General features: G+C 40.9%; 3 protein-coding genes across 7 annotated transcripts; 2 read left to right on the top strand and 1 right to left on the bottom strand.

The window, feature by feature from the left end:
* Nucleotides 1-48,372: 48,372 nt before the first annotated feature.
* On the bottom strand, nucleotides 48,373-81,961 carry AIMP1 (aminoacyl tRNA synthetase complex interacting multifunctional protein 1). The gene is made up of 7 exons (XM_024574904.3): nucleotides 81,811-81,961; nucleotides 69,220-69,353; nucleotides 67,848-67,961; nucleotides 65,863-66,012; nucleotides 62,484-62,695; nucleotides 57,845-58,013; nucleotides 48,373-49,895 (listed from the first exon to the last, which is right to left on the bottom strand). Coding segments are annotated over exons 1-7 (948 nt in total). The 5' UTR covers nucleotides 81,813-81,961; the 3' UTR covers nucleotides 48,373-49,728.
* Nucleotides 81,962-81,988: 27 nt separating this feature from the next.
* TBCK (TBC1 domain containing kinase) lies at nucleotides 81,989-278,654 on the top strand. Of its 5 annotated transcripts, none has more exons than XM_024574746.3 (26): nucleotides 81,989-82,108; nucleotides 88,933-89,153; nucleotides 96,964-97,036; nucleotides 119,518-119,632; nucleotides 121,073-121,146; nucleotides 130,833-130,974; nucleotides 135,502-135,562; nucleotides 137,057-137,118; nucleotides 137,482-137,543; nucleotides 141,319-141,467; nucleotides 142,571-142,709; nucleotides 143,982-144,081; nucleotides 149,725-149,774; nucleotides 149,932-150,061; nucleotides 151,260-151,358; nucleotides 153,011-153,073; nucleotides 153,547-153,673; nucleotides 154,869-154,919; nucleotides 156,224-156,307; nucleotides 171,942-172,027; nucleotides 189,956-189,992; nucleotides 190,954-191,115; nucleotides 211,556-211,728; nucleotides 244,216-244,391; nucleotides 255,402-255,561; nucleotides 276,313-278,654. In XM_024574746.3, exons 2-26 carry the CDS (start codon nucleotides 88,961-88,963, stop codon nucleotides 276,421-276,423), a joined length of 2,679 nt encoding a protein of 892 aa, XP_024430514.2. In that variant the 5' UTR covers nucleotides 81,989-82,108; nucleotides 88,933-88,960; the 3' UTR covers nucleotides 276,424-278,654. The 5 variants fall into 5 exon arrangements, with proteins under 5 accessions (XP_024430514.2, XP_024430513.2, XP_053778110.1 ...); XM_024574745.3 differs by lacking the exon at nucleotides 81,989-82,108 and adding an exon at nucleotides 82,117-82,414; XM_053922135.1 differs by lacking the exon at nucleotides 81,989-82,108 and adding an exon at nucleotides 82,117-82,418.
* Nucleotides 278,655-283,717: 5,063 nt separating this feature from the next.
* Nucleotides 283,718-286,092, top strand: LOC112317826 (2'-5'-oligoadenylate synthase 1). The gene has a single exon (XM_024574920.3). It carries the CDS (start codon nucleotides 284,080-284,082, stop codon nucleotides 285,184-285,186), a length of 1,107 nt encoding a protein of 368 aa, XP_024430688.2. The 5' UTR covers nucleotides 283,718-284,079; the 3' UTR covers nucleotides 285,187-286,092.
* The last annotated feature ends 2,266 nt before the right edge of the window (nucleotides 286,093-288,358 follow it).

The raw sequence follows: 288,358 nt of genomic DNA, 5'->3' as shown, positions 1-288,358 counted from the left end.
TCACGTGACCCACCCCCGAGGGGTCACGTGACCCACCCCTGTGGGGTCTCGTGACGCACCGCCGAGGGGTCACGTGACCCACCCCTGTGGGGTCTCCTGACCCACCCCTGAGGGGTCACGTGACCCACCCCTGGGGGGTCTCGTGACCCACCCCTGAGGTGTCACGTGACCCACCCTTGAGGGGTTTCATGACCCACCCTTTTGGGGTCACGTGACCCACCCTTGCGGGGTCTCGTGGCCCACCCTTGGGAGGTCACCTGTCCCACCCTGGAGGGGTCAGGTGACCCGCCCTTGAGAGGTCACAGCAGTTTCACAGGGTCCCTGCACACCTATCAGTGGAAACAGAAGCCCTCCCTGCCACTCAGAGGACCGCGCGATTTCCCCTAGGCCACACTGCCCAGCAGCACTCTCAGCCCCGCACAGACAGTGTGCTAAGGACTGACTTGGATACCGGGGCCGTGGGCGGGGGATTTTCCATGGAACTCTCTAAGGGCCCGGTGCCCTGTGTCGCCCGGGAGTGCCCATGCCCTTCCTTGACCCCGCAGGACACTTGCATCCAGCAATAAGCAGCCGTCTGCCTCCATGGGGCTCAAACACCTGGGCCCGGTGTGCGGGCACCTGGCGTACGTGGAGGCAAACCCCCAGACCCCTCTGGCCGGAACCCACCACTGCGAAGATCCCACTTTTCTTCCATCCGTAAAGGGGTCCTCCTTGAGGAGTGGAGGAACATGGGGAGGCCCCCAGGACATGGCTTTTCTCCGAGCCTCGGCTGGCTCCTTTCGGGCCTATACGTGGGCCGCCCGTGCGCACTCAGGCTCCCCACAACAGGCCTCCCTCGGGTCACGGGACCCACCCTTGAGGTGTCTCCTGACCCACCCTTGAGGGGTCACGTGACCCACCCCCGAGGGGTCACGTGACCCACACCGGAGGGGTCACGTGACCCACCCCCGTGGGGTCTCGTGACGCACCCCTGAGGGGTCACGTGACCCACCCCTGGTGGGCTCTCATGACGCACCGCTGAGGGGTCACGTGACCCACCCCTGAGGGGTCACGTGACCCACCCTTGAGGGGTTTCGTGACCCACCCTTTTGGGGTCACATGACCCACCCTTGCGCGGTCTCGTGACCCACCCTTGGGAGGTCACCTGTCCCACCCTGGAGGGGTCAGGTGACCCGCCCTTGAGAGGTCACAGCAGTTTCACAGGGTCCCTGCGCACCTGTCAGTGGAAACAGAAGCCCTCCCTGCCACTCAGAGGACCGCTCGATTTCTCCTAGGCCACACTGCCCAGCAGCACTCTCAGCCCCGCACAGACAGTGTGCTAAGGACAGACTTGGATACCGGGGCCCTGGGCGGGGGATTTTCCATGGAACTCTCTAAGGGCCCGGTGCCCTGAGTCGCCAGGGAATGCCCATGCCCTTCCTTGACCCCGCAGGACACTTGCATCCAGCAATAAGCAGCCGTCTGCCTCCACGGGGCTCAAACACCTGGGCCCGGTGTGCGGGCACCTGGCGTACGTGGAGACAAACCCCAGACCCCTCTGGCCGGAACCCACCACTGCGAAGATCCCCCTTTTCTTCCATCCGTAAAGGGGCCCTCCCTGGGGAGTGGAGGAACATGGGGAGGCCCCCAGGAGATGGCTTTTCTCCGAGCCGCGGCTGGCTCCTTTCAGGCCTATACGTGGGCCGCGCATGCGCACTCAGGCTCCCAAGCACACGCCTTCCTCGGCTCACCTGACCCGCCCTTTAGAGGTCACAGCAGTTCCACAGGGTCCCTGGGCACCTGTCCGTGGACACAGGAGCCCTCCCTGCCACCTAAAGGACCACGCGATTTCCGCTGGGGAACACTGCCCAGAAGCACTCCCAGCCTCGCACAGACACTGTGCGCAGGATAGACTTGTGGACCAGGGGCCTGGGCAGGGAATTTTCCAGGGAACTCTCTAAAGGCCAGGTGCCCTCTGTCGCCCTGGGAGTGCCCACGCCATCCCTTAACCCTGCAGGACACTATCATCCAGCAATAAGCAGCCCTCTGCCTCCACGGGGCTCAAACACCTGGGCCCGTTGTGCGAGCACCTGGCGTTCGTGCAGGCAAACCCGCAGACCCCTCTGGCCCGAACCCACCACTGCGAAGATCCCACTTTTCTTCCATCCGTAAAGGGGTCCTCCTTGAGGAGTGGAGGAACATGGGGAGGCCCCCAGGAGATGGCTTTTCTCCGAGCCGCGGCTGGCTCCTTTCGGGCCTATACGTGGGCCGCCCGTGCGCACTCAGGCTCCCCACAACAGGCCTCCCACGGGTCACGGGACCCACCCTTGAGGTGTCTCCTGACCCACCCTCGAGGGGTCACGTGACCCACCCCCGAGGGGTCACGTGACCCACCCCTGGGGGGCTCTCATGACGCACCACTGAGGGGTCACGTGACCCACCCCTGGGGGGTCTCGTGACCCACCCCTGAGGGGTCACTTGACCCACCCTTGAGGGGTTTCGTTACCCACCCTTTTGGGGTCACGTGACCCACCCTTGCGGGGTCTCGTGGCCCACCCTTGGGAGGTCACCTGTCCCACCCTGGAGGGGTCAGGTGACCTGCCCTTGAGAGGTCACAGCAGTTTCACAGGGTCCCTGCGCACCTGTCAGTGGAAACAGAAGCCCTCCCTGCCACTCAGAGGACCGCGCGATTTCCCCTAGGCCACACTGCCCAGCAGCACTCTTAGCCCCGCACAGACAGTGTGCTAAGGACAGACTTGGATACCGGGGCCCTGGGCGGGGGATTTTCCATGGAACTCTCTAAGGGCCCGGTGCCCTGTGTCGCCCGGGAGTGCCCATGCCCTTCCTTGACCCCGCAGGACACTTGCATCCAGCAATAAGCAGCCGTCTGCCTCCACGGGGCTCAAACACCTGGGCCCGGTGTGCGGGCACCTGGCGTACGTGGAGGCAAACACCCAGACCCCTCTGGCCGGAACCCACCACTCCGAAGATCCCCCTTTTCTTCCATCCGTAAAGGGGTCCTCCTTGAGGAGTGGAGGAACGTGGGGAGTCCCCCAGGAGATGGCTTTTCTCCGAGCCGCGGCTGGCTCCTTTCGGGCCTATACGTGGGCCGCGCGTGCGCACTCAGGCTCCCCACAACAGGCCTCCCTCGGGTCAGGGGACCCACCCTTGAGGTGTCTCCTGACACACCCCTGAGGGGTCACGTGACCCACACCGGAGGTGTCACGTGACCCACCCCTGTGGGGTCTCGTGACGCACCGCCGAGGGGTCACGTGACCCACCCCTGTGGGGTCTCCTGACCCACCCCTGAGGGGTCACGTGACCCACCCCTGGGGGGTCTCGTGACCCACCCCTGAGGTGTCACGTGACCCACCCTTGAGGGGTTTCATGACCCACCCTTTTGGGGTCACGTGACCCACCCTTGCGGGGTCTCGTGGCCCACCCTTGGGAGGTCACCTGTCCCACCCTGGAGGGGTCAGGTGACCCGCCCTTGAGAGGTCACAGCAGTTTCACAGGGTCCCTGCACACCTATCAGTGGAAACAGAAGCCCTCCCTGCCACTCAGAGGACCGCGCGATTTCCCCTAGGCCACACTGCCCAGCAGCACTCTCAGCCCCGCACAGACAGTGTGCTAAGGACAGACTTGGATACCGGGGCCCTGGGCGGGGGATTTTCCATGGAACTCTCTAAGGGCCCGGTGCCCTGTGTCGCCCGGGAGTGCCCATGCCCTTCCTTGACCCCGCAGGACACTTGCATCCAGCAATAAGCAGCCGTCTGCCTCCACGGGGCTCAAACACCTGGGCCCGGTGTGCGGGCACCTGGCGTACGTGGAGGCAAACCCCCAGACCCCTCTGGCCGGAACCCACCACTCCGAAGATCCCCCTTTTCTTCCATCCGTAAAGGGGTCCTCCTTGAGGAGTGGAGGAACGTGGGGAGTCCCCCAGGAGATGGCTTTTCTCCGAGCCGCGGCTGGCTCCTTTCGGGCCTATACGTGGGCCGCGCGTGCGCACTCAGGCTCCCCACAACAGGCCTCCCTCGGGTCAGGGGACCCACCCTTGAGGTGTCTCCTGACACACCCCTGAGGGGTCACGTGACCCACACCGGAGGTGTCACGTGACCCACCCCTGTGGGGTCTCGTGACGCACCGCCGAGGGGTCACGTGACCCACCCCTGTGGGGTCTCCTGACCCACCCCTGAGGGGTCACGTGACCCACCCCTGGGGGGTCTCGTGACCCACCCCTGAGGTGTCACGTGACCCACCCTTGAGGGGTTTCATGACCCACCCTTTTGGGGTCACGTGACCCACCCTTGCGGGGTCTCGTGGCCCACCCTTGGGAGGTCACCTGTCCCACCCTGGAGGGGTCAGGTGACCCGCCCTTGAGAGGTCACAGCAGTTTCACAGGGTCCCTGCACACCTATCAGTGGAAACAGAAGCCCTCCCTGCCACTCAGAGGACCGCGCGATTTCCCCTAGGCCACACTGCCCAGCAGCACTCTCAGCCCCGCACAGACAGTGTGCTAAGGACAGACTTGGATACCGGGGCCCTGGGCGGGGGATTTTCCATGGAACTCTCTAAGGGCCCGGTGCCCTGTGTCGCCCGGGAGTGCCCATGCCCTTCCTTGACCCCGCAGGACACTTGCATCCAGCAATAAGCAGCCGTCTGCCTCCATGGGGCTCAAACACCTGGGCCCGGTGTGCGGGCACCTGGCGTACGTGGAGGCAAACCCCCAGACCCCTCTGGCCGGAACCCACCACTGCGAAGATCCCCCTTTTCTTCCATCCGTAAAGAGGCCCTCCCTGGGGAGTGGAGGAACATGGGGAGGCCCCCAGGAGATGGCTTTTCTCCGAGCCGCGGCTGGCTCCTTTCAGGCCTATACGTGGGCCCCGCATGCGCACTCAGGCTCCCAAGCACACGCCTTCCTCGGCTCACCTGACCCGCCCTTTAGAGGTCACAGCAGTTCCACAGGGTCCCTGGGCACCTGTCCGTGGACACAGGAGCCCTCCCTGCCACCTAAAGGACCACGCGATTTCCGCTGGGGAACACTCCCCACAAGCACTCCCAGCCTCGCACAGACACTGTGCTCAGGATAGACTTGTGGACCAGGGGCCTGGGCGGGGAATTTTCCAGGGAACTCTCTAAAGGCCAGGTGCCCTCTGTCGCCCTGGGAGTGCCCACGCCATCCCTTAACCCTGCAGGACACTATCATCCAGCAATAAGCAGCCCTCTGCCTCCACGGGGCTCAAACACCTGGGCCCGTTGTGCGAGCACCTGGCGTTCGTGCAGGAAAACCCGCAGACCCCTCTGGCCCGAACCCACCACTGCGAAGATCCCACTTTTCTTCCATCCATAAAGGGGTCCTCCTTGAGGAGTGGAGGAACATGGGGAGGCCCCGAGGAGATGGGTTTTCTCCGAGCCGCGGCTGGCTCCCTTCGGGCCTATACGTGGGCCGCGCGTGCGCACTCAGGGACCCCACAACAGGCCTCCCTCGGGTCACGGGACCCACCCTTGAGGTGTCTCCTGACCCACCCCCGTGGGGTCTCGTGACGCACCGCTGAGGGGTCACGTGACCCACCCCTGAGGGGTCACGTGACCCACCCTTGAGGGGTCACGTGACCCACCCCTGAGGGGTCACGTGACCCACCCTTGAGGGGTTTTGTGACCCACTTTTTTGGGGTCACATGACCCACCCTTGTGCGGTCTCGTGACCCACCCTTGGGAGGTCACCTGTCCCACCCTGGAGGGGTCAGGTGACCCGCCCTTGAGAGGTCACAGCAGTTTCACAGGGTCCCTGCGCACCTGTCAGTGGAAACAGAAGCCCTCCCTGCCACTCAGAGGACCGCTCGATTTCTCCTAGGCCACACTGCCCAGCAGCACTCTCAGCCCCGCACAGACAGTGTGCTAAGGACAGACTTGGATACCGGGGCCCTGGGCGGGGGATTTTCCATGGAACTCTCTAAGGGCCCGGTGCCCTGAGTCGCCAGGGAATGCCCATGCCCTTCCTTGACCCCGCAGGACACTTGCATCCAGCAATAAGCAGCCGTCTGCCTCCACGGGGCTCAAACACCTGGGCCCGGTGTGCGGGCACCTGGCGTACGTGGAGACAAACCCCAGACCCCTCTGGCCGGAACCCACCACTGCGAAGATCCCCCTTTTCTTCCATCCGTAAAGGGGCCCTCCCTGGGGAGTGGAGGAACATGGGGAGGCCCCCAGGAGATGGCTTTTCTCCGAGCCGCGGCTGGCTCCTTTCAGGCCTATACGTGGGCCGCGCATGCGCACTCAGGCTCCCAAGCACACGCCTTCCTCGGCTCACCTGACCCGCCCTTTAGAGGTCACAGCAGTTCCACAGGGTCCCTGGGCACCTGTCCGTGGACACAGGAGCCCTCCCTGCCACCTAAAGGACCACGCGATTTCCGCTGGGGAACACTGCCCAGAAGCACTCCCAGCCTCGCACAGACACTGTGCGCAGGATAGACTTGTGGACCAGGGGCCTGGGCGGGGAATTTTCCAGGGAACTCTCTAAAGGCCAGGTGCCCTCTGTCGCCCTGGGAGTGCCCACGCCATCCCTTAACCCTGCAGGACACTATCATCCAGCAATAAGCAGCCCTCTGCCTCCACGGGGCTCAAACACCTGGGCCCGTTGTGCGAGCACCTGGCGTTCGTGCAGGCAAACCCGCAGACTCCTCTGGCCCGAACCCACCACTGCGAAGATCCCACTTTTCTTCCATCCGTAAAGGGGTCCTCCTTGAGGAGTGGAGGAACATGGGGAGGCCCCCAGGAGATGGCTTTTCTCCGAGCCGCGGCTGGCTCCTTTCGGGCCTATACGTGGGCCGCCCGTGCGCACTCAGGCTCCCCACAACAGGCCTCCCACGGGTCACGGGACCCACCCTTGAGGTGTCTCCTGACCCACCCTCGAGGGGTCACGTGACCCACCCCCGAGGGGTCAGGTGACCCACCCCCGTGGGGTCTCGTGACGCACCCCTGCGGGGTCACGTGACCCACCCCTGGGGGGCTCTCATGACGCACCACTGAGGGGTCACGTGACCCACCCCTGGGGGGTCTCGTGACCCACCCCTGAGGGGTCACTTGACCCACCCTTGAGGGGTTTCGTTACCCACCCTTTTGGGGTCACTTGACCCACCCTTGCGGGGTCTCGTGGCCCACCCTTGGGAGGTCACCTGTCCCACCCTGGAGGGGTCAGGTGACCCGCCCTTGAGAGGTCACAGCAGTTTCACAGGGTCCCTGCGCACCTGTCAGTGGAAACAGAAGCCCTCCCTGCCACTCAGAGGACCGCGCGATTTCCCCTAGGCCACACTGCCCAGCAGCACTCTCAGCCCCGCACAGACAGTGTGCTAAGGACAGACTTGGATACCGGGGCCCTGGGCGGGGGATTTTCCATGGAACTCTCTAAGGGCCCGGTGCCCTGTGTCGCCCGGGAGTGCCCATGCCCTTCCTTGACCCCGCAGGACACTTGCATCCAGCAATAAGCAGCCGTCTGCCTCCACGGGGCTCAAACACCTGGGCCCGGTGTGCGGGCACCTGGCGTACGTGGAGGCAAACCCCCAGACCCCTCTGGCCGGAACCCACCACTCCGAAGATCCCCCTTTTCTTCCATCCGTAAAGGGGTCCTCCTTGAGGAGTGGAGGAACGTGGGGAGTCCCCCAGGAGATGGCTTTTCTCCGAGCCGCGGCTGGCTCCTTTCGGGCCTATACGTGGGCCGCGCGTGCGCACTCAGGCTCCCCACAACAGGCCTCCCTCGGGTCAGGGGACCCACCCTTGAGGTGTCTCCTGACACACCCTTGAGGGGTCACGTGACCCACCCCCGAGGGGTCACGTGACCCACACCGGAGGTGTCACGTGACCCACCCCTGTGGGGTCTCGTGACGCACCGCCGAGGGGTCACGTGACCCACCCCTGTGGGGTCTCCTGACCCACCCCTGAGGGGTCACGTGACCCACCCCTGGGGGGTCTCGTGACCCACCCCTGAGGTGTCACGTGACCCACCCTTGAGGGGTTTCATGACCCACCCTTTTGGGGTCACGTGACCCACCCTTGCGGGGTCTCGTGGCCCACCCTTGGGAGGTCACCTGTCCCACCCTGGAGGGGTCAGGTGACCCGCCCTTGAGAGGTCACAGCAGTTTCACAGGGTCCCTGCACACCTATCAGTGGAAACAGAAGCCCTCCCTGCCACTCAGAGGACCGCGCGATTTCCCCTAGGCCACACTGCCCAGCAGCACTCTCAGCCCCGCACAGACAGTGTGCTAAGGACTGACTTGGATACCGGGGCCGTGGGCGGGGGATTTTCCATGGAACTCTCTAAGGGCCCGGTGCCCTGTGTCGCCCGGGAGTGCCCATGCCCTTCCTTGACCCCGCAGGACACTTGCATCCAGCAATAAGCAGCCGTCTGCCTCCATGGGGCTCAAACACCTGGGCCCGGTGTGCGGGCACCTGGCGTACGTGGAGGCAAACCCCCAGACCCCTCTGGCCGGAACCCACCACTGCGAAGATCCCCCTTTTCTTCCATCCGTAAAGAGGCCCTCCCTGGGGAGTGGAGGAACATGGGGAGGCCCCCAGGAGATGGCTTTTCTCCGAGCCGCGGCTGGCTCCTTTCAGGCCTATACGTGGGCCCCGCATGCGCACTCAGGCTCCCAAGCACACGCCTTCCTCGGCTCACCTGACCCGCCCTTTAGAGGTCACAGCAGTTCCACAGGGTCCCTGGGCACCTGTCCGTGGACACAGGAGCCCTCCCTGCCACCTAAAGGACCACGCGATTTCCGCTGGGGAACACTCCCCACAAGCACTCCCAGCCTCGCACAGACACTGTGCTCAGGATAGACTTGTGGACCAGGGGCCTGGGCGGGGAATTTTCCAGGGAACTCTCTAAAGGCCAGGTGCCCTCTGTCGCCCTGGGAGTGCCCACGCCATCCCTTAACCCTGCAGGACACTATCATCCAGCAATAAGCAGCCCTCTGCCTCCACGGGGCTCAAACACCTGGGCCCGTTGTGCGAGCACCTGGCGTTCGTGCAGGAAAACCCGCAGACCCCTCTGGCCCGAACCCACCACTGCGAAGATCCCACTTTTCTTCCATCCATAAAGGGGTCCTCCTTGAGGAGTGGAGGAACATGGGGAGGCCCCGAGGAGATGGGTTTTCTCCGAGCCGCGGCTGGCTCCCTTCGGGCCTATACGTGGGCCGCGCGTGCGCACTCAGGGACCCCACAACAGGCCTCCCTCGGGTCACGGGACCCACCCTTGAGGTGTCTCCTGACCCACCCTTGAGGGGTCACGTGACCCACCCCGAGGGGTCACGTGACCCACACCGGAGGGGTCACGTGACCCACCCCCGTGGGGTCTCGTGACGCACCCCTGAGGGGTCACGTGACCCACCCCTGGTGGGCTCTCATGACGCACCGCTGAGGGGTCACGTGACCCACCCCTGAGGGGTCACGTGACCCACCCTTGAGGGGTTTCGTGACCCACCCTTTTGGGGTCACATGACCCACCCTTGCGCGGTCTCGTGACCCACCCTTGGGAGGTCACCTGTCCCACCCTGGAGGGGTCAGGTGACCCGCCCTTGAGAGGTCACAGCAGTTTCACAGGGTCCCTGCGCACCTGTCAGTGGAAACAGAAGCCCTCCCTGCCACTCAGAGGACCGCTCGATTTCTCCTAGGCCACACTGCCCAGCAGCACTCTCAGCCCCGCACAGACAGTGTGCTAAGGACAGACTTGGATACCGGGGCCCTGGGCGGGGGATTTTCCATGGAACTCTCTAAGGGCCCGGTGCCCTGAGTCGCCAGGGAATGCCCATGCCCTTCCTTGACCCCGCAGGACACTTGCATCCAGCAATAAGCAGCCGTCTGCCTCCACGGGGCTCAAACACCTGGGCCCGGTGTGCGGGCACCTGGCGTACGTGGAGACAAACCCCAGACCCCTCTGGCCGGAACCCACCACTGCGAAGATCCCCCTTTTCTTCCATCCGTAAAGGGGCCCTCCCTGGGGAGTGGAGGAACATGGGGAGGCCCCCAGGAGATGGCTTTTCTCCGAGCCGCGGCTGGCTCCTTTCAGGCCTATACGTGGGCCCCGCATGCGCACTCAGGCTCCCAAGCACACGCCTTCCTCGGCTCACCTGACCCGCCCTTTAGAGGTCACAGCAGTTCCACAGGGTCCCTGGGCACCTGTCCGTGGACACAGGAGCCCTCCCTGCCACCTAAAGGACCACGCGATTTCCGCTGGGGAACACTCCCCACAAGCACTCCCAGCCTCGCACAGACACTGTGCTCAGGATAGACTTGTGGACCAGGGGCCTGGGCGGGGAATTTTCCAGGGAACTCTCTAAAGGCCAGGTGCCCTCTGTCGCCCTGGGAGTGCCCACGCCATCCCTTAACCCTGCAGGACACTATCATCCAGCAATAAGCAGCCCTCTGCCTCCACGGGGCTCAAACACCTGGGCCCGTTGTGCGAGCACCTGGCGTTCGTGCAGGAAAACCCGCAGACCCCTCTGGCCCGAACCCACCACTGCGAAGATCCCACTTTTCTTCCATCCATAAAGGGGTCCTCCTTGAGGAGTGGAGGAACATGGGGAGGCCCCGAGGAGATGGGTTTTCTCCGAGCCGCGGCTGGCTCCCTTCGGGCCTATACGTGGGCCGCGCGTGCGCACTCAGGGACCCCACAACAGGCCTCCCTCGGGTCACGGGACCCACCCTTGAGGTGTCTCCTGACCCACCCTTGAGGGGTCACGTGACCCACCCCGAGGGGTCACGTGACCCACACCGGAGGGGTCACGTGACCCACCCCCGTGGGGTCTCGTGACGCACCCCTGAGGGGTCACGTGACCCACCCCTGGTGGGCTCTCATGACGCACCGCTGAGGGGTCACGTGACCCACCCCTGAGGGGTCACGTGACCCACCCTTGAGGGGTTTCGTGACCCACCCTTTTGGGGTCACATGACCCACCCTTGCGCGGTCTCGTGACCCACCCTTGGGAGGTCACCTGTCCCACCCTGGAGGGGTCAGGTGACCCGCCCTTGAGAGGTCACAGCAGTTTCACAGGGTCCCTGCGCACCTGTCAGTGGAAACAGAAGCCCTCCCTGCCACTCAGAGGACCGCTCGATTTCTCCTAGGCCACACTGCCCAGCAGCACTCTCAGCCCCGCACAGACAGTGTGCTAAGGACAGACTTGGATACCGGGGCCCTGGGCGGGGGATTTTCCATGGAACTCTCTAAGGGCCCGGTGCCCTGAGTCGCCAGGGAATGCCCATGCCCTTCCTTGACCCCGCAGGACACTTGCATCCAGCAATAAGCAGCCGTCTGCCTCCACGGGGCTCAAACACCTGGGCCCGGTGTGCGGGCACCTGGCGTACGTGGAGACAAACCCCAGACCCCTCTGGCCGGAACCCACCACTGCGAAGATCCCCCTTTTCTTCCATCCGTAAAGGGGCCCTCCCTGGGGAGTGGAGGAACATGGGGAGGCCCCCAGGAGATGGCTTTTCTCCGAGCCGCGGCTGGCTCCTTTCAGGCCTATACGTGGGCCGCGCATGCGCACTCAGGCTCCCAAGCACACGCCTTCCTCGGCTAACCTGACCCGCCCTTTAGAGGTCACAACAGTTCCACAGGGTCCCTGGGCACCTGTCCGTGGACACAGGAGCCCTCCCTGCCACCTAAAGGACCACGCGATTTCCGCTGGGGAACACTGCCCAGAAGCACTCCCAGCCTCGCACAGACACTGTGCGCAGGATAGACTTGTGGACCAGGGGCCTGGGCAGGGAATTTTCCAGGGAACTCTCTAAAGGCCAGGTGCCCTCTGTCGCCCTGGGAGTGCCCACGCCATCCCTTAACCCTGCAGGACACTATCATCCAGCAATAAGCAGCCCTCTGCCTCCACGGGGCTCAAACACCTGGGCCCGTTGTGCGAGCACCTGGCGTTCGTGCAGGCAAACCCGCAGACCCCTCTGGCCCGAACCCACCACTGCGAAGATCCCACTTTTCTTCCATCCGTAAAGGGGTCCTCCTTGAGGAGTGGAGGAACATGGGGAGGCCCCCAGGAGATGGCTTTTCTCCGAGCCGCGGCTGGCTCCTTTCGGGCCTATACGTGGGCCGCCCGTGCGCACTCAGGCTCCCCACAACAGGCCTCCCACGGGTCACGGGACCCACCCTTGAGGTGTCTCCTGACCCACCCTCGAGGGGTCACGTGACCCACCCCCGAGGGGTCACGTGACCCACCCCTGGGGGGCTCTCATGACGCACCACTGAGGGGTCACGTGACCCACCCCTGGGGGGTCTCGTGACCCACCCCTGAGGGGTCACTTGACCCACCCTTGAGGGGTTTCGTTACCCACCCTTTTGGGGTCACGTGACCCACCCTTGCGGGGTCTCGTGGCCCACCCTTGGGAGGTCACCTGTCCCACCCTGGAGGGGTCAGGTGACCTGCCCTTGAGAGGTCACAGCAGTTTCACAGGGTCCCTGCGCACCTGTCAGTGGAAACAGAAGCCCTCCCTGCCACTCAGAGGACCGCGCGATTTCCCCTAGGCCACACTGCCCAGCAGCACTCTTAGCCCCGCACAGACAGTGTGCTAAGGACAGACTTGGATACCGGGGCCCTGGGCGGGGGATTTTCCATGGAACTCTCTAAGGGCCCGGTGCCCTGTGTCGCCCGGGAGTGCCCATGCCCTTCCTTGACCCCGCAGGACACTTGCATCCAGCAATAAGCAGCCGTCTGCCTCCACGGGGCTCAAACACCTGGGCCCGGTGTGCGGGCACCTGGCGTACGTGGAGGCAAACACCCAGACCCCTCTGGCCGGAACCCACCACTCCGAAGATCCCCCTTTTCTTCCATCCGTAAAGGGGTCCTCCTTGAGGAGTGGAGGAACGTGGGGAGTCCCCCAGGAGATGGCTTTTCTCCGAGCCGCGGCTGGCTCCTTTCGGGCCTATACGTGGGCCGCGCGTGCGCACTCAGGCTCCCCACAACAGGCCTCCCTCGGGTCAGGGGACCCACCCTTGAGGTGTCTCCTGACACACCCCTGAGGGGTCACGTGACCCACACCGGAGGTGTCACGTGACCCACCCCTGTGGGGTCTCGTGACGCACCGCCGAGGGGTCACGTGACCCACCCCTGTGGGGTCTCCTGACCCACCCCTGAGGGGTCACGTGACCCACCCCTGGGGGGTCTCGTGACCCACCCCTGAGGTGTCACGTGACCCACCCTTGAGGGGTTTCATGACCCACCCTTTTGGGGTCACGTGACCCACCCTTGCGGGGTCTCGTGGCCCACCCTTGGGAGGTCACCTGTCCCACCCTGGAGGGGTCAGGTGACCCGCCCTTGAGAGGTCACAGCAGTTTCACAGGGTCCCTGCACACCTATCAGTGGAAACAGAAGCCCTCCCTGCCACTCAGAGGACCGCGCGATTTCCCCTAGGCCACACTGCCCAGCAGCACTCTCAGCCCCGCACAGACAGTGTGCTAAGGACAGACTTGGATACCGGGGCCCTGGGCGGGGGATTTTCCATGGAACTCTCTAAGGGCCCGGTGCCCTGTGTCGCCCGGGAGTGCCCATGCCCTTCCTTGACCCCGCAGGACACTTGCATCCAGCAATAAGCAGCCGTCTGCCTCCACGGGGCTCAAACACCTGGGCCCGGTGTGCGGGCACCTGGCGTACGTGGAGGCAAACCCCCAGACCCCTCTGGCCGGAACCCACCACTCCGAAGATCCCCCTTTTCTTCCATCCGTAAAGGGGTCCTCCTTGAGGAGTGGAGGAACGTGGGGAGTCCCCCAGGAGATGGCTTTTCTCCGAGCCGCGGCTGGCTCCTTTCGGGCCTATACGTGGGCCGCGCGTGCGCACTCAGGCTCCCCACAACAGGCCTCCCTCGGGTCAGGGGACCCACCCTTGAGGTGTCTCCTGACACACCCCTGAGGGGTCACGTGACCCACACCGGAGGTGTCACGTGACCCACCCCTGTGGGGTCTCGTGACGCACCGCCGAGGGGTCACGTGACCCACCCCTGTGGGGTCTCCTGACCCACCCCTGAGGGGTCACGTGACCCACCCCTGGGGGGTCTCGTGACCCACCCCTGAGGTGTCACGTGACCCACCCTTGAGGGGTTTCATGACCCACCCTTTTGGGGTCACGTGACCCACCCTTGCGGGGTCTCGTGGCCCACCCTTGGGAGGTCACCTGTCCCACCCTGGAGGGGTCAGGTGACCCGCCCTTGAGAGGTCACAGCAGTTTCACAGGGTCCCTGCACACCTATCAGTGGAAACAGAAGCCCTCCCTGCCACTCAGAGGACCGCGCGATTTCCCCTAGGCCACACTGCCCAGCAGCACTCTCAGCCCCGCACAGACAGTGTGCTAAGGACAGACTTGGATACCGGGGCCCTGGGCGGGGGATTTTCCATGGAACTCTCTAAGGGCCCGGTGCCCTGTGTCGCCCGGGAGTGCCCATGCCCTTCCTTGACCCCGCAGGACACTTGCATCCAGCAATAAGCAGCCGTCTGCCTCCATGGGGCTCAAACACCTGGGCCCGGTGTGCGGGCACCTGGCGTACGTGGAGGCAAACCCCCAGACCCCTCTGGCCGGAACCCACCACTGCGAAGATCCCCCTTTTCTTCCATCCGTAAAGAGGCCCTCCCTGGGGAGTGGAGGAACATGGGGAGGCCCCCAGGAGATGGCTTTTCTCCGAGCCGCGGCTGGCTCCTTTCAGGCCTATACGTGGGCCCCGCATGCGCACTCAGGCTCCCAAGCACACGCCTTCCTCGGCTCACCTGACCCGCCCTTTAGAGGTCACAGCAGTTCCACAGGGTCCCTGGGCACCTGTCCGTGGACACAGGAGCCCTCCCTGCCACCTAAAGGACCACGCGATTTCCGCTGGGGAACACTCCCCACAAGCACTCCCAGCCTCGCACAGACACTGTGCGCAGGATAGACTTGTGGACCAGGGGCCTGGGCAGGGAATTTTCCAGGGAACTCTCTAAAGGCCAGGTGCCCTCTGTCGCCCTGGGAGTGCCCACGCCATCCCTTAACCCTGCAGGACACTATCATCCAGCAATAAGCAGCCCTCTGCCTCCACGGGGCTCAAACACCTGGGCCCGTTGTGCGAGCACCTGGCGTTCGTGCAGGCAAACCCGCAGACCCCTCTGGCCCGAACCCACCACTGCGAAGATCCCACTTTTCTTCCATCCGTAAAGGGGTCCTCCTTGAGGAGTGGAGGAACATGGGGAGGCCCCCAGGAGATGGCTTTTCTCCGAGCCGCGGCTGGCTCCTTTCGGGCCTATACGTGGGCCGCGCGTGCGCACTCAGGGACCCCACAACAGGCCTCCCTCGGGTCACGGGACCCACCCTTGAGGTGTCTCCTGACCCACCCTCGAGGGGTCACGTGACCCACCCCCGAGGGGTCACGTGACCCACCCCTGGGGGGCTCACGTGACCCACCCCCGTGGGGTCTCGTGACGCACCCCTGAGGGGTCACGTGACCCACCCCTGGGGGGTCTCGTGACCCACCCCTGAGGGGTCACTTGACCCACCCTTGAGGGGTTTCGTTACCCACCCTTTTGGGGTCACGTGACCCACCCTTGCGGGGTCTCGTGGCCCACCCTTGGGAGGTCACCTGTCCCACCCTGGAGGGGTCAGGTGACCTGCCCTTGAGAGGTCACAGCAGTTTCACAGGGTCCCTGCGCACCTGTCAGTGGAAACAGAAGCCCTCCCTGCCACTCAGAGGACCGCGCGATTTCCCCTAGGCCACACTGCCCAGCAGCACTCTTAGCCCCGCACAGACAGTGTGCTAAGGACAGACTTGGATACCGGGGCCCTGGGCGGGGGATTTTCCATGGAACTCTCTAAGGGCCCGGTGCCCTGTGTCGCCCGGGAGTGCCCATGCCCTTCCTTGACCCCGCAGGACACTTGCATCCAGCAATAAGCAGCCGTCTGCCTCCACGGGGCTCAAACACCTGGGCCCGGTGTGCGGGCACCTGGCGTACGTGGAGGCAAACACCCAGACCCCTCTGGCCGGAACCCACCACTCCGAAGATCCCCCTTTTCTTCCATCCGTAAAGGGGTCCTCCTTGAGGAGTGGAGGAACGTGGGGAGTCCCCCAGGAGATGGCTTTTCTCCGAGCCGCGGCTGGCTCCTTTCGGGCCTATACGTGGGCCGCGCGTGCGCACTCAGGCTCCCCACAACAGGCCTCCCTCGGGTCAGGGGACCCACCCTTGAGGTGTCTCCTGACACACCCCTGAGGGGTCACGTGACCCACACCGGAGGTGTCACGTGACCCACCCCTGTGGGGTCTCGTGACGCACCGCCGAGGGGTCACGTGACCCACCCCTGTGGGGTCTCCTGACCCACCCCTGAGGGGTCACGTGACCCACCCCTGGGGGGTCTCGTGACCCACCCCTGAGGTGTCACGTGACCCACCCTTGAGGGGTTTCATGACCCACCCTTTTGGGGTCACGTGACCCACCCTTGCGGGGTCTCGTGGCCCACCCTTGGGAGGTCACCTGTCCCACCCTGGAGGGGTCAGGTGACCCGCCCTTGAGAGGTCACAGCAGTTTCACAGGGTCCCTGCACACCTATCAGTGGAAACAGAAGCCCTCCCTGCCACTCAGAGGACCGCGCGATTTCCCCTAGGCCACACTGCCCAGCAGCACTCTCAGCCCCGCACAGACAGTGTGCTAAGGACAGACTTGGATACCGGGGCCCTGGGCGGGGGATTTTCCATGGAACTCTCTAAGGGCCCGGTGCCCTGTGTCGCCCGGGAGTGCCCATGCCCTTCCTTGACCCCGCAGGACACTTGCATCCAGCAATAAGCAGCCGTCTGCCTCCACGGGGCTCAAACACCTGGGCCCGGTGTGCGGGCACCTGGCGTACGTGGAGGCAAACCCCCAGACCCCTCTGGCCGGAACCCACCACTCCGAAGATCCCCCTTTTCTTCCATCCGTAAAGGGGTCCTCCTTGAGGAGTGGAGGAACGTGGGGAGTCCCCCAGGAGATGGCTTTTCTCCGAGCCGCGGCTGGCTCCTTTCGGGCCTATACGTGGGCCGCGCGTGCGCACTCAGGCTCCCCACAACAGGCCTCCCTCGGGTCAGGGGACCCACCCTTGAGGTGTCTCCTGACACACCCCTGAGGGGTCACGTGACCCACACCGGAGGTGTCACGTGACCCACCCCTGTGGGGTCTCGTGACGCACCGCCGAGGGGTCACGTGACCCACCCCTGTGGGGTCTCCTGACCCACCCCTGAGGGGTCACGTGACCCACCCCTGGGGGGTCTCGTGACCCACCCCTGAGGTGTCACGTGACCCACCCTTGAGGGGTTTCATGACCCACCCTTTTGGGGTCACGTGACCCACCCTTGCGGGGTCTCGTGGCCCACCCTTGGGAGGTCACCTGTCCCACCCTGGAGGGGTCAGGTGACCCGCCCTTGAGAGGTCACAGCAGTTTCACAGGGTCCCTGCACACCTATCAGTGGAAACAGAAGCCCTCCCTGCCACTCAGAGGACCGCGCGATTTCCCCTAGGCCACACTGCCCAGCAGCACTCTCAGCCCCGCACAGACAGTGTGCTAAGGACAGACTTGGATACCGGGGCCCTGGGCGGGGGATTTTCCATGGAACTCTCTAAGGGCCCGGTGCCCTGTGTCGCCCGGGAGTGCCCATGCCCTTCCTTGACCCCGCAGGACACTTGCATCCAGCAATAAGCAGCCGTCTGCCTCCACGGGGCTCAAACACCTGGGCCCGGTGTGCGGGCACCTGGCGTACGTGGAGACAAACCCCAGACCCCTCTGGCCGGAACCCACCACTGCGAAGATCCCCCTTTTCTTCCATCCGTAAAGGGGCCCTCCCTGGGGAGTGGAGGAACATGGGGAGGCCCCCAGGAGATGGCTTTTCTCCGAGCCGCGGCTGGCTCCTTTCAGGCCTATACGTGGGCCCCGCATGCGCACTCAGGCTCCCAAGCACACGCCTTCCTCGGCTCACCTGACCCGCCCTTTAGAGGTCACAGCAGTTCCACAGGGTCCCTGGGCACCTGTCCGTGGACACAGGAGCCCTCCCTGCCACCTAAAGGACCACGCGATTTCCGCTGGGGAACACTCCCCACAAGCACTCCCAGCCTCGCACAGACACTGTGCTCAGGATAGACTTGTGGACCAGGGGCCTGGGCGGGGAATTTTCCAGGGAACTCTCTAAAGGCCAGGTGCCCTCTGTCGCCCTGGGAGTGCCCACGCCATCCCTTAACCCTGCAGGACACTATCATCCAGCAATAAGCAGCCCTCTGCCTCCACGGGGCTCAAACACCTGGGCCCGTTGTGCGAGCACCTGGCGTTCGTGCAGGAAAACCCGCAGACCCCTCTGGCCCGAACCCACCACTGCGAAGATCCCACTTTTCTTCCATCCATAAAGGGGTCCTCCTTGAGGAGTGGAGGAACATGGGGAGGCCCCGAGGAGATGGGTTTTCTCCGAGCCGCGGCTGGCTCCCTTCGGGCCTATACGTGGGCCGCGCGTGCGCACTCAGGGACCCCACAACAGGCCTCCCTCGGGTCACGGGACCCACCCTTGAGGTGTCTCCTGACCCACCCCCGTGGGGTCTCGTGACGCACCGCTGAGGGGTCACGTGACCCACCCCTGAGGGGTCACGTGACCCACCCTTGAGGGGTCACGTGACCCACCCCTGAGGGGTCACGTGACCCACCCTTGAGGGGTTTTGTGACCCACTTTTTTGGGGTCACATGACCCACCCTTGTGCGGTCTCGTGACCCACCCTTGGGAGGTCACCTGTCCCACCCTGGAGGGGTCAGGTGACCCGCCCTTGAGAGGTCACAGCAGTTTCACAGGGTCCCTGCGCACCTGTCAGTGGAAACAGAAGCCCTCCCTGCCACTCAGAGGACCGCTCGATTTCTCCTAGGCCACACTGCCCAGCAGCACTCTCAGCCCCGCACAGACAGTGTGCTAAGGACAGACTTGGATACCGGGGCCCTGGGCGGGGGATTTTCCATGGAACTCTCTAAGGGCCCGGTGCCCTGAGTCGCCAGGGAATGCCCATGCCCTTCCTTGACCCCGCAGGACACTTGCATCCAGCAATAAGCAGCCGTCTGCCTCCACGGGGCTCAAACACCTGGGCCCGGTGTGCGGGCACCTGGCGTACGTGGAGACAAACCCCAGACCCCTCTGGCCGGAACCCACCACTGCGAAGATCCCCCTTTTCTTCCATCCGTAAAGGGGCCCTCCCTGGGGAGTGGAGGAACATGGGGAGGCCCCCAGGAGATGGCTTTTCTCCGAGCCGCGGCTGGCTCCTTTCAGGCCTATACGTGGGCCGCGCATGCGCACTCAGGCTCCCAAGCACACGCCTTCCTCGGCTCACCTGACCCGCCCTTTAGAGGTCACAGCAGTTCCACAGGGTCCCTGGGCACCTGTCCGTGGACACAGGAGCCCTCCCTGCCACCTAAAGGACCACGCGATTTCCGCTGGGGAACACTGCCCAGAAGCACTCCCAGCCTCGCACAGACACTGTGCGCAGGATAGACTTGTGGACCAGGGGCCTGGGCGGGGAATTTTCCAGGGAACTCTCTAAAGGCCAGGTGCCCTCTGTCGCCCTGGGAGTGCCCACGCCATCCCTTAACCCTGCAGGACACTATCATCCAGCAATAAGCAGCCCTCTGCCTCCACGGGGCTCAAACACCTGGGCCCGTTGTGCGAGCACCTGGCGTTCGTGCAGGCAAACCCGCAGACTCCTCTGGCCCGAACCCACCACTGCGAAGATCCCACTTTTCTTCCATCCGTAAAGGGGTCCTCCTTGAGGAGTGGAGGAACATGGGGAGGCCCCCAGGAGATGGCTTTTCTCCGAGCCGCGGCTGGCTCCTTTCGGGCCTATACGTGGGCCGCCCGTGCGCACTCAGGCTCCCCACAACAGGCCTCCCACGGGTCACGGGACCCACCCTTGAGGTGTCTCCTGACCCACCCTCGAGGGGTCACGTGACCCACCCCCGAGGGGTCAGGTGACCCACCCCCGTGGGGTCTCGTGACGCACCCCTGCGGGGTCACGTGACCCACCCCTGGGGGGCTCTCATGACGCACCACTGAGGGGTCACGTGACCCACCCCTGGGGGGTCTCGTGACCCACCCCTGAGGGGTCACTTGACCCACCCTTGAGGGGTTTCGTTACCCACCCTTTTGGGGTCACTTGACCCACCCTTGCGGGGTCTCGTGGCCCACCCTTGGGAGGTCACCTGTCCCACCCTGGAGGGGTCAGGTGACCCGCCCTTGAGAGGTCACAGCAGTTTCACAGGGTCCCTGCGCACCTGTCAGTGGAAACAGAAGCCCTCCCTGCCACTCAGAGGACCGCGCGATTTCCCCTAGGCCACACTGCCCAGCAGCACTCTCAGCCCCGCACAGACAGTGTGCTAAGGACAGACTTGGATACCGGGGCCCTGGGCGGGGGATTTTCCATGGAACTCTCTAAGGGCCCGGTGCCCTGTGTCGCCCGGGAGTGCCCATGCCCTTCCTTGACCCCGCAGGACACTTGCATCCAGCAATAAGCAGCCGTCTGCCTCCACGGGGCTCAAACACCTGGGCCCGGTGTGCGGGCACCTGGCGTACGTGGAGGCAAACCCCCAGACCCCTCTGGCCGGAACCCACCACTCCGAAGATCCCCCTTTTCTTCCATCCGTAAAGGGGTCCTCCTTGAGGAGTGGAGGAACGTGGGGAGTCCCCCAGGAGATGGCTTTTCTCCGAGCCGCGGCTGGCTCCTTTCGGGCCTATACGTGGGCCGCGCGTGCGCACTCAGGCTCCCCACAACAGGCCTCCCTCGGGTCAGGGGACCCACCCTTGAGGTGTCTCCTGACACACCCTTGAGGGGTCACGTGACCCACCCCCGAGGGGTCACGTGACCCACACCGGAGGTGTCACGTGACCCACCCCTGTGGGGTCTCGTGACGCACCGCCGAGGGGTCACGTGACCCACCCCTGTGGGGTCTCCTGACCCACCCCTGAGGGGTCACGTGACCCACCCCTGGGGGGTCTCGTGACCCACCCCTGAGGTGTCACGTGACCCACCCTTGAGGGGTTTCATGACCCACCCTTTTGGGGTCACGTGACCCACCCTTGCGGGGTCTCGTGGCCCACCCTTGGGAGGTCACCTGTCCCACCCTGGAGGGGTCAGGTGACCCGCCCTTGAGAGGTCACAGCAGTTTCACAGGGTCCCTGCACACCTATCAGTGGAAACAGAAGCCCTCCCTGCCACTCAGAGGACCGCGCGATTTCCCCTAGGCCACACTGCCCAGCAGCACTCTCAGCCCCGCACAGACAGTGTGCTAAGGACTGACTTGGATACCGGGGCCGTGGGCGGGGGATTTTCCATGGAACTCTCTAAGGGCCCGGTGCCCTGTGTCGCCCGGGAGTGCCCATGCCCTTCCTTGACCCCGCAGGACACTTGCATCCAGCAATAAGCAGCCGTCTGCCTCCATGGGGCTCTAACACCTGGGCCCGGTGTGCGGGCACCTGGCGTACGTGGAGGCAAACCCCCAGACCCCTCTGGCCGGAACCCACCACTGCGAAGATCCCCCTTTTCTTCCATCCGTAAAGAGGCCCTCCCTGGGGAGTGGAGGAACATGGGGAGGCCCCCAGGAGATGGCTTTTCTCCGAGCCGCGGCTGGCTCCTTTCAGGCCTATACGTGGGCCCCGCATGCGCACTCAGGCTCCCAAGCACACGCCTTCCTCGGCTCACCTGACCCGCCCTTTAGAGGTCACAGCAGTTCCACAGGGTCCCTGGGCACCTGTCCGTGGACACAGGAGCCCTCCCTGCCACCTAAAGGACCACGCGATTTCCGCTGGGGAACACTCCCCACAAGCACTCCCAGCCTCGCACAGACACTGTGCTCAGGATAGACTTGTGGACCAGGGGCCTGGGCGGGGAATTTTCCAGGGAACTCTCTAAAGGCCAGGTGCCCTCTGTCGCCCTGGGAGTGCCCACGCCATCCCTTAACCCTGCAGGACACTATCATCCAGCAATAAGCAGCCCTCTGCCTCCACGGGGCTCAAACACCTGGGCCCGTTGTGCGAGCACCTGGCGTTCGTGCAGGAAAACCCGCAGACCCCTCTGGCCCGAACCCACCACTGCGAAGATCCCACTTTTCTTCCATCCATAAAGGGGTCCTCCTTGAGGAGTGGAGGAACATGGGGAGGCCCCGAGGAGATGGGTTTTCTCCGAGCCGCGGCTGGCTCCCTTCGGGCCTATACGTGGGCCGCGCGTGCGCACTCAGGGACCCCACAACAGGCCTCCCTCGGGTCACGGGACCCACCCTTGAGGTGTCTCCTGACCCACCCCCGTGGGGTCTCGTGACGCACCGCTGAGGGGTCACGTGACCCACCCCTGAGGGGTCACGTGACCCACCCTTGAGGGGTCACGTGACCCACCCCTGAGGGGTCACGTGACCCACCCTTGAGGGGTTTTGTGACCCACTTTTTTGGGGTCACATGACCCACCCTTGTGCGGTCTCGTGACCCACCCTTGGGAGGTCACCTGTCCCACCCTGGAGGGGTCAGGTGACCCGCCCTTGAGAGGTCACAGCAGTTTCACAGGGTCCCTGCGCACCTGTCAGTGGAAACAGAAGCCCTCCCTGCCACTCAGAGGACCGCTCGATTTCTCCTAGGCCACACTGCCCAGCAGCACTCTCAGCCCCGCACAGACAGTGTGCTAAGGACAGACTTGGATACCGGGGCCCTGGGCGGGGGATTTTCCATGGAACTCTCTAAGGGCCCGGTGCCCTGAGTCGCCAGGGAATGCCCATGCCCTTCCTTGACCCCGCAGGACACTTGCATCCAGCAATAAGCAGCCGTCTGCCTCCACGGGGCTCAAACACCTGGGCCCGGTGTGCGGGCACCTGGCGTACGTGGAGACAAACCCCAGACCCCTCTGGCCGGAACCCACCACTGCGAAGATCCCCCTTTTCTTCCATCCGTAAAGGGGCCCTCCCTGGGGAGTGGAGGAACATGGGGAGGCCCCCAGGAGATGGCTTTTCTCCGAGCCGCGGCTGGCTCCTTTCAGGCCTATACGTGGGCCGCGCATGCGCACTCAGGCTCCCAAGCACACGCCTTCCTCGGCTCACCTGACCCGCCCTTTAGAGGTCACAGCAGTTCCACAGGGTCCCTGGGCACCTGTCCGTGGACACAGGAGCCCTCCCTGCCACCTAAAGGACCACGCGATTTCCGCTGGGGAACACTGCCCAGAAGCACTCCCAGCCTCGCACAGACACTGTGCGCAGGATAGACTTGTGGACCAGGGGCCTGGGCGGGGAATTTTCCAGGGAACTCTCTAAAGGCCAGGTGCCCTCTGTCGCCCTGGGAGTGCCCACGCCATCCCTTAACCCTGCAGGACACTATCATCCAGCAATAAGCAGCCCTCTGCCTCCACGGGGCTCAAACACCTGGGCCCGTTGTGCGAGCACCTGGCGTTCGTGCAGGCAAACCCGCAGACTCCTCTGGCCCGAACCCACCACTGCGAAGATCCCACTTTTCTTCCATCCGTAAAGGGGTCCTCCTTGAGGAGTGGAGGAACATGGGGAGGCCCCCAGGAGATGGCTTTTCTCCGAGCCGCGGCTGGCTCCTTTCGGGCCTATACGTGGGCCGCCCGTGCGCACTCAGGCTCCCCACAACAGGCCTCCCACGGGTCACGGGACCCACCCTTGAGGTGTCTCCTGACCCACCCTCGAGGGGTCACGTGACCCACCCCCGAGGGGTCAGGTGACCCACCCCCGTGGGGTCTCGTGACGCACCCCTGCGGGGTCACGTGACCCACCCCTGGGGGGCTCTCATGACGCACCACTGAGGGGTCACGTGACCCACCCCTGGGGGGTCTCGTGACCCACCCCTGAGGGGTCACTTGACCCACCCTTGAGGGGTTTCGTTACCCACCCTTTTGGGGTCACTTGACCCACCCTTGCGGGGTCTCGTGGCCCACCCTTGGGAGGTCACCTGTCCCACCCTGGAGGGGTCAGGTGACCCGCCCTTGAGAGGTCACAGCAGTTTCACAGGGTCCCTGCGCACCTGTCAGTGGAAACAGAAGCCCTCCCTGCCACTCAGAGGACCGCGCGATTTCCCCTAGGCCACACTGCCCAGCAGCACTCTCAGCCCCGCACAGACAGTGTGCTAAGGACAGACTTGGATACCGGGGCCCTGGGCGGGGGATTTTCCATGGAACTCTCTAAGGGCCCGGTGCCCTGTGTCGCCCGGGAGTGCCCATGCCCTTCCTTGACCCCGCAGGACACTTGCATCCAGCAATAAGCAGCCGTCTGCCTCCACGGGGCTCAAACACCTGGGCCCGGTGTGCGGGCACCTGGCGTACGTGGAGGCAAACCCCCAGACCCCTCTGGCCGGAACCCACCACTCCGAAGATCCCCCTTTTCTTCCATCCGTAAAGGGGTCCTCCTTGAGGAGTGGAGGAACGTGGGGAGTCCCCCAGGAGATGGCTTTTCTCCGAGCCGCGGCTGGCTCCTTTCGGGCCTATACGTGGGCCGCGCGTGCGCACTCAGGCTCCCCACAACAGGCCTCCCTCGGGTCAGGGGACCCACCCTTGAGGTGTCTCCTGACACACCCTTGAGGGGTCACGTGACCCACCCCCGAGGGGTCACGTGACCCACACCGGAGGTGTCACGTGACCCACCCCTGTGGGGTCTCGTGACGCACCGCCGAGGGGTCACGTGACCCACCCCTGTGGGGTCTCCTGACCCACCCCTGAGGGGTCACGTGACCCACCCCTGGGGGGTCTCGTGACCCACCCCTGAGGTGTCACGTGACCCACCCTTGAGGGGTTTCATGACCCACCCTTTTGGGGTCACGTGACCCACCCTTGCGGGGTCTCGTGGCCCACCCTTGGGAGGTCACCTGTCCCACCCTGGAGGGGTCAGGTGACCCGCCCTTGAGAGGTCACAGCAGTTTCACAGGGTCCCTGCACACCTATCAGTGGAAACAGAAGCCCTCCCTGCCACTCAGAGGACCGCGCGATTTCCCCTAGGCCACACTGCCCAGCAGCACTCTCAGCCCCGCACAGACAGTGTGCTAAGGACTGACTTGGATACCGGGGCCGTGGGCGGGGGATTTTCCATGGAACTCTCTAAGGGCCCGGTGCCCTGTGTCGCCCGGGAGTGCCCATGCCCTTCCTTGACCCCGCAGGACACTTGCATCCAGCAATAAGCAGCCGTCTGCCTCCATGGGGCTCTAACACCTGGGCCCGGTGTGCGGGCACCTGGCGTACGTGGAGGCAAACCCCCAGACCCCTCTGGCCGGAACCCACCACTGCGAAGATCCCCCTTTTCTTCCATCCGTAAAGAGGCCCTCCCTGGGGAGTGGAGGAACATGGGGAGGCCCCCAGGAGATGGCTTTTCTCCGAGCCGCGGCTGGCTCCTTTCAGGCCTATACGTGGGCCCCGCATGCGCACTCAGGCTCCCAAGCACACGCCTTCCTCGGCTCACCTGACCCGCCCTTTAGAGGTCACAGCAGTTCCACAGGGTCCCTGGGCACCTGTCCGTGGACACAGGAGCCCTCCCTGCCACCTAAAGGACCACGCGATTTCCGCTGGGGAACACTCCCCACAAGCACTCCCAGCCTCGCACAGACACTGTGCTCAGGATAGACTTGTGGACCAGGGGCCTGGGCGGGGAATTTTCCAGGGAACTCTCTAAAGGCCAGGTGCCCTCTGTCGCCCTGGGAGTGCCCACGCCATCCCTTAACCCTGCAGGACACTATCATCCAGCAATAAGCAGCCCTCTGCCTCCACGGGGCTCAAACACCTGGGCCCGTTGTGCGAGCACCTGGCGTTCGTGCAGGAAAACCCGCAGACCCCTCTGGCCCGAACCCACCACTGCGAAGATCCCACTTTTCTTCCATCCATAAAGGGGTCCTCCTTGAGGAGTGGAGGAACATGGGGAGGCCCCGAGGAGATGGGTTTTCTCCGAGCCGCGGCTGGCTCCCTTCGGGCCTATACGTGGGCCGCGCGTGCGCACTCAGGGACCCCACAACAGGCCTCCCTCGGGTCACGGGACCCACCCTTGAGGTGTCTCCTGACCCACCCTTGAGGGGTCACGTGACCCACCCCGAGGGGTCACGTGACCCACACCGGAGGGGTCACGTGACCCACCCCCGTGGGGTCTCGTGACGCACCCCTGAGGGGTCACGTGACCCACCCCTGGTGGGCTCTCATGACGCACCGCTGAGGGGTCACGTGACCCACCCCTGAGGGGTCACGTGACCCACCCTTGAGGGGTTTCGTGACCCACCCTTTTGGGGTCACATGACCCACCCTTGCGCGGTCTCGTGACCCACCCTTGGGAGGTCACCTGTCCCACCCTGGAGGGGTCAGGTGACCCGCCCTTGAGAGGTCACAGCAGTTTCACAGGGTCCCTGCGCACCTGTCAGTGGAAACAGAAGCCCTCCCTGCCACTCAGAGGACCGCTCGATTTCTCCTAGGCCACACTGCCCAGCAGCACTCTCAGCCCCGCACAGACAGTGTGCTAAGGACAGACTTGGATACCGGGGCCCTGGGCGGGGGATTTTCCATGGAACTCTCTAAGGGCCCGGTGCCCTGAGTCGCCAGGGAATGCCCATGCCCTTCCTTGACCCCGCAGGACACTTGCATCCAGCAATAAGCAGCCGTCTGCCTCCACGGGGCTCAAACACCTGGGCCCGGTGTGCGGGCACCTGGCGTACGTGGAGACAAACCCCAGACCCCTCTGGCCGGAACCCACCACTGCGAAGATCCCCCTTTTCTTCCATCCGTAAAGGGGCCCTCCCTGGGGAGTGGAGGAACATGGGGAGGCCCCCAGGAGATGGCTTTTCTCCGAGCCGCGGCTGGCTCCTTTCAGGCCTATACGTGGGCCCCGCATGCGCACTCAGGCTCCCAAGCACACGCCTTCCTCGGCTCACCTGACCCGCCCTTTAGAGGTCACAGCAGTTCCACAGGGTCCCTGGGCACCTGTCCGTGGACACAGGAGCCCTCCCTGCCACCTAAAGGACCACGCGATTTCCGCTGGGGAACACTCCCCACAAGCACTCCCAGCCTCGCACAGACACTGTGCTCAGGATAGACTTGTGGACCAGGGGCCTGGGCGGGGAATTTTCCAGGGAACTCTCTAAAGGCCAGGTGCCCTCTGTCGCCCTGGGAGTGCCCACGCCATCCCTTAACCCTGCAGGACACTATCATCCAGCAATAAGCAGCCCTCTGCCTCCACGGGGCTCAAACACCTGGGCCCGTTGTGCGAGCACCTGGCGTTCGTGCAGGAAAACCCGCAGACCCCTCTGGCCCGAACCCACCACTGCGAAGATCCCACTTTTCTTCCATCCATAAAGGGGTCCTCCTTGAGGAGTGGAGGAACATGGGGAGGCCCCGAGGAGATGGGTTTTCTCCGAGCCGCGGCTGGCTCCCTTCGGGCCTATACGTGGGCCGCGCGTGCGCACTCAGGGACCCCACAACAGGCCTCCCTCGGGTCACGGGACCCACCCTTGAGGTGTCTCCTGACCCACCCTTGAGGGGTCACGTGACCCACCCCGAGGGGTCACGTGACCCACACCGGAGGGGTCACGTGACCCACCCCCGTGGGGTCTCGTGACGCACCCCTGAGGGGTCACGTGACCCACCCCTGGTGGGCTCTCATGACGCACCGCTGAGGGGTCACGTGACCCACCCCTGAGGGGTCACGTGACCCACCCTTGAGGGGTTTCGTGACCCACCCTTTTGGGGTCACATGACCCACCCTTGCGCGGTCTCGTGACCCACCCTTGGGAGGTCACCTGTCCCACCCTGGAGGGGTCAGGTGACCCGCCCTTGAGAGGTCACAGCAGTTTCACAGGGTCCCTGCGCACCTGTCAGTGGAAACAGAAGCCCTCCCTGCCACTCAGAGGACCGCTCGATTTCTCCTAGGCCACACTGCCCAGCAGCACTCTCAGCCCCGCACAGACAGTGTGCTAAGGACAGACTTGGATACCGGGGCCCTGGGCGGGGGATTTTCCATGGAACTCTCTAAGGGCCCGGTGCCCTGAGTCGCCAGGGAATGCCCATGCCCTTCCTTGACCCCGCAGGACACTTGCATCCAGCAATAAGCAGCCGTCTGCCTCCACGGGGCTCAAACACCTGGGCCCGGTGTGCGGGCACCTGGCGTACGTGGAGACAAACCCCAGACCCCTCTGGCCGGAACCCACCACTGCGAAGATCCCCCTTTTCTTCCATCCGTAAAGGGGCCCTCCCTGGGGAGTGGAGGAACATGGGGAGGCCCCCAGGAGATGGCTTTTCTCCGAGCCGCGGCTGGCTCCTTTCAGGCCTATACGTGGGCCCCGCATGCGCACTCAGGCTCCCAAGCACACGCCTTCCTCGGCTCACCTGACCCGCCCTTTAGAGGTCACAGCAGTTCCACAGGGTCCCTGGGCACCTGTCCGTGGACACAGGAGCCCTCCCTGCCACCTAAAGGACCACGCGATTTCCGCTGGGGAACACTCCCCACAAGCACTCCCAGCCTCGCACAGACACTGTGCTCAGGATAGACTTGTGGACCAGGGGCCTGGGCGGGGAATTTTCCAGGGAACTCTCTAAAGGCCAGGTGCCCTCTGTCGCCCTGGGAGTGCCCACGCCATCCCTTAACCCTGCAGGACACTATCATCCAGCAATAAGCAGCCCTCTGCCTCCACGGGGCTCAAACACCTGGGCCCGTTGTGCGAGCACCTGGCGTTCGTGCAGGAAAACCCGCAGACCCCTCTGGCCCGAACCCACCACTGCGAAGATCCCACTTTTCTTCCATCCATAAAGGGGTCCTCCTTGAGGAGTGGAGGAACATGGGGAGGCCCCGAGGAGATGGGTTTTCTCCGAGCCGCGGCTGGCTCCCTTCGGGCCTATACGTGGGCCGCGCGTGCGCACTCAGGGACCCCACAACAGGCCTCCCTCGGGTCACGGGACCCACCCTTGAGGTGTCTCCTGACCCACCCTTGAGGGGTCACGTGACCCACCCCGAGGGGTCACGTGACCCACACCGGAGGGGTCACGTGACCCACCCCCGTGGGGTCTCGTGACGCACCCCTGAGGGGTCACGTGACCCACCCCTGGTGGGCTCTCATGACGCACCGCTGAGGGGTCACGTGACCCACCCCTGAGGGGTCACGTGACCCACCCTTGAGGGGTTTCGTGACCCACCCTTTTGGGGTCACATGACCCACCCTTGCGCGGTCTCGTGACCCACCCTTGGGAGGTCACCTGTCCCACCCTGGAGGGGTCAGGTGACCCGCCCTTGAGAGGTCACAGCAGTTTCACAGGGTCCCTGCGCACCTGTCAGTGGAAACAGAAGCCCTCCCTGCCACTCAGAGGACCGCTCGATTTCTCCTAGGCCACACTGCCCAGCAGCACTCTCAGCCCCGCACAGACAGTGTGCTAAGGACAGACTTGGATACCGGGGCCCTGGGCGGGGGATTTTCCATGGAACTCTCTAAGGGCCCGGTGCCCTGAGTCGCCAGGGAATGCCCATGCCCTTCCTTGACCCCGCAGGACACTTGCATCCAGCAATAAGCAGCCGTCTGCCTCCACGGGGCTCAAACACCTGGGCCCGGTGTGCGGGCACCTGGCGTACGTGGAGACAAACCCCAGACCCCTCTGGCCGGAACCCACCACTGCGAAGATCCCCCTTTTCTTCCATCCGTAAAGGGGCCCTCCCTGGGGAGTGGAGGAACATGGGGAGGCCCCCAGGAGATGGCTTTTCTCCGAGCCGCGGCTGGCTCCTTTCAGGCCTATACGTGGGCCGCGCATGCGCACTCAGGCTCCCAAGCACACGCCTTCCTCGGCTCACCTGACCCGCCCTTTAGAGGTCACAGCAGTTCCACAGGGTCCCTGGGCACCTGTCCGTGGACACAGGAGCCCTCCCTGCCACCTAAAGGACCACGCGATTTCCGCTGGGGAACACTGCCCAGAAGCACTCCCAGCCTCGCACAGACACTGTGCGCAGGATAGACTTGTGGACCAGGGGCCTGGGCGGGGAATTTTCCAGGGAACGCTCTAAAGGCCAGGTGCCCTCTGTCGCCCTGGGAGTGCCCACGCCATCCCTTAACCCTGCAGGACACTATCATCCAGCAATAAGCAGCCCTCTGCCTCCACGGGGCTCAAACACCTGGGCCCGTTGTGCGAGCACCTGGCGTTCGTGCAGGCAAACCCGCAGACCCCTCTGGCCCGAACCCACCACTGCGAAGATCCCACTTTTCTTCCATCCGTAAAGGGGTCCTCCTTGAGGAGTGGAGGAACATGGGGAGGCCCCCAGGACATGGCTTTTCTCCGAGCCTCGGCTGGCTCCTTTCGGGCCTATACGTGGGCCGCCCGTGCGCACTCAGGCTCCCCACAACAGGCCTCCCTCGGGTCACGGGACCCACCCTTGAGGTGTCTCCTGACCCACCCTTGAGGGGTCACGTGACCCACCCCCGAGGGGTCACGTGACCCACACCGGAGGGGTCACGTGACCCACCCCCGTGGGGTCTCGTGACGCACCCCTGAGGGGTCACGTGACCCACCCCTGAGGGGTCACGTGACCCACCCTTGAGGGGTTTCGTGACCCACCCTTTTGGGGTCACATGACCCACCCTTGCGCGGTCTCGTGACCCACCCTTGGGAGGTCACCTGTCCCACCCTGGAGGGGTCAGGTGACCCGCCCTTGAGAGGTCACAGCAGTTTCACAGGGTCCCTGCGCACCTGTCAGTGGAAACAGAAGCCCTCCCTGCCACTCAGAGGACCGCGCGATTTCCCCTAGGCCACACTGCCCAGCAGCACTCTCAGCCCCGCACAGACAGTGTGCTAAGGACAGACTTGGATACCGGGGCCCTGGGCGGGGGATTTTCCATGGAACTCTCTAAGGGCCCGGTGCCCTGTGTCGCCCGGGAGTGCCCATGCCCTTCCTTGACCCCGCAGGACACTTGCATCCAGCAATAAGCAGCCGTCTGCCTCCATGGGGCTCAAACACCTGGGCCCGGTGTGCGGGCACCTGGCGTACGTGGAGGCAAACCCCCAGACCCCTCTGGCCGGAACCCACCACTGCGAAGATCCCCCTTTTCTTCCATCCGTAAAGAGGCCCTCCCTGGGGAGTGGAGGAACATGGGGAGGCCCCCAGGAGATGGCTTTTCTCCGAGCCGCGGCTGGCTCCTTTCAGGCCTATACGTGGGCCCCGCATGCGCACTCAGGCTCCCAAGCACACGCCTTCCTCGGCTCACCTGACCCGCCCTTTAGAGGTCACAGCAGTTCCACAGGGTCCCTGGGCACCTGTCCGTGGACACAGGAGCCCTCCCTGCCACCTAAAGGACCACGCGATTTCCGCTGGGGAACACTCCCCACAAGCACTCCCAGCCTCGCACAGACACTGTGCTCAGGATAGACTTGTGGACCAGGGGCCTGGGCGGGGAATTTTCCAGGGAACTCTCTAAAGGCCAGGTGCCCTCTGTCGCCCTGGGAGTGCCCACGCCATCCCTTAACCCTGCAGGACACTATCATCCAGCAATAAGCAGCCCTCTGCCTCCACGGGGCTCAAACACCTGGGCCCGTTGTGCGAGCACCTGGCGTTCGTGCAGGAAAACCCGCAGACCCCTCTGGCCCGAACCCACCACTGCGAAGATCCCACTTTTCTTCCATCCATAAAGGGGTCCTCCTTGAGGAGTGGAGGAACATGGGGAGGCCCCGAGGAGATGGGTTTTCTCCGAGCCGCGGCTGGCTCCCTTCGGGCCTATACGTGGGCCGCGCGTGCGCACTCAGGGACCCCACAACAGGCCTCCCTCGGGTCACGGGACCCACCCTTGAGGTGTCTCCTGACCCACCCCCGTGGGGTCTCGTGACGCACCGCTGAGGGGTCACGTGACCCACCCCTGAGGGGTCACGTGACCCACCCTTGAGGGGTCACGTGACCCACCCCTGAGGGGTCACGTGACCCACCCTTGAGGGGTTTTGTGACCCACTTTTTTGGGGTCACATGACCCACCCTTGTGCGGTCTCGTGACCCACCCTTGGGAGGTCACCTGTCCCACCCTGGAGGGGTCAGGTGACCCGCCCTTGAGAGGTCACAGCAGTTTCACAGGGTCCCTGCGCACCTGTCAGTGGAAACAGAAGCCCTCCCTGCCACTCAGAGGACCGCTCGATTTCTCCTAGGCCACACTGCCCAGCAGCACTCTCAGCCCCGCACAGACAGTGTGCTAAGGACAGACTTGGATACCGGGGCCCTGGGCGGGGGATTTTCCATGGAACTCTCTAAGGGCCCGGTGCCCTGAGTCGCCAGGGAATGCCCATGCCCTTCCTTGACCCCGCAGGACACTTGCATCCAGCAATAAGCAGCCGTCTGCCTCCACGGGGCTCAAACACCTGGGCCCGGTGTGCGGGCACCTGGCGTACGTGGAGACAAACCCCAGACCCCTCTGGCCGGAACCCACCACTGCGAAGATCCCCCTTTTCTTCCATCCGTAAAGGGGCCCTCCCTGGGGAGTGGAGGAACATGGGGAGGCCCCCAGGAGATGGCTTTTCTCCGAGCCGCGGCTGGCTCCTTTCAGGCCTATACGTGGGCCGCGCATGCGCACTCAGGCTCCCAAGCACACGCCTTCCTCGGCTCACCTGACCCGCCCTTTAGAGGTCACAGCAGTTCCACAGGGTCCCTGGGCACCTGTCCGTGGACACAGGAGCCCTCCCTGCCACCTAAAGGACCACGCGATTTCCGCTGGGGAACACTGCCCAGAAGCACTCCCAGCCTCGCACAGACACTGTGCGCAGGATAGACTTGTGGACCAGGGGCCTGGGCGGGGAATTTTCCAGGGAACTCTCTAAAGGCCAGGTGCCCTCTGTCGCCCTGGGAGTGCCCACGCCATCCCTTAACCCTGCAGGACACTATCATCCAGCAATAAGCAGCCCTCTGCCTCCACGGGGCTCAAACACCTGGGCCCGTTGTGCGAGCACCTGGCGTTCGTGCAGGCAAACCCGCAGACTCCTCTGGCCCGAACCCACCACTGCGAAGATCCCACTTTTCTTCCATCCGTAAAGGGGTCCTCCTTGAGGAGTGGAGGAACATGGGGAGGCCCCCAGGAGATGGCTTTTCTCCGAGCCGCGGCTGGCTCCTTTCGGGCCTATACGTGGGCCGCCCGTGCGCACTCAGGCTCCCCACAACAGGCCTCCCACGGGTCACGGGACCCACCCTTGAGGTGTCTCCTGACCCACCCTCGAGGGGTCACGTGACCCACCCCCGAGGGGTCAGGTGACCCACCCCCGTGGGGTCTCGTGACGCACCCCTGCGGGGTCACGTGACCCACCCCTGGGGGGCTCTCATGACGCACCACTGAGGGGTCACGTGACCCACCCATGGGGGGTCTCGTGACCCACCCCTGAGGGGTCACTTGACCCACCCTTGAGGGGTTTCGTTACCCACCCTTTTGGGGTCACTTGACCCACCCTTGCGGGGTCTCGTGGCCCACCCTTGGGAGGTCACCTGTCCCACCCTGGAGGGGTCAGGTGACCCGCCCTTGAGAGGTCACAGCAGTTTCACAGGGTCCCTGCGCACCTGTCAGTGGAAACAGAAGCCCTCCCTGCCACTCAGAGGACCGCGCGATTTCCCCTAGGCCACACTGCCCAGCAGCACTCTCAGCCCCGCACAGACAGTGTGCTAAGGACAGACTTGGATACCGGGGCCCTGGGCGGGGGATTTTCCATGGAACTCTCTAAGGGCCCGGTGCCCTGTGTCGCCCGGGAGTGCCCATGCCCTTCCTTGACCCCGCAGGACACTTGCATCCAGCAATAAGCAGCCGTCTGCCTCCACGGGGCTCAAACACCTGGGCCCGGTGTGCGGGCACCTGGCGTACGTGGAGGCAAACCCCCAGACCCCTCTGGCCGGAACCCACCACTCCGAAGATCCCCCTTTTCTTCCATCCGTAAAGGGGTCCTCCTTGAGGAGTGGAGGAACGTGGGGAGTCCCCCAGGAGATGGCTTTTCTCCGAGCCGCGGCTGGCTCCTTTCGGGCCTATACGTGGGCCGCGCGTGCGCACTCAGGCTCCCCACAACAGGCCTCCCTCGGGTCAGGGGACCCACACTTGAGGTGTCTCCTGACACACCCTTGAGGGGTCACGTGACCCACCCCCGAGGGGTCACGTGACCCACACCGGAGGTGTCACGTGACCCACCCCTGTGGGGTCTCGTGACGCACCGCCGAGGGGTCACGTGACCCACCCCTGTGGGGTCTCCTGACCCACCCCTGAGGGGTCACGTGACCCACCCCTGGGGGGTCTCGTGACCCACCCCTGAGGTGTCACGTGACCCACCCTTGAGGGGTTTCATGACCCACCCTTTTGGGGTCACGTGACCCACCCTTGCGGGGTCTCGTGGCCCACCCTTGGGAGGTCACCTGTCCCACCCTGGAGGGGTCAGGTGACCCGCCCTTGAGAGGTCACAGCAGTTTCACAGGGTCCCTGCACACCTATCAGTGGAAACAGAAGCCCTCCCTGCCACTCAGAGGACCGCGCGATTTCCCCTAGGCCACACTGCCCAGCAGCACTCTCAGCCCCGCACAGACAGTGTGCTAAGGACTGACTTGGATACCGGGGCCGTGGGCGGGGGATTTTCCATGGAACTCTCTAAGGGCCCGGTGCCCTGTGTCGCCCGGGAGTGCCCATGCCCTTCCTTGACCCCGCAGGACACTTGCATCCAGCAATAAGCAGCCGTCTGCCTCCATGGGGCTCAAACACCTGGGCCCGGTGTGCGGGCACCTGGCGTACGTGGAGGCAAACCCCCAGACCCCTCTGGCCGGAACCCACCACTGCGAAGATCCCCCTTTTCTTCCATCCGTAAAGAGGCCCTCCCTGGGGAGTGGAGGAACATGGGGAGGCCCCCAGGAGATGGCTTTTCTCCGAGCCGCGGCTGGCTCCTTTCAGGCCTATACGTGGGCCCCGCATGCGCACTCAGGCTCCCAAGCACACGCCTTCCTCGGCTCACCTGACCCGCCCTTTAGAGGTCACAGCAGTTCCACAGGATCCCTGGGCACCTGTCCGTGGACACAGGAGCCCTCCCTGCCACCTAAAGGACCACGCGATTTCCGCTGGGGAACACTCCCCACAAGCACTCCCAGCCTCGCACAGACACTGTGCTCAGGATAGACTAGTGGACCAGGGGCCTGGGCGGGGAATTTTCCAGGGAACTCTCTAAAGGCCAGGTGCCCTCTGTCGCCCTGGGAGTGCCCACGCCATCCCTTAACCCTGCAGGACACTATCATCCAGCAATAAGCAGCCCTCTGCCTCCACGGGGCTCAAACACCTGGGCCCGTTGTGCGAGCACCTGGCGTTCGTGCAGGAAAACCCGCAGACCCCTCTGGCCCGAACCCACCACTGCGAAGATCCCACTTTTCTTCCATCCATAAAGGGGTCCTCCTTGAGGAGTGGAGGAACATGGGGAGGCCCCGAGGAGATGGGTTTTCTCCGAGCCGCGGCTGGCTCCCTTCGGGCCTATACGTGGGCCGCGCGTGCGCACTCAGGGTCCCCACAACAGGCCTCCCTCGGGTCACGGGACCCACCCTTGAGGTGTCTCCTGACCCACCCCCGAGGGGTCACGTGACCCACCCCTGGGGGGTCTCGTGACCCACCTCTGAGGGGTTCGTGACCCACCCTTGAGGGGTTTCGTGACCCACCCTTTTGGGGTCACGTGACCCACCCTTGCGGGGTTTCGTGACCCACCCTTGGGAGGTCACCTGTCCCACCCTGGAGGGGTCAGGTGACCCGCCCTTGAGAGGTCACAGCAGTTTCACAGGTTCCCTGCGCACCTGTCAGTGGAAACAGAAGCCCTCCCTGCCACTCAGAGGACCGCGCGATTTCCCCTAAGCCACACTGCCCAGCAGCACTCTCAGCCCCGCACAGACAGTGTGCTAAGGACAGACTTGGATACCGGGGCCCTGGGCGGGGGATTTTCCATGGAACTCTCTAAGGGCCCGGTGCCCTGTGTCGCCCAGGAGTGCCCATGCCCTTCCATGACCCCGCAGGACACTTGCATCCAGCAATAAGCAGCCGTCTGCCTCCACGGGGCTCAAACACCTGGGCCCGGTGTGCGGGCACCTGGCGTACGTGGAGGCAAACACCCTGACCCCTCTGGCCCGAACCCACCACTGCGAAGATCCCACTTTTCTTCCATCCGTAAAGAGGCCCTCCCTGGGGAGTGGAGGAACATGGGGAGGCCCCCAGGAGATGGCTTTTCTCCGAGCCGTGGCTGGCTCCTTTCGGGCCTATACGTGGGCCTCGCGTGCGCACTCAGGCTCCCCACAACAGGCCTCCCTCGGGTCACGGGACCCACCCTTGAGGTGTCTCCTGACCCACCCTTGAGGGGTCACGTGACCCACCCCCGAGGGGTCACGTGACCCACACCGGAGGGGTCACGTGTCCCACCTCTGTGGGGTCTCGTGACGCACCCCTGAGGGGTCACGTGACCCACCCTTTTGGGGTCACGTGACCCACCCTTGAGGGGTCCCATGACTCACACTTGAGGGGTGTCGTGACCCACCCTTGAGGGGTCCCATGACCCACCCTTCAGTGGTCTCGTGACCCACCCTTGGGCATCACATGACCCACCTTGAGAGGTCACAGCAGTTTTACAGGGTCCCTGCGCACCTGTTCGGGGAAACAGAAGCCCTCCCTGCCACTCAGAGGACCGCACGATTTCCCACAGGCCACACTGCCTGGCAGCACCTTCAGCCCCGCACAGACAGTGTGCTAAGGACGGACTTGGGTACCGGGGGCATGGGCGGGGGATTTCCCATGGAACTCTCTAAGGGCCCGGTGCCCTGTGTCGTCTGGGAGTGCCCATGCTGTTCCTTGACCCCGCAGTACACTTGCATGCAGCAATAAGCAGCCCTCTGCCTCCACGGGGCTCAAACACCTAGGCCCGGTGTGTGGGCACCTGGCGTACGTGGAGGCAAACCCGCAGACCCCTCTGGCCCTACCCCACCACTGAGAAGATCCCCCTTTTCTTCCATCCGTAAAGGGGTCCTCCTTGGGGAGTGGAGGAACATGGGGAGGACCCCAGGAGATGGCTTTTCTCCGAGCCGCGGCTGGCTGGTTTCGAGCCTATACGTGGGCCGCGCGTGCGCACTCAGGCTCCCCACCACAAGCCTCCCTCGGGTCACGGGACCCACCCTTGAGGTGTCTCCTGACCTACCCTTGAGGGGTCACGTTACCCACCCCTGAGGGGTCACGTGACCCACCCCTGAGGGGTCACGTGACGCAACCCTGAGGGGTCACGTGACCCACCCCTGAGGGGTCTCGTGACCCACTCTTTTGGGGTCACGTGACCTACCCTTGAGGGGTCCCGGGACCCACCCTTGAGGGGTCTCGTGACCCACCCTTGAGGGGTCCCATGACCCACCCTTCAGGGGTCTCGTGACCCACCCTTGGGAGGTCACGTGCCCCACCCTCGGGGGTCACATGACCCACCTTGAGAGGTCACAGCAGTTTTACAGGGTCCCTGCGCACCTGTTCGGGGAAACAGAAGTCCTCCCTGCCACTCAGAGGACCGCACGATTTCCCCTGGGGAACACTGCCCAGAAGCACTCCCAGCCTCGCACAGACACTGTGCGCAGGATAGACTTGTGCACCAGGGGCCTGGGCGGGGAATTTTCCAGGGAACTCTCTAAAGGCCAGGTGCCCTCTGTCGCCCTGGGAGTGCCCACGCCATCCCTTAACCCTGCAGGACACTATCATCCAGCAATAAATAGCCCTCTGCCTCCACGGGGCTCAAACACCTGGGCCCGTTGTGCGAGCACCTGGCGTTCGTGCAGGCAAACCCGCAGACCCCTCTGGCCCGAACCCACCACTGCGAAGATCCCACTTTTCTTCCATCCGTAAAGGGGTCCTCCTTGAGGAGTGGAGGAACATGGGGAGGCCCCCAGGAGATGGCTTTTCTCCGAGCCGCGGCTGGCTCCTTTCGGGCCTATACGTGGGCCGCCCGTGCGCACTCAGGCTCCCCACAACAGGCCTCCCACGGGTCACGGGACCCACCCTTGAGGTGTCTCCTGACCCACCCTCGAGGGGTCACGTGACCCACCCCCGAGGGGTCACGTGACCCACCCCCGTGGGGTCTCGTGACGCACCCCTGAGGGGTCACGTGACCCACCCCTGGGGGGCTCTCATGACGCACCACTGAGGGGTCACGTGACCCACCCCTGGGGGGTCTCGTGACCCACCCCTGAGGGGTCACTTGACCCACCCTTGAGGGGTTTCGTTACCCACCCTTTTGGGGTCACGTGACCCACCCTTGCGGGGTCTCGTGGCCCACCCTTGGGAGGTCACCTGTCCCACCCTGGAGGGGTCAGGTGACCCGCCCTTGAGAGGTCACAGCAGTTTCACAGGGTCCCTGCGCACCTGTCAGTGGAAACAGAAGCCCTCCCTGCCACTCAGAGGACCGCGCGATTTCCCCTAGGCCACACTGCCCAGCAGCACTCTCAGCCCCGCACAGACAGTGTGCTAAGGACAGACTTGGATACCGGGGCCCTGGGCGGGGGATTTTCCATGGAACTCTCTAAGGGCCCGGTGCCCTGTGTCGCCCGGGAGTGCCCATGCCCTTCCTTGACCCCGCAGGACACTTGCATCCAGCAATAAGCAGCCGTCTGCCTCCACGGGGCTCAAACACCTGGGCCCGGTGTGCGGGCACCTGGCGTACGTGGAGGCAAACCCCCAGACCCCTCTGGCCGGAACCCACCACTCCGAAGATCCCCCTTTTCTTCCATCCGTAAAGGGGTCCTCCTTGAGGAGTGGAGGAACGTGGGGAGTCCCCCAGGAGATGGCTTTTCTCCGAGCCGCGGCTGGCTCCTTTCGGGCCTATACGTGGGCCGCGCGTGCGCACTCAGGCTCCCCACAACAGGCCTCCCTCGGGTCAGGGGACCCACCCTTGAGGTGTCTCCTGACACACCCTTGAGGGGTCACGTGACCCACCCCCGAGGGGTCACGTGACCCACACCGGAGGTGTCACGTGACCCACCCCTGTGGGGTCTCGTGACGCACCGCCGAGGGGTCACGTGACCCACCCCTGTGGGGTCTCCTGACCCACCCCTGAGGGGTCACGTGACCCACCCCTGGGGGGTCTCGTGACCCACCCCTGAGGTGTCACGTGACCCACCCTTGAGGGGTTTCATGACCCACCCTTTTGGGGTCACGTGACCCACCCTTGCGGGGTCTCGTGGCCCACCCTTGGGAGGTCACCTGTCCCACCCTGGAGGGGTCAGGTGACCCGCCCTTGAGAGGTCACAGCAGTTTCACAGGGTCCCTGCACACCTATCAGTGGAAACAGAAGCCCTCCCTGCCACTCAGAGGACCGCGCGATTTCCCCTAGGCCACACTGCCCAGCAGCACTCTCAGCCCCGCACAGACAGTGTGCTAAGGACTGACTTGGATACCGGGGCCGTGGGCGGGGGATTTTCCATGGAACTCTCTAAGGGCCCGGTGCCCTGTGTCGCCCGGGAGTGCCCATGCCCTTCCTTGACCCCGCAGGACACTTGCATCCAGCAATAAGCAGCCGTCTGCCTCCATGGGGCTCAAACACCTGGGCCCGGTGTGCGGGCACCTGGCGTACGTGGAGGCAAACCCCCAGACCCCTCTGGCCGGAACCCACCACTGCGAAGATCCCCCTTTTCTTCCATCCGTAAAGAGGCCCTCCCTGGGGAGTGGAGGAACATGGGGAGGCCCCCAGGAGATGGCTTTTCTCCGAGCCGCGGCTGGCTCCTTTCAGGCCTATACGTGGGCCCCGCATGCGCACTCAGGCTCCCAAGCACACGCCTTCCTCGGCTCACCTGACCCGCCCTTTAGAGGTCACAGCAGTTCCACAGGGTCCCTGGGCACCTGTCCGTGGACACAGGAGCCCTCCCTGCCACCTAAAGGACCACGCGATTTCCGCTGGGGAACACTCCCCACAAGCACTCCCAGCCTCGCACAGACACTGTGCTCAGGATAGACTTGTGGACCAGGGGCCTGGGCGGGGAATTTTCCAGGGAACTCTCTAAAGGCCAGGTGCCCTCTGTCGCCCTGGGAGTGCCCACGCCATCCCTTAACCCTGCAGGACACTATCATCCAGCAATAAGCAGCCCTCTGCCTCCACGGGGCTCAAACACCTGGGCCCGTTGTGCGAGCACCTGGCGTTCGTGCAGGAAAACCCGCAGACCCCTCTGGCCCGAACCCACCACTGCGAAGATCCCACTTTTCTTCCATCCATAAAGGGGTCCTCCTTGAGGAGTGGAGGAACATGGGGAGGCCCCGAGGAGATGGGTTTTCTCCGAGCCTCGGCTGGCTCCCTTCGGGCCTATACGTGGGCCGCGCGTGCGCACTCAGGGACCCCACAACAGGCCTCCCTCGGGTCACGGGACCCACCCTTGAGGTGTCTCCTGACCCACCCTTGAGGGGTCACGTGACCCACCCCCGTGGGGTCTCGTGACGCACCGCTGAGGGGTCACGTGACCCACCCCTGAGGGGTCACGTGACCCACCCTTGAGGGGTCACGTGACCCACCTCTGAGGGGTTCGTGACCCACCCTTGAGGGGTTTCGTGACCCACCCTTTTGGGGTCACGTGACCCACCCTTGCGGGGTTTCGTGACCCACCCTTGGGAGGTCACCTGTCCCACCCTGGAGGGGTCAGGTGACCCGCCCTTGAGAGGTCACAGCAGTTTCACAGGTTCCCTGCGCACCTGTCAGTGGAAACAGAAGCCCTCCCTGCCACTCAGAGGACCGCGCGATTTCCCCTAAGCCACACTGCCCAGCAGCACTCTCAGCCCCGCACAGACAGTGTGCTAAGGACAGACTTGGATACCGGGGCCCTGGGCGGGGGATTTTCCATGGAACTCTCTAAGGGCCCGGTGCCCTGTGTCGCCCAGGAGTGCCCATGCCCTTCCATGACCCCGCAGGACACTTGCATCCAGCAATAAGCAGCCGTCTGCCTCCACGGGGCTCAAACACCTGGGCCCGGTGTGCGGGCACCTGGCGTACGTGGAGGCAAACACCCTGACCCCTCTGGCCCGAACCCACCACTGCGAAGATCCCACTTTTCTTCCATCCGTAAAGAGGCCCTCCCTGGGGAGTGGAGGAACATGGGGAGGCCCCCAGGAGATGGCTTTTCTCCGAGCCGTGGCTGGCTCCTTTCGGGCCTATACGTGGGCCTCGCGTGCGCACTCAGGCTCCCCACAACAGGCCTCCCTCGGGTCACGGGACCCACCCTTGAGGTGTCTCCTGACCCACCCTTGAGGGGTCACGTGACCCACCCCCGAGGGGTCACGTGACCCACACCGGAGGGGTCACGTGTCCCACCTCTGTGGGGTCTCGTGACGCACCCCTGAGGGGTCACGTGACCCACCCTTTTGGGGTCACGTGACCCACCCTTGAGGGGTCCCATGACTCACACTTGAGGGGTGTCGTGACCCACCCTTGAGGGGTCCCATGACCCACCCTTCAGTGGTCTCGTGACCCACCCTTGGGCATCACATGACCCACCTTGAGAGGTCACAGCAGTTTTACAGGGTCCCTGCGCACCTGTTCGGGGAAACAGAAGCCCTCCCTGCCACTCAGAGGACCGCACGATTTCCCACAGGCCACACTGCCTGGCAGCACCTTCAGCCCCGCACAGACAGTGTGCTAAGGACGGACTTGGGTACCGGGGGCATGGGCGGGGGATTTCCCATGGAACTCTCTAAGGGCCCGGTGCCCTGTGTCGTCTGGGAGTGCCCATGCCGTTCCTTGACCCCGCAGGACACTTGCATCCAGCAATAAGCAGCCCTCTGCCTCCACGGGGCTCAAACACCTAGGCCCGGTGTGTGGGCACCTGGCGTACGTGGAGGCAAACCCGCAGACCCCTCTGGCCCTACCCCACCACTGAGAAGATCCCCCTTTTCTTCCATCCGTAAAGGGGTCCTCCTTGGGGAGTGGAGGAACATGGGGAGGACCCCAGGAGATGGCTTTTCTCCGAGCCGCGGCTGGCTGGTTTCGAGCCTATACGTGGGCCGCGGGTGCGCACTCAGGCTCCCCACCACAAGCCTCCCTCGGGTCACGGGACCCACCCTTGAGGTGTCTCCTGACCTACCCTTGAGGGGTCACGTTACCCACCCCTGAGGGGTCACGTGACCCACCCCTGAGGGGTCACGTGACGCAACCCTGAGGGGTCACGTGACCCACCCCTGAGGGGTCTCGTGACCCACTCTTTTGGGGTCACGTGACCTACCCTTGAGAGGTCCCGGGACCCACCCTTGAGGGGTCTCGTGACCCACCCTTGAGGGGTCCCATGACCCACCCTTCAGGGGTCTCGTGACCCACCCTTGGGAGGTCACGTGCCCCACCCTCGGGGGTCACATGACCCACCTTGAGAGGTCACAGCAGTTTTACAGGGTCCCTGCGCACCTGTTCGGGGAAACAGAAGTCCTCCCTGCCACTCAGAGGACCGCACGATTTCCCCTGGGGAACACTGCCCAGAAGCACTCCCAGCCTCGCACAGACACTGTGTGCAGGATAGACTTGTGCACCAGGGGCCTGGGCGGGGAATTTTCCAGGGAACTCTCTAAAGGCCAGGTGCCCTCTGTCGTCCTGGGAGTGCCCACGCCGTCCCTTAATCCTACAGGACACTATCATCCAGAAATAAGCAGCCCTCTGCCTCCACTTGGCTCAAACACCTGGGCCCGTTGTGCGAGCACCTGGCGTACGTGCAGGCAAACCCGCAGACCCCTCTGGCCCGAACCCACCACTGCGAAGATCCCCCTTTTCTTCCATCCGTAAAGGGGTCACCCTTGAGGAGATGAAGAACATGGGGAGGCCCCCAGGAGATGGCTTTTCTCCGAGCCGCGGCTGGCTGGTTTCTAGCCTATACGTGGGCCGCGCGTGCGCACTCAGGCTCCCCACCACAAGCCTCCCTCGGGTCACGGGACCCACCCTTGAGGTGTCTCGTGACCCACCCTTTTGTGGTCACGTGACCCACCCTTGAGGGGTCCCGTGACCCACCCTTGTGGGGTCTCGTGCCCTCCCTTGGTAGGTCACGTGCCCCACCCTCGGGGGTCACATGACCCACCTTGAGAGGTCACAGCAGTTTTACAGGGTCCCTGCGCACCTGTTCGGGGAAACCGAAGTCCTCCCTGCCACTCAGAGGACCGCACGATTTCCCACAGGCCACACTGCCTAGCAGCACCTTCAGCCCCGCACAGACAGTGTGCTAAGGACAGACTTGGGTACCGGGGGCATGGGCGGGGGATTTCCCATGGAATTCTCTAAGGGCCCTGTGCCCTGTGTCGCCCAGGAGTGCCCATGCTGTTCCTTGACCCCGCAGGACACTTGCATGCAGCAATAAGCAGCCCTCTGCCTCCACGGGGCTCAAACACCTGGGCCCGGTGTGCGGGCACCTGGCGTACGTGGAGGCAAACCCGAAGAACCCTCTGGCCCGAACCCACCACTGCGAAGATCCTCCTTTTCTTCCATCCGTAAAGGGGTCCTCCTTGGGGAGTGGAGGAACATGGGGAGGCCCCAGGAGATGGCTTTTCTCCGAGACTTGACTGGCTGGTTTCGGGCCTAGACCTGGACGTGCATGCCCACTCAGGCTCCCCACCACAAGCCTCCCTCGGGTCACGTGACCCACCCTTGAGCTGTCAGACCCTTTGCAGAGGGTCCCTAGGCATCTATCTGGGGAAATGGAAGCCCACCCTGCCACCCAGAGGATCGTGCGATTTCCCCTCGGCCACACATCCCTGCAGCTCTCCCAGCCCCTCAGACACAGTGTGCGCAGGAAAGACTTGGGGACCGGGGGCCTGGGCGGGGAGTTTCCAAGGGGCTCTCTAAGGGCCAGGCGTCCTCTCTAACCCGGTGAGTGCCCACGCCGACCATTGACACTGGCAGGAGAACTGATTCCCGCGATAAGCGGCCCTCCAAATTCATGGGGCTGGGACACTTGGGCCGGGTGTGTGAGCAACTGGCCTACGTGGAGGCAAATCAGCAGACCCCTCCGGCCCGAACCGACCACTGCATAGATCCCCCTTTTCTGCCATCCATAAAGGGGTCTTCCTGGAGGAGTGGAGGAACATGGGGAGGCCCCCGGGAGAAGGTTTTCGCTGAGCTGCGGCTACGTGTTTTCGGGCAAAGACCTGGGCCGCACATGCGCACTCAGGCTCCCCACCAGAAGCCTCCCTTGGCTCCGTGACCCACCCTTGAGAGTTCACATGACGCACCCGAGGGGTCACGTGACCCACCCTTTAGAGGTCACAGCAGTTTCACAGGGTCCCTGGGCACCTGTCCCTAGAAACAGAAGCTCTCCCTACCACCCAGAGGACCGCGCGATTTCCCCCAGGCCACACATCCCTGCAGCTCTCCCAGCCCCTCAGACACAGTGTGCGCAGGAAAGACTTGGGGACCGGGGGCCTGGGCGGGGGGTTTTCCAAGGGACTCTCTAAGGGCCAGGTGTCCTCTCTCACCTGGTGAGTGCCCACTCAGACCCTGTACCCCCGCAGGACAACTGATTCCCACAATAAGCGGCCCTCAATTTTCATGGGGCTGGGACACCTGGGACAGGTGCCCCCAGGGAGGCAATGGCAGCCTCTGCGGCCAGGCCTCGGACTCTCCCCGGGGCTCTCTCGGGGCACGGGCACCCTCTCTCGCCTAGAGAGTGCCCACGCCGTCCCTTGAGTCCCGCGAGACACCTGCTTCCCGTGATAAGAGGCCCCCTGCCTCCGTGGAGCTTGGAACTCTGGGGCCGGGCTGCGGGTCCCTGGGCTAAGTGGCTGGAAGCGCGCAGACCCCTCCGTCCCGACCGCCCAACTGCGAGGGACAGGGGGGAGGCCCCCAGGAGATGGCTTTGGTCAGAGCCTCGGCTGGCCGGTTTCGGGCCAAGACGCGGGACCCGGCAGGCTCAGGACAGGCAGCCCCACCACAAGCCTCCCTCCGGGCAATGCCTCACCCTTGAGATATCAGGCCAGGTTCACAGGGTCCCTGAGGTCATGTCCGTGGACCTGGACCTTCTCCCTGCCACCCGGAGGACCGCGCATTTTCCCCTGAACCACATTTCCAGGCAGGTCTACCACCCAAGAAAAGGCAGAGTGCCCAGGGAAGAGCTAGGGACCCGGGGCCTGCATGGAGGGCCGGCCAGGGTTCCGCGCAAGGTACAGGTGGCCTGGGCGGGCGGGAACCACGCCCACGGATGGGTTTTCCCGTGGGGGGTCAGGCCTGTGCTCCCCCTGGCAGCTAAGAGCCTGGCTCTGGGGGAAACACCCCAGCCTTTCCAGAGGCGGCAGGTTTGGACGGGGTGGCTTCAACTCTGTAAAGTCGGTGCTAAACCACCCAAGAAGGGAGTGTGACCGCTCTGACTTCAGTCCCCCAGAGCTGGAACCCCGTTCTCCGTGAAGGATTCGGAGACCTCCTGTCCGTGGTGTCTGCAAAAGGCATTCACCTGCGGTGAACCTGGGCCGGGGCAAGCAGGCCAGGCCCCATGGCAGGAGCCTGGCCAGGCTACAGCAGCCCCTGTGGCCAGGCCCCGGGCTTTCCCCTGGGCTGTCTCGGAGTCCAGGCGCCCCATCTCGCCTGAAGAGTCCCCACCTATCCTCTCACCCACCCATCCATCCATCCCATCCATCCATGATTCCACAATCCTACCTACCTATCTGGAATCTAGTGACAGTACCCTCCACAACAGCATACAATTCAAAGAATCAAGGCACATGGCTTTTTAGAAAGGCAACTGCTGTGAGCAGCAGCAGCAGCCTGGTTTCGCCAAGTCATTCTTCGGAGAACTTCACAGCAAAAAGAAAAAAAAAAAAAAGATTAATTCTCTTTGCAAGGACTCCGAAGGAGTGTTTAGTGATATCATGGCTTCTCTTAGTCTCTCAAATATTCCACTGAAGAAGCTACCCTAACTTCCTTGAATGAATTATTAGAGCTTAGGGTTTTTTTTAATCACTATCTTTCCCTATAATTTAAATGAAAGAAAAGTTTGTTTAACTTCTCATTGAAATAAAAGAAACCATGTGCCATTTAACTGACTTGGAACAAAGTGTATTGTAATACAGAAGAGCACAGAATCCGTGAGAACTGGAAGATGCACGTTTCAGCTCGTTGTGTTGTAGCGCAAGCCATTTACTGAACTTTCCTGTTGATGCTTTGGGGTCACATGGCTGGTCTACCTTTAAGGAGTTAAGAAATTGGTAAGCCTTGTTGTGAAAGTACTTTGTTAGCTACAAAGCATTAAATATCTCAATAATTCTACAATGAAATTAATGGGAGTAGACAGTAATATATCCCCCTAACTTTTGAGAAAAGGGCATAGTTATTTCTTAACTAAAATTTTGAAGGGTAAAGCTTTCTCCATAAAACAGCACTTTGCAATACTGTTGGTAGTTGAGCACATTAACTTGCCCGCCAGTTCATTTTGTACGATGGTAATAAAATTTTAGATTCCACGCCACCGCACAGCACTCAGAACCAGGACTCGAATCACAGCGGCTCAGGTACACAGCTCATGTTGTGTACTTCTGAGACTGGTAAAAGTACAAATTTTAAAAGTACACTTTTAAAAGTACAAATAAAATTTCCCTGGAAAATTGAGGAGGTATACTTTTACCCCTTTAATGTCCCTATTTATAAGCAATAGTGAGGTGCTTCCTCACCCACCAAATACTTGAAAATGGTTGCTTGTATTTGTGTTAAATACACACAACAGTCAAAAATATTGTCTTGCTAGTCTAAAAAACCTGCAAAATTATTTTAAACTTTTATCAATATTAAACCAGTGAAAGAGCATCAATGAATAGGGCTGGCCAGCATCTAAATATCTCAAAAATGGTTCTCAGTGGGAATGCAGAGAAAGTTTCAGTACTGAACATCTCCAACGAGGAAAGATATTACAAATGGTGTAGAGGAAGCATCAGGTCTGTTGAAAGACCCGGTCCCAACCTGTATATAATATTCCTTAAGATACTCTGTTCAATTTATATACATCAAGTAATCTTCTCAATAAGAATTCAGCTTCTCAGGAAATACATTCAGAAATACTTGTTTCTGCAAAAAAAATCCCTATCATAAACTTAGGTCAATATAATATACATCTATTATATTCCAGGCATTGTTTTAAGTACTGTGTGGGTACTAACTCACATAATCTTCCCAACTCTACAAGGTAAGTACTGTTATCACCCCCATCGACAGATGAGGGAATTAAGGTATATAGAGGCTGAACAATTACACAGGGTCATGTAGGCAGTTCAGTTATATAGCCAGGAATCAAAACTGGGTAGTCTGGCCTCAAAACCAAGAGTACTTGGCTCCATACATTTCTTATCACCAAGACCGCAGACTTTTGGACCTGAAAACTAAGGCCCGGACACCAGGACCTGGTTAAACTCATTAACGTTGCTCTGTGAGGCCCTCTCCATGCCTTCTATCTTGATGGCATGCTTCCTATTAAACTTCCATGAATTACTTTGAATATTGTGTAAATAGCCTACATGGGAATTTACATTATTTTTAAAAATCAAAAACAAAGTATCTGTTTGGTAGGCACTAAAAGTTCTTATAACTGTAGATACTTAATGTTCTTAACAGAATAAAAGCAGAAAAAGATTTTCCAATTTTTATATTAAAATCAACATGTCCTGAAAATGACTCATCTCAAAAAGAACACATGGAATTTCTAAACGTAAGAAAAGTTAGTACTCCCGATATCCATATGTGATAGTGGGCCAACATGAATGGGAAATTATCTTGGGGTAAGGTCAGATTTTCGCTCTGGTTTAATTTGCAATATGTAAATAGATGGGAACGGGCACCAACTGTTTAGTCTGTGACCCAACAGTATCTCCCATTTTTACAATCCTTAAAGAGCTACCATTCAAAAGCCAGAAGAGTTATGTCCAGTTCAGCAACAATGCCATTTTTGTAGTTGTTATTGCTGATTCCAGAAGAGCTCTATCATCCCAGCAATACAAATAGAAAAGAACAACAATAAAAAAAAAAACCCAAAACCAAAAAACCAGATTTAGGTTTTCTTAAAAAACAATGGCTGGCCCTGGCTGGAGCCACCCTGTGCACCGAAAGGTCGCGGGTTAGATGCCTTGTATGGGCATATACTTAGGTTGTAGGTTCAGTCCCCGGGCGCATATGGGAAGCAACCAATCAATACTTCTCTCTCTTGTAAAAATCAATAAACGTACCCTCCAGTGTGGATTAAAATGAACAAACAAATAGATAAATAAATAACAACTGAATGGGGCTAAATTGACAACTTGATTGAGTAATGTTTTCTTTTTAACTTGATGAATTTGAAATACATATTCCATTTTCTTCCATATTTATTTTGGTATACATAAATATAAAACAACTAAGTAGTTAAAATATCCTTTAAATTACATTAAATTACATTTATTTAAAGAAATTTGATATAATTGGGAAAAATTAGAAAAGACAGAATCACAAAAGACTTTGTCACATTCTTTATTCCCAAAAGAATAATGGATCTGCAGAACAAAATAACTTTGGAAATCCATTTGTACTTAGTTATCAACATGTGTTAAGGATGCTGTTAATAAATACTCAATTTTCTAGAAAGATGATCAAATTCTATTATGGTATCATTTCCTGGCCAACCAGAACTCCCTGGCCTTAAATAGATGAACTTTACTTGTACCTTTTATAACTCAGCATGTAGGGTTGTTGTAAAATTTTGTTTTTCCTCTCCTTATTGGAGACATAAAGAGCTACGGTGCAAGAATTTTGACTGTGAGACTTTTCTTTCAAACAACACCTATACTCCTACCTCCACAGGTGCACTTCTTTTTAGGTAGCCCAAATCATCAGTCATCATCTCAAGGCTGGTGAAATTGAAGCTAATAACTCAAGTTAATTTTCACTGTTCCTAGAATATCTAGGTGAGTGAACATAGGCATCTGATGCCTTAATGTATATTAAGGTTTGGGCTGCCAGTTCCTTTAATACATTGACAGTATGATGGTTCATGAAAGAGCAAAATGTAGCAATCTTAAATGCTCTTCTAAAGATAATAAGCTATAAATAATGTTTTGCTAGGTACCCATGGAATCTTTAAAGTCAGCTGGAGTGAAAAAATAGACTGCTGCTTTTCCAGTCAATTTACTGGAAACTACATTGGTAACATTTTGCAATGTGTTTATGTTTTATAGTCAAAGTTTATTACTAATTACTTTGCTAAATGGAATGAAAAGTTCAAAACACATTTGGAAATTTCTTTTTAAAAAGTTTGGGTTACTTTGGCAAAGAATTGCAATAATGTTCAAATGTCACGTGTGTTATTAGCATTTATGATGTTTGACTCTCTGGAATCAACAGTTTCAATATTACAGTATAACTAGTTGATAAACCTTACACAAATTCTAACTTGTCATTTTTGAAGAGAGGACCTTTATAACACAGATACACAATATACTAAAAATCCAAGTTCCTGAAATGTCGTGCATCATGTGCCTTCAAAGAAGAAATAAATGTTAATCTAGTTCGAATTATCTAAAAATGCATAAAGGGAAAACCGTCTGCCAACCAACATCCCTGCTAAAAATAAATCATCACAAAACACAGCACATTTCCTCCCTACATTATAAAGGATCAAAAATCACAGGTAAAAATATAGTGTTTTTCTAATCAATTGAAACAATATATACAAGGTAAAAGACTAACAGTCTAGAACAGAAGTAACACAAAAATGAGCCAGTGATGTTTTAGGTATAAGTGACAAGTGTATTTCTTTTTATTGTTATAAAGTTTTTCCTAATGTATTTCAGTAACTAAAGCATTTTAATTTAATTTTATTTTATTCCACTGTTGGCCATAGTTTGAGCCCTACACACTCCCTTCCCTTTCACCTCAAAGGGGGCTCCTTTGTAAGTAGCCACACACTCATCATTAGTGTACAGATCAGGCTGGATCTGCTCCCAAATCTTCTTCTTAGGATTCAACTCCTTGTCAGGCTCTCCTGTTGGGGAAAAATAAAATTATAGAGCTAACATATTAAATAAACTGCCCATAGACATTTCCACTGAATTGTCTCGGCAGTACTTTCTGATCTTTAGATCTGATCAGAATTTTAGCATTTATTGTTAACATTTACTGTATTTTTATGATATGGAAGTTTATATTTTTGATTTGTAAAATACCTTTTGTCATTACCTTACCAATATTAAAGATAATATTTTCACTCTTATAATAAATATTTTATAAGTAATACAGCTCAATGAATTTATTCTACAAATTTAAAATAAAAATATAAAGTTATCTTTAAAAAATTGCAAGCAATTAGAATATAATTTCATGTATTGTATTTTTACATGTGGAGGAAGCAGTGTATGCTTTACTATATGTTTCATCACACAAAATAAATGGTTAGGCTGCTGTTTTAGTGCTTAAGGATTTCTTATAAATACTAGAGACCTGCCTAAATGTCGGGGTTGTCCAGCTAAATATAACTACTCTCGGTTTCATCTGCTGCCCATTCCATTTGGTGAGATGGAAAGAGTCAGAACGGGATAATGAAGACAAGGACTAGCATTTTCTAAGAATAGGAACTTATGCACATGTTGTTGTGTGCAATTCACACAACGCTGATTCTAATCTTAAAGACAAAGAAACTGGGGCTCAGATAAGTTGTTCAAAGTCACACAAGCAACAAGTGAAGTCAGGATTTGACACCAAAGCTGCTGTCCCACTACTCTTGTACCTTGCCTCCTAATAAATGATGCTTTAGAAAATAACATTCTGACGTGTGGATAATGCCCCACCCCCTCTCTTTATAGTAACTCACTATAAAGTTTACAATCAATAAAAGACAAATGAACTGTAGAATACATTGTCTAGGCTTAAAGACAACCAATATACCAAGCAAGCCCTCTATTTAATGAATGATAAGGAGGTAGGAATCAAAGTTTAATATAAGACCATTTTAATACCTGGGGATGTTCAATAATATTTGGAGTGCAGAATAAGTTCAAGAAACAATAAAAAAAGTACTGTTATCACTTAAGCATTAGCTTCAGATGAAAAATGATCGTCCTGGAGGTAATAAAAATATTACTGAAGTATAATTCAACACTGATGGAAGTAACTTTCTAGTTTGCTTTTTAACTGACTCCCATGTTGTAATCTCTTGGAATTACTTTAAAAAGAATCTTTTAAACATTACCGGAACAAATTAAAATCTATATTCTGATTACATCTTATTACCTAGTGTTTATTCTCTGCTTATACATACATAGGAATAACAAAACTGAGTGAACTGACTGGCCATGGTAGCTTTATCCTTTGTGAGCTCTTCAGAAACTGCCACGGAACTGGCAGGAACATACGGACGTGTCCTCTATACGCAGGTTTTCACGAATGACAGAAGAGTTCACTGAGTGATGTCTTTACAGCACAGGATCATGCAATGAAACGAAAACTGAAACACTGACTATAAAAGTGAGGATTGCTCTTACTCCTTTAAGAGCATTAGATTGGACATAATAATTAATTTTTATTAATTAGCAAAGCGTAAGAAAAATAGCAATATATAAAGTATATAAAAGATTTTTATTTTTGGTTTCTAAATGATTCCTAGTCGAAGAGCATAACCCTACTTTGCTTGTGCACAAATCATGTGAAGTGAGCTGCTGTTCAGGGAGACCTGAGTGCTAGCCCTGGATTCCTCCCATTCAAAAAGAGATGTTCCTTAACTGGTAACGAATTAGTTTAAGAAGCAGAGTGTCCCAGATTTGTGCAAAAGCTTCTTATAAAAAGCTGAGATTGTGTAGTACATTCTTGCTGTATGCAGACATTAAGCCCTAAGTACAAAAAGCTGTGCTGCTGCAGGATATTAAGCTTCTCAGATCTAGGGAGATACTGAAATGCATAGAAAACAACATTCATAATACACAACACATATAGTGCTTATTATGTGACAGTCACCGCACTGTTTTGCATGTATTTACTTATTTAGCTCTCTCAGTATGCTATATAAAAATGATTAATTTCCCCAATTTACAGATGAGGAAATTAAGGCACAAAAATTACTACTAAGACCTTAAAAACAAGGCAGGTAGCCAAGTGTTTCAAAGGGTAAACCGCACAAAACACACAGGAGATAGATACCACTCAAAAGCCCTTCTCACTGACGACGACAACACCAACACCCTTCTTACAGATGGAAAAGCTGGGGCTCAGAAAGGTTCCCAGGTCACCGAGCACTTGTGTGCAGTGGAGCCAAGATCTGAAAGTTTGACACTTCTTACGTAAAACTGTAATAGTTTTCAAGGAATAAAGATTTGCACTAAAAATACAAGAAAGAGGAACCTCCAACGCTTAACAATGTCTTTTAGTATACAAGAATTAATACATATAACACTCTAAACATAGTTCCTAGACTTTGACAAATCAATAAATGAAGCAATGACTTGGACAGCTAAAATTTGAGATTGTTATTAAAACCTGTCACATTACAATCACTGAATATAAATCAGAATTGAAAATCTTGGATACACTGTTAACTTCTGGCTTACTGAGCATGCTTCTGAACAATGTACTATTTGGTAGGTATAAAACTAGGTGAAAAGTTTGAATCACCTCCCATGGAAAACACACCTAATACAACAGTTTTTTAATGAACTATATTTTTCAGACAAGTCTTTCATCATTCCTGTGTGTTATATCCATCTTCTAAATCTTATTTTTCTAATTTTCTTTCCTTTCTTAATCCACCTCCCCTTCCTCTTTTTGGCATGGCTATGCAAAGAAGGTAAGTGATGATTATCAACAAAAATTCTTCAAGCTAAAAACTGCAAAGCCTCTGAAATTGTTAAACCCAGCCAATAATCACCATTTGGAAATGGTTATACATATTGTAAGAGAACTAATCATTTAGAGATTATTTTAAGCCAAGTCATTCTAAACAGAACACACAGGGAATAAGAACTAGTTCAAGATGAGTTTGTACAGATGTGAAAAGCTGTGACCACCTTCTCTATCTTCTCAGCATTGAAAACCTACAAAAAGCAGTAACTACAAATTCCAGAGCCCCAGGCATTCACACGTCTGAAATGGAACCAGAGACTTCATTTTAATTGGGCCGTTCATTATTCTGCTCAGAACGCTCACTGGTCATCAGCTTCTACTCTACCACAGCCATCAGCCTGGCACCAGCTCAATTAATTTATGTTTGATTAACTGATTTTTGAACTATAATAATTGTAACTATTGCCACTCGTGGCACAAAAACTAAAGCATAACTTGGCAAGTAAGGGTTAATGAATTTTACAAAGCTAATCAACAGGGGAAAGTGGTTTGGTGGTTGATTAAGAATAATCTTGCAATAATGAAAGCGGATACTCAGGCCTATTCTTAAATACTGTTTATTTTGGGGTTTTTTTTGACATATTTTACTAGTACGTTTCTTTTCATTTATTCATTAACCAATTTACTGAGATCCTACTCTACGCCAGGTATTTTTCTAGATGATAGGAATATAGCAGTGAATAAGAATAAAAAAGAAAAATCTTGATATCATGACACTTACATTATCTGTGTGAACAGACATTAAATAATGCACAGTATATTAAAGGATGTTTTGGAGAGAAATAAAATAAACACGTTATTTGAAAGATCTGAACAGGGTAAGTAATGGAGCTATCTCAGGAAAGAGCCAGTGGCTCGACTGAAGTGACTGAGGAAGAGTTAGAGTAGATGCTGTTAATGAGATAACGGGGAGCCACTGTAAGGAGGCGGGCTTGTACTCGGGGTCAAATGGAAAGTTTCTGACAAAGGAGTAATATAATCTGACCTAAACCACTCTGCCTGCTATGACTGAAAACAGAAAAAGGGCAGGGGTGAAAGCAGGGAGACCCATCAGAAAGCTTTGCAATCATCTAGATAAGGGGTGTTGGCGCCAAGACCAAAGTTGTGGTGGGTGAGGTAATAAGAACGCTCTGGACATGCTCAGAAGGTACACCCACTGTCATTTTCAGAAGCTGCATGAGAAAATAAATAGAAGTTGAAAGAATGGAATTCCAGTCAGATGACATGGAATATACTAAGGAAAAAGGGCACTCTACAGGTAAGACGGGATTGTGTATTCTCCCTTTGGACATGTTAGTGAAGTCTAGTAGGCAGCTAGATAAGTGACTGGATAGAACAGCCAGGGGGTAATGTGGGAGGGGAGGTCAAATGTGGGAAGAAAAAGAAGAAAAAGAAGAGGTGAAGGACCAGGGTCTGGGGCACGTCAATGTTAAGAGGTCATGGAGGTAAGGAAGAATCAGCAAAGGAGAATGAGAAGGGCAGCTGGTGGAGCAGAAAGAGACTACCAGGAAGGAGTGATGCCGGATGTCAAGTTATTTAGAAAAGGACTGAGAAGAAGCCGTGCGTGTTTAGCTGGAAACTAAATTAGGGCTCTTGACCACAGCAGTTCTGGTGGAACAGAGTAGACAGATACCTAACTGAAATGGGCTTTAGAGAAAAGATCAAATACAGACAAGAGTTTTTGTCGTTTAAAGAATAAATGGATCCAAAGGTGAAACAGTCTTGCATATCACACAGGCTTTCCCATGAACCTTAACTTATGTTTATAAATAAGACTCAGTGACTCATTATCAATAGAAATAATTATCGTCTTGGAAGTTAAAATCCTGATTGCAAACTTTCATTTATTTTTAGAGCAAAATCAGTGCATTTTCCACTAAAGGCTGTTGTTGCGTTTGTCTCCTAGCTAAAATGTTATTTTCAAGTTAGTTTTGCTTGGTGCGTTAGGGACCAGTTATATATTTAAATACTAAAATTTACAGCTTCACACATTTAGGATTAAAAAAAGTATGGAGTGGGGATGGTTTTAGCCATTGTTATAAAAAAATATTACTTGGAATCTTCTAAAACTCTATGGAAGTTTTCGGTTCTGTAGTTAGACAAAAAAACTGTTAAGTGTAAAAACCTTTTCAAGGCCAAATAGCAATGCAAAGGTTTGAGCTCCAATTGCAATTTCTATACCACACTTAATATATGTATCATGAAACGTCAATCTCTGGACACTGAGCACATCAAGTGAACATCAAAATGTACTAGCAGGCACCTTAAGCTTTAAAATGCAAAACAGATGCACTGATGAATCATGGCTCTCTTTGGAAAAAGAACAAAAATAAAACTAATGGTGTGTTGTGTAGTATTAACTGTTATTTCCTTTCAGATTAACTGCTACAGAAGCAGTAACTGATATGGAACCATGAGGAAGATAAATATTAACAGACCTCATGTCTCAAAATTTATCAATTATTTAATGCTGTTTGGCTTGTGTAGGCCTATTATAAGTGATAAAACAATAGTTCAAGGGTGAGGCTGAGGGAGAGAGGGAAGTGGGAGAAAAGTGGGAACTGCAATAGCTTAAACAATAAAAAAAAATAATAATAGAACATAATTCAAGCAACCTCATGGGCCATTTTAAAGTTAGGTTTTCCCTTCTTTCACTTGAAAAAATGTTTTTTTTGGTACTTTCTCTACATATTCATGTACTAAGGCACAAGGGGAAACTATACACTTAGAAGAAATATCAGTCTTTGGAAAAATGTAAATATAAACACACAGAAAGCCAAACTCAGGGGCTAAAGAATATGGTAAAGCCAAGAAATCCATATGGGGCTATTACCATCTCTAATGCTAAGTCACTGAGTAAAACTTTCTTTCAATTTATTTAACAGAAACATCCAGATAATAACAAGTGACGTAACTGCTGAAATATTTACTTGCTAATTCTATGAGGTAAGGGAATGAAAGCTGTCATAGAATAAAATAACTATATACCTTCATTAATTAATACAGACTATTTCATTCATAACAAGCAACATCAACAAACAAAAATACTACTGTACTAGAGATTCAGGCACATCTGCTGTCTGATCCTTCTACTTTCTCTACATGTCATTAAACACGTAACTAAATTGTGTCAGGGGTCAGTTTACAAATCTATAAAATAGTGGGTTAAAGTAGATGATTTATTCCATTTCTAAACACAAGACACTACAGTTTACATCAAAAAATTTAAAAATGTACTAAATCTTAAGTATTTAAATAAAAAAGAAGGCACGTGTTAATCTGGAAAGGTAAACCAATATTTGTTTTTTTTTCCCCAATACATGCTGAATATCAAAGGAAAAGCTCACCTTTCTTGTTTTCTATTCCAGTTTAGTGAATGGACTTCTTAACAGAATTTCAGGTGTCAGGGATACACATGACTGCACTCACCCCCAAATATGAGGTCTGGGGAAGCGTTTGATATTGCGGGAAAAGAGCGGTGATCATATGCTGTTCGAATCTAAAGTCATCACGCTCCTTTGAGAAACTATTTGTATTGGGATTTTCCCAAATCCTCATTTACCAAAAGAGCACAGACCACTATGGTTTCAAATCTATCAAGGTCCAAGGCATACACAGGTGTTCAAAGTCACAAACACTTGCTAAACAACCCTTGTATTTTTTAGATTAGTCTAGTTTTTATTTGTGGGGGAGCTTGGTTTCAAGGAAATTAACCTATGCTTTCATCCACATTTTCTGTCATTTCCAATGTTGAAATTCTTCATATCCTAATGTTTCATGAAACATAATTAACATAGGATTAATAAAACAGGCCTAAATAATCACATCGGCCTGGCTATTACATTAAAACTCAGCTCCTGCCCTGGCTGATGCAGCTCAGTGGATTGAGTGAGGGTCTGCGGACCGTAGGGTCTCCAGTTTGATTCCCAGTCAGGGCACATGCCTGGGTTGTAGGCCAGGTCCCCAGTAGGGGGCACAAGAGAGGCAACCACACATTGATGTTTCTTTCCCTCTCTCTCCTTCCCTTCCTCTTTCTCTAAAAATAAATAAATAAAATCTTAAAAAAAAAAACACAAAAAAACTCAGCTCCTTCTACAAACATGTTTCCAAGTCAATTCTGACTTTTCAACCTAATTCTGCTTGTGAACCTTATTTCTGATTTTCCCATTATTCTAGTCAAATAAATATACTTTAAATAAAATGTAGTCTGTTAATTTCTAACTGTTCTCCTATAAGGTCCTCCCTCTTCAATGAAAGAAAAATTTATTCTACCTCTGCCAAGCATCTTTTCTCTTCCAAGACCTATTTGAAGAAACTTTTTCATGCATTATAAAGCTTGATCTGTCTCAGGAGCATTTTACTGGAGAAAACAAGCAATATGAAATGAAACCACCCCCCTTTTTAAGATTTTATTTATTTATTTTTAGAGAGAGGGGAAGGATGAGAGGGAGGGAAACATCAGTGTGTGGCTGCCTCTCATGTGACCCCTACTGGGGGCCTGGCCTGCAACCCAGGCATGTGCCCTAGACTGGGAATCTAACCTTGACCCTTTGGTTCGCAGGCTGGTACTCAATCCACTGAGCCTCACCAGCCAGGGCAAAACTACCTTTTAAATTATTAAAATAAATATGAATTTTAACTTAGAGATTTTCTCTGTCCTAAGGTCAAGCAAGAGCATATGTAAACATATTATTAGGTGAACTTTGAGGATTATATGCTATTCTCCCATCTCTGAACTTTTCTTCATATTTCTGTGTTGCATTCTGAGATAAGCTACAGCTTAAAAGGTTTTGCAGCACATTAGTTTCTTTTATACCCATATTGTACTCTTTTGCTATGTAGGGATTACATTTAGTATTTTATCTAAAGCAAAAACTATCTCTGGTGTTTTGTGTAATTTGAATATTCATGGGAGGGGGACGTTTAGATGTTTGAGCTTAATATGTCATTTTGAGCTGATAGCAATAATCTCAAAAATCATGGTCATTTAATGTAAAGAATTGTGCATCACACACAGGATTGATTTTATACTTAAACATTACAAGCATTACTTTGTGAACAATAATTCCCACACAATTTTAAATAAAACTAATAAATACTTACCAGGAAAAGCATCAAAAGTAATTCTGTCTCCAGGAACAGACCCATTAGGAGGTGCCAAGATTTCAACTTTCTCTGGTGAACTAGCACACATCACCATTGCCTGAGAGAGAACTCCCCTCATCTTTGCAGGTTTTAGATTACAAAGTAAAACCACCATCCGATTTTGCATCTGTGTGAGAAACAGGTGATAAAGATGTACAGAATCTGCAGTGATCACATCTAGAATACATCAAGGTACATCTAATAGGCTAAGTATCAAATGTTCTATTTTTGAGGATGCATCGTTATCACTTTGTATCCCAAATTTTTTACTGCTGTTATAAAGCCTATAGGAAGATGAAAAAGTCTCAATTCTACAATGACTGACTAAAGAAAAAGTTAAAAATAAACAAGGATAGTTTAAGGGACCTCTGAGAAAATATCAATCATACTAACATTCTCATTATGGAGATTCCAGAAAGAGGAGAAAAAAAGGGCCAGAGAGCTGATTCCAAAAAATAATGGCTGAAAACCTTTGTTAGTGCAGGGTAGGAAATACATATCCAGGTCCACAGAGCTCCAAACAAGTTAAAAGCCCCACACAAAAACATATTATAATTAAACTGGTTAAAGTTAAAAATAGAGAGTCTTGAAAGCAGCAAGAGGAAAAGTAGTCACATACAAAGAAAACACCAGAAGGCCATAAGCAGATTTCTCAAAAGAAACTTTGCAGGCCAGAAGGGAGTGGAGTGCTGAAAGGAAGAAATCTACAACCCAGAATACTCTACCACAAAATGTTACCATTCAGAATTGAAGGATAAAAACTTTCCCAGGCAAGCCAAAAAAATAGGTAAATAAAATAAAAATGGATTCCATCCTAATGAAACAAAAAGATCTAAGTTAAAAACAGTATGGAGAGGGTAGTAAAAACAGAGTATTTTTAGACCACCTTAAACTTAAAATAGAGTTTTTTTTAGAATGCCTTCAACTTAACTGCCTATCAGCTTAAAATAGACTGCTATAAATATAGATTGATACCTATGGGTAACAACTAACTGAATGTACAAAAGGTATACAAAAAATAGAGAGAAAGAAATCCAAATATAACACTAAAGAAAACCGGCAAACCACAAGGGAAGAAACCAAGAACAGAGAAGAAGTACAGAAACAATCAAAAAACAATTAACAAGATGGAAATAAGTACACACCTATCAATAATTACTTAAAATATAAATGAATTAAATGCTCCAATAAAAAGACACAGGGTGGCTGAATGAAATAAAGAACAAGACCCATTAGTATACTACCTATAAGAGATTCACCTCAGCTCAAAAGAAAACACAGACCATGAAAAAAGAAGAGATGGAAAAAAAACCCCCAAAACCTGGGGTAGCAATACTCCTATCAGAGAAAACAGACTTCAAACAAAGACTGTAAAAAAAAAAAGACAAAGAATGGCAATAACATAATGATAAAGGAGTCAATATAAGAGGATATCACATTTGTAAGTATTTACACACCCAACAGAGGAGCACCTAAATATATTAAGCAAATATTAACAGGCATAGGGACTGCTGGTCAAGATGAAGATGTAACTAAACACAGCTTGACTCCCCACAAAATCACAGCAAAAATTACAACTAAACTACAAAATAACTATCACCCAGAATTCTCAGAAAAATCAAGGTGTATGGAAGTCAGACAGCCAAGGAATTAAAGAAATCACATTCATTCAGACAAGTAGGAGGGGCAGAGACATGGAACAGGTGGTCCTGCACCCCCATGTGGTACATAAAAATCAGGAGAGATATCTCAGGAGCAAGGGATCCAGGCCCCACACCAGGCTCCCATGCCTAGGGTTCCAGTGCCAGGAAGACAAATCCGCAGAATTTCCAGTGGGGGACAGCTTCCTCCCAGACAAAACTCCAGAGGAAAGGCAGCAGCCATTGTCCCCTTTCTGAGCACTCCCGCACACAGAGCCACAGAGCAGTGACACCATACCTGAAACTTCAGCAACATGGTTCACACAGGTGGCCCTGCCCAGGTGATTACCTGAGGCTCTGCCCCATTCAACTTTGCGTGCACTTTCCTACATTAGGCCATGCCATGAAGACACCCAGTCAAAGCAGCTCTACCTAATACATAGAAACAAATACAGGGAGGCTGCCAAAATGAGGAGACAACAGAATGTGGCTGACATGAAAGAACAGATCAAAACTGCAGAAAAAGAAAAAACAAAATGGAGATAAGCAAACTATCAAATGAAGGGTTCAAACCAATGGTTATTAGGAACTCATTAGGTACTTCAAAAGCATAAAAAAGACACAAGCAGAAATGAAGGTTACACTAAGTGAAATAAAGAAAAATCTACAAGGAACTAACAATGGAGTAGAGGAAGCCAAGAATCAAATCAATGATTTGGAACATAAGGAAGCAAAAAACAACCAATCAGAATAAGAAAAAAAGAATCCAAAAAAGTAAGGACAGGCTAAGGGGCCTCTGGGACAACTTCAAGAAGTCCAATATTCACCTCATAGGGGTGCCAGAAGAAAAAGAGAAAGTGCAAGATTTGAAAATTTATTTGAAAAAATAATGAAAGAAAACTATCCTAATTTGGTGAAGGAAATAAACATACAAGTCCAGGAAGCACAGGAAGTCCCAAACAAGATGGACCCAACGAGGACCACACCAAGACACATCACAATTAAAATGCCAAAGGTTAAAGATAGAGACTCTTAAATCAGCAAGAGAAAAGTAGAGTTACCTACAAAGGAGTGCCCATAAGACCATCAGCTGATTTCTCAAAAGAAACTTTGCAGGCGAGAAGGGACTGGTAAGGAGTATTCAAAGTGATGAAAAGCAAGGACCTACAACCTAGATTACTCTATCCAGCAAAGCTATCACTTACAATGGAAGGGCATATAAAGTACTACCCAGACAAGGTAAGCTAAAGGAGTTCATCATCACCAAACCATTATTAAATGAAATATTAAAGGGACTTATTTTTTAAAAAGAAGATGAAAACTATGAACATTAATGGCAATAAATTCACAACTATCTACAACTGAATTTAAAAAAACAAACCGAGCAAACAAGCAGAACAGAAACAGAATCATAGGTATGGAGATCATTTAGATGGTTATCAGTTGGGGTGGGGAAGAGGGGGAAGGGGGAGAATGGAGAAAAAGGTGCAGGGATTAAGAACCACAAATTGGCAGGTACAGAATAGGCAGAGGGATGTTAAGAACAGGATGGAAAATGGAGCAGCCAAAGAACTTATATGCATGGCCCGTGGACCTGAACTAAATGGGGTATTATAGGAGGGAATGGGGTGTACTGGGTGGAGGTGGGCAATGGGGGAAATGTTGGGACAGCTGTAACAGTGTAATACATAAAATATATTTTAAAAATTAACGGGCATAACAGACAAAATTGACAGTATTGCATAATAATAGTAAACTTCAATACCTTACTTACATAAGTAGATAGTAAGGTGAAAATGGCAAAATGGCAAAACACCCAGACTGAAAATGGCAAAACACTGGCCTTAAATGACACATTAAATCAGATGAACTTAAAGTTTACAGAACATTTCGTTAAAAAAACTGAAGAATACACATTCTTTTCAAGTGCCTTTGGAACATTTTCCAGAATAGATCGCATGTTAGGCCACAGATCAAGTCTCAATAAATTCAAGATTGATACCATATCAAGTACCTTTTCTAACCACAATGGTGTGAAACTAGAAATCAACTACAAGAAGAAAAATGGAAAACAAAACACAAACACGTGGAGACAAAACAACATGCTCCTAAACAACCAAACAATCAAAGAAAAGAACTAATGAGGAGATTAAAAAATCTTGAGACAAATAAAAATAGAAATTAAATTCTCCCAAATCTATGGGATGCAGCAAAATCAGTTCCAAGAAGGAAGCTCATAAAAATTCAGGCCTATTTCAAGGAACAAAAAACCCCACAATAGACAATCTAAACTTATACTTAAGAAACTAGGAAAGGAACAAACAAAACCCAAAGTTAGCAGAAGGAATAAAACAATAAAGATCAGAACAGAAATTGACAAAATTAGGGAAAAGAAATGATCAAGAAATTAAGAGCTGGTCCTTTAAAAATTTAAATAAAAATCATACACCTTTAGCTAAACTCATAAAGAAAAAAAGAGAGAGGGTCCAAATAAAATAAAATCATAAATGAAAGTGAAGTTACAACAGACAAAATAGAAATACAAAAAGTCATGAAAGAATACTATGAAAAATTATAGATCAACAAATTGGACAACCTAGAAAAAATGCATAAACTTCTAAAAATGTAGAAACTTCTCGGACTAAACCAGGAATAAAAAATACCTCCCCCCAAAACATCCAGGTCCTGAATCGCTTCACAGGTGAACCCTACCAGACATTTAAAGAGGAATTAATACTTGTCCTTTTCAAACTATTCCAAAAAATTTCAAGAGGAAGGTTTTAGTCATTTATATACTATTTTTGGTGGAATTACCACATTCAAACTAATCAATCAAACTAATCAATAGCGACTCATGTTGTTTAGTCATCTAGTACAGAATTCTATGATAAAGCCTCAAAGAAAGAGGAAACGAAAGTGTCTATGTATGCAGAAGTAATTTTACTTGTACAAATTACCTGATCAAGAGGGACATGATTCACCAGGCCACTGACAACGGTTCTTGGGACCGCTTCTCCAACATCCACTTCTTCCACGTACAGAGAGTCTGCATCAGGATGTTTTTTAGCAGTGATGACACAACCAATTCGAAGATCCAGGCGGGAAACATCCACCAGCTTAGAATCAGCACTTCCTGCTACTGATTGTTGTTTTTTCTCCTTTTTCTCTCCTTCAAAAGCAAAAAATTCTAAATGGGTACACATCAGAAGCAAACCATAAATAAAATATGAAAAACTCCTCAGCGCTGATACTGATGAGATTAAGGGAAAAAAAATGTTTTATCTCCTACCTTCACTTCAGTAACAAAGAATTATTTACTGAAGTCATAGCATCTTAATCTGTGTTTCAGATAGTTCTCTCTTGAGTAACTGCCTTTACCTCTAGTTAAAGACATAGACAAGAGGTTGGTGAATTATAGCTCATGGGCCAAACCCAGCACACTGACTGTTTCTGTCAAAGTTTTATTAGAACACGATCATTTGTTCGCTTACATGTTGTCTATGGCTGTTTTTACGCTACGGCAGAGCTGAAGAGTTGTCACAGAGCCTTAAGGCCTGTAAAGCCTCACACCTAAACGGCCCTTACTGAAAAAGGTTACATTTCCCTGAAACAAAGCTGCAGAAAATCCTTTACAATTTTTACTGTGACTTTTTACAAAGTGAAAAATCCTACATTTAGAAACAATGGCACATTCCGCAGCCAACTAATGGAATTAACTACAATCGAGTATAATTTTGCTGCTAAAATGTTTCTCTCATCAGTTAAACACACTGATAAGTGTATAATGAATTTCTCCACTTCTTATATTTCCCTGAAGACTTATCAGGGCTTTAGGTTTATCCACAGCAACTATTTGAGCAGAAGAGAATATTTTATTCTGATTATATTTTTTAAATCCTACTTTTATTTATATGCTGATAATCTAATTCTTATTGGCATATGATTACTTTAGCTACTGAGTCAAAATGCAACCTGTAAAGCATTCATATTCTTTAAGTTTACATTTAATTTCTCTGGCAGAAAAAGAAAGAAAAACAAAACAAAAACTTACTTATCTTTGAATCACACTATTGTGGCTTGAAGCATTTCCTTTCAACTGTACCTCTGATAAATCTTTGAACAAGTATTTACTGAGATCTAAGGCACTAGAAAGAACTATTAGGATGAGTAGGCCATGGTATCAAGGCATTGAAAATCTCTTTTAAGGAAGACAGATATGTTAATGGATATACGATAAACATTACATACACAAGGAAATACAGAAGCAGAGAAGAATAATTTTGTCTGGAGTAGGAAAAGATGATTTGTGTAAATGGCATTCATAATTTATAAAAAAATAGTTTACAAAAGAGGAGACAGAGTTAGTTCAAAATAATTAACATCTTTTAATCTTATTAGCAAATTATTAAAAATACCACTTTCCATGTAGCAGATTCACAAAGATTTTTTTTAATGGTAAAGACTCAAATGTTATAGATATATATTACTAGAAGAAAATATACCAAAAACCTAAATAGTAGTTATCTTTGAGTGATAAACTACTTTGTAATACTGCAGTATAACAGTATACTTATATGCATATGTATTTTTTAGCTGCATATCCCAGAATTTGAAATACTACCTTCATCAGGAATCTGCATGCTAGAGGTGATTACAAATATTAAAATCTATACCAAGCACTCTGCTAGTCATCATAAGGGATTTTAGAAATACCCATTGACATGAGTGATGCTTATATGCAGCAGTCTATAAAGATTGTGTGGGCACCACAGAACTCGCCTGTGCAGAATTTTGGAATCTGGCAATCACAGCAGCCAAACACTTATGCAACAACCTTTTATTCCATCACTGTTCAATATGGCACCTGCCAGCCATATATATATATATAGCTATTTACATTTAAATTTAAAGTAATTGAAAATTCAGCCGTTTAGTCACAGTAGATACATTTCAAATGTTCAACAGCTACACGTGGCTACTGCGTTGGGCAATACAACTATACAGCATTTCCATCACCAAATCAAGTTCCACTGGACAGAGGTCTTCTAGACCTAGAGCTCCATTTGGTCTTGTGTGCTGCCTCCTCCCACAAAGGAGGGCTTTGTTGTCTCACTGACCTAGAAGACTGAAGGATGCTGCAGTCAAGAATAACCATACATCTCTGAGTAGGGACCTCACCAAGCTTAGGACAGGCCGCATCACTGTTTTATGCCTACTTCTTCATAACTTTTATAAAGCGGAAGAATTAGTCTGACTTGCTCAGTCCGATTTGCTTTCACTGTAACCACACCACCAAATGATGAAGTTACATAGAGGAGGATGTACAGCCCCTGTCTACTTCTAACTCATAGAGACTACTTATGTTCACCACAAGGAATTAACAAGTATCAGATGCTAAATAAGCTTAGGTGAGTTCACAAATCTCTCAGCCATTTTATATTTTTGGAAGATTTTTAAATGAGTCTAAGTAATATGAGCAGTAAGTATAAAAATTACAAAAGTACTTTTTAAAACAAATTTGGGAAAATGAAATCTAGAAAGGAGTAAAGCAGATAGGTAAAGAAAAAAAGGTCATATTTATGATTAGAAAAATAACTTTGGCAACAAGGTAAAATAAACTAGGAATGCTTATTTTAAATTAAAAATAAACTGAAAAAGATGAGGCTTTAACATTAATTCAGATGAGAGATCCTCGTCATGGGAACTTAAACTAAGGTAGCACCTAACAAAACCGAGGCTAAGGGCAGGGCATGTTTTGGCAGTAGGAAGTACAGGTTTGGGGGCAATCCGATATGAAAACTCAGGGAGTGGGGCAGGTTAAGCTTGACTATAAGATTTCTCGTCTGGTTGGCTAAGTAGATGGTGATACGCTTTCTATTTCAGTTCTTACGGGTTCCTAAAACTTTACCATCCCTGTGCCTACTTTAGACATTCTGCTTTGACTGGAATATCCTTTTCTAGCTTCACAGCTGTTCCTGAGCTAACTAACTATCTGTGACTTTTCTGAAATGATCCCCCCAAATATACAATACAATTCAGTCACACCAAACTACACATGAGCTTCTACACTTAATCTCTACATTCTGTATTTTAAATTACATGGTCCCTCTACCTCAAATGACATACTCTTACCATGTCAACCTGGTCTTCCTTCACACATCCTTCAGGGTCTAGCTTCTACGTTCTAATACCACACTATTCCTAATTTTATTCTAGCTCGTAAAAGTTGAAACTTTCTACTTCTAACTAACAGAACTTTCTACTTCTAAGTAATCTATCCAAAATGTTGAGATCTGATAAAGCAGTTAAGAATCAAATAATCTTAAAGTAAAATACCTTTCTTTTCAAGTTTCTCTTTCACCTTCTTTTCTTCTCCTTTTACCGGTTCTTTGGCACCAGAAGATACAGTTGTGATTGGTACAGACTGTGTCACATTTTCAGAATCAGCATGCAGTGGAGTACCAGGTGGAAATGGTATTTGTTTCACTAATACAGAAAATGAAATAGCTAATGTCATTTATACTAAACCAACAAACAAGACGAAAACCATGAAACTGTGAATCACAAATATGATTGAAAGAGAAATTCACTGTAGATGGTGATCAAGTCTCTACTGTCTGAGACTCTAAAAAGCCTGCCAAGAAATTAAGTCAATTTTAAACATGATAAAAGAACACGTTTCTCTTTAACCACTGATGACTAAACCGAGAAAATTATAGATAATAATAGGTAATATTTATTATGGATTTACTATGTCCCCGGCACTTTTCAAAATGCGTTACATGAATTAACTCATGATTTTCATAAATATTTAAGCAGCAAATTCTATTGATATCTCCATTAACAGATAATCATCCTGAGTCATAGAGAAGTCAAAAACCACAGAGAGTAGGAAAACAGGATTGATATACTCAGGCAGTCCGTCTCCAGAGACCATACTCTCATGGTTTGGGGGCAAGATAACATATTTTTCATGTAGGTTTTCCTTTATACTGAACAAGCAACCAGGAAGATGTATTAATAATAATCTCTGTATCACAGAATTAATGGAGAGACAGCATTACTTGTTCACAATTCTATTTCAAAAAACAGCTTTGTAAAGAAGCAAAGACAATTCCTTCAGCAACATTAAGAACATTCTCATAGCCTAGTAAACACAGAAAAATGCAATCCTTTCAGGGATTTCGACGTGACTGTTTCTAGCCAATATTCAGACCACTTTTCTAAGGTATTGCTTTTTAATTTCCCTGGAGATTGTTGCTTCTTTTAATAACGTGAAGTTCCATCTATGCCTATTTTATGTTTTAGCATTAGACAGAATTTAATACTTTAAATCAAACTGTTGATTTGTTTTACCATCTCAATCAGAGCAGAGTTGAAAAGTTTAACATTTCAGGGCAATTTTCCAGAACTGAGAGAAATAAAAAGCAATTTTATATTGCTAATATTTCAACTGTTTACCTGTATTCCAAATCTCCTAGTCTTGAAAAACATCAACTAGCCTCAAATTTTCAATCGAGAAATGATATTCTCTCTAGTGGACAGCCTTAAGCATATACTATTAATTTTTCCTTACTTTTATTTACCTCACTAAGGGTAGAATTCATACTACAGTATTCAAAATAATTCACTGATGGAATAACGGTCAAAAGAAAGTATACCTGGACCTTCTTAACTCACCGAGAAAGGATTTTCTATAATACAATCAAATGGCTTTCTGAATGGTACTTTGAAAGTGTACTAGAACTATTATTATTAGTGATTTATAATAATGTAAATTTATCTAGACCCCTTTAAAAATAATTCAATAAAATTTTATTTTACAATGTAAGAGTTAAAATGATAATCATCTACTGACTTGGACAATTTGAAAAATGTACAAGTTCATACAAATTGTATTTTTAAGCTTCCATTTCCTCACATACAAAACAAGGGTATCTGTGTACACATAATTTTATAGTTTATGTGAAACATTTGGCAACACAGTGCTCATAATATAGTAAAATTTAATAAATGCTAACTAAATATTATTATGGCTTATTTTCAAAAACCACTCAACAGGGAACAGTGATGATCAAGTTGAAGCACAGTACAGAGACTGAAAGCACAGCTTTGAACCCTAGCTTTTCTACTTCTTGACATTTTTTGCATAATCTTACGCAAGATCATGCGCCTTTTCTGTATTTCCATTTTCCTTATACACCAGAAGGGATGCTATGACAGTAAAATGAGAAACCAAGGATGATACCTAAATTAATAAATAATAAAGAAATAATAATTACTATTATAAATAAAAATGTATCATTTCTATATTTAATCACCTCCATTTTTAATTTCTGCCTGAATAAGCTCTTGCTTCAATTCTTCAATTTCTTTCTTCAATTTAGCATTTTCAACTCGAAGTTTCTTCTCTTCTCTCAAAGTTGCCTGCAAAACTAAGATGAAGAAAATCAAGTGTAGCTGTGTTTTCTAGAAGGTTTCTTAGGAACACTACTCGAAGAGAGAGCATGGCCAGGACAAACACAGCTAGGATGATACTAATAACCAAGTGGTGGGCCAGTTCCTTTACATCAGAGTTTAGTATTATTAAAACACTATGATATTTAAAAGAGAGAAAAGGGAGAAAATCTGAATAATAAAAGGATTTATTTATGAATCATTTTAGCACCTGTAAAGATGCTTACGCCAACTTAAGAATCTGGTTTAAAGCATCAATAACAGATAAAATTATAAGAAAGAGAGATAGGTATTAGATGTATTAAGTTATTTATTTTTTTAAAGTCTGAGATCTAATAATGATACCAAACAATAAAAAAAACTATTCTCATTTTTGAGTCATAACCTATAGAAGTAGCAGAGCAATCTTTTATTACTACCGTCTCAGAAGTTGAGCTGAGTAAACACTGAATGAATGAAATTCAAAGATTTGCTCATAATAATATGTGCATAAAAGGTGAGCAACAGAATATGCAAAAACATAAAAGAAAAACAATGATTCTCACTGGGGTTGACAGTGCTCCCTAAGTGGGATTTTGAAAACCCGAGGCAATATTTTTTGGCGGCAACATATAATGGGAGTCATCACTGGCATTTACTGGGCCGGGGCCAGGAATGCCAGGTGTCTTGACATGAACTAGATAAAGATTTTGGAGTTTTCACTACAACATTAATTTTGGCCATTGAAAAGTAAAATATGCTTAGACAAAACAAAAATCAACCTAAGTCCTAAAAGCAGAAATTCAGATTTGATGTTTTTATACACACCATAGCAATTTCTAAGGAAAACTTACAGTATTGGAAAAAAATTAAAAATCTCTTCTGAAAATGCCTCACTAGAGAGAAATATAAAAGTGTACATTTTTCTTCTATACAAGGTTAGAGAAGGTATTTCAGTTCACATTTGATTACATCCAATTTTCTTCATTTCTAATCTGTAATTCTATACCAAATTATTTTAAATGCTATTTTTCCCTTAGCAGTCTGGAAATAATACATTATTTTTTTCTACATAGCATACTATATATTAATTCTAATTCGTCTTAACCCTATACTAATATTTCACTCAAAATTAAAATATTAAAGTAATGTAAATGTTATCATCAATTTAAAGTAATAATTTATGTAGTAAACACTTTTTTGGCAATATATGAATTCGTTTTAAGTATCTCCTTTGAAAATTTAAATTTTTCTTACTTGCTTTTTCCTTAAGAAGAGCAACTTGCTGCTTAAGATACTCGATAATTTGATCTGCCTCTGCCCCTTTCTGTTCCAGTCTCTTCAGAACAGCATCATTGGTTGCCATTTTTGCCAAGAAACGGCAGAAAATCCTAGGTGAAAAAATAAAAGTGATAAATTATGCTGTAGAAGGAATAAATTTATTTTGGAGGACACTGTGAACAAGCAGTCTAAGAAAAATATCTTCTATGTACTAGATCAATATGTTCTAAAAAAAAATTTCCTACAAACCAAACCAGAGGCAGACTTATTAAATAAACTAATTTCCAAATCTGTATGAAAGGGATCAATTTTCTTCCTAAATGTAGAAACTATGCTATTTAAACACATTTTTAAAAAATCCTCACCCAAGGACAATTTTTTCCATTGCTTTTGGCGGGGGGGGGGGGGGGGGGGGGGGGAAGAGAGAGAAAGAGAGAGAGAGAGAGAGAGAGAGAGAAAGAGAGAGGGAGATCAATTTGTTTTTCCTGTTATATTTACGCAGTTATTGATTCCTTCTTGTATGTGCCCTTACCAGGGACTGAACCTGCAGCTTTGGCATACTGGGTCACTGTCCTAACAAACTGAGCCACCACCCAGAGCTATTTTTTCTGATGCTTTTAGAGAGACAGGAAGGGGGAGAGTGAGAAACATTGATGTAAGAGAGAAGCATCAATTGGTTACCCCTCATTAGTGCTGGACAGGTGAGGAACTCACAACCTACGTATGTGCCCTGACCGGGAATCAAACCTGCAACATTACGGTTCAGGGAGGACACTCCACCAACTGAGCCATACTGGCCAGGGCTAATAACATTTTAGGTTGTGAAGTTTCTAAGAAAGCTTAAAGTATTGCAGAACATTATGACAAAACAGAAACACTAAGGGAAAAGAATAGCCATAACCTTAACTAAGCTAAAACCAAGCACCATACCAGTGTTCCAAAGAAGTGCTAAATTCCTTCTAACGTGTTTCTTTTGCATCTTGTATATTTCTACTGTTTGTTTAATTATGTACAATTTTAAGAAGGAACATGTCATTAGGAAAGACAAATATTAAAAGAAAAATATCAACATTTAGGAAAACATCAATATTAATTATATGCCTACTCAAAAGTAATATATACATTTGTAAAAGAAATTAGAATTTAAATTTTATAATTCACAAAAATGAGAAAACATCCTGTCATGTACATAAAAATGTATAAGCAAAAATTCCAAGATTAATTCATCATGCTAGTTTAAACTGCTGAATATTTCACATTAAAAAGAGTTAATCATGAAAAATACCTCAAATTGTTTTATCTGATTATATAGTTCAAAGCATAACAATAATTTATAATATGAAGTATAACAATTATAAAACATTCCTGAAATAATTCTGATTTTAAATAGGTGATGCGTACTTAATACAGTTTTTATTTTTAAAAAAACTGCTAATAATGAACAAATGATATAAAGATTATTTTAAAATTTCAAAGCACACAATATTGATTCTATATGAAAAACATTCTAAAATGTTTACCTTTTTTTATAAAAGGGAAACCAATCCTCAAAAAACTTTAAGTTGACAATTAATGATATAGAAGCAATAAAAAATCCTATAAAAATAAATTTCTAGTAAATGAATAAAATATAAATGGGAATTAGTCTGGGAAAGAGATGGTAAACTGGTCATTTTCTACATGAACTATTACTTAACAGTTTAGAAAAATATAGAGTAAAAAAAAGGTATAAAAAATGAAAATACAGATATAACCTTTAAATTCTGCCAGTAATTAACAAATAAACACAGAATACCCTGTTGTTCCTCAAATGTTTGCAAAGTTAGAATTTTAGAGAAAAATAGTAATGTATATATGAAGAAAGTTAAAATAGAAAAGCTAGGTTTTTGTGAACTTTTAGTTTCCAAGTTATATATCAGTTTGTGAACTTTTAGCTTCCAAGTTATATATCAGCACTCTTTTAAAGTCTTTCTATTTTAGTCTAAGATAAGTGATGATCAAATATATTCAATAGGAGAAATATAGCTACCACAAAAAGTAAACTAATGACTATTTGATTTGGCATAATTTATAACATTTATTTCCCTGGCAAAGAAAAATTTGATGAATAATACTAAGATGAATGTGAAATTAATGATACACTTTAGGAAAAAAAGATAGTTAAGATACCTACTAAACTAGTATCTTAACTGAAAATAAAGAAGTAGATTTAAATGTAAAATAGTTTTCATGAATTCGCCAACAGTTCCAGAAAGTCATCTCACAAACACTAGTCAAACTGCCGATAAAGCAAAACATGAAACTCATGCCCTGACTCACACAAAAAACACTTCAAAATCAAGACTAACAATAATTTGCAAAGCAGAGATCATAAATCCTAGACTAAAAGAAAAAATGATACATAATTTTATTGAGTTGACAAAACTATTAACTACCTGCAAAACAGGTTATAAAGGTGAGTTAAATAATTTAATACAGCTTTTATAATACATATGAAGCACTGGCATAGCTTAGAAAAGAAGAATGCCATGTTCGAAACAAAGAAACACGAACGAGTTGAATACATTAAACGACATACACATTGACTAAGACAAAACAATGTGATAAAGGAAAAGTGGTAAAACTTTGATAATACCGATAAAAAATACAAATGAGATAAAGTCAGAAAATTACACAAAATCACAGTTATCTAAGGTGTTAACAGATTAGGAAATATAAAATGAAAAGACTTGCCACCCAGTTTTTGTAAAACCGAAATGTCATCATTAACTGAAAACACAAAGTATTACAGCTGGTTAAGATGAGCTAATCCAGTTTGGCAGGACAGGGTCTAACAAACAATGAGCTAATAAATTTAGTTTGAATAACATCTTTGTAAGTGCACTGTATGAATTTTTCAAGAAAATGTTGTATATGAAACATATCTCACCCACATATAAAAGGAAATAATAGGTTGCTGAAGAGCAATTCAAATGTATCTATCTACCTGTCACACAAATACAAAAAACATATAAAACACTCAACTTTTACATAATTCTTACACTTTAAATACTGCAGGACAGTAATATGTTATATATATGTATAGTTTACACATTTACTTAATTAAAATATATATAAATATACTATAAAATATGTATCTTTATATATTTCACTATACATTTACAAATACTTGCTTAGACTTGGTCTAGTTTAAGTTGCAAATTGGTGAATAAAACCAGGACTCAGAAATGTATATTACCTGAAATATTCAGTAAAAACAAATTTATTTCCAACCATGTAATTCAATAAAATATGAGAAATAAAGGAAAAAAGGTAATATATTAGTAACAGAGAAATATTAGTGGAAAACACATATTTAGGCCATGAAGTTTTAAGATATTGAGAATAGAAAGGGATGAGTGATCCTAATCAACTATTCTATATATAATCATTATGGGTAGTATTAGAAGTCAATTCAAATTTCCCGATAGGTATTTTTAGGTAACTTTGTCTTTAGTATCTGCCAGCCTCTTTTCTAAATATTTTGTAATAATATTAACTTACTTAATCATCACAACACCATGGGGTGTATAATATTATCACTCCTCTTTACTTTGACTATTAAGAACTTATTATAAGAGTAAGAAAATAAAATTTAAAGAGCATGAACCTTGCTCACATGAACCTTGGTTCAAACTGTTTGCCCCTCTGTGACTTAATAGCTGTGTAAACTTTAACTTCTTTAACCTTAGTCTGTTTTCTCATTTGTAAACGAAGATGATTTTATACAGGGTTTGGCACAAATAATACCTTTTTTATTACAAAATCATAAGCATGTAATTCTGCAACATAGTATCACACTCAAGCACACCATGACACTTTAGGTGAAATGTTCAAAATGCACGTGAAACAGTCACATACCCTGCCAACCAGACTTAAGTAGGCGTTACTTTTGCCTCATCTTATATCTCAGAATGGGGCAAAATGAGAGATCACTGAAAAGTGGTGTAGACTGAGGGGCCCCCAAAGCCCCCATAGCACTTAGTTGGGAAATGGGGGGAGCAGTGATAGACTTAAGATACTTTTTATAACAAAGGCAAGATGGCAGCTGTGCTACTGCCTCTGGGCAAGGTGGACGTGACTTTTAGGATATATCCTGACCTGTGGAATTGCCAGGGAGATGGTCCACCTAGATCACTGTGTCACTCTTGCCCTGATTGGGGTGGCAGCCAAACAAATGTAAACAATACAGGAGAACTGGCCAATGTAGCTCATGGCGGGAGGAGTCAGAGACGGGGTCACATAGGAGGCTCAGGGTCAGGACTAAGCTAAGGGCAGGCAGCCAAGAGGGAATTCGGCCATGCGGTTTGAAAGGGCGTAGAAGAGCCATGCTGCCAGGAGTGAAGTAGCAGCTGTGCAGTTTGCGGAGCTTATCCAGCCATACGGCCTGGTACAATGAGGGGAGGGATGGCATGCTGCTGCTCGGACTGTGCCTGATGGCAGGCTCCGAAGCCATCAAGGATCCTGCCTTGCAAGATGCTGACTGACTGCCTTGAGAATCCGGACTATACCTGGACACTTGGGACTTACGTCCTTCCTAGACTTCACCGTGATCCAGTGCGCCACGGCACATGCATTCCTGGACTACTGCATGGAGGCTGATGACCATGTACCCCAGATCCTGAAGGAGAGCTGCTGTGAGACTGTGCAGCTGGCTTAAGGAAATGGGGAACTACTGGGCTTGCTTTTGGCTCATAGCCTTTTGGGGCCCCAGGGAAGTGCCGGGTCTGTGGGAAAGGAGGGCTCAAGCTGAAGTACTTCCAGTACCCCAATGTTGGGATACTGTAAACAAGACCTGTTCCTTCCAACACTGAGTGTTGGGTCATTCACCAAAGTGCCACATGGACAGCCCCTGTCTGCTTGGCTACCCCATGAGTAATTTCATACTTAACATTTTTTGCCACATAGCTAATATATGTCAGGCAATGAACAAAGTTTTGGGAACACAAAAGATAGGATATATATACACAATGACCACCTTCAAACTCACAGTAGAGTGAGTTACCTATGTTATGATAATTTCTAGATCAATAAGCAAATTTTTTTCTTAAGGGTTAAGAACATAATAATAAAAATATAAATTATAGAGATTGACATTAAAATATACTTAATTTGGCTAAGTCACAAGTAAATTTTGGGGGGATTGTCCATGGGGGTGATAAACATTAATATATTTACATTAATTCTAAATTTTGTGTTCATTAACAGTGTGTAAAATATATCTAAGGATTTCTGTCCAGGGGACTATAATAAGCCAACAGTCAACTGAAAATCTTTACACACTTTTCCCTACAAATACTGTCATCAAAACTGTGAAAACACTAAAGATAACAGACTTGAGATTATTTAAATAAATGGTATACAAAGAAAGAACACTCAAAGGCATATATAGCAGATTCCCGTCTGAATGCCTTGTGAAGGTCTTCCAAAAATTAGTATATAAGAGTTCTCAGCTCTAGCCCAGGAGGCAAAGCAATCCGGGATAAACCATACATACCAATCTGCCAAAGGCACACAACTGGCCAAGAATACCAAGAATATGAGAGTGATGTATATTGTTCTGGTTTAAGGGAAGGAAAACAATTAAAATTCACTGAACGCTTTCTGTTCACTTTGCTATGAACCTAAAACTGCTCTAAAAAATAGTCATTAAAAAAGTCACCAAACCATAAACTTAAGACCGTGTGAATTTGAATTTTGAGAATGCTCTGAATTCTAACTATTAGTGAATGAAGTCCTCACTTGGTTATGCAATATTAATAATTTTCCCAGTTTCCATAAGTCATTATGCTGTATATCACATAGGAATGTATTAGACTACTTTAAGCTGTCTTACTGCCACAGTACCAATAGTATTACAAAAGAAACCTCAATAGAAGAGTAAATATCTCAGCGCAGTCATTTCTCTGGCAGTAAACAAATTTTTGTGGTAAAATAAAACTTATGAATGACTATAAGACCCATTAGCTGCTAACCACTGTCTACTTTTTTCCTACTCCCAGATAATTAGTTATCTTGGTAATATTATTTATGATCCCAATATTAAAATTATTTGTGTGGGATATTTTGGATTAGTTTCTAGTCAGGCCTATGTGTTGACAAAACTTTTGTCAAATGCTAAGATCTATTGTTTTTAGAATTAGAAGCTCTGGAAACATTTTTCTAGTACCTGATTGTCTTTTTAGATTTTTCAAAAATATAAGTAGGATGCATAAGATTATGCCAATGTTTTCTAGTAATAATACGCAGTTAATGATCACCAGCCCTAGCAGAAGAGTGTATTTTTTTTTTAAAAAGTGGTTACAGGCAACAAATCTTGGTTGAACCACATACTTAACAGGATGTGTGACCTTGGTAAAGTCACTTAATTTCTCTATGCTTCATTTTCTTAATTCATAAAATGAGGATACTTATCAACTAATTTCACCTTCTAAATCCTTGGCATCTCCTATTTGGGATCCTTTCCTTGACATGTACTTTATGTGGATGTTCTTCAGGGTTTGTTCCGGACCTCTAGCTGGCTGGGATTACAACTGTCACTACACAGACCAGGGATGACTCTATGACCAGGGTTGCAAGTGTAACTGAAGGCAAATGACTTTAAGCGCAGCAACACAGACCTCACCACTCCCCGACGCCTTCTATTTCTGTTACCTGCCAGACCCCTGTAAATAAAGCTCATAACCTCAATTTTACTTATAGTCTCTGATTTTGAGCCATGTGCTGAGTTTATAGGAGACAGAAAATTTAAACATGTTCTTTGTACTTCCTAAATTTTCAGACACCTGGGGGAAACACAGTAAATTGGAGAGCTTTTTTTTTAATGAAGTTCTGTTTAGGACAATCTTGCTAGTTTAAAAACAACATTGATTAAGCTCAGACAAATCTTTTACCTTCAATCCAGTGCTTAGTCCACTATTTTGTGTCAAGTGCTCCATGGAAATTTTCAATTTTATATTGGGTACTCATTGAATTTCAAAACTTTAAGTTTCTTTAGTCTCCTCACCAGCTTTTCTTGTTTGTTTGTTTTTTTGAGAGAGAAGGGAAGGGAGGGATAGAGGGAGAGAAACATCAACGTGTGAGACAAACATCTTCAGTTGCTTCTCACGAACAGCCCAAGAGCGGACCAGCTGCAACCCAGGCTTATGCCCTGACTGGAAATCCGGGAATCAAACCAGCAACCTTGAGCTTGACCTTTCACTTTGCTGGAAGGCACTGAACCAACTGAGCCAAGACAGTCAGGACTCCTCAGTGCCTTTAATATGCTAATATGTACAGGGATGTCACAGGTAACATTTGTAGACTATTTATTATAAGCTGGCTAAATGCTTTACATGTATCACCTATAAATTATACAGAGAAGAAATCTTGAATTAAAATTAATTTGCCCCCAGTCATGTCAGTAAATGAGAATTGAAATTAGGTCTCCCTGACTCTAGAGTTATCTCGTTTAATGTCCAAGCTATAATTTCTCTAAAGGACATAATTGTGAAGTATTTTCAATGAATTTAACCACAGAATCCTAACCAAAGAACACCTAATAATAGTTACTGGAACTGGTATTCACTAAATCTGTTTAGGAATGCTGGCTTAGTCTGTGCTAAAAGAAAAAGATAATGAGATTGAACTAGATATACTTAATTACATGCATAGTAATTATAAATATAAAACATTTAGAGACAAAATAACACGAGTATGTTAACTCATGAGAGGACAGTGAGAACTTCTTTTTCCCTTTATTAAGTTAAAAAAGTAAAATGAACGTATTTTTATGACAAAAGGCTTTTGAAGAGTATTATCTAAATTATTCTGTCCCTTCACATTTCGTCTTTCTAATGTCCATCATATTTCATCAAGTTTAAAAAGCCATTGTTAGATGCCTCTAATCATAAAAACTTCCTAGGAGTTGAAGCTGATTTTGCCAATTATGTGAATCTAGACTACATCTTAATCATTAAAACACATATATAAAAGATTATTTCTGAAATTCTTACCATTTCTAAATGGCTTCCCTTCACCTCAGCAATCTCCTCAATGATTCCCACTCTGATTCTAAATTACCAGTAATTTCTTTTAAGTAACAAATCCCCCACTCCACGCTCTCCATGTTAGGAACTAAATATAAACAAATAATCCCTTGTTTTGAAATGGAAGTTTTAAGTGCAGATTTAAGATTTTACTTCATAATATAGGAACTCTAAAAAAATTTGAAATTGTCTTTATGCTTCCCAACACATCTGACTTCACTGTTTCAGAATTGCAATTAGGTAAAAATTATATTCTTCTAAGACACTCAAAGTGCCGTTATTTCATCAAATCTAAGATGGTCTATTATTTTATGTACTACTTACACAAACACGGCTGATTAAACCAGTGTTTTCTTATCACTTAGTTACATCCTGTATCACTTATTGAACTTCTTTTAAATTTAGCTCTACTTTTATCTTATATCACTCTTGTTTCCCTGTATTTCCACATACACAAGAACTTTTCATTTTAATTCTAAATCATCTTTTAAATGATAATAAAATGGAGATTAAACTCCCTAAGTATGTATCAACAGTATACTTAAATCCACTGAACTGATGACAATATTAACAGTTAGGACCAAGTTTATGTAAGTGTGGGCACTGACAACTAAGTCACAAATGCCACTTAGGCTACCGTGGTTTGAAGACATCAGTAATTATAAAATATGCCACTATTTCAGAAATGTAAATATGAAAAAGATATGCATATTAGAATTGATGAAGACAGTAATTTGAATCACTTTTTTCTCTCTTCTTTTATCATCATCTGTATTCTTACATTTCAAACTTCTTTCCTCCACTGACTTTTCAATATAACTGCCAAGTTACCACACTCTGAGAACATCTTTATTACAATGCTACAAAATACGGTACTTCTTAGAACTAGGTTAAAACTCCTGTTAGGATTTATGAGTCAAAAGTCAGAATTTTAAAAGGTAAATAATAAAATTAAGTATTGTGAAAACAATACCTCCCAGAGACACTCAAAATATATAGCAGCAGCCACCACCGGCAATACAGGGACCTTTTAGCAACCGTTGCCAAAATATAGAAAGATAAATCTAAGTTTTTCTTATGAAAGTTCATATTTATTTATTTATTCAGCTTGTGGTCAGGGAATGAGTTGAAATTCTGGCTCTGCCACCAATCAGCTGTGTGACTTTAAAACTTTTCAATTTTTTTGTTAAGGTAGAACTGACATGCGACGCCGCAGCAGTTGCAGACGCCTGCCAGGGCCCGGCATCTGTGTACACACACTGCAAAATGATCACAGCAGTCCAGTTAACGTCCATACTTGCAAATTTTTTTTCTTTTAATGAGAACCTTCAAATTCCACTCTCCTACCTATTTTCAACTATGTAATACAGAATTAACTATAGTCACCACGCTGTACATCCACATGACAGTCTTTGTAACTGGGAATTTGTCTTTATTCTTGATTGTTTCCTTTTACTCAGTAGAGAGCTTTCTTCTCCTTTATAATGAGGACACTTGGGGTCCTAAAGGATTTAAGGGATGGCTAGGAGGACAGGTATGAGGGACTGCTATGAGAGGGCAATCCATGTATTTCAAAAACTAGCTATTAACATAGAAAACCTTTCTGTCCAGTGAAATTGGCATATTTTAAAAGGGGTATGTCTGGGGGGGGTTCATTCCCCATTGCCCTCTTGCCACACAACAGGGTCATTTTTTACCTGGTTCAGATTTTCTTCAAAAGGATTTAACCACCCCTTTCCCCCCACAGACACACTCACCACTATCTTTCTCCCATTTCTTAGGTTGACATAAATGTCCAAATCTGAAAGAATTTCTCTGAGTTTATCTGAGCTAAATTGAGAATATTGCCAGGAAGCAGTATCTCAACAGACTGAAAAAATACTCTGGAGAATGGCAGTTTTATAGCATATTTTATACATTAGAATCAAAGTAAGACGCCTAAGGGGGCGGTGTACAGAAAATCCATGAGTGGTAGATTAAGGGGGTAGGAGAAAGCAAACCGGGGAAGTCTCTGGGATTGGATTAAAAAATAAAACAGAGCTTCTGTGGTATCATACTCCACTTGAGGTTGTGCTCTGAGGGGTCTGGGAAAAAAGATTACTTTGACTGACAAAGGTATGTTATCTTAGATGCAAAAAGACAATAAATAGACTGGCTCACTTAAGGTAAAAATTGACCTTTGTCAAGAAAGCTACAGACCTAGGACGTGACTACCCGCCATGACCGACATTTAGTTGGGACCTTTTATGTTCAGACCATCCCAGTGGTTACTTCCAGACTGAGTTCGTAGGGCCTGCCACGCAGCCTTTCCCGACGTTGTTAGGGTTAGGATGTGGCCCCCTTTTTGCCTACGCTTATATAAGAACACAACTAAGAATAGCCACTACTTTAATGAGCCAGGCATAGTACATAGTCATTTAACCTTTATAACATGGTGAGATATTTCCATTTTATAGATAAACTCAGAGAAATCATGATTTATCTAAACTCATTCAAATAATAAATGGCAAAGCCATGATTTTAACGTGTATTTGTCACTCCAAAACTTACATTATGATTCATTTTTTAAAGTCTTTCCAAAACCTTAATTAAGGAAAAGTCAGTCAGCATTCATTACTACTCTTACATATTAAAATTAAAAGCACTAAGAATATGATTGGCCATTTCTTAGCAGTCCTAGTCAAGCCACCATCATCTCTCCTGCGGATTATTGCAGAAGCCTCCTAACCATCTTTCCTCCATCCACCCTGTCCCCTTCAGTTTATCTTGATAGCAGCCAGCCAGATCCTTTCTTTCCTTTAAAAAATTTTTTTGTTGTTTATGGTGTTCTGGTTGTCCCAAATTTTTCACCTTTGCTCCCCTCCCCTTAGCCCACTCCACGCTCCCAGTCAATCCACACACCGTTGTTCATGTCCAGGGATCATTCAGATGCGTTGTCTAATCCCTTCACCTTCTTTCAACCAACCCCCATCTCTTCCTCCCCTCTTACAGCTGTTAGTCTATTCTGTTTCTGTGTCTCTGATTCTATTTTGCTCATTAGTTTACTTTGTTCACTAGATTCCACTTATAAATGAAATCATATGGTATTTTTCTTTAATTGCCTGGCTTATTTCACTTAGCAGTTCCATCCGTGCTATCAGAAAAGGTAACAACTCCCCTTTTTTACTGCTGCGCAGTATTCCATTGTGCAAATGTACCACTCACGTTTGTTGTGAGTTTTTTACCACTCACAACTACTGATGAGCACTTAGGCTGTTTCCAACTCTTGGCTATTGTAAACGATGCTACCAACACAAGGGTGCATATATTTTTGAATTGATGTTTTGGGATTCTTTGAATACATTCACAGAAGAGAAAGCATTGGGTCAAAAAGCAGTTCCATTTTTAGTTTTCTGAGGAAATTCCATACTGTTTTCCACCGTGGCTGCACCAGTCTGCATTCCCACCAACAGTGCACTAGGGTTCCCTTTTCTCCACGTCCTCACCAGCACTTGTTTGTTGATTCATTAATGACAGCCATCTGGCAGGTGTGAGGTGATATCTCATTGTGGTTTTAATTTGTATCTCTCTGATGATTAATGATGTGGAGCACCTTTTCATATGAGTATGGGCCACCTGTATGTCCTCCTTGGAGAAGGGTCTATTCAGGACCTTTGCCCATTCTTTAATTGGATAAGGAAGTCAGATTCTAGCACTCCAGGGCTGCAAATTCTCCAGTGGCTTAGATGCCCTTGGGATCCTTCATGACCTGCTCCTGGTTTCTGATTTTTGTCTCCAGTTTAACAACTTCACACAACTCTGACCCACAAGATTCTTACTGTTTGGGGAGTTTCTGCTTCACAGCTTTGACGTGGCTGGTTGCTCTGCCTGACTGCACTTCACTAAGACTTCTGTATGGTTAATTCTCTCACTTCTGTCAGCTCTCTAACTGGAAAATCATCTTTTCAGTGAGACCTTCCCTGGTCACACCAAAATTTCAATTTCTCTCTTCCATCCCTGCTTTATTTTCTCTCTTTAGCACTCATTACAACCTAAAATACAGTGCTTTTCTTAACTTTGTTTAGTATACCTTTGCCTCAATAAAATGTTAACTACAGGAAGGCAGGGCTTTTAGTCTGGTTTGTTCATTCTCTTTATCCAATGCCTGAAACAGTGCCGGGAACGCTGCGGGTGCTTAATAAATGGATTCCTGTCTGCCCCCACCCCAACACCATGCCCGCTGACAGACTTCTGACACACACAAACACGCACACACAGACACACAAAAGTAAACATGTTTGTAAATATACAGTAGCATCGTTTCCCTCGGCCCCGCATCCCATTTCTCAAGCTTGGCCCCTTCGAAAGGTCCAAGCTCTTCCCTACTTCCTCATGCCCAGATCGGTGCTCGTGTAGACCACAGTAGCTACAGCCAGGTCTCATCTCTGGAGCGCAAGTCAGAGAAGCGGACTCCTACGATCACAACCTGCCTTCTGTAGGACCCTCCACAAGCGCCACTTACATGAAATCAGCGCCTCAGGACACCACCACGGCAGCCTCAGCCGGGAGCAGGTAGGACAGCCGCCCGCACATGACAGCAGTGAGAAAGGACCCAAGGAGGTGACCCAACTAAACGCCTGTAAGTTTCACAGGCGCTGTGTGTCCCCTTCCTGTGCGCAGCCGCACCACGCTTCCGATATTTCATTGCTGTAACGCCAACCCCCTGTACCCTTTCCTTGGTCGCGATATTTTCTCGGCAGGTTGAGCAAGACGCCGGACGTCGGGGTCCTTCATGAATGTTGTGGCGCGAGGGCTGTGAGGTCAGAGGAACCGACCAGGACGAGTGGAGGGTGGGGCGAGAGCTGGGAGCTGTCAGTGTAGAGGGGCTGGCTCGCGGGCCTCGCCGGGCTCTAAGCTGGGTGCCTCCGCTGACGTTGCTGGCAGGAACGGGGCGCTCTGAGCTCCGGGCGCTCCAGGAGAGGCCCCTTTTGTAGCAGCCCCTGCAACGCAGGGCCTGGTGCACTAAGCAGTAGCGGCGACACCAGCCACAGCGACAGCCCGGGGGCCCAGTGTATAGAAGCTCCAGCCCCATGTCTTTGGGTCCGCCCGCGTCCCTAGACTCAGAGGCAGGTATTTGGGTTTCCCACTGGTATTTGTCGTAGTGGGTGGGGCTTGTGGGAAGGAGAGGAAAGGCAGGTGCAGCGAGTTGCCTCCCCTATCCTCAGGGAGCGGTCCAGCCGACCGTGGAGCTGCTTGCTGCTCCGCGCTGTTCATCCCAGCTGCAGCCCGCCTTCCGCCTACACACGTTTACCGGAGTCCTCTGAAAGCAACCCCCACATCCCTGCTTCGAAGGAAGGTTTAAAGAGGAGGTTAGAGAATGTAGAAATGGCTCTCCCTTACGCATCACCGATGTGAACACTTGCTTTGGTTTGTTTCTGGTATGCAAACATTTAGTCAAATATTGAGATGTACTTTCCTTGTGGAGTGGAAAAAAGTGAGCAAGTGGGGATTTCTTTAGAATTGTCACTGGTCGCTTTTTCAAGGCCCCATTGTCCCTGTTTTTGTTTGGGACAGGAAGAGTTTATTGAGGGGAGGTATATAAAATAAATGAATTAGTTTTGTAAACTGTTTTATTCATGGTAGGCATCTTTTTGCCCATTTTTGGCCTTTATGTCCCAGTTTGAGTCATTTCAACTCCAACTTCTTTGAGGACACAGATTGTGTCTTTTTCACTATAATTAACCTAACAACTGGAAAAACACCTGACTTAAAGTAGAATCTTCAAGAGATTTGTTGAATGAATGAAATTTCAAACCTAATTCTTTACATTGTTGTTACTCTTCAACTAATCTTTCATCTCAGCTGTTTTTATACACCACCTTTCTTCCACTCACCAAGTGAGAAAATCCGTGTGTATATTTTATGGGCTGGCCTATTTGTGCATCCCTCTAAGACGTAGTTAAAGAAGAACAATTATGAAATGTTTTATGCTAATTAATGTACCTTTCTGAATCATGTACATTTTTTATTTGGTTATTTAAGTTTTAGGTGTCTAAGTTATAGAATCATATAATTTTAGTCATCTATTGTAGAAGGATTGCATAATAAAATGCAACCATTTAGTGCCCTCCTTCCCTCCCTGAGTTCTGTTTTTCAGAAATAACCACTTTTAACCTTACCTAATTTCAGGTCTGTATATTGAATAATTATTTACAATGTAATTCTTTTTTAAATAGCCTTAATATAGTCCACATCATCCACAGCCTCTATTCTCCAATTTTTTGAGTAGTCGTCAATTTTTAGTTTTCATATGGGTTAGTTTGTAATTCTAAATAAATGTAAAATCAATTTTTTCACATCAATTTTCAAAAATAGTTTGGCTCCTTATTTGGTAAAATGAGGAAAGCAGTGACTCTACCTTTTCTTTGCCACTTTAGAAAATAAATCCACTCCCTTAGCTGGACCTTTCCTTTTATTTTCTCCAGTTTAATAATATTTATATTATATTAACTACATGTTTTTGTTTTGTTTACGTGCTATAAACCCTCGTCACTTTCACAAAGGACTTTCTGATTTCTTTACGGGAAGAGATACATATACTTTCTTCATCAGGTCCTCCCATTTTGTGCCTTCTTCACCACATCTCATTCTTTGTATGCGAAGGCTCCATTTCATTTCTCTGCTAGAAGACTTCCCCTCGCATCCCAGTCACTTTCTGTTTAATTTGAGTAGATTGCATTCTAGTGCTTTAGTACAGCCTCTATCCTGGATTATATTCATTGAACTCTTGGGTAAATTGCAGTGTCTCCTAACTGAACACCTATTATTTTGTTTTCTCCTCTGTTTTGGTATAATTCATCCTAAAGAAACTTACTTATAAAAGGTGTATGGATGGTAATTTTATTTGTTAATTTTTGCATAGCTGTAAATTATGTTGCTGTTATGGTTGATAGTTTTGCTGGGTGTAGGCACTAAATCCTCCCCGATTTCACCATCTTCTAACTTTCATTGTTCCTCCTGAGAAGATAAGAATGCCAGTCTGATCTTAATTTCTTGATGCCAGACCTATTTGTTTGCTCTCAGAAATGATTAAAGTTTTTAGTTATTTATGCTTGATGCTTTGAAAATGTATCAAGTCTTGATGTGAGTTTATTCTCCTTGAAATGAGCTCATTCAAAAGGGCTAGAATAAATGTCTCAACGTGAGTCTTTTTTTTTAATTTATCCTCCTTGAAATTATAATACTTTTGAATTTGTAGGTATGTTTCCCTTCATCTGTGGGGAATTTTCACCTGTTCTGCTTTTTTGTAATTTACTCTCCCTCTCTCTCTCTCTCTCTCTTTCTCTCTCTTCCTCTCTCTCTGAAACTCATTAAGGTGATTGTTGGCTTGATTCTCTATGTGTATTGTCTTCTCATGTTTTTATCTATTTGCCTTTTTGCCCCATGTTCTAAGCAATCACCTCAAATTTATTTTCCAACACTTCTATCTAATTTGGTCATCACATCAAGCACTCATTTTTCATCATTCCTTTCTCATATTCTCTTAATAGTCTTTGTTTTATTTTTTCATTTGTATTTTCATTTAATATGTATTAAAATGTACTGATTTTAATTAACCAGTTTGATGCATTTTTATACATATAAATATCCATGTGACAAGCACCACCCCAATCAAAATGTAGAACATTTGCTCTCCTTCGAGAAGTTCCTATGTTTCCCTGTCCATTTCCATCTTCCTGGCTCAAGGCACTGTGTTTTCATATTTATCACTGTAGGTTAGAACTGAAGTTCTGGAACTACATTTAAATGGAGCTATAGGGTATGAACTCTTCTGTGTCTACTTCTTTCATTAACATAATGTTTTTGAGATACATCCACATTTTGGCATGTTTGTTCCTTTTTTGTTGTTGAATGAAATTCCGTTGGATGAATAGAGCACGATTTGTTTACCTACTCGATTACACGTGTGACACCTAGTTGCTTCCAGTTTTTGTCTGTTAGGAGTAAAACCACGATGAACATCCTCATACAAGTATTTTTATGGGCAAAATTTTCATTTTTTCTTCTTAGTAGGAGTGAGATTTCTGAGTCATAAACTCGGGGTATTTTTAACTTTAGAAAGTTTTCCGAACAGTTTTCCAAAGTTACTGTGTCATTTTTCACTCTCACCAGCAGGAGTATATAAGCTCCAGTTCCACATTTTCCTGGACAGTTGTATTTCTGGTCACTTAAAATTTAGCTCTCTGGAAGAAGTGCAATGGTACGCTGTGGTTTTAATTTGCGTTTCCCTGATTAATGCTGTTGAGAACGTTTTCCTGTGCTTATCGTCTGTGTGTATGCTCTCCTTTGTGAAAGTATATGTTTCAGACTTTTACCTATTCTCTTGTTGACTTGTTTTTATTATTCAGTTGTATGCATTATTTATATATTCTTATACAAGTTTATCATACATATGTACATATGTATGAGTACATTAGGTAAAATGTCATATATAATATTTTCCTTATATTTGGGTTTGATTTTCATTTTATCAAGAGTGCCTTTTGATGTGATGAAGTCCATTTTGTCAAGTTCATATTTTATGATTAGTGCTTTTTTAACATGTCTAAGAATTCCTTGCCTAGCCTAAGGTTGCAAAGATATTCTGTTACATTTTCTTGTAGAAGACTTACAGTTTTAACTTTTACATTTAGGTCTATAATCCATCTCAAATGTTGTAGGAGTTGAGGTTGATTTTTTTCCATATATATATCTTGTGGTTCCAACACCATTTCTTCAAAAGAGTGTCCTTTCCCTATTGAATATTTAGCCTTTGTTAAACAGCAGTTTGTTGTATGTAATTTTTTCATTTTAAAACTTAAACATAATTTTTAAAAATTTATAAATATGTGGTATACTGCTCATATACAGATATAGATGGAGGTATATAATATAGAAACTGTGGAGCATAATAACAATATGAATATCCACTAACCCATCAATTAGAAGCCAGCATATTACTCAAGAGTTTTGAAGCTTTTTATGGGTCCTTTCCTGGTCTCACTCCTGCTTTTTATGCAATTAAACCCCATCCACAAGTGTGCTTTTAAAAACTCCTTTACTTTTTGACTATATTCTTACCTTACAGGCAGGTGTTCCTCAGTTATTTATTATATAGATTTTCTTGTTTTGAATTTTACGATTATATTGCCATAAGTTTCGTGTGACATTTTCCCCCTATTCTACATTATATTTCTAAGATTCATCTATGCCATTCAAAACTATTTCTACAGTTTGCCTGTTTTCCCTCCTGTATGCTTTTCCATCGTATGAATGTACCACAGTTTATTTAACCATTCTCATATCTTTGGGTATTTAAGTTGTTTCCACCTTGGGGATAATAGAGACAATAGTATCCTGATCGCTCTTGTATGTGTCCACTTGTGCGTGTGTGTAGAAGTTTCTGGAGGAGTGGAATAGGACACTAGTGTCAAACTGTTGTCGATAGTGATTGTACCAATTTACATTCTGTTTCTCCGTATCCTCCTAATATTACGTATTTTCAGGTTTTTTAATGGTTACTATCTGGTGGATATAAATGCTCATGTGGTTTTGATGAGCATTCCTTAAATATTAATGAGGTTATTTATCTTCTCATATATATTGGCAGTTCCTTTTTACTCTTTTGTGAAATATGTTTTTCCATATCTCCTGTTGTACATAATGGATACAATATCTTCTCAAATCTTTCTAAATATATTAGAGTTGGTTTTGGGTTTTTCTCATAAGTTCCTTTGGTTGCCTCCAGGGAAGTTTTGTTTTCTTGGTTTATTTTATTTTTTGCCTCAACTCTCTGATGATTCCTGGACAGCTCACTCTTTAACAGTTAAGGAGCTTTGCACTTACAGACAGACTTGCTGACTGCTGTACTCTGTTTTAGGAAGGCTGGGTAGAGAGCCAGATCTTAACTGAGGTCCTACGGATTCCAGAACTGAGAGGAGTTGCTTTTGTCCCCAAGACCCATAGCAACTATAGTAATTTTATAGTAATTTTTATAGTAATTTCCACATAGCTATTTATTGTAATTTTCACATCACATTTGTTTAATTTCTTTAAGGAAGAACTTTACCTTTTTTTATTTTTTGCTTGGGGAATAAATAACTGCCTAGTTGGGGGATGGTGGCAGAGTTGACTCTTCTATTCAGCCATTCAAATCATCTCTCTCGTTTCAAACCCTCTTCTGACTGTTGTTCACCATTGTTTCTGCATTTTCTGAATCTGAGGCTTCTGACTCTCAAGAGGCTGGGCAAACTTCTTGACTATATTGTGGGTTGTAGCTTTCATCTTTCTGCTTCTTGTGACAGTCCTCTCCCATATGCGAAATGCTTTACAGTGGTTTATTGAAATCTTTCACCAGTGCATGGCCCTTTTCTGTTCTCTTTCTTGTTATGAGTTTATACATATTAAAACATTTTAATTCTTTTGATGAGGTTTCTGGACAGACATGAAAAGTGCCCTATTACTTTAATTTAGAATTCTAGATTATGCTGTGGCTGGTGTAGCTTAGTGGATTGAGCGCGGGGTCCTCAAACCAAAGCGTCACTGGTTTGATTCCCAGTCAGGGCACATGCCTGGGTTGTGGGCCAGGTCCCTTTCGGGGGGCGTGCAAGAGGCAACCACACATTGATGTTTCTCTCCCTGTCTTTCTTTCTCCCTTACCCTCTCTCAATAAATAAACTAATTAATTTAAAAAAGAATTCTAGATTATTATTGTGACTGCTGAGAAGGGAAGATTGCAGGGCTTGGCCAATGGAATGTCTTTTTAGTGATATGCTTGGGGTGTTTTTGTTCAGGACCTTTTTTATTGTGGTTGTCTTAATGTGAGTCAGATTGATTTTGGAGCAAGTTTCTTAATCTCCAGGCTGCTCTATTACACAACTCAGGGACCCCGTTTGCTAATAGGGCCCCCCAGGATCTACACATGGAACATCTATCTCTGACTGTGAGACAAAAACAGTTGTCAAGGTTCTTGAGGTGATTAAAACAAGTCATATGTGAAGCACCTAGCACAAAAACAAAAGTTGACTCGTCATTAAATAACATTGTAGTGCCTCTGTTATCTAGTTGAATTTTTACTACCATTAATAGAGTCCTTGGTTATTTAAAGTATCTGGTTGGTATCTCTGTTTCCTCAATTTCCCTCATCTGTAAAAAAGGAAAAGTTTTTAATAATCTGTGGTTTAGGCAAAGGGAAAAGCCTTATTGAAATGAATATGCTATAATGAACTTCCTCCAAACTCATAAAACTGTCAAATGTCATTAAAGAGGAAACGTCTTATCTTTTCCTTTATATGCCATTGAAATTCTTTGATTTTGATTTAGAGCTGCAATATAAATTTGTGTTTGGGTAGTTTTTTTCCTTTTTGACATTATCTTGGAATTTTTAAACTTTATGTATTTTGCTTTGAAGTTCTTTATATATTGGTATATATATAGGTGGTATATATATTGGTATATAAAAGGCATTTCTTTATATATTGGTATAACCAAGTTCTATACTGGCATTTCCTCCAAGTTATATATTTATTGTTAATCATGCTTAAGGTACAGCAAACACTGGCTTAATGTTTGGTCGATCTGTCAAAGAAATTCTGTCCTTTTTCAGATTATCTTGGAAGACCTAAGACTCCGAGATGTTTCCCTTGAAGGATGCTGAAATGGGTGCCTTTACTTTCTTCGCCTCTGCTCTACCACATGATGTTTGTGGAAGCAACGGGCTTCCTCTCACACCAAATTCCATCAAAATTTTAGGGCGCTTTCAAATCCTTAAGACCATCACCCATCCCAGACTGTGCCAGTATGTGGATATTTCTAGAGGAAAGCATGGTGAGTCGTTATTGTTTTCTCGTGTTTTCTGCTCTGTTACCCTGGTTAGGTTGTAAACATGCCGTGAATACGTGAGGAAATCAGTATGTGTGTCCACACATGCCCTCACCCCTCCCCAGCTCCGGTCAAAACGCCAGTCATTTCAGTTTCCCTGACTACATTTGAATGATTTAGTTTCTCAGACCTAAGAATAAGGATTTTTAACTTTCTCCTTCAAGGAAACCACCTATCCTTCAGCATGTTTCTTCATAAAAAAGAAATGAAAGTTATAATGTTAGAAACTTTAGAGTTGTCTATTGGATTGTATTTTATGATTGAAAGCAGTAATTTGGACTAAGACTCTTCAAATGAAAAAGGAGTCACTCTTTTTTTTTTTTTTTTTTTTTTGGAGCTGCAGTAGCCTTTTCATATAGGATTCCATTTGGAGAATGGAATTAGAAAAGTTCAACCCTATTGGTTAAAAACTCATTGTTTTACCAAGAAGATGTTTACTGCCATGTTATAGTATACTTGTAATCAGGTTCTTCCATTTCCCATATCTTAGTCTATTCAAGCCACTGTAACAAACACCATAAACTGAGTAGCTTATAAACAACAGACATCTATTTCTCACACTTCTGGAGACTGGGAAGTCCGAGATCAAGGCAGGAGCAGATCCCATGTCTGATGAGGCCCACTTCTTCATTGAGAGCCATCCTCTCACTATGACCTGACGTGGTGGGAGGAGCAAGAATTCGCTCAGGCCCCTTTCATAAAAGCACTAATCCAATTCATAAATGCTCTGCACTCACCACCTAATCGCCTCCCAAAGGCTCCATCCCCAGACACCATCCATTGGTGCCTTTGGTGGGGGACACAAATGTTCAGTCCATAGAACACCTAAAGATGCTTATGGTGGCAATATTTTAATTATTTTAAAATTATTTTTGGAAGCTTAAGTGCATGCTGAGGTGCCATTTTTAAAAATTATTTTAAATACATCTCAGTCAAATGTATTTAGTTTTTCTAACATAAAATAATTTGTAAAGTTAATCTTGTATACTTGCTGATATTGAACTTTTTTTCCTATAAAATGGCATTTCCATATTTTCAACCTAATATTGAAGGCAAACTACATTTTCTTTATTGTTTTGCTGAAAATTAGGTTAAATGAGAGTTTCAGTTAGTTTGGGCCATGTCTTAAAAATATTTGCTCTGAAAGTTTTATAGACTTTGAGTAGAAAATGTTTTTTGTAATAATATATTAATGCCTATTATTTATTGAGTGCTTATTATGTGTTAAGCAGTATTCTAAGTGCTTTACATTATTTTAATTTAATTCTTATAACATAACCATGATATAGTAACTGTTATTATTCTTATTTTACAGATTAGAAAATTGAGGCATAGAACAATTAAGTAACTAATTCAGGAACTTTGGCAAGTTTGTTGTTTAAAGAAAGATAAAATTTTTGCTAAAGTTGTTATTTAATACATGGTTTTGATGACATTAACTAAATGTTTAAAAGTGATAGAAATCATTTGGGGCTTTTTACATCATTGAAAGTTGGTATTATCAATCCTTGAATGCCTCTAACACTTCTCCCTGCCCCATACAATTACAGATTCTAAAGAATTTTCATCAGCACCAAGCCCTTATTATATGAAATGTTAAGGGGATTTATCTAAGAAAAACAAGATGAAAATATGAACACCAAAAATGACAACAAACTCACAGTTATTAACAACCACACCTAAAACAAAAACAAAAGCAAACTAAGCAAACAACTAGAACAGGAACAGAACCACAGAAATGGAGATTACATTGAGGGTTATCAACAGGGGAGTGGGAGGGGGATAGAGGGGGGAAAGGTACAGAGAATAAGTAGCATAAATGGTAGGTAGGAAATAGACAGGGGGAGGGTAAGAATAGTATAGGAAATGTAGAAGCCAAAGAACCTATAAGTATGACCCATGGACATGAACTATAGGGGTGAATGTGGGAGGGAGGAGGTGGGCAGGATGGAGTGAAGGGGGGAAATGGGACAACTGTAATAGCATAATCAATAAATATATTAAAACAAAAAGAATTTTCAACTGTCAGGTTGGCCCAGTTTCAGAACCACTCTAGACGAAGGTTGGCAATACAGGGTGTACTCATTATCGTCTGTAACTGGTGACCATAAATACTCTTGCTTGCTATATTACATCTGCAGATTTGAAGTGTGCCTTCCTTCACCTGTCTTCCCAAACTCTTGCCACTTTGCTCAGTTCTTAGGACTTCTCCTCCTCAAGTGCCCTTTATTTCTTTCCACTGTGTCTGGAAGTCTGTTCAGATCTTCACTTCATATAACCAGGGTCTTACCCTCTGTCCAGTTTCCCTTAGGCTTCCTTTTCTTGGGTTAATTGAATCAAGAGTTCCAGATATTTCTTGACCTCCTTTTTCTCCCTGTACGTAAATGAGCTCCTGTAAATACTGAACCAGGAAAAATCTTATGACATAATCCCTCTGGGGAACACTTCTTTTTAGTTATCAGTGTCAGGTAGAAAATGACTCCCCAGACAGTATTAGACTCTGTTAGTGCTGAAGCCAGCTCAGTAGTCTGGGTAGGCCCTCTAAGGCCCGTCCACGATATTGCTAGTTGCTCTGCTTCTACTGCTCGCTCTGCTGTTAAAACTCAGCAGCCCCCTCTTCTAGGGTGACTTAAGTCATGAGTATGTATCAAATTCATCCAGTTGAATTGACTGGCTGGAATGAAATATCAGTGATTGTTAAAGACCAGGGAGTTTGATCATCTTTTTTATATTGACAGTGCTCGTTGTCTGAAAAGTTGTGTGCACAAGGAGCAAACAGCTGGACTAAGATATGTGTTTATGTCAGGGTCTGTTTGTTCTAAAGCATCCCAGTCATTTTAGGTGCATTTAATTTGAAAAAGTTGAAAAGTTTCTAGTCAACAGTCTTCTCACCACATTTCTCAGTGATGTAACAACACATGATTTTGTTTTAAATTCCACTCAGTTGTCTTCTCAAACAATTCGGGTTTCGGTTTCTTTTCTCTTATTATTCTGTTCTTGCTATGCAGATATCTCATGTCTTGTCATTGTTACTCCCCCGCCCCCACCTTCCCCTTAGTGTTTGGAGTTAGATGTGACACATGGTCCATTTTAGTAACGTATGTTTTCACATGCTGGGTTAGCTCGGAGATCAGGCTTTCACTGTTTTCTACAGATCGTTCAAAACTGATTCAAGGCGATGTTAGTTTCTTGCTTACTCTGTGGGATGAAGTATTTAATCTCAAGAATATAGACATTTTATTAGAATTTGAGATCTTAGTTTATAAAAGTAAAGTTGAGGAAAATAACTTTAAAATAAAAAAGGTAAATCTAGCATGAAAATACTTATGTTAAAAAATTAATCTTTTTTCTATTGTGGCTGAAATCTCAGCTGTGTTTAGAAGTGGAGTGAAGGTTGTAAATTGTAATCCGTCCCATTTTGTTTGGTATTCATTACCCAGAAATTTTTTGGTCATTGCTAGTGAAATCAAGAGCAAAATTATTTTAACTAGTAGATTTGAAATTCAGGTAGAGAATAACAGAATTGTTAAGGGCCTCTAAGATAATTTATTCCGTATCTCTAACTGCATATAATTTCAACCTAAGTGTCTCTATCAGTTCAGAGTTTGTTCAGAGAAACGGAACCAGTAGGATATATGTATGAAGACATTAATTGCTAGGAACTGGCTTATGTGATGCCAGCGGCTGGGTAGGCGAGTCTGAAATCCCTAGATGTGGCATCCAGAAGACAGTGAACATTTGGGAAGGAGCTGAGCTGCAGTCCTTGGGTGAACTCTCTTCTTCAGTGAAGCTTCTATTCTGCTCCTAATGCCTTTACAGGTGGTCGAATCAGGATCACACAGATTATCTTGGATACTCTTCCTCAGTTAAAGTAAACTTCTTACAGATTTTAATCACTTGTAAAAAACCTTCATAGTAACACCTGAATTTGAATAACTGCAGGCTATGGCTTAGCCATCTTGACTTATAAAACTGATCATCATAGCAACCTAGTAACAATACTGTTTCTTAAGTACAGAATATGTTGTCAGTTTTACTGTGTAATTATTTATTCAAATATTATATTTAAAAGGTGATGACCTAACTTCAGTTTTTACTGTGAATAACAAAAAGAATGGTGCAGTAACTGTATTCTAGTAACCTTTCAGATTACCTTAACACATTCACAAATTGCCTGTCCTTTTGTTGAAAAGAAATATTTAATTTTTTTAGTCCTCTCTTTATTCAATGCCTTTATTGTCTTTCTTCTTAATATTGTACTCTCTTCAATTTCTTCTCATTGACTTAAAACATAAAATTCAGGCTGTATGTACAATACAATGATTCTTGGCATTCATCAGATATTTGTTAGAAGAAAGATTATTTCACAGTTCTTATATGCCCTACTCTTTAAAGTTCATCTTAGTGTCACATTTGTTTTTTATAAATAAAGCCACTACATTGCTGACTTATATTTGGCATATTATGGTTCCTAAATATTTTTGCCATATTTTATTCTGTGAAACTATATTGTTTTTATAACAAACAGAAGTTATTTCTCAACAGTGATCCAGAGTTTCAGGATGAAAACTCTGTATTGATTTCTCTAAAAAAACTGGTTTTTATTTGAAACATTGTTTTGGTATACACTTCATTACCTCTGGGAGAAACTTTGATATTCTGTGAAGCATCATGGCTCGCCGCATAAAATAATGATTCAAAATTCCATAGGATCATAAAGCTTTGGCATGCTCTGATTTATGATATTTTGGAGGAGTTTCTAGAAGAAGCCTGACAAATTTTAGGCTAATGTCAAACACTTTGGAAACCTCTCATAGTTATGAAGACTTACAAATACAAAATTATTAATGGCTGTGCACATTTTAATAAATTCTGATGTTTTATATTAAAGTCGGTGCTATTGAAATATTATTATGACTAGTTTACAACATAAGCATATACCTTTTCTACACAGGATAGATTTCAGTTTAGTTAATGGCTGTCATCATATGAGACTCTTATTCGTTTCTAGTGGCCACATCATGCCTTTGCTCAAGTTAAGTCATGTAACAAGGATTTTTGTATTAGAGGCTTATACTTTTGAGGTGCCATTTTGAAGAAAACCAACATTGTTCCTGGAATCATTATCTAGTGGAGAACAAATACATTAAATAAAAATAAATGCAGATCTTTTGAGTTGAAAGCAAGTGCTACAAAAGGAAATGTACTATTGAGTAGATTATCTTATAGGAGGAGCAAATTGACTTGGGGGGATCAGAAAAGTGTTCCTTCAGGAAGTCACGTTTAACTGGGGAATGAAGAATAATAATAATAGCTAACACTTATACAGTGATTATTATGGGCCAGACACCAATCTAGGGTCTTATTATAAATTAACTCATTTTAACCTCAGAATAACTGTGAGGTTGGTGCTGTTGGTTTCCTCATTTTACAGAGGAGGAAACTGCAGCACAGAGAGGTGAGCAGACCTCTCTGGGATGAGTATTAGTCCCAGGATCACAGAGCTAATGAGTACTAAAACTAAGACTTCCCCCAGACAGAACAGTCTGTGCTTGTAACCGGTGTGTTTCATGACAGGACTTAACTGGGAGAAGGGAATGGGGAAGATAATTTTAAGCAATGGGGATCCATGCACTAGTACCTTAAGGCAGGAAGCAGGGGAAGAAGTCCAGTGTGCATGGAAGTTGGTGAGCAAGGGATAAATAACAAAATTAAAGCTAGAGAGGAAATTATATATTCTGATGTATTATATTATCAGTTGGACTGTACTATGAAAATATTAGAAGGGAATAAGGATTAATGTGAGAAAATCAGTTAAGAAACAAGAGATGATGCTGGCTTGGACCCAGATTGTGGCAGGTAGAGCAAACTACTGATTCTGGAAACAGCTGGGGGATAGAAATACCACAACATTTTGTTTGGATTTGAGAACGGGAGATTTCTCCTGAATTTCTAGCTGGAGCAGCTGCCAGAATAGTGGTGCCATTTACTGAAATAGTACTAAAGGGAACAGGCTTAAAGAGCAAACTATATGTTTATTTGGGGTTTTGGAGAGTTTGAGGTGACTTTTATATATTAAAGTCAGAAATTGTCTATACAAGTCTGGAGTTCAAAAGAGAGTTTTGGGTTTGAGATAAAATGTGAGAGTTTTTCAGCCTTCATAATAAATGAGGAGACACACAATGTGAAGAACCAGAATCTAAGAGGGGAGACCTAGAAACATTTCAGTTTGGGTGGAAGAGATGCCAGTCGACAGAGTAGACCCTGGAGAGACAGCCACATAGCCGTACAGAGAACGGACAAACTGTGGTTAGATGGAAGGCAAAGGAATGCAGCTTCCCATTTTGGTTTTCTGAAGTATTATTTTCTTTTTCCTTCTAGAACTTCATAACTGTACTAAATCACTTGGAGTTCAGCTTTCCATGCTCTTTCTTTATTGAACTGAAGAATTAGACCTTATTTCATGATTTTCTTTCCAATTCTCTTTTTCCTCATTTAGTGTTTTCAGATTTAATTCCTTTTAAGTTCCTGTTTAGATCACTTAGAGTCTTTCTTCTGAAAGTGATAGCTTTTATTTAGATCATTTTTAATTTTAGTGTTTCAGATCATTCTGTATAATGCCCCCGCCTCCGACAGCTTCAGCTTCCAAAATGTGACCCACACGACATCCCGTCCTCGCACCTCACACGGCTGCCTGCCTGTATACCTCGTCCTTCATCTCTCCTCCTCCGTGTAAGACTATACCTTGAACTAGCCGTTACTGAGTTTTCCCTTTTACTGGATTTCCTACTCTGAAATTCTCCTTTCCCATCTCCTGCTATCTCACTTTTCTACCTTTGCTACTCTGAATTCACCACACCTCTATGCAATTTTCACTATTCCCAGTCTCACCTTCACTTCTTTACCTTGTCTGCTATCTGTATTTTACATGAACCTTCTTTCTTATCTAACCTAGAACCCACTTGTGTGGATATTCACAGTAGCCCAATTTCTTTTAAACCCTTGATCTCTTCTGAATTAACCTTACCAAATCCTGACCAGTTGAAACCTAGGTATTTCTCTGTTCCTCTTACATAGTTGATACTATGTCAGACAATGTGTTAGTCACTAGGGTCACTAATGAAGGAAAAAAGTATGCACAGAATCTCAGCACTGTGCTATTCCTAGTTCTGTTGGAAAAATAAAAATTATATCATAATATTGATTGTGCCCACCAACATTTTTATTATTATTTAGTCTTAGAAGGCCCCATGATGTTATAAACAATCCCAAGTCAATTTTCTGTTCCTTCTTCATAGTCATGATTCAGGGCTTTCTATTTTTCTTGAGTTTCTGAACTCAATTTCACAGATCTTGCGTTGGACCCAGGCTGTGAAGATAATCTCTAGCTAGCACCCAATTTTCCCTTTCCTTCAAAATTGTTTTATATCTTCAGCCAAACTTTTCCTTCTCTTAGCCTGTGTCAGAGGAAGGATCACCTTTTTCCAAAGGTAAGTCTTTCTACCTACTTTTCCTGATGGGAGAAACTCTAGAGAAAAACATGAGATGAAAAGAAATTGTTATTGAATGTATTGTTTTATTGAACATTGATCATACATTTCTATATATTTGGTAATTATGTCGGTAATATAGAATTTAAAAATCTCTTTTATAATAGCATTTGTACTATTTGTTAATATCTTTAGTAGAGTGTATTATTTTGTTATTAAAACATTGTATTAATAAAATATAAAATGGGTTGTTTTGCTTTATTCAGAGAGACTGGTGGTGGTGGCTGAGCACTGTGAACGGAGTCTAGAAGACTTACTTCGGGAAAGGAAGCCTGTGAGGTACTGTGTAATATCAGGGAATTTAAGTGAAACACAGAAGGTGGCAAATAAAAAGGCATTTTACTTAGAAAATACAGGGTTTTAGTTTCTTCTGTTACTTGTTTAATAATAAAATCCAGGTGCAGATTTTCATTTTGGGTAATTTAATTCAAAGAACTCATAGAAATTTATTGTCGACATTATCCAGTGTTCAGCTTTTGTGAGGTAGGCATTCTCTAAAGTGCTTGACAAAAAAATCCCTATGGAGTATATACATGGCAATTTGAAATATTTTGTTTACTAAGCAGTTCTCTAGCTGAGGTTAAGAGATTAATAAGGTTCTCAGGAACATGTATAAAGGACACATGGACAAAACCAAAGAGGGGCAGTATCGAGGGTGGGGGTGACTGGGGTGGGGAGAGTGGTGGGGGAAATGGAGACAAGTGTACTTGAACAACAATAAAAAAAATAAGAAGCCAAAAAGTAAATAAATAGACAATACTAATAATAAAAAGAAAATAAGTCTATTTTTGTAATTTATGTAGTTGATATTATATCAGTTTATTACTTTGATTTTTAAAATGAAAGGGATAGTTTATAAATTAGTAACAAAAGTGTAAGCATTTATGTTATATTTTTTTACCCAATTATTGTGACTCTTATAAAGACAGATGAAGTATCATATATTTTTAAAAAAAACATACAATGTGAATCAGAGAAAGGAATGTGTTCAAGATTCTTTTATAATAACTATATTACATACATCTTAGTAATAAACATATTATATACGTTTTAAAAAATCTTTAACAACAACAAAAAATTTTTTTAAATTAAAAAAAGGAACACCTTAAGCTTACTTAGTAAATGTGGTTTTATATTTACAATTTTTGCGTGTCACAGATCTTAGCTTTTATTTTTTAAGAACATAATACTCTTTGCTCACCGGTTTAAATTTATACTTTATAGGTCACTGAGGCTATGAAAGCTGTTTGACATTAAAATTGAAAACTAATTGTAGCCACATCTTTATGGAAAGAAACACTTTAAATTCAGCCTGGGTTACATTGGAGTAAAGATTTGTAATTCAGTGTATATGATGAAGAAGCCTCAGGCTACTAGGCAGCCTCGGACGATACTCTTAATTACTTTTCTTCTGTAAAACAAGGAGTTTTACTTCATATAGGGATCATTCTAAAGGAAGTTATTCTCAACTTTATATTTTACTTAATATACATTATATTTGATAATATAATATTGACCAAATGCCTTTACAAGTATGTATTTTTATGTTTTCTTTCACTAAATGGTAGATTTTCTGACAGAAAAATCTGAGACAAATCTAAGTGTAAAGTTACAGTGCTATAATTTAAAAGGCTGAATTGTTACAGAAACATCTATTTTATGATCCAGCCATCCTATTCCTCATTAGAGGACCTGCTCCAATTTTGTGCCCTAGGTATCTCATTTGCCTTACTCCTGCCCCTGCCCTGCCACCGTATTTAACCAAGAGAAAGGAAAAATATATGGCCACCAAAATATTTGCTCAAGAATAGTCCCAGAAACGTTATTGACGGTAGCCCCAAACTGGGGAGAACTGAAGTGTCCATCAGTGGGAGGGTGAGTAAACAAATCAGGGTGTGCAGGACCGATCCTGGTATGCGCAAAACACGATGAACCTTAAGACTACTACGCAGAGCAGAAGAACCAGACACAAGAGATTGTTTTCTTCTATTTATGTGACGTTCTAGAAAGATGGAATGTCACCGAGATAGAAAGAAAAATAGAACATTTCTATTTTATAGTTTTCTTCTATTTATATGACGTTCCAAGGTGGTGGATATAAAATAGTGCTTGACTCTGCTTGTGGGAAGGGGTAATAGAACTGATTCAAAGTAACCTTGAGGGACCTGTATGCGGTAATAGAAATTTTTTACTTTCTGATCAAGGCATTATATGGTACATGTTCTTCCAAAACTTCCCAAACTCACTGAAATTTTCACTTAAGGTATGTGCTTTTCACCTATGTAAATTGTACTTTCTTTTTTTTTTTTTTGAAAAAAAGCCAGTTGAGTTATTTTTTGACTTGACTTGTGAATACTTCATATGGCAACAGTAGTATGTTGGTAATGAAGATGCTTGATCCTGTGGCATACTTCTTTATATTTCTTTGTTTAGAAGAAATAGTGTGAATTAGTTATTGCTTCTTAACGAATTACCACAACACTTAGTGGCTTTAAAACAGCAATAAATATTTATCACTTCTTATACTTTCTCTGGGTCAGGAATTCAGAAATGGCTTAACAGAGTCCTTCTAGCTTAGGGCCGCACGAGGCTGCAGTGTATCAGCTGGAGCTGTGGCCGTCAAAGCTTAACTGGAGCGGATGATCTGTTTCCAACAGCTCAGTCGTTGGGTGCCAGTTACTGACAGGGGACTTTAGTTCCTCCCTGCCTTCCTGGCCTTTCCAACGCCTCTGGGCTAGCCTCATAGCAAGGTAGATAAGAAATATTTCTTAAAATTATTCTGTATTCATTTAGGGTAGTTGGGGCAGAAGAAAGAAGTAGTTCAGTCTATGAAGAGAGAGAGAGGGTAGAACATTAAGGGGATATCCAGAAGTACTAGAGGTGGAATAGGGCCTTCACAAACATTACCAAGTTTGAAGTCGTCCTATATTTGATGTCTGTGAATCTGTTTAATTGCTACCCTAAAGCCAGATTTAAGATACTGAAAAGTGGAGAAATTAAATCTTAACTCCTTTCCGAAAGATTTTCCAGAGAATGTTGAAAAAAAAGATATATCTTCATCACTCCTATTAAAGCAAGCATGAGGAAATGGTTTGCCTTTTAAGTCTAGATGCTATTTGGAAAGTATTTGCCTTTTGTGTTAGTATTATTCAGAGCATGTACTTTTACTTAATCGATAAAAGTGCCAGTAACTGTAATTCACAGACAGATATTCAGCAGATTTTGGCACATACAGGAAAGGTTCTGCATTGTCCTTAAATTTGCAAGTGAAGATGGGGTGAGTAGTGAAGGTGTGTTCTTTAATAAAATGTATTTTGTCATGTGTTTTTAGGGTTATGGTTTTGAAAATTTACCAGAGAAAGCTCAGCATTGCAGGGGTTATGTGTGGAGACTTTGACGGGAAGCCGGCTATGTCTGCAGCTGTTCACTGGGTTGGTGGAAAACCTGATCTGACTTAACTTGGAAGAATAAGTTGTAAATGCCCCTATTAAAAGATTGCCTACTCACTGAATTAGGTATTCCGAAGAATTTTGGACACATTGTAGAATGCAGTCCAGAGTTGGATAAGCCACATGGCGTAGTCATCATAAATATTTAGAATGTAAGATTCTTATTTTAGGATATAACCTGATGGTGGAAGTTGAGATGCTTATTAATTTTCTCCCTTCAACAGCCCTCGTTTCAAAGTGCCTTTGAAATTATTGCAATGTAGTCAAGTAACTTAGAAATTTATGTAACTGACACATATTTTTTCTTCCTATTTTACTCGTTTTGTTTAAAGACAGAAAGTAATACCAAAAGATGCTCTTCACTCAGGCTTGGAATTTTGCAGTTATCTTTTTTTTTTTTTTTTAAGATTTTATTTGTCTTTAGAGGGAAAAGATGGGAGGGAGAAAGAGAGGACGAGAAACATGAATGTGAGAGAGAAGCACGGGTCAGTTGCCTCCCATGTGCACCTGGACCAGGAACCAAACCCGCAAACCAGGCACAGGCCCTGACCAGGAATTGATGGGGCAACCTTTCTCTTTGCAGGACGATGTCCAACCGACGGAGCCACACTGGTCAGGGCTTGCAGTTATCTTTTGTTTTCTCCCTCTCCCACACTCCAGATCCTATTCGTTGTCAAGTATCTTTACCTGAGCCCTGGTGATGTTTCTTGCATCTCTGCTGTCCTCTACCATCTTTAGTTCAGGCCTTCATTAACAAACAGCCTGATTATTACATGGCAACTTTCTCCTAACTGGGCTTCCTGCCTTAATCTTTCTATATTCCAGTCACTCCTGCTTTCTGCTAGCATATTAATATTTTCAAAATCAGTCCATTCTCTGCTTAAAAGCATTTGGTTGTTTTTATTGTATGAGTGTGTTTGTGAGTGAAGAAAAGTCATTATCTAGTCATATGACTTCAATCTAACTCTATTTCCAAATAGTGTCTAAATTGTACAAGTAGTTTTATTGTTACCAATATACAGTTGAGAAGATGAGTGCCAGAGAATAGAAGTACACCACGACGACTGCACATTTTCCAACAGTGTATTTTCATTCCTTCACACAATGTATAGCCCTTCTTCAAGTAATTCACTTAGCTCTCTTTGTATCCCTCTGTTATACCATACCGCTGAACCAAAGCAAAAATTATATTTTTTCCTTCTCCAAATTCCCTTATTATATTGTATCTCTTTAGTTGCAAGGTAACTTTCCCCTTCTAGCCTGTAATTGTTTGCCTGCAATTATAGAATTAAGGGAGATTTTAAGGGAATTTACCTCCCCTAATTGACTACACTTTTTTAAACATGTATACTATAGTTTTTTATTGTTCTTTATACTGAAGAAGGTAGTGTAAGAGTTTGTGAGTATAGTTGATGTGCTGTAAATTAACTATCAATGGAACTAAATATGTTTTTAGTTTACATGCAGTTTGAATTGTTTTCCTGTTACCTTCCTTTTCAATCTTGTGCCATAATTTTATTTCCCAGACAAATGAGTTTTTGTGAAAGTATGAAGCAAATGTCATTTTATTAATTTGTTAGCTGTTTTCTTGGAGTTTTTCTTTATAGCATGATTAGAGGAAACAAATTGTTCATTTCCATTCTCATGGCTCTGAAGAAGAATGCACTTCTAAGTTCCTTCAGGCTATTGGCAGAATTCAGCTCCTTGCAGTTGTAGGACTGAGGTCCCCGTTTCTGTGATTACTGTCAGTCAGGGGCTGCTCTCCGCTCCTAGAGGCCATCTGCATTCTCTTATTTTCTCTGCCTCTAACCTCTAGATCTGGATTTCAAGGACTCATGTGATAAGATCTGCCTCATCTGGACAACCCCCCTTTCATCTTCTTTTTCTTTTTATGTATGTATTTATTTTTAGTGGAAGAAAAGGAGAGAGAGAGGTAGAGAAACATCAATGTGTGTTTGCTTCTTGTACATCTCCAACCTGGGACCTGGCCCACAACCCAGGCATGTGCAGGCAACCTGGGATTGAACCAGGGACGTTATGGTTTACAGGATGTCGCCCAGCCCACTGAGCCACACCAGTCAGGGCAGCCCCACTTTCCTAAAATCAACTGTGTCATATAATATAATGTGATCGCGGGAATGAAATTCATCATATTTATAATTTGGGGGATTATCAGGTGCACATTAGGGAGCAAACATCTTGGGAGCCATCTTAGAATTCTGCCTACCACAGTTTGGTTAGTTAAAATTTGGTAACACTTTGAATTTTATTCTGTGGTGCTGTTTATAGTCATAAAGACAAAAGAGGGATGAAATAGTAATGAAATTAAGCAGTACAATTTCCTGTCAAGGAATGTTTGAAAAGCAAAAACTAAGTTGATAAATCATAGTGTCAACATGTAAAAGAACTACAATTCAGGAAGCACTTGGAGTCAGGCAAGAGGCTCAGAGGTTTTTTTGGATTTTTTTTTTTTGTCTTTGTCTTCATTTTTAGCTATACATTTTTTCTTTTTTTTAGTGATCGTAGTAAGGATTACAATATAGATCTTTAATTTACCACAGTATTTTATGAATTGATATTGTGCCAATTAACGTATAATGTAGGAATCTTATAACAATATAAGTCTACTTTCCCTTCCACATCTTTTGAGTATTGTTCATACATTTTAAAATTTGTGTTTACTAAAAAAACCTTTTACATATATTATAAAACTGATCATACATTGTTACTGTTTTTGCTTTAACCAATTTCTTTGACAATCTTGAGAAATGAGAAAAAAAATTTTAGGTTTAACCGTGTATTTACTGTTTCCTGAATTCTTCATTACTTTGTTTTGATCCAGGCTTCCATCTGGTATCATTTTCCTTCAGCCTGAAAAACTTCCTTTAAAATATATTTTAGTTCAGATCTGATGCTGACAAATTCTCACAGATTTTGGCCATCTGAAAATGTCTTTATGTCATCTTAACTTAATTTTTTTTCTTGGTTAGTATTTTATTATAAAAATTTGTTAAACTAAGCAAAGTTGAAAGAATTGTACAATATATCAATATTCTACAATTAACATTTTGCCAACTTTAGCTGTATCACATAATCTATTCATCTTACTATTTGGTCATTAACTCATGCTATAATTTTGGTGTATTTCAAAGTAAGTCACAGATGTAGGATCCCTAAATCTTCCAATCTACATATCGTTAACTAGAATTAGCATGTGTGTGTGTATTCTTTTAGGTAAAATTTGTATTCAGTGAAGTACAAAAGTTTGTGTATCAGTTGATGAATTTTGACAGATGCACGCGCTCATATAACCCCACATGTATCAAAGTCAGATCTCGTCATCATCCTAGAAATTTCCCTCACGCCCCTTCTCAGTAAATCTTTGCCCTTCATTCTATTTCTGTCTCCCAGCAGTAACCATTTTTCTTCATTTTTCACCTTAGGTCTGTTTGTTTATTCTAGTAATATATAGAGTTAGAATTATATGGTATATATTCTTTTGTGTAGGGCTTCTTTCACTCACCGTAATGTTTCTAGAAGTCATCTATGTGGTTTCATTTATTATATATAGCTCATTCATTTTTATTGCTGAAGTGTATTCTATTTTATGAATGTGAGAGGTAGAGAAATTTCATAAAAATTGCTATGAACTGGGGGTTTAGCAATTTTCTGTGTATGAACTCCTGGGATATTTCCAGGTTTTGACTATTAAAGTTTTGAGGAATATTTTTGTTGTCCTTTTTGTGCGCAAATATTTTCATATTCCTGGGTAAATATGTAGCAGTTGAATTGATAACTTTTAGGGTAGGTATATAATTAATACTAGAAACTACCAGACCTTTTTCTGAAGTACTGTACCTTTCGCATTACTACTAACAGTGTGTGTGAGAGTTCTGGTTCCTCCATATTCCTTCCAGCAGTTGGTATGTTCATTCTTTTACTTTTAGCCACTATGTAGTGATATCTCACTGTAGATTTTAGTTTCATTTCCAGGATGACTAAAGATGTTAAGCTCTTTTCATGTAGCTATTGGGCATTCACATCATGACATACATATCTGTTCAACTTTTGTTCCTATTTTTAAGTGGCCTGTCTTTTTATTACTGATTTATAAGCATTCTTTGTATATTTTCTATAGTCTCCATACATATATTTTGCTAGATATATTTTGTGAATATTTTCTGCCAGTCTGACTTGTCTATTCATTTTTCAGGTTTATCTTCATGAGAAAAAATTATTTATGATGAATTTTAATGTATCCATATTTTTTTATGGTTATTGCTTTCTGTATCCCTTCTGAGAAACCTTTGCCTCCTCCCAAGTCATGAAGATATTGTCATGTTTTCTTCTAGAAGCATGATAGTTTTATATTTAATATTGGTTCTTTGATCTTCCTCAATTTAATATTTGTACATGGTCCTCATGTTTAATTTTTGCCATATGGATATTCAGTTATTCTAGCTTTATTTGTTTGAAGGACTTTCCTTTCCCCATTTGCTTGCTTTGGTGCTTTTATTGAAAATCAAATGACCATTTATATGGTCTGCTTCTGGCCTTCTGTCTTGTTTTATTTATCTATTTTCCTATCCTAATGCCAGCACCATACTGTCCTAATTACTCTAGCTTTATAGTAAATCTCGAAGTCAGGAAATATAAATTTTCCAGCATTGTTCTTTTGTTTCAAGATTGCTTCAGCTATTCTTGGTTGTTTGCATCTACATATAAATTGTATAATAAACTTCTCAGTTTCTAAAAATGTCCGTTGATGTCCTGATTGGGATTGCATTGAACTGATTTGGGACAACTGACGTCCTAACAATATCGAGTCATTCAATGAATGGCTGTGTTGTTTCTCTTCAAAGTTTTGAGTCTTCTTTAATTTTTCTCAGCAATATCTTACTGTTTACAATGTAGAGTTCTTGTTCTGTTAAGTTTATGCCTAAGTATCTTATGTTTTGATATAATTATAAATAAAATTGTGTTTTATTTTGAATTGTTTGCTGCTAGGATATAAAGGTACAAGCAGCATAGGCATATAGTATGTAGCACAAGCATGAAGCAGATGAAGAAAAAAGAAATATAAAACATAAAGATTGGAGGAGAACCAAGATGGCGGCGTAGGTAGACACACTGCGCCTCCTCGCACAACCAGAACTGACAGAGAATCGAACAGCAAGGGGGACCAACACCAAGAAAATAGAAAATAACCATTCATCCAGACTGGTAGGAGGGGCGGAGACGGGCACCGGGGTGGAGAGGACTCGCGTGGCTGTGGCGGGACTGAGACTGGCGGAGTGTGGGACGAACGGGGCAGGCAGTCGGAGCACTAGCAGACCCTGCGGCGGCCCCACATCTGCGCAGATAAACCGAGAGGGCCGGACTCAGAGTGGCGGAGAGTGGGGCAGGCAGAGCAGCGGGTAGCACCCCGCGGCACCAAATTCGCCCACAGATAAACCTGACTAACGGCGGGCAACGAAGCAGACCATGCAACCCAGGGCTCCAGCTCCAGGAAATAAAGCCTCAAACCTCTGATTGAAAGCACCCCTGGGGGTTGGGGCGGCAGCAGGAGAGACTCCCAGCCTCACAGAAGAGGTTGTTGGAGAGACCCACAGGGGCCTAGAGTGTGCACAGGCCCACTTACTCGGGAACCAGCACCAGAGTGGCCCAGTTTGATTGTGGGTAGCGGAGTGAAAGATTGAAGCCGGAGGACAGTGAGGCCGGCGCCATTGCTCCCGCTCGGCCCCTCCCCCACGTACAGCGCTCGGCCCCTCCCCCACATACAGCGTCACAGCTCAGCGACCAGCGTTACCCCGCCCTGGTGAACACCTAAGGCTCCGCCCCTTAAAGTAACAGACGCGCCAAGACAAAAAAAAAAAAAAAAAAGGCCCAAATGACAGAACACTTCAAAGCTCCAGAAAAAATACAACTAAGCGAGGAAGAGATAGCCAACCTATCAGATGCACAGTTCAAAGCACTGGTTATCAATATGCTCACAGACTTGGTTGAATCTATTCGAAAAACAGATGAAAAAATGAAGCCTATGCTAAGAGAAACAAAGGAAAATGTACAGGGAACCAATAGTGATGAGAAGGAAACTGGGACTCAAATCAATGGTGTGGACCAGAAGGAAGAAACAAACATCCAAACAGAAAAGAATGAAGAAACAAGAACTTGGAAAAATGAGGAGAGGCTTAGGAACCTCCCGGACGCCTTGAAACGTTCCCACATCCAAATTATAGGGGTGCCAGAAGGAGAAGAGGAAGAACAAAAAATTGAAAACTTATTTGAACAAATAATGAAGGAGAACTTCCCCGATCTGGCAAAGGAAATAGACTTCCAGGAAGTACTGGAAGCTCAGAGAGTCCCAAAGAAGCTGGACCCAAGGAGGAACACACCAAGGCACATTATAATTACATTACCCAAGATTAAACGCAAGGACCTACATCCAAGATTACTGTATCCAGCAAAGCTATCACTTAGAATGGAAGGGAAGATAAAGTGCTTCTCAGATAAGGTCAAGTTAAAGAAGCTCATCATCACCAAGCCCTTATTATATGAAATGTTAAAGGGAGTTACCTAAGAAAAAGAAGATCAAAAATTGGAACAGTAAAAATGACAGCAAACTCACAGTTATTAACGGCCACACATAAAACAAAAATGAGAGCAAACTAGGCAAACAACTAGAACATGAGGGTTGTCATTAAGGGAGTGGGAGGGGGAGAGAGGGGGAAAGGTACAGAGAATAAGTAGCATAGATGATAGGTGGAAAATAGACAGGGGGAGGGTAAAAATAGTGTAGGAAATGTAGAAGCCAAAGAACTTATAAGTATGACCTATGGACATGAACTATAGGGGGGGAATGTGGGAGGGAGGGGGGTGGGCAGGATGGAGTGGAGTGGGGGGGAAATGGGACAACTGTAATAGCATAATCAATAAATATATTTAAAAAAAAATTAAATAAATAAATAAATCTAAAAAAAAAAAAACAAAAAAAAACATAAAGATTGTAAGATAGAAAAGGAAAGGAAGGAGGAGAGGATAATAATAGGAGGAGAAAGAGTTGTATACCTGTTTCTAGTCAATGATAATCTATAAAAGAATGCCTTGAATTGAAAAATGAGTTAGCAAAGTCAGAGGAAATAAGGCCAATATAAAAATATCAGCAATAAAATATTAAAATATGTTGCTTATTTATCAGGAACTCACCCAAACTGCTTAGCATTTTCTTTCTTAAGTGTATTAGATTAAGTCTCCCTCTTGGAAAATTGGGGGGGGGTCCAGTGAGATAGAAAATGGTCATATAATATAGTTTTTGAATAATACTAAGATCTAGAGCAGATTCACCAGCTTGTTGTCCCCAAGACTTAGATGTTAAATTATTTAGGTAGACAAGGTGACAGAAATCACCAATTTGGGGGCATGGGCCTCAGAAGAGGTGGCTTGACGGTTTCTGTCCAGTGCTCATTTCAGACGAGATAGTTGGAAAACCAATATAGCCAATGCTGTCAAGGATGATAAATACTTCTTTAGTGTTTTAATCAAAGACAGATATTTTTGACTGAACAGAGGGCGACTCTATCTCTGCAGGGATGTGGCCTGCAGTCATAATTGCTAGCAAGGTCAGAACTTTTCAGAGAGAGCAAGGTTGTATCTGGTCAATTGCTTGAACAAATACTTGATTAGAGTCCCAGTAGACACCAAAAGAAAGCATGAGAGAAATTATCTTTGAAAACAGAATTGAGAGTGGAAATTGTCAAATGTTCTTCCCTGACATAGAATAAGCCAAATTCTATAAAATTTTAAAATTTGAGCACATCTGCTCAGTGAACTTATCAAAATAGCAAGACTATCCCCAGATATCTAAATGAGTTAACTTGTCGAAGGGTCTTCCTTACAATTATTCGCCTGGATGTCACTGTGCTCTCCAAAATGATTTTAGTTTTGGCATAATTAGAGGTTAGATGTTCTCTCAAACAATAACTGGCCAATATTTCTTAAAGCCGTTTCTGGATGGGAGGCATGTCATCTCTGCAGTGTTGGGAGGGGTGTATCTAGTTTACCTGGAAGCATTCAAGTAAGAAAGGAGGACTATCTCTGGATTTTTGTCTCTTCCTCTCAAATAATTATTTGCCCTGACATAGAGGGTCATTTTCAGTTATTCTTAATTGTATGATAATACTTCATTAAAGACTTGTTGAAGAATATTAAAAAGCACTGAGATAACATTTGCATTGTATAGTTTAGCACATGAGTGATTATGATCTGTAGTGTCATAAGCAGACAAGAATTCTTTCAAAAGATTTATTAACAGAATCTGACTAAATTTAACAGAAACTAATCAAGACCATGGTCATAGGTGTAGTTTTACCACAAAAACTTTTCTTTTTCTCTTGTTAAATGTTAGCCTTGAAAATCTATGTCTATAATTAATTGGCAAAATTTTAGGAGCTCCAGGGGAGTCCAGCCTTTTGGCGTCTCTGGACCACACTGGAAGAAGAAGAGTTGTGCTAGGCCACACATTAAATGCACTGTGACATGCAATCACAAAAAATCTCATAATGTTTTGTGTAAGGTTACAATTTTGTGTTGGGCCGCATTCATAGCCATCCTGGGCTGCATGCAACTCATGGGCCACGGGTTGGATACCTCTAATTCTAAATGAGCTTTCTCTACATTTAAAAAAAATTAAATTTACTGGGATGGCATTGGTTAATAAAGTTATATAGGTTTCAAGTGTACAATTATATAATACATCATCTGTATATTGCATTGTGTGCCTGCCACCCAAAGTCAAGTCTTCTTCTATCACCATATATTGACCACCCTTCCCCTTTATTCCCCTGCATCCCCTTCCCTCTGGTAACCACCTAACTGTTGCCTGTGTCTATGCGGTTCTCTTTGTTTGTTGTTCTTGTTTGTTGGCATATACTGAGGGAATGCCATATAAGGAGTTAAGCTAAATACATTAGGAACAATTTTAAAAACAATTTGGGACATAACTTTAAGTGGGTTACTTTGAAATTTAAAACATTGAACCATATAATTCATAAACAGAAGAGACAGAACAAAGGAAGGGGCACAATATTTATTAAACATATACTATGTCCTAGTTGCTGTTCTACATGCTTTGCATAGGTAGCTTCAAGGTCATTGATCCTAGTCAGTGAGTGATCTGAGGTTTACAGAGTGTCAGGTGTCTTCTAATGTCAGGAGCCATGAGCACAGGCAGCATGAACAGTAAACGGTGCCTTTCATAGGCCTCTTCTTACTGTGGCTTTTCTTTGAGCAATAGTGCTCCGGAACGTGCTTCTCGGATAGGTTCAAAAACCAGTGTTTCTTGAGAGAATGAGCAGCTTTAAATTTCCAAGTACAGTGAGTCCTGTCATTAATTATCATACTTTCTTGCTGCCTTTGTGGGCATTTCTTTGTTTCCTGTTATCTCGATCAAACTAGAAACCAGAGAACGCAGTCCTTTCACTTCGGCAGACAAGGAAACAAGCACCACTGGGTTCATTATGACTGAAATCTGCTGGTATCCTTATGGCAGAATGGGTTCTCGTACGATAGTTGGGTTGGGGAAAAGAAAACTGCATGTAGTACAAAGAAATACACAGGAGGTGTATGAGTTATTATTCCATCTTGGCCTTCTCAGCCACCTATTATTTATGTAAATGCAAAATTTAAATTAGAAATGATTTCTTTATTCTAAACTATACAGGGACTCAAATGGGAAGGACTGAGCAAAAATGATGATGCTAAGAACATAATGTGAAAATTTTGTGTAATAATGTTGTGCTAGACATTGTCCTAAGCACACTATAGTGATTACCTTACTCCTTTCTTATAAGAGCTCTATGGTATACTTCACTACATTACTTCCTTTTGATGTGTGAGGAAACTTAGGCGCCTATGAGGAATTTAACTCTAGCTCCATATCCTCTCAGTTTTCCAGAAAGGAGCAAGCCATTTTTATTGATTGCTGTGCAAGTCCTGAGATTTTCAGTTACACCAGTTTAAGAACAATTACGATGGCCGGAGAAAGTGGTTGACAAGCCTGAGTCACATTTCCATTCCTAAAGGCAGGGTATACGATGTGGATGTACATGAGAGAGATGGAATCTGAAATGAACATTAAGTTATCGTTGGGAGAAGGGGCATGGGCGTCAGAAAGGGAAACAGTAGATTTCCACTGCAGTTTGAAGATCTGGTAACTGAGGCTAGAGCAGTTACCTTATCACTACCTGCCACGGTGCTATAGCTAGAGCTCAAATTCTCTCTTTTGACTTCACCATCCATTCTGTTACTAAACACTAAGAGGCAGTTACTCTAGCAGTTAAGGATGTGGTCTCTAAGACCAAGCTGCTAGGTTTGAATCTCAACTCCACTATTTACTCACTGGAGTAAATTACTTTACCCCGCTGTGCTTCAATTTCTTACCTTCTGAGATAGTGGGAAGAATATTAATTACTAATAGAACTAATAGATGTGCATTATTTATAACAGTGCTTGATAAAGTACAGATATTTTCTTTTTTTTTTTTTTTTTATTTTATTTTTTTTTTTAAATTTATTTATTGTTATTTAATTACAGTTGTATGCCTTTTCCCCCATCCCTTCACCCCACCCCAGTACAGATATTTTCTATTAGTAGTAGTAGTGGTATTAGTGCTATTATTATAACTATTATAATGTACTAAATGATTATTTTATATTGCCAATAAGCATTGTCTGTGGAACAGTACAGCCTTTTTATAATGAGAAATTATGACTTAAATTATGACTAATCTCTTTTATACTTCTATATTAAGTACATATATGTTTCAGGCACTGGACTAGGTACTAATGAATCTGGAGATGAAAATGTAAAATCCCAACCTTTAGGTAGATTGCTGACTGGTAAGTAGATAGAGTTATAGCAAGCAATGTACACGAGGTCTATGCAAGTTATCTTCATTGACAGAGTACCGTATAGCCAGGAGACTCATGTCCCCGTGTTGGTCTCCTTGCTTTGTCTCTTTCCTGCCGTCGTTGCCCACCTAGTGAATGGGATGGTAGTGGGGGGAGAAAATGTTCATCGCACAGAGAATGCCACGCCACTTGTGGGACTTGGCAAACAAAGCTTGCACCAAGTTGTGGAGTGTTTGGCAATATTTCTGTGCCAAAAATCACCTTGTCTAATTTTTCTGGATATGTCAAACTTACTACCCTTATTGCAAGCTGAAATTTAAGGTAATTGTATTTATGCTTTTGTATGTGACTGTTTGCCTTTCTAAACTGCTTTTCTTGTCATCCAAAACTAGAATTCTGTTAGTTATACCCTGTTAAGTGAAAAGGCTCTCCACGCACAAAATGCATCTATGTAGCAGTAGAGTAGCAGCATTTGTGTACTTTCTGTCTGTCTCCTGATGGCAGTGGTCCTTTGCCACTTTTGGGGAGGTCAGCATTTTGTTTTTCTTTTGAGGAGCATGTAAAATCTCCCCGGATGTAAAAGAGGATATGGAGTGTTGTCTTCCAGGCTCAGGTGGAACATTTGCTTCTTGGGAGAAGAAAACACTGATCCGGTGGAAGTACCCCACCCCAGGACCCTCCAATCCTGCTTATCACATCATGATTTTATTCTTACAGAGAAATCAGAAAATGGAAGTGACGGAAGGGTGTCCTATCAAGGATCGGTTCCTGTTTTGCACCCTGAATTGCTGGGGTAGGCTTCAGCCACCTGTGACCCTGAGCTGGAATAAACAGATTGGAAAATAATTAGTTTACCTGTTTTAATTAATCTTTCTTAAACAGATTCATAGCTCCCATTTATTTAAATGTTTAATATTAGAAGTGTTTTGGGTATTTATTTAGAAGTTTGGTGATGTTTTTGTGGCCAGAAATATGCTGTAGGAACTCTTCATACAAATTAGTCTGTGGGAATAGTTGGTTTCATTATATTGTTATGCTTCAAGTCACAGTTTCAAAGAACATGTTGATGGTGTTAAGAGAGGTCTTACTGCATTATATAGTCTATTAAAAGACCTTGGGTTTGTTGTTGTTTTTGTTCTTTTATTTGAGAGTGACTTAGACTTCTTCTTTTTTTTATTGTTTTGTTTTGCTTTTAAGATGATCAGGACTCTATACACAGCCAATGCTCACTGATCTCTATTTAACCCCAGTTTTAGTAGTAGTTCCCACTTCATCAATTTGCAGACATGAGGCAGGATGAAGTTGGAACATTCTGCAAGCACTTCGAGCATAGTAGATGAGTGACAGAATCTCCTGGCTTTGTATCTGAACTTCATCCACTAGACTGTGCTTTCCATGTGTTTTGATCTTATCAAATTAATTTTCTGCTGAGAAAGGAAAGTTACCCAGTATTTAAGATGGAATTACCCATTTATTGTATCCTACTGAGAATTTTTTTAAATATAATCTTTATTATATTTTTTTCATTACCATTTAGTCCCCGTACCCTCCCTTCCTCCAGCAGTCACCACACTGTTGTCCGTGTTGATGAGCCCTTTTTCCTTTTTGCTCAATCCCTCCACTCCTAATTGCCCTCCCACCCCCACTAGCTGTCATCTGTTCTCCATCTATGAGTCTGTCTCTGTTTTGCTTGTTAGTTCAGTTTGTTCAGTAGATTCCACATATGAATGCAATCATATGACATTTGTCTTTCTCTGACTGGCTTATTTCACTTAGCATAATGGTCTCCAGGTCCATCCATACTGTGGCAAAGGGTAAAATTTTCCTCTTTTTTATGGCCAAGTAGAGTTCCATTGTGTAATGTCCCATAGTTGTATCCACTCACCTACTGATGGACACTTGGGCTGCTTCCATATCTTGGCTAATATATACAAAGCTGCAATGGACATAGGGGTGCTTATGTTCTTTCAACTTAGTGTTAGGGGTTCCTTCAGATATATTCCCAGAAGTGGGATCACTGGGTCAAAAGGCAGATCCATTTTTAATTTTCTGAGGTATGTCCATACTGCTTTCCACAGTGGCTGCACCTGTCTGCATTCTCACCAACAGGGCAAAAGGGTTCCCCTTTCTCCTCATCCTCACCTGCACTTATTTGTTCATTTATTGATGGTAGCCATTCTGACAGGTGTGAGATGGTATCTCATTTTGGTTTTAATTGGCATTTCTCTGATGATTAGTGATGTTGAGAATCTTTTCATATGTCTATAGTCCATCTGTATGTCCTTTTGGAGCAGTGTCTATTCAGGCCCTTTGCTCATTTTTTAATTCGGTTGTTTGTTTTTTTGGTGTTGAGTTTTGTAAGTTTTGGTTAATTTTTTGTAAGTTTGTTAAATTTTGGTGTTGCCTTTAAAAATGTTGAATATTAACCCTTTATCAGATGTATCAGTGAATATCTTCTCCCATTCTGTGGGCTGTCTTTTTATTTTGTTGTCAATTTCCTTTGCTGTGCAGAAACTTTTTAGTTTGATCAAGTCTCCATGTGTTTAATTTTTTCTTTTGTTTCTCTTGCCTGAGGAGATATATCTAATACAAAATTTCTATGAGCAATGTCCAAGATTTTGCTGCCTGTGTTTTCTTTTAGGATTTTTATAGTTTCAGGTTTAACATTTGAATCCAAGTCTTTGATCCATTTTTAATTTATTCTTGCGTGTGGTATAAGAAGGTGGCCCTGTTTCATTTTTCTGCACATATCTGAGTCATATTCCAGACTTACAGCTTTCAACTTTAGCTATTTTTGGAGTGAGAGTTAAATTGTAAAGTATGCCTACTTTCACAATTCAAGGACAGGAGACTTTATTTTTTTTAACTGATTACAAAATAATCTTTGGGTAAGCAGTTAATTACTGCATCTTCCATTTTAGAACATCTGACTTGGAGGCAAATGAATGCTTAAATTTAGCCGGATGGGTGTCCTTCAAGGCTAAAACATGTGTGCCACTAGTGAGATGAATTATTTCCTTTCTTCAGTTACAAAGACCTTCTTGTTTCTTTTTTCTTTAGGAAAAAAATCGCTTTTTAAAATATTGTAGTATTTTAAACGAAACTTAGTAAGTGATATGTGGCAAATTAAGAGCCTCAAAGACATCAGTCAGTGCCTCACTGAAAATATCCCCTCTCCAAATTTTGTGATTATAAACTGGTGGATCATTAAAAGTTATGTACTAGTTGAGCTCTTTTGTCTTGAAGTTATGGAGGAAAGTTTAGATTAAAGATAACATAGTTTTATCCTTGTGTTATTATTTGAACATTAGTCATGAATATTTATTTTTTCTCTCCATTCCTTAAATCTCCCAGTAGCTAACTATATTTTGTCTATGTTTCTCCTGCCTTACCGTTTTGTCTTGGGCTGATACCAAGTAAGGAAAGTTTTAGACCAAAATGAAACTTTGTGTGGGAGGTTTTATAAGGTAAAAGAACATCTTGAACTTACAGAATCCAGAAGTGTTTCCTTCCATGGTTTGCTGACAGGATGGGTATTTTGGCCTGTGGAGCGGCCTCAGAAATACCATGGATTACAGACGTGAGGAAATAGCATGTGTGGTTTAGTTACCACCTGTACAGGAGGGCCTTCCAAGTTTATCTCACAACCCTGACCCCTCATTGTCTTTCTTTGCCTCTATTTCTTTCGATCTGAATAATATCTCTTCTTGGAAACATTGTAAATACTGAAAAACAAAGCACTGATGGTTTGAGGTTTATAGGAATTTCTTGTTTTTTAACATCTTTATTGCAGTATAATTGATATAAAAGAAAATGCAAGTATTTTCTGTATACATTTGTTGAGTTTGGACATATGCATACCCCTATGAAACCCTCACCACAGTGAAGATAATAGCCATATCCATCACCTCCCCAAGTTTCCTTGTGTTCCTTTTTTTTTATTTTTGCACACTATAAGAACAGTTAATATGAAACCCACTCTCTTAACAAATTTTTTAAGATTTTTTTATTGTTAATTCTATTACAGTTGTCCCAATTTCCCCCCTTTGCCCTCCTGTGCACATCCCAGCCCCCACTCCCACATTTTTGGGTGCACAGTACACTGTTGTTCACTACAGGCACTGTGTTGTACAGCAGAGCTCTAGAACCGATTCATCTTACGTAACTGAAACTTTATGCCAGTTGAGTAACTCACATCTTCTTCTGTCCCCAGCCCCTAGTGACCACCGTTCTATTCTCTGCTTCTATAGGTTTGACTATTTGAGACACCTCCTGTAATGGAATCGTGCAGTATTTATCCATATGTGACTGGCGCGTTTCACTTAGCATAGTGTCCTCCAGGTCCATCCATGTCATTTCAAATGGCAAGATTTTCTTTTTTTTTTTTAAGCCAAATAATATTTAATTGTATGTATATATCACATTTTCTTTATCCATTTGTCAATGGACATTTGGCTTATAAATGAGAATCTATGTGGTATGTTTTCAGTCTGACAAAACTAGTTATCCTCACTGATTTTTACCTAGGGTTTTCTTACGTGTATTTACAGTATTCATTATTCTGCCCTTGCACACACGCATACGAGGGACTCAAGGAAACTGTTGGAGGTGACGGATGTGTCTGCTACCTTGATTGTGGGGATCGTTGCATGAGTGTATGCAAATGTCCGAACTTATCAAATTGTGTGCATTATATATAATTTTCGTTTATCATTTATGCCTCAGAAAACTATTTAAAATAATAATAAATAGTCTCCTGAAAGACACTGAAGTAGAATTGAACAAATGGAAATACATCTATTTTTCTTGGATAGAATAATTCAAATTCATAAAGATGTTGTCTTAGATAATATACAGATTTAATGTGAACCCAATTCAAATAACAAATACTAACAAGTATTGGTATTTTTGAGCTAAAATAATTGCAGGAATCTGTCTGAACAACTTAGTCTAATTCACAATTTTAGCAAGATATCAGTGAAATTATATTTTTACCTATTATACAGTGGTTCATTCTTTGTTCAATGTGAAAAAGAGACTAGAAGGAGAGATACATTTTCAGCATATGAGTAATTTTAATTGTGTAAATCACATACTTTCAACCTAACTCTCTTCTACAGTCCATTTTGAGTTAAACTGTAACTTACAATTACTGGGCATGTAATTTTCTTTTTACTTTGCTGTTGCTCTATAATTGTATTAGCTACTTCAAAATGATATTTAAGTGATTTTATGATACACATGTTTTGCAATTTTAAAAACTAAAGCTTTAAAAACAACTAAATATGCAATATCTCACAAATACTGATCTCTTCTAATTATATAAAATATTTTCTTCTTTATAACTTACTTTATATTTTTAAATAAAATTAAGTATTAAAAGTACAAAAAGTTAGAAAGCAAATCTGATTTGCTGTCTGATTTGAACTGAAGAGTTCTAAGTCCATTAAGTATGATGTATATGTCATCTCAAGTAATAGCTGAGAAAAGCTATGCCATGAGCTTCAGCTTTTTGTTTGAGTTTTTAAAAGCTATTTCAATGTGTATGCTCATCAGCTTGAAAATTGCATGAATGTGCTTTGTGACCTGCAAATATTTTCCAATTACATCTTATAATCAATTAGCAAAAGCAATTAGAGAAAATAGAACATCGTCTTCTGTGTCCAGCTGCTTTAGAACTCTTTTAATGGGAAAAGAAAATCACTTTAAAGGTTTGGTTTTAATTTTCATGAGAAAGATGTCTGTTTTGAAATAATGTGCAACTGAGGTCCTCTAGTGTCACAGCTAAATATAACACCAGCTTTTAAGATTTTATGAAGTTTGTCTCTGAGAGAGAGAAGAAGCGAGAGAGGAGAGGGCAGAAAAGAACAAGGTCAAGAAGAATTACTACTTTAGATTTGACTCATAGCACAGAACCAAATAAGCTCAAAAAACTAGGTGGTTGTGTTTTATTTGTTAACCAATCTTAAGGAAAGTTTTGTTTGTTTGTTTGTTTTGTTTTTAGGAGGGGAGGGTTTGCATTCTTTCATAGTCTCATGTATTTATCAATGTAATTATAGTTGTTTTAAGTTTGGAATATTTTCCTTTACATAGTTGATTTATTTTTTGAGGACCTTAATGAAAACTCTGTTAAAATTCCAAATTGTTCTTGTTTCGCACATTCTCTATTTGCTTAGAGCTGGCAGTGTGGCACTTTAATATGGGACATACTATTGATAAAGAGGAATAGTTTACAGGTCGGTTCTAATAAACATTCTTCATGAATAGTAACTTTTTTGTGTTTTTACAAACTTTATGGAGCATATCAATTTATTGCTTTATTTTAAAATATGGTTGATAATCAGAAATTACCAGACAATTGAGGGAAAAAATCAGTTTGAGAGAAAAAAAACAAAGGAGAAAAAAAAATTAACCAGAGGAAATGAAGATGACACAGTTTTGCTTCCTGAATAAAATAATTCTAATTGTCCTTAGAGAGACTCAGAAGAATAGCATATTTATAACCAAAGGACATGATCCAATGAAAGGAAAAACTAGAGGAATTAAATAATAGGGCACATCAGGCTGAAGGCCATGCTCATGGGAAATAAAACAGAAAGAAAACAGATCCAATCTTCGTATGCACACCGTAGTTCCAACAAGACACAGTGGAATGAGAAAATAATGAAGCCCCCTGCCTGAAGCACACGTTTCCAAGAGAGCTGCATGTCTTTTGGACTTCTTTTAGATGGCTGTGTAAATATTGCCTTTGTAGTGAGGCCTCTCTTCTCTACTTTTTTGTCCTTAGCATTTAATCACGACATGTGATACTATGTATTCACTTGTTTATTTGTTTAGCCTTCAAGAAAGAAGGACAGGTTTTTTTTAAATCTCATTTATCAAATACGATAAGATAAAAATAATATAAGTAGCTATTTATATTATTAAAAAGTAGAAGTATATTAATCTTATCATTGTGCACAATTAACAAAGAGTTAATTATGTTAAATAAAAGTCTAACCACCAGGAAAATTGAAACAGAAACTTCTAAAGGTAGTTACCTCTGGAGAGTCAGAGTAGGATGAGAGGAGAGGGATTTTGGTCTTTCATCTCTGGTTCTTTTTTATGTTTTTTTTTAGAGGAGGGAGTCATGTTACAACTTTTTAAAAAATATATTATTTACCCTACTTTTTAAAAACATCAGTTGATTGAGATATAATGTACATACCTTAAAATTTACCCTTTTAATATACAGTTCAGACCTGCAGAAGGTCAGATGCACAGACACAGTCATGAACCCGTCAACAAAATGAAGAAGAGGAGAATCCATCGTTGCACAGTTTCCTTGTTCCTTTGTAGTCAGTCTGTCCCCTCGCACACCCATGACGACTGGTGATTCGTTATTTCATCTTGTACTTTTAATTTGTTTTAATTTAGTGTGGGTTTCTGGTAGTCTGGATATAAATGTTTTAATTCTTATCTATTCTAATAATCCTTTTATAATTGATGAGTTTATTTATATTTAATATAATGATTGATACATCTGAATTAAAACCTATTAGTTGCTTTCCAATTGTTCCTTTTGTCTTTGTCCTTCTTTCCTGTAGTTGTTGTCTGCTTTTCAATGGACTATTTTTTAGTAATTCTATTATGTCTCTTGTTATTTGACTTGTTATTTATACCTCTTTTAAAAATTATATTTAATGGTTACCTGCAAATATTAATCAATTTTTTAAACTCAATTCAAAATATAAAAAAATGGGTAGAAAGGAAACCTATACCAAAATGTTAATATTGTTGGGTCGGGCACTGAGTTTGAATGAGTCTCCCCTACTTTTTTGTATATCATTTCTAACTCCCTACATGAATGATGTTCGATTTTTAAAAAAGTTGAGAGGGGGAGAGAGAAAGAAACTGGGCATCCCTGTGGAAGATGGCTGAGAGGAAATGGGATGACAGGTAAGGGAAAAGGTTTGATAAATCATAAAGTACCGTAGGTTGCTCTGTAGATCAGTATGGATAGTAAGGTCGTGTCTATCTACCATAAAATATACTGTAGCTATTTTTCAAGGACTTGACTATTTTTGTCTTGAGCAAGAAAGATGTTTTTCATTGGCTTAGTTCTGCCATATTTCCTGATAATTTGGAAAAGCCAAAATTCTCTTCCTGGAAAGAACAAATGTGCTTTTAGAGTAGCCTTTAGTAAACTGGAGGATCTTTGTCAGATGAATACTTTTGTCGTCATAAAATTCAAAATATGTACAAATGGATATTTTGGAAAATATGTGGACTTTCTTTTCTCTGAATAGAGGAGGAACAATAAAAATAACTTTAAATTTTGTCACAAAACCTGATTTCATTAATCAAAATAGGTTCTATACCTGCTGTTTAATTGATCTGTGATGTTTTTTTGTTTCCTTCGTAGCTATTCAAAGGTCTTGTGCATCGCATTTGAAGTACTCCAGGGCTTGCAGTATATGAACAAACACGGTATAGTACATCGGGCACTGTCTCCTCATAACATACTTTTGGACAGAAAGGTAATTGCCAAAGAGTACATTAAATATTTGCTTGTTATTTGAGATTGAAAACTACCAAAATCAGACCCACTCAGGTAATCAGAGGGTAGGATAAGAATATATTTTCAGAATATTCATAATGAAAAGATGTACTCGTGATATTATAAAAAAACAAGTACAAGTTATATAAGTCCATGTGTTTTCACATGCATTGTTCTCTTTTTCCTAAGGGTCAGTTTCTAGCATCATGTCTGTTTTTCTTTCATTGTTTTCCAAAAAAGTATGTATTTTAGCTTCTTCATCCACTCCTCCTCTGAATTTGCTTTTATCTAAAGAAATCCTCTTAATTTACGTAGAATATCTTTTCTCATAGCACAACTGCATTGCATTTTCTCCTCTTTATTCTTTGTCCCTATTTCCTCTTCTTTATGTTAGTCCCCATTCTCCAGTTGTTCATACATAGCTCATTTTTTTTAGGGGGGTGGGTGGTGATGCTTCTACACTTGAAAATCTTATGAGAGAGTAATAAGAAGCTAGTCAACCCTCCTAATAGAATTATAGGTTGCAAGGTGGTATATTTTCAGGAATAATCATAATTTCATTAGTTTTCATGTGAAAATAGGATCATTCTTTTCCTCTGATTCTTTTCCAGACTTTTAGTACAGTTACCCTATGACATTAAAAATCACAAAAGAGAAAATGGTGCTTATTAATTTCATATTTATAACAGTAGAGTACCTAACCAATGTGAATTGCTTTAAAATATAAATGTTTTGTAATTCTAGGGAATAAAGTTCTGAGGAAAAACAACAAACTAATTTTGAAATCAACTTAATTTTTTATCTTAAACATCTAGAAAAGGGAAAATTTAAGAGACTTATAAAATATATTTGCCTTTTATTAGGAACTTCAGTTTTGTGATAATTATGATTATTCTCAAACAATATCAAAAATTGTTCGAAATCTAGCAGGTTCACTAGTATCTTGATGATTTGGAGCCTGCTCTTTTCAGTTAAGAACTCCTATGGCAGGGTTAAATTATAATGTTGTGAATGGAATTGCAACTCACTGAAATAAAATATTTTGTGAAAGTTACCACAAAATATTCTAAGCAAGGATTCAAGGCAAATGAGAAGACTTTTGCTTTTTTTGCTTTGTTAAAAAGCTTGGAAAATATAAACAGCAAACATTTTTATGTTTGTGTGTGACATACATATATATGTACATGTATATGACACTTACATACATATAAGTACATATGTACATACATAGGTTATATTTTTAAGAAATATAAAGCAGACTTCAAATATTGGGAAATAGTTTTTAATAAAATTATGATAAATATATTCTAATGTGTCTGACTATATGATGGTTTCTTTACTTATAAAATGTATAATGATAATTTTCCCTGCCAGTAATATTAACATACTTCATAGTGATTTTTTTCCTTTATTTTTGTAGGGACATGTTAAATTGTCTAAATTTGGACTTTACCACATGACAGCTCATGGTGATGATGTTGATTTTCCAATTGGGTAAGAATATGTTTTCTTTGAGCTCTGTCCTAAACTTTGTAATCTTTGATAAAGTGTATGTTCTGTTAATTATTTGTGACATTACTTTTAAAAGAGTAGACAATGAATTTTCCCAGCACCCGAAAGTTCCCTGATGTTAATCTTTCATTGAATTGGCAGACAGGCTGACACATTATTGACCTTGCTTACTTTTTATTGTTCACTAATTAATTTTATTTAATTCAGAAATAGATAAATGTGAAGCAAGAATCCTGACAAGATTCTTATGAATGTCCTCAAAAGACTGAGAAAAATTGCTTCCATATTACTTTTCTTTGCTTCTGAATTTAATTCCCTACTTTTTAAAGGTATAATTGTATCTTAAGACTCAAGTCATTGTAAATGTCAGGGGTGATAGGATAGATTCTACACCTGCAAGTCTGTGTTTAAGTTGAGAGCTTTATTTGATCATCTCTCATATAGAAATACAGGTTTATGTTGTCCTCCAAGAAAAGAATTGTTTTTTCATCCTGTACTCAAATGTATGCTTTTGACGTAGATCTTTGTGTTATTTTTATTGTGTGGTTGCTCTTTAAACATTTAAATAATAATTCTTTTATTATTTGAGTGTTTAATTTTGACATCATTTGAGGTACATAGAAGTTATGAACTAGTCCAAAGAAACCCTGCACACCCTTCCCCAAATATTGACATGTGACTACATTTGCTTTGCCTCTTTCTTTTCTTTTCTTCCTACATATGTGTGTGTGTATAAATATATTTTTAATCATTTAAGAGTAATTAGTACCTAAAATGGCCTTTACCCCGAAATATTTTAGCTTGTATTTCCTAAAGTAACAATTCTTTTTACTAAACACAAATAAATTATCAAAACCAAGAAATTAATATTGATATAATACAACTATATAAGCCATGAACCTTTATCATATTTTTCAATTATTGGGTGATTGTTTTTAATAGTATCCATTTGTGTTTTGCTGTTTTGAACTCTCTATAAAATCAGTTTTGTCATCTTATTACTGAGAATTGTGGGTCAGAGTCATGGAGTATTTTTCTGCTTAAAAAGTTAATTATATGTTTTAAAAAAGATCTCATTTATAAATTACCCTTTTATCTTTAAAAGTTAAATTATAGGCTTCTTACCAAAACTAGGTATGTTAGGACATTGACCAGGGAAAGGAGAAAAGACTCATGGACGTGGACAGCACCGTGGGTATCGCGGGGAGGGGCGAGGTGTGTAAGAGGACTAAATGGTAATTGAAAAAATAAATAAAGTAAACTGTTTAATCATTCTTTGCTTTATTTATTAAGAAAATATGTATTGAGCACCTTCTCTTCTGCCTGCTGAGTATACAAAATCAATAAAGTATGTTCCTGTCCTCAAGAGGCTCAAGGTTTATTGGGGGTTTTTTGTTTGTTTTGATAGCCTACTTATGAAGGTACATAAATTCATAATTTTAAAGTTCTGCATTTCAAAACTTGTGCTCATAGGCAACAAATAATTGTTGTTACGAGCACTAAAACAGTATTTTGTAAAAATAGCCTTCACTACTTGTTTAAGAACAAGTTTCGAATGTAATAGAAATAAGTTCACAGTAAAGCTCTAGTATCTTCATCGTATGCGGTAATTACCTTCTGAAGTAGCTTTAAGGAGCTATAGTAAACGTGATTCCTGCTGCTCCTTTATTTTGTCTAAATTAAGTTGTGTGACAGAACTCCAAAAACATAACATAAGCAAGAATTACTTTAATTTTTTGCCTTTTACTTAAAGGTCCTTTAGGCTATGATGATGAATAGAAAAAAAGGAAGTGATTTTTCTTAAAACATATCAAGCACTTTTGAACTACTTTTGAATTAAAATGCTTGGGTGGAACTGGTCTTACGTTGCCCTTTGGTCTGGCTTACTTTGAAGTCCTAGACCCAAAGGGTCTGACCAGAAAGTATCAAAGAGCAAAAGGTGAAACATCAGCCAGGAAAAATAAAGTGATCAAAAAGCTAAGGCATGAAAGAAAATATTTATACCAGAAGAAGCTTTCAGTTGATTCAAAAGACAAATATTGAGGAATAACAAAGTAAAATGTTAACATCTGTTTCAAAATATTATAAAGAGTTAGAATTGGACATTCATTTTAGCAGGCCAGTAGCTTAATACGTTGTTAAAACTTCAAACAGGTGATGAAAGCCATTTATATTTACCTCACCAGTCATACAGCAAAGTTCTGGTAATTTTCTTTCAGTGTTAAAATGCTATGTTAAAGAAAAGATACTTGTTAAAAGGAGATATTCTACATTAAAAAGCAATCTTAGGGCCCGTTTTTATTAATTTAATCAGTCCTTGATTGAAGCAAGGGCTACCTCTATGCTTCTGGAGCTCACTGGTCAGGGTTTTAGGTATGATAATTTCCTTACACTGTTGCTTGACTGTTTCCTACTCATACTATTATTTGGGGGATTAGATGTGCTGGAAATCGGATTAAAAATGGCCACTTTTTCTGGACATGTTATAGCGATGATGATAAAGTGCAACATTGCCTTTGTGACATATTTTCTAGTTTTATTAATGTATTTACACATATATATTCACAAATATTTATAATAGTTTAATTAGGTAGGCATACTTATTTCTATTTTACAGATTAAGAAACCCAAATCATACATAGAATATGTGCCAGGACTGAAATGTAGACCACAGGCATTACTGTATCAAGTCTGGTATTATTTCCACTAGACTTCAGCTGTCTGCAGAGATATCCCATACTCCTTTAGAAGAGCAATAGAATATCTTAGAGTAAAATGACCTAATACAAATTTTGTATGAGAGAAATACATGGAGAAATTAAAAGAAAATGTTAATATCACTCTCATGATATTAAAATGAAAGAAAAAAACCGGATTTGCCCATTTAAATTTAAGTTGTACTCCCTAACTTAATTGGCTTGGATTTTACAAGTAAATAAGAAGTATTGACAATCATTCTGTGAGAAGGTGTCTATAGAAACACACAGGAAGAGAAATGGAAGTAATGAGTGAGTGCTTGCATGGCATTTATTGCATAGATGTTACATATAACTAAGTATATTTTGATTAACATCATTATTGCAGTGTGACATAATCTAATATCATTGAATCGGAAAATCTAGATAGAAAAAGTATCTAGGTGGTTGTGCTCAGGACTGAACTTGACAATAAATGAAGAAAGGGGTATGCACACACGCAGCAGACAGAGCAGAAGTTCACTCATTTTGCACTTACATTCTGAAGCTATTATCTTTCCTTTTGTGTCCGGTCAGCAAGATTCAAATTTAACAATTGCTAGTAGGTCTGCCTCTTATGTATGATCTGCTTTTTAAATTGTTGTCTCTAAGGCAGTCCTAACTGGCATTTTGATAAGGGATTAAGCAAAAGATATATATGTATATACAACATATAGACACAGACAACAGCGTGGCGACAGCAAGAGGAAAAAGGGGGTAGGTGTACGTGGGTGCGGGCAAAGGGGAGACAAATGGGGAGACAAAGGGAAAGAGGCTTTGCTTCGGGCAGAGGGCACCCGGTGCAGTGCGCAGATGGTGTGCTGTTGAGTTGTACACTTGAAAGCTGTGTGGTTTTGTGAACCAGTGTTACCCCTATAAATTCAATTAAAAATACAATAAATATTCTTTTTATTAACAAAAATATACTGAGCATATCTTTTATTTAAGTTTCATTGATAGTGGCCGAGGATTTATAAAAATGAATGATAGACCAGTGCTCTCAAGGAGTTTATTTATATGAGAGGTAAACTTTTGTATATTAAAAAGTATAAACATAAAAACCTCAAAAGTATAATATCACATGTTGTGTACAGCCTGTTACATGAAATATGGAACAGGTAAAATAAGTTGCTGACAGTCACTAGAGAACCGTTAGAAAGATACTAATCAAATACTGTGGGGACCACTGAGGGGAAATAATTTCCATCCCAGCAGATCAACTTCAGGTCCATGGTATTATTCATGACATGAATTATCAGAAAAAAAAGAGTTGTAGTCTTATAGGAAGGTTTTTTAATGTAATATGATTTTCTTACCAATTTCTTTATATTTTACCATTGAATTTTTCTCCTAAGCATTACCCTGCACTTGACAAATACTGATATTTATCTTCAGCGAAATATACTGAAATTAAACAATATCAAAATCTCATGAATAACTAGGATGAAATGGTTGATTGGAGGGAAAATACAAATTCCCCAAATTCCCAAAGAGTATTTTATAATCTGAAAACACCAATTACAGAAGTGTAGAAAAAGTTGCCTTTCTCAAGGAGATACCGAGACCAGACTCATAGACAAATTCTACCAAATCTGTAATGAATGGTTAAATCCATTGCTGTTTAAGTTATAGTGCTATACACTTCAGGATTTTTTAGGGACCTCTCATTTTTTAATTTTGGGAATATATTTTATTTAACTCACATATCCCAAAATTATATTTTTAATAAGTAATCAATATAAAAAATATCTCAAAACATGAGATATTTTGCATTCTTTTTCTTTTTTACAGGTCTTTCAAATCTAGTATATACTTTTGTACTTACAGTATATTTCAAATCATTCTAGCCATGTTTAAATGCTCAGTAGTCACGTGTGGCTAGTGGCCACCAAGGTGAACAGTGTAGCGCCAAAGCATAAAAATCCAAATTTCTTAACACAATTTACGAAGTCCCACATTTCTTCCTAGCCTGATCTTCTGCCTCTACCCCACATATGCCCCCCACTCTTTGTTCTTGCCTCGTTGGGCTACATGTACTCTCCGTCACATGCCCATGATTGTTGCTCCTCCTTCAGTGCTGCCCCCACTCCCGTTAGCCCTCCTTGCCCCCCAACTCTGCTCCCTTAGCACTGCCGCTTTTGTTGAGTCGTAAGCTACTCTGACATTAACCTACGACTTCTCAAAGATACCACATAAAATGTTTAAGTACAAGGTTTACTTACTGTATTATAATTTTAAATTTATTATTATAACATTCTTAAATGTGTCATCCTGTTGTTTTATGTCATTATTAACCGATTATCTATAAAAACTACTCAAGAGTCCTCATAAAAATTACTAGAATAAAGGTGTAGCAAGGTTGCTAGATACAAAATTAAACCAAAAATTATTTATAAATCAGCAGAAAATATGAAATAGTTAACAAGAATCTAATGAGGTATAATCAATAATTTTGTGGAAAAAATGCACCTTTTTTGACATACCTAAATAAATATGGATCTATCATGTTCATAGATTGTTAGGGTCAGTGTTGGAAATAGGCCAATTCTCCCTAACCTGTCTCAACATTTGATTTAATTTGAGTAGAAATTCCAACTGTGTGTGTGTGTGTGTGTGAGAGAGAGAGGGAGAGAGATTATAGGATAATTCTAATATGTGTATATATATAAAACAAACATCTGAAAAGGACCTAGACACTCCTGAAGATCAGTTAAAGAGTATATGTGTGTTGGGAGGGCTTGTCGTAACATTTATCAGTGATTTTGTATAATGTTATGGACTAAAAATAGTATAATAATGTTCATTATCTGAAACAGGGCACAAATGCTTACTTATGTTTGAATAAAGATAAAATTGTACCTTTCATCATATGCAAAAATGATTCCAGTTGGACTAAGAAACTTAAATATGGAAGGTAAATTATCAAACTTTTAGAAAATATCTCATTTTGACAAGATAAAAAATCACTTAAGTATGGGAAAAATGATTAATTAATTTGAAAGAATAAGGACTTCTGATTCATAAACAAATACCAGAAATAGAATGAAAAGACAAGCCAGAATATGGCAGAAATTATTTTAAGTCATAATGAATGAAAATGGAATTAATATCCAGAATTATAAAGAACTCTCTCAAAGCAGAACAGAAATACAAACAACTATGGAGTAAGGGTTAACATAGCAAGCATGTCATAACTATCCTTAGAAACTAGGTCCTCCTTGCATAGTTGGTCCTTGTTAGCACATGGGAACTTCGATTTCAAAAGCATTTGATCCCATGGTTTCCAAACTAATAAGGCTGGTTTCCTGTGCTTGCTTGTGTAAAGAATGTGGTTCATGTAGAACAATGACTTTCCTTCTGGGGGTCTTGAATTTTGATGTGTGCTAAGCCGAAGATGCCTATAGGACCAGTTAACAATAAAAACCTTGGGCACTGAGCCTTTAATGAGCTCTCCTGGCCAGAGCATTGCATACATGTTTCTGCATTTGTCTTGCTGGGGAAGAGTGTGTTCTATGTGACCTCTGACCGGAGGGAGCGAGCTTAAGGAAACCTACATATACAGGTTCCTCCAGATTCCCTGTGTGTCTTTTTTCCCTGTGATTCAGCTGTATATTCTTGCTCTGTCACTGTAATAAATCCTGGCTGTCAGGCGGTGAGGGACAAATATCATATGATCTCACCTTTAACTGGAACATAATCAACAAAAGTAAAAAGCAAACAAAATATAACCAGAGACATTGAAATTAAGAACAATCTAACAATAGCCAGAGGGGAGAGGGGAGGGGATAGTGGTGGGAAGGGTTTTCAGGAACTACTATAAAGGACACATGGACAAACCCAAGGGGGTGGGAGGTGGGTTTGGATGGGGTGGGGGGGAGTGGGGGGGGAAATGCAGACAACTGTAATTGAACAACAATTAAATAATTTAAAAAAAAGAAAAGAAAATGCAGGAAAAGATATCCTGGCTGTGAGCACATCTGTATTCTGAGTTTTATTTGTCCTGGTGAATCTCTAAATGTGGGGGTGGTATTGGGGACCACAACACAAGTTAACAGAGAAATGGATAAAGACCTAGAGGGTATTTTTCTAAGTGAAGTAAGTCAAAGACAGACAAATATCATATGATTTCACTTATTTGTGGAATCTGAATAACAAAATAATCAAACAAAATTGAAACAGACTAATAGACATGGAGAACAGACTGGCTTCCAGAATAGAGGGGGCTTGGGGAACTTGGTGAAAGAGGTAAAGGGATTAACAAGTAAACATTGATAGTTAAAAAACAAACACAGGGGATATGAAGTACAACATATGGAATATAGTCAATAATATTGTAATAACTATGCCTGAGCCCTGTCCAGAAACAGCCCAGCCATTGTTAATATAAAGAGAATGGTTTGTGTGATGTCCATATAACCTGGCAGCCATGAAGTGGACTGGAATGTACATTTATGAACAATGACAACTTCACTGCTTTGGTCAGGGGGAGTGGTGGACGCTGTTGAGTGAGCATGTGTACTGTGTGGCCATCACATTCAAAATGACTGAGCAAGGAGAACAATGAATCTGCATCAAATTTTGTGTTAAGCTTGAACATTCCACCACAGAAACTATTCAGATGATTCAGGAAGCTTTCAGGGATGATGCAATGAGTGCTGCACAAAGAAAAGTGTAGCACAAACACTTCAAAGATGGCCGAGAATCTGTTGAAGATGAACCACATTCTGGAAAGCCTGCAACAAGCAGAACACCCGAGAAAGTTGAACATGTACAGGCTGCAATCAACAAAGGTCGGTGATTCACAGTGCGAGAACTAGAAGCTGATCTGGGGATTCCAAAAGCTACTGTGTCCGAGATTTTGATGCAGGATCTTGGCGTGAAACGTTGTACCAAAATTCCTCCTGCAGTTTCTGCACCAGAGCAGAAGGAACATCATGCTGCAGTTGGCAGAACTGTGTGAGGCCCCAAGGTGCCTACGTTGAAGGGGACTGAGATGTCGTTGTCCTATTACAATGTTTCTTGTATCTTGTATCTTCTTCAATAAATGTCTCTAGTTTTCACATTATGTGGCTGGATACCTTCTGGACAGACATTGTGTGGTACCAGGTGTGTACTGGAAATATCGTGGGGAATACTCTGTAAAATATATGATTATCTAACTACCATGCTGTATCTCTGAAACTTAAATACAAAATAATATTGAAAGTAAAAAATAAAGAAAAAATACTTGAACAGGCATGTTACTGAATAGCAAACCTAAATATCTAATAAACATGAAAACATGCCTCAGTCTTCTTATCAGGGAAATACAAATTAAAATCACAATGATATTTAGGTCTCACCTACCAAATTGTCAAATATTAAAAAGCCTGTCACTATCAAGTGTTGGGGAAGAATTAAAGAATAGGAAATGTAATACTTTGCTAGTGGGAATACAAACTGAATCAATGCCTTTCAAAAAACCTTTTTCACAATATCAAAAAAGTTAAAAATAGCGTAGAAATTCAATTCTAGGTTTATACCCTTTGGGAAGCTTTTGCAGATATACACTGTACATAGTACACTGTTTATAATATTTATTTTTAATTTTTTTTCTCCTCACCCAAGGACATTTGTTTCATTCCTTTTAGAAAGAGATGAAGGGTGAAGGGGAGGGAGAGAGAGTGAGCAAAACATTTATGTCGGAGAGAAACATCAATTTGGGGATTGAACCCGCAGCAACCTGGGTATGTGCCCAGACTGGGAATCAAACCCACTACCTTTTGGTCTACAGGGCATCGCTCCAAGCATCTGAACCACACCAGCCAGGGCGGAGCAATACTTTTTAATATTTAAAAAACAGCAAACAAGTTAAATAACCATTGATATTAGGATAGATAAGTACGTTATGATATATTCATAAAATAGAAGTAAAAATTAATGACATAGCTATATGCAATAGTATGGATGACTTTCAACTAAATGTGCATTGAAAAAACAAGTCACAAAAGAATACTGTCTAGTAATATAAAGTTTAGAAATATGTTTGACTAAATGTACTTAGGAGTACACATATATGGTAAAATTGTAAAGAAATGTAAGAAAATTATAAATGTCAAAATTCTAGTTTGGGGGGATACCAGGGAGACACAATTAGGGAGAAGCAGAAATAGACATTTAGTGATAATAAGATATTCTTTACTTAAGCTGCTTGGTAAGTGCACAGGTATTTATCAGAGCTTTATTTTCTATACCTTATTCATAGTAATACTCTGTCCATAGTAAATATTTACTCACTACAGTCCTTACTAAAGCAATTTTCAAGAAAATTTATGTCAGTGAAGGTAAAGAGAAATCATCGCCCTCTCGTATTGCTTATAAGAATATGAGCTGATGCAGTCTGGAAGAGTAAGTTGGTGATATATATCAACATTTTAAATACATATACCGTATGACTTTGTAGTGCCACATGTAGAAATTTGTCATGTTACATACATTTGCGGAGAATGAAATATTCATACTCATTTCAACATCATTTATAATAGTGAAAGAATGGAACTTCCAAAATGTTCTTCATCAGAATTTGGTCAAGTAAATTAAGAACCTCAATACAGTAAAATTGTTGGCTGTTTTCAGAAAGAATAAGGCAAATCTGTACGCATTGTTGTAGAATGATCTCTGTACTTTAAGTGAATAAGAAGGGGTGCAGCGTAGTGTGTATGGTGTGCTGCCTTGTGGGACAGCGGTGATGGCTGGTCCAGTTTGCACATTCATAGATATGTATGAGTGATGGGAGTACAGAGAGGGAGAGTCTTAGTTTTTTTATAGATTTTTAAAGTTTTTTGACTTCCCACTGTTCAAAATAATAAATACTGTTCTCAATGATAAAATGTTCTACTTCTTTCCCCTTTTGGAGTTCATACTAATTATTAATTTTTTAATGCATCATTATAGGTATCCATCATACTTGGCACCTGAGGTAATTGCACAAGGAATTTTCAAAACCTCTGACCATATGCCAAATGAAAAACCATTGCCTTCTGGCCCCAAGTCAGATGTGTGGTCTCTGGGAATCATTTTATTTGAGCTTTGTGTGGTATGTATAAAGAACTTTAAAATAATAAAAATAAATTGTTTATTAGAATAATGTTTGGATAGGAAAACTAGTCCTAATATGTTTTTGCTTTGCGAATTGACTATTATGAAGAGAAATGGCTTAATTCTCAATTTGGTTTTTATTTGCCTGTTACTTTGGTTAACTCTAGAAATGTTTACATTTTTACTAATTGTTAATGTAAATTTTACTAGATATAATACCATTTTGGTATCTCTAGAAATTTTTACACTTATATTAGGTATAAAAATTTTACACTGTACTGTTACTTTCTAATATTTTTTCACTGAAAATGCTTACATCCTTTGATATGTTCTTGCTCTCTCCATTCTATGGTAGTCTTCTTTTTTTTTATGGCAGTCTTCTTAAATATCTTGTCCTCTTTTGTTCCCTAATGTTTCCTATAAGACTCACTTTGTTGACTTTTCATGAGGTCTTCCCTAGAGACCCTCTATATTTATTAGGGTAGAGATTAAACTGCAATTAAAACCAAAGGAAGTAAAAGTGCAGTAGCTTAAAGTACGTAGATGTTTTTTCTCCCTCGTGTAACGGTCCAGCCGGGGAGGGCGGGCTTCATTCCACAATGTCATGCAGAAATCTCGGCTGGCAGGTGTGTCTCCACCATTCTCAACATCTGGTTTCCAGAGTGCTCTCTTTATCACCCCATGTTCTTGGCCATTAGGAAATGAGCAGAGTTATTTCATGGTAACTGTATTTAAGGATTTGATCTACAAGTTGCAATTGCCCACTCTGTACTTTTCGCTAGTGATAATTTACTCATGCCGCCACATGTAGGTACAAGGGAGACTAGGAAATGTTGTCTTCAGCTGGACACCTAAATGCTGAGAAGGACGTTGAGAATGAATTTGGAGGGACAGCTAACAATCTGTCAATTTTGCCTTCACGTATCTGCTCGCCTTAGGTTCCTATCTTTATTACTCCCTTTCCTCTTATAGCACTTGTCAAATTTGCCTACTTTGCCTGGACTATGAAGTCTTTTGAGGCAGAAATTTTTATTATTTATCTATTATTTCTGTTCTCTGAGGAATTTTCAAGATATTTTGGAAATATTGTCATTAATTTTTACCATATTTAAGAATTAGATTGACATTATTTTCCTCATTTTTGTATTTAGGAATTATTTCGACATCAGAGGTAATAAAGCATTATAGTTTAGAGATAAGCTTTTGTAGTCAGAGAGAGCTGGGTTTGAATTCTGATGCTGCTAAGCGTAGCTGTGTGACTTAGGGTAGCTAACCTAACTTCTCAAAGCTTGGGTTCCACTTCTATAAATGACAATGGTGTCTATATTTAAAGTTGTGGAAAAATTCTGTGAAATAATGTATATAAAGTACTTAGTGTAGGGTGTTACAAAGCAAGCAGTCCATAAATGTTAGCTTTTATTGTTAATATTAAAGTATGCAGAATAACATTTGTAGTTTACATATTGGCAGTGCTTTTTCTAAGGGAGCAATGTCGGATTTTCTGATTCTTTGCTATCCTTTGTTCAGACCATATTACTTTTCAATGGTATAAAATAATAATAAATCTCATTATTATTTAAAATCATAGACAAAATGAAAAGTTGTATTGGACTGTGAAAGTGCAGTATACCTACATGTAAATGTAAAGTATACAGCTTTTTTCTTTGAATTACCATCACCTACATCTAAACTCTTTACTAATGATCAGGGTATGTCTTATGTGAGTAATTCAACTTGTCACTATTTACTGTATACATGGCATCATGACAAATTCAACAAGGAATAAACTGTGATTAAGACACATGCCGAAGGAGCTTATGAATTCAAATCCATAAACTTTGAAGACAGACACAGAGATGTGTGCGAATACCAAGAAAGGAAATATTAATCTCATCACGTGGGCTTTGTGACATTCTAAGTGCTACTCAAAGTTTAGGCAGTCTAATTAGGATGGCAAACTGAAAACACAGGCTTAAACCTCCCTCTGCCTCATCAAACCCTTTGATTTAAAATATTAAGATATAAATTAATAGCATACCAACAACTAACAAAGGGGACCTTCAGCACACTAAGAGTTCTGAGAAAACGGGAGAAGCTCACTGGAAAGTTACTACAGCCACTCAGCCACGCAGAAGGCTTCATAGTTCAAAGGTGCATAGAACTTTGTGAAATATGAGTATTTACATAACAGATACCAGTATCTAGAGATGGCCTCCACAAATGAAAACAACAAACAGAAGAATGTACATCATTGAAAAGACTGTAAAATAAATGTGTATGTTCTTTAAGAGATAAAGGAAACAGTGCCACTCACGAAACAATTATAGAGACTATGAATCAAGAACATTTACTGAAAAAGAACAAGAATTGGCTAAGAGTTTAAAGAAAAAATATGTAATTTTGAAATAAAAAGCATAAATAGGTGGCTCATAGGAATGAATACAGAAGATGAAGGTAATTCTCTCAGAATATGACACAAAAAGATAGAGATTGAAAATACTTTAAAAATTTAAAAGAAATTTTTTAATACGGGAAAGGTAGATTCAAATGTCCTAATATCTGACTTACAATAACATTGGAAGTAGAAAGTCCGTGGTTTGAAAGAACCTACTAAATACCCTGCAAGGTGAATGAAGATAATAAAACATACAAACAGCAACCAATGCCTGGAAATCTTATGCTAAACTTTTAGGAGATAACTGTAATAAAATAATATACAATATTTATTGAGCACTTATCAAGAGCCAGATATTAGGAAAAATATCTGGCTCTTTACATCTATTACATCTCTTTACATCTATTATTTCAGTCAATTTTCACATCAGTCTTACTAAGTTTATCAGGTTTTTTTTTCTTTACAGATGAGAAAATTGAGATACAGAAAAGTTAAGCAAACTCTTCTAGCTATATAATGCGCAGATTTGTACCCATCAATCTGCATCCAAAAGCGGTACACTTAACCAAAACACTGAACTGTCTTTACTAAGCCCTGATGTCTTTATCAGTATTAATGAGAAAAAGACACACACCAAGAATGAGAATTAGATTGGCAATTAACTTCTTAGCGTTGTGGAAGCAAGCAAACAGTGGGACAGTGCCATCAGTGTCCTCAGAGAAAGTAATGGAATTCTTTAATGCACAAAATTAGCATTCAGGAGTGAAAATGAAATAATGAATAAACAGAATTTTGATAGACAGGAAGAAAAATTTACTGGTAGGGAAATAACATGAGTCAAAGCCAACAGCTCTGAACACAGGCAGTGTGTTCACTGTGCTGCGGGTAACCAAGTGTACCTGCCATGTGTGTGTGCCGTGTTCATCACACGGTAGACAAGTAGCAGGCATTTAGACTGAAGGTGTGTTAGAGTCGCATCCAGGAGACTTTAAATGTGAGATTGAGAAGTTTGTATGTAGTTATGTAAGATGTGGGCCATTTAAAGTTTTTAAACAGATGTTGACAAAATCAAGATTTTAGACTATGATATAATTTTTAGATGGCTAATATGGTATGTAAGAGATTGAGAAGAGAGAAAAGTGGTGATTTTATCTCTCCAACCTATAGTTCTAATTTCATAAATATTTGAGAAAGATTTTTTCTTTTTTAAAAAATTGGAGTCTCATATTCTTTACATAAAAACCATCCTATCTCTTCTTAAGCTTTCATATTCTAAGTCATTTAACTTTAATTTGGTTATAATAAAAGAAACAAAATAACAGTCAACATTTATGAAGCCATTTCAATGTGCAAAAAATGCTAAGCATTTTATACATTATATAACCCCTACTGAAAGTACAGCAAATATTCCATTTTTATAGATGAGAAAGGTGAGGCTTAAGATGGTTATTTACCCAAGTTACATAAGTGGTGGTAGAATGTCAAATTTGACACACAATATTTGCTCAGCATGTAATCATTGAAGTCAGAAGGGTTTGATTCCAGACTTCATTCAAGGAGCCCCCTGAAGCCAACTAATAAAGAAACAATTAAAATATAATGTATGTGTCTTAACATAAATATACCAGGTGCTCTGGGAGAACAAAGGATGACTCTAAAACCATTGTGGGAAAAGGAATTCATGGAATGTTTCTTAATAGAGACAACAGACTGCCTGGATTATAATATATAAGTAAGAATTAGCTGGGGAGTTGAAAGGGTAATCTGAATCTTTCCCGGGAGGAATCTTGGACTCTTAGTAACACTCCTGGTAGCCTGGTATCCACCTGGACATTCAGGTGTGTGTAGGTCTCAAAAGCACTTGAAATCAAACTAAAACTTAATGATTGTGTGTGTGTGTGTGTGTGTGTGTACATATATAGGCAATGTTTAAATGTTAAATATTATGCAACATTTTGAAAAATGTGTACCCAATAATTTTTGTTTAATTGAACTAATTTTAAAAATCTAATAAAATTTCAAAAATGAAATAGAAGTACCTAATAAAATAATTTTCAGCTTTGAAGAAAAAGATCTCCCTAGAAAAAAAGATGCAAATGTTTACATGAATTCTTTTCCCATTTTATTTAGGGCAGAAAATTATTTCAGAGCTTGGATATTTCTGAACGACTAAAATTTGTTCTTACATTGGGTAAGTGTCATATAATTTATCTTTCAAATACAAATACAGTTTTTAGTGACTGTTAGTAATCATACACATTGAGGATGTATTGGTCTAAAATAGTGAATACGCTTCTAGAAGGGAACCATGGTGATAAGTTTTCTGCTGACCTCAAAGTCTTCCAGAAAGTGCTTTAATTAATAGCCACATACAAATAAGTTACATGGGCTTTCTCGAAGAAGTTTGTTGTAAGAGACACAGTTGGAAGAATTGGTTTGTATGACCCTTTGTGACAGAACCGTGCATTCAGACGTAAGTTGTTTTAGAGAGAAAAATAAGAATGGTATATAAAAGGCTCATTGACTCACAGAATTTTAAGAAATAAACTGATTTTCCAAATCCTGAAAAAAATAAAATAGTGAATACACTAAAATATCCTCACTTTCTTCAATTTTTTTATTGTTGACACAATTACAGATGTCCTCCATTCTCCCCCCTTTACCCCCCTACACCCAAATCCCTCCTCCCCTCCCCCTCTCCCACTATGCCACACTGTTGTCTGTGTCCATGGGCAGCATGTATGTTCTTTGGCTAATCTCTTCCAGTTCCCCCCACACCTTCCCCTCTGAGATAGCCAAGTAAACTAACGTGTGAAATCAGAATATGAGAACTTAAAATTATCCTTCTCTGTAGCAGTTTACTGTCAGATAATATGTCATCTTTTGAGTTTTCTATTTGATGACTCAAGTGTATATAATGACTCAGGAACAATGTTTATTTTTTCTTATAACAAGCTCATAAATTTTAAATACATATCAGATGCAAATATTTGCAATTTAAATTTATAAAAATTTGTGTAATTACTGTAGAGTAGAATAAATTAAACATGTATAAAAGGGCAGAAAAACAGTGATGGAACATTTTATGTAAAAGAGTGACAGATTGGTGTACAGGTTAATAAAGTTTCCAAATAATATTACAGAATATTATTAATACACATTAATAATAAATAATAAATAATAAATACAATTCCATAAAATTGTATCACATTTACCACATTTAATTTTAAATATTGGTAACATAGCTGTTAAGGAGTCTTAGCAATTTCTAAATGTCATCTACACACTAAACTTATACTTTAAGTTCTCAGAGAAATATGTATATTCTCCAAATTGTATATAATAAAAATAAATTATTCTTATAATCATGAAAAAATAATAAATGCCTTTTCAAATACATACATAGAAAGAGAAAGCATAGCCAAAATTATTTATCTCCTTTATTGCTGCTTTGTGTACATTTAAGCTGCTATCTTTCAGTATCTGCGATTCAATTAATATTTAGTGTTTGAAGTGTTTATTTTTACCAATATACATAAAAGTTCAAAAAGTCACAAGCTTTTTAATATCACAATTTCCAAAACTTCATTACCTAGTACTTTTAAAAATCATCAAAGTTAAGTATCCAGTATGTCTGATGAATTAGAACAGCAGCACTAATTCTTATAATTTTTCTGTTTTATAGACTGTGTGGATGACACTATAACAGTTCTGGCTGAAGAGCATGGTTGTCTGGATACTATAAAGGTTTGTGATTATTCTGTTATTGAAAATTTGTTTATTTTGCATGCTGGGATGCAATAGCAAGCTATTTAAAGCTGTTTATTTGGATAAAGACTTTTAAAAAACCAAAACACAGTGCAATATGAAGATCATGTATCATGGAAATGTACACTTGAAACCTATATAATTTTATTAAACAATGTCACCCCAATAAATATAATGAAAAGAAAACACAATAAAAACAAAAAGACAGAAGATTTGAGTTTGCCAGGTAAAAATAAATCTTTGGAACAAAAAGAAAATCAAAGCATCTTAGATTAGCAAACATTGGAGTCAAATATATTTTTTAAATGTATCATTTTAAATATTTTTCTCCTTATTTACCAGGAACTTCCTGAGAACATGATGGATCTTTTGAAGAAATGTCTCACCTTCCATCCTTCCAAGAGGTTGGTATTTTAAGAATTTGGGATTACACTGAGATCTTTAACATATAAGGTAGTTGTTTTTTTTTCCTTATTAGTTATAATATCAATGGATTAAATAAACATCTATATATATAGTAATAACTGTTGGTTATGGCTATAATGTATATTCATAAAAGAAGAAAAATATTAAACTATGGACAAAAAAACTGGAATATACCACAAGAAGTTACTAGTTCATATTCTAGCCTCCAATTAAAAAATCAGCTAAATTGTGGGATATACATATTTCTAGACTCAAATGATAGAAGAGAAATGAGAATAAAACTTTATTGGAAATTTGTATTATAGCAAAGAACTTGGATATATAGTGAAGTATGTTCATAACTGTTGATTATATAAAAGAATTTCTTAGAGGTTTTATTATATCTTTTCATTTGATGATGTCACTATTAGCTGTATAGTTGTCCCTAAACTTCTTTATGTATATAATGTTTCAAAATAATGTATTCTAATTTGTCTTTAGAGAAACATTTTTGTGAAGACATGTTAGGAAGAGAGGAATGATATTAAAAGCATAGTATTGTGTAAATATGCTACATTAAACTAAGCACAGGAAGAGAACTAAGAGGTATCATTAGTGTGGAATGGTATTAAATTGTATCATTTAATGTAAGATATTCAGTAAAACAGGTACATGGTAGTCAAGGTAAAATTAAAAAATTGAGATGCCTACATGTAATAAATTTGATAGTTCATAGGTGCAAAGAGCACAACAAAGGTAAAAAATTCAGCATTTACCACTTACAGTCACTTGATTATTATATAAATGTAAACTTCCAGACTCTGCCAAGCAGGGCTTTTTTATATTCTATGCTGATGAGGTATTTAAAACTTTTACAGAAGCAAAATACACATTCTTTTCAAGTGTCCATGGAACTTTTTCAAAGATAGACCACATGATAGGACACAAAGCAAGCCTCAACAAATTCAAGAAAATTGAAATCATATCAAGCATCTTCTCTGACCACAAGGGTCTGAAACTAGAAACCAACCCCAAGGGTAAAAACCCAAAACACTCAAAATCATGGAGACTGAATAGCATGCTATTAAACAATGAATGGGTCAAGAACGAGATTAGGGAAGAAATCAAAAACTTCCTGGAAACAAATGAAAACGAACTCACAACAACCCAAAACCTATGGGACACAGCAAAGGCAGTCCTGAGAGGGAAGTTCATAGCAATACAGGCCTACCTTAAGAAGTTAGAAACAGTTCAAACAAACAACCTAACCCTATGCCTACAAGAACTGGAGGAACAACAACAAAGACAGCCCAGAGCAAGCAGAAGGAAGGAAATAACCAAGATCAGAGCAGAACTAAGTGACATAGAGACTAAAAGCACAATTCGATGCGGAAAAAGCATTTGATAAGATACAGCACCCATTTCTGATAAAAACACTCAGCAAAGTGGTAATAGAGGGAGCATTCCTCAACATAATAAAGGCCATATATGAGAGACCTACAGCCAACATCACACTCAATGGACAAAAACTTAGAGCTTTCCCACTAAGATCAGGAACAAGACAAGGATGCCCTCTCTCACCACTCCTACTCAACATAGTATTGGAAGTCCTAGCCACAGCAATCAGACAAGAAAAAGCAATAAAAGGCATCCAAATTGGAAAGGAGGAAATGAAACTGTCACTGTTTGCAGACGACATGATAGTGTACATGGAAAACCCTATAGACCCCACTCAAAAACTACTTGACCTAATAAATGAATTTGGCAAAACAGCTGGATACAGAGTCAATACCCAGAAATCAAAGGCATTCCTGTACACCAGCAACGAAACTGCAGAAACAGAAATCAGGAAAAAAATCCCATTCGATATAGCAACAAGAAAAATAAAGTACCTAGGAATAAACCTAACCAAGGAGGTAAAAGACCTGTACTCAGAAAACTACACAACACTGAAGAAAGAAATTAAGGAAGATACAAACAAATGGAAGCATGTACCATGTTCATGGATTGGAAGAATCAACATCATCAAAATGGCCATACTACCCAAAGCAATTTATAGATTCAATGCAATCCCTATTAGAGTACCCATGACATATTTCACAGATATAGAACAAACATTGCAGAAATTCATATGGAATCATAAACGACTTCGAATAGCTGCAGCAGTTTTGAGAAAGAAGAACAAAGTAGGAGGGATCACAATACCTGATATCAAACTGTATTACAAGGCCACTGTAATCAAAACAGCCTGGTACTGGCATAAAAACAGGCACATAGACCAATGGAACAGAATAGAGAGCCCAGAAATAAACTCAAGTCTATACGATCAATTAATATTTGACAAAGGAGGCAGGAGCATAAAATGGAGCAAAAACAGCCTCTTCAACAGATGGTGTTGGGAGATCTGGACAGCTACGTGCAAAAAAATGAAACTCGATCACCAACTTACGCCATACATGAAAATAAACTCAAGATGGATAAAAGACTTAAATATAAGCCGTAACACCATAAAAGTCCTTGAGGAAAACATTGGCAGGAAAATCTCAGACATTCCACGCAGCAACATCCTCACAGACACATCCCCTAAAGCAAGGGACATAAAGGAAAGAATAAACAAATGGGACCTCATCAAATTAAAAAGCTTCTGCATGGCTAAAGAAAACAGCACCAAATTACAAAGAGAACCAACAGTATGGGAAAACATATTTGCCAATGATACCTCAGACAAGGGCCTGATCTCCAAAATATATAAAGAATTCACACGACTCCACTCCAGGAAGACAAACAACCCAATTAAAAAATGGGCAAAGGACTTGAACAGACACTTCTCCAAGGAAGACATACAGAGGGCCCAGAGACATATGAAAAGATGCTCAGCATCACTAGCCATCAGAGAGATGCAAATTAAAACCACAATGAGGTATCATCTCACACCAGTCAGAATGGCCAACATAAACAAATCCACAAACAAATGTTGGAGAGGATGTGGAGAAAAGGGAACCCTCGTGCACTGTTGGTGGGAATGCAGACTGATGAGGCCACTGTGGAAAACAATATGGAATTTCCTCAGAAAACTAAAAATGGAACTGCCCTTTGACCCAGTAATTCCGCTGCTGGGATTATACCCTAAGAACACTGAAACACCAATCGAAAAGAATCTATGCACCCCAATGTTCATAGCAGCACAATTTACAATAGCCAAGTACTGGAAGCAACCGAAGTGCCCATCAGCAAACGAGTGGATCCAAAAACTATGGTATATTTACACAATGGAATTCTACGCAGCAGAGAGAAAGAAGGAGCTTATACCCTTTGCAACAGCATGGATGAAACTGGAGAGCATTATGCTAAGTGAAATAAGCCAGGCAGTGAGGGACAAGTACCATATGATCTCACCTTTAACTGGAACATAAGCAATAGAAGAAAAAAGCAAACAAAATATAACTAGAGACATTGAAGTTAAGAACAATCTAACAATAGCCAGGGCGGGGGTGGGGGGTGGGGGTGGGGACAGTGGGTAGAGGGGATTACAGGAACTACTATAAAGGACACATGGACAAAACCAAGGGGGAGGGTGGAGAGGGGGGAGGGAGGTGGGTTCACCTGGGGTGGGGTGGAGGGATGGGGAGAAAAGGCATACAACTGTAATTGAATAACAATAAAAAAAAATAAAAAAAAAAAACACTTTTACCTATCCCCTTGAATGTATGCCATTATTCTAGGAAATTTTAATGATTTTCGTTCATACTCTGTATTTTAAATGTGTTTCTCAAGGCCAACCCCAGAAGAATTAATGCAGGACCAGGTGTTCAGTGAAGTGTCACCTCTATACACCCCATTTACAAAACCTGCCGGTTTGTTTTCCTCTTCTCTGAGATGTGCTGATTTAACTCTGCCTGAAGATATCAGCCAGCTGTGTAAAGGTAATGATAAGTAACATAGGCAATGTTGTAAGCCTTGTTGTTAAAGGGAGTATGCTTATCCTAGTTCCATTTTTTATTACATCAACTATATATAATACATTAGTGAGACTTTATGGACACTCATCTTGGAATTAAAAGGTAATTCTGGATGTGCTTAACCTAACATTTTATATAACTAAACTTTTCATCCTTTAAATTTAGAAAACGCAGACAACTGTAATTGAACAATAATAAAATAATTAAAAAAAATTTAAATTACTTTGGAGCATAAACTTTAAGAATCAAGGAGAAATGGCACCATGAAAATTAATATGTAAAACAAAGATCAATTTCGTCTAAATCTTTGTGCCAAAATCAGGTCTTCTAATTTTCAATGGAAACTTCACTATATCAACATTTATATATCACATAATTTATTATAAACTATCTCTTACATGGTATTATTGATAGGACATTTGCACTGTTGCATTTCACACTTTAAGGGAATATCACTTTTTCTGTCTCGCTATGAAGATTACGACTCTCAGAATGTGTGCCGTAGTGACACCAGTAAGTTACTTTTGTGCTGAAAAGTTATTATGAGGTATGTCCAGGTAGGAAATAGTTACTAAACATTCGTTCAATTAAATATTTATCGAGTCCCTGCTTTGTTCCATACACTTTACCTTCAGGTGACATTCATGCCAAACGGGGACGCAGGCAGGCATTTTGTCATATAATCACTGTTACAGTGAAGGTCAGCCTGAACATAGCACATCAAGAAAGACTTCTCGGAAGAGGCCGCAATGGACGACAGACACGAACGACAGAGCAGTTTGTGTCGGTTGCCCGCTCCTGTGGTTTTTGCTGCCCTTATTCCTGTCCCACAGAGCCCGGTGTAGCTGAGATACATCCCATATACTGTGAGGGTAAAATCGTAGTCTTTCCCAAGAAAATGAATGTACCTTTTATACTCTGTGCATTTTATAATATGAATATTCTTAAGGATATCTTACTATGTTTTTCAGTTTGTACTTTTTATATAATATCAGCTAATATTGTCTGTTGCCTTTTAATTAAAAAAAGTACGATAGCTATGATTCTCTTTAATTTTCCATTAATAGATATAAACAGTGATTACCTGGCAGAAAGATCAATTGAAGAAGTGTATTACCTTTGGTGTTTAGCTGGAGGTGACTTGGAGAAAGAGCTTGTCAACAAGGAAATCATTCGATCCAAACCACCCATCTGCACACTCCCCAAGTAAGAAAAGAAAAATTTTGGATATGAATAAAACAATTTAGTAATAATATTTTTTAAAAATTTTGATAGACATTCCAACTCAGTGATTATGAAAGCAATTGGAAGTTAGTACCTTCTTTTTTAATGAAGTGTCTAATTGCAAAGTACCCATCAATATTTTCATTATTTCTAATAGGCATTCTTTTTTAATAATAATTACTTATCTTCCATTTGAAGTAAAGTTATTATTATAGAATATCTCGTAATAATTAATATTCAGTAAATTAAAAATGTACAAGTCAGAACAGTAATATTCAGGAGTTAATCAATGAATATGCCTATTATGAGAAACTATTTTCTATTTCCAAATATAAATCATAAGTGTAAGTGTATTCTATGACCTTATTACTTGTTCTAGAGATCATTAAGGTGCTGATAAAAGTCTGCAGAACTGCTTAAGATCCTGGGCACCATTCTGTAAGTTAGACTGGAATTTAAATAACAATAGAACCCTAGGGCCAGAATTACTGCTGCTCTCCTGCTCTCAATATTTATTCGGAGATAAACCATGAATCTCTTAAGTTTCCACCAATGCTCTAAAATTTTAGTTTTAGATTTTTGGATTAGAATTGATCATTGTAGGTAACTGTAAAAATCATCTGCTGATCATTTTTTTCTTACATGTTAAATTTTTTAGGTTAGTTATTTGAATAGACTGTTGGTTCCCTACATTTTTCTCTCCTAAACTGATTTTAAAATATTTATTTCAATTATACTGCTCAAATTGAATTAAGTAGAAAAATCAGAAAATAAAATGATAAAAATTCTAAGAATAAATGCTTTAAAGGATATTTAAATTCTCAAGAGTAATTTTCTAACATTTTAAACAAAGTTCATGCATTCATTATTCTATATTCTTTTACCTGAGAAGTTACCATCATTACATGTGGTTTTTCTTTTTTCCGCACTTTATCATTCTTGACTCATGTAAACTTTCTCAGAATCACATTTAAATAGTATCAGAAAGTAATTTTAGCTTGAACCTGCCTTAGCAAAGTATGTAAATCTTACTCTTTATTCATAAAATGCTTTGTATTTATATCATATTCATACCTACTCAACATATATTTAAAAATGAGAATTGTTTAGAGAATTTTTAAACAGCAGTTACATTTTTTTATTAACTCATTCAGTCTAAAATTTCTTTCTTTGCTGAAGGGATTCATAACTTAGGATAAATACTAAATTGGATTTTGTGTACCCATTAAAATAATTTTTTAAAATTTCTTTTAGTTTTCTCTTTGAAGATGGTGAAGGCTTTGGACAAGGTCGAGATAGAAGCTCACTATTGGATGACACCACTGTCACCTTGTCGTTATGCCAGCTGAGAAATGTAAGGATGGTGCTTTGGCAAACTTGCTTCAGATCCTTTTTTTACTGAAACCCTACAGATACACATAAAGCCTGAATTCCTGCCTGATTTCAAAATATATAAGAGAGCTTCTTTACTCTATGAGCCCAGGTACAGCATTTCGGAAATGCATCTGTACATCTTTGGCTTTAGTGCATATTGTCTGATTGTCCACAAAGGTGGTCTTATTGGTTTATCTTTTCACCATCATTGAATAAAGAGTTCTTACTTCTCCACATACTTACTAACACATGATAACATCATTTTTTTAAAATTGTTGCTCCAAAAGATACGGAATGGTATTTTGTTATAATACTAATTTTTAATTCCCTGATTCTAATGCAGATAAGAATGCTTTCATATTTTTTGACTGTTTGCTTACCTCTTCTGTGCATGACTAATTCATATCTTTTGCTGATTTTTTATTGAGTGACTTTTTACTGATGCTAAGGCTTTTAAAAATGTATTCCCTGCAAATTTTCTAATCTAGCTTTTCCTTTAACTTTTGGAAGTTTCTCATAATGAATATAATTCCTTTTTCAGTGTTTTTTATTGTTAACTATGTTTCATTTTTTGTAATTTACTTATTGTAACTTATTTACAGCTACACCAAGGTTATAAATATATTTTGTATAATATATTTTTCTATTTTCTTCTAAAACATTGAAATCTTTTTTCATATTTAGTCCATTAATCCACCTGGATTTTTTTAAATAAGGTGTGAGGGGGTATCCAATATCATATTTCATTCATAAGAAGACATCCTATCTTAGCACTATATTGAGTAATTTGATTTTTTTATCCATAATGTCATCTCTTTCGTATATGCATGGATATGATTCTGGGCTGCTGCTCTGATCGTGGACTTACTGTCTCACATGAGCCAATAGCACTCTATCTTAGTACATAGTTTTATATGAGGTCGTACAGTCTAGCAAGGGAAGACCTCTAATTTGTTCTCCTCTAAATAGACTATGAGCTCTCTTTAATCATCTTCTCAAACTTCATTAAAAATTATAGGAATTTGATTGGGAATGCATTAAATTTAAAGGTTAATTTGTAGGGAATTGATATAGTTAGCATATGGAGTCCTGTTTATTGAAAATGGTAGATATACATGTTAAGTCCTATTTTATATCACAATTTCCTTTTTAATGTCTATATTTCAGTTATCAAATTTATTTCTGAGATGTTTTATTGTTGCTCTTGTAAATAGAATGTGTGTATGTGTGTGTATGAAATTTCTTACTCTAATGTCAGTTTTTTTGAGAATAAATATCGCTATTCTACCTTCTTTCAGTTAGTGTTACCATGGTATATCTTTCTCTGTTTCTTTACCTTTAATCTATCTATGTCTTCATCTTTAAAGTGGGTTTATTATAAACAACATAGAGATGGGTCTTGTTTTTTAATAGTTTCTATCTTTTAATTGGTAGATTGTTGATATAGTTACATTAATATCTACCATATCTACCATGTTCTGTGTTCCTTGCCCTCTTTGTTCTCTTTCTCTCCCTCATTCTCTCCTTCCTTCCATCTCTCTGTTTCTCTGTACTACTACTTCTTTTTCTGCCTTCTCAATTTTTAATTGACCGTTTTCTATGATTCCATTTTCTCTCCTCTTTTACCATAGCAAGTATACTTCTTTAAAAAATTTTAGTGGTTGCCTTAAGTTTGCCGTGTACATTTACAACTAATATAAGTTCACTTTCAGATAATGCTAAACTGCTTCCCAGGTAGTACAGGTGTTTTATAACTGTGCATTCCTGTTTCCTTCTTCCCATCCCTTAGTACGAGGCTGTCAGTCTTTTCACATATCCATAGCTTTTCACCAAATGCATCGATCTATTATTTTGAACAAACAATTTGTTAGATCAATTAAGAATAGGAAAATGAAAAGTATTCCTTATATTCATTTATATTTCCTCTAACAGCCTTCCTTTCTTCATGTGGATTTAATTTTCTAATCCTGTAATTTTCCTTCTCTCGAAAGAACTTTTAACATTTCTTTCAAGGCAACAAATTCCCTCAATTCTTGTTTGTCTAAGAATTAATTTTTCCATTTTTGTAGGATAATTTTGCAATGTAAAAAATTGTAGTTTTGTTGCTTTTTTCTTTCAATACTTCAAATATTTCATGCTATTCTCTTCTTGCTTGCATGGTGTCTGAAGAGCAGTCTGATGTAATTTGTACCCTCGTGCCCCGATCGTGTAAAGTCACCCCCATCCCTTCCCTGGCCATGGCCTCCTTCAAGATTTTCTCTTTGTCTTTGATTCTCTGCAGTTTGAATATGGTATGCCTAGGTTTGGGATGTGGAGAAAGGGTTGTTTTGTTGGTTGGTTGGTTGGTTGGTTGTTGTTAGGGTTTTTTTGGGGGGAGGGGTTGTATTTATCCTGTCCAGAGTTCTCTGAGCTTCCTGGATCTCTGTCTTTTGGTGTCTGTTTAATTTTGAAAATTTCTGTCATTATTACTTCAAATATTTCTTTAGTTCCTTTCTTTCTCCCCCTTCTGGTATTCTGTTACACATAGATTGTATCTTTTTTAATTGTTCCATCATTCTTGGATATTCCATTGAATATTTTGGGTTATTTTTTTTCATTTTTCTCCTTGCATTTCAATTTAGAAAGTTTCTATTGATATCTTTTCAAAATCACATATTTTCCTAACAATCTTTTCATCTCTTTGCTTATCATACCCACCTGTTCTTGTATGATGTCTACGTTTTCCTCTTAGAGCCCTTCACATATTAACCATAGTTCTTTTAGGTTCCTGATCTGATCATTCTAAAATCTCTGCCATTTATGAATCGAGTTCTAAAGCTTGCTATGTTTCTTTCGAGTGTCTTTTTTGCCTTTTAGTATGCCCTGCAATTTTTTATTAGGAACTCAGCATGATGTATCTGTAAAGGGAACTGTGGTGAATAGATCTTTACTGTAAGATTTTCTGTTTATCTAGCTGTTTAGTATTTGTGTAGCCTTTTTGTCAGAGGCTAACATTTTTTTTAACTGTCCTTGTTCTTGTTTTCTCTGTTGTCTTTGGGTTTCCCTAGAGACTTTTTAAAATAGGATCTGAGGCTTGTGGTTCTTTCCGTTGTAATCTGTTATATACAGAAGCCCTGTTGTTACAGAGGTATGGTAGCGGAGGAAAAGTGTTCTGTAATCCTATATTAGCTCTCACCCTTTTAGTGAGCCCGTGTCTCTGGGCTGTAACCTTCACATGTATTTCTCCGTTTCCCTCCCTACTTCATGAGACAGGAAAGCAATAGGCAGCAGGAATTGGGTATTTATCTTCCGCATCAAAAACTAGAGGAGGCTAGGGTGTTGTCTTTCCCCTCAGTCACTTAGGCTCTATAAAATAGTTTTTGAGGTCAGGTCTTTATTGATGAGCGCAAAGTCCTCTGGGGGAATTTCAGAATGGTTACTTCACCCTTCCGCCTACAGATGCCGAGGGGATTTTTCTCAGATCTTTACCCTGAGAACCTGTTGGTATGTGTAGAGGTAAAACCCGTGGAGTGTGGGCTCCCCTACAGCTGGGTCTCCAGTTTTTCTCTCTCCAGTTAGTCCTTGCCAAGTCTGCAGCACTTAGTCAGGTGCCCTTCAGTTTTTCTTACCAGGCTCCCGCAGCGGCTTCTGCTCCAGCTGAGCTGTGATTCTCTGTATTTGCCTGTATGTCCAGTTTTCCAGGCAGCATTTTGTTCTAATTCTGATCTAAAAAGAGTTGACTTCCAGTTTGTTTAGATTTTTTTCTTGTTGTTAGAGCAGGAGGAATGACTTTCAAGCTGTTTGAACATTGGACTGGAAACCAAAACTCTTAGCCTTTTTATTTTAACCATCTGTGGCTGAAGCTGAAATTCCTTGTTGTTTGTCTCTAGGTTAGCAGCACCCCAACCTCCCAAAACATACACACACACATTTCTTTCTGTACCCGGATTCAGCATGGTCTCCCCTCGTGTGCTGGCAGTTAATCAGGTGCCCAGCCCAGGCTTTGTCCCACTGTGCTCTAGAGCCATAGGCCGCAGTTTCCAGGGCTAGTTCCCTCCTTTTTCTCTAAGTCCAGGTGTATGTCTTATATCACTGAATTTTCCTTATTTTTTAAGTCTTTTTCTGTCAGTTGATATTTTACCTATTATATAATTTGAGGATATTAGAATTTCTTATCTGTCATAATGCTAGAAAAAAATTAAAATATATAATTATTACTACCTAATATACTGAACTCTTTGAAGGGACAATGTGTATAGTAGATAAATAACAATACAAGGAACAAACAATAAACTACATCCAAAATATATGCTTTTAACTGATTTCATTTTACTCTTAATTTGTTTAACTTATATATAACCCAAATTATATGAATACAAGTTAAATTTAAATTTTACTCTAGATATATTTTAAAATGATAACATTGCTGATTTTTTGAAATACTATGGAAACCAAAACATAATTTTATCTTATCTTTTTCTGTATAAGTATTTTGCTCTTTTCTGCACTTGATATACTGAATTTTTGTTTAGTAAAAAGAGCAGGAAAGATACTTAAAAGTAATATTTATTACTTTAAGGACAGTAATATCCAAACTTTAAAAAATATATTAATGATGCAGTGAAACTTGGGGAAATCTTAGTTTTCTACTTTAAATTTTAATCCATGAAAGGAATACCTAAAGGTTTAAAGGCGAGATGGGTAAGTGCATGGCCTGCCAAATTTTAGACAGAAGCCAAGCATAAAACCAGTGTTTGCCAGATTCTCAGTGTTGAGTTAAAAATTTTTCTTTGGCTTTAAAAATTTCTGGGAGCAACTGTCCTGGAGGAGTGCTAGTGGCGCTGGGCAGTGGAAGATCAGTGCTGGCCGCACCCGGAGCGTAGACGGCTGTCAGTCCCACAGGGGCAGGCAGCCTGCGCTCAGGTCGGACGCTGAACTGACGAGCACAGCAGCAGGCAGGTTGGCGCTAACTCAATCGCCTTGCTGAGGCTCTGTGTAAGATTGTGCTTTACGACTGCCTGCCTCCACCCATTTCTGAAGAATACCTAAAGTCCTGCAAAATGTTGTTATTGTGGTAACATTTTTTATAGTTACTTTCTGAAAGTGATAATAAAGGGAATTGAACTTCATCAGTGGATTTATTCAGTATTTGAATCATACATATTCAAAATATGTTGTGAGAAATTCTTTTGAATTTTTTTATTAGTTCCTTTACTTTTGTCTTAGTTTGTATTAATTCCAAAGGGAAAAAAAAATCTAATTGAGCTTTAAATTAAAGGATATGTATTTTAAAAGTAACTTTCAATTAATTAAAAAATATTTTATTCATTTATTAAATTTTATAGCAATTTAAAAAATTTTGAATTGTGTTTGGAAAAAATAATAGTAGTTGTCTAACATTTACAAGACATTCCTGGAGGTATAAATAATCAACATATAAAAACTACTCTTCAGAGCTAAACATAATCGCTAGAGGAATAGTATATTTGCATATTTGTGATAGGAATGAATTTTAAATTGTATTTAATACTTCTCTTGGTACCTTTATAAATTCATAAACTTTACGTTATTTTTCCTTTTTAAATGCAGATCAGTGTTTTTGTCTCAGATTCTCATATGTAAATATTTCTCTTTTAATTCACAGAGATTAAAAGATGTTGGTGGAGAAGCATTTTACCCACTACTTGAAGATGAGTAAGTATATATCATTCCCTTTTATACTTGTTTTTCTTCACTGATTGGTAAGAAACATATGTTTTCTCTGAAGACTATTTTCTAAATAGAACACTTAATATGGTGTTTTTTTTTTAAAAATTTGTACCTTTTTCCTGTTTTTGTTTCTCTTTTACAGCCAGGCTAATTTACCTCACTCAAACAGCAATAATGAGTTGTCTGCCGCTGCCACTCTCCCTTTAATCATCCGAGAGAGGGACACAGAGTACCAACTAAACAGAATCATTCTCTTTGACAGGCTGCTAAAGGTAGGGGTTCTAATGTGGAAAGTTTTATAAGAGCCCATATTCAATCCTTGCTTTTTATTTCTCTGGCATTATTCGGGAATCTTGATGTCATGCGAAGACTAATTCTCATGACATATCTTTTCTAATTAACATTTAGTTATAAAAATCATACATGTTCATAGTAAGTAAAATTAAAAAATAAAAACAAGATGCAGGAAATATGCAAAATCATATGAGACAAAAGATTAATAGCCATATGTTTAAAGAACAATGAAAAATCAGTAGGAAAAACACTCATTATTGGAAGAGAAATGAATAAAGAACATAATAGAAACACAACTAATCAGTAAATCTATTCAAATGTTTAGCTTCACTTGGAATGAAAAAAATTTTAATAGGTTTTTTTTGATTACCAAATTAGTAAAGTGAACAAAGGCATATTAAGATTGGCACTCTCATCCCTTCGGAATAAGTGTACATTGATTGAAACAGTGTAACGCAATTTGAAAGTGTACAGGGTCCGGCAGAAGTAACACCGTCGGTAGGGTTGTGAATGTCTTGCACAAGACAGACAGCAATTTGAACACTCCACCTAAAATGCCATGTGGTGTGTTTGAGTGTGCTATTGTTGTGTTACAGAATCACATGCTTATGATTTTGAAATAAGATTTTTATGTAATAAAATGGGGCATTATTTGTGCCAGACCCTGTATATAGAGAGCCTTAACAATATCTATGCCTTTTGTCCTAATAATTATTTTCTAGAACTCTCTCCTAAGGACAAAATTATAAAAGGAAAATTTTATATGCAAGGATATAGAAGTAGCCACAATAATAACATATTTATTAAATATTTTCTGTATCACCAGATCTTTTACAGTGATAAGCATGCATTATTTAATCCATATGAGACTGGCAGTATTGTTCTCCATATGACTCACTGATAATTCTCTCAGAGCACCCAATAGAGTGGAGTGACTGAAAACAGTGGAATGAGTTCTCCTCTTTGGTTGTACTATATGAGATTTATAGAATAGAGGGAACCATTGCACAGCCAACTTATGTATTAATAGTACCAAAGTAGTAACATGAGAGATAGTTAGAAATTTATTGAAGATCTCTTTCAATGTTATCACTAGTATATATTTAGGACTCTTAGATGACTATATGCTACTTAGTAATTTGAGACACTTTTATATGTTTTTTTTTTCATCTCTAGGCTTATCCGTATAAAAAAAATCAAATCTGGAAAGAAGCAAGAGTTGACATTCCTCCACTTATGAGAGGTTTAACCTGGGCTGCTCTTCTGGGAGTTGAGGTAAGAAAGAAAAGAGAAGGTTAGAAGCTGATTATAAGAGTGCTAAGAAGAAAGGAAGAAGTAGGGAAGTATTCTCCAAATATATGTTTTTCAAGTTGTTAGAAAGTTACGTAGTAAAATATAAGCATTAAGAATATTTGGCAATTTTAAGTGAAAAGAATAGAGGAAAAGAACACAATAGCAAAATAAATTGAAGGTTTGTTAGATTTATGGTACTTAATATTGCATTTAATGGAGCTTATAGAAATTATCTTTATTAATTTTTAAATCAGATTATCTTGTGAATATATATTCCAGTTATAAGTGTATTATCATGCCTATAAAGTATGTTTATTTAGGAATAGAATTGCCTATTTATAAGTAGTTCTATCTAAGTTTGGAGAAATCTTCCACTTGAACTATATCAAAAATCATTAACATAACTCTGTGCTTTTTGGCACACCTATCCCCCAAGAACCATGCTGCCAAGACAAATAGCTACTTTGTCTTGTACAATGCCTAATCTGTGGCAGTGAGGAAAGGAGAGCTGTCACAAAATTATTAGGGTGGCTTGCAGTACTAACAGAGAACTCTGGTAACAGCAGTCATGATAATGAGCCAAATTCTCATCCCCCCTTTTATCCCCAGTCAATTTCTTTGTCATCCTGCCTCAGACACTCTCTTACCAATGTCGTATGGATATCCATCATGCATTTTCCTCCTGAATTCCCTCAAAGTATTTTTAATTCTTTTCAGCTCCCTTTTAAAATAATTTTATTCATTCCTGATTCCTTTGATGAGATTCTACACACATCTTTGAGTTGGGTGGTTGCTTTATAAGAATGCCTATTGTTCCATACCACACATTAATAGTTAGAATTGTAGAACCATATAATGCTAAAGTTCAAGGTGACTTCTGAGGTCAGATTGTCTAAATCTGTCATTAAATAGACATAGCATAGAAGTTGATACAGCAAATGTCATAATTTGAACCCCAAAATACTGGGTCTTTCTACATGATTACAGTAAGCCAGAGTAATAAAAATTGTTCCATGCGTGGTCCTGCTGAGCACGACTAAGATTTGCAGTGGTCTATTCAGTCATTCCTTCTGTACCGGTATAACTAAAAAGTGTAGATGGTCTGTTTAGTCCCTTAGTGATTCCATATCTACCCGATATTCCATGCTTCACTTTATTTCAACTTCTGCTTCCTGGTGCTGAACTACCACTGTTTTACACAGTTCCCTTTTATTTTTGTTTTCATTACCAACTTTACAGGAAAATTGCTTGTGGGATGGCCTCCTGTGGACCCCCCAAAACTTTTTAAAAAATGTTTTCATAAAACTGACTATGTTTGAGGTAGCAATGAGTGGAGAACAATGAGGCTGTCTTGTGTTGTGGAGGCCGGGCAGTTGGACCGGCACACTCATTGGCTCCATGACTCACCTGACCTGTTTGTCTTTCGGGACAAACTGACAAATTGTCCTGGACTTGCGTCACGGGTTACCAAAACTGTAGAGAATTTTTCTGAGAGGTATACTTTGGTTTTTAATGTCCGTATGTATAATTAAGTGGGTTGTCAATGATAGATGCTTATAAGAGGTATATTTAACTAAATTAATAATTTATCAAGGATATGATTAATTAATATTATTCTCTCTTATTTTTTGCAGGGGGCTATTCATGCCAAGTATGATGCAATTGATAAAGATACTCCAATTCCTACAGATAGACAAGTAAGATTTCGATTTTCTTGAACAATCTAAGATAATTTTGCCAAATCTTAAAATTATAGAAAGGCAGGAGGAAATTGTCTTCCTTTCATTGTGCTCAGCAGCCATCATATTCATACACTGTTTAGAGTGAGCATAACTTCTGTACTCATAAGTTAATGAGTAAGAACTGTCCCTAAGAGGAGTTTAGGCCAAGTAACTTTTCTTAATAATTATACATTGTTATCTGTAGAATTTGCCCTTTTTTTAGACCATGTTATAAAGGAAGATTTTTTTGGAAACTGTATGGATACATACCTTTTCAAAAGAAATGGTTGTTTTCCTTAAGTATCCAACCTTTTTGTTGTTTCCACAGTATTAATGTAAGATTCAAACAGCATTGTATAGGTGGTCTATTCTGAAATTCATATGGTCTCTTTTTTACCCTGGGGTTTATTGGCGATCACAGTTACATCATATTGCTTTGTATTTTACAGATCGAAGTGGATATTCCTCGTTGTCATCAGTATGATGAACTGCTATCATCGCCAGAAGGTCATGCAAAATTTAGGCGTGTGTTAAAAGCCTGGGTAGTGTCCCATCCTGATCTTGTGTATTGGCAAGGTAACTTTTTCCAATCACCAAGACTCCTCTTGAGGTAGTAGGAGCATGTTGCATGACCGGCAATATTTACAATTATAACAAAATATAAAACCATCCTCGGCTTTGAGTAAAGTCAGTACTAAAGCTATGATCCACTCATTGAAAGGTTTATGAGAACTATTTTTTACAAGTTTGCCTAAATGCCAAGTAGATATCATTTAAAGCCATGATGTTTAATGAGACAATTTGCCATCATGGTAATTAGAAAAGTAGAAAGAACGTTTTGTACAATTATAACCTTTGTGTTTCAGTGCTTATGAAAATAACAGAATAATTTTATAGCACAAATAATCTGGGGTCAATTGATATTCTAACCATTTAATCCTTTACAGTTTATGCTTAACATGTTTATCAGGAATTGGGGAATAGGATACCCTTTAAACTGTTTATTTCATTTATTATCTTTTTAAAAATATCTTTTATGTTCCATATCCTGATTTTTACTTTTCTCATTATTTTTGTGGCCATTTATTTATTCACAAATGAGAAACTGATTTTAACCAGTCCTATATTTGAATATGTTGTAATAAACAATGTTTTTTTAAATATTGTAATTATCTCTTTCTGGCCAAACTTCAAATGAAGCATCCTTTTTCCTAGCTCTGTCCATTTTAGAGGAGTTCTGTCTTTGTAACAATTGTAGATAGATTTATGTACATTCTTCCAACATGGCAATGTATGAACAGCATCATTATTTTTTGAACAGCATTATTAATAAAAGGAATATGTCACATGTCTATATTTCACTTCACAATTTTAAAGGATCTTTTTCCATGATACCAAAGAAATGTGTAAGACAAATCTCTCAGACGAGGAAACATGCCTGGAGACGTTAAGTGATTGCTAAGAACACGCAGGGTCAGAGATGGGACTGTAGCCCAAGCCTTCTATCCTTTTCACATTTTCATTTAGTATGTTTCTCTCTTCAATTCATAGTAATATTGATAATCATAATAGCTGATTTGTATTGCAGACATACTATGTGCTAGTCACTATCCGTTACTCCCACATTAACCCATGAAGTAATATATTTCTGGATGTGTAGTATTTATAATACTTAATCTATGTAGAGGGAATGCAGAGCTGATAAGGTATATATCTACAATTCTAGTTAATTATGTTTATTTGAATTTGTTCTTCAACCCCTCCCTGTCAGGTCTCGACTCACTTTGTGCTCCATTCTTATATTTAAACTTCAATAATGAAGGTAAGCTTATTTATCATTTACATGATCTTGGCGCATATTATTTTAAAACATTTTATACAAACATGAAGAAAGGTGTTTTTCCCCCTAGGAGATAGTATAAATACATGTGAAGTAATGTGTATATAATTTTAGAGGATGTGAAGAATTTATTATTGCACAGTTTTGGTGTAATGAGGCAGTGACTAGTCTCTTACTGATTATTCTAAGACGCTCATCTACATTGGTGGTCATTTTTATGAAACATTGGAGAAAATTTTTACTTCTTTAGTGATTAGTTTTAGTCTATACTTCCTAAACAATTTGTAAAGAAATCAATATTAATTTTGTATCTCCCAAGCCTATCTTTTCAACCACTACCTCCTTAGTGAAAACTTTCTCATTCTTCCTCCAAAACCCAGCACTTCATGTTTCAGGAATGTATTGTGTCTGTTTGGTGTTCTAGTTATTTATATACTAATATAGTAATCCTTTTTTTGCTTAGCAGCTCTTCTTAATGATTGATTTTTTTCTGTTTTCTATTCCCCTGTTACAATGTCTTCTTATAGTAGATTTTTCATAAATATTTGTTACACTTAAATGACTCCAATCTGTAATGATAGCACTTATAGAATGTATTTACCATATACATAACATGAGTCTCTAGAAGCCTCAATCTTAGAATTTCCATTTTTCCCAATTCTATTTCATGTCAGATTTTGCATAGATTCCTGGAAATGAGTAGAGATAGAATAATCCCCAAAAGCTAAAATTTCACAATTTGAATTGGTTTAAAAATGCACTGTTCTATGGTATTTCTCATTAGCTAGACTACAAGTTTGCTGTTTTTAATTAGGTCTATAGTCCATTATCACACATATTGCTCCAAGAATAGTAAACAATCTGTGTTTGAAAGAACAATTCATGAATGGTATTCCTAAATCCAAGTTCTGAGGCCCCTTTTTTTTTTGCATCAACAAGAATTAAGTATTTTGAGGTTTGTATAGTTCATTATTAATGTCCATGTTTAGAGATTTTAAAAAATTTGTATAAGTTGAGATAATAAAAGTTATTATTGTGGGATACTAATTTCTACATTAGTTCGAAATGGAAAAGATACTAGATGGTTATGTTTTGTTGTGCAAAATATGTTCTGTTTTAAAGAGCAGAGGGTTGATTTTCCCCCTTAAATTTGTGTTTTCATCAGTTATTAACATAACTCTTGTTTAATAGTAGATTCAAGGAATATGTGATGAGTGAGTGAATGACCACTGAATATTTGCCCCATTAACTAATTTGTCGTATGTTTTTGCCTTATTCTTTCTTAGCCTTGGCATATGCGTGTATGTCTGCTTTTATTCCCAAATACCTGTATAACTTCTTCTTGAAAGACAACTCACATGTAATACAAGGTAATCAAATACCTTTCCTTGTCTTTTTAAGGGAATGTACTTATTTATGTCAAGTAACCAATATGCAATTAAATTTATGATTTTCATCCAATCAAATAGGGTGATAACACTCACTAAAACAAGTGAAGACATCATTAAGTTTAGTCTTTTACTCCAAAATCCTCAGAGAATTATGGTATTTTTCTAATGACTGTTAAATATCTGATCCCAGTTTAGTTCAAATTTAGGCATGTTAGTTTAAGAAAATAAAAGTCCTGCAATTTTCCTCTCCCACAATTAAAATTGCGCACAAAAAGTTTCTCTGTGCAGCAAACCTATTATGAATTAGTAAAAAGATGAAATGGTATTTAATTATGTAAATAAATAGAATATTAAAAATACTTCTCATTCATTTCATTCCCAATGTTTGAACACTCAAAGTGTGTTCATTTTTCTTTTCATAAATGCACGTCTTCCTGTAGAGTTTATGTCATAGCATAATTCATTTGTGAATTCTTCTAGGACTGTGCGAGCCACAGTCAAACTTTTAATATAATTTTCTAAACTCATTTTCAGAAGTAGTATAACAAAAGCTAATATACACTTTTGAATCAGGCAAACTTTGTTTCAATCGAAACTGGGTTACTTAATGTGTAATCTTGGGCAAATAATGCATGTTAGCTAGGTATAATTTTCCTCATATCTAAAATAAAGGCTTTTGTAAAATTGAAACATAAAATATGTCAATGCATGGTACATATAAACATTTGATGACACTAATGGCTATTATTTTATTACTATCATTATTTCATTGCTATTGTTATTACAATTAATTTACTAATATTATAATGGCATTATACAGGGTCCGGCAAAAGTAACGCCACTGAGTGTGGTTGGTAGGTTTGTGAATCTCACACGAGGTGGACAGCAATATGAACATTTCACCTAAAATGTCATATGGTGTGCTTGAGTGTGACATTGTTATGTTGCAGAATCACGTGCTTATAGTTTTGTAATATTTTTATGTAATAAAAAAGGGGTGTTGCTTGTGCTGGACCCTGTATATTAGGTATTATCTTTTCAGTAAGAATATAAATGTTTTAAGGACAGGGAATTTTCTTATACTTTTGTATTTCTTTTGGAACAGACTAAAAAGCTGTTCTCGTACTCTTCCCATTTACCGATTTTAGGACACTTTTCAGACACCACCTTTATTTAGGCTTTTTACTTGTAATATATGTCTTACTAACTCTACTGAGTATTCAACAACTTGAAACTAATGTTTTGTTTTATTTATATTTATATCACTATAGTTTGGTATATCAATAATTCACTCAGTTTGAGTACAAAAAGCAGGAAAACTACAGGCTCTGTACATTTTATTAAACATTCTGAATAAGTGGGACCTCAATTAGTAATTTTTTACTTAGAAATGAGTATACAATTAGAGCATCAGAAGTCAATCTAATGGGAAAATAAGTAGAAAGGAAGTAGAAATGTAAATTAAAAAGATAAAAAGGCTAAAAATAGGAGAAGGAAAAGAATATGGATAGTTTTACACATAAAAATATTTATTTTCCAGCATCATTCACACTGAATTATAGAAAAAATAATCTAAACTTAAAAAAAAATTTATTTGTGTTTATAAGCACACCAAAGCATCTTTACAGCTTTGAGTCTACAACATAGATAGGGGCTAGAAGTTGATATAATGATCCAGTGTCTCTATGTCAATTTTGAAATGAAATTTTATTGACTTATATTTGTTTTTAGAAATGATTTAAAATGGATATGCCTGATACCCCGCATTAATGTGGGCCTGTATAAAGTTGGGATTAATTTAAGAGTGTTTTTTAGAAGACAACAATATTTTGCTTTGACTTTTTAGTCAAGGATGAGTATTTTTATAGGGAGGAAGTTGTTTTTCTCTTGTAGGTTAATTTAGTAAAGCCATCCAGCTTCAAGAGTCATACAATGTTATCTTCTAGGAGTTTATGAAGTGATATCCTGTAAGAGTGTGCGTTGCATCTTGCTATTGGGGTGTGTTCCACACTTGCTCATGGCTACCTTATTTTGCTTATCAAAGATGTTTATTATAGAATGGATGATGTACCCTTTAAGATTCCAGTAATTTCTGTCTGAAGAAACTGCAATCAAGTTCTTACAAGAGCCAAGTTCTTGTAAGCTTTCCCTACCCAAGGAGTACACTGGGGACCCCATGGTCAACTGGTAGCACTCGCAAACCTGGCAGCTAGAGCTCTTATTAACTCCATACCTCCCTCATCCCCACAGGACCGTGAATGAGGAAGCAGAGGGAGGGGGATGACAGAAACCTGGAGTGCACTGGCCAAAGGAGATTTCATGGCCTGGCCCAGTTCCTTCCTCCCCAAGGTAGCTTAGTTGATTAAAATTGATCCCCAGTAGGTTATAGCATGAAGTCTGCCCTCAGCAACCTGTCTTAACATTCTTCACTTTTATTACATTCCCTACCTCCTGCTCCTGCCATCCCAGACTACTCTCGAGGGAGATGTCAGACCCACTATTGTATGATATTAGAGAGTTTGCAATAAATTATTTATGCTGGTAAAAAAATAAATGACTGGATTTAACACACCTTGGATGATATGAGATTTCAGAGGCTATAAGCAATGAAAATAATTTGTCAAATACTGACCAAATACATATTGAAAATATTAAAGGTAGAAAATAATCACATTAGTAGTTATGCAATACAAAAGGTAATTCCTTAATCCGCAATTAAATGTAAGTCAGCAATATAATGCTGTTATTTTTAAAGCTAATATGAACTTGTAACATTAACTGTACTTTCATATCTAAAAACATGGGAATAATCTTTTTTCCAAATTTGTCAGGCCTCTACTAAAGCATAGTGCCTAGTTAGATTTCTATACTTTAAGAGGGATGAAGATATTTGGAGAAGCTTCAAAAAGCAATTAAAACAGAACTTATAAAATGAATTGGCTATAAAATTTGTTAGATGCTGGGTGATCCCTAGATGACCAGCTGTCAGAGGGCCGTGTTAGCTAGTTTATATTACAGTGATTCCTGTTTGGGTTCTGCGTAAGTGCCTGTTTTAAAATACAGAAATCATTTACCTCTAAAATAGGTTTTACTTTTCCAATAACTGTTTCACATTGACAGTGGTGTGAATTATCTATTGATAATGAATTTTCAACATCAAAAAATAGTTTTATACTTTTTAACTACAGAACTACTTTAGTATGCTGTTAAAAAAGCTTATTATTCAAGTAAACATGACAAAATCTTATTTAATTTATGAAAATGGGAGAGCAACTATAATGAACATCAAATGAATTTTCAGAGACTGGTCAGAAAGTTCAAAAAAGTCTCTTTTTAGTTGGATTAATCAACAGTATATCTTTTAAAATATCAAATATTATAATTAAGACATCTCCAAATTATTTCTCTAATAAGTAATAATTTTGAGTTATAATTTCTGTAAATTTGTGTTTAAAATTTTGAATTGATTATGTTCCAGTTAAAGGTGAGATCATATGGTATTTCTCCCTCACCGTCTGGCTTATTTCACTTAGCATAATGCTCTCCAGTTCCATCCATGCTGTTGCAAAGGGTATGAGCTCCTTCTTTCTCTCTGCTGCATAGAATTCCATTGTATAAATGTACCATAGTTTTTTGATCCACTCATTTGCTGATGGGCACTTAGGTTGCTTCATACTTTACATTGTGCTGCTATGAACATTGGGGTGCATTGGTTCTTTTGGATTGGTGATTCAGGGTTCTTAGGGTATAATCCCAGCAGCAGAATTGCTGGGTCAAAAGGCAGTTCCATTTTCAGTTTTCTGAGGAAATTCTATACTGTTTTCCACAGTGGCCGCACCAGTCTGCATTCCCGCCAACAATGTACTAGGTTTCCCTGTTCCCATCCTCTCCAACATTCATTTGTTGATTTGTTTATGTTGGCCACTCTGACCAGTGTGAGATGGTACCTCATTGTGGTTTTAATTTGCATCTCTCTGATGGCTAGTGAACTGGAACATAATCAACAAAAGAAAAAAGCAAACAAAATATAACCAGAGACATTGAAGTTAAGAACAATCTAACAATAGACAGAGGGGAGTGGGGAGGGGATAGTGGAGAGAGGGGTTTTCAGGAACTACTATAAAGGACACATGGACAAAATCAAGGGGGAGGGTGGAGGTGGGGGAGGGAGGTGGGTTTGGCTGGGGTGGGGTGGAGGGGTGGGGAGAAAATGCAGACAACTGTAATTGAACAACAATAAAAAGAAAGACAAGAAGGAACTTAAAAAAGGAAAAAAAAATTTGAATTGATAATTCTGAAACTTTTTAAAGCCACAATAAATGTTGTTTAATATTATGACAAATTTAGCATGTATATTTTCCCAAGAAACAATAGATGTGGTGCTTTAAATCATTTGTTTGGTGTTAATATTAACTCTCTATGTTATATAAGAAAAAAAACCATAGTTTCAATTAATTTAGTCTTTCGGTTAAACAATTGCTCTGCACTGACTCTGTGCCAGACACTGCTTAAGGAATTGAGGCTCTTAAGGTAAATGACATTCCATCCTTTCGAAGGGATTTTATAGCCCAGTATGGGAAATAAGTGTGAAAATCACTACTTGTGAGTCAATGAGATAAGTATACATATTGCTGTATTAGAACAGAGGAAGGAGGCAAGGAGGTTACTTTGATCTATTTTTACTTTTTTGGTGGTAAAGGGAAGAAATGGCATGTCTGGAAAGGTTTTATAAAAGAGAGGATACTTATTAGTGAATTTGAAATTTGAAAAGGAATTTGGTGAAAAGGGAGAAAGACATTCTTTTTTTTAATTTTTATTGTTATTCAATTACAGTTGTATGCCTTTTCTCCCCATCCCTCCACCCCACCCCAGCTGAACCCACCTCCACCCTCTCCCTTGATTTTGTCCATGTGTCCTTTATAGTAGTTCCTGTAATACCCTCTGCTCACTGTCCCCTCCCCACTCCCCCCTGGCTATTGTTAGATTGTTCTTAACTGCATTCTCTAAGAAAGAGAATAAGAAAGAGTATTGCAGTAAAACCGTGAAAATGAGCTGGTAAAACATCCAGTAGTCACATCCGGTGCATACTCTTGGGAGAGAGGGATGGAGAGCCAAAGAAAGAGCTCAAACAGTACACTGATTATGGGTTACTAAAGTGGATGGAAGAACAGTGGTTTATTTTTCTTCAAAATGTTTATTTTAGGCTTGTATTTAGAAATATTCAGCTCTCATTTCATATATTTACTTTTTTGTCCTTCCCCACCATTTTGTTTTATGGTCTTTTAAAGTTTAAACTTCAAAAGTATCATTGATTTTGTTTGACATAAGTATCACAGACATCCTTTTAACCCCAGAAGTTTTGGAAAATTCATGTCATATGAAACTGATCAATAGCTGATGTAGAAGTGAATATTTATGTAGTCATTTGTCTTTACAGAAATCAGAAGTTTCTATATTCGAGAGCAACTTTAATTTTTTTAAGTCATTCATATAATGTAGGATTTACATATTCATAAGACTCTAAAATGCTTTGCCTCCTTTGAGGAGAGAAACATGATATTTAGTCAAGATATCCTAAGTTTGTTTTTCTGTTTGTTTGTTTTACCATGATGCTATTTACTGGTTACCTGAGGACATTTTTAAGATAATAAATTTCATTTCTACTGGCCTAAATTAATATTAATCATTTTTAGAACTATCAAATTTTCCCCTGTGATGTTGCTATTGAGTTGATAAAGAACCAACACACAGGAATTTTAAAAAATAATGTGCTAATTTATAGAAGGTTTTAGCTTCTATAATATCTAAGATTGCTAAAATTATTCTAAGATTCAGAATATTAGAGTACAGTTGGATTTAAATGATGGAGGGATTTGAAAAGGATATTGTACACTTTCAAAGACACTGGAAAATAGGCTTATAACTTTCAGGACAGAGATACTTTCTACTATTTGGAGAAAGAAAAGGCATCCTTAGGCAAGTAAAGAAAGAGGCAGTCATTCAGCTGTTAAGAATGAGAGCAAATCCTTTATGGAAAACCCAACTATACTTTAATGTCACTTTGCACTTATGAAAGAAGCAACCCATAAAACTGACCTACAAAACTTTTACACTGTTCTTTGAAGTCATTCTACTCTATTTCTTTCACCAAAACAATCATTGGAATTTTGACACAACACTAAACATATTCTTGTACTGTCTATAAAATCAAGGCATATTCACATTGGGACCATTGTAAGATGTGGTTTTTATAAGTCAGAAAAGGAAAGATGGAAAGAGATAACATATAAATCTGGGAAAGAGAATTGGGTAAAAATTTCCACAATTTTTTGTTTCCCTGCTTATCTTTCTAAATCCTTTGAGGGCAAGTTCAGTATCTTCCCTGTCGTGAAATTCCATTGAGTGTAGTGCCTCCTATAGCTAGGATGACTATAAGGCTAAATTGTGACATTTTTGAGAGTTAAAAGGGGCACTGAGTGCACTAGACACTGAGTCTACACGTGGCAATTAAGACTCTCCCAGGTAAACTAGGATGTACATTTACACTACACAGACATTCAATAAGTCTTTGAGGGAAAGGGAGGAGGGAAGATAGACATGAAAGTCTAAAGCCCAGTTGTCAAATGTGAATATAATATAAAACTTCTTTCTCATAAAACAACCACAAAAAGAGAGGGAAAATATGCAACTTTACTTATAAAGGTTATGTATTTGGAAAAGTAGTGCATTATATATTTCCAGTTTAATGCCCGTCTTTGCCATGAATGATTTAATGATAGGATATTGGGGGTACTGGACAATAGTAGGGAATACACTGAGTGTACAGCCTTGTGATTTGCAAGAACATCTTGCATCATGTGCCTATATTATCCCCCGTTTAATGTAAGACATTTTTCTGAATATAACAAGCCATACTATAAATGATTCTAAGCATATCCTGAGCAACCAGGATTTATGACTTATATTTATATATAACTTATGTTTACATATATTAAATGATATATGATATATAATTATATATAATAAATGTTACATGTATATTTGTGTATATTATTTATAACACAAATATGTTATAACACCTATATAAATCAGCCATCAAAGTTTGGCAGAACACAAGGAAAATGCTTTCATGATAAATTAGGTTTCTTTGTTAGATCCTTAATTAACCATAGAATGGCTAATAGAATGGTCATTTATATGGAGCCATAAACAGCCAAATAGTAATTACTTTTATCAGGCTTGTATAAGAATGATATTTAGTAAACAAGAATAGTTGTGGTAAATTGCCTGAGCCATGTTTTTCTGCTTAAAATCAAGCATGTTTTTTTTTTAAATTAATAACTATATGGTTTTATCAATATGCAGTTGAATTCTTATGATTGTTGATATTGCATACCTCTGGCTTTGGGGTAAATTAGGACTATAAATATACCATCACTAACTGGAAAGAGAAAAATACCTAAAGAAAAGTTAACCTCAAAGTTTCCTGGGACCTTGGGATCTGTCCTAGTCTTTAGTCTGTAACTCTTGAACCTGATATAATTGTACTTTTTGTTGTTGTTCTTAGAGGAAAAGATGAGACAATGTCTAGATAGAATTTCGTTGCAGTAGAATAAACATCAAATCACAAAAAAGTATTAAAAGTATTAACCCATTTTTTATTTAGTAATCATAGGTAAAATGTTACATGAGATATGAAATTTAGCTTTATTTTTTTTAATTGATTTTAGACAGGGGGGAGAGAAAGAGAGAAACATCAATTTCTTGTTCCACTTCTTTATACATTCATTGGTTGCTGCTAGTATGTGTGTCCTCCCTGGAGATCAAACCCGTAACCTTGGCATATCAGGACGACACTCTAACCAACCGAGTACCCAGCGGTTGGTTAGTATAGTACCTCCTCATCTTTTCTTTTCTTTGCTTTGAAGCTTCTCTTTGTGTAATATGTGACATTGCTTAGAGATAAATAATTATAGAATAATTGTGGCCATCAGAAACAAAGTTATTATTAATTGCAGAAAATAAGGGAAGGCTACTCATACTAACAGATTGTGAAAAATTTATACCATTTCTTGAAACATTAAAAATAACTGTTAAAACTAAAAAAGAAAAGTAGGCATTATATTTGGAGGTTATTTTCAGCAAATAATTGTTTTGAAATTAGATTGCGGCGCGCGCAGATTAGCGAACGGGGCCCATACCTGAAACCCCGGAGGGGCGCCCACACCTGAAACCTCCGAGATCTTTTGGAGCAGAGACTAGCTGCTCCACCCACAGACCCAAAACCTCGGAACCGAGGACCGCGTGATTCGGTCCCAGGGCGGCCCCGCCCACCCGAGAGTCTCAAGCCCCGGGCGGCTGGATCGGGCCCCCAAGCGTAGAGCCTCTGGCTCGGCGGCAGGCTGCGCGCTCACCAAGCGTAGGGCCGGCTGGATGCGCACTTCCCAAGCACAAAGGGGCTGGCGAGAGTCGTAACACCAAGGCGGCTGAACCAGCAGCTTGCAGCGCGCCAGCCTCCCTAGCCTGGGCGGCTCGATTGGTCGGCCGGCTGCGCGCTCAGAGCCCAAATAACGTCACAAACCCGAAGCGGCTGGATTCCCCTGCTGCGCGCGCACGCGACCGGAGCCAAAGCGGCTGGAGCGGCCACTCGAGAGTCCCAAGAACAAAGCTGCTGGATTGGCTGATCAACGGCCTGATTGCCTGCCAGGGACCACACCTACAAAACAGTGAAGAGTGTGACCCAGGAAGGAAGAAAAGTGAAACCAATCCTTCCAACCACCCCCTCCCGTTGCACAGACAGGACAACAGCAGAAATAACCTGAACGGTTTAAAGCCAACAGAAGATTTTTTTTTTTTCCCTTTTTTTTTTTTTTTCCCTTTTCCTTTCCCCCTGAACTCCTTCTTCCTCTCTCTCTCTTTTTTTCTTTCATTCCTTCTTCCTCCCATCCTTTACCATTTTTATGTTTTCTTCCTCCCTTCTTTTATCTATTTCTATGTTTTAATTTTTGTTAAAATTCCTTCTTATCTTGCCTCCGATCTTTCTTTAATCCTTCTTCCCTCCTTCCTCCCTTTCCTCCTTTCCTATTTCCTTTTTCCCTCCTTCCCATCTTTGGTTTTGTTTGTTTGTTTGTTTGTTTGTTTGTTTTTTCCTTTTCTTTCTCCCCCCCTTTCTATTTTTCCCACAGGTGCGACAACAAAACCTGGAGTGCTGAAAAGACTAGAGTTAGACCGTGTTAAACACATAAACGTCAGCTCAAGACCAGTGAGCACAGGAGAGTAAGGAGACAGCACCACCGAATCCCATTGGCATTCTACCATAGAAGTTCATATCATAAACCCAGGGATTCAGAACAAAGCAATTTAAGAAACAGAGGCCAACAAGAAGAGCCTCACAAACAATGGGAAAACAAAGAAACAATTCCCAAATGAAAGGAAAGGAGGAAGTCTCAGAAAGAATACTAACCGAAAAAGAGGCAAGTCAACTATCAGATACTGAGTTCAAAGCAATGGTCATCAGGAAGCTCACTGAGCTCTCTGAGCTCAAAGAGAACTACCAGAAACTACAAGGAAACTACAATGAACTCACTGCAAACTATATCAACATGAAAAAGGAAATAGAAAATATCAACAAGAGCCAAGAGGAAATGAAGAATACAATTTCTGAATTGAAGAACACAGTAGAAGGAATGAAAAGCAGACTTGATGAAGCAGAGGATCGGATCAGCGAGCTGGAGGATAAAGTAGAAAAAAACACCCAGAAGGAGCAAGAAAAGGAAAAGAGGCTCAGAAAGAATGAAGAGGCAATAAGGGAAATGCAGGACAACATGAAACGTAACAATATCCGTATAATAGGAATACCAGAAGGAGAAGAAGAAGAGCAAGGGATAGAAAACCTGTTTGAAAAAGTAATGATGGAAAATTTCCCTAATCTGAGGAGAGAAAAAGTCACCCAAATCCAGGAATCACAGAGAGTCCCAAACAAGAGGAACCCAAAGAGACCCACTGCAAGACACATCATAATTAAAATGGCAAATTTCCAAGACAAAGAGAGGATCTTAAAGGCAGCAAGGGAGAAAAAGGAAGTAACATACAAGGGAGCCCCAATAAGGTTAGTAACTGACTTCTCAATGGAAACGCTCCAAGCCAGAAGAGAATGGCAAAAAATATTCCAAGTAATGAGAACCAGAGGCCTCCAACCAAGACTACTTTACCCAGCAAGGCTCTCAATCAAGATAGAAGACCAAATAAAGAGCTTCCCAGACAAAAGAAGTCTAAAAGAATACAGCTCCACCAAACCAGCTCTGCAAGAGATGCTAAAGGGACTGCTTTAAGGAAAGGAAGGAAAAGAGAAAGACAGAGGAACACAGGTAGGAAATAATGGCAATGAATAACTACCTATCGATAATAACCTTAAATGTAAATGGATTAAATGCTCCAATCAAAAGACATAGAACAGCTGAATGGATAAGAAAACATGACCCACACATATGCTGCCTACAAGAAACCCATCTCAGGACAAAAGACTTACACAGACTGAAAATGAAGGGCTGGAAACAAATTTTCCAAGCAAACGGACAGGAAAAAAAAGCAGGGGTAGCAATACTCATATCAGACAAAATAGACTTCCAAAGAAGGGCCATAAAGAGAGACCCAGAAGGTCACTTCATAATACTCAAAGGAAGAATCCACCAAGAAGACATAAACATTATAAATATATATGCACCCAACATAGGAGCACCCAAATACATAAAGAAAATCTTGGAGGATTTCAAGAAAGATATTGACAGCAACACAATTATAGTAGGGGATTTTAACACCCCACTATCAAAAATGGACAGGTCTTCCAAACAAAAGATTAACAAAGATATTGTGTCACTTAACAATACCCTAGAGGAAATGGACTTAACTGATATATACAGAGCTTTTCATCCCAAAGAAGCAAAATACACATTCTTTTCAAGTGTCCATGGATCTTTTTCAAAGATAGACCACATGATAGGACACAAAGCAACCCTCAACAAATTCAAGAAAATTGAAATCATATCAAGCATCTTCTCTGACCACAAGGGTCTGAAACTAGAAACCAACCCCAAGGGTAAAAACCCAAAACACACAAAATCATGGAGACTGAATAGCATGCTATTAAACAATGAATGGGTCAAGAACGAGATTAGGGAAGAAATCAAAAACTTCCTGGAAACAAATGAAAACGAACTCACAACAACCCAAAACCTATGGGACACAGCTAAGGCAGTCCTGAGAGGGAAGTTCATAGCAATACAGGCCTACCTTAAGAAGTTAGAAACAGTTCACACAAACAGCCTAACCCTACGCCTACAAGAACTGGAGGAACAACAACAATGACAGCCCAGAGCAAGCAGAAGGAAGGAAATAACCAAGATCAGAGCAGAACTAAATGACATAGAGACTAAAAGCACAATTGTAAGGATCAATGAATCCAGAAGCTGGTTCTTTGAAAAGATAAACAAAATCGACAAGCCTTTAAGTAGGCTTATCAAGAAGAAAAGAGAGAGGATCCAAATAAACAGAATTAGAAATGAAAGTGGAGAGATTACAACTGATACCACAGAAATACAAAGGATCGTAAGAAATTACTATGAAGACCTATATGCTAAGAAATTTGAAAACCTAGATGAAATGGACACATTTCTAGAAAAATATAATCTTCCAAAACTGACTGAAGAAGAAGCAGAAAACCTGAACAGACCAATATCAGCAAAGGAAATTGAAGCAGTCATCAAGAAACTCCCATCACACAAAAGCCCTGGACCAGATGGTTTCACAGGAGATTTCTACAAAGCATTTAAGGAAGAACTAACCCCTATCCTTCACAGACTATTCGAAAAAATCCAAACTGATGGAAGACTCCCAAACTCTTTTTATGAAGCCAACATCATCCTAATCCCAAAACCAGATAAAGACACAACGAAGAAAGAAAACTTCAGGCCAATATCGCTGATGAACATAGACGCTAAAATTCTCAACAAAATATTAGCAAACCGCATCCAGCAATATATTAAAAAGATCATCCACCATGACCAAGTGGGATTCATCCCAGGGATGCAAGGATGGTACAATATTCGCAAATCAATAAACATAATACATCACATCAACAACAGCAAAGACAAAAATCACATGATCATATCAATAGATGCGGAAAAAGCATTCGATAAGATACAGCACCCATTTCTGATAAAAACACTCAGCCAAGTGGGAATAAAGGGAGCAGTCCTCAACATAATTAAGGCCATATATGAGAGACCTACAGCCAGCATCACATTCAATGGACAAAAACTTAGAGCTTTCCCACTAAGATCAGGAACAAGACAAGGATGCCCTCTCTCACCACTCCTATTCAACATAGTATTGGAAGTCCTAGCCACAGCAATCAGACAAGAAAAAGCAATAAAAGGCATCCAAATTGGAAAGGAGGAAATGAAACTGTCACTGTTTGCAGACGACATGATAGTGTACATGGAAAACCCTTTAGACTCCACTCAAAAACTACTCGACCTAATAAATGAATTTGGCAAAATAGCTGGATACAGAGTCAATACCCAGAAATCAAAGGCATTCCTGTACACCAACAACGAAACTGCAGAAACACAAATCAGGAAAAAAATCCCATTCGATATAGCAACAAGAAAAATAAAGTACCTAGGAATAAACCTAACCAAGGAGGTAAAAGACCTGTACTCAGAAAACTACACAACACTGAAGAAAGAAATTAAGGAAGATACAAACAAATGGAAGCATGTACCATGTTCATGGATTGGAAGAATTAACATCATCAAAATGGCCATACTACCCAAAGCAATTTATAGATTCAATGCAATCCCTATTAGAGTACCCATGACATATTTCACAGATATAGAACAAACATTGCAGAAATTCATATGGAACCATAAACGACCTCGAATAGCAGCAGCAATTTTGAGAAAGAAGGACAAAGCAGGAGGTATCACAATACCTGATATCAAACTGTATTACAAGGCAACGGTAATCAAAACAGCCTGGTACTGGCATAAAAACAGGCTCATAGACCAATGGAACAGAATAGAGAGCCCAGAAATAAACTCAAATCTATACGATCAATTAATATTTGACAAAGGAGGCAGGAGCATAAAATGGAGCAAAAACAGTCTCTTCAACAGATGGTGTTGGGAGATCTGGACAGCTACGTGCAAAAAAATGAAACTCGATCACCAACTTACGCCATACACGAAAATAAACTCAAGATGGATAAAAGACTTAAATATAAGCCGTAACACCATAAAAGTCCTTGAGGAAAACATTGGCAGGAAAATCTCAGACATTCCACGCAGCAACATCCTCACTGACACATCCCCTAAAGCAAGGGACATAAAGGAAAGAATAAACAAATGGGACCTCATCAAAATAAAAAGCTTCTGCATGGCTAAAGAAAACAGCACCAAATTACAAAGAGAACCAACAATATGGGAAAGCATATTTGCCAATGATACCTCAGACAAGGGCCTGATCTCCAAAATATATAAAGAACTCACACGACTCCACTCCAGGAAGACAAACAACCCAATTAAAAAATGGGCAAAGGACTTGAACAGACACTTCTCCAAGGAAGACATACAGAAGGCCCAGAGACATATGAAAAGATGCTCAGCATCACTAGCCATCAGAGAGATGCAAATTAAAACCACAATGAGGTATCATCTCACACCAGTCAGAATGGCCAACATAAACAAATCCACAAACGAATGTTGGAGAGGATGCGGAGAAAAGGGAACCCTAGTGCACTGTTGGTGGGAATGCAGACTGGTGAGGCCACTGTGGAAAACAATATGGAATTTCCTCAGAAAACTAAAAATGGAACTGCCCTTTGACCCAGTAATTCCGCTGCTGGGATTATACCCTAAGAACACTGAAACACCAATCCAAAAGAATCTGTGCACCCCAATGTTCATAGCAGCACAATTTACAATAGCCAAGTACTGGAAGCAACCGAAGTGCCCATCAGCAAACGAGTGGATCCAAAAACTATGGTATATTTACACAATGGAATTCTACGCAGCAGAGAGAAAGAAGGAGCTTATACCCTTTGCAACAGCATGGATGAAACTGGAGAGCATTATGCTAAGTGAAATAAGCCAGGAAGTGAGGGACAAATACCATATGATCTCACCTTTAACTGGAACATAAGCAATAGAAGGAAAAAGCAAACAAAATATAACCAGAGACATTGAAGTTAAGAACAATGTAACAATAGCAAGGGCGGGGGGGGGGGTGGGGGCGGGGACAGTGGGTAGAGGGGATTACAGGAACTACTATAAAGGACACATGAACAAATCCAAGGGGGAGGGTGGAGAGGGGGGAGGGAAGTGGGTTCACCTGGGGTGGGGTGAAGGGATGGGGGAAAAGGCATACAACTGTAATTAAATAACAATAAATAAATTAAAAAAAAAAAAAAACAATTGGCCATTTTATCTTTATCAAATAAATTTTCATCAAAGAGCCACTTCTTATTTTCTTTAAATCACATAAAAAAAAAAAAAAAAAAAAAAAAAAAAAGAAATTAGATTGCTAACTTTACTGAAGGAAGGAGTTGAGGTTATTAATCAAGGGGGACTTTCATTAGGTTGCTGTTATTTCAATCTCAAAAAAAGAGACCTTTTTTGAAATGTTTTAATATTTTTAATATATAAAAAAGTTTTGGTTACTTGCCCTTGAGTAGATTGTTACAAATATATTATTTAGATTAGTACACAGTGACTAAATTGACAATAATAATAAATTTCTGAAAAAATGGAAAAATTTTAGAAAATATTCCTCATATTCCAACTGAACCCTATGAAGTAGAAGGATTAGAATCAACATTTTAATCATCTCCCATATTCTTATTTTCTGATTAACATGATGTTAATCCTCATTTCTAAATATACCAAATGCACAGTTTCTGATGGTAATAAATTAGAACAGAAACAAAGGCCTATATCTGTGTATATAAAAAAAATGATGCTTAATGATTCTATTTGTGACTGCTTACAAAGTAACCTATTAAATTTCTGAACATAAAATACATATGATTTAATATTAACAAAGAAAATTGCCCTGCCTGGGGTAGCTCAGTGGATTGAGTGCTGGCCTGCAAACCACAGGGTTGCCAGTTCGATTCCCTGTCAGGGCACATGCCTGAGTTGGGGGCCAGGTTCCCAGTGAGGGGCACTTGAGAGGCAACCACACATTGATGTTTCTCTTCCTCTCTTTCTCCCTCCCTCCCCTCTCTCTAAAAATAAATAAATAATTTTTTTTAAAAGAAAATTTATTTGTAGAAAATAGGAAACGTTATTCATCATATGTATGATCTGTAATTAAAGAAATGAACTGATAGCTCTGAATGTAGAAAAAAGTTGTATCAGAGTTTGTTGGTATATTTATTTGGTGATTAGCAGTAAGTGACTAATGTGGTAACAAAACAGAATTACCTATTAAAGCATATTTTCTTCATGAAGAAATTAAATTTTTTGATAAATAAAACTAATTTATATGAATTTAACGTATTTGCTTCAGGTGCTGTGTGACAATGACAACTGTTTTAATTTTGTCATCATTTCAGAGTACTTGACTGTGTTCTCCCAGATGATTGCATTCCATGATCCAGAGCTGAGCAATCATCTCAATGAGATTGGATTTATTCCAGATGTAAGTACCTGGCACATTAATTAACATGTGTTAAAAAAAAATAAAGCAGGAATTAGCAGCATAAACATGTGCTGTTTTTAAAGTTTTTGTTGTCATAAGTCCACATCTGAACAAGTTGCTGCTACTAATTGTATTATTCTGTTAGAGAGTCTGTGTGGCCACCTTTCATACTCTTCCTTTAGGTAAAGGGAATATACCTTACTGTTTTTCTTAGCGTACTTAATTCTTTCAAATTGTTTTGAAGAACACATTAGTTGTCAGTGTTATGTTAAACTGTGCTATTAAGTATTTTCACTTGGGTTTTATGATACTTGGGCCTATTTTTATAGAAGTAAGAAATTCGAACTTAGTGAATTCTTAAGTAGCCTCAGTGTTTTCCTAGGTATGTTACCTTGGGAGCTTTGCAAGATTTTGGCTTACTTCATTGGCTTCTCTCCAATATTCTGCTAAAAGTCAGAGTAGACTTGTAAAGGGTGGGGCCTAGCCTGTTACTCATCTGCAATATGTGACATGGAGTCAAGCCTCTCTTAAGAGGAAGTTAGAATGTAGTATTTTAGTTTTTTTGTTATTGTTCAAGCACAGTTGTCTCCATTTTCCCTGCCCCACTCTCCCCAGCCCCACACACCCCCACCTCCAATCCTTAATCCTACTCCCACTTTGACTTTGCCCATGGGTCCTTTATACATGTTTTTTGATGACCTTTCCCCTTCATTCCCCCGTTTCCCCCCTCCCCACCTTCTGATTACTATCAGTTTGTTCTTTATTTATATGTCTCTGGCTATATTTTGCTTGCTTATTCATTTTGTTGATTAGGTTCCACTTATAGGTGAGATCATATGGTGTTTGCCTTTCACCACCTGGCTCATTTCACTTAGCATAATGCTCTCCAGTTCCATCCATTCTGTCTCAAAGGGTAGGAGCTCCTTCTTTCTTTCTGCTGCATAGTATTCCTTGTGTAAATGTACCATAGTTTTTTGATCCACTCACTTACTGATGAGCACTTAGGCTGTTTCCAGCACTTGGCTATTGTAAATTGTGCTGCTATGAACATTGGGGTGCATAGGTTCTTTTGAATTGATGTTTCAGGATTCTTAGGGTAGAGGAAGTAAAACTGTTATTGTTTGCAGATGACATAATAGTGTACGTAGAAAACCCTATGGACTCCACACAAAAAAAATACTCAACCTAATAAGTGAATTTGGCAAAACAGTGGGATACAAAATCAACGTTCAGAAATCAAAGGCATTTTTTATACCAACAACGAAATGTCAGAAACAGAAATCAGGGAAAAAAATCCCATTTGCTATAACAACAAGAAAAATAAACTACCGAGGAATAAACCTAATCAAGGAGGTAGAAGACCTGTACTCAGAAAACTACACAACACTGAAGAAAGAAATTAAGGAAGACACAAATAACTGGAAGCATATACCATATTCATGGATTAGAAGAATTAACATCATCAAAATGTCCATACTACCCAAAGCAATTTATAGGTTCAATGCAATCCCTACTGAAACACCAATGACATATTTCACAGATATAGAACAAAAATTTCAAAACTTTATATGGAACCTTAAGTGACCCCAAATAGCCACAGCCATTTTGGGAAAGAATAACAAAGTAGGAGGGATCACCATACCAGATATCAAACTATATTACAAGGCCACTGTAACAAAGTCTGGTACTGGCAGAACAGACACAGATCACTGGAAGAGAATAGAGAGCCCAGAAATAAGCCCTTGTCTCTATGGTCAATTAATATTTGACAAAGGGGGCAGGAGCATAAAATGGAGTAAAAATAACCTCTTCAACAGATGGTGTTGTGAGACCTGTACAGCTACATGAAGAAAAATGAAACTCAGCCACCAACTTACACCATATACAACAATAAACTCAAGATGGATAAAAGACTTAAATATAAGTCACTACACCATGAAAGTCCTAGAGGAAAACATAGGGTGGAAAATTTCAGATCTTCCATGCAGCAAAGTTTTCACCGATATGTCCCCTAGAATAAGGGAGATAAAGGAAAGAATAGTATTATAGATTTTTATAAACCTCAAAAATTCCTTTTGAGATAGAGATCTTCTTATTGCCTCCTGCCTTTCCTCTATATATCAAGTCCTGTATATCAAGATTGGAAGTGAAAAATGTTTATAATAACATTCTATTAATACATTTAAAGTGTTAACAATAACCCAGTATAAGCAACTTGCAGAGTACTTTGATGTGAAACATACTTTCATAAATCTTAGTTGATTTTCAAAGCCAATCTATAAGGTGTATGAAATAGATAATTTCAGGTTTTAAATAGGTAAGAATTTAATGTTTGGGAAGGCAACAAAACTAATTAGTCACAGAGTTAAAAGTTTAATTTCCGTCATTTGACAACCTTCTGCCCCCAGTCCAGTTCATCTTCCATTGGGAGAATGGAGACTACAATGTGAGCATACTGACTCCTACTCTGTTACTTACTGCTGTATCAGTGATGTGGTCATCAGGCCTAAAGTAACCATCCTTAACATATACAGTGCCATTTGCTTCTAGGCTTATTGTAACAGAGCAAGGGGGGGGGTGGTTCACGATAAATTATTACAGAAAGGATTCCCCCTTTCTGTCTCTGGAGGTTCCTCCCCACCATGCCTGCCTGCTAGGTTCGAAATGCCCGCCGCCAGAGGAAAAATGTCTCTCAATGCCAGAGACTGGTGAAAAGGAAAGGAATTATTTATTTAAAAGTTACACAGACTTAGAGTAATGGCTTAATGACTTCAATAAGATACTAAAGTCCTCTAGAATGCCCACAGATGCACAGTCCTTCCCTCTCCCTGTGCCCAGTCCGGGATACCATGTCTCAGGAAAAGAAGTAGAAGTCCGTGATTCAGGCTCCCGGCTCCATCAGCTGTGTGGCTGCTGCAATCTCCAGTTAATCCAAAGCCATGCGGCATCTTCTCACGGCCCACCAGCAAGAGTCCTTCCTCCCCTTTTCTTCCCAGCAAAGTCTCTCCTGCTGCCTAAGCCGCGTGGCAAAAAGAAGCACTCCAAAACCTCGTGGCCCTCTTCCTTTCCCTTCAGAACCACATGGTCCTCTCTTCTCTTCACCAAAGCTGCCTGATCCTCTCCCTTCTCCAAAACCTTGTGGTCCTCTCTTTCCCTTCATCAGAACCACGTGGACCTCTATCTATCTACTTCAGAACCACATGGTTCTCTTCCTTTCCCCTCAGAACCTCGTGGTTCTCTCTCTATGGCTGCTGTGCCTAGGTTTAAATCCCAGCACCCATCTTCCTTTGCAGCCCCATTTCCGACTCCTCCTACAGTCAGTTACACCTGCCAGCATCCCCGTATTCTTCCAGCTTTACTGGGCTGCCATAGTAAGTCTGGGCAGGTGTGGCCCCATGGCATGGAGCCAATCATCTCCAAGCTCTCACGCAGGCCCTGTAACCAGGGGGAGTTGCTTCCCAGTCCCATCTTGGGTGGAATTCGCTTCCATCCCCCTGGCTCAAAGCATGGCCACAGCTATTTAACATATCTATGAAACCAGTTAAAGGTTATAGATACATTAAATGACTGTGCCAGGGGTTAGCTGCAAAGGTCTTGCTACCCAAAACAGCTCTGAATGGCCCTGTTCCATGTGTCCCATCCACCCTGGCTCAGGCTTGTGGGGGTGAGGACATCCTACATACATTTTTCTAATATTTCCTGGACACCTTGAGTTCTGGACCCCATTACAAATCCCTTCTTGGGGCCCTCCTCTTGGCTGCACCCTGCTTCATTATGGAGAAACATCTTTTATTTGAATACACACATGGTTTATTCAATGAGGGCTGCGAAAGAACATGTTATATGTTGATAAACCAAACATATAAAATAAGGTCAAGACCTGTTATAATTATGGATACAAATGAAAACCTTGTAAAAACATTAACCAATGTACATATTTTTGTGTTAAGTATTCATTTTAATAATAGCCCCAATTTTCTCTTTACATTATAACCTGAGGTGTGATACAAGACAGTATTATATTAAACCTTATGGAAGAGTTGAAGAAATTATAGAAGTTGATAATGCCAAGCCGACTGCCAAGTTGATAATGGTGTTAGATTTTGAGGGAACGAATATTCATAACTAAGATACAGATGAAAAGGAGGGATAATTACTTCCAAAAATTTTCTTGAAGGCACCTAGTTATGCTCAGTGCTGAACAGAATGGTTCAGTGGTTCAGTGAATGTTATAGATTGACTGAAAACATTTATGCATAAAAATATATTTAGAATTATAAAGCCAGTCTGTTAAATCCTTAGATATATTCATGATATAGATGGTGGTAAGAAAGGAATCACAAAAGGAAAAATAATTTATCTTTGCTTTAGTTATTCAGAAAAATTGAATTTTGAATGATGTAAGAACCAGTGGTGAGTGAAAAACACCATTAAAACCTACTTTGAAGACATATTGTTTACTGTGTACCAAACACTGCTTTATGCTCTTTCAATAAACTATTCATCTAATCCTCACAAATTCGCAAATTAATTAAACAATGACTATTTCATATTTATATATAAAATTAATTTTAGAAATGCTAACAGCAAGATGGAAATAATATTCTAGGTAACAATGAGATGAAAGGTAAAAGAAGGTTTGACCTCAGCATAAAAGTATTCTAATGTTTTCACTGTTTGAGAATAAAATAATATGTTCATTATAATTAGGCATCAAGTCAGGGATCCTTTCGGATCTAGGTTTTGATTTTACCCAACTTAAAAGCTAATAAATGAGCCTGTTACTGATTCATGGATATTGGCAGAAAACATAAGACTCTTGGGTCAGAAGCAAAGGTCTTTACCACTCTCAGAGCAGAGCAAGCAGCCTGAACATTTGTATATTTGTGTTGGTTCAAATCACTGAGACAAATAAGGGAGAGAGTCCCGATGATACCTGCATGTGCAGTGAACTACATCAGAGGACAGGCACCCTGAGCATGAGGAATCTGAATTTTTTAAAATTTGACAGTAAGCATGCCTTCCCTTTAGTCTAGAGAGAGAAAAACACTATCGTTTTCTTTCAAAGCTATAAGTAAACATGTCCTTTGCTGCCAAGGGAGATTCTCTTTCATTTCCCGAGGCTGTTCTTATATAATCACATTTGAAAAGATAATCCAGAACAAAGAGCAGTCAGTGTCTCTGCTCACAAGGAATGCAGAAGTACAAGAATGCATGTTAAAATTTTAATGGTAATCACTAGACAAGTAGAAAGAGAATGTGTAACTCTGAAGCCAAGAAAAGGGGTATGTGTGTAACTGGAACACAGAGGGTCAAGCCCGGAGATCTTGACTGCTCATTTGGATACGCTGAAAAAAACCACAAGGAGACTGGATGGAGCAGACGTAGCCTTTGTTACTCACATTACAGGAGCACCGATGGCAGGAGATCTGTGAATCAGGACCACATCTCCTGGAGTCTGAGACTTGTTTTAAGGAGCCCCAGACAAAAGGGGCACAGGACTGTAAAGTATATTACCTCAGTGTGTACATGCAAAGAGGAGAAAGTCGAGAAGCAGTCACACAGGACAAGAAGCAGCTCCCAAAGGGAGATAAGGAGGGAATTACCATCCATTTCCAAAGCCATACACATTCCTTCTGGTCGGGGGCCTCTGTCCAGCCTTCCATCCTGGGGATTGGAGGAGCCATGTCCAAAACCCCAGAGGAACAAAGAAGTCAACCGATCCTTTAAAAACTGAAATAACATAGAAAGCATGTAAGGAACATTGGGTTGCCTAATAAAGGAAATTTTCGGATTTTTAAAAAAAATTACCTATGTATCATTGAAAAGGATAAATAAAAACTTAATCACATTGTTAGAAAAGAAAGGATTATTGATTATTGAATAAATAGCCCTGTTACAAGTAGGTAACTATATGGAGATGAGGTTAGGAATCAAAGCTCAGTCCCACACCATACATAAGAATAAATTCTAGGTTGACTAAAAGACCTTAGTGTGGAATGTCATGTTTACAAAATCCACCTAGGAAGGAAGTCTTGCAGAACTAATAAAAAGGACAACACATAGATTTTAAAAAGAGAATTTTAATTGCGGAGTGGTACAAAGGAGTCTTCCATTCTATTGATAATGTATTACTTTGATTTAAAATATTTTGAAGTATTTGTGGCAAAACGTTTGCTGAATCTGAGTGGATGAGTACATTGGTATTTTATAAATGTGCTACTGCACAGGGTGAGTTAGTTATTCAATAATTTAATAATTTTGATAGAATAGCTTTCTTTTATTTATGCTTCCCTCTCTGTTATGCTCCCCTCCTCTAATCACTGGGGCATTTGTTGTAACTTCCTGTAAAAACACTTCAGTGCCAGTATTACTATAAAAGTAACATTGATTATTAAATGTCGTGTGTTGTTATGAAACATTAGTAAGGTCTGTGCAAGGGGAGAATGGCCAGTACAAGGCACATGCTGCCCAGCTGGCCCAGCCACCAGACAACTGTAGCAATCTCCTAACTGCAACTCGGAAATACTCACACATATTTTGGAAAAGTGACTGCATATATATCCGCACACCCGGTAGGGCGTGGTTCCATCACTTTTGAGAATTCTGAAATAAACACAGGTAAGTGAAGGGACGAAAAGTGTATCTTAACTTGGAGAAAATTCCCTTTTCTACACCTAGTCTCTGGTCACAGAGAATGGGCAAATGAAAGATATTTAACAAAGAAAGTTAAATTGTTAATAAGAAAGTTGTATTTTGAAATCTTTTATCCTGATTTTGCTTGTTTTATTGTGTTTTTGTTGACCTCTTTCTTGTCTGTGGACAATAAGAAAATGTTGAAACTATTTTTAAATTTAATTTTGAAGATAGACTTGATATTTTTAATATAGAGATTATTGTCAATTAATAGTATGTGAGGGGTGTGATGAAATGGTGAATTTCTCTAATATTTTTTTACTCTATAATCACTTACTTTTAGTTGCATTTCATTAGTTTTTATGTGTTCAGTGTTTCTTTCCTGCCCCCTCTCCTTGAATTATTGTCTTCATTGGTTTACATTTAAAATAATTGTTCAGGGAACTCTCTCTGCCTCTAACAATACAAGTGATAATTTATCAAGGGGAAGGCTGGACACTTGGGTCATAAGATCCCAAACTGAGTTTCTTGCTCAATAACCCTATCAAAGTAAGCCTTCATTAGTCTCCCACCGTTGAAACGCCGACTCCCATTGCAGGAAAGACTGAGAGTTCTGGCTTCTTTCCATTTCACAGAACTCCGCATGCTGAACACCGCCGAAGCCTGAATTGTTAGGGCTACTGTGCACTGATATGATGCTTAGATTATGTGTGTCATGCTAGTTATGTGATCCATGTGCAAAAGTGAGGCCAGGGTGATTTGTACCATTTTTGTCTTGGTGTTCGTTTCTGCCTCTGAAAATAAACCAGGCCTGTGAGGTGAGAACAGGAACATAGGCTTCTTTACTTTAAAAAAAAAAAAAAACCAACCTGTTGTCCTGAAATGCAACGACTGGCATTCAACATGTAGATTCTGAAAAGCTGTCGGGTGGCTCTTAAGAAAAATGATAAGGGCTCTATCTCGCTATACTCTGTGCTTTTTGAACCTACTGTCACTGCTACAGATAGAGCAAATAAGTTCAGGATAAGCAAGGAGGCTGGCAAAATCATTTTAATTCAGCTGCCATCTTAATGGATGCCTGTACTACTTAAAAGCTGATCACTGTGATTTTCAAAATTATATTCCGCTGAGTTTGTACTAACAGAAAATGTGAAAGGATTGCTCAGAAATATGTATTTAGCATTTGTTTTGTTTATTCATTTTTTCATTCATTCCTGGCCTTCATGTTATTGTTATATAAAGAAATTTTACATTTTAGACTATTACCAATGAGCTTTTTAGATTTTATCAAGATGTGGTTACAGGATAAATTGGGAAAGTATGCTTTTTAGAATCTTTTGTAACAGTAGTCCTCACTGGTCTGTCCTAGTTCATCTGAAGGGCACCAGGATGTGTCCTTTTGTCCAGATGCCGCCACAGTGTCTCTTATGTTAGCCCTAACCCCATTCCACTGACTTTGGACTGTTGAGGTCCTTGAATATATATGACTTGTTGAGTTCTCTTTCTTACAATAGAGCTTAACTGCCTTTCAGAAAGGGCCCATATCTTAGAAACCAAAGACCTATTCCATAAAAATGATAAGGTAATATTTTGGTACCTCTTTTCTAAGAACACGTACATGTAAGTTAAATATCCAACAATTTTCTTGATTAAGTAAATCTTTGCTTCATTCTTCCCATTCTGTTTCCTATCTAATGTATTATTATAGTAACTGAGAGACAAATGAAAGGAAGTATATAGCATTATGCAATGGTTCTCAAAAACATTTTGATCTTAGGACTCCTTTATATTTTAATTTTAAAATTATCTAGGATTCTGAGGAGTTTTTGTTTGTGTAGGTTATATCTATTCATATTTACTGAGGCATGTAAAGATTTATATATTAATTTATTTAAAAGTAACAATAAGAAAACCATTGCATATTAACCAAAATAACTTTTTTCCTGAAAAATAATTGTTTTCCAGAACAAAAAAAATGAAAAATGATATTGTTTTATAGTTTTGCCACCTCTACTTAATAGAAGAGAGCTGGATTATCTCTTAGATTATCTCTACTTAATAGAAGAGAGCTGCTTCTGAATTCAATCTGTTATGATACATTGTTTTGGTGAGTTGTATGAAGAGAATCTGGCCTTCCACAGGCATGTTGTCACTTCAGGCCTTTTCAGACGGTGGGAGTTTCTTCAAGCTGATTTGCAATGGCCAATCTAAAGTCATATCAATGAAATTTTCATACTCTGTCACATTCAAATGCATCAATGTGGCTTGCACTTGCGATGCTCTTTTACCCACGCGTACTTCTGTAATGCCATGCACCAGTCATTTGGAGAAATACTGGTTCACTGACTTTTATGTAGATCTTTCAACTCTGAAACAACTATAAAACATGCATAATATCAAAAAATCACATTCATTAATATCACCACTGATCTCATCCAAAAAGTACATCCAAAAAGATCTACAAAAGGTACTTGTCTATATTTGATAGTCTTAATTGCAAAGTAAATTAAAATTAATGTTGTTTGAAATTTTTGAAAAATTTTTATTGTACTCAATGAGATAATTCAAAGGTACTCTGGAAGTGTGATTACTCCTTTCCAAAAATGGTAGTGTGGATTTCAGAAGCATTAAATTGTCCAAGTGATTTTATTATTAATTTCTACTTCATAGTTTTTTTGTTCAATATTGTAAGTCAAGTAAAAATAAAAGAGAATGATGTGTTTATACAGTTGACTTATTTTTTACTTAATGTTAAGGAAATAATTACTTGCAAAAGATGTAACTAATATAACCTTTGATATACAAGGAAAGGAAATTAACCATTTATCATCTGGTTAGATGGACCTTTTAAATTATGTTTATACATTTAGTTATTTTTTTAATAATTTGCAGAAGTAGAACAAAGGCATAATAAAAATAACTTTATTAAAAATTTTAGTAATTCCCTGGCTGATGTAGTTCAGTTTGTTGGAGCGTGGTCCAGTATGACCATAGGTTACAGGTTCAGTCCCAGGTCAGGGTGTATATGAAGCAATCAATCAATGTCTGTCTGTCTGTCTCTCTCTCTCTCCCCCTCCCCTTCTCCTTTCCTCTTTCTCTAAAATCAATAACCATATTGTAAAAAATTTTAATAAGAATTTCAATATAGCAAACCTAAAATTTCATTCCACATGTTCCTGTTTTGAAAGTATATATACAAGTGTATATTTTGAAATGTGTAATATCCTTTGAACTTACTGCTCACCTGGCATGCGTAAACCTGGAGCATACCCGTCTTACCATGAATGACTGCTCCAGACTTCACGTATATCTCTAATAGCTTCTGGTTTATTCCTGGTTCTTCTTGTACTTATATGGTCAAAACAGTTATTAAAACAAAACTCTTACAGGGCTCATAACTTTGTTGGAAAGCAGCCATCTTTTTTGTCCTATAAGTATGAAGTTTTGCATTTTTACAGTTTGAAAACAAACTAGAATGATAAACCTAATGATTTTTCTTTTTAATCATCTGTTTCCTTCTAATGACTTTGTAAACACACCAACCTTTGCACTTGTCTGCTTAAATTGTATCAGATTTTGTTGCAGAAATATCATTTCAAAATTATTATCACACATCCTTTTAGCAAAATAGGATGGTTCAGGTTTATCTTGCAAATATGTGCAGAGTTCTTTCCCATCGAGTGCCTGCCTTATTGTCTACTCTGATTCTTGTGTTTGAGGAAATTCATCTAAGATATCATCATTTGAGCACTGGAACTTTGAAATTTCAATTATATAACCAACATTACAACTTTATTAGAGTTTAGAATACTACTACCAATCTTTTTTTTTTAAATTATTGTTCTGTTGTAGTTGTCCCGCCTTTTTCCCCATTGCTCTCCCCTACTACTAACCTTTTGATTGGTCTAATAATTGTGCAGCATCCTCTGTCGATTTTCTTCTCTTTGCTGGTAGAAAATGAAAAATTCTGACTTTTCAACTGTGTTTATTAAAAACTTCAAAAGAGAAAAACAGACATATGAAGATGTTGTCTTCATATATTTTATATCTTTTTGAAAGAGTATAATACTTTGGATGACACAATAAGAAAAATGAAAGGTGGTATAATAGTGATGACTTATTTTAATATTGTACCATCCTGCTATGCAATTCTATCATGCTTCTGTTTTTTAATTATTTTAGTTTTCGTAGTTGAGAATAATTAAATATGTAGCTAAGAGAACAATAATAAATAAGATATACAGAGAGTAAAGGATCTTAAAGAATTTGTAAAGTAAAAGAAAAATATTTTATGTAAGAATATTTGAAATTTTGTGAATTTAGCGTGGCTGAAATGGAACTGGGGAATGTTGATTCTGAGAGCCAGCAGGACCGTAAATAATTTAGCCTTCCTAGGCTATGCCTGGCGTTAAATGAGTTTACCCCAGCCTGTAAAATAGCATCTACAACTCCCAGTGCTTAGGGTTCTCTCGCTCTCTTTTTTATTACCTTCCACTCCTACCTTCCTTCTTCTAACAAAACTTGTATATATTTTGTGAGATGGCTACATGAGGCTATCTCAGAACTTGAGGGTGTTAAAACACTTTCCAATTACAGAAGCTTCTGGACTGTTATTAACAATGATCATTGTAATTTCTGTACTGATGTCTGGTATATGCCACATACTCTGCCAGGTGTTTTAGATCCATTAGCTATTCTTCACAACCATCCTAAACGTTCAACGAGACATGTAAATACAAGATTGCAATTTCCACAGCTTCCAAGTTTCAAGAAAATATGTGATGATCTCTACAGTTTTGAAAACTTGCCAGTTTTTAGGCATCCTTTCCTTGAATGATTAGATGTACATTTCTCTAATGCAAGAATTATTGCAAGGCATCAAACTAGGTCAATATTGGACTTATAGTAATTTAAATATAAAAAATACTTCTGATGAAGTAAACAGAAAACACAGTATGCTCATAAGAATGTTGATTAAGACCATCAACTGGCAGGACCTCCCCCTTTTGTAATAACTTTATAATGGTATATATAGTGAGAGCATGCAATATGTTTGTGAATAAAAATCCATTTGACACAAGATTCACCTAGAGTTTATATTATAAGAAATATTTTCTCTTTAAATCTTTTTCATTTTTATACATTTACAAGTTTTTAAGCCACAATTTTCTGCTCCTCCAAATCAAATTAATGAGCCCTCAGCCTTTGTTTTTTCTATTGATATTAAAGATTTTGACATTACCAACCCATACAGAAAAGACACCCTGAAATGCTAAATATCCTTATTCTTTCTTGATATTGCTAGGGGGCAGTGTTTACTTAGCTGACTCTTTTAGCAGCCTGGCACTCTGCCAAATCAAGCGTACGCAATTTCATAATCTAGAGAATAGTGCATGTATGACTTCTTTTCATTGGATTAAATCAGAACATAGCTAATAATGTCTCTAAAGTGGTAAGATTAATTTTATATATTTCTGTATTTGTAATAAAAAATTTCATTATTCAATTGTTTTTTTAAAAAAATTAAAACTCCAATCTGCCTCGTAGTCAATATTATCTTATTTTGCTATTTTGGGGGATATCAGACTGTATTATGAATATATACATTAAGAAATATATTTTAAGGAATTATTTAAGATGAAAATATCAATTAAGATTTTTAAATATTAAAATGGGAGAAATATGGAAAGAATAAGTGACAGGTGTCACATTCTCTCAGAATATGTTACCTATGTCTTTGTCCTACTTCAATTTAGTGGTAAGAGGCCGCTGCCGTGGGTGAGCATCCAGCAGTTGTTACATATTATATTAAAGAAATTAATTCATCGGGAGCTCTTACTTTTCAAATATCATTAAATATGCTTAATTTCACTTATTTTAATAATTTTCATAATTATTGTCAAAGCATAAGTATATAATTTAAAACTTAAAGTTTTTTAAAAATACTTTCGACTATTTAATATAAAGGATTTTTAAATGTATTAACCAAGGGAGATTAATTAGTTTTCTCATTATTTGATTTTTATTGAAATGTGTAATTTCAAGGTAATTTGTATCTTTTAATCTATCCCTTTTGGTTATCTTCATTATATATTTCATTCATTCTTTCAACAAATATTTGAGTGCCAATTATAAGTCAGACATTTCCCTAGACCCCGGGTATATCAGTGAAAAAACAAACAAAATCCGTACCCTTGCTGAACTTACCATCTACTGGGGGGCAGACAATAAAGAAGATAAATATACTATGTGATATGTACTGGTAATTCTAAAGAGGAAAAACAAAAACCAGTGACATGGATAAGTGCTCAGGTGAAGAGGGTTTGAATTTTAAATAAGGTAGCCTAGGAAGGTCTCACAGAAAAGGTGAGTTTTGAATGAATGCCTTAAGGAACTGAGGGGAGGAGCAGTCCAAGCAGCAGCAACAGCAAGTGCTACAGCCCTGAGGTGGAGCGTGCCAGGGGTGTGGAAGGAGCAGCCAGGAGGCTGCATGACTGGAGCCTGGTGAACAAGGAGGTGAGGTCAGGGGTACCTGGAGGGCCAGATTACATGGAGTCTTATAGGCAGAGTTAGGACTTTTGCTTTTATTGTCAGTGGCAGAAGGCACTGGATGCCATTGAGAAGAAGAGGTGTAGTATATTCTGATCTCAACATTTTAACGAACTCATTCAGGCTATGTTAAGAGAAACGCTAAGAAGGCAAGGATAAGATGGAGAAGACTGCTCATGGGTTGCTGTAAAATAAGCAAGCAAGAGATAATGGTGGCTTGAATCAGGAAATTGGGAGTTGGGGTGGTAAGAAGTTTTCATATTCTGGATATAGTTTGAGGTAGAGCCCACCAGGCTCCTGGTGACAGATGTACATGTAGGAGGAAAAGGTTGTCTAGAATGGTTTCAGCGTTTCTTTGCCTGAGCAGTTCAAAGAATAGAGTTGCTCTTAACTGAGACTTAGGAGTCTGTACTTCAAGGCACACTTTAGAGAAGTCTCTGGAGCTCAGTCGGGGGCGTTGCGTTCTGTTAGACATACAGGAGAGGTGTCAAGTAGGCCTTTGGACACGTGAGTTTGGAATTCAGGGTAGCGATTGGGGTGGAGTTATCAATACCAGAGTTCTCACACTGTGTGTGACCATTTGGAGAAAAAGCCCAAGCACAGAACATGGGGTGTACCAGGGTTTACGTCAGGGAGTGAAGGGGAACCAACAAAGGAGATGGAGAAGGAGTAGTCAGAAAGGGAAGAAGAAAGCTCAATGTACGTGATGTCTGGGAGCAGACTCGGGGGAAGCATTTTGAAAAGGTGAGAGTAGTCGACTGGCAAACTGCTGATTGTTAAAGATTGAGAATGAGAATTGGCCATGAGATGTAGCAAATGGAAATCTTTGATGTACAAAATAGAGTAGTTTTCGTGGTGAGGTGGAGCCCGTGGAGTGGATTGAGAGAGTGTTGAATGACCATCTCCTGCTCTTAATGCAGTGCAAGCGCCTTACAGGCTAGAATCATGCTTTCTTCACTGCTGTGTCCTGTCATTCAGGCGGAGAGCAGGACCTCTCCCCAACCCTGACTGCTGTTCCGTACAGACCACCAGACTGCATGAGGCCCACTCACATTAGAGAGGTCAGGCTGCTTTACTCAGCCCACTGCCTCCCATGTTGATTTTAACCAGAAACACCCTCACAGACACACCCAGAATAATATTTAATTAAATGCCTGGGGTCCCCATGGGTCAGTCAGATTGACACATAAAATTAACCGTCACAGAACCGCATGATTATTGATGTGGTTGTCTTTAAATCCACCATTTGGTTGTTTTTATTTTATTTGTACCATCACTTGTTTGTCCTCATTTTTCTTTTTATCTGCCTTCTTTCAGTTAATTGGATATTTTTTCTGTGACCCCATTTTATCTTTTGTTGTAATATTAGCTGTAACTCTTTGTTGTCTTTTCTTACTGGTTTCTTTAGGACTTACAGTGGTCCTCAGACACGGGCAGGTTTGCCTCCACAGGGATTTTTGGTAATGTCTGGAGATATTTTTGACAAAACTGGGCAAGTGCTCCTGGCATCTAGTGGATAGAGGCTGGGTTGCTGCAAAAATCTTAAAATGCAAAATATAATGACCCCCCCTCCTGCCCAGAAAGAATTATCCAACCCAAAATGTGAATAGGGCTGAGGTTAAGAAATTCTAGTCTGTACTACACTTCTTCAGCTAATAACAACAGTCTGCTTTCAAGCACTATTATACTACTTCACAGATAGTGTAAATACTTTACCCCAGAATATCTTTATTTCCACATCCTGGTGTTTGTATTGTTGTTCTACATTTTATTTCAACAAAGGTTGTAATGTAAGCCCCATGAGAAATTGTTTTTGCTTTAGAGTCAATTATATTTTATTATTTTTTAAGATTTTATTTATTTATTTATTTACTTACTTACTTACTTATTTACAGGGGAAGGGAGGGAGAAGTGAGGGAGAGAAACATCAATGTGAGAGAGAAACTAATTGGTTGCCTCTCTCACACACCCTGTCCAGAGACCAAACACATAACCCAGACATGTGCCCTGACTGGGAATCGAACCAGTGACCCTTTGCATTGTGTGACAACACCCAACTAACTGAACGATGCCATTCAGGGCTATTTTTAAATATTGTTAAGTATATATGAGGTCTGTCCAGCAAAAGTACAGCCATTGTTACTATAACGTTAATATAATGTGGATGGTTTGTGTGACATCCATGTAACCTGGCAGCCCAGAGGAGTGGACTGGAATGCACATACGTGAACAAAGACGACTTCACTGTACTAATCAGTGGGGTAGTAGACACCTTTAAGCTTATGTGCTGTGTGGCCATTGCATTCAAAGTGACTGAGTGACTACAGCAACGGATCCGCATCAAAATTTGCGTTAAGCTTAAACATTCCTCCATGGAAACTAATCAGATGATTCGGAAGGCCGCAGCTGTGGGCAACTAGTGATTGGCAGCTTCATCATGACAATGTGCCCACTCATGCCTCTCATCTTGTGCAGAGTTTCTTGGCAAAAACATCAAATCACCCAGGTGATCAGCCCCCCTACAACACAGATTTGGTGCCCTGTGACTTCTGGCTTTTCCCAAAACTAAAATCACCTTTGAAAGGGAAGAGGTTTCAGATCATCAGTGAGATTCAGGAAAATACAACCAGGCAGCTGATGATGATTGGAAAAACTATGTGAGGTCCCAAGGTGCCTACTTTGAAGGAGACTGAGGCGTCATTGTCCTGTGTACAACGTTTATTGTATCTTGTATCTTCAATAAATGTCTCTACTTCTCATAGTAAGTGGATGAATACCTTCTGGACAGACTGTATATATGTCAGTTCTGTGTACATTTGGATTGAATGATTTGGGCCCTCATCATGGATCTCTTTTTTTTTCTTCTGCTTTGCATCACTGGTATTTTTTTATTGGAATCTAGTCATTATGGATTTTGCCTTGTTGGGTATTGGATATTTTACATTCTTATAAATGTTATTGAGCTTTATTTTGGGATACATTTAAGTAACATTCAAACAATATGATTCTTTAATGGCTTGTTTATAAGGTTTATTACAGGAGACCAGGTCAGCAAAATGTGGGGGCATAATTTTGCCCCATTGCTAAAACTATACCCTGGTATCTTGTTCATTACAGGGTTTTGTTGTTTTGTTTTATTTTTTATCCTGGCTGGTGGTAAAATGAGCCATTCCTGGCTTTGGGTGAGCCTCGCAAGTTTTCCCTCTGATTGTTTAAGTGGTCCTTTCCCTGCTTTGGGTAGTTTCCTCACATGCATGCCCTCTTCAGGATGTGAAAACGTGAGTTAGTTACTGAAGTAACTCAGAATGACAAACAGTTGGCTTTGATCAAAAGGGTCGCAGGGAATATAATTGATGTCAAGTCCTTAAAGGAAATATAAGTTGACTATTAGTGATGGAACTAATTTCTGACTTTATCCTTAATTAGGCTGAAGAGTTTGGATTTTATTATATTTTATTGTTTTCTATAGTCCATTCCCTTTACACTGAATCTTTGTATGCCTCAGTTCTCCCATTGTAAAGTCACTTGAAAGGACTATATGTCAGCATGTATAAACGATGATCTTGTGGAGAGCAATGAGCTTTATTTCACATAGAATACTTATTTCAGTGTAGTATGTAATTGTACTATGGTTCTCAACTGGCCTTTTGGTAGCATAAATGTTCAGTTGTGTGCGATACAAAGGTATATGCAGCTGTAGTCATAAATTCATAATGTGGAGCTGGTGGGAGAATTATATACTTACACCTGATAGGTTGTACAGAAATCTTTCCTTAATAAAAGCCTGTATGGACACAGAAGGTAAAATTAGAGCTTTTTCAGATTTTTATACATTATTATTGATTTTTGATACATGGTTTTGACAAAGAAGACTGTTCTCTAATTTAAGAAATTAAGAATGATTTCTCACTTTCATAATCTCACCAAATTAATTGAAAGTGAATATTTATTTTATTTTTTTAAGATTTTATTTATTTTTTCAGAGAGAGGGGAAAGGAAGTAGAGAGAGAAACATGTGTGAGAGAAACATAGATTGCTTGCCTCTTTCACACCCCCACCTGGGGACCGGGCCCTCAACCGAGGCATGTGCTCTGACCAGGAACTGAACAAGCTACCTTTCAGTCCATCTCCAGAATTGAACCGGAGACCTTTTTTTTAATTTTTAGACAGTAAACTTAGGAAAATAAACTTGCCACCTAGCTAAAGCATCACATTATATCATTTCTAGACCTTATTACTTTCAGTTTATTATGAAGCTTCCTATTAACTTAAAAAGTCTTAACAGAAAGCATTTGCTTTATAACATCTTTTTATGAGATATTTTGGACATTTATTAGATATCTCATTGAGTCTCAAAATCAGTAAGGGTAACTCAACACTAATGAGGACCACTTAATCACCGAAGTATTTTTGTACAACCTGGAAAGTACACCCTTGAAATTAGCACACCAGCGTTCTGTTTGGATTAGGCATGGTCTTGAATCGTATCGTCTGACGAAGTGAAGACGTTCTGTTGAACAATCCTTGGCCTAAGGGTCATGTGCAGCCTTTGCACTAGAGAACATCATTCATTAGCATGTATGTGATGATAATTATAATTAAATACATTCTGTTTTATTTTAATTAATAGAGTAGATCAAAACAAAACTTTCTTTGCCATTCAGTTTATTGGCAATCTTTCTAATTATGTCTTTTATGTCCTCTTTATTTCTCTGTCCCTACGACCCCTTTTTCTACTCATAGCTCTATGCCATCCCTTGGTTTCTCACCATGTTTACTCGTAAGTATCATTTTTCCTCTTCTTTTGTTATTGTGTTGGCAAAAGTTCAGCTGTTCTTACATAGTATATTTATAATAGTATCAGCAGATTTAATTACATAAGCATCTGGATGCAGTTCTAATCTAATAGAGTTGGGTAGAAAAGAGTATCAATTGTTCTGACTGCTGAATATAAAAAAGAATATTGTATTGGATGAAACCTCTTTTACATGTTGTAACAGTCATAAAATTTCAGCCCTCTATTGAAAAAGAAATTAACATTACCTATCGTATTTACATAAAGTTTTGGAGGGCAACTTTCACAACCATCAGGCTTAATTTTTAGAGATTCTCTAATAACTAATACTTTTGTTATTTTGTAAACTAGAATTCCTCTAGAAATTAAACAGATTATGTGAATGTGTAATACTTTAACCAATTACAAATATTAATACAGTCTTCATCCTGCTTAAATATACATACATGCTAAGTGAAATACAATATTTGAAGTAAATCTGTATGCATTGGCCTGGAAAGATATATACACTATTGTTAAATGAAAAAAGTGCAAAAAATAAAAAATTGCTAATTGGATTTTTTATGTGAACTTAATAAAGCAAGTACTTAGAGTGCATAATAGAAATGCAACAATACTAAAGTTCTCCTGGGTGAATAAATATAACTGGAAAATTTTAGGAAGAAATATATTGTATGGAACAACTACAGCAACCTTCATAATGAAGGTTAGAAAATGTCATCTGTTTGACCAATCTGATTATCAATTTTTTAAAGATTTCTCAGGAAGCAATAAATTCACAAAGCCAAATAAACATTTTATAGCAACAGTTTGGTAGTACATGGTCTTAAATAATAGTTTTGACTGTTAGTTAATGGTCATATGTCTAGTCAAGTAGCTTGTTACTGTTTTAATTTTTGTTAGTTTTTTCTTGTAATTAGTTAACTTATATTTTTTCATTCTACAGATGTATTTCCGCTGCACAAAATTTTTCACCTCTGGGATACCTTGCTACTTGGGAATTCCTCTTTCCCGTTCTGTATTGGAGTAGCAATTCTTCAGCAGCTGCGGGACCGGCTTTTGGCTAATGGCTTTAATGAGTGCATACTTCTCTTCTCTGATTTACCAGGTACAGATATAAATAGATGGAATCACTAAATGAAATTTAATTGTAAGATGAGACATTCTTGTACCAATTTGCACAAATAATCATTTGAGCCCTCAGCATCTATTCTGCTTGAGCCCCATTATCCCTCGCTGGATTCTCTCCCTTGAATATTGCCTCTTCTGCTGGTCCAGCGTTGTAAATACACTACTGGGTCATTCTAGTTCACTGTGGTTTACTTTCATGTCGATAATGCCATCAAAGGGGTACAAGGATGGAGGGCAGTGCCATATTGGCCTTTCTGCTTAGGACAGGCCTGTTTATCTTCAGCTGGTAGAGTAAATAAAAGGCCATATGGGAAGGTGTTTAAGGATTTATATTGACTTGCTTTCTCCGATTCATAGCTTTTTGCTAACAATGTGACAGATTTAGGAAAGGAAGTACTGTCTTCTTGGGAGGGCAAGCCACTCTCCAGAGAAAATCCGCATCGTGCAGTGCAGGGTAGTGAGTTCGGCTGTGTATTGTTCACAAGTAAGGAGTTTGCAAATCTAGGAGCTGAGTGCGTAAGTATAGAAATACAGAATGCAACTGAGGTCTAAGCTTTGAGATTCTGGCTGAAAATATGAAAGTAACATGGTTACCTACAATGTAACAGTCTAAGGAGGAAAAAACTAAACCAAAAGGTTTTTCCAGTAGAAGAATTCTACTTTCTTCAAACAGCATTTCATTGACTCCAGTCCTCCTGAGTGTATCACTGGTCTATATTTTTAGGCAGGCACAAGTGACTGCTGATAATAAACACTTAAAATCACCCAAGAGACAAATTCGCCTAAAACTGAAAGAACAAAAGGTACATTAAGATTATATATTTCTTAGCACTCTAAAGATGAATAATAATAAACCTGCTGCCTACCCTGATTTTTCATTTTAGTGGATTATCTGTACCTAGTATTCTACCATTTTTCTGTCAAGTATCATACTTTTTGGGAAAATGACAAAAATGCTTAAATTTATTAATTTGTTTAAAACTTCTTCTCTCTTCCCCCAAAATTAAAAGTATCACCATCAGCTTTCTAACATCAAATTTTAATTAAAGTAAATTATTTCTTACATAAACAAATAATAGTTCAGTTCTTATATTATTTCTTTCTGGGAAAGTCTTTATGAAAATGAAATCATCTATCTTTTTCTTCCTTTATTTTTTTCCTCTTTGTGATGTTGAACAGTAACTGAGAAGCAAGTTCTCCAAACTAGGAATACCGTCTCTACCCTGCCGATGTTTTCCTGTCATTTCCAACTTGCTGGAGTAAACAGAGTATGATTTATTAGGATTAAACGAATTCTTATGGTCAGTTCTCAAAATATATATATACTAGGAATGCTGACTGTACATTTTCAAGACAAGAAAATGTAATGCTTTTTCAATTTTGTCCATAAATGCTCCAGTTAAACACTGGTGAAGGGATCTGCTTTCATATGGTATTGACAGATTAGTGGCAACTGCTCGTTCATTAAAATAGAATCATTATTTCTCAGATCAGAAAGTAAGAATATAGGACCGGCTCATTGAGCAGGTCAGCTCCATGAACTCTGACAACAGGATGCCCTGTACAGGTGCGCACTGCCGTGAAGCTCGGTGCCATCAATCTGGCTCGTCCCTACATTCGATTCCCATCGGGAAAGGGAAAAGTGTGTAAGAAAAATGTGACCTTAAAAAAAACGGAAAGGGTTTAAATGCAAGCTTTGTTCTTAAGTTTTATTTTATTTTTAGTCAAATTACACTTATTTAGTATGTCTTTCCTACATACATCTAAAGAGATGTTTTTTTGAAATCATGCTGAGTCCCCTTACAATGCTTGATGCTCAGAGGAACAGGGAGGTGGTCATGGGAAACCCTAAAAAGTGAATTCAGATTGGCACACACAGAGACACCCTGAATGCACCTTTTTAAGCACAGTGTTCAGTGATGTAAGCTAGCAATGTAATTTGAAAGAAACATGCTGGTTTTTTAAGTTTATCAAAAACAAAAATAATTGATAGGCTAACTCTGTATTTTACTTTAATGCTTGGGACAGTCTTTATAGATAAAAATAGATTAGAATTAATCATTGGTTTGAAGTCACTATGTTGTACCTTACTAAAATCCCCATTTAACTGAGTTTAAAAGCATAAACAAGCAATCAGAACAAATTTAACTGAATTCTTTGCTGAAGCAGATTAATAAACCCACTCTTCGAAGTATCTGTTGAGAATTGAATGAGGGAAACACCATCCTGTTGGTAACCTTGTGAGCAAAACAGACTTAAAAAAATTGTCCATTTTAGTTGTTTCTTTCTACAAAGAGAGTCCCAATAGCCTCGTGCCTAAGAGCGTGCATGGTAGACCCACATCATCTGGGTTTCAGATACTGGCTGTACCGTGAACAGTGATGTGACCTTAGGGATGTGGCTTAAACCTCTTTGTATCTATTTCCTTGACTCCAATTATATGAGAATGGTAATTGTACCTACCTCATAGGGTTGTTTTATTAAATACATCAACATATTACATAACTTAAAGCAGTGCCTGGCAAAGAGCAAGTACTACAAGTTATTATTAATGTTATTATCCTTATATTATGTTTTCCTCTTTTTTTCATTCTATCATAATATGTTTCCCTCTTGGTAGTTTAAACACAGCAGTCAGCTTATTTGGCTTTTTCTATAAATTCTTGAAAGAAATAGATATCAGCCCTGGCGGATGTGGCTCAGTGGATTGAGTGCCAGCCTGCGAACCAACGGGTTGCCGGTTCAATTCCCTGTCAGGGCGCATACCTGGGTTGTGGGCCAGGTCTCCAGCTGGGGCATGCAAGAGGCAACCACACATTGATGTTTTTCTCTCTCTTTTTCTCCCTTCCCTCTCCACCCCTTCCCTCTCTCTAAAAATAAATAAATATTTTTAAAAAGAAATAGATATCAGTCATATATATTTCCTTGTTAGTCAAAGCAAGTGAGGAATTACCTAAAATGTCATGTAAGCCTTCAATATTAAGAGTGTATTATGACTAAAAGAATCTGTCTTTTCATTGCTCAGATACAGCATAGATCAGTGGCTAGAGAGCATTACTTTGGAGTCAAGACAGATAGGAGTCCTAGTTCCACCAATCACTGCCTGTGTTAACTGGGAAAGGTGCGGTGTGGCTCCACTGCTAAGAGTGGTATGAAGAGTAAGGTAAATATTCATTCATTCCAGCTCTTGCCCAGAGTAGCAGTGTGAACTCGGTCAAGTTTTTAGTCGCACTGGAAAGAGAATCCTATACAGTATGAAAGTTTCAGTAAGATGGAGATGATAATGTCTGCTTTGATGTTATAGTTAGCACTAAAGATAACATATATAATGCACTTGACACGAAACCTGGTACCAGCTATGCATAACTATTTTTAAAGTACATGTAGTATTTAATATTTCAAATATATAAAAATGTGTAACACTCAATCTTTATAAATTCCTCCTTTCTTCCTCCTTTTCTTCACTTTATACTAACCCTTTAATTCTTGAAGAAAGAACACACAGACAGGAATTATTATTTTTGCCAAAAATTGTTCCCAAGTTCTTTCCCTTGTAGATGATATAGTGTGATGTTACATTCCAAGGAAGTACAAGTGGTGCTAGAAAATTTTGCTGAAAGTTCTTGACATGTATCGGTATGTGTGTCATTTTAATACTAGGGGAAATAACTGTGAGAGCAGTACATTTGGTATTTGTCAATCTAAAAATAGTGGCAGGGTGTTTTGGAAGAAATACTGAGTTTTTCGCTGCACCATCCAGTCTTGGATGTTGGCCACTGGTGTTAAAACCGTTTCCAAGGTTACCACCCTTTAAGCCCAGTTACAGGGTGAGGTCTGTCAGCCTTCAGCCTGCTCTCTCCAATATTCTGCTATATTGTCCATGTGGGTGATATATTTTTTTTGAGGCTACATTCAAGCACTTTTCGAGATGAGTAGGTAATCTCTGAGATGTTTAAATGCTTTTTTTTTTGTTTTGTTGGTACATATCCTTTGTATAGTTGAAAATTAATTTAAAATATTTATGACATTATATAGTTGAGATAAATTCTTAGAAGGCATGGTTTTTTATTTCTGAGCATCTTCAAAGATAAGAATATTTAAAAGCAGGGAAAATGTTTTCTTAGGGAACCTACAGAAAGAAATTGAGAAATCTGTATGGAAGAACACTTGATTTATTATCAGAGATTAAAATAGTTATTTTAACATTAAAATAAAGAAATGTATATATAAACTATTTTAGAAGAAAATACTGAATATACAAAAGGGACATATGAAAACTTCAATATCCTGGTTGCAGGAGGAAATTAGCATTTGGCTGAAAAAGTCTTTGTTGTGTGATGTTTAATACAGAAGCTTAATGGAAAGGAAATGGTTTAAATAAAAATTTTAGAAAATTTTATTTCAGTGTAACCCATATGCTTTACAATAGGATTGATCTTTAACATACATGAAAAATACTGATAGCCTCTCACTATTATGTAGCACTTCACTGGTTCCTCAGAAATGTTGAATTAGTGCTGTAAGTAATTAGGAAAAGGTACTTATCTGTTCTGATTTAAAGCACTTTTGTAATGCAGCCTTTCTCCAAATTTAGCATAGCGTGGAATATTTCATGAAAGCAATACATTTTTTGAGTAACACAGTTATGTACCAGGTTGCCTAAAAATCTATAAAAAATCAGGCCATTTTTATCAAATAACATGCAAATGTGGAACTGAAAACAAAATGAATCAAGGTATGAAAATTAGGAATAAAGCAAAGTACTAAAATATGCAAACTCTTTAAAACTGTCTCATTATTTTCCTGTTTATCCCCAAAATGGAATTGGAAATTGTTGAGAGATGAAGCTTTAAAGCTGAATGAAAGTCTGACAACTACCGCATTAAAGAAAACACATCAGTCCAGACTAGTAGGAGGGCGCAGATGCTGAACAGGCTGGTCGCTCACCCACATGTGGTGGATAAAAATTCGGGAGGGACATTTCAGGAGCGAGGAGTCCTGCCCCCCACCCAGCACTAGCAGTAGCCAGCATAGATTCACAGCTTAGCTTGGCCAGGGTATCTCCAAGCCCAGCACAAGTAGCAGCCATCTCAGATGCTTTATAGCTCAGGCAGGGTGACCCTGGGAAAACACAGATGGGGGCTGAACTTGGCCTGCACCATGTGGGAAACCCCAGGGCCACTGCACCCAGTGGACAGCTACAGACAACATCGGAGCACCACACCCTGTCCATGCATAGCTGATCCTCCATGGAGGGCAGACATCGGTGGACAATGGTCACAGCCAATCCTTGCAGCTGAATAGCCTGGGTAAACCCTTCCCTCTGATCTTCCAACAGCAACCAAGTCAGAACCACAAGAACAGGGTATATACAGCCCCCACAAAGAGCACACTGCCAGTACCCAGCCTGGGTGATAGGAGAGGCTGTGCCACTGGACCCTACGGGACACCTACTATATTAGGCCACACTACCAAGACAGGGAGTCATAGCAGCTCTACATAATACATAGAAACAAACACAGGGAGGCTGCCAAATGAAGAGACAAAGAAACATGGCCCAAATGAAAGAACAGATTAAAACTCCAGAAAAAGAGCTAAATGAAATGGAGGTAAGCAATCTATCAGATGCAGAGTTCAAAACACTGGTTAAAAAAAAAGGTGACCAAGGAATTTAGTGAGGACCTTAACAGCATAAGAAAGATCCAGTCAGAAATGAAGTATACACTAATTAAAATAAAGAACAATTTACAGGCAAACAATAGTAGAGGGTCTGAAGCTGAGAATCAGATCAATGATTTGGAATGTAAGGAAGCATGAAACAACCAATCAGGACAAGAATAAGAAAAAAGAATCCAAAGAAATGAGGGTAGTATAAGCAGCCTCTGGGACAATGTCAAGAGGTCCAACATTCACATTGTAGGGGTGCCAGAAAGAGCAAAAAATTGCAAATCTATTTGAAAAAATGATGAAAGAAAAGTTCCCTGATATAGTGAAGGAAATATACATGCAAGTCCAGAAAGCACATAAAGTTCCAAACAAGATGGATGCAAAGAGACCCACTCCAAGACACATCATAATTAAAAGGCCAAGGGTTAAAAATAAGGAGAAAATCTTAAAAGAAGCAAGAGAAAAGCAGAGAGTTGCCTACAAAGGAGTTCCCATAAGACTGTCAGCTGATTTCTGAAAACTTTGCAGGCTGCAGGGGATTGACAGGAAAAATGCAGTCATGAGAAGCAAGGGCCTACAGCCAAGATTGCTCTCCTCAGCAAAGATATCATTTAGAATTGAAAAGCAGATAAAGAGCTTCCCAGAGAAGAAATAACTAAAGGAGTTAGTTCATCATTATGACCAAACCATTACATGACATGTTAAAGGGACTTATTTAAGAAGAAGAAGATCAAAACCGTGAACAATAAAATGGCAAAAAATATAAATCTATTAACAATTGAAACTAAGCAAACAAGAACAGAGACAGAATCTTGTATACAGAGAGGATATTGATGATTGCCATATGGAAGGGGGGTGTAAGGAAATGAGTAAGAGGTGAGGCGATTAAGGAGTACAAATAGGTAGTTACAGAATAGCCATGGGGATGTAAAGTACAGTATAGGAAATGGAGTAGCCAAAGAACTTATACGCATGACCCATGGACATGAACAGTGGTGGGGGATTGCCTGACAGAATGGTGGGTGCTGGATGGAGGGAAGCCAAAGGGGAAAAATATCAAGACAACTGTAATAGCATACCCAATGAAATATTTTTAAAAATAAAGGAGGAGACAAAAAATGAAGGGTCATGTAGAGGTATTTAAAAATTAACTTGTACAGATTATTTTTCTTTTCAATTTTTTTTGAAAGAATGAAAAGTATCACTGAAAATTACATCAGGAACCAAAGTTCAAATGTTGTATTGATATTTGTTGAGCATTCAGGTCTCTGTCTGCTCCTTTCAAGGAGCTCTATCCTGAACAAAGCAAAGGATCCTTAACATAAGTGCCTCCAGTGGGTATTCATAAATCCTTTTTTCTGCCTTTAGGCCCCTACAGATTGGAGAGCTTATTTGGTTAAATTTTAAAAAAAAGGGGGGAGAGCAGCAGGAGTATACAGTTGTTCAATGAAGGTTTTGTATTTTCAGCCCCACGAGATTTGATACCATTTTTTTCTGAAGCTGAGAACCCACTGAGAATCATTCACATTTCCTGCTTGTACCTATATGGTGTTAATGCATGTCTGTCTGTAAGCGTATCTTCATGGAATTGCAGAAGGACAGTCATTATGGAATAAACATGGAGATTTTATCTGTGGTGCTCCACTTCCCCCCACAGCCATAAAATTACACATTAAGATTTAGATGGAATAGTAAATACTAAATAGTTTATAATTGGTTAAGGATAGATGAAAGAGTGATTTATTAACGTGGTTGCATAGTCAGTAAAATAAAAACTGAAAATGTATTTTCAAAATCTCATTAGGTTGTATCAGCCTTGTTTGGAGCATGGGTGGGAGATGGGTGGCAATACTGCATTATTTTAAGGAAAAGGGGAAATTTTGAAAACAGATTTTGTAATACATGACTTGTGAGCTTCAGATAAATGTTCATGGAAAGCACACTAGAATGACTGTTAAAGACTCAAGTTGTGAAATGACTCTAAGGAGCGGGAAGAATTCTCGTAACACTGATAGAGTTGTTGATCCTGCAGTATACTATTAATCTGGCAGTAGGAACGTAGCTTATAAAGTTAAAAGAAAAATTTCTTGTGTATTGGGAACTACAATGAAAAATAAGGCCAAGATTGATCAGAATTTTCTACTTACTTGGAAAGTTGAAAGATTATTTTAAAACTGGTCCCAATGCTTCAAGAAATTAATAGAAAGGCTGTTCTCTATAGGAAGGCTGTTTGCTTTGATTGACAAGGTTTTCTGCTTTCTGAGTTGGTTTGAGTAGTTCAAAAATTATATAGTTATTATAGATCAGTTATTAAACATATTTTGTTTCATAACACCAATGATGGAATTTTTTGTTTGTTTTATATTTATTGAGTGTTTATATGTGCCTGGGGTTTGCAACACACAAGATATAAATTTATTTTTTATTTTTGAAGTATGTTAAAGTAATCAACCTCAAAAATCTTTAAAATCAAAAAATATGTGTAAAATCTTCCTACATATACTGCTGATGGATAGTGCAGATAAAAGTGTAAGAACCATAATGTATCATGCTTAAAAGCGACATTTAGCATATAATGTTCATATGTGATTCATATTTTAATACGATATAATACTCATGGGCCCCATTTCTTCTTTCTCCCATTTCTTCTTCCTCTAACTAGCCCATTTCTTCCTCTGTATGTTTACACAAAAATGAAAATAATCTTATGTGCTACCTATCTCAAATTGTGGTTATCTTAAACAGAATGAAAAATAGCTTCTCACTACATGTCTCTAATGTTCAGCATGTGTGTTGAATGAAAACAAAAAAATTAAGAAAAAACAAACTTATACACTAGACTAGAGGAAAAGAAGAGGAATAATAAGCCAGTGTGCTCATAGGCTAGTTATTTAATATTACATAACAAAACAAATAACTAAAATTTTCTTTTATGATAAGAAATTACTTATAATTACTTCTAAAACTTCAAACCAGTTTAAACTTTCAATACATTTGTCAGTTGTATGAAAAATGCTTATTCAACTTGATCAAAATGTTCTAAAAAATCAGACTCCTATTTGGCTTCTGATTCACCATTGAGTAAAAAGGAAAAAGAGAAAATGATGGCTGCTACTGACCTAGAGCTGAATCTTCCAAGCTGCTGCATTGTGCTGGTTTCCGAAGTGTGCTGGGTACCATTATCAGCCAGCTGCCTGGCACCAGAGTATCTACCTGCTCAGCTGCTAAATGATGAAGACCATTATGTTAAGAATAGAAAACTGTTTAAGCATCCATATATCAGTAATGCTTATTGTATTTTCTATTTATTTCTCACTTCATTGTAGGCATTAAGCAGCAGAGATGATAGATGCTTAGCAAAATGTGCCAGTAATGGCCTGCACATATTATGGGTTTGAAAGGCTGAGTGAATTAAAGTAGGAGCCAGTAACATATTGTACTATCCTTTTCCCTTTAGACTACATAACCGAGATTGTGTTTTTAAAATATATCCATTCATATAGTCAACAAATACTTAATGATTTCCTAGTAGGAATGTGTGTGTAATAAGTATATATGTATGTAAGTTTATAATTGATAATTAATCTTATTATTGGTTTATCATTTTTTGTACTGACCCAAAGCATGCATGCATACATAAAGACAATCCAGTGGTACCCTATAACTGTGGCTGACACTTGGAACTTGGGTTATCTTAATTACATATGGTATTACCTCCAGTTCCAGCAAATTACTTGACTGGCTTGTGCATTAGTTCCTTAATTTTTCAGGAGGGAATTCACCTTCCCTCTCAGAATTACTCTGTAGAATCAATAGGTTTTGGAATCCAATGGAATGTTAGGTGTGGGAAAGTATTTCTATACCTTAAGGTAGGGAGCGGGAGCAATTTAGGGAATGGGTTAGCGGGCATGGTACTAGGAAAGATAGTTAAGTAAAGTTTTGGATATGTGCTTAAGATGTTTATAGGGCCTAGATTGAAAAGCTGAGTCACTTGAGTGGCAACATGACAAATGTAATTTGAAGATTAGTCAGAGACTAAAATTTCCTCTGGTATCTTTCTTTTCATCCCCCTGTTATCTTTGGGTTTCCCGAGAGATTCCTTCTTCAGTAAGGTCTTAGACATGCAGCTCTTTCAGTCGTGTTACCGTTATTATACAGGAGACCTGCTGATACATAGGTAAACCGTAGGGAAGGGAAAGTGTTCTGTACTCCTGTGATTAGATCTCAGTCTCCTATCAGGCCTGTGCCCCTGGGCTATGACCTTCACAAATACTTCTTAGTGCCTGCCCCTCTTAGGTGAGACAGGAAGGCTAGAGGGGGTGGAAATGGGTACTTTTCTCCCCTACATAGAAGCCTGGGAGGGGATAGAGTTGAGTGTTTCCCTTCCCCAGGCCACTTAGGCTCTGGTAAAATAGTTAGTTGTCTGCAAGGGCAGGCCTTGTTTCATAGAACAGAATGATCTGGGCATATTTTTAAATGGCTCATTTTCCACTTTTCCTACTGGAAACAAGAATTTTTTGTGATCTTTATGAGGCTTAAAGCAGGAATGCAACTAAGAATGTGAAAAGGAGCATAAGAAGGACAAATCATCCAAAACATATTATATAGATTAATAAGTGTCAGTAAGTCTAAACCCCAATAAATGCAAGCTTATGAAAAATACCATATTTAGAATAAAAAAGCAAAACAATGATAGACATATTTGGGGGAAACATTTAATAATATTTTTCAGTAAGACTCACCAACTTTGAGTTAGTGTTTTTGAGCTGTGAAGCAGCTGAAGTAGGTGAAATAGTTGTCAAGAAATTTTGGTCACTTTCTATGAGACCTTAGGATAAGTAAGTTCATTCATTCAACATATCTAAACAGAATTATATGGAAAACACAGCCATAAAATTACAGATAAAGATATAGTACCCATAGCCAAGCTTTGAAAGCAGCCTAAGTGCCCATCAGTAGATAAGTGGATAAAAAAACTGTGGTACATTTACAAAATGGAATACTATGCAGCAGTGAAGAAGAAAGAAGAAATTCTTACCTTTTGCAACAGCATGGATGGAATTGGAGAGCATTGTACTAAGTGAAATAAGCCAGTCAGAGAGAGACCAATACCATATGATTGCACTTATGACTGGAATCTAAGGAACAAATTAACGAGCAAAATAGAGGCACAAAAACAAGGAACAGACTGATAGCTGTAAGAGGGGAAGAGGGATGTTGGGACTGGATATATAACCCAGGGACATGAATAATGGTGTGGGGAATGACTGTGGGCAGTAGGGGCTTGGGGGCGGGGGACAAAGGGGGGAAATTGGGACCACTATAATAGCATAAACAATAAAAAAATTAAAATAAAATAATAATATAAAAAATAAAAAAGGTATAGTACCAGCCCTGAAGGAGGATGGGAAGAAAGCACTGGAGGCATAGAAAATAGCCTAAGGATGACACGACCATCTTGATGTGAGAATGATGCTAACGGGGTGATGAGAGGGAAGGATGAGAGATCTCTGATGTGGATGGGCTGGGGTAATAGCACTGATGGAGGTGATAGGAATTGGTGAAACAAACAAACAAATTCATATAAATAGCACAAATTGGTGGTCACCAGAAGGGAGGGGGATTGGAGGGATGGGTGAAGAAGGGGAAAAGGATTAGATGTATAAAGTGCTAGTTATATTCCTTCACAGGAGTGTGAAGTTCAGCGTAGGGAACATAGTCAATAATGTTGTAATGACTTTGTATAGCATTAGATGGGCACTAGGCCTAGCGGGTTGGTCACTTCATAGGGTATATAAATGTCTAATCGCTATATTGTACACCTGAAACTAATATAACATCGTATGTTGACTGTAATTGAACAGTAAATATTAAAAAAGGCAAAAAAAAGTTGAAATAAAATATTTATATTCTGTTACTGTAAAATTAAATATTCTATAAAATATTTTAACTATCACTTTCAGTATGTAGTTGTCCAGACATATAGTTAATTTAGGCATATAGATATTTTCTGATTTGTTTATCCAATATGTATTTACTCCATTTTTAATAGACTTTACTCCATTTACCTTTAATATGATTATTCATAGGATTGAGTATTTCTAGTTGTCCTATCTACTGTGTTTTTCTTCTTCCTTTTCTGACTTAGTCGGGTTAAATATTTTTAACATACCATCTTAATACCACTTTTGACTTTTAGTTTTACCTTTTGAATTATTTTGTTTATTGCTCTAGGGACTATTACATGCATTCTTAATTTCTCACAGTTTAAATAGAGTCAATATTGTACAATTTTATAGAAAATGTAAGAACTTTGCAAAAGAGTGATTTCATTTACCTTCCATTTATTTTAACATTGTTGCTATATATTTTATTTCTACATTTGTAATAAATTCCACAATGTAATGCCGTTATTTTAGCTAATTGTCTTTTAAACACATTAAGAGAAGCAGAAAGATAATCTTTCGTATTTACCATTATACTTTTCAATAACTAGTGCTCTTTATTTCTTCCCGTATATTTGTGTTTCATTTGTATGTTTGGTTTTTTAGCAGATTATGTTCCAGTATAGTCCTCTTTGTATTTATCTTGGCTTTTAAACCCTTTCAGTAAATAGCTACTTCAAATAATATACTTTTCTGTTCTAGTATTTCAATTTGGTTCTTTTTTTATTGTTTGCATTCCTCTATCTGTTCACTTCAATTGTATTTTCCTTTAAATACTTAAACGTATTTATAGTAGCTATTTTAAAGTCCTGTCTGCTGTTTCTAATTCTGGATTATTTTGTGGGTCTATTTCTATTAACTTCTATTTGTCTTCACTGTAGGCCAAAATTTTCTGCTTTGCACTTCTAGCTATTGTTTATTACATAGTGAATATTGATAAAGATACATTGTAAGGTGTATGGGTTTTATCATTTTATAAAGGGTGTTGAGTTTTGTTCTGCTGGATAATTAAATTAACTGGTGGTCCTTTTATGTTAATTTGGTTTGGGCTCTTTTAATTTTTTACTTAATCCAAGAATGTATCATGTTGACGTCTTTAACTAAATACCCAAGGGGATCGCTGGGAACTCTCACTGGACCAAACTCTAACACCTCTCAGCAACTGTTCATCTTCATGAGCCCTCAGCACTTAATAGCATTCCTTGAATGTAGTTATTTCAATTTTAGTTCAATCAAATTAACAATAGAGTGGCTTTTATGGACACAGTGGCATGAAGAAACATTATTTAGACCTAAACCTAGGTTTGTACATTGCTAAATCTCATGTATTGAGCTTCACTTCAAAAGCTAGATTGTGAGTAGAAAACTTGGGCATTGCAGATAATCTCTAGTTATAACAACTTTGAATCACTTTTAGAGTTTACAAAGACTTTTTAATTTTTTATTTTATATAAATAGTACAACAATATTAAGTAAATTTTCTTTTCTTTTTATTGTTTTTCAAGTACAATTATCTATCTCCATTTTCCCCCCACCAATCTCCCCCACCCCACCCACCCCACCTCCAATCCTCAATCCTACCCTCCTTTGTCTTTGTCCGTGGGTCCTTTACCTATGATTGTTGATTACTCTTCCCCTTCATTCCCCCATTATCCTCCTCCCCCTCCTCTCTGGTTACTATCTGTTTGTTCTTTATTTCAATGTCTCTGTTTATATTTTGCTTGCTTATTTGTTTTATTGATTAGGTTCCACTTATAGGTGAGATCATATGGTATTTGTCTTTCACCACCTGGCTTTTTTCACTTAGCATAATGCTCTCTAGTTCCATTTATGCTGTTGCAAAGGGTAGGAGCTCCTTTCTCTCTGCTGCATAGAATTCCATTGTGTAAATGTACCACAGTTTTTTGAACCACTCATTTACTGATGGGCACTTAGGTTGTTTCCAGTACTTGGCTATTGTAAATTGTGCTGCTATGAACATTGGGGTGCATAGGGGTTCTTTTGGATTGGTGTTTCAGGATTGATGAACATCAGGGTTCTTTTGAATTGATGTTTCAGAATTCTTAGGGTATAATTCCAGCAGTGGAATTGCCAGATCAAAAGGCAATTCTATATTTAGGTTTTAGAGGAAATTCCAAACTTTCCCACAGAGGCTGCACCAGTCTGCATTCCCACTAATAATGTATTAGAGCTCCCTTCTCTCCACAACCTCGCCAGCACTTGTTGTTTGTTGATTTGTTAATGATGGCCATTCTGACTGACGTGAAGTGGTATCTCATTGTGGTTTTAATTTGGTCTCTCTGATGGCTAGTCCTTTTCAGACTTTTTCTCATGTCTGCTCAGAGCTTTATAGCTCATTTCTTTTTATTGCTGAATAATATTACAAGTACTTATTTTTTTGGAAAGTAGAAAAGAATAGTTTCTAAACAACAATCTCTTTCAAAGGAGACAGCTACCAAGTTCAAAATAGAAAATTAACCTATATTCCAAGGGTGTTTAAAACAAGAAGGCAGACTAAATGGGATCTAAGGTCTTATGCTTTTTTAAAAATTTTAATTGAAATGCTAAAAGTGTTAATGTGTTTTATATATCTGTAAGTTTATCTATAAAACCTTGGGTTCCTACCATGTTCTATAATAGTCTTATTTCTACTTCACAACACTCCCAGGAGTTACGTAATATCAACCCTATTTATTGATTAAAAAGAAAAGCAGAAAAATGAATTTGCCAGTTATCCATCTAGTAAGTAATTGAATTGAAAGTCAAGCCCAAATCATTCTGCCTCCCAGGCTAATGCTGTTTGCAGTATGTCATTTTTATTATACTGCTTTCTGAGCAACAAGGGGGTGAGGCTTCAGGACTGCCACGCCCATTATCTAATTTTGTCCCCAACCCTTTTGAGCTAGAGTCTTCAAAGTGAAATTTTTTAGTGACAAATTGTACACATATGTTTATCTCTGCTCCCTTCTGAAATATCACTGAAGTGACAATAAGAGAATGAAAAAATATATAATTTACAAAGAGAATGTATGAAGAGTACAAGTAGACAAGAAATGTCAGCAAATATTTGGAACATAGAAGACAATTACATCAGTAGTAACTCACTTATGCAAAGGAAGTTGAAACCTACCCTCAAAGGAGGAAGAAGCAACAAGCAAGCCAGTTCTTGATGCAAAGCACCAGAGTCTTAGGAACTGAAAATGAATGGACAATTAGACAGAAGACTAGAGAAGAATCAGTTGAATGTCTGCATAAGGAATAGTTTCATTTCACCCACGCCTACAGATCCTTGTCTCACCCTGCTAGCCCAGGGTCCACTCCTCTGACATCCAAAGACTGTAATATAGGGGCAGATCCAGAGTCTGTGGCCTGAAGCTTATGCAATGTGGGGAGGCAGCCCTTTTCAAGAAGATAATATCAATTACAATACAAAATTAAGTTGTTAAAAGAATATTTAGAATAAGCAGAGATCAGAACAAATTACAAAACAGAAAAATAATAATTTTATTAAATAACATGTGTATATTTTTCTTTTTTTGTTTCTTAGTCATTGATCACCTCTTCATATGACAATAATTATGCTATATTTTTATAGAGAAAATAGATCATCAGTCTTTCTACTGGCAGGTTTAGTTGAAATTTGTTTTTTATTGATTATAGGAATGCATAAAATATGACAATGCAGGTATAGTCTCTTTTTTTGTAATGCTACAGGTTCGTTTCCTATAAACACAGAAATGGTACTTAGTGAAAGTCCTATCAAAACAGTTTCTTTTTAAAGTTAATGGTGTACTTACATTATCAAGCACACTTTCAGAAGGAAAGTATTTCTCTATTGATCAGGCATCACTGAGAACCAGATTCCCTGCTTACAGTTTTACATGTTTAATGTTTGAATGAATTTCCCAGTTTGATTTTGGCTGTGTATATGACAACTATGATTCTCCTCCCCATAGAGTTCTGGTGCTGAAACACATTCCTAATGCATTACAACCTCTGCTTCTGTATAGAGGGTGGTGGAAGTATTCCAGGAAGCCATTCCTAGAGCTGGCAATAACTTTACTATACCGTCAAAGATGAAGCAAGATGCCAGTGAAAGTAGGAAGGATATGTGTTAGTCAGTAATATACTGTTGCAATAATGAAAAGTTCACCACAAATTGAACTCAAGTTCAATTTGTATGAAGGTGATGAGACATTTTAAAGGGAGAATGAAGGAGTAGGAGGGAGGAGACTAGGGGCTCAAAAGATTCAGGGAAGCGAAAAATTACAAAAGTGTGAAGGCGGACATTGGTCCATGGGAAACCCACCTGGGTTTGTTAACTGGCACTGATTGAAGTTAGGTTCCCACCTTCCCACAGAGACTAGGAGACAGGGACCGTGTCTTCAGGTGTTGGCTAGGAAAACATTGATCTTTTGGCAACCTGATTTTTCTCAGGCAGGCACTTTAAGAGGGGACTAAGGTCATCCTAGGGATATGTCTCGGGAACTATTACACAATGTTAGTGTTTTCTTCAAATCTTTATAGACCAAGGTTGAAGCACAGTCAAGAAAGAGCACAGAGAAGCCTGGCTAGAGTTTGAGGAAGGAAAAAATCTTTTTCAAAGCCTCAAACTGAATAGAACTCATAGAAATATATCACATGAAACCAAACGAAATATATGCCTAACTTAGCTTACTCTTATGTTTCAATGTATCCACAGCCACTGTAATGTTGCCCAATGTAAGAGGAAGTATAATGGAGGAAAATTGGTATAAATAAAGACAGCAGTCTTCACTGATTATGGTTTAGAAATCTTTACTTTTACAAATTTTACAAAAACATGATCAGAGGTAACAGTAAATTTGGCAGGGTATTCTTTCAAGTAATAGAATCAGAGAGTCTTGAGACCTAGAGTCAAGAGCACATGTAGAGCGGAAGTGAGGGATGAATCGTTTCAAACCCCAGGTCCCCCTGTGGTCAATTCCTAGGGTGCTGGCAAGAATTCATTTAGATAGGTCAGGGAATTACTCCCTGGAGCGATAGAATGTCCCTAGAAGGAAAAATGCCTTACTTAGGTGTCCTCTAACAAATCACCACATCCCCAGTTTTCCTTAGAGTGAATCTACCAGTCGCCAAGCCCCACCCACATACACAAAACTTTAATTATGATTTTTAATGTTGTTCTTTTAAATATGTATAGATCACCAAATCTATAAAGAAAGACTCCCACTAAAAGACTTAGACCAGCACAAACTGAATAAGAAATATCCTCATAAACATAATTGTGAGAAGATATTACAGCTAGGAAAAAATTAGAATTTTATGTAGCAAAGAACAAAAAAAATTTATTGAATATTAAAAATGATGTGGAAATTCAATGACCTTTATAATGAAAGAGTGGTAAAGATTAGGAAGTCTCTCAGAGAATAGGACAAAAATACACATGGAAAGTAAAATGAAAAGGCAAAGTTACTAGAAATTCAACTCAGTATTTTCAAGATTCTTGTAGTAGAACAAGAGGGAAGAGAACAGCGAGAAATAAATTATCACAGACATCACACAAGAACTTTTTCTGTCCCTGAAGGATTACAAAAGGACCATTAAATGCCTATGACAGTGAACTTGTACACACATATGTGTATCATGAAATTTCAGAACACCAAGGATCCTAAAAGTATATAGAAAAGGGGAAAATCATATACAAATAGCCTCAAATCAGAATTGTATCAGACTTCTCAGAAGACAGCAATGGAGCACTGTGTTTTATAACTCACACTCAATCCTACAATGCTAGGGATGGTCCAACTATCAGCCAGGGGCTAAATAAATGTATTAAAAGATTGGAAGATTCCAAAATAATTTGCCTTCTATGCACTCATTCTTAGAAGTTACTGGAAAATGTATTCCACCAAAATGATGGGGTGAATGAAGAAACAGTAATATCCCAGCAAAGTTAGAATTCAAACACAGAGGAGAGCCAAAGGGAATTCGGTATGGTAAAGAGAGGTAGACAGCAGCTGTTCCCTGGATCTAGGAAACAACTCATAGCCATTAAAATGGGAGGGAACACAGTGCCGCTGGAGAGGTGTCTTTTTCACCTATTCTCATTCAAAGGAAATAGGACATGTTTATCATTTTGAAAATAGCTCACTATTTCTGAGAAATAGGATGGTAATGCATGAAGATAAAGAAGCCAAGATTTACAGACATTATTTCTATCAGCATCACAAAGTACTTCAAGGACTTTGGAATTAAACCTGGGAAACCATAATCCAGGGTAAATGGTTTATTCACAATGCATTGTATCAAAATTACAATGCAAGATAGAAAACAGTAGTGCTGTAGGATAAGTTATTTTTAAGAATAGTTACATATTTAATGTACAGTTTACAAAGTACTTTCACATAATATTTTCGTTATGATAAAGTGCTTTGGAAAGATTCTGACAGACAGGTGGTATGGGGTAAGTGAATGGAGAATGGGGTATCTGCCAGTGCTAATAATCAGGGTGGAACTGGGGTGGGCACCAGTATTCTTAAGACTCACTGTAAACCTTTCGTGGTATTATGAGGGGTTTCGCTGGCAGGTGCCGATGACTTCTCCTTTGCCAGTGGTTTGAGGGCTGGACTATAGCCTCTGGTCGGGACCACTGACTGGACTTCAGCATTTACGGAGTGCCAGATGTGCCGAACTCATTTGAGCGCTGCAGATATAAAATCTGTCGTGTGAAATTCTTTTTCTTTGGAGATTAAACAGTGTTAAATGGGTTAACTTTTTTAAGATGACAGTTTTTTCTCTTTTGCTGGAAACTTATCTTACCCATAGTAATAGGAAATTTTCTAAAATGAAGTAAGCATATCTCTTCTTAAATGGAATAGAGAAATCTATCTCAAACTTCGATTTTTCTTCTATTGATGTCTGTGTTCTTCTTTCTGTGGAATATGAAATAGATAATAGAGCTTTTTAAAGAATACATTTCACTGTATTGGCCATCACTCAAATAAATAGACCCACGTCTGAAAACATGTTAAACCGTGCTTATTCTAAAGATGGTATGTAAGGAATAGTGAGTCAACGGTGTCCAACCTTTTGGCATCTCTGGGCCACACTGGAAGAAGAGTTGTCTTGGGCCACACATTAAATACATTGGGACATGTAATCACAAAACAAATCTCATTATATTCTAAGTAACTTTACGATTTTGTGCTGGGCCGCGTTCATAGCCGTCCTGAGCCGCATGTGGCCTGCGGGCTGCAGTTGGACACCCTGCGAGCGTATGGGGTGGTGAAATGCCACCTCTTTGTTTAACCATGGAAGTAACCCACTGTGAAGCTGGAAAACCTCACTAATAGCAGATAAAGGAATGCTTAATTAAGTAACTGGCCTTTCCAGACCTGCTGGCCACGCTCAAAATCTAAATGGACTGGGAAGTAAAAGATGCTGTATAACCATTCAATAACTTCAGATATTTTCTACTTATAACAACACCCTTGACATATTAAATCACTGAGCTTCCTTATGTCGTGGTTTCTTCATCTTCGACCGAAGTGGGGAGGATTACAATACTTGCCTACGAGAATCATTGTAAGAATTAAATGAGCTGAGAGGAAGTGTACAATGCCTGTCACATGATAGATGCTCATTCAGTGTGCTCTTCCCTTCTTTTATGCGAGGATTTTCTACCTTACAAAAAGCAGACAACACTAAATGCTTGACTCATGTACCATCCACAGAATCAACATAAATGCCTATTTCCTCCTCCCCTTTATATATAAGCTTCTCATTTCAAAAAGAGAAGTTGGGAACTTATCTCTTTGAAATTTAAAACCTGCGACATGTTTTTCTACATTGCCTCTCTAAGCTAACACTTGTACTTTTGCAGAAGAATTGAGAATATCTGTCATTTACTAATGTTAGGAATATAGAAAGGGAAAAGCTAGTCCGTGCTAACCTTTTTCATCCTCATCAATTTACTGAACTTCCACTGCCTTTCCGTGATCTTTACACTTTCCCCGTACAAGACTGGCTTACTCTTCATCCAGAATAGCTACCTCCTAAAGAGCTACAGTGCCATCATAACACACAAACAAAATTTAAAATTGGAACAACATTCCTATGTACATTACCTGTTTCAAAGATGCTTAAATTTCAAATCTGAAAAAGGGAAGGAAATATTCTATGAAAGTGTTTTATTTAATCAAGTTTATCCTTTTCACCTAAACCTTTCTACACTTCACTCAAAATATAATTTTTTTAAAAAGAGAAATACTGAATTAAGATCTCAATAAATTTTTTCCTCATTACTTTATATCTTCTTTAATAGATGGAAATGAAACTTTTAGTACATTTTACCAGAAGTCATGATGAATCAGCTTCTGAATCTTTTGCCAGCCCTCCCCCAAATTCCAGCCTTGCCTCCTACCCCAACCCCTATTTTACTTTGAAAAAGTGAAAATATTATCGGGATAAATGAGGCAGATTCTTAAATGGGAACTGTGTTATATCCATGATGTTTAAATAATTACTTTCTGAAATATACAAACATGTGTATAGGTAGGTATGTATGTATGTTGATAATACTAAGTAAAACATAAATATGTACATGTATTTAAATATGTGAATAGGTATGTGCATAATAATACAAAATACTGTTTATCATCCCATTCATAAATATGTTAATTAATATCTATATATTTTTTACTGAAATCTTTTCTAATTAGTTATCATCATAGCCATGTGTGAATATATGCAGTTAGGAAAGATTGTGTTTTTTTCATAAATATAGCAATCCAAATTCTATATATCTTCCAATTTTCAATCTAGAAATTGACATTGAACGCTGTGTGCGAGAATCAATCAACCTGTTCTGTTGGACCCCTAAAAGTGCGACTTACAGACAGCACGCTCAGCCTCCCAAGCCAACCTCTGATAACAGTGGAGTCAGAAGTTCAACACCTTATTTCTCTGAGTATCCAGATACTCCAAAAACAGATCTGGTATGTATTTGAAGATTTAATTTAGGACCTCTAAAAGAGGTATATTAAAATTAGTAACTCGTATCATTGTTGCTTCCAATAATATTGCATAGGTCCTTCTGACAGAGCTACTTTCTAATATATGATTTTATTCATGCTAGTATTTCAGAATATCTTTGTGTCTATTTGGTTATACGGTTAATGAAGATTGTTAAGATTTTATTTATTTATTTTAGAGAGGGAAAGGAGGGGAAATAGAGGGAGAGAAACATCAATGTGTGGTTACCTCTCACGGACCCCCCACCAGGGACCTGGCCCACAACCCAGGCACTGACTGTGAATCAAAACGGCAACTCTTTGGGTCGCAGGCTGGTGCTGAGTCCAGTGAGCCACACCAGCCAGGGCCAGGAGTTGTTAATAGAATTAGAATGTACACTTACTGATCATTGATTGACCAAAGAAATAGCATTTTGGAAAACTACAGTATAGGTTTTTCAACAGTTTTATTCCTTCTAAATATGGAGCTTTATAAATATGGTCAACTAAACTTTCAGCTATAAAAATAATTCATATATCTCAAATATTCTAATATTACTATAATATCTTAATTATTTTCATGAAATTGAATTTCAATTAGTATTTATATAGAGTTTTTAAATGCATTAATAAATTTAGTAGGATAGCCTCTAACTTGTAAATAGTAACATTTTAATGACAAAACATTTCCAAATCGTTTTAATATATGTTAAGCAATAGCTAGCTAGACATTTTTGTAACTAGGTGTGTTTTACAAGAATTCACAGTTTCCGCCCTTTTGCACTTTCTGTGATTTTTCATCTTCCCAAATATACAAGGGCATCCATGTTTTCCCATTGTTCCATCGTGATCTAATTGTGTTCATTAAAGGCACATAGAAACATGAAACGGGTTGTGACTGAATTCAAAACAGTTTTGGTCATTGCAGTCTCCGCCTCCAGAAATTTAGGTGATAAAAAAGGAAAACAGCTACATGAATACATACATATGTTAAATATATAATAACATTTCAAAGTATCCTAAGAGATATAACAAGAATAAGAACCTATTCTAGTAAATAAATATCTGCATTGCAGTTTTCCAAAAGTGGGCTGGGCCTCTCTAGGAGAGGGATGCTCTCACACACTGGAAGTATCCCCGCAGATGATATTACTACCATCTAATGGATTTTGGTACAAGAACTCATCAGCTGAAAGTTGTTCTAAATGTCCTGTTAGATAGCTTGAAACTTTGAAATTCAACAATTCTATATAAAAACTTATTTCATAGTTTTTTTCTTTTCAAATATTAAAATGTATTCTCTTCATAACAAAAAACATTAGTTCTCTTCTTCATACTAGAGAGATATCCTTTGGCAAATGAGCAGTTTTTAGGAAACTGTAATGTCATATAATGAAGGGAGAGGTGAATAAGCATAGAAATTATTAAGATAAGACTGAGTTGGTAGTTTGAAAATTCAGTAAAAATAAAGGTATGAGAGAATTAATAATATCTGAGCATTTGGTGTCTGCTTGAAAATATGGTAGATGTTTTAAATATAGTTATGTCATTTAATTTTCAGGGGAATCTATAACTAAGTATGATTTTTCCTATTTTATAACAGGAGCATGAAACTAAACCCAGAAAGGAATTACTAATTTACACAGCTAGTAGATTTATAAAGCTAGTAGATTTATACCAAAATTGAACCTCAGGTCTTCATGGCACTACAGGATATGTTTTTTTTAAATTAAAATGTAATTCACAAACCATAAATTTTACCCTTTTAAAGTATAAAAATCAGCAGTTTTTAGTATATTTACAAAGTTATGAATACCAACACTATCTAATTTTAGATTATTGTATCAGCGCCACCCCTCAAACTCCATATTTGTTGTTAGTCAGTCACCATCTCTCCCCAGCCCCTTACAAACCTTAATCTACTTTACATCTCTATGGATTTACTTACTCGAGACATGCCATAAAAAATGGAATCATATAGTATGTGGCCCTTTGTGACTGGCTTATTTGTTTCTTGATGCGGACTCCGGCCATTGGGGTCCGTGTGTTGTGGATGCAACAAACAACTTCACACGGACTGCAGAAGTCCTGTGGAGAAGAAGGGACAGCATGGCCACTCTCTGATTGAGAGAGGGCCCCAACCCCTGCCTGGACAGGCTTTCATTGCTTTTCTGGGCACATTACATTGAGGACGGTCCTCATTTACCATGCACAGGTTCACTTTAGGTGGTTACCTTTTACAGAAAACAAAGGAGAGGAAGTTGCTAATTACTACAAAGAAAAAGGATATTTGCAAATGCAAAGGACAAAGTGGTTAAACTGGTTACATTCGTCCTTAGAGGGTTTAGCATAGATTTTAGGAAGTTACTTTAAAGATGTGCAGTAAAAATTTGCTGCCTCAATTCAGGGTGAGGGAGTTTTCACAAATGCAAGCCTCCTAGCAGCCTAGGTGCAATGCAGGCCTGACTCCCCACGGGAAGACCTATCTGTGGGCTCAGGTCCTGTGTGCCGACTCACTCCCCATTGGTTTTCCAAATCAGGGGCTGGGCTACATTCGCCATGCCATGCAGAATGGTTCCCTATAGTTTCTCTCTCTCTCTTTTTTTTTTTGGCTTCTCTCATTTAGCATAATGTTTTCACAGTTCATTCATGTTGTAGCATGTGTCAGTACTTCATTCCTTTTTATGGCTGAATAGTATTCATTGTATGAATATACTACATTTTATTTATCAATTCATCAGTTAATGGACATTTGGGTTATTTCCACTTTTTAAAAAAATCATATTTTCATTATTTTATTTTATTTTTGTACAGGGGTATATTTTTATTATTATTTTCTAAATTTTATTGTTGTTAAATTACAGTTGTCTGTGTTTTCTCCCCACCCCTCTACCCGACCCCAACCAAACCCACCTCCTTTCCCTGCTTCTTCCCTCCCCCTTGGTTTTGTCCATGTGTCCTTTATAGTAGTTTCTGAAAGCCCTTCTCCCCACTATCTCTTCCCTCCTCCCCTCTGGCTATTGTTAGATTGTTCTCTACTTTTTGACTCTTATGAATAATGCTGTTATAAACGTTCATATACAAGTATTTGATTGAGTGCCTGTTTTCAGTTCTTTTGGATATATACTTTGGAGTCATTTTTCTGGGTCATATGATATGTCTATGTTTAACATTTTAAGGAACTGCAAAGATGTCCTGCAAAGCATCTGCACCATTTTACACTCCCCTCAGCAATGTGTGAAGGTTCCAGTTTCTCCACATCCTTGGAAACAGTTATTGTTACTCTTTGATCATAGCCTTCTCAGTGGGCCTGAACTGGTGTCTTATTGTAATTATCATTTCATAATGATGATGCCCATCTTTTCATGTGTCTCTTTATCATTTGTATGTCTTCTTTGGAAGTGTCTACCCAAATCCTTTGCCCATTTTTTTAATTGAGTAAATTTTAATCACTGAACTATTGAATTCTTTATATATTCTCAATAAAAGTACCTTATTAGATACAGTATTTGCACATATTTTCTCCCATTCTATGCACTTACTTTTCACTTTCTTGGTAATGTCTTTGAAGCACATAACTTTTTAATTTTGTTTATGTCCAATTTATGAATCGCTTCTGTCTTGTAACTATGAAGGTTCTCTTTGTCTTTTGAGAATTTGATTATGGTATATCTAAATGGGGATTTCTTTGAGTTTTTAGTGCTTGGAGTTAATTGAGCTTCTTGGAAGTATAGATAAATGATTTTATTCAAATTTTAGAAAGTTTCACCCATTATTTTTCTAAGTAGTCTTTCTGCCCCTTTCTCCTCTCCTGGGATTCTTACTGTCTGTGTTTGTTAAAGTTGTTGGTGTCCCCAAGGTTTTTTAGGCTCTGTTCATTTTTATACGCTCTTATTTCTTTCTGCTCCTCAAACAGGATAATTTCAGTTGACCCATCTTTTTATTTGATGACCTTTCTTTTGCCAGCTCATGTCTGCTGTTGAGCCCTTCCAGTGAACTTTTTATTTTAATAATTATACATTCAAGTTCATAATTTCTATTTCACTTATTTTTATAATTTTTGTCTCTCTCATGATGTTCTATATTTTGTGAGGCATCATTCCTTTAGTTCTTTAGACACACTTTTCTTTATTTCCATAGACATTGTTTCCTTTAGTTCTTTGAACATACTTATACTTCTAATTTAAAGTCTTTGTCTAGTAAGTCCAATAGCTTCTAGTTTCATTGTTGTTGTTCTTATTGTTGAAAACCAAACTTCTTAATATAATATGGAAACTCTGGAAACCAGATTCTGCCCTCCTCCTGGGGTTTTTGTCACTGTTTGTTGTTGTCGTGGTCATGGTGGTTGATAATATTTGTTTAGTGACTTTTCTGAACTAAACCTGTATAACTGTCAAGTTGACCACTGTTTAGTTAGCATACTGGTCAGAGAGTTTTTAGACAGGGACTTCCTTAAGTTTTTCTACCCAGTAAGTCTCCCAGCCTTTGCTGAGGGTTCTGTGTTCACTGCAGGGCACATTTTCAGCCTACATCTCTGCCTTAGCCTTCACTTCCTACTTGCTCAGAGTCTTAAGGTGAGAGCTTAAGATCTTCTCAGATCTTTCTTGGTCATACAAACAATACTACATATATATGGGTACCCTTACAGATTTCCAGGAACATGTTGGAACTTTTGAAGCCCTTATAGACATTGAATTCCCCAGCTTTTAACTTTAATTGTTATTGTTACCTTCTTATTTGCCTCAACTGTTATGGCCACCTCAGGCAGCTGCAATACTAAAGAATTTACCTCAGGTCTTCTTGTTTCCCTCCTAGTATTGTTTATTTGAAGACTTCTTGATTCAGATTTAAATGTAGTTATAATAGAAAGTAAATACAAAAAATAATGCATGTATGCCCTATAAAAGCATATTCATTAAAATTAGGATAATCACAATTTATGTTTATATACAGGGTGGGCAATGTACATTTATAGTTTTTATACAAATAAATACAATAATTAATAAATACTAATATAAGAATACACACTGTGTTTCACATACTCAGAACTGTAAACATACTGTTGCCCACCCATGTATTATATATTCTGTGTCAGCTTACATAACAGATAAAATGGCTTTTGTAAATTGGAACATAAACTGCACTCTGTACTAGTAGAATGGAAGTTTGAAAACTGCTATGAGAAGAAAACTTCGGTTAACTTTAATTTATACATGCCTCTATCATATTAGTTCCCTGAAGCAGACCATTATAATAGGGAGGAAACATGAACTTTGCTGTTAGATGGACTTGGTTTCAAATTTCAACGCTACTCCATTTTGGTTTTATAATCTTGAATAATTTATACAGCCTCTCTATTTCCCTCTTTGTAAAAGTGAGCATAATTATTTGCAATTCCTACCTTGCAGGGGTATTATGTGTAAAGCACTTTATTCAGCATCTGATACATAAATGGTAATAATCACTATTCCTTTTTTAGTAATTGAAGGTTAAACGTTTCAACTTTGAAAACTACCCAGCAATTTTATGACAATCTTTTGTATCTAAAGAATTTGTACAAAAGAAGAGATGTTTGGTATTCTTCTATTCCCACTCAGCTGCACTAGGGTTATTACTTTCACTTTACATTTAGACGTCACTACAAATAGGGAGGGGGGAAGGGGTAGGGATGCTAGCTCTCCAAAGAAAGAACTTTCTGGCGGTTTCACCTCAGTAATTTTAGTTTAAGATTTCACTTTGACCTTTGTGTCTTAGTTTTAATGCTATTTGAACTTGAAGCGACTAAAGAATTGCCAAAAGAATTATTTTATCTATTGTCAATGGTTTTTCAATCTACTTTTCTTTAAATAGCTAAGGCTCTGCTGGACAATTCTACCACTGCTTGTTAATAGAAATATATATATATATTTCTATATATATGCACATACATATATAAAGTTATATAATTGATAAATAAAATGAAATGGAATTTTTAAACTGTATTTTGGATAAAGACTGTGGTCGACATCAGAATTCTTTAATATGTTTCTTTGTTAAATTATAATGACCATATTAATTTATTGAGGACTGGTATCAGTTATATGTATACTGTCAATAAGCAAGAATTATTCAGTTTTTAACTATGAACACTAGCCTGGAATTTTACTAAATAAAATAAATAAGTAAGATTTTATTTTATTTATATAATGTTAACTGCTTGCATATAACTGTCATACAATAAGAAAAACAGTCATCGAATTATCCTCAATTTACTGCTATGCTTTAAATGTGTATTAAATATGAGTTTAGTATAGATAAAAAAACGTTAAAATCCATTTGTATACTATAAGTTGGAATAGCTTCTAAAAGTCTGATATAAATGCCAGTCTACAAAGTTGTATCTCTATAATAACATCACTGCCTTTATAGTATGAATAGTTTAACAATAACGCTACAGTGCTTATAACTTTCAGGTCCTCGGGTACGTTGTTCTATTTGCCCCTAAACAAATCTTTGAAGTAAGTATTTTTGTCCACATTTTAGAGTTGAGGAAATTCAGAAGATTACTTGATGCAAGTTAACTTGTAAGTTACCATTTTATGAGTAGTATAATGTTGTTTTTCCCTTGTACTCATTGGAATATGTGCATTAATATACATCATGTCTTACCCTGTAGTCATAGATTTTCAAGCATTTTTTGTACATTTTCTTCTATTTCCCTAAAGCATATGTTTACTATACTCACACAATTGCCTACATTCCTGCTTTTATATAAGTTGAAATATTTTTACAATAAGGTAGAAGGGAAAAGAGTTATGTTTTGCTCACAAATTATGTTGGATGCAGAATGTACATCTAAAGGAGAGCTAAACACTGTTTCCTGAAATTCTTCAGAACAATAGATAATTCAAGAACAAAATGTTTAGCCTTCCATCTATTTTCTTTATTGTTTACATTGTAATATCAGTACCTAATTATCTCTCCATAAGCAATCTGGAACTTTAGGGCAATACAGTAGTACAATATAGTAAAACATGAAGACTGGAAATCTTTGTAGCTAAATATAGGATAAAATTGATCAACCCTATAGAATGTAAATAAAATAAAGAAGTTTGATAGCAAACAGTATCTTTTAAAAGTTGTTTTTCCATAGTACATATAATGTATTCTTAACACCAACCCTTAGCCCAACATTAAGACCCCCCCAGAAAAAAGTCAGCATAAGAAAATATGTGGTAGTTGGATTTAGTGATAAGATATCAAAAGAACTTGATTTACTTGATTAAAACATGAATTTTACTCCTGCAGCCCAAGTTTAGAGGAGAAAGACAAACAAATTCTGAGGCTGACATCTTAAGGAATTCATTAAGTATTCCAAGCACACTAACAAAGTGATTTTTATAAATTAGACTCCTGTAACCATCAGCTGAATTAGCCACATTGCAAAATACTGTGACATAATATTGTGTTTAAAATTTCTTTTTTAAAAATATAAAATTAATGCCAAATAACATGAAATTATTTTTTGCATAATATATGTTTCACATTTTAAGTGACAACATAAACATACAAAGGATTATGCATATATACTATTAGCATTGAAGGTATTTAGGCAAATATAATCTAAAAATAGTTTATATTTGATTTTAAAATATACTCTGTATACAAGTCTACTAATAAAATATAGATACGTTTAGAGAATTTACTTTTTTAATTTTTTAAAAATTATTTTATTGTTGTTCAAGTATAGTTGTCTGCATATACTACCCCCCACCCCAGCCATCCCCACTTCCCTCCCCTGCTTCCAACCCCCTTGGTTTTGTCCATGTGTCCTTTATAGGTGTTCCTGAAAACCCTTCCCTCTTACCCCCTTTATTCCTTCCCACATCCCCTCTAGTTACTGTCAGATTGTTCTTCATTTCAATATGTCTGGTTATATTTTGCTGGCTTGTGTGTTTGTTGGTTAGGTTCCACTTAAAGGTGAAATCATATGGTATTTGTCGCTTACCACCTGGCTTATTTCACTTAGCATGTGCTCTCCAGTTCCATTTATGCTGTCGCAAAGGATAGGAGCTCCTCCTTTCCCTCTGCTGCATAGAATTCCATTGTGTAAATGTACCATAGTTTTTTGATCCATTCATTTACTGATGGGCACTTAGGTTGCTTCCAGCTCTTGGCTATTGTAAATTGTGCTGCTATGAACATTGGGGTGCATAGGTTCTTTTGGACTGGTGTTTCGGGGTTCTTAGGATATAATCCCAGCAGTGGAATTGCCGGATCAAAAGGCAGTCCCATTTTTAGTTTTCAGAAGGAATTCCATACTGTCTTCCACAGTGGCTGCATCAGTCTGCAATCCCACCAACAGTGCATTAGGGTTCCCTTGTCTCCACAATCTCTCCAACACTTGTTGTTTGTTGCTGTGTTTATGATGGCCATTCTCACCAGTGTGAAGTGGTATCTCCTTGTGGTTTTAAAATTTGTATCTCTCTGATGGCTAGTGATGCTGAGCATCTTTTCATATGTCTCTGGGCCCTCTGTGTGTCCTCCTTGGAGAAGTATCTGTTCAAGTCTTTTGCCCATTTTTTTATTGGGTTGTTTGTCTTCCTGGAGTGGAGTCATGTGAGTTCTTTAAATATTTAGAGATCAAACCCTTGTCAGAGGTATCATTGGCAAATATGTTTTCCCATATAGTTGGTTCTCTCAGAATTTACTTTTTTAAGCATGAAAGAAAGAGCATACTGAATATTTGATTCAAGAAGAAAAACACAGCAACTGATTCTGTTTCTTAATGGAATTTTTTATTTCTTTTATTTTGCTACATATTCAAAGTACTGCTGAATTGATAACATATAAAAGCGAATTCTGGAAATAATTTGGAAATTTATCATCATAAACATCTTTGACATACAAGGTTTGCCTTTTCTCAAATCTTCAATGAAAGCAGAGGCTTTTCTTCATGGAAAGCAATAGAAGGCAGTTGCTTTCTAGATCACAAAAAGCAATCAAATTTTTAATGGTTGAAGGTACCACCTTTTAAAATTATAATGAGCAAAGTTTGCCAGCAATAAGAGGAGGTTTCCATTGTCTTAAATACAATACAGGGTTGATTGCAGGTTAAACTGGCAATCAACATCAACCAATATGTTAGGTTGACGCTGGTTCTTCACTTTTTGCTTTGTTCTCTGTACAGGTGGCATCCACCGTCACTAATGATCTCTTGCTGCCTAAATGTGGCAAAGAATTCCTGGTTAAGTAAATAAACCACTATGTTGAGAATAGGTGGATCAGTGACATTTGTTATCATGTTGAAAATTAGCTTAGACTATAAAGGTATCGAGATGGGAAAGGAATGGAAAAATCACATACTCAAGGGAACATTTAATGTTGGAAAAAAACATACTTGGCATTAGATTAATAATTTCCTATACTGGGGAAAATTTTTGTGATACGAGCTATGAAATTTTCTCTGCTTGTAGAATTATTTTCTCTGCTGGTAGAAGCACAAAGTATGTAGAGTGATTCTCAATTTGTAACAAAATCTCTGCCTATCACCACCAAAGTCTCCCTAGGGCATGTGGATCATCTATGTGATTGTCAATATTTTTTACCAACATCTTCTTTCTGTCCTTTTACCATTCTGCATTTTAAAAGTGCAAACTCCATTCTTTAGTGGTGTTTGGCCTCTATTTTCAATACATCCGTATGTGAAGGTGTACAACAAAGTGAGAGTGAAGCGTGGTTGGCCAAGCAGTTTTTCTTTTTTCTTTTCATTTTGAGATTGATTGTTTAACAAGGCTCTGCTGTGTGTGTGTGTGTGTGTGTGTGAGTGTGTGTATTCCTGTCTATTCGGATACATGTTTAAACATTAAGTGGGACTATTGAAAGGGGAGAAGGTCTTAATTCTGTGACTGGAAGATTTGGGGAAAGGAGAGAAATTCTTAGAATTCTTTAAGTGAGATGCTGGCAATGCTTTATCAGCACCACTGAATTGTTGATGAATTAACTGCTACTGATTCAGTCTCAGCCTTAACTTTAATAGCAAATCAGTTTTCATGTGTAATTTTCAATTCAATATATTTATAGACATCCTAAAGAAAAAGTATGTCCGGCACGTTTCATCTTCTGAATCCAATGAAGCTGTTGTGAATGTGGGTGGCTGTGTGCCTTCCAGAGGACTTCTTTATCATTAAATTTGCTGTTTTCTGTTTTTGTCAGATTTAGATTATTTTTGAGAATTGTAATAGTGAAAGCTACTACATTGTACTTTGCTATAGTCTTCCATTCTTACTTTGAGATTCAAAACATCACAGAATCATTTAGCAGTTTTTACAGAATGATCCAGTCCTTCAATTCCTAATAGGTCTTCATAATACTACAACCTACTTATGGTGAAAAGATATTACTGTTGCTCTATTTGTATAATAGTCATTGGACAGATGTTATTTTAATATGTTGTTATACCTGTACTCAGAAATAAACTTTTTCAAGTGATCATGGAGCTTAACAAAAAATATATATTAAGTGGAAATAATGCAGAAAATATTCCTCAGATCATTATTTAGTAAAATTGGGAATAATGAAGATATTTTTATCACCTAAAAATTAAAAATAAACAAATCCCAAAATAAAATAAAGCTAAATGAATACCCCCTTTCTTAACTCTCAGAAAAGGGAGATATGTTCCTTGGAAAATTCCAAATGAAATTTCTGTATCTAGAAAATAATATGATAACCCTACACATCACAACCCCCTAAGGTACAGCTAAAATAGGTATTTCTCATATCACTTTTGTAACATCTTACATATACTATGTATTTGTTGATTGTCTTTACCAAGTTATATTATTTCAAATAGCTTTTGAAAGATAAATAGGATTTATACAGGGAAAGGAGATCAGGAACTTCATCGCCATGAGCAATCTCAACACCGGGTAGTAATAAAAGACTTATGGAAAACAAAAATAATGATGCACATTCATCAAATTTTGTTTTGCTGACTCTTTCCCATGCACACTGTACTTTGGTGAAGAGGCCATTCGCTGGAATAGGTCACATTTCCTCTGCTAATGAGGGAGTTTGCAACACTGTGGAGTTCTGCTGTTAATGTTCTGATGTGTTGAGTATGCAGGGGCCAAGATTTTGTGGTAACACTCAGCTTGTGACTTTGAATATTAAGTACTCCAAGAGTTGAAGGAAGCTGGGCAGTTGTAATTACTCACAGTAAAATAAAGGAGTTCTTAAATACACAGGCCTGAAATTATATTTTAAATAGCTTTCTCTAGTTACTCTAATCATGCATGTAATCATCTTTTACTTTGAATATACCTTTCTAGAGTTTCATAGTGTAAGCCCACCAGAGATCCTTTCTCCTTATTAGTGATATCATCATACTGGATGTGCTAGTTGTATTTAATTTTTCTTACATTTTATTTACGTGAGCTTAGCGCTTTTCATAAATATATTCTACTCTATAGTAAATATCATAAGGCTGTGTAAGTAGATGAAGGGAGAAAGGAGAAAGACAATCTAAAGAAATGGCAAAGCCAGGGAGGTATATTCTTAAACTCTGTGAACCCAAGTTGATTTTATTGTTCTGTATTTTAATTAATTATGAGCCCTTATACTGAGAAGAATGGTGTTAGTGAAAGCTGAGTCTTTGGCAAGAAGTGCCTTGGCTCGTTGAGAGGACATACACCAGCAAGATTTCTGAAGTCTGTCTGATGTTAAATTGGGAGTGTTGCGATGGCAGTCACTTCTAAGTAGAGCTGATCCTCAGAGGGGAATATCTCTGACCTGTCTTTAGGCTAAATCAAGGTTTTATTCCTGTTAGTCAAAGAGAGAACTCCTCCAACTTGGATAAGCCAGTGACAACTTGTTTGTCAAGTAAAGGAAGCAAACAGCTGATGTTGAGTAGTCGGTTAGAACTGGACACTCCATCAATGACTGGTTTAAAATTCTGTGGAAAAAGTATATTTATTAACATCATGTTAAGGAAAATGAAGTTTAATAGAAATAGGCTTATTATTTTTGTAATTTATACTACTTGCTGTTCTTTAGTGCTTAATAATTTAGCTGATTGTTTTCTTTACATATAATTTATCTCCTGTTTATCATTTATAATAGCCTGTCATTATATCTTCATCCATTTTTCAGGATCATAAGGTTACCAGATTATCCAGTTACTGTTCAGTTAGCTAGTCATACCTGAAAGTTGCATTAAAATTCCTGGACAAATTGTTGGTGATAAATACCCCACATCATTGAAGCAGGAATAAGTGATTGCAAGAATATCATGTTACTGTCTTAATTACAGGTAAAGTCAAGGTAGAGAATGTCACCATTTTACTATAGGTTTATATTTACATGGCTAAATTATTTACTATGTGCACACATACATGCACACACAGAGAATGTATTTATCTTACCCTCTAGGACACCTTATTCTTCCTTTAATCTTAGGAAAAACTTTATTAAAAAAGTAATTTCTCTGCATCATCACCCATTAACATGAGGTTGCAGCTTTGACCTTTTTTTCTTAATTAAATTTGTTGGAGTGACATTGATTAATAAAACCATATAGATTCCATGATAAGTGAAGTAAGTCAGAAAAAGTTAGGAACCATATGATTTCTTTCATATGCTCATGTGTGGATATATTGTCAAACCGAAAGTAACAAATGAAGAATTGAGAAAAACAAACATAAAATCTTACTCTTATATTCTCTTAACTGTATAGTCTACTTTCTCCATTCCCCTTATAAAAGTCACAAATTATTCTTTTCAACTGTGTTCTCACTTGATCTCTTAGGAACCTTCAGAACATTTAACTGTTCTCTTTTTCAAACATTACTTTTCCTGGGATTTTGGTATACCCCAGTGTCCTTGTTTTCCTCTTTCCCCTCTGTGACTTCCACTCAGTATCTTCCACTGTGTTCCCCTGTCTTTCCATGTCATCGTATATAGTATTTCTCAGTGTTGTGCGTAGACCTTTCTCTGTTCCATCACAAGGCAGTTATTAGACAGTCGTACATACTTGCATCATATATTTGCCGCGGAGACGGTTATTAGCCCCAGCCCTGGCTTCCCTTGTTAGCTATAGGAGACCCATAGAGCCAATGCCTGCTCCGTACGATCAGCCTCTAATTCAACATGTCCAAAACTGAATTTATTTTCTTTTTGCCTTAAAGCTGTTGCTGTTTCAGTATTTCCTACATCAATAATCACCATTATCATTTCTCAACTTATTGAAGTTATTATCTAGATTCATCCTTGACTCCTGATTCACCTTCCATATTCAATCAATTGAAAAGCCCTTTCCATAAATATGTCTATGTCTTTCTGTCTCTGATGCCATCATTTTAGTCAAATTCACTATCTCCTCTTACCTGCTTTCTACAACAATTTTATGTGTCCATTCTTTTTCCTCTCTAATCTATTCTTCAGACTTTAGCATAATCATTTTTTTTTTTTACTTAAAACAGTAGTTTTATTGTCTCATCCTTCTGGAGGCTGGAAGTCCAACATCAAGGTGTTGGCAGAACCATGCACTCTCTAATAGCTGCGTGCGAGAATCCTCCTTTGCCTATTCTAGCTCTGTTTCCTATAAAACAATGTATCTGAAAGATGGTCTTCAAAAGGCTCGTAATACTTGTAAAAAGTGCATATTTGAGGCTCCACAAACGTCCCTTATCTACTAAATCTATCTCTGAGGGTTGACTCCTGGAATCTATGGTTTTCCTAAGGTTCTGGGGCAGTTCTTCACACACGTGCATACAGTCTTCTCATGACTTGGCAGCTAAACAGAAGTGTTTATTCATGGGGGGTGGACCTAATGATAAGACATTCATACTTATGGTTATATTGTCATTTTTATTGATTCTATTTTTATTGTGTGTATTTTTGTACTAATCTACTTGTTTTATCGTTACGTATGTCTAACCTTTTCTGGCAAGCTTACTTTCACGAACCAGGACCACCACCCTTTTCACAGCGCAGCAGTCGCAGCCTGCTCACTCGCTGCGCCTCTCCTTTTGTCTTTACTGCCAAGGACAAGCCCTCTTCTAAATCTCTCACTTCCTGGCTTCCTGCCCCTTCTTGTTCCACCGTCAGAGGTACTGAGCTATAACATTGGTATTTTGAAAGCTATTCATGTGGAAATAAATTAGAGTGAGAAATTCATCCAGGACTCAAAAATTTATCTTTCCTAGTCCATTTTATGATACTTTCTGTCTTGGAATTGGTAAAAGTTAACCCTATTAAATCAACTTAGAATGAATATAGACATCTTAGTAATAAGTGCAGGGTGTTAATACATGAGTACATATGAGAATAAACACAATTGTCACATAACATGGAAAGCATCAGTAACTGAACGTGACAAACTATTCTCCCTGCCGAAAATTTAAAAATATGAACAATTTTACTTCAAGAGAAGAAATGTAGAGAAGCGAGAGAAATATTGGTAGGGTTTAAGGAAAAACAGGAGAGAGAATGATTTTTTAAGGCTTCAATTTTCCTTTTTTCCTCACAATTTTAAGATAATTTTGACTAAGTTTTATTCATTCAGCAAACATTACTGAGTACCTACTCAAGGACATCACATCTTAATTTGTTAAGGGTTTTACGGTTACAGAAAGGTCATATTCCATAATGGGGTGGACTGCATCTTTTCGAAGTATCTTGCTAACTGAGGGCACTTGAGGAAAGGCGGTTGGGAACATATATCTTCAGCTCAGACGCAGGGGAGGGAAATCAGCACCGCCCAGCCTTGCCCCCATTACCACCATCGTGTTCATTTTCCAGTCTCAGATATTATTTAAAACAGAGCCTCTCAAATCCACAGTGAGCAAAATTATTATCATTTCATATTAACTTCCTTTTTCCACAGGATATAAGTTCCAAATTTGGGGGAGATTTAATTGAGCACACCAGGAAACTATTTGGCAAGTGGAAATATTGTGTCAGGAAGGGATTGAAAACATGTCTTAGATTGTTGGAAGTGGTACACTGGACCAAAATCCTTTGTAGAATCAACAGCTAAAAATAAATAAATTTATCAAAATAACTGAAGTGTCATTCTCTATTTCCAATCAAGAAACTGTAAATTAGTGATGAATGTTTATCATTGCTTTTCCTCAGTGACTTTTTATATTTTTCCCATTTAAAAAATCTAATTGTTTAACTGCAGCAGTGTGATACTTGAAGTATTTAGATGTTAAATATCATGTCACTATATTTTTAAACATTTACAATTATCCCTTTTTTGTAAGGTTATCCTGGGAGATTAAATTTCATAGTTGCCTACTAAAAATGTTTTCTTCCTCTTAGTTACAGGAATCTCGGGATCCTCTCATCCTAAATCATCAAATTAGAAAATGCCTTTTTTTTTAATTGTGGAAATTTCACTTGTGTAAAAGTCTGTTCTGAATAGAGCAGTGCCCTAGAAACAGCAAGTGAAACAAGGGCAGAAAAAATGCCCAGAGCCAGACGAGTACAACTGAAGGAGCACTAGACGGTTCCCAGAGTGTTGTGTTGTTGGCAGTGAGAATGGCACCAGGTGTTATACCAGTGGAGTCAGACCGGAGCTTGGTTCAGCAACCATGGTACTTGAGTTCCAGCTAAGAAAGAATTCAGAGCCAAGACTCAAACCATAAGAGAAAGTTTATTTAGAAAGTCGCAGAGGTAGAAGAAGTGAGCAGTAGAAGAAATGGGCTGAGGAAACAAGTTACAGAGGCAAAAGAAGGGGTCCTTGGAGCTTAGGAGAAAGAAGGGGAAAGGTAATGCCCCTGTGGGAGAGGAAGAAAGGGCACAGGACAGACACAGGTGTGTCCGCAAGAGGGAGAGTGCACTGAGTCCTCTGTCTTGAAGTATTTATCTGGGGGCTCAGTGAAGGTGCGTCTTTTCAGGGTCTTGGTCTCTGCTGATAAGTCATTAGTCAATGCAGCTGGTCCTGAGGTCAGCCATGGTGTTGCCTGTCTGGTTTTACTGCATTTCTGTGCCTGAGCTGAAACGCAGCTGAGGCCTAGATGTATTTGGTGTGGGTCAGAACCTCATTTTCTTGGGGCTTAATGCTTATGGACTATTTTCTGGCCCTCTTTTTCATTCCCCTTCTAAGGGGAATTTGCATGACTAGCAACATGCCAGAGGAGGAAAGTTCAGGGGAGGGTCCAAAGCACATGACCAGCAATATGCTACAGGGTAGGAAAGGTTACCCCAGGGGCAAGCTCCTTGTTTTCCCAGTTTAGCCCGTTGCTAGACACTCAGGACTTTCTACCCTGCTGACCTTCTGTGCCTGGCCTGAAGTCCTTGCTTCTCTCATATCTGCCTAACTGCCTCCCACACATTGAGGAAGACTTTTTTTTTTTTTTTTTTTTTTTTTTTGCTGGGGTGTGTTGTGCTGGGAAGGAAAAGAGAGCTGTTTAGAAGTTCTGGGCAGGAGGATGTTGGGGATGGAGTTCTTGATGGGAAACACTTAAGAAAATAAATATTACTGTCATCTTTGTTGAAAATAACTGTTGTCGTGATATTTGGTAGAATATGCCACTAGGATTGGCCCAATCTAGCCCCTGAACTGATCTGAACAGCTCACACTTCCCTATAAACATCAGGCGATCCTTTGACAAAGCATTAACATATCCACATTGCAGTTGCTAGGAAGGTTATGTTACTGACAGTTTTTATTCCTCTGCAGAGCGATTTAATTCACTATTGATTTGAGACAGCTCCTGTAGCAATGCTTTTTTCACCAGTAAGTCTCTAGAATACATTTGTTTCATGAAGAGCGATGGGCAGAGATAGGGTAATTCCGACTTCTAATGAATATTTGGTGTCTTGCACTGAGATCTTCTTTATGAAACATCAAAGTTCAGGGATGTCGTTTTGTGTCTCAGTGACATTCCATGGCATTTAAAGAGAAATGAATTCTGGCGCAGTTCTACAGAAAAGCTATCAACAACAGACCTAGCTGTTACACCCAGGATTCAGTCTAATGACTTTCACAAATCCAGGGTATAAATATCCTGTTTATTCCCACCCTTCTCCCAGTGTATCCTATAAAATATGCAAAATAAATAAACAAGCCATGTAATGTGAGAAATAAACCTGCTACTACAAATTCAGGCGGTTAACCTGATCTGTACAGGTGCTAACACAGGATTTAACAAAGAAAGGTGTACGATGAAAAAAGAAAAGACAGCTTTTATCTGCAACATTCTCACTTCTTCAGGGAATCATTGCTAAAGGTTCTTTCTTTGTTTCCCCCAAAGTCAAAATGCGCAAAAAACCTTGCAAAACTGAATCATTCTAAAATGCATCAATATGAATTATAGATTATTGTTCAGAAATCCTACAGAAATTAAGTAAAACAAACACTTAGCAAAGAGTAGTTGAGTCCTACAGATTTAATTGATAGATTTTGAACTTTTATATTATCAAATAAATATTTGAATTAGTTTAAGATTAATAAAATGTTTGTTTTCTTCAATGAACTAAATGATTTCCACTGATTCTAAATAGTCCTTATGTAAATTAGATTCCCACATGTATTTATATTCATTTCTAAATCTTTTCATTTATGTTCATCTGTTTCAGTTTATTTCCTTTCCAGTACCAAGGGTTTTTGCAAATAATATAATACATTTGGCACCATGTTTTTACATGAATTATAGAATGTCTTTTTTCTCCCTTCCATGAGGAAAAAAATCATTTTGGTATATGTATAAGTAGGGAAAATGTACAAATGATATTGTTTTATTTTTTCCAAAAAGAGTATGTCTTTCAACTCATTCATATCTTCTTTTTTTTAAGTTCTTCTATGACATTTTATAGTTTGCCTGCTTATTTCCTATTAGAATTATGTCTATTTTAGCTTTCTATTGCTATTATTACTGGGGTATTTTATTTTATTATATTTTCTAGTTTTTTTAATGTATAGAAAGATTGTTGACTTTAGAAGTAGTTTGGTATAATGATTAAGTATACAGACATGCTTTCTTGAGTCTCAGCTCTGCCACATCAGCTCTGTGATCAGTTTCCTTGTTGTCCATAATATAGAGATAATAATATTAAATTCTTCATGGTAGTATTCAGGGGATTGAATTAGTTAACATATATGGAACGCTGCTGGCACACACGAAACACTGTGAGTTTTCACAATCATCACCATTGTCCTTTCTCAGCCACATTGTTGTTCTTTCATTGTTTGTAACAGCTTTTCAGTTGATTCAGATTTTCCAGTTAAATGTCATCTGCAGATCATTGATAACTTTTTCTCTGTTCCAACTTTATACAATTTATATCTTTTTATTATTTAATTGCTTCACCCACTTCCCCTTAACAGTGTTATATAATAGTGGTGATGGTGGACATCTTTATTTTACACTTAGATTGTTTCTAATGTTTTGAGTTTGGGAGCTTAAAAGATAAATATTCTCATGAAAGTACACTGATTTCTTAAGAGTTTTATGAAATGTCTTTTCAACAGGTTGTTCTCATATTAAGTAGAAAGTTAAGATAAGTCATGACTGTTGACTCCTGAGCTCTGTCTTTTTCTTATGCTCCAGCTTTGGAATCAGCTCTAAATCTAGGCTCCCTACGTGGAGGGCATCAGTCCTATCAGAAACTGCCAGACTTTTAGTTTAAACCAGACTTCAATATAAGGTCTTTGCCCGCCACTGGGTGGAAATATCACAACAATTCATAGAATGGGCAATCCTGTGATTTTAGGAAGGAGTTAGAAAAAAAACTGGCTAGATTTGAAAAGCAATGAAAGCTTACTGAAAATTTACCAGCCAAAGTTAAAAAATAATTTTTATTAAATTTAAAACACCAAGAAATTCTTTGTATCTTGATTGATTTAAAAGGAGATAATTATTTCTAATAATATATAATTTAAAATTACCTTTCTTGAAAGATTGTACCAACTTGTAGCTTTATATATTCATTTGTCATTTCTTGGTTAATTCTTGATTATATATAGTATTCTTACCATTTATAACATTATCATTTCAATTAAAGTAGCCTTGTGAGTTTTAACCACAAGTTAAAGTTTATTATCTGGTTTGTCATCTGTTTTTGCAACAGAATATCTATTTTATTTTTTTTATAAAAACAAACTTTTGAGCACAATATGACCAGAAATGCCAAAGAATAAAAACATTTTGAGCATGTAATTGTTGAAATATATGTGTACATTATAGTCACTATAGTATTTAAGGGCTTACTTCACCACAAGAAATTGATGTGGGCACTGGCCTGTAGTGTCCGCGGCGTTGTGGCTGAGATGAGACAGATTCACACGGACTACCGAGTCCTATGGAGGAAAAGGGATGGCATGGCCACCCTCTCAAGGGGAGAGCACCTCGGAGCACCCTGACCCTTGCCTTGACAGGCTTTTATTGCTTTTCTGGGCACATTACATTGAGGATGGTCCTCATTTACTATGCACAGGTTTGCTTTAGGTGGTTACCTTTTATAGAAAACAAAGGAGAGGATGTTGCTAACTTCATCAAAAAAGAAGGATATTTACAAATGTAAAGGAAAAAGTGGTTGAAATGGTTACACTCATCCTTGGAAGGTTTAGCATAAATTTTAGGAAGTTACTTTAAAGATATGCAGTAAACGTTTGCTGCCTCAATTCAGGGTGAGGGAGTTTTAGCAAAAAGCAAGTCTCAAAGTGGCCTAGGTTCAATGCAGGCCTGATTCCCCACGGGAGAACCTATCCATGGGTGTGGGTCCTGTGTGCTGGACCTCTCTTTCCACTGGTCTTTCCGAGTGGGAACTGGGCCCACACCACACAGAACAGTCTCCTATATTTCCCCCCTTGTTTTTAGTTAGGACCACTATAGATCCCACAAAGCTTGCTACTTGCTGGTCTTTCACACAACACTGGGAAAATAATTTGCAAGTGTGTCAAAGTACACAGAGCATTATAATCAGTAAGCAACCAGTGGCTCCAAAGACCCACATTCTCAGATTAAGCCCATCAATCATTGTCAGGCAGTAACCATCAAACAATAGATAACATTCAAAGAACTATGAGGACTTATTTAGAGTCAGATAGCTAAAGGGCCATAAAGTTTTGGAGAAACAAGCTCATTTCAGGCTTGGACCCTTATCATTTAAATTGAGGGTACTAGCAAAGCAGGTTTCACAGGATTTTATGCATTCTTTCTTAGGCTTGATCTCCCCGGGGAACCTACCCTTTCCAGCACAGGGCCACACCCACTCGTTTCAGGCTTAGGTCGAACAGAGGAAACAAGGCAGCCAAGAGATTAGGGGACTTCTTGCAGACAGAATGAGGACTCAGGCTATGTCAAAGCCGAGGGGCAAGGGTCCATCACCCCTTTTTCTATAGCCCCCCAAGTCCTTCCCTGAGGGCCCCCTTATGATCGTGTCTGTCTTAGGTCATCTCCCCCTTAAGGAATCTTATCCATCATTGGCTAACTGATCATGCACTGGGGACCAGGCAGGGTGAAGTAAAGGGGCAGAGGCAGTGCTCCTGCCATGGAGATAAACTTTGTCTCCTCAGTGGCTTAGGGTCCCAAGGTCTCTCACTCAGCCTTAGCCATGGGGGATTACAGCTTCTGAAACTAGGCAGGGTGATTTCCAACAAGAAATATTGCCTTTAACTCCTTTATAAAATAGTTTTCCTTTTCTTAGATTACCTTTTTATTGCATATTAAGTTATAGTAAGTGAAAAGAGGATATGAAGACTATTTTTAACACCTTTAAAATAGAATATATCTAAGATAAATATTGCAGTAATTTATCTATAGCATTGTAAGTGATAAATTAGTTGTAACTGCTGTTACAATTAACAGGTTTTTGTACATAAAATAATTGGATTTTCTTATAAAATTCTATTTGTTCATGCCATATTTATATTTCAGAATCTACAACTCTAGTCAGATCTTAAATGAAATGAAAAATTAGTTTTTCCCTAAAATGCCTTTATTTTAAATGAGAAAATATGAAAAAAATGGTACTAACCAATTTAGCATTATGGAAAGATTGATCTAGATTTGTCTGTGTGCATTGTGTATTATAAACCTAAAGTACAACTAGGGGATCTCTGCCTTTAGGTTGGTTGTGCATGCATATAAGCTCTCTGATTTCATTAAAAAACAGAATCTCTTCATTTACATGAAGGAAGTTTGAAATGCAGCTAAATACATTATGGACATTGAAACGTCTATATTTATATTCTTGTAAGAATTGTCTGGGATGGTTTATAGTGTAGTAAAATAAATGATTAGATATCAGAAACAATTGCCGTCCTTTTGTTATAAGATTTTAGATAGTCTTCTATCTTCACAGCTAAAACTTTGAATTTTCCTTCACTTGGAACATCTGAATTATACTAAAATAAAAATAGTTGGCTGATGCATGACATTAGCTGCGTATTCCACAAGATATTAATCACAGTAATAACAGTCAATGTCAAAAGCATGTAAAGAGTTCACTACCTTGTTCTTGGCTAAGCAGTAACAATGAGAAAGAGAGATCTTCAGACTTTCTTCCACAGGGATTCACTGAAGCTTCCAACCAGATAGTATTTTGGTCATTACATGACATTTTTTGGTTACATAGTGATGGAAGTTATGGGAGAATTTTTCAAGTAACAAGGAACACCTGAGCAAACATGGTAGTGCTTACCACTTCATTGTATAAGGAAAAGGGTAAGAGTGAGAAAGAAGGGTAGTGCAGCTGCACCCGGATTCTAGTAATGACCAGACCTTGGAAAGTTAGAGTTTGGGATGAAAATGTCAATTGGACTCACTAAAACACTGTGACCTCCAAGCCACCATCTGGCTCTGCTCTGAGTCTTGGCTGCTGTTGAAAGCTGAGCGTAGCGTTGTATGTGGAATAGCAGCTCTATCACATTCCCGAAGGAAGGTACACAAATTCCACCTGTAGCAGCTCCGCGGAGAGGAGCAGCTGTCGTGTTTAACTTTTTAATCTTGTTTACTTCAGCCTAGGGAATTTATCAGGTTCTGGTCTTATTTTGAAAATTATTCTCGGAAGCTTATAGAAACTAATACCCAGTAGCACTGTCCACCTCTCCGGACACACATCGCCACATTGACCCCCTTTTTGACCCAGAGGTCACTGATGTGAGAGTGATTCACTTACTGTACCCTCTTCTGCCTCACTCCAACCAGTTTAAACTATGAAACTTTCCCAGTTACTTGGCTTGAAATGCATGAGTTCTTATTAATCTAAGTTTATATAAGCATGTCATGCTCCATGAACAACACTTTGCTAAACCTCACAATGTGAATCACTCCTGAATCTCTTTTGTAGGAACTCCTCTGGTAATGTTAAGAATTATGTACAGGTTTCTAACTTTTCTAACCCAGGAGGTACGCAAGAATTTGGGGACCTGTTACCAGCTGAAAAATCCATCAGAAATAAGGGCATAGAATTCCAGAGCTAAAGTGAACATATCTACTCCTGCCCCTTCCTTTTACACATGACACAATTGAAGGCTAGAGAAATGAAATATCTCCAAAATGTTACTGTACATCAAAGGGAAAACTAGTCTTTTTACAGAAATTCAGCTTACACATAATTTTTCAGGGACACATTTGTGAAAACTTGCCTAAAATCCATAATCACTGAAAAAAACCTTCTGTCTCCACTGTTCTTTTGTTTCAGATTCATGTAGGTTCTCTCTCTTTTATTTGAGGGAGAAAAATCTCTCTCTAGTGTGAGAGCTACATTATGCAGCTTCCAGAGCATGACAGTTTTATTTCAAAGTCCATTTTAGATGCTATATTTCTACATCAGAAATAGCAACCTCTCCCTATTTTCTCTAAAAACAAGGGAGAAATAAAAACAAGTAACATGCCACTGAAACAATTTACTATCTTAAATAATGGATAAATATATCTTTGTAGATCGATAGTTTTTGAAGGTAGTTTTTCTTTAATATTCCTATGAGATGGTAGTTAATGTCTGTCTGTGCCATTTGAGAAAGCCTGTCCCTCTTCATACGTGACCTTGAAATATCTAGCACTAAGAAAGAAGAGTCTATTTATTGTAGACATGTGGAAAAATAAGCATTGATAGATACTTCCCTAAAGAATCTCAACTTTATGTATTTCCAAGCCTTGTTAATAGTTTATATAATGTAAGATTTTTCTCAGAAGACTATATAGATGTGCCTGCTAAAATTATGATGTCTTTCTGCCATTTTTTCCTTTTTCTTCAAACTGTTTGTTCCTTCTCATGACTTAAACTGTAATTTCTATGCTGATAATTCCAAACATGTGATGCTTTAGCCATTACATCCCCCACGACTTTTGTTGGTAGCTTCTATGATTTCATAGCATATTAGAAGAGCCTTTTGTCTCAACATAGGGACGGTAACACTGAGCATCCTGTTACAGCTGGGTGTATTTTATAGCAAACATTTTAGCGCCCTCTCTGGGAAATACAAAAAATATATAAGAAATTTAAGCTACTGATGTACCCAGCTCTATGTTCTCATCTGTTTGTTTATATTGATCCAGCCCTTGTCCTAGAAACATCATATATCACATGAAAAAAAATCTTTGAGATTTACTTTTGCAAGCTGTCCTCAAGAAAAAGTGTGTATTTATTGTGTTAAAATATACATTATTTAATTCATGGTTAGCCCTGTGATGTTTCCTGCCTCATAAGCATGCCTAGTTTATTAAAAGATTATTAATTTTTTATTTATTTTAGAGAGAGGAAAAGGGAGGGAGAAAGAGAGGAAGAGAAACATCAATGTGTGAAAGAAACATCGGTTAGTTGCCTCTCTCATGCCCCCAACTGGTGGCCTGGCCTGCAATGCAGGCATGTGCCCTGACTGGGAATTGAACTGGTGACCTTTTGGTTTGCAGTACAATGCCCAACCCACTGAGCCACAACCAGTCAGGGCATAAGCATGCCTACTTTTGCTTTTATACATTCTGATTAACATTCCACCTTTCCTTTTGAAGATTATTTTTTGTATTCCAGTTAGTGTTCCAATTATAATTATTTGGTGAACTTTAATAGTCTTTTTTAAATATTTGGGGTTTTTTAAACTTTTTTTTATTGTTGTTCAAGTACAGTTCTCTCCATTTTCCCCTTACCACTCCCCCCGCCTTAAAATATTGTTTTGCTGAAAACTCAGATAGAGCTTTCTCTGTAGGAAATGTATAGCAATGTATACCACTTCCGTGCTGCCTTATTTTAAGTCTTAAATTCCAAAGTAGATATTTACCAAATGCTAAACCATATTTACCATATTTACCAAAGGCTGGACTTTCAAAGTGAAGAGATTATAAATTGAGTCAAAGAACCTGTTCTGTAGACATTCTGAGGTCACCCTGTCCCTGAGAAAAACCCTCAGCAGTTTGACGTACCCGGCTCTGTGCTGTCACCTGCATGATTCCATTGTTATATTTATATTATCAACATTTACTCCCAGCCACTGTGAATGTGTTTTAGAATCCTCTTTTTCCAAGTAGCCTTGGAGAGGCTAATATTTTTTTTTCTTTTTTAATTTTTATTGTTATTCAATTACAGTTGTATGCCTTTTCTCCCCATCCCTCCACCCCACCCCAGCTGAACCCACCTCCCTCCCCCACCTCCACTATCCCCCCTGATTTTGTCCATGTGTCCTTTATAATAGTTCCTGCAATCCCCTCTTCCCACTGTCCCCACCCCACTCCCCCCTGGCCACTGCTAGACTGTTCCCAACCTCAATGTCTCTGGTTGTATTTTGTTTGCTTTTTTTCTTCTATTGATTATGTTCCAGTTAAGGGTGAGATCATATGGTATTTGTCCCTCACCGCCTGGCTTATTTCACTTAGCATAATGCTTGCCAGTTCCATCCATGCTGTTGCAAAGGGTATAAGCTCCTTCTTTCTCTCTGCTGCATAGAATTCCATTGTGTAAATATACCATAGTTTTTGGATCCACTCGTTTGCTGATGGGCACTTCGGTTGCTTCCAGCTCTTGGCTATTGTAAATTGTGCTGCTATGAACATTGGGGTGCACCGGTTCTTTTGGATTAGTGTTTCAGTGTTCTTAGGGTATAATCCCAGCAGCGGAATTGCTGGGTCAAAGGGCAGTTCCATTTTTAGTTTTCTGAGGAAAGTCCATACTGTTTTCCACAGTGGCGAGAGGCTAATATTTTTTAAGATTTTTCTCTCACTGTCCCACCTACACCTAAACATACACACACACACACACTAGCATTTTATATGAAAACTGCTTTTATCCATAAAGAAGTGTGTCTGTTATTTGTTTTTTAATCTGCTAATATATGTACATTATACATATGATCATATATAGAGCTGTTTCTGAATGCAGGATAAAAATATATCACTCTTAAAAGTAACAAAAGTGTTGCTAAGAAAAATATTAACCACTTAGGTGTTAATCTACTAAATCATTTTTCACTATTTATGTTAAGGGAAAATATAATCATGTAGTGATGATGATAACTTTACATTTGTGTTGGTAAAAGTTTGGAAAAGTATATTGAATACTTTTCATGTAATTCATAGGACCTTTTTTCTGAATTTTTCACCCATTTGATGAAGGGGGGAGAAACATCAGTTTATTCAAATATTTCTTCATGCAAAAGGTAGAGTCCTTACCAATGAAACATTTCAGTAAACCTCAAAATTTGTATCCAGTCATCTATCTTAACATTTGTATGTCACATTTTTAAACATGAGTGTGTGAAAGCCTGCCTACCCTGCTTACTGATATCTTTTTTATAATTATTCATTTTTATCTGAATATAAGAATAATAGTAATTTGATTGCTTTTCTTTAAAATCACTACATGTTATCTGGTGCCACGTTTACCTACAATGTGCCAGATTACCTATAATGCTGAACATAGCCGTGACTTCTCATTTGTAAAGCCTTTTCATAATGCTGTAAACATTTGATAAGAATTGTCTTCAGACAAATTAGATTTATAGTTTATGAAGTATTTAAGAGAGTTATATAATAATAATAATGCTAGTTGAAAAAATCATACATTTTTATAAATGTTTAAATTTTACAAAATAACATACTTAAACACAGAAAAGTACTAAGAAAACAAATTAATTCAACAACTCATAGATCACCACTCATACAATCTCTATCATTTATATCTATCTATCTATATATATAGATATATGAAAATATACGAGGTCTATCCAGAAGGTGTCCAGCCATGTAGTATGAAAAGTAGAGACATTTATTGGAAAAAGATACAAGATACAAGAAACATTGTATACAGGATAATGATGCCTCAGTCCCCTTCAAAGTAGGCACCTTGGAACCTCCCAATCGCCACCATTTGCCTTGTCATATTTTCCTGAATCTCATCAATGGCTTGAAATCTCTTCCTTTCAAAGGTGATTTGAGTTTTTGGAAAAGCCAGAAGTCACAGGGTGCCAAATCTAGGCTGTCGGGGAGCTGAGTCACCTGAGTATTTGATGTTTCACCAAAAAGCATGATGCACGAGTGGGTGTGTTGTCTTGATGAAACTGCCAATCATCAGCTGCCTGTAGCTGTGGCCTTCTGAATCATCCAGTAGTTCCAGTGGAAGAATGTTCAAGCTTAACACAAAGTTTGATGCAGATTCATTGCTCTACTGGCTCAGTCACTTTGAATGTGATGACCACACAGTGCACCTCACTCAATGGCTTCTACCAACCCCACTGACTAGTATAGTGAAGTCATCATTGTTCATACATGTGCATTCCAGTCCACTCTCCTTAGCTGCCAGGTTACATTGATATCAAGCAAACCATTCTTGTTATATTAACAACGGCTGGACTTTTTCCAGACAGACCTTATATATATTTATTTTTATATGTATTTATATATATATATATACACACACACACATACACACATACATACACACACATACATCTATACACACACATATATATGGAGAGAGAGAGATTTCCTATGATATACATTCCCAAACTGGTGTCATAGTGAATTTATAATTTTTAGGGTCTTTCTCTGCATGATAATATATTCTGAATATTTTTCCTATTAAGAAATGTTTTTTCTAAAATATGATTTTAATAGATAAATAATATTTCTTTACATAAATTTGATGCCATTTCTTTATCCTATCCCTTTCTTTACTAGTTTTATTAGATTTTCCTGATTATTTTTCATTTTCTTAGAAGTTATTATATCATCTAGAAATAAAATAATTTATTTTTTCCAATACTTATACCCATTATTTATTTTTCTTATTCTCTCCATAGCAACTGCCATACCTATAATAAATAATATTGCTGATACCTGTAATACATTTGTGCATTTTCATTTTACTAAGTCTGCCTCTATGGTTGATCATTCAGTAGAATATCAAATATTTGAATTAAAGAAAATTTGTCTTAAAGAACATCTTTTATCATTCTAATTAATTTTCCTTCTGATATGTTTTTACCATGAGTTTTTCTATTTCTAAAATTGAGAATGAATGTGAAATTTTTTATATATGGCCTTAGGTCACCTAAAGTGATGATGATATACTTTGTGTCCTTTAACTAATTAAAGATGATGAATCATTTTTTAAATTGTCATAATGTTAAACCATCCTTCACTCCTGAATCTCTACTTTGACATAATATGTTATTCTTAAATAGCTACTACATTTGGTTTTCTACTTTTGAGATTTTTTTAAAAATCTCTACTCACATGGAATATTGATGAAAGTGTGTGTGTACATATATTTCATGCTCTCTTTATCAGACTTACACATTAGGTTAAGGTAGCTTCATGAAACGGCCTGGGGTACTTTTCAGTGTTTTCTTTGCCTTAGAACAGTTACTAAATCATAAGGATTCCCTAGATTTTGAAAGTGGCATAAAATTGTTTGGGGGCAGGGAATGTGTTTGGCATCTTTTTTCAAAGTAATCATTTAAAAACTTAAAAAATTTTACCTGTATTCACTGTCTACTCAAATTTCCTGTGACTTTTGAATACACCCTCCCCATATATTTTCTTCAGCTCAACATAGGCCTATTGATATACGGGCATATGCAGATTTTTTTTGCTCATTTGGGGATAAAAGAATCAATATTTTAATAATTGAATAATATAGAATTGTATATAGTATTGTATTATTTTTCAGGTGTTTTATATGCTTGTATTTTTCTCATTTACGTATAATTAGAAATGAAAAAGAAAAGGAATATACAACTGTACATAAACAATAAAAATAATTAATTATAAAAAAATTAAGTTACCTGTGGTGACATTCAAAAAAAAGAAAAAGCATATAAAAATATATGTGTTTATATTTTTCTTATTTCTGATCACGCATGCACACACATACAGTTCATATACAGGTTTTCTAGCTTTATTGATTTTCCTGAAGCATCACCTTTAGTATTTGACTACTTTGTCTTTATTAATGTGCTTATTATCACTAAATTACTTTGCCTGTTTTCCTAAGAATTAAAAATATTTAATATCCACCTAACTTCTTCAATTAATTAGAGTATATTTTGCATACTTTATATACTAGCATCTACCATCTTCAATGTTTCAGGTAAGGCAAGGTAAGACGGCTGGGAGAAATTTGAGGTAGATGCACACTTCAGTGTTCTTGATGAGCCGTCATAGTGCTCAGAGGCTAGAGCTCATCTGATGCTTTGCCATCCCTCAAGACTTCATCTAATAATCCAGACATAAGAATAGATTTTGCTCTGCAGCATTATTTAATCATGTTTCATTTACTCATTTAGTGATTTTATTTTATTCACTCATTCAAAATAGCTATTGAGTTTCTTTGTGCCATGTCTTATACGAGCCTTACAGATAAAAATATGAAAAGACATGAAAACGGCACACCCCATAGCACAGTATTACTCAGGAAAAGTAGTAGAAGATTTATAAATATTATTTATTCATAGTCAACAAATATTTTAATACCTTTTTGTGTCTGGTCATATACCGGGTCCTGGGGAGGAAAGAGGTGTAAAAGCCATTTTCCTTGTCCTTGAGGAGCTATCGGTCTAGTGGGACATGAACCCCGATCCTGTTATGATAACCATGTGTACCAGATACCTGTGGGGACACAGAAAAGAAACTAAATCTGTGAGGAGTTAAAAGTAAAGGCTCTCATCACAAAGGTAGTAATGTTTCAGCTGACACGTGAAAAGTAAGCAGTAATTCATTAGATGGACAAGGTGTGGCACCTCAGCAGAGGAAACAATATGTGCATAGGTACGGTGGTGTGAAAAAGCAAATAGTCTGCTAATGCCAAAGCATAAAACACAAGGTAGTGAGGGGTGGGAAAACAGGTAAAACAGTGTGTGAGACACCATTCTAACATACTTCATGGAGATGAAGAAATTGTAGGAGAGGTTAAATATCATACCCAAAGGCACATACTGATAACTGGGTGGCCAAAATTTGGGTCCAGGTATCTGACTTCAAAGCCTAGAGCCTATGGTCTCCTGCCTACTACACACAGGGGTGACTTCGTAATGGGATTTATGTGCTATACTAAGGAATCTGGATTTAATTCTCTCATTGTCTAGGAGCCATTCGGTGTTTTTAATTATAAAAGTTATGTGATAAGATTTTTCTTTCTGACACAAATAGCATTTGGAAGATGGATTAGAAGTAATGACTTTAGGTAAAGAGGGAAGCAGAGAAAAAAAGGATGGAGAGAGAGGTGACAACTTCTATAGTCCATGCAAGGGACAATGAAGTGAGACAGGACTATGAACTGGAATATATTCAAGAGATGTTGTGGTGGAATTGGGTCTATGTTGGATGGGAATGAGGAAGAAGGAAGAAGGAGAGTCAGTGATGTTCTGGATTCCTGTCTTGGGTAACGAGGTTGAAGTTAGTTCCTGGATTCATGACAGAAAATATGAAAAATGTTCTGGATGCCAATCCTGCATTCACATGTTAAAAATGCCTCTATAGTTATTTAGGAGGCTTTATATATGAAACATAAGTATATACAGTGATGCCCCTAAGGTTGCTGGTTGCATATACAACATAAAGGTAAACCGGTACACTCTCATTAAAAGTCTGCCATTTCAGACTCTTAGCAGACATGACAGGCATTCTCCCAATAGTTTAATGAACACAGCAAAATGCCTTTCTTGTTACCAGAATGTGCTTGCTTGGTTAATATCATCACTGATACGTTTACATAGCCATTCAGAGAGCCCACTCTGCTGAAAGATGGCTTTTTTCAGTAAAACTGCTAAGTTCTCAAACTGATTTCTAATACTTGGACATCTATGCTTAATATGCTTTGTATATGAAGGTTCTTGGATAAAATTGATAATTAATAGATGTTTTCAGAGTTGTTATATACTTGTCCTAAATTCTTCTACATTGTCCATAAACAAAGTCTCATGTTTGAAATCATACACAGGACAATGACAATACCCATGATACTAAGTGAGAAAAAAGTTGTACACAGGAAGTTTTATTTTTATGCCTCTAAGTGGACATTATACAATGAGTAGTAAAGTTGCATATAAAGCTGCCTAATAAAAGAAAAACTACATTCTGTATTTTTATTTTTATTTTTTAATATATTTTATTGATTATGCTATTACAGTTGTCCTATTTCCCCCCCTTTACTCCCCTCTGCCCTGCACACCCCCTCTCACCAGCACCCCCCCCTTTAGTTCATGTCCATGGGTCATACATATAAGTACTTTGGCTTCTACATTTCCTATACTATTCTTACCCTCCCCCTGTCTATTTTCTACCTACCATGTATGCTACTTATTCTCTTTACCTTTTCCTCCTCTCTCTCCCTCCCACTCCCCCATGGATAACCCTCCCTGAGATCTCCATTTCTGTGATTCTGTTCCTGTTCTAGTTGTTTGCTTAGTTTTGTTTTTATTTTTTAGGTTCGGTTGTTGATAGTTGTTAGTTTGTTGTCCTTTTAGTGTTCATATTTTTTATCTTCTTTTTCTTAGATCTAAGTCCTTTTAACATGTCATATAATAAGGGCTTGGTGATGATGAGTTCCTTTAACTTGACCTTATCTGGGAAACATTTTATCTGCCCTTCCATTCTAAATGATAGTTTTGCTGGATAGAGTCATGCCTTTCATGACTTTGAATACTTCTTTCCAGCCCCTTCTTGCCTGTAAGGTTTCTTTTGAGAAATCAGCTGACAGTCTTATGGGAACTCCTTTGTAGGTAACTGTATCCTTTTCTCTTGCTGCTTATAAGATTCTCTCCTTATCTTTAATCTTGGTAATGTAATTATGATGTGTAGAAATAATGATGTGCCTTGGTGTGTGCTTTCTTGGCTCCAACTTCTTTGGGACTCCTGCTAGAGAATTTTTATAAGTTTATTTGACCCAAATTGACGACCATTGCCAGGAAGCAAAATCTCGACAGATTGAGAAAATGCTCCAGAGAATGACAGTTTTGCACCTTATTTTATACATTGGAATCAAAGGAGGAGACATAAGAAGGGTTACATGAAATTCATTGGTGGCCGTCAATTAGGGAGGCAGGAGAAAGCAAAGCGGAGAAATCTCTGTGAATGGGTATAGAATAAAAACAGACACATATTCATTTGTGGGTATAGGACAGTTAACAATATTTACAGCACATACAAGTGGTATGCTGGAGAACAAGTTAACAATGAGGGGTTCCATGATCTGGTGGGAGGTTGTGCTCTGAAAGGTCTGGAAAAAAGTGGATTACCCAGATATTTCAAAGACGTGTTATCATAGATGCAAAAAAGACAGTATACAGGTTTAGTTAAGGTAAAGATTGACCTTTGTCAAGGAAGATACTGGCCTAGGACATGCCTACCTGCCGTGACTTGCTTTTAGTTAGGAATTTTTATGTTCACACGATCGATCCTGTGTGGTTACTTTAAGTCTCTGAGCTTGTGAGGCCACCATGCAGGCCTCCCCTGAGCTCATCAGGTATAGCTCCTTTTTTGTCCATAACTCTCAATTTGGTTTACTATCCCAAGAAATCATTATGTTGCTCTGTATTCATCTCTGACAATCTAATTTCCAGCCAACCATTTATATATAATATAAATTAGGTTATAAAATTTGAATGCATATATTAGAACTAGTATCTTTAATCAGTATGAATACTGAGTTACATTACAATGCAATTTCTCATATTACCAGAGCTTGTAATTAATGCATAACATTAATTAATAATTCATAACAACTATAATTATACTTAAAAAAAGTAAATGTGCTTAAAAGAGCAGCTTTTAAAGATACATAGCACTTGCATAAGTAAAAATCTTTCTCACCTGTTTCTCTCACATTTGAACTACGAGCTCGTGGTAGACAAAAGAATAATGTTTTCCTGTATGTGTGACCCATAAAGAAGTAAACTCCAGCAGTAAGGGACACAGTCACACAGTAGACTATGAGATGATTTCCTGTTCTCCCATGTAACTATAGTGATTGATATTTAGACATTTTATACTGCTTCCAGTTATCTCTGTATTATTCTCAATATTTGTGTTATTTGTACATTTCTTTCAGTCAAGAGAAGCCATCCCATTAAATGACCTAAAGTCAGAAGTTTCACCCCGGATTTCAGCAGAGGACCTGATTGATTTGTGTGAGCTCACAGTGACAGGCCACTTCAAAACACCCACCAAGAAGACAAAGGCCAGCAAACCAAAGCTCCTGGTAGTGGACATCCGGAATAGTGAAGAGTATCCTTTGCACATGCGGTTTAAAGGGCGGTGCTGCCTTCTTTAAAGGGCATGTGGTTAAAAACGGTGAACATATCTAGGATTCATCTGAATTCAGACAGCTAAGTAACTCTCATACTGGGCTCCAGAATAGACCTGTATAATGTTTCATAAGATAATATTACATTCCAGAGACTTTAAAATGTTTTCCAAACAAAACCAGAATGTTGGGATATTTTCTTGTTTTTCATGTTTCTCTGGTGTATATTGCTGTTCTTGGGGCATTTGAATCCTTCTTGTTCTAGATGAAATTTTAGCAAAGATGAGAAGTATTTACCTGGTCTACCTCATAGGCTAGAGAGTTTTCCAGATCTCAACATTAAACTTGCATTTATTACAATTTTCAAAATATCGGCTTATGGAGAACATGTTAAAAGTATTTTCCACTGATATTAAATGTGCCATAATTTCTGGTGATTTTGCTTGGCATTAAAGTATAAATAGGTATAAAATAGTAACAGTTCAATCTTTCTCCTTATATTTTTATCATCTGTTAGATTTTTCAAAGTTTTTTAAATCTCTTTTTTGAAATAATCTCTTTTTTAAGTCATCTCTGGTTAAGAGAAGCAAGGTATTTTAAATAAAATAAAGTTTTTCTTTGAAACTCAATATATAAAATAAAAAGGAAGATGTTTTATAATTAATTTTCTCCATAAGTTAACATGTATAGTGTTTACTGTACATGTATAAATGAGAACCACATGATTAAATGAGGGTTAGCAGGTGGGTTGTTTTATATGCTAAAATTGGAATATAATTTTCATGTGCATATTTTAATCACAATTTTTGAAATGAAATTCAAACCATGCATTTACAGAATTCCTGAAGCAATTCATAGAATCTTTGATTACTGAGAATAAATTTGAGAGCCCACTAATTCAAATGACATATCCCCATCTTATTGTGAAAAGTTACTTAAACTGTGAGGCCCCCAAGTTTGGAAAGAGTGTATGTGTTCATGTCCCTGGGTGTTAGGGCTTCAGGGATACTGGAATCTCCTCAGCAGAGTAGGTGAGTGGACTGACTCCCAAAAGAAGCACTGAATTCCAGTTGACTGGTCAGGGACCCCTGGTCTAGAAGTTCTTATCTGTTACCTTCAAGGGCTTAAAATACTTTCAGTTTTCAACTTTCCAACTTATGTTTCTTTTGGTTGAACTTTATTCATAGCCTCTAACAAAACCATCAAAAGCATAGCATTATAGCGTAGTACCTTAATTTTAACTTTAGAAACTATTACAAAATAATTAAAAGAGTTTGTGCGTACATCACTCTTGTGATATTTTCTTTCAAATAATTACCTATTTGAAATTAAAAAATGCACACAATATGAAAGCAACATTTAGCCCAAGGTTTTCCAAACCTCATAGCCTGATGTTTTTAATTGATACTTCCTTATTTTCGCCTTATTTTCTGCTAGCCTGAACATCGTTCTCTGATGAGTGTGGGTGAGTCACCTGATGAAGGAGTGCCTTTGTGTCATCCCACGATACTTGACTCCAGATTGTAACTAGGCAGAGACCTGGGTTGGTGGTTTTACTGTCTGCAGCTGCAAGCTAAATGGAGAAAATCAGTACTGCTCTGTGCCACTTGGTGGCGGGGGTGGGAAGTGGCCAAAGGGAACGAAGAAAAGAAAATAAAGTTGCTTATCTTTCATGATCCTCCCAAAGGATCCAACTTCGGAAATTTTTTAATCCCCCTTTGAAAGCCTGCTTTAAAACCAAGGTATTCTTAAAGGTGGGCCATTTGTACTAACAGCGTTCCTGACTTTTTCTCTCTTGCGTCCTCTTATTTTACCACATATCCACTTCTTTTCCACCTCTAAATACCAAATGTTGTACCTGTGTATCAGTTATGGTGCTTTGAAAGAATCCACAAGCTTAAACTCTTTTCCAAGACTCATTAGTTGTCATTGGGTCTCTTCTAGTATCAGGAACACAGTGAGGAGTGGAGAGCTGTGGCTTCTAAGATCCCCTTTGACTGAGGCATCTAAACTGCCTTCCAAGGCTGGAAAACTCACAGACCTGTCATAATCTCTTTTGTTGCATTTGATCATATTATGAAGAAATAAGTAACATGTCTTTCTTACTGCCTTAATCTGAAAGTCTGTTCTCAAGGAGTTAAAGGCAGGGAGAAAGTTGTGCATAGTAATGAAGAGATTCATAAATGTATTGCTTCAAATTAATGTGTTAGAAGGTGATATTTGATTTTTTAGATATCATCAATAGCAACCAGTAAATATTACTCTCCTATAGTGCTATGGATATTTTTTAGGAGAAGGTATATATAGTTCTATTCATTAGATTGCTTTTAGTATTAAGAATATAAAACATTAAAATATTTTATCTGGAAGATAAATGAACAGTAAAGACATATGTATTTTAAGTGCCAAATGAGTGGTACAAACAACACATCAGCAAGCAGGTAATCTCCGGTTAAGAGAAGGAGGGTGCAGATGGTGCTCACGGCATTTTAATCTGTGTAGCCCCAGCCCCAGAGTGGCACTTAGAAAGTACCCAGAAAACACAGATACAAGGAAAAGGGCAGGCTGGCAGACATAGCGCCCTACGCTCTCTTGCCTGTACCCTCAATGTTACAACATAAAGAGACCGTTGGCAACATGTAAGCCCTTTTGCACTCTGTAAGTGATCCAGTGACTTCTGAGGCCTTTCTTCTTTTAAACCCAGATGCAAGACAGTATTTACAAGAAGTCGGGAGAATCAGAATTTAGAGCTAGAAGCATTTATCTAACCTACCCTTCATTCATTCAACATATATAGACTGGCTGTCTGAGTATGTGCTAGCCTGGAATTAGTGTACTAGATTTTGAAGATTTGTTGTGGACAAATGACAAATTCCTTGCAGTCATAGAAATTACATTTTAATTGGAGAGGTAGATAAATATATTGACCATATGATCTTTAATAGCAATAAGTGCTATACATAAAAATAAAGCATGGCAAAGAACAGAGAAAAGTAGATTTATAAAGTACTCAGAGAAAGCCTCTGCGGAAAGGGGATATTTTAGCAGAGCTGAATGGTGTAAAGAGGCAGGCTACACACGATATGGGGAGGCACCTTCTAGGCAGAGGAACTGCGAGAGCAAAGATCCTGGTGTATGAACATGCTTGGCTATTTTGGACCAGCAAGGAGACCAGTGAAGAAATAGGTGAAGTCAGAGGCAATCAAGTTATGGAGATGGTATGCTACGGTCAGAAATCTCCATACTGTGATTTACTAACATGCCATTAAGTCTGCGATACCTACAGTCACTAATTCCTGAAAATCCACAATTAGGGATTTATGCTGTTGACTGAAGACTGTTTATTTCCCTGTTGAAAATGCAAATGTATATGGTGCAGTGTTAGGCCTTACTGGTCCTGATTTCTAATAATACTACCACTAAGCTCTCACTCTGTGCCAAGCATGTTGCTAGCCCTAACATGTAGATACTGTTAATATCTCTATTTTACTGATGAAGAAACTGAAGCTTAAAAAGACTAAGCCACTTGACCAAGGCCAAATAACTGCCAGCTGGTAGGTCCAAGCTCCTGCTCCTCGGCTTTATGCAAGCAGCCGTTTGGTTCCTGCGTGGGCTGTTGTGCACTAACAAGACTGAAACAAAAGAATTCCTATAAACTAATGACTGAATGAGACATGTATTGACTCGAAACTATACCCATTTCTTCATACCTTACAAACAGCTATGACTGAGTGCTGAATATATAGGGAGCCTAATCCCAAGTGAACGACCTACCAACAGTTGTCTTTGTACTGACAGACGCGCAGATTCAAGGAACACTGAACCATTTTAAATTTTGGACAGCGAAGTTGGAACACTGTGCGGGAGGAAGCATTAGAAATGCTTTTTCCCTACTGTAATGACAACTTATACTATTTAATCCATTCAAAAAAATTGTATTAAATTTTCTCCAAAACTATCACCAAGATGCTTGTGTTTTAAAACTTAACAAATTGAAGCCTGTTGGAATCCTCACAATATTTTTTAAAGGAATCATTTTTATAGAATATATCTTAATTCTGACCAAGGTAAATATTTGCAATTAAACTCTGGGGGTTTTGTTTAAGTAATGAATAGATATTTAATACTAATATATTTTTAAAATAATTTTATACTTCCCTTGCCAACAAAATGTAGTTCTATGCAGTGGGGATGGGGCGGGGATAGCAACTCTGTAACACCAAAGGAAAGGTCTATTTTGCTTTTGTAGATTTTTAAACAGGAAAACCTTATCTAACAGAATTCTTACATTTTCATATAGGTGAAAATTTTGCTTTTCTACTTTGTGCTTTCAGGAGATTGAAGTCTAAAATTCAGTTTCATCTCATCTTTTTTTTTACCTCTGTAAAATAATTGAAATGATTGTTTGTGAAGGGGATGAAGGCAATTTTACCCTTCAGCAAAGTAAGTTACTGTATGCCAATGAACTTAAAGGACCATCTTATTATCTACCCCCTTGACCCTTCCTTTGTATGTAGGGAAGGGAAATCTTTTTCCCACCTTCTTCTAAGCTCTTGGCTGGGGCCCCTGTAACAGAAGACAAGTTAACAAGAGCAAAGCATACAAATGTATTTAATAGAAGTTGTATGGAACACGGGCACCTTCATAAGTAATTGCAGACCTGAAGAAGTGCTTCAATCTGAGTGTTTTTGTGCAGGTTGAATGAAGAGTGGACGGCCCTGGAAAAATGGGATAGGGCAAAAGTGGTACAGGCTGCGTGTGGTCAAACCAGGGGAAACTTACAAGGCCTGTGCATTCGGGTCTCTCAGTATCCCCCGTCTCGGTGATGAGAATGTTCCTATGCTCTGGTACGCGGAGGGCACGTCTCAGTTGCAGGTTTTAGGACCTGATTCAGGGGAAGATCAGACAGTCCTTTCCGCACATGTCATTTCTCAATTCCTACAGTTTAAAATATTCAGTAAGCCAAGATGCTCTGTTCGGGGATAGCATGTCCTGAGCCCCATCACCTGGAATTCTGCCACAGCTCAGTCATTGAGCTTGTAATATACTTATTCCCAATTAAAATACAAATACCCTGCAAGAGGTAGTATTTTAATCTATTATCAGGTTTTGCGATTGCAGCTGAAGAGGTGTGTAGCAACAGTCTTCAGAAAGCACCACTGACCTGGCGGGCGCGAGTGAGGGTGGGGAGCGCAGAAAAGGAAAGCTGGAGGGCATGACGGGCGTCAGCCCCGGAAGTAGAGAATAGTCCCAAATTTAGAACAATGAACCATAGAGATAATCTAGTCTTAATTCTTAATATTAGAGCTGAACAGCTTATATCAAAGAGGTTAAATAGCAAAGTTTCTGCTGAAATCATATCTTTGTTTTTATAAGAAAAAATATGAAATGTTAATCTAGGTAACGTTAAGTCAGTTATGTTTGTTCTTCAGCACATTACTGGGATTTCAGAACAAACAATATGTAATTATATAAAAAGAAGCAAAAGAAAACGTTTCCCATGCAGTGGCATAAATTCCATAAATAATGTTGATAGTTGCAAAGATAATACACAGCCAAACTGTTGCTTTCTTGAATAGTTCTAAATATTTTGAGTTTCAGACTTCTTGGAGTTCATGTTAAGAGTGGTGCCAGTCATGTAAACATGTGGTCTAACTGGTATTATCTGTAAACGAATATTTTGGAGAAATGTCACTCTCATTTGCTTGAAGTCAAGGCTGTTTTTGCAGCTTTATTTGCAAAACTCTTACCTTTTATTTTATGTTGGAAGTTATAGGAAAGACCATCTCAGGCCTAAATATTTTTATGAAAAACACACAAACTCAGTTGCTTTCATTATTATACCATGTATTTCATCCTTAGGAATGCTAGTACTGTTCTCGTCTCTGTATCCTGAAGGATTAATTTTTTTAAGTTTCTTCAGCATATCTAAGAGATGCTTGTGTGCAGAGCAGGATAGATAATAAAGGACGTTTCATGAGGTGTTTTTTTCCATCCCATTTGTCTCTAGGTTTAAACCACCAGAATTAAAATTTCTCCCACGTTGTATTTACTCCCTTATCCGAATGGATCTGGAATAATGTGGGCATTTATGGCAGCCAGTCCTGAGGAGTGTCTCCTCTGTCTGGATTAATCGTTAGCTGTGAGCAGTCTATTTACTGTTGAAGAGCTCCCACTTGCTCTGAGACCCAGGTCCTGAGTGCCATACAGTCTCATTTGTCAGCCAGCCTATTTGAGGACCTCCTTTGCCATTGAAGAAACAGAGTTAAATCAGAACCCCTGCCCACCAAGAGCTCACAGTCCTGTGGCCAAGACAGACATTAAATAGATAATTATAACACAATGTGAAATGGTCTGTGTCTGAGGTGTACCCAGAAGGCCACCAGACTGTAAGGATGGCCACCTAAGCCAGGTGGTGCCTGAGATGGGTCTTGAAGGACAAGTAGAAGCTACCTGAGCAATGAAGAGAGAGAGGACTTTTCAGACTGAACACAAGTGGCCCTGGTGCACAGGGAGGGTGGGGAGGACACCTGCAGTGAATCACCAGGACTCTGCATGTGATGTCTGGGACGTGTGAGCGTGGGACATGGGGCTAGAGGAGACAAAGGCAGCTTCATTAGAATGTCAGGTAAGAAGTTTGGGTTTTATTCCAAAGACTATAAGAAAATATGAAGAATTTTGATCAGGTAAATGGCATGCTCAGATGTGCATTTTAGAAAGATCAGTGCAGTGTGGCGGAGGCCTGGGTGAAGAGGTCCTGTGCAGGCGGGACTGGAAGAATGGAATCACCCAGAGATTGGATGTACGTAAACATCCCTTCATATTCACAGCACAAAGAGTGGGGACTGTAGATGTGCCCTCAAATAAACCAGTGTTACTGAACCCTTTGGGTCAGTACCTGTGCTGCAGAAAATCCAGAGAAATAATTGTTGTTGCTGTTTCTTTCCCTTTTCTTATACTGTGTATTGATAGGTAGCAGTGCCACTAGCTATGAGGGTGGGAGGCATGTAACACATTTGCCACTGGCACGAGTTGTTCTAGGTTTGGCACAATTCTGAAACTGATTTGCTCAGCAAATAGGTAAGACGTATTCTAGGCACTGTATTCAGCATTGCAAGAGTTTCATAGACGAGATAAAGACAGACCCTGTAAGTGGTTTGAAGTCTCGGTGGGAGTCAAGCACAGTAGTGTGTTTTATACAAGGTCGAGAGGCTGCCATGAGAGGCGTACAGATGCTGCGGGAAGAGAAACTTTCATAGAGGAAACCTCAAAAATATGGGGGAAAGGTATTCAAGTAGAGAAGACTATAGGAGCTAGGTAGAACATACACTGGAAACAGTATGTGATTCAGTTTCGTTGGAATGGAAGTAGTTGGGCCCATATTCATGAGAGCGGAACTGAGAAATCTGGGCACTGCCTTATAGGCCGCCATGGAATGTTGTTCAGCAGGTTGAAAAACCTGTTGTTCTGTGATCATCAGAACTTTGTTTTAAAGTTTTAATCCAGTAAAATGGATTTCCAGGGGAAAAGATGAGAGCTGGAGAAAACAGAAACTGCTGCAATAGTCTGAACTCAAGGCAGTGGGGATCTGAAGCGGGAGAGTAGCTATGGGAGTAGAGAGATGGGAGGCTGGGATTCATTAGTGCGGGAGAGCGTCAGGTGTTGCCACTGATGCGAAGTCATACTGAACTTTTAGACTGCTTTGGTGGATGACGATGCTATTCAGAGAAAGCAGCAGTGGACTGAGCAAGGGGAAAATGATGCTACCTAAAGATACAATTTTTACATCAATTAAAGCTATTTAGTTACATGATATAAGCGGAAACCATGGGCTTAATCCCATATTTCCTTCCATATTTCCTTGTGGCTATTGATAGTCTAAAGGTTTAGCCTCTACTTCGGGCTGGCTCTATTTTACTCGTTATAATTAGTTAACATAGCAAACAAACAAGTCAACATAAAGGTGTGATAACTTCATAAGTGGTCTGGTGAAATGCTAGTATGCTTTGTATACAGAAGTATAATGTTACGAAGTATGGTACACAATGAAAATGCTGTGTTCTTTTAGGATTTAGGAAAACATGAGATTGTTTCTAGTTAAATTTTCAGCCATGAAATAGTTTAAAGGAATTTTAAAATCTTTTTGTAAAGAAACTTTCTAGAATATGAACACTTACCTATGTAACTTACCTATACAGTATACCTGTGTTATTCTTCGGACTGCTGTTTATTCTGTCTGCTTGATTAAACTATGATGCGTGCACTGGCAGCATTGTTACGGAGACTGACTTAGAAATACAGGAAAGTCTTCATATTTGAGACACCTAGAAAACAACACACATCATCCTTAACTGTTCTGATAATCCAGCTTCTGTCACCCAAAATTTTAAAGTACTTTTTCTGATCTGTCTGTACACTGGGCTACCAGATTTTGTTTAATGTGAAAATTTATCTTTATTACAAGCACACACTTGAATGCTTTTGGTAATACCTGCCAAATGGAATGTTGAGGTGAGTAGTAGTGTTGGGGCTGGGGAACGGCTTACTGCAGCAGAGTAAGGTCACCAGTTACGAGAGAAAAACGCTGACTAGCGTATACCACAGAGTGCTCTCCCGGGGCAGGAAACAGCTCTCTTCAAACACCTGGCCAGATGACTGCTGTAATAACTAGATGCCTTTATGTTTTTATAGCAACTTCTATTCCATAGTCACCAAATTTCTAACATGTGGCTGAACAAATTGTATGTAGAAGACACTCAAATGTTACTTTAGCTTATAAAGCTTGATACAGTCTGAGCATTGTATTTTATCTTCATTTCTTAATACGGAGAGAACCTGATTGGCTCAGCCTACATCAGATATGCCGTCACCCTGTCCCTCCCTACCGTGCTGTCACTCCTGATTGTGGCAGGATCATCTGATACGAACCTGACAACCGAGACTCACCCATTCATCCGATCAGCAGTCAGCCCCTTTCAGCAAGAAAGCAGGGCAGTGGGGACCAAACATGTCTGCTATAGTATTTGACCAAGATAGGCTTGTATTTTTTTTGCTACTGTAAAAACACTAAAAAAAAAATGTTCACAGTTGATAAAGGCTGTTTGATAAACAGAAATCCTCTGGCAATTGATTCAGATGGGCAGATGTATATACATTCGCTGAAAATATTTGAGTTGTTAGGTTCTTTGTGGTATCAAAAATCTTCATTGTAAGATGTGTTCTTACTGAAATAAAAGTACTGCCAGGGTCATTATATGCTGAGAACAAAGTCGTTACTGGTCATGAGAACTACAGTTGAGGATAATGAACAATTGCAAATGTTTGAGAAACCAGTGCTGATGCAATCCAAGGACAGTCTGCCCATGATCATAAATTGGGTCCATTCTAGAAGACTCTAACTAAACAATGTACACTGAATGCTGATGTTTATTCTGTCTCTTCTCATTTGCAGAACTTTTTATAGTCTTTTATTAATACCAAATGCTTTTCTTTAAAGAAAAAATAAGGAAGAAGCTGCTGACTAAAAAATTTTTAGGAATAAAGCATGTGGTCAAATTGTCCCATTATTCTTGAGAACAGGAGCCTCATAGTTCTTCTGTCCCCATTCCATCCCTTTACCCAATTAACTTGTATTGGTTCTTCAAATTTTAACTCAGCCATCACTTACTTTCTCAGTGAAAACCTCCTCTGTCCTCCCCAAATGGATATATATCCTATAAAAGCATCATATATATCTCCTTTAGAACAGATTTTACAGGTGTTATTTTGTTTATTTGAATAGTTGTTTGATGAAAAATAAAACTTAAGAATTCCTTCCTCTATAGACTCTTATGAATAAGCATCTTTTTAACTGTACTCTTTTATTGTACTTTTTATAATTGCGTAGGAGGGTATATATGTGTGTGTGTATTTAAGATCTTAAGATATTTCTAAATGTTTCAAGCTAATATATGCTTTTCATTCCAAAATTAGAAGTTATAGCCAGTGAAACCATCAGAACCCTCTAAAGTACAAATATAGTAAACGTCACTCCCTTGAGAGACCACAACATGGAAAAGAGTGGAAATGTCAGGTAGGTTTACTTGAGAAATAAGCCAACAGCAGAAGTGTTTGCAACCAGTGCTGACGACCTTTAACAATTCTAAATAGAGTCTCATTTAGTAATGGCTCGGCCAGAGTAGCTAGGCTTTTGCAGTGTCAAATTACATCTGAGAATAGCTGCTTGGCTGTATTACTGTCAGAGCTTTAAAGCAATCACAGCGGTGATGAGCTTAACGGCATGATTATTATGCAGCCCACGCGACTGCCATGGATTTGCCGCCTCCTGACTTTCACAGTGCGTCCCCTAATCTGGAAACGCTTTACATCTTTGGCCAGTCGTCTTCCACTACAATTTCATGTTTAACTTTTTTTTTTTTGCTTATAGGTGCCTTATTTCATTTCTATAAAATAATCATGTGAACATGGAAGATGTTCAGAACTGTCAGAAGTTCCGAAATCAAACCAATGAATGACCGAAGTAATAATTGGTAAAAGTTTATTTTGCACACTCCAAAAGACAGTTTGCAAACCGAGAGCACTCACACCAAAACATCCAATGAGGCCCCGAGGCGGCTTGTTGTAAAGCAGCTTACACAGTGTGGAGGCAGAGACTGTTTATTGGTCACAGTATTAGAATTTTCTTTAAAAAGAGAGAATTAGTTAGTGATTACCTCATATCTATTCACGGGAACAATTTAAGTTTCACTTACGTTTTTCAGCAACATAAGCAAGAAGTGACCCAGGTCACGTCAGCCTCATTTGTCTTGGAAAATAAGCTAAATTAAGCTTTACTTGTCTGACTAAAGCGGTTTTATGTGCTGAGGGCATTTTCAAGTCTGGTCTCTCTTTGTGTTTGATTTTAACAGTATTATCTTCTGGGAATCAATTACCTCTCTCTCACAATCAAGTTTGCACACAAACAAATGTTTTCCTTAAACTTTCCTTCTTAGTTTTATTCGGGGTCACATTTCAGGAAGCATCAACATTCCATTCAACGCTGCATTCACTGCCGAAGGGGAGCTTATCCCGGGCCCTTACACCACTACGCTCCAGAGCTTCAAAGGGAAGGTCATTGTCATTGTGGGGAACTTGGCAAAGCACACAGCAGAGGTAAGTGTACCCAGAACTGTCATATGTGCATAATGAGTTATTTGCCTGCCTAGGGTAACAGATTGTCTAAAAGTTTGTTTCTTCAGGAACTGATCACATATCAAATGAACTTTCAAAATCTACCTATTAACATAGTAGAGTTTGTAGGCCTTTTTGCACTAAAAGAATTCAAGTTTTCTTCCTCAGTGTGCAGCATCAGGTTCAATAGTAAGCTTAGAAAGATCCAAATGATAGCCTAATAGCCTAAGGTGTTCTTTATAAAAACTACTTTCTGAAATTGCAAAGAAGTATCTTCAATTCTTTTCATTGGAGGAAAACACAGGGGCTTGATTAGAAACTCTGAAAGCTCGTGATGGAATTTGTTGGATTTGGCGGTTTTAGTTAGTGTGGGCTCAAAGCTTTTTGGTGACAGAGAATTCAGCAAGGATGTCGAACTTTCCGATCGGAGGGCTGCATGACACAATGAAATGAGTTTGCTCTCCCCTGGCTATGTTCTAAGCAAATTGAAAAGTAAAGCAAAGAATGTGAAGGTCAAAAATATCCCCTGTGTGTTTTAATTAAATACATTGGGGTGCCACTGGTTAATAAAATTATTTGGGTTTCGTGTGTACAATTCTGTAATACGTCATCTGTATGTTATATCGTGGTAGTGAAGGGTAAATGGGTAAAATATGGTAACGGAAGGAGGTTTGACTTTGGGTGGTAATCAAAAAAAAACTTTATTTTTTATAAAAGACAAGTTGGAGAACAGTTTAGTGTGAGCCAAATGGGCTTGCTCACAAAGCCCCCATGATGAGAGTGCGAATCTAGACGTAGGCAACATTGAGCTGGGACAGGCCCTTTTTTTAAAGGGAGAAAGAAGCTGCTCCTGGCAAAGGAGCAGAGGTAGTTTTTTCCCTTCAGGCAGCTTCTTTCCAAGAGAAAGAAGGACAAGACTGAGCCTTCCCAGATTTACTGATCAAATCACTCCCCTTCCTAGGGCAGAGTAAACAGAGGGACAAAAAGAAAGGTTGGTAATATACTTAGAAAAATTTCCTCCTCAAAGAATTTAGCGGTGGGAATACAGTATTCCCCTCTAACGTGTACATTCCTTTATATCTGTATAGACAGAATAATCCAATAATGTGATCGCTGGAAATGTAGTCCGATGAGAACTTGAGTACTTTTGGTCATAAACCATTTTTGTGTCACAAGTACAGGCTAACAGTGGCACTGGCTGTTGAAACTAAGTGAAGGTTATCCTTGCTGATGAAGTTTCGTTGACTATTAGTTGTAACTCATAAATCGCCTACCCCTCTTTTATGTAACTCTAGTGTCTGACGGGGAATGATCTAAATACACTCATTTCAGAGAAAGTCAGTATAGTTAATGACTAATGTGCAGCTTTAAGTAAATGAGAACATCTTAGAACTAAAGCAATGGTATGTAAGTCATTTGATGTAATTTGTTAAGTAATGATAAATTTTATTTTTCAGTACTGTTACTTGCATATATGTGAATTTTTAAGTACTATTTGACATATGATGATAATATAAAAATTCTTGAGTTTGGAAGGAACTTCAGCAAAATGCTAGTAGACAGCCCTGATGCCCCATTCCTCCATAGAAACTTCAAAAACAAGTAGAAACTCTGCTGTGTCGAATAAAAGCTGCAAAAGCGGGCATCCTTGTGTTCTTCCTGATCTCAGGGGAAAAGCTTTCAGTCTTTCTCCGCTGAGTATTGTTCGTTGGATGTTTTCATTATAGCTTTTGTCATGTTGAGTAAAATTTGTTTAATTTTCTTGGCTTATTGAATGTTTTGATTAGGAAGTGATGTTGGATTTTGTCAAATGCCTTTTTTCCGCATCAATTGAAATGATTATGAGTTTTTGTTCCCTTCTTTCTATGAATGTGGTATATTACATTGATTGATTTTCATGTGTTTTAACTGCCCTTGCATTCCTAGCATAAATTCCACTTAGTCATGGTCTATAATCCTTTAATATGCTCCTAAATTCAGATTGCGAGTATTTTATTGAGGAGTTTGGCATCAGTATTCATCAGGAGTATTTGTCCATAGTTTTCTTGTGTCTGTGTCTGGCTTTGGTATAAGAATAATGCTAGCTCATAGCATGGGTTAGGAAGTGTTCCCTCCTCTTCAGTTTGTTGGAAGAGTTTGAAAAGGATCAGAGTTAATTCTAGTCAGAGCAATTAGGCATGAAAAAATAAAAGGTATCGGAGCATGTGTTAATTTTCCAGGACTGTGATAACAGGTTACACAAACTGGGTGGCTAACACGACAGAAATGTATTCTCTCCTGGTTGTGGGGGCTGTGGGTTGGAAGTCAAAGTGTCAGTCAGCAGGGCCATGCTCCCTCTGCGACTCCAGGTAGAATCTTTCCTAGGCTGTTCCCAGCCTCTGGTGGTGGCCAGCAATCCTGATCGGCCACATAGTGGGAGAAAATATTTGTAAATTATATATCTAGTAAGTATTTAATATCAGAATGCAAAGTCAACACACAAAGATCAGTTATACATCTATTTGCTTACAACTCCTACAACTCAACAACAGAAAAACAACAAATTTTAAAATGGGCAAATCTTTAGACATTTTAGAGACTTCTCTGAAGGTACACAAATGACTAAAAAGAACATTAAAAGATACCTTCATTACTCCCTAGGGAAATGCAAACCAAAACCACAGTGTCACACCCAAGTGCTGACAAGGTGTGGAGAAATTAGACCTCCCCCAACCCTGTGCATGGCTGAGGGGAATGTAAAATACTGCAACTGCTGTAGAAAATAGTTTAACAGTTTGCAGTTCCTTCCAAATGCAAGCATAGCATTATCATATGCCATCAATTTCACTCCTAGGTAAATACCCAAAAGAATGAAAAACAAGACCTCAGATATTTGCCGGCCATTGTTCATAGCAGCATTATTTACAATAGTCCGAAGGTGGGAGCAACCCAAGTCTCTACCAACAGAGGAATGAATGAACAAAATGTGGTGTATATATACAGCGTACAGGGTGGGTAAAAAGTAGGTTTACAGCTGTTAGTACGTGAACAGTTTATTCTTGTATTATTATGTTAAGTACTGCATTATTTTCCATATGAAAAACTAAACCTGCTTTTGTTCCACGTTGTGTTATCAGCCATAAAAAGGAATGGAGTGCTGATACATGCTGCAATCTGGGTGAACCTTGAAAACATTCAGCTAAATCGAAATACGCCACACACAAAGGACAAGTGCTCTATGACTCCACTTATGTTAGAGGTCTAGATTAGGCAAATCCATGGCGATAGGAAGTGAGTTAGTGCCGCTGGGTATGAGGTTTTGCCTGATGGGTACAGAGTCTCTCAATGGGATGACCAGTTTTGAACATAACTAGTGGTGATGGTTGTACAACACGGTGAAGGTACTTAATGCCACTGACTTGTATACCTAAAAATGTTTTCAATGGCACATTTTGTGTTACATATATATTGTACCTCAATTTTTTAAAAAAATTCCTAGGGTTTGATATGTTCAGGCTACCCCACTGCCTCCATTTCATCTGAGACTCACAACTTTTGGTAAAATAGTAGCGGAAAATCTTTCATAAGAGCCATCTTGATCAGGTCTCAACTTTTTCCTCTGTGGGTATTTTTTTTTAAATACAAAAACAAGCAAACTGCAAAATAGTGATTTCCGAGCAAGTAGCAGCTTTTCTTCCAAGTGAAAATCCGTGCACTGCAGCTGGCAGCTGGCAGGCTCCTGTCAGAGACGGAGAAGCTGCAGTGGGACGCCGCGGAAGATAGCAGAGCTGCCAGTGCAGGTCAGTGCAGTTACCCACTATCCGGGCAAATGTCTGTGATTTGTATGTCAGACTCATATTTGGACTTGGGAGTTTTTGTTTGCAAAGAGTAGGCACTGATTATAATTTCTGCGTTTTCATTTTCCGATGTGCCGTATTTTTATCTGACCTGATAAAAGAGCTAGAGTGAAAATCCAATATATGAAAATATTAAATAAAATAGAGTATAACTCAATAAAAGAAAAAGATTCTCAGTACTGAATTTAACAAAGAGCAGAATACCATTGAACAACTGCAAGAAGAATGACTTAACCATTTGCCTAGTATGTGACACTATTAAAACCACCCATTTGACATACCAGTTAGGACCGAGTGTCTTTTGTAATAGAAATGTGGAGGAATTACTTTACAATGGTCAGATGTATTGAATATAGTTTCTAAAAGCACATAGAAAACATAACAAATCTGAGCAATACTGCTTATTCATGCATCTGAATAATTAAGATATATGATACCATTTTAATTATGTATTCATTAACTATTTCCTGTGATTATAATTGATTAGCAATTTATTGGTATGAGATGGTTCTTTAGCATTACCATTTCATAAAGCTTTTATATTTGGCCTCACTTCCTCATTAAATATATCAAAAAACCTTTAGAATCTGCCATTTCTTATCAAGAGAAAACACTGTTTTTCCCCAGAAGAGGGCAAAAAAGGAAGACGACAAAGATCTTAGTCTAATTACGGTCCCACGTAGATTCTTCTCTGTGCCGGAGTTAAATCCTAGCAAATGTCTCTTACCAGTTAGTCTCTAATTCACCTTACCCAGCGGGTGAAATAAAGCAGTGAGCATTTTATAATCAAACATTCAGAAATTTTGTGAACACAGATGTGTCAGCGTCAAGGAAAGTCAGGTGGTCCCGGGTGAGCGAAGTGGACTCCCACGTGTGACGCGTGTGCGACGCCGCAGGGGTGCATCAGGTTTTGCCTGGATCCTCGGTGCGCGAGGCCAGGGCTCATTTGACAAGGCGAACAGCTACGGACTGCATCTGTCGATGGGGCTGGTGGGAGTCGGAGACCTCTGTGTGAAAACAAGGGCAAAGTCAGTCAAGCTTTGTGTCACATTTTAAGTGGGAAATACGGGAAGGTCTCACTCTTGTCTCACTGCAGCGATCTTTTTAAAACACACGTGAGAAACTGCGTGCTCAAACGCTAGACTGGCATTAGGCTCCCTGGACGTGGAGAGGGAAAACGTGCCTGTACGGCACATACAGAAAGCCTCACAAAAGATTCCTCTTACAAACCGAAATGAGCAGAATTAGTCTCAGAGGGCAAGTGTGTAAGTCTGAGAAGGCACTAGCAGTCCGATCGGTGGGGGAGGCAGACCTAGTCTACTGGCCTAACATGCATTAAGTGAACCCACAAGACGGGGTTCATCAGCAGATTTTCTGAGCGTTTCTTGAGCAGATTACTCAAATATAAAGGAAATTTTATTTTTAATATTAATTAAATATCATGTAGGGTGAAAAGGGTGGGCTGTTTTCATGCTTGTAACAGCTATTTCTTACACTACCATACTTCCAACCTAAGGCCAAAGTCTCATATATCTCGGCGAGGCAAACCACCACCACGAATCCACCTCTTTCCTAGAAGTAAATTACGATGTTTAGCAAGAATGATGACTTGCACGATAGCAAGCTCTTATGTGTCACTGCATTATTTTTTCTCCCCGATGGGATCCATGTCTAAATCTAGTGATAGGTCTCAGACTGAAAAATAGCCAACAGTATGCACCAAAACAGACTGAAATTCCAACTGGCATTTCTCTACCTTTAGTGAGTCCTTGAGAAAAACTGTAAACATCATACAGCTGTGTGAGCCCCTGCAGCTCATAAGACTTTTAAAAACAATTGTCTCTACCTAAGATTGTATTTTGTGGTTACCTGAGCACTAACAGGTCTTCCCTGCCAGTGAATCACATTCAGTAGGTTATCTCAGGAAGAAATTTGAAGCAATCTTTGAATTTTACTTTGTCTTGTCAGTCCTCTGGAAGATATGAGGAACAGGTGATTTTACCCTTAACATGTTACATTCTTGCATTAAATCAGTACTCTTTTGTCATCAAAAGAAATATTTATCTGAGAACATAAAAGTCAATGGCAAGTAATGTGTGCTTTTATTCTTTCCTTTAAAACAAAACAAAGTTAACCCCCCCAGAAAAAAAATAGAAAAGAACCAAACATATATTTCTGATTAACATTTGACTCAGAAACCTAGACAGGAGACAGTTTTTATGGAGATTCTGTGACGAAACAGTGTGAGTGGCGGATGCTTTCTACACGTGGCATGGAAGGATTAAATTTAAAATGTGGCGTCATGTTCAACTGAAAATAATCAGATTTATAATAAGCAAAGCATGCCATTGGAGCTATTTTTAAGAATAAGAAAATAGCCCAACTATGTTCTTTTACTCTCCCCCAGATGCCCAGGTTATTTGGTCTTTGGATTTTAGGTTGGAAGTTATTTGTGCTGCAGAAATATGCCTCCCTATCATCCCACCCCATTACTTCCTGAATTCCTTTACGAAGCCAAACCAAGTTTCATGATATTGTGATAATCACCGATAGCCGTTATCTTTTGCCAGTCCCTTTTTCTCTCTTCAGCCCTGTCTCCTTCCTCTCCTTGCTCAAGCTCTTCCTCCAGCCTTTGGTCACAAGCACAGGAGATTACCCTAAGCTGCGGTGTGCTCGGAGGGGACCAGGTGACTCTGAAAACACTTCAAACCCATCGGGTGTGTGTGTTGTCTCCATAGGAAACTGCTCTGGCTCCGGATGGTATCTGCCTGGCTCTTCAGATTAATAAGATACTTTTATGCCAATTCTTGTGAGATCTTTTACCTGTCCGAAAACGTATTAGGCTCTTTTTAATTGTACCTTCAGCATTTTGATAAAGAATGAGAAGTCAGTCTCCTTTCTGAGTTCCAAATATGCGAGGAATTCTTTCAGTCTTGTTAGGCCCATAAGCACTGGCTATGGTTAAAGCTGGCTTTCTTCCTGGCTTTTTCCTCGTCGTCTTGTCAGCAAATGTTTTAGTCTGTGGGTTTATGTCAGATTTTAAGGGAACATTTAACATATTTATGTAACTTGAGCACACCTAGACATCATATGAGGCTTAACAGTAAAATTGTCTCGTGTAACTCTGTATTTGTTAAGTGATGGAGGATAAGTTCCTTTAAAAGACCCATAAACTGAAATACAATCTGTCCTGTAGCGTCCCTTGTCTCATAGTTTTTCAAAAGTTATGTGAAATAAAAAGCAATGTAGGAGTTGTAGTAAAGGGGACTTTAAAACACCTAATCTGAACTTTGGTTATCCGTTTTTTAACGTGTTTACTAAATATATTTTGTGGACAAGCAGTTTTTAAAAACACAGGGGAAGCTCATTTCCAATTTCCTGGAAAAACTGCCAAGTCATCATCTGAATCCCATGCTCTCTGACACCTATGTTCATGTCCTAGCATAGGATGAAAGTTATTTTGTCTCGTCATGTGTTATTCTACATACCAGCTCTGCCCTCCACAGCCCACCATTTAATTAACTACTTCTTACCACAGGAATGTTTGCGGCTGAATAAAAACTACCCATAGTTGCCTTCCCACTTGACCTTACAGAGGTTGGAACTTGGCTGTGATCCATCACAGCCATAACTGTTTTGAATGTGAATCTTCAGTATATGCATTCTTTTCAGAGCATGGTATACTGTGTGGAATATGACTCGTGAGGTGGACATGGTGTGAGTTTACCGTTTTCTGTTGTCCAGTGTAAATAGAAGTTAATGGATGATTGTTGCTGAAATTCTAGTCCCAAATATCCCAGATCAAAGGAAAATGTGCAAAAGGCTCTTTAGAGCCCCTAATACATGATGGAATTTTATCAGAAGAGGCTTGTCCTCTAGAGTAGAGCCAACATACTTTTTTCATTAGAATAAGAACTATTTTCAAACAAGTTTTGTGTCATATCTAAAAATGTTTTATCTTATTTTTTAATAAGATAAGAACTTAAATCTCTAGGTAGCCATTCCTGAGCGGACTGTTTGAAAGTATAAGCTATTGTTAAACACTAATTTATGTCTATAGGTAGAGTCCAATTGCCATATGCATAAACACTAGGTCACAATCAACTGTCATAAATCTCAAAATTGAATGAATTAGTTTAAAGGAAAACTTTTTAATGTAGAGTTCATCAGGGTTTTAGAAGGTCTTTGAACTAATTGAAATTATATGTAAAGTATTACACAAATTTGCCCTTTTTTGAGAGAGAATAGATCTGTGGCTTTCATCCAATTGCCAAAAGTACATGTGATCCAGTAAATGGGAAGAGTCACTAGTATAAATTACTGTTCCATTATAAAGAGTTCACACGGATACTGATTTGTCCCCACTGAGGACAAATCTTCCTTTTAAGTTTGAATCCATACAATTGCAAGGTGTCGTAAATAGCTCTCCTCTTAAAGAAGAGAGGAAAGAAGGGAACTAGTTTATAGTAGTTCCTCTGACTCAACTACTTGAACATGTGGTATCTAATATAATCCTCCCAAAAATGGTTTCAGAGTACCTTTTGAGTGTATGATTATTACACATTTAGCAGGTGAAGAAACCGAGGCCAAAAAGCTAAGTAATTTACCCAACATCCCACAGCTAACCAGTGAAAGAATCCTGATTTAAACCCTAGGCTAACTACGAGCTCCTACACTTTCCTCCACAGCAGCCAGGCTGTTGGACTGAAATAGTGAATTATCTCACCTTCTTGACTAGTGGCAACGAATTTTATAGAAGATTATTGCTTGCCTTCACACTGCTAATTAGCTCTGAAATTCTCTCATCCCCTCTACCCAACTGTCTCAAGCAAGTCACTAATATCTCTTGCCCAACTTGGCTGCAGCTGTTATTGTCCCTGCCTGCAGTCTCCTTCCTTCCTCCAGTTGTAGCCCACAGCAGAGTGAACTTTTTGAAGTGTAAATCCAACCATTGTCAAAATGCCTGGGTGATTTCCCACTGCCTTCAAAATAGAGTTCAAGCCCCAATCATGGTTTATAGGGCTCTTCAGGATCCAGACTACGCTTTGTTTTCCAGGCTCCTCCCTCACTGCTTCTCTCGCCCTCTTAGATTCCAGCTCTAAGTAATACTTGCAATCCCCTTCATGTTGTCTTGTCATACCTCTCTCTAGTCGGAGCATTCTTCCACTTCTGTTCAGCTGGGTAACTCCCATTTGTCTTGAAAGGCTGTTTATATAGCATTTCTTCTTGAAACTCTTTCTTAACTCCGCAAGTCTGGGACTAAGTACCATTCCCAAGGGCTCATACAAAATCTTTTACTTACTCATAATGTCATTGGGACCGCTATCATGTATAGAGTTTCTGTGTACCTTCGGTAAAAACCCACCCTTCCTTTAGGAGCACACAGCACCGTGTAAGGGCACAAAGGTTGGAGAGAGGATGGGCTACATTTCATGCTCCACTTACCCCTCTTCCAGGCTCTCTCGTGCAAAGCACAGTTTGCACAGCCATAGTGATGGTTCTGTGTAGCATTTATCAAGTGGCATTGCAATCGCCTGTTCACTCATCTGCATCTCCAACTGAATTCCAAGCTCACTAAGGACAGGGATTATATTGTGTTCATTGTTGTACCCAGTCCCTAGCATTGTGCCTTGCCAATAGTAAGCACTTCATAACTATTCAATGGTTGATTTAGTGACTAAGTTAATGAATAAACACGTGGACAATAGTAGTTTACTGTCAACTGTGCATTTATAGAAACTGGTAAAAAGAGGAAGGCAAAAGAAAAATTACTAATATCAACTACTAGATCCATTCAAGACACCAAACATTGAGTGCCGACATGATGGAGACCGTCGTGAGGAAACAAATGAGGATGTAGTCCCTTGCCCTCATAACACCTTCAATCTAATTAATACAAAAAGCTGTGTATACAACTGATTAAAACTCAAAGCAGAGTGTGTGGCAGTGCTATATGAAATTATAATTAAACTTCTAGAAAATCATTGAGAAGGAAGAAATTTCTTCTAGTCAAATGAGGGGTTTCTAAAGCTTCATAGAGAAGGCAATGACAAACCTAAACCTTGAATTATGGGTAGAATTTCTGTAAGGAAAAGTTTTGGGAAGAGGACCATAACCATAGTGAGGAGGGAGCATTCTAGGCAAAGGAAACAGCGCTGGCTGATTGGAAAGCTAGGGCTTCTTTGAAGAGCATTTTAGCTGCAGATAAGGCTGTTTCCAGATAGGTGGAGAGTCTGGTTATAGACAGCCTTGAAGGCTGCATTAGGAGTTTACATTTTAGCAATGGGGAGCTATTAAAGGTGTTTAAGAAGGAAAGTGACACAATCAGCTGTATTTTAGAAAGTCATAGAAAATTTAAAACACCAAGAACTAGAAACCAATATAAGAATTTCACTCTCCCTATATTTCCAGTCTATTTCAATGTCAGATTCTTCCCAGATTCTACCTTTATGTTGACCTTCTGTCCCAGCCTGCAATTTCCCACTATCTAAATAGTTTCTAAGCTCCCCGTGTTAGCAAACTCAGGTGGCATTAGGGAAAAGACAACAGAGGGGTTGTGTCTGAGGCTGATAACCAAAGCTCTTCAACTTTCAAAAGGATTTTAGGGAAATGGCTTTTTTATGTGACTCAAGGCATCTAATCACACCCTGTCACTATCTTCTCTTACCTTATTTAACACTAAAGACGACCTTCTCATTAATCATTAATTTAAATATAAATAATTGCATGTATTTATATAAGGAATAAGCAAGTATAATTCTAAAATAAAGAATTTCTTTTGTCCTCAAATGCAAAGAAACTTTAGACCCAATATCAAATTGTTTGATGATATTTGAAAGTTTCTTACTGAAACTTTCAGTGAGAGCTTTTAGGTATTATGTATTGTTTGTACTGGCATAGACATGCAGGCTTCCTGCTTGGAAGGGATCCAGGGTCCTGACTCACCTCAAGGACAACAGCCCTAAGAAGGAAAAAAAAATTATAGAAAGAGTGACCGTGGTCTCAGAATTTCTTGAGGGTCTTTTATAATGTGGCCGTGTAGGCAGCAAAGTGCCAGGTAACTTGGAAACAGAAAAACTAAAAGCACAAGAAACACTTAAGTGGTTCGAGGGTGATTGGGGCCTAGAATGGAGTAGGAGCAGCGGGAGGGAAAGAAGCAATGGGTCCGGGAAGAATCACAGAGAGAACTGACTCAGCTTTGTGCCTAATCGAATGTGGAGCCACAGGTTTGTTTTTGTTTTTTTAGTCATTTTTTTTAAGTCAAAAACAGCCTTAAGGTTTCCAGGATGGGTTTTGGGGGATGTTGCTAATACCTGTAACAGGGGTGAAGAAGAGGAAAACAAAGTAGATTTGAGGGAATGCAGTGAATTTGGGACAGAGTTTGCAGTGCTAATGTCAGTCAAGCATTTAGAGGTTCAGACTAGCGTTCAAGGGAGCGTTAAAACTAGATGTATAGGTATAGAATCCTTCCCTTATGCAATAAACAATATTCTACAGTACAGAAAAATTGTAGGGTCTTTCTTATAACTAAATTTAAAAGCATAAATGCATTATTTCAGAAAGGAAGACAAATTCAGGTGATGGCCTCAACAAGAGAATGGCAGAAGACCATTAAAAGATACTTGTGTCAGTTCACTGTAAAAATCCATTGTCTCCATTATAACCTGGATAATAAATAAGAAAAATTTGCTTTAGTGTAAGTGATTGATAGAGAAGATCAACAAAGGAAATGAGACTAAAGGAAAATGGAAGAGGAAGGAAAGGAAAACGCCACTTCTCACATGTGAGAAAAAAGTCTGTTACTGGAGCATCAGCAAAGCCAACAATGGAGAAGAAGTTGATGGACTTGTATTATGCTGAGGTACCACGTGCCTTTGAGACACATTTGGTTTTCTGGTCATTTCTATTCAAAAACGTATACTTTAAAAACTAAACCCTATGCCTTTTCTTTAATTCTTATGGTATTTTGTTAGAATTACTCATAACACAGTGAAATAAATGAAGTAAAAGAAATTTATAATTGCACGTGAAAATACTAGCTGCTTTTTCACAGACCTGTTGAGTGATCCTCATACCATGACAAAATGGGCAAACTCATCGAGAGAACAGGGGCTAGGGAGTAAGCAGGGGGCCCAAGAGCGACAGTGAGAGTTTCACTGCATCCTCCTCAGATGCTTTCAGGCTCCTTAACTGTGGAAGCAAACTGAGTATATTGTCTCATCTGACAGCTCAGTGGACCTCTGCATTAAAATTATCAGCTTTATTATTATTATTATTTTATTGCTTCTGTATTTATAAACTTCATCATCAATATGTCTTATTCTAAGTGTGGTTTTGTACAGATGACTTTTAAAAGACATCATTTTTAACATCATTTTACCTTGCCCTGGCCGAGTTGCTCAGTTGGTTGTAGCGTCTATGCACCAAAAGGTTGTGGGCTCAGTCCCCAGTCAGGGCATGTACAGGAGGCAAACAATCTATGTTTCTCTCACACTGATGTCTGTCTGTCTCTCTGTCTCTCTCTCCCCCCTTACTCTCTTTCTAAAATCAATAATTATATCTTTGGGTAAGGTTTAAAAAAAACAAAAAAAAACTTCTTTCAACTCACAGAAGAGTCAAGGGAAGGCTCTGTTACTAAAAGATGAAATAAAACATCATTTGACGTTTACCAGAACCAGTCAGATAGTTTCCTATTTGCCCTAAAATCCTTTCTACGCCCATCGGCAGTAAGGAAGCTTAACCAGTGCCCACCCTAGTGTCTGACACACAGCAAGTGCTCAAAAACTATTTGTTCAATGAATTAATCAACTATTCAGCAGGCAATAGATCAAACACTATGTACTGGGCACTGTTCTTGGCATTGTAGAAACAGAAATAAGTAAAACAAGTCCCTACTTTCAAGGAGCTTACAGTATAATGGGGAGACAGTCAATAAACACGTATGTCAAGTGGTTATAAATGCTGAAGTGAAAAATAAGGTACAATGGGGGAAAAGAGTACTGGTGGCTTTTTATTTCTGAGGTGATCAGAGAAGGCCTTATTCTGAGCAAGACAGAAAGCCACTAGGACATGGGGAACAAAGGGTTTATGTGATCTGACTTTTATTTAAGAGAATCCTTCTGGTTGCCATGTAGAGAAATACCTCAGGGACAAGGATAGAAGCAATCAGACAAGAAGTTATTGCAAGAATCTAAATTAGAGCAGATGGTCACTTAATCGAATAGAGGAGATTAGAGAGGTTGAGAGAGGGGGAGGGGTTTGCAGTTTTGCAAATCATGTGAGACCCCATAAACCATGGGACAATCTTTAAGATTTTATTCTGAATAAAATAAGAGGCTATCGAGGTGCTTTGAAAAGAGAGGTTAGATGATCTGACTTAACATTTTTAAAGGATCACTCACATTGTGTGGGGAATTAAGGCAAGGGTGGAAGCAGAAAAGAAATAATGGTTGCTTGGGCTAGTATGGCAGTAGCAGAGGTGATGAGAAGTGATCAGATCCCACTTGTGTTTTGAAAGTTATAGATGATATGATACATTAGAGGGAAAAAGATACAAATATAAATCCAGTTTTATTGCTTAAACAACTGGAAAAATTGAGTTGCCATTTCCTGAGATGGGGAAGACTTCAGGAGAAATTTAGAGGCATTGGGTAGGAACCAAGTGTTCTCTTTTGAAAATTATGTATATAATTTGATACATAATTTGAAGTTTGGGAAGCTTATTAGATACGTAAGTGGAGATGTTGAGGAAGCAAATAGATTCATGAGCTTGGAGTTCAGGGAAGAGGCTAAAGCCGTTCATTTAAAGTCATCAATGTATAGACGGGACTTAAAGTCCATAGGACAATGTGGAATCATTTAGGGGATGAATGTAGAGAGAGAAGAGAAGTCAGAAGACGAGGAAAACATACCAGCAGAGTCTGGGAAGACCAGGTGCACAGGTAGGAGAGCTAGGAGAGACTGGTACACTGAAGGCCAGTTGGAGAGAGTTTTGAAAAGAGGAAGTTTGCTCAAATGTGTCAGATGACGCTGATGGGTCAAGTCGGATTCAAATTCAGTCTTAAAATTTTGATTTGGCAATGTGACATATTAGAGGTTATTGCCGTGTTTTATAAGTATATTTTGGGGGAGTAATGGAGACAAAGTCTGATTGGATTTGAGAGGGAATAGGCTTCCAGCACACAACCCTTTAAGTTAGAGACTTAGAAAACATGAGCAATCACAGTGTGTGGGCCTTGTCCGGGTTCTGATGCAAACAAGCAGATTGTAAACATAAGTCAGCGGATGACGGATGGATGAACAGGCCATATTTATGAAGTAATTGGAAATCTGAACACTGACTGAATATTTAATTATATTAAGGGTTATTGTTAGTATTTTCTAGGTGTGATAATGATACCATACATATATTTTTAAAGTCTTTTTATTTCAAAGACACATAATTATGGAGTAAATGAATTTGGGGATTTACAGTAAAACAATAACTATGGTTGAGAGGAGTGTTGGGAGGAATAAAGGAAGTAAATTAACTGGCTATGAGGTATAATTATTGAAACTGGATGGTAGTTACCATCCTTGTCTGGTTTTTTTTTAACTGTGCAGTTCAACTTTTTATTTTAATAAAATCAGAATATGCACAGCACATGCAGTGCTAGCATCTAATTGTATGTGTTTATGCGTTTTTTACCTTTTTCTTAATGAAAAGTTAAAGAAAGTGGGAAGAGATGAAATAGAGACAGAGACTGTAGGCAGCGGAAAATTAAAACAAGAAAACACATTCAGCTTGTGCACTGCAGTTATTTCTGTGTTCCCTTATGGAACACCAACCACTAACAGCTTTTAAGATAAAATCTTAACACTGTCAAATTTCTTAATCTCAAAGATCGGTTCCAAGAATAGAAGAACATGACATTCATCATAGGATGGGTCTGAATTTCCCAGACACCATCGGAATAGTTATCCTTAAAATAAACATGGGTTAGGAAGTCTGGGGCACATAATGCCTGTTTTGTGAACTCCCATTTTTTTCTTATCCCATAATGAACCATTTTCCAGTATGTAAACATCCTGGAATTACCTTTTCTGCTGCTTCCGTGTCACAGGTGCCCGTGGCAGGGTGTAAGGTGGTTACTGACCTTGTGTTCAGCTTCTTGGTTTTGCCTGCTGCTGCTTTAACTTCTGTGAGTAAAACAAGAAATGAAGGCAGCCCCTGCTTTATCAGTATGGAAACTGGCTCCACACCGTATGCAGCGCTCCTGTCAGTGTTACTGAGGCGTGGCTGACGTGTGGGAATTGTATGTGTCAAAGGTGCCCAGCTTTGTTTTGCTGTATGCACACATTATGGAATGATCACCACAGTCAACCTAATTACTCCCCACCTCACCGGTACCACTTTCTTGGCAAATGTGAAGTGTCCAACAGTATTGTTACACCTGCTATACACAGGAACTCTGGTCACCGTGCTGTACATTGCATTTCCAGAACATTTTCATTTTGCATGACTGAAACTTCGTACCCTTTGGCCAACATCTGCCCACCTCTTCCCCCTACCCCCTTGCTCCTGGCAACCACCATTCTATTCTGTTTCTGTGAGCTGGACTATTTGTAATTCCACATACTAGTGAAATCATACAGTATTTCTCTTCATGTGTCTGGCTCATTTCACTCGGTACCATGTCCTCCAGGTGCACCCATGTTGCCACAAATGGCAGGGTTTCCTCTCCAAAGTTAATGTCGTTCCATTGTTTGCGCGGTGCGTGTGTGCGACCTGTTCTTCATCCGTTATCTGTCGGTGGACACTTAGGCCGTCCCCCTGTCTTGGCTGCTGTGAATAACGCTGCCGTGAACAGGGGAGTGTGGATGCCTCTTCGGGGTCCGCATTCCCTTTCCTTTGGAGATAGACCCAGAGGAGGATTGCTGGTTCGTGTGGTGATTCTATTTTTAACTTTTTGTGGAACCTCCTAGTGTTTTCCATAGCTTTCCATAGCTGCACAGTTTACTTTCCCACCACAGTGCACAGGCGTTACTTCATGTAGTTTATTTAAGAAAATAAACTTACATAGTGCTCTTATGAAAATGAACTCAAAATTATACTTGACTGTATAATGGAGGGAAGAGATCAGCAGAGTGTTAGATAAATGATCCCTACCTCCTTCCTACTAATCGTTGCTCTAGATTGGAATCCCTGAGATGGGAGTTCAAATGATTAAGACCTTTCTCATGGCCCCAGAAATCTTTTCAATAATGAGGATAAGACAGTGCCTGAGGTACATTAGTCCAAGGCCACACCGTACTCTAGATGGAGGTATCACCCCGTCTTCTATTTCTTATTGCAAACGTGTACCCGAGTCAGCTAGCCAGCCTCCTAGAAATAGATACATAGTGTTTGTGAAGTATCAGCCTACCCCCAACCACTCAGTGTGAGAAACACTAAACGTGCACCATACTTTCAGTATTTCGGAGGGTCAGGAGGACCCATAAAACTAGTACAGCATCAGCCTTACATCCATAAAACCAAGAAAATGAAATCACTATAGCAGCTCATTACAGGTTGGTTGCCAATTCCTTTGTTCAGTTCCATGCCTGACCGACAGCGCTATTTCCATATGCAAAATTTAGCATTATTGGGGGGGGAAAGGAGTGGACAAAAAAGTGAAAGAGAGAAAAAGAATTCACAGATTGAGCTTCACCAGGGCTTTGGCCGACTCGTGCCAATTATTCAGTTCCCAACATGAACTTAAAACCCGAAAGGCCAAAGGTTCACATCGAGAAAATGAACTGCCCTGCGGTGGGCTTCTTGGCAGAAGCCCAGTTTTCTTAGCTGCCTGCTGCTCCGATCCCCGATCCCCGTGCCCTAGGACACCCAGGGAGAGACAGCAGGCCCTGCCGCGTGCTGCTCCTGGACCCCACTGGCAGCGCTCCGTTTTCTGGCCTCCGTGAACCTGCGCTACTCAGTGGCAGATTAAAAATCCCTTTCCTCCACTCACTCTCCTACAGCAGAACTTCACCTCCTCTGACAGACATGCCAGCCTCTCAGCCCAAGCTAAGAAGCAAGATAAACAGAGAAAACAAGATGGATTGGCACCCACAAGAGCCTGCCACTTCTAGACAGTGCTGCTGTGGGGTTCGCCAACCTGAGCCCTAAGGGAATACCACCGCCGGCTCTACTAACCAGAGGAATGACAAAAATGCAAGAGTTTTACCCTCTCCTGTGGGCATGCCACCCTCAAGGAGTGCGGCTGCCCTGCAGTGTGTGAGTCCCGAGACCCTTTCCCGGCAAGTGCCAGATCCCGCCAGCTCCACGTGGCTGTGGCCCTGTTCTCAGCGGGTTGTGCCACGTGAGGAACCCCATTCTCTCCCCACAGGACTTGGTGCCGCCAATTCCAGCCCTACAAACATGCCAGCCTCTTTACTGCAAGGCACCTTACTCTTCACATAGGGCTATACCTGTAAAAATTGCAGCTCGAAGCCCCAGACACATCTGACTAGCAAAGGAATCCCGTCATCTAATAAAATGATTCTCAGTATTCTCATTGCTGGCCACACAATAGAATCACCTGAAAGGAAAAATAAATAATAAATTAATAATAAAAATTAAAAACCTGGGAACCTGGAGCCTCATCCTGAGAAACTATTTATTGCCTGTCTGGAGTGGCCCTGCCCATCACTGTCCCCTACTTAAAGCGCCGCGATGATTCTGGTCACTTTATAAGCATTGGTCCGGTGTGACAGCCTGCCACTTCGACCAAGGGCATTGCTCCGTCAGCCTAGGCCTGTGATTGCCGTGTGATGCCAGGCCTCTCCCAAAGCTGCAGCTTGCAGTCTTTACTGGGGCCTTAGTCAGCCAAGTCCAGTACCCCATGTTTTTACTCACTAAAGCTGCCAAAGCCCTGCCAGGTGGAGAGGAAAAGATGGATGAACCCCTGAACTCTACACACCTGGGTCTCCTCTGTTGTGCCACGTACCTTCTCTGTGAGTAATGCGGCTTTTTCACAAGGTGGAAACCGCCCAGTACATTCGCAGACCGTGCTTCCTCCCTGCCCTGTCAAGCTATGGCCACAGAGAACATGACCTGATCAGTGCACGTGGCCATCACCACTGGGTCCCCATTCCCTTCAGGCGTCAGTAATGAAAGAGGATGGAGGGGCAGATGTCTCCTCTAACTCCTGTTAAATTCAGAAGTCCCTGAGCTGCTTTGGCAATAGCCACCCTTACCATTTGATATTCCTTGCTACTGTCTCCCCTGCACTGCAAAACTGGAACAGCGCCTGGTGCTGAGTAGGGGCTCAGTGAAATGTTTGATTGCTAAATGAAAGAACAACTGAATGACTAGATGGAGCAAAGGGGCTGTTTCCATGATGGGAGTGGGAAAGGTGGAGGGATGGCCTCACTGCTGGGGCCGGTATTTGACAGGGATCATTGGAACCACACACAGAGTATCAGAGGAGCAGAACTCACAATTTTAACCTGAAAACTCAACGTTTGCTCTTCTTTACTTAAGTACAACCTGGCTTCCCCCCCCCCCCCAGAGCACCTAAACTTTTCTTACGTCCTTATAATCCATTTCTAATTTTCTTCTCAGAACCCCGACACAGCAGCACCCCGATTGTTCCAAAGTGCTCTGTTCTGCCCACTTTGCCTTTGCCGTTTTCCAGCTCTGCAGCAGCCTGGCTGTTCCGGCCCTCCTTACAAGGGCAGTGGGAAGGAACTCTTTCCAGCTGTACAGCGTAGTTTAAGGGAGCTTAGCTAAATGTACAGTAAGACCTTCCTTACTTATTTTCCGACTTCCACAGTGTTTTGAAAGTACTAAACACTTAGACTGCTTATCCACAAAGCCTTTCGCATGATGATATGTTTGTCTCAGAATTCCGGCCTAAATGGTGATTGTGTTGCCGCATGAGGGAGCATGAAGCCGAGATGGTTCGATAATCGTACGGTGCCAGACACTGAGCTGCCGGCACACGACGCGGGGCGGATGGACCTGGTGCCTGAGTTCTTGAGGAGAGGGCTTCAAAGAGAAGTAAGGAGAACAGGATGAAGATCAATCAGCTCGCGTGGGCACTCGGGATTGCTAGATAGCTTTTGAAGTTCAGGTGCACTATTTCTCTTCAACATTAATCACTGCTCCGGACGCCCTCTGTGCTCCAAGGAGCACAGGATCTGAAATGTGAACAGGCATTTGAACCTGCGCGAAGGCGCTGCAGAGGACGATGGAGAGGAAAGTGGGGTCAGCTGCACTGAGATCCGTTCCTGTGAGTTGTTTTGAAGGTCGCTAAGATCCCAGCCCAGCAACATCTATTCCACCTACATGCTGATACTTTTGTCCTTTGGCTTAAGACAGTATTTTTCAAAATATTGCCCACGGACCACCTGCTTTAGAGTCATCTAATGGTGTTTGCTGAAAACAAAGCGCACCGTGTTCCTGTGCCCCCGGTCAGTACAGCAGAGTCTCTGAGGTCTTGAGCTTCTCTTGACCAAACCACTCCGCTCAACCCTGTGAACCACGAAGGCTGCACGGCTGGCTTAAGACTTAACCACCTATTAAGTTTAAAGACTCCCAAGAAGCAATAGCACTGTGAGCAGATGTTGGTCATTTGTCTTGGGAGATCTGAGATCAGGTGATGAAGAAGTAATTGAAAAGAACGTGTCCTAGTCCTGTGGGCTCAAGTATCCAAGCGCAGGACTGGGACACCAGCAAGGGGAGGGAATCGGGATGGGATGGGCAGAAAGCCAAAGAAAACATTCTTTGCTTCCTCCTTTTGCCCCAGGTTGTATGTCATGTGTCAGAGTTTAATTCAGTTCAGCAAGCATATACTGCGCCCTTGTATGTGCCCGGCACTAGGGATAAAGAGAACTAGAACAGGTTCACGATCCTAGGGGAGTTTACACTTTGGTAGAGGAAGCAGGCCCTCAAATGGGGAACTTAAATATATTTGGTGAGCCAAAAATAGGGGTCTGCACGTGAAATTTTGGGGGCTGGGAAGAGGGGCTCCTAACTGAGACTGAGCTCCTAGAGAAGGAAGTGGCTGATGAGGGAAATAAGTAGAAATTAGGCAGCTGGGAGTGCAGGTGGGGCGCTTTGGAAAAGGAAACAAAGGGGGGCCAGGAGCTGGTGGGAAGTGGTGCATCCTCCCCACCAAGAGCAACCTGCGCGACCACAGGCTCTGAATCCTAAAGTGATCCCATCTATCAGCGACTTACAAGCAGTTCAAACTGCTTTCTCTGAGCTACGAGGAAGGGAAAGGTAATCCGTGATCCGGAATGGGTGGACACCGCCGAGTCAGGGAGGCACGTATATATATACACGTCTTGATAACTTTCGAGTTCTTTTTGCTAGCCATCTAGAAGGCTCCTTGGATCGGTACTTCAAATTCATTCCAAGCCTATGGTCTCGAACTCTTCATTGTGGTTGCTCCAAAAACACGCCACAACCAGTTTGAGGCCCTCTCTGGGGCCTTGTGCGTGGCGTGCAGCAACTAACGAGTTGACAGGAATGTCAAAATTGTTCAATACAGATTGAGAATGTTCTAACTGTCCCTGGATGCATACGTGAGACACAGGAACGCTAACGGCCTTTCCAGGGGGGGACTGAGGACAGAGGCAGGAGTAACTTCTCACTGTGTGCCCTTGTGTGCTCATTGAATTGTTTACATGCATACCTATTGCCTCTTCAAGCAAGTTTAAAAGAGAACTAAAGAGATACGTTTATTTCATAGCATAAAGAAGTTGTCTGTCAACATACTAATTTTTATTAAAAACCAAATTAATGATTCAGTGACAACAGCAGCAGCAATAGTATCATAAAAGTCGTTTTTCACAGCTTGAGAAAACGTGGTATTGGACAAATACAGATTTTGTTTGTTCTCCATAAAATTGGCCTTTTTTTTTTTTTTTTCAGTTTGCAGCACATCTCGTGAAGATGAAATATCCAAGAATCTGTATTCTAGATGGTGGCATTAATAAGATCAAGCCGACAGGCCTCCTCACAGTCCCATCCCCTCAAATATGAAGAACCAGAAGGATGACCGTGGGAAGGACCGAGTGGCCCCGGCTCCCAGCAGCGCAGCTCCGCGCAGCCTCGCTGCTCTGAGGCAGACGTGCGCTTCCGCGGCGCTACATTTCCATACCACCTGGTCGTGAGACTTGCTTTTAAAATCTCATGACCCAAATGTGCAACTATCCAGGCAACGAACTTGACCGTACCTGTACTGCTGAAAGAATTTTCTTAACAGTGAAATCAGATCGTGTATTTTTAGTGCACGGCGACACAAAGCCAGAGGAATTCAGCTGACAGGGCAGATTTAATGTTATCAGGAGATCTCACTGGCACTGGAAAAAGCTGTCTTCCACGGCAATGAACAGACAGTCCTAGCAAGGGTATTACTTAGAACTATAGATTGAACGTAGACTGAAATCATATTTCCATGGTAATGAAAAGGGAAAGGCTATTCACAGTGCATTCCTTACAACTAACTGCTACATCTGATGACTCATTTCTGGCCCAGACAAGTCGTGTATGTGCTTGTGTGTGTGTGTGTGTGTGTTTAGAGGAAGAAGAATTTAGCCCATTGAAGAGAGGAATAGTAGTCCACTTCCAGAAAAATGAAAGCATATTAAATAGAATATTTGTTCAGCTCCTGTAGCAGAGAAACCCAAAATAAGAGCAACTTTAACAAACTACAACTTTATTTCTCTCTCAGTCAGCCCAGGGCTAGTGTATCTGTTTCACAATCATTAAGAACTCAGGTGTTTTTTCTCATTGCTTTACCACCCTTAACACATGGTTTCCGTCTCATACATCAAGACGGCTACCCAGCTCACCTCCCTTCGCACCTGCAGTTTAGAAGGAAGGAATGAAGGAGGAGGGGGTGGGGAAGAAAGGGAGGAGAGAAATGGGGAGGGAAGAAGAAAGAAAGGGGAAAAGATGAAAGAGAAGGGAGGACACACTTCTCTAAGGACAAAATCCAGAAGTTGCACGTACTACTTCTGTTTACAAACCATTGGCTCGCCCTCCGACGTATGGCCACGCCCAGCTGTTAGGAAAACTAGGAATATAATCTTTGGCTGGGTGGCCATTCGCACAGTTTAAAAGCAAAAAAAGCACCCCCATGGGAAGAGAACACATATAGAAGGACAGCTAGCAGCCTCTGCCACTTTGTTCTAAAAATTAAGTACCACATTGAATCATAAACATACCATGATTTTATGTACCATGAAGGAAGAAAAATGTTAGCAAATAAACCGGCTCAGCATCAATTATAAGATGCATCCCTGTTTCAAAAATGTGAAAATATATGCACCTTAGAATTACTGAAATAGCGTAAATCTTTGACTACCTTTAGTTTTGTTTTAACTAAAATGTTTTCGTCTCTAAGTTACATGCCTCTTCAGTATTAGGACTACCTGGGCACAACATTTTAGTAAGAGCCTCCATTCAACTTTCTGGGCTATGGTGTTATTGTTGCTGTTTGTTTGGGTTTTTGCATCTTTTTTATTGAAATATAATTTACGTACCATGAAATTCACTTTTAAAATGTACAGCTAAGGGTTTTTTTAGTGTGCTCACAAAATTGTGCAGTCATCACTAATTGCGGAACATTTTTATCACCCCAAAAAGGAATCTTGTACTTATTAGCAGTCACTCCCCCTTAACCTCTCCCAAGGTCTTTGATTTTTGATCGTAGAATGCGATAGATACCCAGTTTTATTTTTGCATGTGGGCATCAAGTTGTCCCTTGGGCCATGTCATTCTTTTTCATTGTTGTTCAAGTACAGTTGTCTCCATTTTCACCCCACCCCGGCCCTCCACCCCCACCTCCCACCCTTGAACCTACCCTCTTTGGCTTTGTCCATGTGTCCTTCATACATGTTCCCTGATGGCCCTTCCCCTATTTTCCCCCTTCTCCCCCTCCCCACTCCTCTCTGGTTACTGTCAGTTTGTTCTTTTCTTCTGTGTCTCTGGTTCTATTTTTCTTGTTTGTTTGTTTTGTTCATTAGGTTCCACTTACAGGTGAGATCATATGGTATTTGTCTTTCACCTTCTGGCTTATTTCACTTAGCATGTCATTTGTTTTTCTCAGTAAAATTATAGTAATTCCACAAATACATTTTGATACCTACTATGTGCAAGACTGTGACATAATCAATAATTACATTATTCTGTAACCCTTTACATAATATACAAAGAAAAATTGTAAGAATAAATGAGAAAACAAAATTTTGCCACAATTTCTATATCATTTTGGGGGCCATCATCTTTGCTGGTGAGGGAAGTATTAAATCCTCTCCTTCGATCTTTGCTGACTTCTCTGACTCAGAGTCCTAGTGCAGCACTGGTGATGCTTTGGGAAGTGGTTCCGACTCGTCTTCGTGTCGCTGGGAAAGCAGAGAAGGGTGGCGGATGGGGACCGGATTGAACGGGTGGCCGGCCCTGGGAGCATAGAGCCCTGGGAACTGTGAGGAGAGCCGTGCCCGAGACGGTAGTGGCCAGCCGTCCTCACAATTTTGCATTGGATCTTTCTTCTTTTGTTTTAGTACTTTTATTTTTATAAGTTTTATAGCTTTTTTTCATGTTTTTTATTGTTCAGGTACAGTTGTCTCCATTTTTCCCCACTACTCTCCCCCACCCCCCGCCATCCCCACTACCCACCCTTGATCCCACCCCTGATCCCACCCCTCTTTGGATTTGTCCTTGTGCCCTTTACAGCTGTTCCTGAAAACCCTTCCCCCTTGATCTTTCTTAAAACATGATGCAGTTAGGCTTTTGAAAAAGGAAAGCACATTCAACATTCAAATTATAAGTAATACTTAATATTCTCAACAGTAAGATAAGAAATAGCATACAACCACGGCCACGTGTACAGGCAGAGTATGTTATTCGATGACGGATGGTTTCAGCAAAGCCGATCTCAACAACCATTTGTTGAGTTAAACCTATACAGCCCATGATTTATAAGGGTCCTTTTAATTGTATTACTGACTTCTACGGGATCACTCTCAGCGCTGTTTCTGCGTCAGCAGTCTCTTGCCTCTCCCTGCCCGGGGTGTCCACACCACCCCACCAGCCCCAGGCACACACGCACACGCTCTTCAGAGCCCACATCAGCAGCATCTCCTCCAGCCTCTGACCCCCATGCTGCATCAAGAGCCTCTAATCTATCAAAGCATTTCATTTATACTTGTAATAATATACTTAGTACAGCATTTTGTGATTACCTGTCCACCTGTGGGCCCGATATTAAAATTTGAGCTCCTTTAAGTCAGAGGCCATGACTTACGCTTCTTGTTGTCTTCAGCAACCCACTGCGCCAGAGATGCTTGATAAACAGGGAACTGGATTGAACTGAATCTCTAGTTGAGGGATTTTAGACTCTGTATGGATAGAAAAAAACTTAAAACAACCCAGGTAAGTTTTTTCAAGTGCCAAAATTATCTGGTACCTGATGAATATAGATAAATTAAAATCTCAGTTCACTGAGCGAAGAAAGGATCTCCAAAGTACCACCCAGCCCTAAGCAGTTATAATCCTACAAGTTGGAACAGATAACTTCCAACAACAGGGTAAACTAAGCTAGTTGCATCCCTTTTCCAAAACACAGAAACGTTAGATTAAAAAAGACTATTAAAAACGTCTAATAGTTTACCGAAGTTTAACAATGACAGTCTCAAAGAACCCTGCTCCATGAAATGACCAGCAGTAACTTGTCACCGAGTCAGGAAGCTACAGGGGAGATTGTCCTGGCCTGGCATTCTGAGTGAAGGGATTCAGATCTCCTGACACAGAGGGAGGTATTCAACGGAGAGGCTGAGGTAAGTCCCCAAATTAGAACAGGCTTTAGGCATGCGTTCATCTGACTATTTAAAAATGAGAACAATGAATTATATATCAAACTTTTGGAAAGCATAGGTGGTGCCAGATCTTTGTTTGTTTCTCCATCTTTTCTCCAAGTGGTTACCAAAAGGTACATTGTTAGAGCTTCATATCAAGAACACGGTGCAGCCTCTCAACAAGACCTCATGCAGTGGTGTCACTCGGTCCAGTCCGCTCCAAGGGGAGACGACAGCTGCGGGGTTGGCGGCCGTTTCACTCTATCAGAGTCAGTCATCCATCTCACTGGCGTACATGCTGCCTTACATCTGCCTACCGTTAGCCAAATAATGCATTTTTTCTGGGTAAACGTTCATTAGGCCAAAGAGTGGAAGCAAATGATAATATTTATGACAAATTTTGGTTTACATGTTCAGTCACAAAACCAAACACCCGTCACAACTACTAACTTAGATTTTATGTGAAAAAGTAACAGGGAAATGTTGCAAACCTTAACTGTCCGACACTAGAAATTTAGCATATGCGATTTTTCTCACACAACTTTTAGGTTTTGTAATCCAGTTTTATCTTACTTAATATTACAAATAGTATACATTGTAAGTAAGCTATTTAAAACATTAGCTACGTTTTTTAAAAGTTGCATGTATTTATATCTTTTCTGAGTAATTTTCTTATTAATGTCTTCTGAAAAGTGCTTGTCACTTGAAGTGCAAACTTGGACCTTGGCAAATTCAGAATTCTGTAGACTGTGGTATTTATAGCTTTTAGGCCTAATGTTGCCTCTTAGGCTGGCACGCATTCTTTAATATCCTTCCTCACTCCTCTCACAGGACCCGTTTTTAGTTCTCATTGTGTGCAGCGTTGCAATCGCTCTGTTCTGGTCTAACGCTCGCCGTGCCCAGCACACAGTCCGCGGGTGGGCACCGGGGCCCGGTGCGCCAACACCGACGGATTTCCTAGATTAGTCCCTGCGGAGTGGAAGTTGAAACACTATCCTGTCCTGGTTTAAGGCTAATCTGGGAGCTATAACAATTGCATTTAAAGCATTACATCAGATTCTAAATATTGCTTCCTGCCACACTGCAAGATTCAAGTTTTGAAAATATTAATGTTCTGGTATATATCTGTGACTTTATTTAAAAAACACATCTTCTATTCTGCTTAAAAACTGTAATAGATTGCTAGTTAAAGCATTAACACCTGAGATATCTGAGATAATCCATGTATTTTCTCACTAACCCTGGATACTTATTTTTCTCATTATTAATTCCATCTCAACTACATTAGCATACTTTTCAGTCCTTTAGGGTAGAAGAATTTGGTATTTTAAGGCACACTGTGGGCTGAAACTGGCTCCCGGTGGCTTGGAGCCGGGGTTGAACGCACCCATTTCTTTCAAACTCCATGTTCAGTGATCTTACATTGGTAGCTTCAAATTGGCCACACCTTAAAAACAGGCAAGCATCTCAAATCACAGCTTTCTTCTTATTTACTTCTTTATTTTGAAAACCAATCATTAATATTTACCAGCATACATGCAACAATGTCACAACTATTTAAAATTTCAGTGGTGACTTATATAACTTACATAAAGCAAGATGTTACACTCCAAAATTATCCCATAAAATGACAATAGTTCAGCAGAGGCTAACCATGTGTCCTATAAATAGCTGTGTGACATTCTGCAGTGAATTCCAAACTGCCCCTTCTGACTTACAGTAATACCAACACTGATGTTAAAGTCCATTTTGTCAGCCAAATTCATTCTATGAAATCAGTGAATCAATGAGGACATTATTTATTGCAATTATTTAGCCCTTTTAATTAGCTTGTCCTCCTTGGACATTAACTGAGACTTTTAACGAGCTGCTACACATTTATTGTAAAGCCTGATTAAAATTGTATCTGAGTGTATTACTGGGTGCGTACTTTATTACCTAGCAGCTAGAACAAAAGATATGAACAAAATGGTAAATACCTGGTACAAAGTGGTTGGAGAAACATAAACAAATGAAAACCATACACTGTAAAGGGGTCCCACTGACAACCGCAAAGGCTGTAATTCCCCGCACAGACACTCTCCCGACACGACCCGGCCCCGGTCATGTTGTCATTGCCCACTGAGAGCACACGGGTGACTCGGCTGTCTGGAGAGCAGGTGAAACCCTGACTGCCCCATGACGCCTCTCCCCTCAAATGGCGAGTGCAGTTTTGTCTGCCCAGGTCTTGAAAGGCTGGAATGAGGAAGAACTGTGGGCTGGGCTTTCAGGTTGGCTGGCAATGGTTTAGTGTTCACATTTGAGAAGAGTTGAACTTTCTCAAGGATCTTTCATTTCATAACACGAAATACCCGGAAGCCCACCGGAATCAGGCAAATCCTGCTTGCACTCAGGAAGCTCAGCGTCCACTGTGGCTGGCCTGAGAACGGGGCGTCCCAGTCTCCCCGGTCAGAAGTTAGCCTCCAACACCTCCAGAGTAAGAAACTGTGTCTCCAGATCCCAATGTTATCACATTAAGAATAAACTGTCTAGCAAAATAGCAGGATACAAAATACATATTTGGAAATAAGATGCATTTTTACACACCAATAATGAGCTATCAGAAAGAGAAATTAAGAAAACAATTGCATAAAAAAGTACCTAGGAATAAATTTAAACCAAGGAATAAAAGTAACTAGGAATAAATTTAACTTAACTTAAATTTGTTTTAAAATTATAATCATTGAAGAAAGAAACTGAAGAAGGTACAAATAAATGAAAGTATACACCATACTTATGGGTAGAAAGAATTAATATGTGTAAGATGTCCATACTACCCAAAGCAACCTGTAGATTCAATAAAATCCCTATCAAAACACCAATGGCTTTTTTCACAGAACTAGAGCAAATAATTCAAAAATTTATGTGGAACCACAAAAGACCCCAAATGCTCACAGCAATCCTGAAAAAGAACAAAGTTGGAAAATCCTGCTACATGATATCAAACTATACTGTAAGGCCATAGTAATCACAACAGCTTGGTACTGGCATAAGAACAGACACATAGATCAATGGAACAGAATAGAGACCAGCAACAACCCACACCTTTATGGCCGACAGATGACAAAGGAGGCAAGAACATACAGTGGGGGGAAGATAGTCTGTTCAGTAAACGATGTCGTAAAAAATTGAACAAGTACATGCCAAAAAAATGAAACTAGACCACCTTTTTATTCTATACACAAAAATAATCTCAAAGTGGAATAAACACTTAAAGGTAGGACTAGAAACCATAAAGATTCTAGAAGAAAACAGCAATAAAATCTCAGGCATTTCTTGTAGCAATATTTTTTTCTGATATACCTCCTCAGGCAAGGATCACTACATAAAATGGAAAATTGCCTAAGTATGCTTTATGCCTGAAGCTAATATAAAATAATAGTGAATGTCAACTGTAAGAAATAAAATTTTTTAAAAGATCATAGGAGACAAAAACAATTTCGTCAGCAGGAACAACGAAAACCAGGGAGAAGGAAACCAGAAGCCAAATTTGAATTACTGGTTTCTCTTGGTACTAATGAGAGTTAAAATGCAACGTTTTCAGAGTGCAGTCTGAAGAAAGGGCTGATATTAAAGGCGGAAAGTAAGTTTCGGAAAGTGAAGGAACCACCTGCGAGAGCAAACACTGTTCCAGGATCCCAGGACTGTCTGATCTGCCAAGAAGCAAACACCCAAGACACAGCTCCTCCCCTCCCAGGAAACGAAACCGAAAGCAGAGCAGACTCTGCACCAGAGAGGCTAAGAGTTTCTGCAGGCAGCTCTGCGGCCACTGCTCTCCTGTCCCTGCCGGAGCGTCAACATGGAGCTTAGCAACACCCCCGCCAGGTATCTGGACAAGTTCATCGAAGACCACCTCCTGCCAGACACGCATTTCCGCAAGCAGGTCAAAGTAGCCATCGATGTCATCTGCAGTTTCCTGAAGGAGCGGTGTTTCCGAGGTGCCGCCCACCCTGTACGGGTGTCCAAAGTTGTGAAGGGCGGCTCCACGGGCAAGGGCACGACCCTCAGAGGCCGATCTGATGCGGATCTCGTGGTCTTCCTCAGCAGACTCGGAAGTTTTCAGGAGCAGTTTGATCGCCGAGCAGAGTTCATCCAGGAAATCAGCAGACAGCTGAAAGCCTGTCAAAGTGAGAGAGGACTGCAGTTTGAGATCCGGGGTACATCATGGTGGAACCCCCGCACGCTCAGCTTCGTGCTCAGGTCCCCCGGGATGGACGAGGGGGTGGAGTTTGATGTATTGCCTGCCTTTGATGCCCTGGGTCAGGTGCCAAAAGGCTACAGACCTGACCTCCTAGTCCATGAACACTACAGACCTGATCCTCAAATCTACGTCAAGCTCATCCAAGAGTGCAAAAACCTGGGGAAAGAGGGCGAGTTCTCCACCTGCTTCACAGAGCTGCAGCGAGCTTTCCTGAAGCAGCGTCCAACCAAGCTCAAGAGCCTCATCCGCCTGGTCAAGCACTGGTACCAAATGTGCAAGGAGAAGCTGGGGAAGCCCCTGCCCCCGCAGTATGCCCTGGAGCTGCTCACCGTCTACGCTTGGGAGCGTGGGAACCAGGAAACGATATTCAGCACAGCTCAGGGATTTCAGACTGTCTTGGAACTAGTTATGAACTACCAGCAGCTTCTCATCTACTGGACAAAGTATTATGACTTTGAAAATCCTGTTATTGGTCAATACCTGAGGATGCAGCTCAAGAAACCCAGGCCTGTGATTCTGGACCCAGCTGACCCTACAGGAAATGTGGCTGCTGGAGACTCAGGCAGCTGGCCACGTCTGGCACAAGAGGCTAGGGCCTGGTTGAGTTACCAGTGCTTCAAGAATTGGGATGGGTCTCCAGTGGGCTCCTGGTACATACCACTTCCAGAAAACAGTGAAGATGGCGGGACATGCGCCATACTCTGAACACCACTGCATCTTAGGGGACAGGGCTCCAGATCTGGGACAGCTTCCTCATTTCAAGGGCCCGCACCTTGATTTAGAAAGGACAGAGGACTGCCCCAGGCTAGCAGTGAGTAAGACAGACCTGCAACCAAAATTCAGGTCTCCTGATCCTACCCTTCCCACTATTCTGTGCTTCTCTTTTTTTCATAGATAGCATTTTCTTTCAGCATGCCCCCCCCCCATTCTCAGACAATATTCTCTGAGACAGCAAGAGAAATGTAGACAAGAGTGGGATCCCCGCCTTGACTTTCTTCTATGTAGCTGGCTGGAGTGTATTGGTCCAATTTATTATCGCTTGCAATAAAAATAATAGCAAAAAAAAAAAGTAAATTGTCTGTGTTCAGAAAAACAATACATGTTTCAGAATGAGCAGAGAGGAGAGAGTTTTCCTCCCTCTGAAGAAACCATGAATTAGCCCTGGCTGGATGGCTCAGTTGATTGGAGTGCTAGCCATACACCAAAAGATTGTGGGTTCAATCCCAGTCAAGGGCAAGGCACATACCTAGGTTGTGGGTTCGATCCCCAGTCAGGACACATAGGGGAACTAATGGATCAATGTTTCTGTCTCTTTCTCATTCTCTCTTTCTGTCTCTCTGTTTCTCTCTCCCACCTTCCTCTGTCTAAATAAAATTAATAAAAACACATTCCTGGTGAGGATTAAAAAGAAAGGAAGAAAGACCTGGCTGGTGTGGCTCAGTGGACTGAGTGCTGGCCTACAAATAAGAGGGTTACCAGTTCGATTCCCAGTCGGGGCACATGCCTGGGTTGTGGGCCAGGCCCCCAGTGGGGGGTGTGCAAGAGGCAACCACACATTGGTGTTTCTCTTTCTCTCTTTCTCCCTTCCTTCCCCTCTCTCTAAAAATAAATAAAAATCTTTAAAATATTTTTAATTAGAAGGAAGGGAGGGAGGGAGGGAGGGAGGGAAGGAAGAAGAGAAAGAAAGAAAGAAAGAAAGAAAGAAAAGAAAAGAGAGAGAAAGGAAAAAGGAAGGAACAGAAGGAAAGGAACGAAGGGAAGGAGAGAAGGAAGGAAGGAAGGAAGGAAGGAAGGAAGGAAGGAAGGGAGAGAGGGAGGAAGGGAGAGAGGGAGGAAGGAAGAAAGAAAGAGAAAAGAAAGAAAAAGAAAACCATGAATTAGAGGGAATCTGCAAGAAGAGGCCAAGAATCAGAGAACCTAGATTCTTCTGGCCTCTCCACTGTTACTCCCAGTGTGCCCCTGTGCCATTCACATGGGTTCCCTAAGGCTCTCCTTCCTCATGTATAAAGCGGGAATAACAGCATTTATCCAGCCTATCTGCTAGACTTATGTTGAAGCTCATGAACAAGCATTTTGTAAAAGGAAAAGTAATATTCAAATGTAATATGTTTATGATTTTTATAGAAGTCGTTACTGGTCTGTAAAAGTATCAAGCCAAAATTTGTATCTATCGTATTGTTTTTAAAAGAAATTTGACGCAAAATAATTACTTATACAATCTATGTATATGGTTGTATTATGCAACCTAAACAAAAGGGAAGGGCCTCAGGAGCAATGTTCAGATTATACACAACATGCTTGCTACTGTGTAATTAAAAGCAACCATTTCTAAATTGAAAATTTTATCCAGAATCCTTTTAGATTTCTGTGTTTTATACCCGTCCCCTAATCCAGGTTTACCAACTTAAAAACCCTCTTTTAACAATTATCTAAATTCTCTTTTGATAAAGTCTGGCAGTTTCAGCTTCGCCAACAGCCATCTACACCTAGATGACAGATTTGAAACTTTATTTCAAACCCACTCTTTCCTTCAGTTTTCTCTCCCTCTTCCCTTGCAGCTCCCTCCCGGACTTCAAAGCAGCTTTGTGGTTTGCCTTGCAGAAAATCAATGGCTGGGAGATGAAAAGCTGCTCTTGTTTCTCTCCTGCCTGCTGAAGGTCATTCTTCGCAGTAGCATCTGTGTGAGATCCATAGCGGGTTTTTGCTTGCAGAGAGGAGAAGTAAATTGATTACATATTCAACAGCCACAATGAGGAGAGAGTGATGCCCATTTTAAAAGGATAGGATCACATCACAGTGCAAACACATTAATAAGAATAAGTAGAGTATTGGTGTGCTGGTGTTTGGAATATGCATTTAGAGTGTTATTGATTGTGACCCCCCCTTTTTAAAAAATTTTTTTGGAACGTCCGTGTCTAGACTTCTCATGGTGTCCAAAGCTGTATAGGTAGTTGATCACATTCTCTAACAGGTACCTGAGAAGTTATTTGAATTTAGCAGGCTTTAAGGATTATGACTAATAAAGGGCACTGGTAAATGAGTGTGAGTGGGTATCTATTTCTACAGAGATGGGTGGAAGCATTGCTTTTCTATTGCATGTGTGGCCGCAGTTGCTGGCGCCGCTTACTCAGTCCGTGCATCAGTCTGCTTGTGCAGGGTGATGACGCTGCCTAACCCTGCCATGTCACGTGCCCCGCCTAGCTCTCAGTGTTCGTTATAGTCCGAGGCCACTTCTTGAACGGTTTGGAAGAGAGACCTAAAAACACATGCATTCCCCAATGCCTTCAAGTCAAAAGTGTGTTCTCCTGGGGTCCCATAGTTTCTGGCTTGTGCTTCACTGATGACACCGTTCTGCGTCTGTGATGTAGCTAGTGGGTAATGCCAGGCAGGAAAGTTTGGGTAGTTTTGGGGGGGATGGGGGTATTAAAGTCATGGACCTAAAAATCCCTGCCAATCACCCTCCTCTCCAACAAACTCCCAAATGAAATTTACAAACCAAGGATAAGAGCAAGTGCAAAACAAGTACCGATTTATGGCTGGGCCACTGACCACTATTCCCCAATTCAGAGCTTTTGTAAACCTGAGTTAAAGCCCCTAGCTTAGACTCAAGGCTGGTGGCAGAATCTAAATCTTGGAATCCCATTTTCTAGCTTATCACGTGGTGTGGGAACTAAAACAACAAACCAGTTAGCTTAAGTATGCATATAAAGAGATAAGAACCATAACAACAAAAAAGATGGCCAGGCAACTAAAGGGGCCTTATTTCAGGTTACCAGTTGTACCACTTGCAATGAAAGTAAGGGAAGAGTCAACCTCTTAAAACACAGCAATACTGCTGTATTAGCCAAGGTTCTCTAGAGAAATACATATATATATA

This window comes from Desmodus rotundus, chromosome 4 (assembly GCF_022682495.2).
Source record: "Desmodus rotundus isolate HL8 chromosome 4, HLdesRot8A.1, whole genome shotgun sequence".
Lineage (NCBI taxonomy): Eukaryota > Metazoa > Chordata > Mammalia > Chiroptera > Phyllostomidae > Desmodus > Desmodus rotundus.
Note: the sequence above shows the minus strand (reverse complement) of the source record. Positions and strands in the feature narration are given on the sequence as shown.

Bases quoted from the DNA above. Each gene is read 5' to 3' on its own strand.
- AIMP1 (XM_024574904.3), bottom strand. The intron at 66,013-67,847 runs GTGATTAAATAT...TTTCTGTATTAG, and splicing joins GGCAGAAATTAAAAATGGAG to TGAAACAAATACCATTTCCA. The intron at 62,696-65,862 runs GTATTTTACTTT...TTGCTTTTGAAG, and splicing joins AGAGAAACTTGAAAAGAAAG to GAGAGAAAAAGGAGAAAAAA.
- TBCK (XM_024574746.3), top strand. From the start codon at position 88,961: ATGTTTCCCTTGAAGGATGCTGAAATGGGTGCCTTTACTTTCTTCGCC. The intron at 119,633-121,072 runs GTAATTGCCAAA...TTATTTTTGTAG, and splicing joins ACATACTTTTGGACAGAAAG to GGACATGTTAAATTGTCTAA. The intron at 144,082-149,724 runs GTAAGGATGGTG...TTTAATTCACAG, and splicing joins CGTTATGCCAGCTGAGAAAT to AGATTAAAAGATGTTGGTGG.
- LOC112317826 (XM_024574920.3), top strand. From the start codon at position 284,080: ATGGAGCTTAGCAACACCCCCGCCAGGTATCTGGACAAGTTCATCGAA.